The following is a 288358-nucleotide window of genomic DNA, read 5'->3' on the forward strand; positions in this document are numbered from 1 at the left end:
AATTTCATAAACTAATGGATACAAATAATTAGGATTTAGTTTACCTATCTGTAATTCACTTATGAAAACAATTTCTATATCAGAACATGTTCTTACTTAAGAAATAAGAAACACATTCACTTCAGAAGTAAGTTTTTGGGACGGAAAGGTCCTCTGCATTGTAAAAGATATGTACCCCTTTAGTGAGAGCCCTTCTGCACTATTGTCTGGATCCCTAATACACATTTTCTTGTCATAGGCAAACATGGATCATGTGTGTGCACCATGACATAGGCCTGTCTTGCGGATTGCATCCCTGTTGGACCAAGGGGGTGTGCCGAAAGCGCTACCCTCATAGTGGTGGAAAGCTACCGCCTTCGCCAGGAGTTAAGCAGCATACCGCTTGGTGATCATCCGGAGTAAACAGGTCCATTTTATCCTGTGTCACTAGAGCGAGGCCTACAGGGTCACTCGCCTTTTTAGAAATGCTCCGATCTGTGTGCTTAACTCATTTTTGGCCCACAGCCGGATGTAGAGTGCTAAAGATTGCAGGAGTGGTGAATATGCCCTATGTCTATGTATGCATGGGAAGGGTACAGTACAGGTACAGGGATAGAGCAGTAGTGAACAGTACAAGCATGGTTAGAGTATGCCCTTAGTGTATGTATGCCTGCGAGGAATACATTAAATGAGAGATGTATGGCTGTGCAGTGCGTGCATAATGAAAATATGAGCTGGGTATATGTGTGCTTGCAAGAAGTACAATACATGAAGGATGAAATGTTGTGCAGCATACACATGGTGAGTGCATGTGTTTTTAAATAACACAAAATGCCACAATACAGAAGAGGTTCAGTACTGAGCAGTGTACACAGAGTGATGCTGTGTGCTGAATGTATGTGCGCCTGGGGTGGCACCACACACGGAGGTGACAGTACTGCACAGTATGTATGCTATGTATGTACACTGAGTGCAAATGTGCCTACAATGGAACAATAAATGGAGGACTCTGGGTTCCATGTTGCGAAGCCCAGGCCTGCTTGGTGAAAACATGAGAAGTAGAAGAATCCTCCCAAACAGATTTGTGGATTGCTGCATTCCTGTAAGCAGTGTGGGACACACTGGAGGAAGGGAGTGAGAGACTCCTCTTGTACACTTCAAAGAGTGGATCTTTGATTCAGTGATAGATCACAAGGAAGGGGCCTGGACACATCACAGGAAGGAGATGAGGCTGATAAGGAAACCATAAAGAGTAGTGCTGGGAGGCTAGGAATAACATTTCTATTCATATATCCCTGTGGCTGACATCCATGAGTGAACCCATCACTCCCATGGCATGTGTTGTGGGTCTTTCAACTCCAGAGTCTTTCCAGCTGTGACTGACAGCCTTTCAAAAAGGAAAGAATAGAAAGAAGAGGGTGCACTTCAAAGAACCCCAACATAAGACTTCAAAGATCCAGACCCTAAATCACATTTGATGTCTGGAAATGGACTATAAGAAGGGGAGGATGAGACCCCAATTTAATCATCTGCCAAACAGCCAGATGGATTGCATGAGAAGGAGAAGCTCTGCAAGACTTCTGCATGTGAATCACCATGCTGGGCGCATCAAGCCTGTACAGTCTTGTTGCAGTGATTCCATATGCCAGAGGGGCCACCGTAGTGGGGTTGATTGCACCGGGGAGTCTGAGTATTGCCTGAAAGTACCACAGCAACCATATATGCCAGGAGGGGCTGCTGGTACTGGGACTGCCAGAAGTTCAGGCCGTTGCCTGACAACGTAGAAGCTGCAACCCGTGGGTCGAGCCCATGAATCAAGATCGGCCCCTGATTTACCCCGAGGACTTCAGAGTATGCTGAGGAGGATACTGCAGCATTGCTGGGCTCCAGTCTGTAGCATAAAGTTCAATCCCCTTGTGTGGAGAAAACAGACTTACTGCGTGTACGGAAGTAGCTCCAAACTCTGAGGAAGCCGGCAGCATGGCTCGGGAGAGAGCCTGAGCCTGCTGGGTGTTACTGGGTGCTGCTGCCTGTACCACAAACAGCCCGACTTCTCAGAACAAGACCGGTGGATGCAAGTGCCCCATGTTCGGATACCCACTGAAACTCTGAGTGCTTCCATGCTGCAGGAGTGGGGAAGACTTGAATCTGGCCTTTGGGTCCCCAGGGGACCTGCTGCTGAAGGTGCTGTGCTACCGTAGACATGTTTGACAATTTCCTAAGAGTCGAAGGGGAACTCTTGAGTAAGGCCTGCTAGTGAGCATTCCCGAAGTGCAGTCATCAGTAAGTGGGGAATAACCCGGACCACATTGTAAGCAAGAGGGTCAGACAGGGATTTGCCTGACAAACACTAGAGCCTCAACCATACGTGAATTATGTTATTGCTTACAAATGTCATTATCTCTTTGAATGTGTAAAGTTAGAAATAAAATACTTTTTTTCATACAGAAACAAGTATTTAACTGGAAATTGATGTATTGACATTACTTAGTGCACTGTTAGTTATGAGTCATGTTCACTAATCTGTAACTACACTTCCAACCCAAAGGAGCTTTTGACTGCTCGTCCACAGCTACCACTGAGAGTCAACTGCAAAAGGGGCACTTGGCAAAGTTACTCATATCTCTAATAGGTCAGGTCCCGGGACATCAGGAGAAAAGGATCCCAGCCACCACGGTTGCCCCAGTAGCCCCGGAGTGCCCCATGACCCCCTAAAATGGGTTCTGAGACACCTCAAAATCTCAAAGACCTCTTATGTCTGAGTCAGACACAAAATCAGAGATTATGGGCTTTATCCACAAGGATTATGGGAGATATATTCTTTCTGTAGAGAAAGGGCCCCACTGCTCTTAAACCTCTGGTGTGTTCTCTGCCGAAGTGGACCCCATTTTTGTTGTGAGCAACTCAGAGTGTTCTACCCCTGGAGTTGAGAGGGATTTGGCTGAGAAGCATTCTGAGCTAAATCCAGATTCTATGATGAAAAAAAATGCTTGGATGAAGGTCTTGTGAAAGTAAACACGTGGGGCCAGTTTCCCAGAAAAAAAGCAGTACATCTGTGCTGGCAGATTTACAAACTCACATGGGTGCAGATTTATGACCTTATGGATTTCTCTTTTATTTTTTAGGTTATGCCTGGAAATGTCCACTAGTCACAACTTCCTTAACCGCATGCGTGCGGGCGGAATTCCGCCCGTACGCTGGGTTTTGCGAAAGCGCACTTTACGTGACGAGCTGGGCTCGTCATGAGCGTGCGAGGAGGCTACGCCATGACGAGCCCAGCTCGTCATGAGCAACGAAGGGGTTAAAATGTCTTAAGAATCAATTATCGCATTAAAAACACACTCTTATATTTTTGCATGGGAAACTAGAGCAAATACAAACCCACTTTTTTTCTTCTTCCACGAGGACAGATGTTTTTCCCATTAAAACCCCCCCAAAAAACAGTTCCCCCACACTCTCACCGGTTTTGGTGGTATTTCCACGCCATTCCCAACATGGGAAGGGATTTTCTAATGCTGTTATCAGGAGTAATATCTCCAGGGTGGGGAGGGTTTGGAGCGGAATTGGCGAGCACCTATAAGTGTGCAAGTGTAAAGAGGTTCACAATCTTCAAGGACATTCCCACCTGAGAGGACCTATTTATCTCCACTAGGAAGAGATATAATCACACAGGAGCTTTTCGGCGAGTAAATCCTTTCACAGCTTTCATGACTCAAAAAAGTATTTTTTCAGTTGTAAATCACAATATTGCCAGCTGTAACTTATTAGAACACATGCAAATAGCTTTGTGATCAGGCCTTAACTGTCCCTCAAGTTCCTCGTCCCTGTAGCGCGGCGGGGCATAGGGGCATTGGCCGCAGCAGCGCTGTAATGATGGATACAAGAGACAGTGGATCATTGCCGGCCGGAAGACCCCGAGCGGTCTACGGCCCATTTATTTATACCCTCGGGGCGAGCCCGCCCCAAGAGGTGTATGGATGCATGGGTGCAACCGATACATTATTTAGGAAAGGCTGGGTGGCTCTTTACATCCCTTCCTTCTTTTAGTCCTGCACACTCATGAAAACTGCACAGTTCACGGAGAGGTATATACAAAGTCTTTCAAACGCTGTCTGGGCGCTGGATTCGGCCGGAGACCATACCTCTGGCTCTGGGAAGAAGGGGATGTCAACACCCTGGCCGGGGTGCCTTCCACAGATACTGTGCCAGTATTCGGAGTCATTGGTCCTGCATTTTCCACAATCTCTGGACTCACCGTCATGGGTGACTCCGGCCCGAACTTCCTCCTTCCGGTGACCTTGCGGGGGAGAAGGCCAACTGAGAGTCTTGACACCCCCATGTCTCCAGGCATCCATCCGTTTCCACAGTCTTCTTAAAGCTGGACACGTTCCTCGTGACGGACTGTGGTCCTCTTCGACAGTAACCATGCTGCCTTGGACGTTCACCACTTCCCATACTTCAGGCTCATAGGGCGTCTGGAACTTCCACCCTGGGTGTCGGTCTTTGATCACTACCCGGTCTCCCACTCTCAGCTGGGGCTCCCGAGCTGTCCGGGCCTCACTCGCCTTCCGATTCATGGTCTCCCTCCGTGCCTGAACAGTGGCATCATCCCTTTCCACGGGTACCCACGCCGGGTCCGCTGGAATGCTATCCCTTGGAGCACGCTTGAACAGGAGATGAGCTGGGGCACCCTTGGTGGTGCTGTGGGGAGTACGACGGTACGCACCCAGGAACTCTTCAAAGGCCGCTTCCGGATCTTTTACGCTGTCCACGGCAATGCGTAGCGCCCGGTTGATGGTTCTAATGAGCATTTCTACTTCGCCATTCGCCTGAGGCCACAGTGGGGTGATTTTTCTGTGCCTTACCGCTCTGCTCTCCAGGTACTCTTGAAACTCCCTCCCCTGAAAAGGGGGTCCGTTGTTGGACTTGACTTCTTCAGGTAACCCCATCATTGCGAATGCCCAATCCAAAACCTTCTTCAAATGTGGGAACGCGATGGAGGAAACCACCTAAATGATCGGAAACTTCGAGTATGAATCGACTATTACCAGCATGTGTCGCCCGTCGGGAAAACACCCGAAGTCCACACTTAGGTGTGTCCACGGGGCATTGCTCGGTTCTTCTTTGACCACAGGTGCCAGGGCAGGGTCTCCTCCGGTGATTGTGCAGGCATGACACTGCTTCACCATCTCCTCCACCATGACGGGAACCACACCATCTCCTCCACCATTGCCGGGAACCACACCTTATCCCGCAGTCTGGCCTTGGTCTTGGCCATTCCCTGGTGGCCGACGTGAGCCAAAACGAGGATTCTCTTCTGGAGTATTTCTGGTATTACGATGAGATGCCCTCTCAAGATCACTCCTTCCGCTCCTACACTCAACTCACTCCTTACTTGCCATAGTTGCTGACGTGCATGACTGACCTCCAGCCGGAGGGCTCGAGCCCCGTCCATGAAGTGAGTCCATCCATTGTTCTCCAGCGCTTCACAAACTCGGGTGAGCGTAGGGTCTTCTCGAGTGGCGTGACTGATCTCTTTGAGGGTCATGGCTTTCGGACATGCGCCCTGTGACACCATGTATATGAATGCCTCTGTGCTGCAAGGGTCCCCGGACGACGTGGAGGACGTCAAAGATTCCGGGTGACAGGACAAGTAGTCGGCAGGGTTGTGCGCCCCTGGGCGGAACACCACCTTGAAATTGTATCCTTGCAGTTGCACAGCCCAGCGTTCAATCCTGGGTGGGGCCAGTCGGGAGGAACCCGCAAACAGCGGGAGCAAGGGCTTGTGATCTGTCACAACACAGAATTCTTGGCCACACAGATACAGATGGAAGTGCTGGCACGCCCATTTGATCGCCAGCGCCTCTCTTTCGATTTGGGCATACCTGGTCTCCGTGTCGGTAAGGGCCTTGCTGGCGTAGGCCACTGGCTTCCACACGTCAGGGCCGTGTTCCTGGAGAAGGACTGCGCCGAGGCCTACCGGACTTGCGTCAACTACCAGTTCCTTTCGGCATCATGGGTGGAAGTATGCCATCACCGTCTTGTCCAGCAGGCCTGCCCTGACATCATGGAATGCTTTGTTGGCTGCTGGTGTCCATTCCCACTTCCGATTGTGCCTAGTGAGTGCACGTAGCTGCTCAGATATGGCTGCCAGATTGGGGATGAAGCGCCCACAATATGTAGCCATACCGAGGAAGCTCCTCGCCTCAGTGGGGTTTTGTGGCGTGCTGGCGGTCCTGATCGCTTCAGCCTTCCTGTGGTCAACCAACAGCCCTTCCCGGGTGAAAGTGTACCCAAAGAAGTCCACGCTCTCTTGGTAAAAGGAACACTTGGCCTTGTGCAAAGTCAAGCCACAACCCGCCAGTCTCTTCAGCATGGCACGGAGGTGAGTATGATGTTCCTCAAGCGTGTGGGAGTATACCAAGATGTCGTCGCTTAGGTTGATTACGCCATGCAGCCCCGACAGCGTCTCCCGAATGGCGTTCTGGAAAACTTCAGCAGCCGAGGACACTCCGAAGCTGAGCCTCTTGTATCGGCGTAATCCTACGTGCGTTGAAAATATGGTAATGTATCTGCTTTCGGGGTCGAGCTCCAACTGGTGGTATCCAGCATTCAGGTCCAGCTTCGAGAACCATTTTGCGCCGTTCAAAAATGCCACGATGTCATCCATCGTGGGGGTGATGTGTCGCTCTCTCTTTACTGCTGTGTTAGGTAGTCTCATATAGACGCAGAGTCGAATAGCTCCTGGTTGCTTGGGCTTGGGCGCCACAACCAGCGGGGACACCCAGGGTGTGGGCCCAGATACCTTTTCAATTACTCCTAGTTCCTCGAGCTTCCCCAGCTCCTCCTCTATTTGCGGACGTAAGTTGAAAGGTACACGTCGATGCCTGTGGGCCACAGGCCGTACTGTCGGATCAATGTGCAACTTGAACCTTTTGCCTTTTTGCTTCCCCAGTCCTTTGAAAAGCTCCGGGAACTCCTCTGCATGAGATTCGTGGACCTGGTTAGCAAAGAAGACGAGCCCCAGGTCTTCGGCAGTGTGACAGATCAGCAGAGTCCCCTTCTTGCCGTCGGTGACATGGAATCTCGCCTCCGTGGCGTAGCTGCCGCTGACAACCGTGGCCTGGATGACACCCCTGAGAGGGAGTGGGTCCGTCCCTCCATAGGTGTAGATGCGGGCGGTGGACGGTGCCAGAGGAGGTCGCGGTGACAGGCGGTCATATTGATCGGAGTCCATGACGTTGACCGAGGCACCGGTGTCAATGAGGGCTCGCGCATCCGCACCGTCAATGGACACAGAGCACATGGGAGGTGGCCTCCGACGGGTTTCTGTTCGGCTGACATAGGAGACTACGAATACTTCTTCATCGTCTTCATATTCGTACATGGAGCGCCTTTCCTGCGGTTGGTCGTCCGGCACCGGTGATGGGTCTGCCAGCGACATTTGTCGGACCCGCAGAGACATGCTCCGCGGCCGTGACGTCGTCGGTCGAAACCCCCCACCACGGCACACTCGGGCATAGTGATTTTGTCTTCCGCACTGAGAGCATGTCTTCCCCTTTGCTCCCCATACGACTGTCGCAGTGTGATCTTCACCGCAATACCACACAGTCCTCCTGGGCTTGGTTTTCGGCACTGGGCGTGATGTCTGGGGTCACCTCTGGATAGCCTCTACCTTCTCTTCTTTGATTGACGGGATCTTGGGCGCCTGCGACGTGAAACTGGTGTATATAGGGCGGCCTCCATTTCTTCCGCCCTGGCATCGGACCGCTCGTGGGAGCCAGCAAGGACCAGGATTTCATCGAGCGAGATTCCTGGTTGCTGGAGAATGAGCTTCCTCAACAGTTTGGATCTACAGCCCAGAATTATCTGATCACGAATCTCTTCCCGCTGATCTGTGAAGGGGCACGTGCTAGCCAGCTGGTGCAGGCACGCGTAGAACATGTTGACTGATTCTGTTTCCGTTTGCCATGCCTGAATTTGAACTTTTTGAAATCGTGGCTGAGTTGCGGGTCAAAGTGTTTGTTGAGGGCGACCACCACTGCTTCGTAGTCATCTTCTCTCCCCGTGTTGGAGAGTGTCTCGAAGAGGTTGTATATCTCAGCTCCGCCATAGTAGATGAGGAGTGACCGTTTCACGGTGCCATCCGTCTCCCTTGTCCCCTTGAAATAGTGGTTGAGTCGTACGACCCAGGTCTTCCACCAGGGTGCCGCTGTTGCAGGGTCGGCGGTTTCGCTGAGAGGTGGGAGCAGTGCAACCGCAGTATGAGTGTGCGCCGGGGGTGGAGGATTTGCGGCGACCTCTGGGTTCTGTCCTCCGTCTTGCTGAGCAGCGCCGCCTGCCGCCGGGTCAGTCATCCTAGCTTAGCTGTGGTTGTGTGGAAGTGTGGGGTTGTGGCCTGTCCGCCGACCTGCTACACACGAGCGGGCGCCTCAGCACGTGGACTAGATCTGTCCTCCTCACGAACGTTTGCAGGGCGCAGCCTATCCCTTTGGCCTCGTTCTCTGCAACTGCGTGCAGTGGGGCAGTGAAAATGCGCTTGTCCGGCCTCACGCACGACAAGTGTCTCCTCCAGTCTCTTCCCCACCTAAACCTTGATGCCCAGAATGAGGTGGTTGAACACAGGAGCTGCTGCCGGGGTTGGAATTGCCAATGCTTGTTGGATTTCACACGCCAGACACCCTAGAAAAGGCCTCGCTTCAGCAGGGATAACACTTCTCCCTTGAGGGTCTCACTATCAGGCTGGTGGGAGCAGTCTATGCAATTGACAGACGGAGCACAGGCAACGGAGGGGGCAGCCGCGCACTTGGGGGCCTCTTCACTCGGCTGTGTAGGAACAGCCGATCAGCTTCACTCTGGGGCACACCAGAGCAAGCATGCGGTGGACACAGCGCGCAAGCTGGGCTAATTGCACTCACCCTCGCAGGCGCCGCCTCGGCGAGAACCGCCAGCTGAACGCGCTCCCCAGAGGAGGGAGACGCGTGGGCAGACTCGAGCCAGGCAGCACGGGCCGCACCTCCCAGGCGCGCAGAGAGACGCGGGTGGGCTCCGCAGCACGATCGGAGCTCGCGCCCCGCACCAGCAAGGCAGGGTACTGGAAGTGCGGGTGGGCACCGCAGATGAACCACACACGGCAGGTGAGCACTCGTGGGCTAGAACCGGCCTCGTCGCCAGTGTAGCACGGTGGGGCCTAGGGGCATAGGCCGCAACAGCGCTGTAATGATGGACACAGGAGACAGTGGATCATTGCTGGCCGGAAGACCCCGAGCGGTCTACGGCCCATTTATTTCTACCCTCGGGGCGAGCCCGCCCCAAGAGGTATATGGATGCAAGGGTGCAGCAGATACATTATTTAGGAGAGGCCGGGTGGCTCTCTACAGTCCTGTCATGCACTCTTTTGGGGTACTGTGAAAGCTTTCAAAACTGCCAGTTGCAACTTCATTGTGAGCAATGAGAGCTGTGTTTGAAATCAATTCCTGAAAAAACTGTATTTATATTCAAGAAGTTGAAAATATTTCGTAGAACATCATTCCTGAAACGTTTTTTCTAGTATTTCCATATGTAAAAAGTGTAAATGGCCAATTCAGCATTTGTACAAGACCAGCTAACACCCAGGAAGACCTTGACTTTGCCCTTCAAGCTTCCTCTGAACACGAAGAGCCAGGAATTTTTGGACCAACATGCTCTATAATGTGTCTTTGTTCATTTGTGGATGCCATGCCATGCACACCGTTCTTGGCTGAAATGTGGCTACCATGATTACGCCCTCTTTAACCTTTGCCATTTGACTGATATTTTGGGTATGAGAGCAAAAGGGCTAATTGTTTTAAGCAACCTATTGGGCCACTGCATGGCCAGTGCAGTCTTGTGCTTGCGGATGAGGGAGGGGTCCATGAAGTACCAAACGTGTAATGGACCTGAAAATACAAAATTTGGGTTTAGAACCCACTCTGTGGACGATGAGAACTTCTTAATCGATCAACTAATCCGAATGGTTATTGTCTATCCTTTGTCTATGAACGAACAAAAAGAAAAGGCTAACTCAACTTTCTATTGACAATAACACCTCAATTGTTATTCGATATGTTTCAACTTTTTTAGATGCAATGTTTGCATGCTTATAAATGGATATCTTCTACTGGGCACCTCATACAGTCGCAATATCTAGTGAAAATAGAACAGATACATCAAAACGAATTTATTTTACATCTTCACATATAACAAGTAAATCTCAAAGACATTTGTAAAACTTTTTTTACACCATCCTTGCAAATTGTACATAATTACAGCAAAAGACGGTCATTAAATAATTCCCCATTATAAGCCTTCTAGAGATTGTGCACTCAAGCATGAGACCGTTGAATTAACTTCGGTGTGACACATATGGTTGAATTTAAACAATGGTACGTAAATTGTCCTTTTTAAATCTTCTTAGCTGGCTTCTCAAACCATATAGTCAAATCCTTTGACTATGGCTGCCATTACAGAAATAAAATGCCTCTTAATTCAAAGTCATGGCTGAAAAGGTATCTATGATAATGCCGTGGACTTCAGACATCGTCCATCTGTCAAATGATTGGGCCACTGAGTGCTTCCTTTATTGCCAATGATGGCGACTATGGAAGCCAAGGATAGAAGGTCCATAAAGCAGTGATCTTCAAGCTGTATGACCATGTCTGAACTGGGGTGGCAGAGTGGGCTAAAGAACGGTGATGGATTAAACCCAGATCTGTTGACTGGGTGTGAGTGTTTGATTGGTTCAGATACTCCGTCCATCACCACCCCCTTTTGTACCTCTTTGTTTGCCATAAGTTGGCAGGGTATGCTCAGACGTGAGTCCCTTGCTCACTTTGCCACTGGATTCAAGCAAGCCTGGCTGAAGACGGCCGAAATGCCAGAAACCGGTTCTAGGAAGCTTGTTTCCGGTCCAGGGAAGGCATGGATTGGCAGTTCAGGCTGGACTGTTCCCATGAGGCACAGGGTCAGACTGATTTGCATGTGGCCATGTCTGAACTGGGGTGGCAGAGGGGGCTAAAGAACGGTGATGGATTAAACCCAGATCTGTTGATTGGGTGTGAGTGTTTGATTGGTTCAGATGCTCCGTCCATCACCACCCCCTTTTGTACCGCTTCGTTCGCCATAAGTTGGCAGAGTATGCTCAGACGTGAGTACCTTGCTCACTTTGCCACTGGATTCAAGCAAGCCTGGCTGAAGACGGCCGAAATGCCAGAAACCGGTTCTAGGAAGCTTGTTTCCGGTCCAGGGAAGGCATGGATTGGCAGTTCAGGCTGCACTGTTCCCATGAGGCACAGGGTCAGACTGATTTGCATATGGCCATGTCTGAACTGGGGTGGCAGAGTGGGCTAAAGAACGGTGATGATTTAAACCCAGATCTGTTGACTGGGTGTGAGTGATTGGTTCAGATGCTCCGTCCATCACCACCCCCTTTTGTACGACGACAATATTACAGCCCTCAAACTTTTAGTAAACATAAGCTTGAGAAGGAATCTGACCCTATATGAATGTTCCATGGACTATTCTTCTGCATTTGACAAAGTAACCTGGAAAAAACATTCGGAGAAAATATCAAACACAGGAGTTAATCAGACAATATTGCATTTTCTGGTATCACTACAGAACAAAACCTGGTTTCAAATTAACTTAGTCAAAAAGGCTAATATCAGCTAAAGTCCCAATAACAAATGTCCTTAAGCAGGGCTATTTGTTCGCCCCTTTACTTTTCTCGCTGTATATGGTAGATTTGTCATCATTTCTAAACTGCAGTGAATGCCTCTCCAAGGTTAGGAGGCAAATTAGTTACTTGGCCTATGCAGGTGATAACGTTATATCCTCGCTGACTCTGTCTGGTCTACAACTGCAGTGGTCTAATTTAGAGAAATTCTGTAGAAAAAAGTGAACTATCATAATGATTTCAAAATCAAGGAAGCTTTCGTGTGTTCTCTTTGGGCAAAATACTGTCAAGAAATTGGGAAATTGGCCTTTCGCTCTCTTTTTAAAAGGTAATTGAGGAATTATGTTATAAATGTTTTTTTATATTTCATACATTGTTTCAATAATTCAATAATATAATTATTGCAGTTGTGCTTTTAACTATCGTAACAAATATTTTTATATTTCCATAAATAAATCATTTCATTCATGCATTCCTTCATTCAATGGAGATTCAGTCTCGGGGTTTGCTTCGATATGCAGTAAAAAAAACTCCTGACAGGGACAGCAAAACTTGTCCTGTGAAATTACCTGTAGGGCAAACCCTAAAGTAATTGGTGTCTGAAATACTCAAAGTTGGAGTGAATGAAGTTTTCACTTCACCCAGGTAGTCAGGAGAAGTCTGGAAATCGTTCCGTGATGATGGATCGAGTTTCCCAACTTTACCTGACTTCGCACAAAGAGAAGTAAAACTCACCTAATCCCACTGCAGTCTATATTTCCATCTGGAGGATTTCAAGTAAGTGGGACGAGAGACATCTCCCACATCAAAAGACTACAGCAGTAAACTTAATGTGATATCCTATTCTATGCATACCTATTTCACATAGGTTTATTATTTTCCATGACTGTTTATATATTACATTTTCTTATTTTATATATTTATGTTTGTTTATTTTTATTTTCGTATTGTCATGCGAAAGACAGATTTCAATGCTGAAAGCTTCTGGTTAATGAAATTAATCTCCTCTCCGAGAATGTACAGGGAGTGTGTAGGCCAGGATTCTCCAACCAGAAGCTTGTGAGCTACTGATAGCTCTTCAGCTCTCTGCAAGCAAATCCCCTGTGTACAACCCCGCCCACTGATTAGACGCTTTTCCTTGGTTGAATTAATATATTATGCCACATTTCAGAGTGTGTATTCAAGCCAAAAATGCATGTCTTTTCAGAACTCATAGGCTGATATTTGGTGAAAAATTGATGCATTTCCAAAATATATTTCCATGTGATATTTGAATGATAAATCATGTGGCGTTGGGGAGACTTATTACTAATATCAACATCATGGTGCTATGTGTATTGCAGATGTGGCATCAACTAATACCCATGTAGAGGCATTACAAATTGACAAAGCCTTTTTTACATTGCTGCTGTCAGTCCTGCCCGATGCACAGTGGTGAATGCCAGCCGTGGTCGGCAGTGGGACTACCTGCAGGGCGGTGACGTGGGGAGGGGCAGGGTGGGGGTAGTAATGTATGGATTACAGAGCTTCCTAGGTAAGTAAACATTTTAAATAAATAAAACGAATTTCGTTGAGTGCACTGCATCCCCAAATGCGATGCAGTGCACGCAACAAAACTCGTTTTATTTATTTAACTGTTTACTTACCTGTAAAACTCCGTAATCCATACATTACTACCCCCCACCCACGTCACCGCCCTGCTGGTACTCCCACTGCAGGCCGTGGCTGGTGATTGCTGCTAGTAACCCTGCTCATAGGGACCTCTAATTTAGTCTTGTCTGATGTGGTCACTAGTACAACAATAATATTAGTAGCTCGAGAGGGTTTTCATTAAACAGAAGTAGCTTTTACCCCAGCAAAGGTTGGAGACCAGATACAGTGCGTCACTTGTATGATAATGTACAGTGCTCCCCAGTATCATGCTAAGGACAAAACAAAAACTACCTTGTATGTCTTTTCTACAAGCTGCAGTGAATATTCACCTGGTGCTGTCAGGGCAGTGCTTAATTTGAGCCGGTAGTTTCTGGTGCTCAGCATCAGCCCTTAATTGCCAACATGGGCACTTAGGATGGTCTGCCACATGATGGCGCTGTTTTTGTAATTTAGATATGAGCACAACAACAGTTGTTTATTAATGCAATGTACATTAAAAATGACTAATACCTTCGGTCCAAGCCATTCTTATAGCGTTTGGGGCCTGGGATAGTCTGAATTGTCACATCTATAGGAGTTTGATGGTTAGTTGTTATGTTGGTACTGTCATTGCCAGCACTAGCAGGGGCAATGGGTTGTGCAAGCTGCAGTGGCTTCCTGACGAGGGCCCTGGCACTTATTTTGGAGAGGCCGGATGCTTATTTATTTATATTTTTTTTTACAAATGAAGCACTGTCTGCAGCTCTCTACTCTAAATGTATTAATAAAGGGCAATACAAAATGCATTCGTAAACCATAATGACATGGTTTTTATACGAACATAAGTGCATGTTATTGGCTTTCATTTAAAATTTCATGAGGTAATCTAGGTGAATGCTTTTTAATATGACCACAGCTTGACCTTGTGGTATTCATCGGGCAAAGGTTAAGCCTAGGTGTGAAAAAATAATGACTATTGCATCTGCTCTGCAAATTGTTTCCTCCTTCGTCTCCCTGATAGGCTGTATAAATTAAGTACTGCAGAAGCTTTAATATGAAAGCTCATGCAGTGTTTGACTTTCGATGGTAGTCTGCCAGGATATTTATTCTGTATTAACAGTGGAAAATGTTTTCAAACAAGGTTATAGACCAATATTTTATGATGTGTTATTTGCAAGTTAAATGCCCAACTTTAATAAACACACTGCTCTCTCAAGTTCTATATGTCTTATTGAGTTTAAATAAATAGACAACACAATCTAAATATAATTAGAGGAAACAGAACAACAATCATGCAATATTAATCAATACAGCCACTGAGCGGTTCTGATGACATCATAAACCACAAGGACGAATACCTGAATGCCATTAGAACCCCAAAGTGATATTGATGGGCAATTTGACACATTATTCATTTTGATTAATCTTATATTATACGTTTATTTTTTTATATTATATGTTTATCTGTGCACCATAATCAGAATCATAGTAAGCCTGACAATCGTAAAACTCTGCACAGTGACTTGAGGACTGTCATTATGATGATGTTTCTGAGGACTGACATTATGATATCTGTATTGCACAGTGAGCCGTTAAATATTTCCCATATTTCATGGTTCCCTGTGAAATGTGGGGTTATATACCATTGAATTTTGTGCAAAAAACTCCATAACATGTAATATATATTTATCTTGGGGTAAAATACAAGGTGTGAAATGAGGAATGATCATTGGAATGTGGAGCAGAAGTATCGATTTCCCAAGTAATTCCTCCACACAGTGAAGTCTTCATTCAGGTATTTGTACCAAAAATTGGGCTGGTGTGCGTCTTTGTCATCATTAGCTAGAATTTGCCCAGGACGTTTGGTGGCTGATAGTACCATTATTGTGTGCTATTTCCACCAGATTTAGAAGCCAGCCTGGAAAATTGCAGAATAAACTGCTGTTACCTCCAGTTATTCCCCCATCTTGCTTCTGCCATTTACAAGCAACCATCAACATTTTTAACCTAACTGAGGTGGGTACACCATTCATTTGAAATTTATTCCATATTTGAATTTATAAAAAAAAAAAAAAAAAAAAAAAAAAAAAATATATATATATATATATATATATATATATATATATATATATATATATATATATATATATTAACAAAGAGCTATTGCAATTGAGACAACAATGTTCTGATGTGTTTTATGGCTTAGGCGAAAACTAGGTCTCAGTTAGGCCTCGACTTAATCTTTGTGTAAATATGGCTCCCATTTCATAATGTTCATTGTGTGTTTATGTTTCTCGTTTGACACCACATCTAGTAAAATGTGCACTGTAACCACAGAGGAAGTCTTTTGTTAATTTCTAAGGGCCTGCCTGATAGCAGTCTGTATAGCATTCATTCATAATGGTTTTCTGTTGCTTATGTAACAAGTTTGTTCTAACACTTCTGCATAACATGTGGTCAGAAGGGGTGAATCAATATTCATGTAGTGGGGTAGAGTTATATGATGTTTTTAGAATAGTGTAGTATTATTTGTTAATAGAATGATACCTTGCTCACACCAGGCTGACTTTGCAATTTCCATCATTTTCTATGGTGAAGTTGGGTATATAAACCCTCGTATTTGGGGGCTGAGCCAGAGACTCTTTGGAGACTTTTGGGGCAGCCGCGGCCTGTGGAGGGAGTTGCAGTGGGGCAGGCAGGCGGGGTGGGTGAGGGGCAGGGTGGGGGATGATAAACACCGGAATCTGGATGATTGCAGGTAAGTAAACAATTAAATTAATAAAACGAATTTCGTTCCGTGCCCTGCATCGCACAATGCGATGCAGGGCGCGCTACGAAATTCGTTGTACTAATTTAATTGTTTACTTACCTGCAATCATCCAGATTCCGTAGTTTATCACCCCCGCACCATGCCCCTCCCCCGCCCCGCCTGCCTGCCTGCCCCACCGCAACTCCCTCCACGGGCCGCGGCTGTTTTGGGGTTCTACTAGAGATCCTGTCATATTCTTTATTGACCTGCTGCATAATTGAGGCATAGTCTATTTTTCGTGATTTTGCTAATTATTGCATTGTTTCTGTAATTGGTAGTTACTGTAATGCTGATTATCTAAGACATGATGCACCGACATTACCGTTAGAACTTCTAGGTAATATTCAGAAATGTTTGTAGTGCTATTGAGTGGTAAAACATCCCAATGCCTAATATCAGACAGTTGTAGGTCTGGCTTTAGCCAAGACCCTTTGTTGCTAATATTTGTTAATAAAAATATACTTACCAAATACTTATCAAGAGGGGCTTTAAGCTAGCCCTCTTCATGCTTTAGTCTGTTATTGGGTCATTCCTAATTTGCTTCTGCCCACACCAGCATACAGCATGGGGGAAAAGCTGAGTCCACTATAGTCACTGGCTTAATTCCCTGTGAGTAGCCAGATTCTGCTCCTTCGCAAGGCACACATGTGCCTGCTAAGTGGTATACCTCAGCTTCACTTTGGCCCTTGGTGTTGAGGTAATACCTCACCCCTTCATGTTTTGCCTGCATTTAGCGGCAGCACATCTTTAAGCCTACTTCCTCCAACTAACGTCAGTGACCCTGCTCACTATACAACATTCACCTCTTCCTTTAGGATATGACCATGCTTCAACAGGCAAAGTACTTATGTGGCAACATGAGCTTGCCTGACAACGCAGTTGGGTTCTGAAGTGCATTATAGGTGCCACAGTCTGAGCTAAAAGTAAGATTGGGGCATAAACCTGCTGGCGCTGCAGCTTCCATTTGAGCTGTTATAAGCATGTATGTTCCATTAGCTTGCCATGACTTCCACTTTCACCCCCTCGTAGCTGAGTGATGGGTCCCACTATGTAACACTGGGCAGGTGTAATTGTTTATGTAAACATTACAGAGCCACTCCCATTACGAATACATCTGAACCTGTTGTAGCGAGGGTAGTAGTTGCTTTGTAACACATCTAATACATCAGTCGGGTCTGGTGGCTCAGTGGACTAATGCGTCCATTGCAGGGGACTGTGTTCGACCTCATGGTCACAGGTTCAAATCCCAGTGGGTCCACTCAGCCTTTCATCCATCTGAGGTCGATAAAATGAGTACCATTGAGTTGGGTAACAATGAACATCTGTTATTCAGCGCCAAGAGACCTCTCGGTGAACGTGCCCTGTACAAATACACATGTTATGTTTTGTGATAGTATTACATTTGTGATAAATGAATGCCTATTTTTGTGACATTACTAAATTGAGGTATGTATACATGCATACATTTTATATCTAGTAATACTACTTAAATGCAAATGTTTGGAGAAGCAGGTACAAAAAAGGCTTTATTTTTAAATGGTACAAGTGTAGTACATTTAGGCTAGTAATCCCAGCCCCGTGATATACCTCAGTAAAAAAATTGTTGTCCAGAGATTTTCATTTTTGATTTGTGTTTTTGAATCATAGAGAAGTCATTTAGCTTGGGTAGACATTGCTGATCTGGGCCTAATTTTTCTGGATGACCTTTTAAAAAATGGCGGTTGTGTTGCAGTGATGATGTGATATTTCAGGAACTATGAGACCTCTATAATTCATTTTGGTGTCGAAACAGGTTTTGGAGTTCAAGTAGTCTTATAGAGACAGAAAATATCTGTTCAGAGCAACCCTTCTACCACTTTTCAAATTGACAGTTATAAAAGAGGAAGAAGAAACATATCTAGAAATGCAACTAATATTAATGTTTTTAAATCCCTTTATGTATACACCAAGCAATGTTTATGTTATGAATATGACAAAAAATAATAACGTTTATCACTCCTGTTTTAGACACATTTCAAAGTACATTTTATGTATTTGTTTTGGCAATTGCTCGTGGTACATTTGAAGAATTTCGAACATTTGAGAAGAGCATACAGACAGGGACATCTTTTTGTAGCACAGGTTTTGCAAGTACATATACGTGTAAGTTCTGTGGGTACCGGCCTTAAAAATTTTTTGCAAGTTTTAGCACCCCATCAATGTATACTCAACCTAATTCACACAGCTATTTTTCTACATATGCATGATCCAAAACATTTACACATTTTCTGATCAAGTAGAACACTCTTTCAGTGTGTCCATGCACAGAATATAACCCCAGTGGAAGGTCACTTAGCGGGACTCACTGTACCGAATATCGCCAAATGTGTGACAGTCAGAACAAATTTTCCACACATGCACAAAGTATTTTTCTATGTCTTTAAAGTCACATTTTTCTTCTGTATCAGTAAATCCTTTCAGAAACTTCACAGTTTCAGCATTTAAAACTCCAAGTTTTTTCCATTTTTGCTTATAGTGTCATCACCTGTAAATATATGTGCCTTGATAAGAACACTGGGTATCTCTGGGTCAAGTTTCTTGTACAACCCAAGAAGTGGGATTAAGTGTCTTTTTTCGCCTATTCCATAATGTGTCCATAACTCTGACAAAGCTTGACTTATGACCATTGCAACAAGTCTAAGTAGCACAATAACATATGTGTCATTTGACAGCACAATGACTCAATGGAACAGCTTACTCAACATGTGGCACAACCTGAAGGTCAGCATGCCAATTTGTTGTTAAGTTCTTGAACAATAGGGCCCATACCTTTTGAATATATCTATGCCGGCACAAAGTGCTCATTGATAATCCGTGCACACTGACTTTGATATCTGTAAAACAGTCTGAATGACCTCTCCAATGTTTTGCCTGGATGAAATCTTGACCATTTGCAAATGCGACCTATTGTCCACAACAACAGCAGTTTTCAATGAGGACACCTTTTCGAATAGAAATTCTTCAGGTAGATTTTTTTTTAGCTCTTGTATGCGGTTGTGCTTCACTGGGTTGGTTGCAGCATCTCCATCAAATAATGCGTTAGTTGAAAGAAGGACATGCAACAGAATGCCCTTGATAAATTCATCCCTTTCTTTTGCTACATCCATCTCTTTATGTGCTTGCGAAAGTAGTTTTTTTGTAACCTGGATCCTGTTTTGTAGTAGCTAGTTGGATGAACCTCTTACTATGACATCTTTAGTCATTATGGCAAACAGCTTTTCTCTTTCAATACAAATATCTCCTTCTTCAGTTCAGTGTATAGTTTCAATCCAGGTTCCAGGACTTGTAGTGGATGTGTCTTTATATCGTTATACACATATTATTTAGATACAAAGTTGTGTAGTTGCACAGGCTCAGTCATTTCAAAGGAGTTTCCTTGCTGCTGCATGAAATGAAGACACCTGTCATCATGTTTATTAAAACATTCCCCTCCCTTTCCCACAAGTTCAGGATGAGGAACAGTTTCACAATGGTCCATTAATTTCGAATTTGTCATCTCTCTGAAACATTGCAAATAGAGAGAACAATTCCCTTGGACCCTTTATGTGATCTCTGATTCATCTGTTTCAGTTTCATAGCTGGTGCCACAGCATTAAAACTTCCCTCTCCGTCTTTCGCCCATATCTCAGGGAGTTTATGCCATTGAATGGGCAAAAAACAGTAATCAGTGACTCTACAGTCTTCACGTGCAGCTCCCAATAACCTTTTCAAACAGCATCACCCCCCTGTAGCATTTATTTTATGAGAGACTTCACCTCATCCCTGACTACTAGAGGCACTCTTCTAAGTTTATGTTGAACTGGCAAAGCGTCTCTCTTCAACAATATTTTGTGAACATAGCCTTTATGTTCTCCTAACTCAGCTCTAAAGACCACACTAGAGTCTTTAAGTATGTCATCCAGACTCTCATCATTGACGACCATTACTTCCGAGGGAGCTCTAGGGTTCACAATAATATGGAGATCATATTGGTGAATCCACCCTAAAACGGGGGGACCATCCACTGTGACTTAAATCTTACCTTTGGTGGACCTATTGGGAAATAAAATCTGTGCTTCGAAAAAACTTAATAAATCTATGGACTTGCCTTGGCATCCTGCAGGTGAAATATCACTGGGTGGCAAAGATTTTCCAAACAACTCTCGATCAAACATTTTTTGGGGAATTATGGTGTAATAGACCCCGTGTCAACCATAAGGGACGACTGATGCCCATCAATTAAAAATAAAGCTTTAGGCCTGTTCTCTCTTCTTAGATTTTCAGAATGATCATTATCATCCTCAACAATAAGAAGTCTATCATTGTCGTTTTTCCTCCATGTTATTCTATCTTGAACAAGAGCTACTTAGGGGCGTGTTTTTTGTTTTACACATTTTAGAGAAATGTCCGAAACAGCCACACTTTATTTGTTAGAAACGAAGCAAAACCTTGACTCAGACGTGTGCCCATTGCTACCACACCTTGAACAGAATTTGACAGCTAACCTTGTGGAAGGAGAGGATTCTACGTAGGGTTTTAGTATGCAGGAAGATTGGCGCTCTAAACTGGTAGCAGTGAAGTGGGGAAAAACACAAATAATGCTGTGCTACTAGGTATGGGGAAACCCAAAACAACCCCTGAAAGGAGTGGCTAGGGCCCACTCTGTAAATTGAAGCAAAAGTCCTGTGCACACATATGGTTTGATTTCTACAAATGTCTCTTAGAAACATAATAATGTTTAAGCAGGAAATGAAAACAAGGTCGACACCACTGGATATTTTTCTTGGGTGAAATATATTGTAAACTTTCTTCAAAGGAGAATCAGCCGACACGTGTATCGTCAATCGGACATTTGTAGAAACCAAACCTAACGTGTGCACAGGACTTTTGCTACAACCTTGTAGAAGGAGTTTCCTTGCCAATTAACCTATTTTTGTTCCTAAGTAGTGCAACAGAAAAATCATCATCACCCTGGTCACTCCCTTCACATGCATATTTCTCTGAAACCTCGGATACTTCTTGGCTAGTGTTGTGTTTTTGTAATTCTTTCACACAACATTCAGATTGTTCAATAACCTTTGCCAAATCAATGGCTACTTTCAATGCGGGATTCTTGGCTGCCCATAATCTTTCTTGGATTTTTCTATTGTTACATTGTACAATTAACTGGTCCCTTATTAATTCATCTGTCATCACACCAAAATTGCATTTAACGGAAAGTTCCCTCAACCTGGCAACAAATTTGTTAATGGACTCCTCACTGCGTTGTCGGCGTGTATACATTTTGTATCATTTCATCACTAAGTTCTTCTCATTGGCGTATCTAACTTCAAGTCTGTATATTGCCTCTTTATATTCATCGGGTACTGGTTGACCGTTAGCTTGCATGGCTTGTGGCAAGAATGTGAAAACACGTTGACCTTCTTTGCCCAACGTGCTCTATAAAAGTGCTTTCTTCCTTTTCGCTGAAAATTTTTGCCCATCCAAAGCATACAAGTAATTGTCAAATATGACAATCCAGTCCTCCCAAGGTATGGAGGGTGTGCTGGGCTCATTTAAAAATTGAGGATGTGGTACTACAGCAATATAGTGTGTAGACATGGTGGAAAGTGTTAAATAAGAATGACCAATGAAATCAAATAACAGGTGTGCACATCACCGTGAATAATGTGCTTTAAAATAGTGATGAGTAATATAAGGGTTACTTTAAAAGGTAGGTGTGCACATCACCGTGAATGATGTGCCTAATAAAAAGGCCAAGGAGTGAGTTCGCGAACAGACTGTTGCGCAAGACCAAGAGAAAAATGCCTTTAGTGTGCATGTCACCGTCTTGACACGCGCTGACCGCTTTTTCTTGCGGTGTATGAACCAGTAAAAACCTGGACATGCTAACAGTGTGTGTGTAACCTTAGACACAGCTATAAACACGCTAATGGTGTGCGTGTCACTGGAGTCCCCACAGAAATAACAAAAATGGCCACGGAGCGTGAGATGAACGTAGTGACATCACTCCGGAAAAACTGAAGTGTTGACTCATAGAGCAGAGGCAACCGTCTCTCTTGAGTAAAATGTCCGACATCCGTTGCGATGTGATGACGCGCAGACCAATGAAGTTTCACTCATGGTTGTTAAAAACTGTATGGGTGACGTTACTGGGAATGAAGAGGCTGTCTTCAGGAATCCGTTTATGAATAACTCACCGAGGGTGAAGAGTCCTTCTGGGGGAAACCAGACCAGGACTTGGGTTACTAGTTTTCGCTACTGGACTCAGCTCGCTGGACTCATTTGACAGCTCAACAGCATGAGGTTTGGGTGACTCTTCTGGTCAGTGCAGCAGCACGATCGTCTCCAAAAACTGTAGTAAAGTGTGGAGGTCAAGGTGTTGGCCAAGGCGCTGGCTAACCATCTCATGCCATACATATCGACCCTGGTACACCCAGACGAGGCGGGCTTTATGCTTCAACGGGCGACGCGTCACAACATCAGGCGGGCGCATGTGGCACTGGCGGCGATTAGACGGTCCGGGACTCCGGCTGCTCTTCTCCTGGCAGACATAGATAGGGCATTTGACTCCCTCAGTTGGGTCTACCTCTTCGCCCTCTTTCGCAGACTCAATTTTGGCCCACGCTTCTTGTCATATATTCGCCTCCTGTATACCGAGCTGACCTTGTCGGTGAGGGTGTCCGGGGCAGTGTCCTCCCGCTTCTCGGTGCGGCGTGGGACGAGACAGGGCTGCCCCTTGTCCCCGTACTTCTTCGCCCTGGCAATGGAGCCGCTAGCGGCATGGGTTCGCATGGATGAGCAGTTGAAAGGATTTGAGTGGGCTCCGGGGGCCTCTGACAGTATCGCGTTGTACGCTGATGATGTCTTCTTTTTTCTGACGGACTTAAACAGATCGGGGCCGAGAATACTGGAAGTCATGAGAATCTTCGGCGAGTCCTCCGGACTGTATATGAACCCCCGGAAGTCCATGATATGGATACTGGGAAATCCCGAAGCAGTGGGGCCCTGGGCTGACACGCTGCAGAGGGCGGATGGAGGCCTCAAATACCTGGGAGTTTTCCTCATGGACGCGTCTGTGGTGTCATGGGAAAGGAACCTGGCACTGGTTTCGGAGCGCGCGAGATCGTACATGAAACTCCGGTCCCGTATGCCCCTCACGATCTATGGCCGATCGGTGATTTTCAAGATGGTCACACTCCCGCGGTTCCTCTACCAGCTGCAGAAACACCCATATCCGATTGCGCCCAGATGGTTCGCACAGGTAAACTCTGCGCAGGGACAGTTCCTGTGGGGGGGCAAGATGGTCCGGGTAGCGATTCGTAAGTGCTTTCTGTCCACATACTGTGAGGGACTGGCGACCTCTGATATTCTCTCCTATTATCAGGCCTCCCATCTCCTGATCTTGAATGAGTGGTGGTATGGGGACAGGGGAGATCCGGCGTATGCACTGGAGCGGCGCTTGATGGAGCCACACACCCTGCACACGATTCTGTATTTGGCGCCGTTGCAGAGGGATCTGCCGCCGGATACGAAGCTAGTCTTTAGTGTCTGGCGACACTCCTTGAAGCGCATGGGGTGGTGGAATAAGTTTTCGGATGAGACCCCTTTGTGGCATAACGGGCGCTTGCCGGAGCTCGCGACGCTACAGGGCTTTCGGGATTGATATGCCATAGGGATCTCGACCCTGGGTGATGTAGTGCGGAACGGGACGCTTAAGTCCTTCATGGACCTGCAGAAAGAATTCCACATGCCTCGCTCTCAATTCTTCCGCTACCTGCAGCTCCGCCATGCCCTTTCCCCAAGCTTGGTGGGCATTGAGGCGATCCCGGAGTTTAGCCCCCTGGAGGCCAAAGTTTTCATGGGTGATCTGGAGACCAAAAAGATTTCGAGGATCTACCAGACCCTGGTCACTCATAGTGCTCAGACGACAGACAAATTGCGAGGAGTGTGGGAGGAGGACGTTGGCGCTCTTGAGGAAGAAGACTGGAGGGAGGCCCTAGCGGCCCCGTGGGGGGCCGCAATAGCCATGCGTCTGCGGCTCATTCAATTCAAATTTCTGCATTGTGTCTATTTCACTCGGGCCCGGTTGTGGCGGGCGGGTCTGATTGCCTCCCCGGAGTGTCTCCGATGCGGCCAGGAGGAGGGCACCTTCTTCCATACGGTATGGTTATGCACTGCCCTGGACCGCTTTTGGCGAGGGGTTTTCGCATGCCTGTCGGAGGTGTTGGGGTAGATGCTCCCGCGTACCCCGCGGTTAGCTCTGCTCCACGTGATGGACGGGATCGGTGGCAACGCCTATAAACGGCATCTGCTGCTCCTGGGGCTCACCTTGGCAAAACGGGACATCGCCAGGGGCTGGAAGAATGATCGAGGGCCCCCGTTCTCTGCATGGAGGAATGGTCTGGATTTTGACATGGGGCTCGAACAACCCATCTTCGTTGCCCGTGGCTGTCCGCGGAAGCACTATAAAATATGGAAGAGGTGGGGGGATTATAGAGGGCTGTGGCTGGATCCCCCGGGTGAGTCGAATGATCCCTCTGGTGATTGATGTGAAAGGGGCTGACTGTAGGGATAGGTCTGCTTAGCATGTGTGCTCCCGAGTGGTGCGGGGCCGCCGGGGGGGGGGGGGGGACTCTGTTCCGGGTGCTCCTCTGTATTTTTGTGGCTTTCAACGGGTGATTCATTGGTATTCTATGTGATGAGCTAGGGGGTCGGTAGCGCAATTTGGGGTGGGGGGGCGGGGAGGTGGGGTGTAGGTTAGTTGGCTCGCTGGACTCAGTCCTCTGGTGGCGGAACCTGTTTCTCTGTTAAGCCTAATGCCCGCTTGCGCCTCATATACTGCTGTGGCAGTGGCCTCTGGAGTACAGAGCCCTGCGCCTTTAGATGGGCAATTTAAACAAGACTCTTTATTGGCCAGGAATGTATCGCATTACGTTTTGTTCCTAACACAGATGCGCACTAAGAAATAAGGTTGACACAGCTACATGTTCTGCTGTACATTTATACGTAGGGTGAGCCAGGGGGGTGGGGGGTGGTTGTTGGGTTTTGTTCCCCTTTTAGGTTTCGTACAAGTTACTTGAGAAATGATATATAGTCACAGTACTGTTGGACTGGATGTTTAATTTATGCATGATGTGCTGCCCTCAAACTCAAGGTACGAAGATGTAATCCATGTCTAGGTCTCCTAGCAGATCTGCGATCTATCTTGTTACGATTCTGTCGGGGGGGATGCACAGTCTGCTTATGTACTGTAATGCTTTATTGCAATAAAATATGTTAAAAAAATGGTAGTAGAGGAAGTGAGGTAGTTGGAGACTTATTCAGGTAAGTTACTAAGACTTTATTGAGCTAGCAGCCTAATGAACACTTCTTCAGCTGACCAGAAGAGTAACTGACATAAATGGAATCTCTAACGAGAACCACAATAGATTACAACAAGGAAATTCTAGAAGGGTTAGGGAACAAGGACACAAAGAAAGGGCTGAAACATAGTTATAACAACATGTGAGTAACTTCATATGTATAACATGAACCATTGTGAAGAACTGTTTTAGTAGATTCAGTGAACTCATGCCAGTCTCTGTCTCACAGTTTTACCAATTAAGGGCATAATACAATTCAATAATTTACATTGAAGGCTATTCTCTTCCAGTACTTTTTAGTCCCTTGCTTTATGGGCCATTGCATGTGAGACATATCTTAATTTGATATTGACAAAACCAGTGCTGTTAGTCCACAACCCCTGCATTATTAGAGTTGAGTTTCTTCCGGTGCTGTGCGACTAAACTGGTTCCTTAGATGTTCGTAAGAGTTGTGCACCCAATTGTCTGTTGAAGAAAAGTGGAAGGCGTGCAGGGGGGAGCCAGGCTACAATGTACTGGACTGCAGATGCATACCTGCCAACTCACACGGTGCCATCGTGTGTCACACGATTTCGACTCCATTCACACAATCACATGGTGAGGAGTCGAAATAAAATGGTAGCAGGGAAAACAAGCTGGAAACCTCTGTAACAGTGGAATTCCAGCTAGTTTTTGGAGACTGTAAGCAGCTGATGTCTATTAAAAGGTGTGAAATCACCCCAGAACATCCGCAACAGACTAAATGATACTTTGTTTTAGGTTTTGTTTGGGAGGGGGTGAGGGTTTGGTGTGGGGCAGAGTACCTCATACATAGCTCTCCGCACCAGGCCCCGCCCCCTTCAAGACCCCGCCCCTCCTCACACAGTAAATTGTTTTGTAAGTTGGCAGGTATGCAGATGCCTCTCATGATGGTAAAGAACTGGGCTATAAACTATAATGCCATAGGTGTATGTCCTTCAGAGCGCACACAGTAATTCCGAATTCTCTGGGCAGTGTGTTGCTGTCTCTGAGATATTAGAGTGCAGCCCACTATGGCTCTTTGCAATGATTTTCTAACCAGAGACATCCATGATCTTTTGACCATATCTTTGCACTTTGTATGTGCACAACCATATATCTTTGACCAAAGCAGCTCAAACTAACAAATCAATCCCTTGTAAACTATACATATTATTGATCGTTCTGCCTGGCAGATTGGATTCTTTGTGGAGCACTGAAAATCCTTAAAACCTCATTAAAAGCCCAGGGCTAAATTCCAATCCCTATGAAAATGTTTGCTTTCACAGGGATTGGAATTACGAGTTGTGTAATAATTATCACACCCTCTTTTACACTGATAGATTTGGTAGAGCGTCATGATATTCCGAAAATTGTAGGGGTGCATCATAATCGTGGATAGAACGGACCTGCGTATATCTTTGTTTTGTATTAAAAAGTGATCATTAGTAATGTGAGGAAATGACGAAATGTGTCAGTGAAATGATAGAAAATTATTTCATGCCATTCAAGAGGGTAAAATGGTATTTAGATTAAATAATGTATTCCTCTATGTTCATTACAAATGCTTAATGAAGTAGTTCACGTATAGTGCAATGCATTAGATTTAAACGTGCATCATATTAAAGTCTGCACAAGTACAGATGATTAATTGTGTCTTAACGTGTTGAAGCGTAGTGCTTGCAGAGGTAACATTTATTAATGCGTGTAATTCTTGATGAGTAAAGGCCTACATGAATGTTCCCGTTAACTATGAAAGGCCTATTCGTATTTTCTTATGTTAGCTGAATTGTGTAGGCTAAAACGTGCTTTCTCTGGTAAAGCTCTCACTAAGAGGCAGTCAGCGAAATTCATGTGCGTGCAAGGTTGTTCTGTTCTCAGCATTCTGTTGCAGGTGCAAGGACACCGTTCTCGTTAGTTAGAATGCCGTCTTTTGTTTTAGGAGTTAGGTATGGAGACCTGCAACAAAGTATACTGGAATGCCGATAATTGGAGGAAGCCTGAGACCCAAGGAGATACCAACCGTTGCTGGACGGAGTACACGTTTTTTGGGAAAATTACGTACGAGAGGTGCCTGGCCAGAGGAGGCGTTTTTGAGGCGTGTTCTATCAATTGTGCATTTTGCATTAGGGACAGAGCCCCGAGGGAGGAGAGGGCAAAGAGCCGTTAGAGGACAGAAGGAAGGGATCGATTCTTAGAAAGGAGACTTAAAACGAATTCTATAGCTTTGGCTACTGACCCTTACAACGTGACTGTACTTCTTAGGAAGTCTTCATGAGCTGACGCCTTTTCTTGATCTTGCCTGGGAATTGTTAAGTAGGGATGCCACTTTGGTGATAGTGTAGGGACAAATTAATGGATTTCTTTTACAGCCACTAATGAAGACTGATTTAGACGTTGGAGCAGTCATTGGCTGTTTAATATTTCTGGAGTTGCTTATTCTTTTTATGCTGCACCGAATTAGTCTGGTGCGTAGGATGAAATTTGTATTAGTGCCTATGTATTTCTTTAACCTCATTATGAAGGGCTTGTATGTTCAGTTACTTTTTGGCTTTGTAATAACACCCCTTAAATTGGAATTCGGAGTCAGTGAACCTTCCTGAGTCTAAATTGATTGGTCCATGCAGACTAGTTGCGAATGTATTGGATTTCTCCCCTTTACACTTTTCAGCAGGTAATAAAGGTCCAGTCGACCGAGGATTCTTAGTGAGGTTTTATGATAGAATGTGGCTCAATCAGATTCCAGCAGGTCAACCCTGTTGAAATTTATCGGGTGCGAGGGGAGAGAGGTAAGGCCTGTAAAAGAGTCAATACGTGCATAATTTGGTGTTTTAAATACCGATTTTGAATGTTATGACTCATTTTCAAGTTAAAAAGTCAGAACCAGAGGTATTTACCACATGTAGTAACCACCTCACAACACCTAACTTGTTTTGAGAGCCTTTGTTTTTTGCTACTTAACATATTGGAGATGCAAAGTATAATCTACAGAGTTCTCTTTTTAAGATTAAAGAGCCTCTGTCAAGGAAAAATGCTGATCAAATAATCCTTGTCCCCGTTGCGTCGGAAATAAGCTATGAGGCACCAATGAGCCAGAGTGCCTTCCTTTGAATCTGTAAATGGTTGAGTCTATGGAACACATTTGATCTTTTCATAAATGTGGCAGTCCACCTAAGTCACAGTCCATTATTTTTCAAAACTTGTTTATGCTGTGGCTACACTATTCCTGTGTTGGGGCAGAAGTCAGTTTTGCCTGGCAATGAGAACAGATTAAATGCCAAGGATCACACAATTCGTGTCAAGCTAGGAAACCAGGGTTAGGTTTGAGTCCACAGCTCCACAGCCACCACCTTAGTATGCCAGACCATCTCCTCAAACATTAAATTATGTTTTAGACTTTATTTAATAGCTCGGGTTGTTTTCAGCCACACAGCATTATATCGACTAAATAAAGACTTTTTTTGAGGTCAATCTAGTAGTCAAATATGAAACTTCATAGTCAAGAATTATTGAATTAATGGAAAGTTTATTGATTTCTGGGTTCCTTCGTAGGCCAGAAATTAATACACTTTCCTTTAATTCAATAATTCTTGACTATAAAGTTTCATATTTGACTGCTAAATTGACCTTAAAAATAGTCTTTGTTTAATATATAGCTTACACAGAACTAGAGGTTGTTGTCCTGTTATCCTTTTAAGGTCAGTGTCAAACCCGTAGAGAGCCTCCTTTCCCCGCCCCTGCTTTTTGCCAAATACATTATATGGACTTTTAGTGTTTTAATTCATCCTAGTCTAAAAAACGTAGAACAAAAATAAGCCTTGGGGGTTGCGGATCAGAAAGTCTGTCTGGGTGTCATGATGTTTTCCGCAAATCATATGCCTAGATCAATAATGGGAAATATGTCATAAATTGAACACTTTCTTCCACGCGTTCAGGAAGACACCGTTTGCAGTCCCATGTATTTTCAGTGTGCTTCTCACAATGCTGGAGCCTTTTAGCGCTGTGAAAGTGTCTGTCGGTGTCAGTCCATGCTTTGAGCCACCCTTCACCTTTACTGTGAGAGCGTCCTGCCTACTGCCATGACCTTTGTAAGCTGTTCCAACTTTTCACTGAAATACTAAAATTCATCTAAATCTTCTGACCTTTCATTAGTAGGCACTTTCAACATGTAGCCTAAGGTAGTTTATGCTTTAGGAGACATTGACCTACTTCACCCAGACCTTAGCAAATGACTAAAAGCTGCCAGTAATTGGAGATGTCACTGCTGTTTTAAAATGAAGGCAGCTGGCTGTGGTCATCCAGCACGTGCCTCTTTGAAGTGTGGAGATCCACATCAGAAGAAAGTGCTTCTTCACGGATCAGTGAGTTTCTGTCTAAACATCACTCAGTGAGAGAATGACTCAATCCATTTATGAATGTAACAAGACTGAGGCCATGGATGGATGAATGTGTGACTGAATACACCAACCACACACAAAAAAGCAAATTAATTCACACTCATAAAAAGGCCAAATCTAATGACATGGGTGAGAGGCCATCTGTAAATGGGTTGTTTTAGTTTTTTTTTTACGACAAACCGTTCAAATAAAACATGCATTGGTAAAGCCAATATATCATCTGCCAATTACAGCCCCTGGTGCCTTACCAGTGGGTTCTAAATAACCAAACTGGAGAGAAGCCAAAGAAAAATGTAACACTACTTGAACATTTTGATCAATTTGAGGTAATATGTGAATTGATATTTTTGCGTGCCTTAGTTCTGCAGAGTTTAATTTCATCACAATCGAAACGCTGCTTAGTTTCAATTCACAGAATCCAGTGACGTTCATGCCCATGTTTTGTGTTATACTGCTCGTGTTTACATAAATATGCTCCTATGATTCCGTTTAATTAGGTTCCATTTTCTTTTTCCTGATTTCCACATTTTCGGGCTTTATATTAGATCTTGTTCTCTTACACTGAGAGGGAAAAAGGAGCCCCTATCAGCGTTCCTTGTCTGTTGGAAATCGTTTGACTGTTTCTTTGATTGATTGATAAAGGCATGCTAGACACACCATGAACTAAATCAGCTCAAGCCACATTAAGTCTGGCCAGGGAGGTACAAGAGCCAGGGATGATGGAGGGCTGAACGTACCAGGCGAATCAAAGCGCAGCAGAGCAGGGCCGGTGCTTGATTCTGAGCTCTGAGTTTTAGATTTGCTCGTCTAGATTTCTCTACAAGGCTTTCTTTCAGAGGTCAAACACAAGAACGTCGCACATTTGATTTGTGTTGCTGCCCCATTGAACTATAATATTCTGTAATCGCAGAAAGGGGCATCTCTGATCCTGTGCATGCAAACCTGCCATTTCACAGTACCCAGGACCAGAACAGGCAGTGACGGCTCCACCACTAAGGCGGAGGAGCATCGCCTCACTGCTTTGAAGCAGTAAAAGATAGGAAAAATAAAACGATAATAACATAATGTTATTATCATTTTATGTTGTCCTCCTGTGAAAGCTTTGCGTGAAGGGGTGGGGCTGCTTTGTTCACGGAGCAGGGCAGGGGAGGAGTAGTAGCACCCTTCTAAGTGCGCATTGACTGTTTGAGCGGCGCTCTGGGGCTGGCCAAATAGTCATGCGCACTTCGCATGCTCTCCATGCAGGCTGTATTATATAGCCTGCATGAAGAACATGCCCAGGCCCCCAGTCCCTAGCTGAGCATCGAACCACTACTCTGAGACCAATCACTGTGCTGAATTGCAGCGTAGTGATTGGTCAGGGGAGCCTGGCTGCCTGCCTGCTGTATAAAATGCTGCAAAATAAAAAAAAAGGTGGGGGAGTGTCACCCCACTGAGTGTAGAAAAATAAAAATAATAATAATAACGCAACGTTAATTACATTATGTTATTATCATTTTCTTTTTCTGCATGGAGCCCGAGCCAGGTTAGGGCAAGGCAGGGCTGGGCTGTGTCACAGGGAGTGGGCGGAGGAGCGGTATAATGTGTAGCAGAAGTTCACATGATGGTTTGGCCGGCCGCCTTGGACTGGCCGAACCGCCATGCACACTTAGCATTTCTCCACCCCGCTGTATTGCACAGAAAAGAACATGCACAGGTTCTCACTCCCTGTCTGAGTGCCGAACCAGGCCGCTCAGACCAATCATGACGCTGCTGTCATGCTGGTGACGGTACAAAAGGGGGTGGTGATGGACGGAGCATCTGAACCAATCAAACACTCACACCCAGTCAAGAGATCTGGGTTTAATCCATCACCGTGCTTTAGCCCACTCTGCCACCCCAGTTCAGACATGGCTATATGCAAATCAGTCTGACCCTGTGCCTCATGGGAACAGTCCAGCCCGAACTGCCAAGCCATGCCTTCCCTGGACCGGAAACAAGCTTCCGAGGACCGGTTTCTGGCATGCCAGCCGTCTTCAGCCCAGCTTGCTTGAATCCAGTGGCAAAGTGAGCAAGGGATTCACGTCTGAGCATACCCTGCCACACTTATGGCGGCCAAAAGCGGTACAAAAGGGGGTGGTGATAGACAGAGCATCTGAATCAATCAAACACTCACACCCAGTCAAAAGATCTGGGTTTAATCCATGACCGTTCTTTAGCCCACTTTGCCACCCCAGTTCAGAAGACGGCTGGCATGCCAGAAACCGGTCCTCGGAAGCTTGTTTCCGGTCCAGGGAAGGCATGGCTTGGCAGTTCGGGCTGGACTGTTCCCATGAGGCAGAGGGTCAGACTGATTCGCATATAGCCATGTCTGAACTGGGGTGGCAGAGTGGCCTAAAGAACGGTGATGGATTAAACCCAGATCTTTTGACTGGGTGTGAGTGTTTGATTGATTCAGATGCTCCTTTTGTACAGCATTGTTAAGCGAGCAGGGAAACAGACTAATTGCTTTCACACACAGGGAGCTGCATGTTTAACAGCTCCCTGTGTGTGAGAGCACTGCTGGCTCCCACAGGAGGCTGGGCACTGACAGGGATCAAGGGGGCCTTCAGGCTCCTCCAGCGGTCCCAGTGCAGACTCGGATCCCTGGGGGCACCTAGGAAACCATAGCTGGGCCCGAGGATGGTATCCTCAGAGCTTAATTTGGTACGAGAGGGGACTGCGTCGCCCCCTCCCCCATAGTATACTGGCCAGACCCTGGAGGTGGGGTCCCCGGGCCAAAATCTACCTCGGGAGTGAGGGCTGTGTAGGCCCCCTCCCCATTGTATACTGCCCAGGATTGGGGTGCCTGGGTTTGAAATCAGCCCAAAGAGGGGGTGGCCATGTGCTCCCACCTCCCTCACTATATTGCGGCCGGCCCTGGAGGATGGGGTCCCGGGGAAAAATCGGCCCAGGGAGGGGAGCTGCACTGCCCACCTCTACATTTTATAACGGCATTGCCCGGGGCTTGGGATCCGCATGGCCCCCTCCCCCAATATGGATTCTTTTTTTGTCATCTGTTGCCTGCACCAGAGATCATGTCTGGCAGCATATAAACTTCAAGTTTCTCCTTTCTGAGGGGCCTCCGACCCTACCAGGGCGGTCTCGGTTTTGGCAGGAATGGAGCTACCTGCTTAATGTACACCAGCACAACAAAACAGCCAAGACTCGAGCATAGGAGACAGAGCGCCCTTTAATGGACATGAAGCGGCAGGTCAGAGCATATAAACTTGCCTAAAAGCTCCACTTGTTTGCTCCCACCGCTTATACATTAGTGGTTTCCAACGTCTTCTGGCCCTTTAGCCAGCTTACTAAAAGACCTCCTCCGAGCGCATTTCCTGAGGATTTTGGAGGATTATGGAGACAGGGTCTTCATACCTATGAATATGATTGCATCTCCACAAAACAGAGAAGTACTAACATCTGTAAAGTAAAAGTCATCCAAGTGTGTTTTGTTTGCAGTTCCACTTTGTAAAGCTGATGAAAATGCTTGAGGAGCAATCACATTGGCCAATTTACAGACAGACAAGTTCACTAGAGACATTTCCTTGACGTCCTTGTGTAGTGTAGGAGATGCACTATACATTTAGCAAATGAGGCAGCATTTAGTAATTAGTAGAAAGTACTCCAGTTGTGTAGAATGGTTGCACAAAACGGTGGCCTCTTCTTGGATAAATATGCAAGGCACTCTCCCATAAAGCCATTCACACACCCACTCACTTACCCATACACCCACTCACATACCCATTCAGCCACTCATTTACCCTGTCACTCACCCATACAGACACATATATCCTGACCCTCCAGATATGGTGGGGGGTCCCACAGTAACCCAGCCGGGCATTAAAAAGAGGATTGTTTTGCAATTTTGCAGCAAATTAACAAGTGGATCCACGGATCTGAGGCAAAATTGCAAAAAAGCAGGCTCCTGCGTGTCTTTTTAAGGAATCCCCCGATGTGGGCCAAATCCTGGGGGCATGAGAGGTTATTAAAATAAATGAGGGAGGTTCATATGGCCCTCTCCTAGGCTTTAGAAAAGCCCCATGGACCACTACCTCTCTGGGGCACTGAAGTTTATATATGCAGAGGGTGCCCGCGCTGCCCCCTGCCACCCAGGGGACTGCCACCTCCCGGGCACTTAATGTAAAATGATGAAGGGGCCTGTAAGGCCCCCCTGCAGCCACGGGTACAGCCACCTCCCCTAACCTAAAAGAGACAAGAGGACCTCATCCCGAAGCCATATTTACTCTTAAGAGAAGACAACATGCAGTCACCCTCTGCAAACTGTAGAGCCGATCAGAGGACACCATCCCCAGAACCTGGTCATCCATGCCCCATCCATACAAACACAAATGTTCTTGACATTTCTGTAATGGAAAATAGTGGAATCTGTAGAGAGCCACACATGTTCTACTATTCAATGTTTCACCACATCTACCAATTAAAGTGACACTTCACCTATGTGGTTGGGCCTATACACACACCAGAAAAAAGGCCCAAAACACAATATGGACACATCAACTTTTTCCACTGAAAACCAACACTTTTTTGCAATTTGGAAACTGGTTGATTTTGGGTCCTGACTCAGACAGCACCTACGGAAACATACGAATGCCGCACATGCCTACAAATTAGATACCAGGGGAGTCTACGGTGGTATGACTTGCATAGCTCTAACAAGCTTCTTTTAATTCCAAATCCCTTGCAAACCTTAAACTTTGGCTGAAAACACACACTTTCCATATATGTTTCTGTGATGATAAATTATGGAATCTGCCAGGAGCCACAAATGGCCTACTACCCAGCATTCTCCCAAGTCTCCTGGTAAAAATGGAATCTCACTTGTGTGGGTTGGCCTAGTGCCAGAGACAGGAGAAGGCAATAAATGGCAAAATGGACACATCAAATTTTTCCACTGAAAACTAACCCTTTTTTCACAAATTAGGTATCAGATTTTGCTCATGTGAAACCTAGCAAAACCTACCAAATCTGCACATTTCTGAAAAGCTAAACAACCAGTGAAGTGCAGTATGATGTGGCTTGCGTTGATCTTTACAAGGTTGTCTCACCCAAATGCCCTTGCAAACCTCAAAGTTTGGGTAAAAACACGTTTTCCTCATATTTCTTTGTGAGAAAGTTCTTGAATCTCTGATCTACAAATTTCCTACCACACTGTGTTTCACCACGTCTCCCGATATCTATGGTACCTCAATTGTGGGTCAAAAGACAGAGCACAATAGGCCTAAAATGCTGCTGGGAGAGATTAGTGATAGGGGTAGCTGCAATATTTGAGGTTGGAATCGGCCGCCACCCATAGGAATTTACCAACCACTATCATTTTGGAAAAGTAAGTCACCCAGGGAATTCCAAGGTAGTGTGCCTCGCATGGATAACACAGCGCTGGTGGCCGATGGACACACTAAAAGGGTTAAAGAGGTGCATCTCTTTTTGGAAATTGGAACAGTGTCCTGATGGATGGATGATCACTTGAGCGTTAAGATGGCAAAATGGGAACATATTAAACATGTTGGCAGTCATTAGTTTTTTATTTTACAGGTTAATGTTAGTTCAAACTTGGTTTGAAAAAGGTAAAAAATAAGTGGAATACTGGACTATATAGTTGTCTGCTGTAATAGGAAGAAAACAATATAGAATTATATAATTAAGATTAGAACATTGGAATGTTGGGAGCTCCATTGAAAACAATGGATTGCTCCCGGCTTCTAATGGTCGGTAAAATTCCAGAGCCCCAACATTCCAATGTTGTCGTTCACAGCTGATGCTGTGAACAAATGCCTCACGGAGCCCTAGGTGCTATCATACTCCTCGGGCTCCATGAGGCCTTTGTTTTACTGTTAGAACATTCAGCTCTGTTGTAGCGAAATCTTCTAATAACCTTACAGCTCTCCATAGCTGGGCTATAGTGACAATAAAGGTCCGCTTCCTTGTTAAAGGTCCTTGCCTTCGGCTTGGGCCTTTAATGCTGGTGCGGGCATCTAATGTCGCGGGCTGTAAGGCTATAATGTGGAATTTTAGACAATGCGCCCTTTGTAGTGTTAAAAACTCATTCTGTCTGTGGAAGGGAGGGATTCTTGAAGCTCACTCAATCAATTAATCATGGATTTGTGAAGCGCACTACTCACCCGTGATGGTCTCTCAAGGCACAGGGGGGGGAGGGAGAAATCGTGTAGCAGCGTCAGGCTACGACTTGCCCAAAGAGCCAGGTCTTTAGACTCTTCCTGAAGGCGTTCAGAGTGGGGGAACGTCTGATGCTGAGCGGGAACTCGTTCCAGGTTTTTGCCGCGATATAGGAGTTCCACCCGTTCTGGCTCTGTGTATGTGAGGGGGTTTGGCCTGTTCATGCTGGGGGAGTTTGGCCTCTGAAGCTGTTCACTTCAAGGTGCAGTGAACAATATGCATTGATTGGAATTAGAAAATTTTGGTTTTGTTTACCTTTCATGGATAGTTTGTTGATAAACAATGGTCAATTTTCAGGCTGGTGAAATTACATAATTATGTGGCCCTGACGTTTTTCAGATTTGCTACTTATTTGCAGATTTGAACACAACTGTTTCGATTTCAAATGTATCAAAATAAAACTGTCAGAAAACGTGCTGCATACGCAGCATACGTTGCCTTTTTTGCCACATAATGTAGATAACACTGTCACCTAATTTAACCTCCTCTACTGCTTAGTCCGGCTGGCCTTGACAGTATAGCAGCGATTTAGTGGGTTGTCATTATTGTGACGAAAACCATATTTCGCAGAGGCCCATGAATGTATTTTTTAGGGCTCAGGAATGCCAGAAGTTCCATGCAGTGTACTTATAGCATGACGATAGTATATTCAGATAATTTCAAAGGCATACATACGTTTATGTACGTATGTGTATGTATATGTGGAAAAAAGTAAGGTGCACTTTGAACTGAACTATACAAGCACTAGAAGCATAGGGACCACAACAATATGAGAACAAATACATCTCTTGTGTTTATTTAGGTATGCTAGAGCATATGTATATGGAAATCTAAAATTGCAGAACATTTTTATTTGATTTTCTAACCCTAGGAGCAGAATTTCGTTACAAACAACTTCCTGTTTTTTTTCTGGCAATAACTTTGTAAGCGTTTGTCATATTTATTCCGCAAAGCAAAATTACAAGAGAAGCATATTTCTGAATTTCCTGTTCAGTGACTGTAGAATATACAGATAGTCTTATTTTTCTCCTACAGTAAAAAACTTGCTGTGTTCTGTCAAAGCTTTAATTTACTATGATGTCATTATGAGAGAGATACCATATTTCATCCAAATAACCTTTCAGTTTAAAAGAAAGACGTCGGAATTGATTTACCCCGCTTGCAGTATTCCAATTTGCATTTCTAAATAATTGAAATGTCTGCACCTGTGCCAATGCAAAAGGAACTTTCTGTATGGTGTCCTCGATGTAAATACATTAAGCGCAGAAAATCAAAGTTGTCCCTGAAGAAGGAGTGTATGCCAGTTCAGAAAGTCAGAACCCTAGAGGTGGGAAGATTCAGTCCGTGCAAACCCCACTGCAGGATTACCCCATAAATATATACATTACAGCCACTTAAAACCATAGCAATCTGCATACTTTTGAATGTTTCTGAGATTCTTTGTTTTATTGGCTGAACTTTCATACTTTTATAGAGCATGTGTGAATGTCACAGTTAAATGGGAAACTATCATCCATGCATTCTATAATGCCACGGTACTTGTATAGCAACATTTATCATAATAACTTTATTTCGATTTCCAGGATCATAAAAGTACAACATACATAAAAAGCATCAAAACATCCTTACAAAATTGGAAAGGTATGGCCAGAGATCGGACACATTTTTACATAGATGAGCGTAGAGGCGCGGGATCTCAATATGCATAATACTGTAGGGTTAAAAACCTAATGACAACGAATATAATAAAAGTTAAAAGTACAATTTTAAGCCACAAAAAGTGCGAGTTCTCGTTAAATAGATCATAACATGGAGAAAAAAACCCAAAGTGATCCAAGTAAAACCAGTAGGACTTAGAGCTGAGCGTAAGGTAGCAAATGGTTTCGCAACATGAAGATAAAACTTAGGAGCACAAAACCCAAACGTGGCACCCATAGAAATGCCATACTCGCATTCTAAAATAGGGGCTGAGTAGTACCCGTGGGCTACATTCTATCTGATTAAGACACATGCAATTTGGCAATAAAGTACTATAGCATATATACAATATAGGACATGTGACTTGTCAACAAAGTGCTATTTCAGACATCCTATATATGACATACAAACTCACAGTTCATTAGTCGCAAAATTATTAGCAGAAGATACAATTTCATTAAAACCATGGAAAAATTTATTTGCCATTTCCTAAACTGCTCCTGCAAGTAGATACTTGCTGCTCCAGCTCCAGGCTGACATAAGGAATCTACAAATTGAAAAAGCATCAGTCTGCTAGTCTCATTGCCGGGAGTTCTGTATACCTCCATACAGCAAACAGTGCCCAACGTCCTACAAAGGGAAGTTCCCCACTTTCTCCTCTGGTACTGATATGCCGGGCAAAGAACATAATGTGTGTTAACGATTCCATAGCCTCTCCACAGACAGAGTATAAAGCACCCGCAGGTACAGCTCTAGTCCAGTTACTACAGAACTTTCTTGCTCAGGAGCGTCCCATACCTGAACTAAATGTACAGTTTATGTGCCAAGGAGTGGGGGGGGGGGTAACCTCATCTGTGGCAGGTTCATAGCTTGAGTATGGTTTTCAAGGAAGTCCCTTGTCAAAGAACCTCTACTTGTTGCTGTTGTTTGAGTGGTAGCAAATTCCCAGTAGATTACTTTTAGGCTAGCTTTCACAATAGAGCCCGCCTCTTCCGGGAAACCCAAAGATTCACCAGCCTCAATTTCCCCAGAAGCAACCTTATAGTATTCGCCCATGGGATTTTGCATACACATGCAGGAGACATAAGGTCTTTCAGGCCCACGTAGTAGCAGCTTAATGCAGCTATCGGCTACAATTGATACCAGTATATAAGCATTCTACACTCAATTTTGTGGATGATACATTTTTGAGCCAAATCTAGAGATAATGAAATAATCGGGGTACTTGCTGATAGTCCCAGCAACGATCTAATAAACTTATTTTCAACCTTGATTAGAATTTGGAGACTTCGAAAACCCCAAACTTTACAAGCGTACAAGGCTGAACCTAAGGCCTTAGTATTGTCGATTTCTAGGGCTGGTGTGGTACTCCTAGATTGTGTTTGTCTATGGATTTTGGCTATACAAGCAGTGAGCTGAATTAAAACAGAGTGTGATTTCTTAATTTGCAGGACCCAATTTAGGTTTGGCGTAAACCTCACACGGGGATAATCAAAATGGGGGACCTGCTCAAATACATTGCTACCCACTGTCATTTGCCTATAAAGACACATTTGCCCGGCAGGGCAGAATACCAAATATTTAGCTTTTGAGCTATTCAGTTACAAGACCCTCTCCATACAAAAACAAATGAAAATGGTCTAAAAGCTGCTGGAGGACCTGGGGATATTTTGAGAATAGCAGAGTATCATCTGCAAAGAGCAGGGCTGGCACCCTTATTCATCCACTTTCGGTGAGTCGCACCCATTCTTATTCAGTTACTTCACCACCCCTTTAATGTACAACTAAAAAAGTATGGGGCCAGCACACAGCTCTGTCTAACACTGCATTTAATGTTAAAGGGCTCCTTCAGCTGTCTGTGCTCATCCCACTTCACTTATGTGCTATTTTCTGAGTGGAGCCATAATAATATATTTAAAAAGTTAACAGGAATGTCGATATCTTCGAGAACCTTCCCGGCCCTGGCTCTAGGGACCAGGTCAGAAGCTGATTCTAAGTCCATAAAGAAACAATGGTCCTAGACCAGTTATTCAAGGAAGAGTTAGATTAACAGAATTATCAACTTATTTGAGCTTACATTAATCAGCTCACAAACGTCTGTAAATTGTGAAAATAATTCAAACAAACACATGTGCAGAAAAACCACTAAGTATTATTACAATATATTTATTTAGTCATTTAAAGGAACACAATCACTAGAGGGTCAGGAAGGTAGGAGAATATTCTAGGGAACGTGTAAGAAAGAGTGCTCAAGTGTATATATAGGAGTCAAGAGAGCTCAAAGTGTGTAGAGAAGTAAAGGGCATATATTTACAAGACTGTACAGAACTGATATTAGCTGTACAGTGTTAGTGCAAAATGAATTGCACCCATTCCTATGAATGGGGACAATACTCCATGTCTCTCGAAAGAGACACATATCGCGGGCTTCAATAAGCTGCCTTCAAACTGATTTTGACACCTTACTTCAGATCCCAGCCACATTCCATGGCAATATTTTATTCCTATTTAATTGGTCTTCTTCGTGATCCCCGTTCCCTATCCCATCATTCCCACTACACTGAGCCCCTACCAAACTTGGGGCTGTTTCAGTTAGGCAGTAATCACTATTTTCCACCACATCATTTTGATGCATATAACTTCTGTTGTCCTAGGTGTGTCCAGTCCTCCAAGTCATTTCGTTCCCGTGAATGCAGACATTTAAGAGTTGTGAGTATTTCCAAGATTTGGAGAGGCTTGCATGTCATTGCACATTCTATATCTGGTTGAGGTTTGTGTGTTCGCATTGCAAATTGTGTGTGCATCTACTGACATCAGACCTACCACTAGATCCTCATTGATAAAGGCTTCCTCAAGCACATCGAAAGACCCCCCCTTTATAGTTAATCATCTCAACTCTACTTATGTCGCTTCTGATGATTGAGTAACTTTGCTTTACTTCATGAAAGCAGTAGGTCACTTTATTGATTAGCGATTCCTGGTCTTCATTGGTATCAATAAGCAGAACCTGATTAAGGAAGATTGCTGTTTGTCTGGCATGTCTTGATGCCTAGAGTAGACCCCATTGTGCACCCTTCCACATATACCTGATGAAATTAAGGGAAATGGATAAGAGTTTCATGGGGAAGGACTTGAAAAAGGATAGTTTTCCTGATTGGTCCCTCCAGGCCCCCATACCCTCTCGCCACCCACATACCATGTTCACTTCTTGGGTACACCAGGAGAGGGTCTCAGAATAAGCTCTCCCTTGGCATGGCACCTTATCTAACCTGTTTACCAAAGGAGAGGTAAAACATGGTGAGATACGCTCTGGTTGGGCAGTGGAGCCACAAACTCTAGGGACAGGAATTTGGGGTATACATCTCTCACTAATAATTGCCTCCTCTGACCTCCTGCCCCTATATTCACCATGCAACATTTTGCTCTTACAAGCAGTTGCTTCCCCAATCTTTCCTCCCAAGACTTCAACTATTTGTTTGAGGGAGAAATCTTCCTCTTTTAAGCCATTAATTAGGTCAAGAGAACTTTCAATCATTTCAAACCTCCTAGTTGTGCACCCTATTTCTCATTCATAATCCCTGCCACCTAGTTTATTACATCATCATGGAGTGTGAGATGTGATTTTGGCACTCCACTGCGATTTTATTATTCTCCATAATCGCGGCCCCTGTATCTACAACCTGAACTTTGGTCCTCAGGGAGAATTAAGCCTGGTTAGCTGATTTGGTAAACATTGTTTACAACAATGTTTACACATCGCATGCCATTACAACACAGTCATTACAACAACCACATTGTTGCATTGCATGCCATTACAATGCAAGCCGGTACTACGACTTGCTGTAGGGGGCAGAGGGTGTTGGATTTTAAATCCAACTCCTTCCCTACTGTTGCACAGACTGGAGTTGGAATAGTAAATTATACTATTCCAACATCCAGTGCCCCCCTAGAGCAAGTCGTTGTAATGACTTGCGTTGTAATGGTCTGCGATGTAACGACGCGATCGTTGTAATGACCCCGTTGTAATGGAATGCATTCTAAACACATGAAGTGTGACATGGCCTATTCGCTGATACGGACCGTGTTGGTACTTTCTAAAACATTTTTCAGTTATACACCTCTTGCTGATGCTTGCAAATGCTGCTGGTGGGTAATGAGGGTAGTTAGTAGCCCCTGGAGAAGGGGTATTAATAATCATTACATTTCTCAAGCAGGGTATCAATTCTATCCAAAACACAATTGTCACCTACTGTTCTTAGTGACTTTTTAGCTCTACTCGAGCCACTTGTTCCTCCATCGTCTTTTTTATGAATATTAGATAGACTATAAACTAGGAAGTAACACTGTTTAGACTAATTCAACACTTTGCATAGGCAAAAGGTACAAGTTAGTGAAACAATCCCACCTCCCAGGAAGCAAGAAGATCAAGCATGCCTACACGTTTGATCCCTCACAAGCAAGTTTCATATAAGCATTAAATAAGAGCACCACCTAGAATGGAAGACAAATTTGGGCCATTTGATGAAAACCATTGAATAAAGTTCCAGGCAATTTCAAACAAGCTTAAAAGCTTAAAGGTGCGTGGACAGATGTGGCTTCACCTAATGATGCGAGACAGGCAAGGGCTGGGGCTTACATTCCACCTAAAGGCCTGGCCACCTTTCTCCCAGCAAATTGTCTTATCCAACACTGCACTGAATCAACACACTCTAAGGGCTCAATTCTGGACCTAGTTATTTCTAAAGCAGACATGCTTATTATTGCTATCCCTATTCATGTAGACTGTTCTGACCATTTCCTCATCTCCTTTTGTAATCACCTATCACACTCTGTTACTCTTGGCCAACCTAAAAGGGCTACTACCTGGTTCAGTAACACTAAAAACATTGAAATAATTGGTCGATCAGGTCATTCATCCTACCCCTCTAGAGGAGCACAAATCCTTAGTCATTTGGCAGAACTTTGACGCCATCTCTGAAGATGCCCTCTTCAAATGCATCCTCGAAACAAAGCCCTTCAACCATTCTTTTGACCCCATCCCTAGTGGCATTGCCATTGACTTCTACACCCATTCTCTTTCCTATTAGACCAGTCTGATTAACCTCTCCCTCAGACAAGTCTCCCTCCCTGTGACCTTTAAAACAGGACAGGTTACCCCTCTTCTTTTAAAAAACCCACTGCTGATACGAACAACTTTAACAACTTCCGCCCCATCACTAATCTCCCTTTTCTTGCAAAAATCACAGAAAGGTGTGTAGCGAAACAACTTTCCCATCATATCAAGGACAATGATCTTCTTGACAATTTCCAGTCTGGTTTCATTCAAAACTGCAGCACTGAAACAGCCCTGCTTCAAGTGATCGATGATGCGCTGCGTATACTTGATTCAGGGGAGTCTTGTCTTCTGATTCTTCTTGATCTTTCTGCAACCTTTGACACTGTCAATCACAACACTCTCCTTAAAACTCTTCAACAGAGAATGGGTTTAGAAGGCACAGTGCTTAAATGGTTTGCCTCTTTCCATTCGGACAGATCCCAAATGGTAAAAATAGCGAAGTCTTTCATCTTGATTGGCGGTAGGTCAAGGTGTCCCTCAAGGCTCTATCCCTGCACCCACATTGTTTAATATCTAGTTGCAATCATTGAGAAATCTCCTAAGTAAATCTGGGATCCTTTACCATCTCTATGCTGATGACACCCAAATCTACCTTAAGGTGTCCTCCACACACAATCTCACAATCCTCAACTCTACTCTCTACTCTATTCAAAACTGGATGTTAACTCATCAACTCATTCTGAACGCCTCCAAAACAGAATTCCTCCTCCTCTCAACCTCTCTCTCTCCTCCTGTTCAATCTTGGATGGATCAACTGAATCTACTTAACAATAAACCTATCGTTGTTGACAGGGCAAAATCCCTTGGTGTCTTACTCGACAAAAGGCTTCATCTGCTTTCCCACATCAACTCTATTGCAAAGAATGCTCGATACCAACTGTGCCTTCTTTGGGGGATTCAACACTTCTTCCCAGAGCAAGACCTTAAAACCCTGGTCCAATCGCTGGTTCTCTCTAGATTGGAATACTGCAATTCTCTTCTTACTGGCCTCCCCAAATCCCACCTTTCCTCTCTTAAATCCGTTCTCCATTCAGCGGCTCGTTTTATATTTGGGGCCAAAAGAAGTGACCACACAACACCCATTTTGACTTCCCTCCGTTGGTTTCCCATCGAGGCAAGATCAATCTACAAGACGGCTTGTATCACCCACAAAGCCTTGCACACTTCCTCCCCTCGCGACCTGGAGAATAAACTGAAAATCTCTGAAGGCTCTAGACAGTCTTATAATGCAGAAAAATTACTGCTTGAGCCTCCCACTTTCAAAAGGGAAAGATCGATGGCTCAATCCTTCTCACGCAATGCTGTGAGAATCTGGAACTCTCTTCCGCTGCAGCTCCGCACTACCATCTCTACCCGGACCTTCAAAACTAGCCTCAAATCTCTTCTCTTCCAAAGACACTTCCAGAAGTAATACAAGCCCTTTCAAGTCCCTCAAGGAAGTTCTTTCACTATTGTAAATTTTGTATTCTATACCTGTACAATTGTCATCCCAGTGTGTTTTTGTATTTTTGAGTGACTGCCATCTATTGCTGTATTATACCTCTTCTTGTATCTCATTTGCTTCGGTCACATGTACATTTGTAACTTTCTCCTCATGTAACGTAACTGGTCCTATTGTGAAGCACTCTGACACCTTTGGGTAAAGTCTGCATTGTATAAAAATGCATAAATAAATAAATAAGCACACAGAATCGTCCGGTGCTACAGGACTGAGCTGGCACTCGAGACATTTGGGCAAGTGATGCAATGCCCCCTAGCTCCGTGTAGATTTGGGCTTGCAGACCCACACGATCTCAAAGTCACACAGAGATACTTTTGCCCCAGTGAGACAGTTGCCAGTCAATGGCTTAAACTTCAATAAATAAGAGGGCCCAGCTAGCGCACAGATGGCATGTATCTGCCTCCTGGCTGTTGCAGATTCAGGACAGCTCTGCCCAGCTGTTGGCAGCAGGACGGTTCCTCTCCTTCAACAGGGAGACCGAAATGGTTGTAGTCAAATGCAGAAGTGAAGCTAAAGCTGAGCAATATTGATTTCTTCCACGAATATTAAGGAGTGTCCATTCGCAGAACCAAGAGGGGTGGCCCTACCATGCCTCTTCCTGGTGCTAATGGGTGCAGGACGGACCCGTTCTAGGAGCTTCTTTGAAGTGCTGTTGAGAGGCTCCACCCCTTTCCTCCAGTGTGCATGTGTAGACGGCTCTGGGCCGATGGTCAGTGGGGCATGGAGTTCCCTCGACAAAAAGCAGTCCATGGGTGTCAAGAACCCCCTTGCTAGGTGAAAAACATCCTGTGCAGCGGGATTCCTAGCAGTGCTTTGTAGAGCTGTTAGGAGGCCCCACCCCCATCCTCTTTTGTGTGTGTGTGTGTAGGCTCCTCTGGGTGGAAAATCAAAGGGGCATGGAGCCCTCTCTATAAAGAGCAGTCCGTGAAGGCCAAGAACCCCCTTACTAGGTGGAAAAAATTATTGAAAGGAGCTCACACCCTCTTTTACCCAGTTTTACATGCCTGACCCAGCATTGATTAAATTGTGAAACATTTCAATGGGGTGGACATGTGGGGCATTGACAAAGTTGCCCAATTTAAAAACATGCTTGCTGATCAGCACAGGAACAATACGCATTTTGCAAACATTTGAATTCATAGAATGAACCGGCATGTGAAAAAAATGAGAAACGTGATTGAAAACTGTCTTGCTAACATCTATGTTGCTACTACTCATATTTTTCACTCAGGATTTAGCATAGACATATTAGCAGAATGCAAGTGGGCCTTGCCATTTCGAGTTCTTTGAATAACAATATGATGTGCTCAGAGCTGGGATATGAACAACCAATTAAGGCAGCAGTGTTGTGTTAGATTTTAGATTCCGATTGAATTTCCCGATTCATGCCCTTATATAGGTCCAATTCGCGTTGCCCTTACATAGGCATAGAAATCCAGTCCTTATTTAGGCATAGCCCATACTGCCTAAATAGAAGCATGGCTACTTCCATCCGTTCTTCTAGGTCACAACGATTTCTTGGAAAACCAGACTCTTAAGCCGTTAGGGACTTCCCCTTGCTTGAATATTGATTTCTCCAAGAACTCAGTTATTATACATGAACATCTATTTCTTAGGGGTTCATTCATGACGTTCATATGCCCGACTTTACGTCAAAGCTGGCATTCCTAAACACCTTCAATGTATAAATATACCTTCACTTGCTATGGCAAATCATGGTGTTGTTCGGTGCAGTTCGACTACCTACTTGCACGAAGCAGCTCGCTACTGCAAGTGCCGAAGGAAGCCAACTCTCCAGCTGATGCACTGATCTGAAGCTGTCCTCCTCTGCCGAGAAATCCAGCTCCAGTGTTTCCAACTCCCCTTGCGGGGTGCTGGGAAATCGAGTCTGTGAAAGAGATACCAACCTCTCTCATTCTAAGGTATGGAGCTGATTAGAACCTAGAGAAACCTTTGGCAACTCTTGTCAAAACTAAACCTATGCTAAAGACCACACTTACTTCTTCCCTCATACTAGACCTCGGTTAGGTACATTCGGGTAGGCGTATTTTAGAAGCACCAATTGAGTATTTTAGCCTGTGTTATTTATATATGTATTTTAATATGTCATAGCACCAGACAATGCTATTACAGTATTATTTTATATTACTGTTTACGCTGTACGCATTATACTTTGCATTCTGTCTAACGATTGTAGCAGTTCACCTCTCTTGCATGAGAAAGAAGACTGTTCAATAAACCCCTTTTTTTTTAAATGCTCGTCTCTCTATTTTCCCTGCAACTCTGTAGAAACAAAGCGTGCACGATTGACTGAGTAAAATAGTTATCTATTGTTTCCACGACTCTGAAGATACGTTTTTATTCTTGGGGAAACAAAGCTGTCATGTTTATGCGGTTGTCAGAAACTAATCCCTTCTTGTGCATTCGAGAAAGTTTCTAGTGACCTCTGAACTAGCTGGCACTCACAATTAAGTTTAGTATACTTGATAGAGACATACTGACCTCAGTCCGATGTCAAATCTATAGTGTATATTATTCCAATGCGCAGAGCCTATTGGGAATATAGTAAATACCCTATAGCAGAAACAGTTTCTTAAAAATGTTTTAAACTTTCATTAAACAAAACAAAAAACGGAAAGGTATGCACCGCATGGCTTCTCACAGTTTATAAAGAAATATAAAAAATTGTGGTTCTAGTTGGACGCCGTTAGTCATGCCATCATCTGTCATGGTGTCATGGATTGTGGATTTAAATACACAATTTGAACATATTAACTCATTGAAACTACAGAATCATCGCTGTAAGATCAAAACTGTTACAATCCCAGCCTTAGTACCTAAACACTAACCCACAACATGAATTTTATTCTGCCCACTCTACGCTTGGGTACTCATTAAATTGAGCTAGGGGCGTGGCTAGTAGGCGGGGCTAGAGGCGGGGGAGAAACATTGTGCTAGACATTTCTATTGAGTATTCATTTTGCCCTTAAATTTCAGTTGATAGTAGTTTTAAGCTTCCCATATCTGCAGATTAACATCTGGATATGCTAATACAGGGTGGTGTGAAGATCTGCTGGGAACAGGCCCAAAATCATAATAGAAGGAGCGGCTAAAATTCAGTGTGCCTCAGAACAAGAGAGACTTTAGAATAGCAGCATTAAGAATGGGTTCTACACCAGTTGTAGGACATATCAAAACATGGGAGTAATGTTTCAATATAACAACCCGTGTTAACTCATTACACAAAATGAAGGCCAAACACAATATGTTAATCTTTCCTTGTTTTGCAATATTTAATGCTTCTTACTATCATACTGAGCTTACTTGTTTGCATTTGGCACAATACCTATATATTCTAGATTGCACCCACTCATTCATACAGAAACAAGCAGACATGCACACACAAAAGCATTCCACGCATTTCTTTGAAACTACCTCCTGAGAGTGTCCCGATTATCTTCCTGTCTGAGTTTCACACGCACGCACACAGATACTCTCAAAAAAGGTTCCGTTGAGGTTATTCCTGTGTTACTTCACAGCAAGGACAGTGTGAATGTGATTGAGAAAGCGGAGCCTGAATGGGACTGCTCTATCAAACACAGCAGGACAGTGACATTTTCAACACCCGGGCATCAGTTGCATAACGCAAATGAGCTGCTGCTGAATGGTTCAGCAGTGACTAAGCTAAGAGCTATGGAGGCGCTTTGGCTGTTAGAATGCCGTACAGATCTGCTCCGCTACGATACCCTCGAGCTCAGCAGCACTAGCATCAGTGACCTTACCTTCATGAGTGCGGTACTCTCCTTGGCAGTGAAGAAGTGCTGCTACTCAGATCGGTAAAAAAAGAAGTACTCAGTACCGGTGAGTACCAGCCTATTTAAAGCACTGCTTCCAGCATCTTTCGCAAAATGTGTGAAGTATACAGTTGTGTCTTTAGTTGTTTCCTGAAGCTAGGTAGCTTCTTTTTCAGCCTGAGGGCTAGGGACAGGGTGTTACATAGTTTGGTGGCTAAATATGCAAACAAGCCACACCTGGCTTTCTTCACTTTGGGAATGTAGAGTAAGCTAAGACTGCTGGATCTTAGCTCTCTCATGGGGCGGTATGGGCAGATGAGGTGCTGTAGGAATTGAGGTCCCTTATTGTGCATCTCTTGATGGACCATGCAGACAGCTTTAAACTGAATCCTCTTATGTATGGGCAGGTAGTGTAATGTAGATAGTGCAGGAGTGGCAGCATGATATTTGGGAATACCCAAGAGGATCCGGGTCACAACATTTTGGATCACTTGAAGATTTTTTAGGACTACTTGTGGATTTTCCAGATAAAGTGAGTTCCCGCATGGGCGGCTCCTCCACCTGGGTGTAGGAGCGTCGCCCCACTGCTTTCTCGCAGTGCAAGAAGCAGAAACATAAAATGGTATTTTAAATACCATTTTATGTTTCGGCTTCTGGCACTACGAGAAAGCAGGGTATGCCTGATTGGGGGCAAGCGGGTGGGCAGTCCTGCAGGAGTCAAGGGGAGAAGTGGCTTACTCACTCTGAATGCGCTGACTGTTTGGTCAGTCCCAGGGCCGACCAAACCAGTCATACACACTCTGCATTTTCTCTATGTAAGCTGCATGCAGGCGTCTCCTCTCTCTGTGCCGCCGCCTTACAGGATGCATGTAGCCTACATAGAGAAAATGGCCTCCCCAAAGACGCCTGTGGGGTCGTCGTCCTAGCCAATCACAACGCTGCCATTGCAGCGTTGTGATTGGCTTAGGGGAGGAGAGGGAGGCGGCCTGCTTCCTGTAAGGCGGCGCAGAGAGAGGAGACGCGACGTGGGACCAGAGGTGAGGATAAGTTTAAATGTATTATTTAATTTTTTTATCACCCCTTCCTCCCGCGTCACCCCCTCTCCCGCGAGTCATGCCGGCTGCTGCACACCTTCTTACTGTAGCTCTTCTTCTCAGTGCTGCGGCTGTTTTAAAGATCTACTTGAAACACTGTGCCTGGTTTCTCAGCTGCACTTGAACTTTGTGCTAGTGTATTTTTGGGCTGTTGTGCTTTGCCCGTGCTGCACATGCTCTTGTCGCTACGTCTACAACTTCATGTGATCTACTTCTGTTTGGAGCACCTTTTCGCTGAGTGCTACACGTACTGGGTGCTGCAACTACATCGAGTGATGCTTGTTTCTCATTATGTACTTGTTCTCTGTGCCATTTTTTCGAGTTCTTTGCTTAATCACTGGTTTTGCGAACTTTACTTATTCTGAGTGCTGCACTTGTTCTCTGACTTCCAATTTTTTTGGGTGATAAACTTGTTCTATATACCATGCTTGCTCTCATAGAAGCACCTTTGCTGTGTTTTGCTGGCTGTCTCTGCTACAGTTTCTCTCTGTGCTCGGGCTTTGCGTGTTCACATTTTCTAGGCGCTACTCTTGTTTTGGGCCTACGGTGCACTCGGTGCTATACTTGTTTAGTGTGCTGCATGCAAGCTCTCTATTATGCGCTTATACCCCATATAATTTGAACTCATTCCTAATGCTTTGCCTGTCATCATTCTGTACTCATTGGTGCTGTCCTTGTACATGTGTAATTTTGGGTATGTGTGTTGTCAGTGCTGTACTGGTTCTCGGCACTACATGTGTTTCTCTCCTGCCCTTCTCAGTGCCTGGGATTTGTGGAGCTTTTGTGTTTTGAGGGGTGCCTCTGGTGTGCTTTTCTCCTCCCTGGATGTTTGTCCACCAGGCTCCCTGAATTGCTTTTCCCTGCCAGTAACCCCCCATCTGATATCCTGTACCTGCTGGGCATTTGGTCTCGCTCGTGGTGAGTGGCACCAGGGTGCTGGCCTCATGCTGTGTCTTGGGAGTGGGATTTGGGTGGCGGGGGAAAGGGGTTCTTTGTCCCCTTTTCTGTTGTTAAATAATTGAATTTGTAGACAAAAGAACTGTAGCACCTTGAGGCGGATTGTCATTAATGGAGTAGGCGCACAGAGTTCCGAGGAATTATTTTTGAAAGGCTCTCCTAGTTTGGGTGTATTTTATTTCGGGCTAATATTCATGGTTAGCAAAGATGCTGCCTTTTAAGCATGAGTGATGTCACTGACCATGTCATGAGTGATGTAATATGTGACGTCATCAGCAGTGCATTGCGGGCGCACGAGTTATAGTTAGCTGAACTAACTATAACGGGGGAATTTCAATGGTTTTGTATGAGTGAAATGTCCAGCTAACTATAACATGTGTGAAACCTATATTTTTTTCAGTTAATTTTTAAGGTTTTTTTAAATGCTAATTCCAAACTATAACGTGGCTGAAACCTATGGTTTTTCCAATTAATTTCTAAGGTTTTTTAAATGGTAATTCCTAACTATAACATGGCTGAAACCTTTGGTTTTTTCAGGGAATATCAAATGTTTTGTAAATGATAATTTCTATATGTATTGTTATATTTTTATATACTGATCTACTCCATTGTTTTAAACTATTTATTTTTAGATATTTTATTTTTTAAATTACATTACATATTTTTTATATAAATTGAAAAAAAATGTTTTTAAAAATATTAAAATTGGAATATTTGTTTTTTTATTTTATATATTTTTTAAATGTATATATATTTTATATAGCAGGCAATGATATCCTATGGAAGGACATTCAAGTTACTGCTAAGTACGGTTAAAATTACTTTTCAGGATCAGTACTGGGCTGAAAGATGCAGCATTGAGGTCTCTCCTGATAACAGGTGAGTAAATCGGAATTCGTACTTCAGCTGATTTTAGAGGAATATTTTAAAGTTCCAAAAGTCCACACTTAGAAGAATTTCCAAGTGAAACCAGTCAATGTTAACCTATGGAAGAAATTCAAGTTACTGTAAGTATGGTTAGAATTACTTTTCAGGATCAGTGGTGGGCTGAAAGATGCAACACTGAGGTCTCTCCTGATAACAGGTGAGTAAATCGGAATTTGTAGTTCGGATGATTTTAGAGGAATTTTTTAAAGTTCCAAAACTCCACACAAAAAAAATTCCAAGTGAAACCATTCAATGTTACCCTCTGGAAGGAAATTCACTTAGCAGGGAAGTAGTGTTATCGTTACTTTTTCTTACTCAGTGGTGGATCCTGGATCCAGCACTGATGCATCTCCTGTAAACAGTCGAAAGAATGCGTTTAAGACATACAGGCGTTTTTTTAGGAATATTTGTAGTTTGTGAAAATAGACACTTAAAAACTTTTCTGGTGAAAACCAGACAATGGATTCCTATAGAAGGAAATACAAGTTCCTGGTAAGCATGGTTAGAATAACTTTTCAGGGTCAGTGCTGGGCTAAAAGATGCAGAATTGGGTTATCTCCTGATAACAGGTGAGTAAATCGGAATTCGTTGTTTGGATGATTTTAAGTGAATATTTTAAATTTGCAAAACTCCACACTTAGAAGAATTTCCAAGTGAAACCAGTCAATGTTAGCCTACGGAAGGAAATTCAAGTTAATGGTAAGTATGTTTAGAATTGCTTTTCAGGATCATTACTGGGCTCAAAGATGCTGCACTGAGGTCTCTCCTGATAACAGGTGAGTAAATCGGAATTCGTAGTACATCCAGTAAGCACCACAGAGCTGCGTAGCAGAAAGATGTAAAAAGGGGCACAGCATGCACCACCTCTCTGCAACGCAGCGCAGTGGCGCTTCCTGGAAGCACCTGGTGGGCTACTTGGCCCCCATGGTCCTCAGGTTTGAAGTGGAATTTTTCCCCAACTTAAAGCGCGGCACAGGGCGTGTTTACACACATCACATCAGGCCCCTCCCCTCCCTTCACCACTGTGTAAACGCGCCCTGTCACCATTCTAAGTTGAGAGATTAAGTCCCCTTCAATCCTAAGGGTCCCTAGGGTCAAACTAGCCCACTAGGTACCTCCAGTAAGCACCACAGAGCTGCGTTGCAGATAGGTATAAAAAGGGGCATGGCCTCTAAACACCTGTCTGCAACAGGCTATTTGGCCCTCCAGGACCCTCAGTATTGAAAGCGAATTAATTACCCAATTTAAAACGCGCCACAGGGCGCGTTTGCACAGTGGTGAAGGAAGGAGGCGTGGCCTATGGTGATATGTCTGCAAGCACACCCTGCGGCGCGTTTTAAGTTAGATAAATAATTCCTCCTCAATCCTGTGGGTCCCTGGGGCCAACTAGCCCACCAGGTCCCTCCAGTATGAAGAGCTAGAAACAGGAGAAATAAACATCCGTGATTTGGAGACTCTAGCGATGCTGCAGGAACTGAGAGATGAAAGTAACACCCAACAAGCATTTCAGAGGGATAACGCCAGAAGAGCAGCAGATATGGGGATAACTCAAATAGGGGAACCCAGCCGATTTAAACCACCATCATGCTTCTGCCCCCAGTCACCAATTGATGCTATTTACATTTTTTCTGAAACAGTGATTCGAGAACTTCAAAACTTTAAAAGACAAGAGGAAGACTCAAAAGGCAAAATACAATGGAACTTATCTTTAAGTCAGAGGAAAGCAGTACAGAGTTTGGAACAAGATGACTCCATCATAATTAAGCCATCAGACAAGGGCGGGAACGTCGTTGTACAAACTCGTAACAATTACTGTAAGGAAGCGCTCTGACAATTACAGGACAAGGATAACTATGCCCTCACCACAGAGGATGAATACAAAATCAGTATCCAGGAATATGCAGTCTTGATTTACAAGTGGCAGGAAAGAGGAACACTATCCAAAGAAGGAATGCTATTTCCACAGAACAAACAACCAAAAATACCAACATTCTACCACCTGCCGAAGGTACACAAGGACGCTGCTAGACCACCAAGGAGACCAATTGTGTCGTCAATAGGAGGATTGACTGAGAACATGTCTAAATTCATTGACCACTTTTTAGCACCCTGGGTTACACAATTAAGCTCTTATACAAAGTACACCAAAGACTTTTTCAAACAAATACAAGATATAGGTTGGGAGGATGATTTCATCATGATCACCCTTGATATTTGCAACCTGTATACGAGCATAAGGTACCAAGATGGCCTAGCAGCAGTAAGGACTTTCCTTGGACACCGTCCGGCCAGATATTTGGAACATAGTGAAATGTTAATTGAATTAATTTCATTTTGTTTGAATAATAACATTTTCATTTTCCAAGGCCAACGATATTGGCAGATAAGGGGTACGGCAATGGGCACCTGCTTCGCCCCCAGCTATGCGAACTTGTTCGTGGGCTGGTGGGAGAAGCAGGTGGCCTGGGCTGATGACAAGGGTGAGTGGGTGGACAAAGTGGTCTGCTGGTGGAGATATATTGACGATCTCTTCGTCATTTGGAAGGGATCTAAAGTATCAGCAGAAGAATATATTGCCGCCCTAAATGTAAATGATTTAAATCTAACATTCACCCATGAAATGAGCAGAAATGAAGTGAATTTCCTGGATCTTAAAGTATTTGCAGAATTCAGAGTGATCCAAACAGCCCTGTATAGAAAGATCGTGGCTGGCAACTCTGTTTTGCACGGACGTAGCAGCCACCCAGCAACCCTCGTAAGTTGCATCCCCTATGGGGAATTACTACAAATAAAAAGAAACAGTTCAAGGAAAGAAGACTATGACCAGGCAGCTAGCGATAGCATCAGGCGGTTTAGATCAAGAGGCTACTCACAGAAAATACTGCAACTGGCCAAAGAGAAAGTAAAAACAATTGACAGACAGACACTACTGAGGGACACACAGACTCACACATCGAGAGAGGGGGGCAAGGCAGCCCCCCTCCTATAAAAATACAATTAAAAAAAGGCCATGCCCAAGAGGATGGTGTCCCCGGGGCCGATAATGGCCTCTGGAGGGGAGCCAGAGGGCCGCCTTCCTTTTTTTTCTCTAAAAAAAATGAATTAGGGGGCAGGCCCTGGGGGATGGGGTCCCCAGGGCCCAAAAAATTGAAAAAGTAGGGGGGCTACACAGTCCCCCTTCTTAAAAAAATTTGATTAAAAAAAGAGCGGCATCGCGCCGGAGGTCACACTCCCTCATTGCACCACTCTGCAAAGTAGGGTGCGACTGGGGGGTTAGGGACGTCTGTTACGGACCCCCAAATTTAGATTTTTAGAGCCCCGGGGAAGTGGTGGTCCCCGGGACGTGTGGGGGGTTCAAGCCCCCCCACACAGGATTAAAAAAAAACAAGCCCCGGGGGGTGGTGGTCCCTGGGGCGTGTGGGGGGTTCAAGCCATCCCCCACACAGGATTTTTAAAAAAAACAAGCCCTGGGGGGTGGCGGTCCCCGGGGATGCGGGGGGGCACTGGGCCCCCCCTCAATATCAATTTAGTAGAGCCCCGGTGGTGGCGGTCCCCGGGGCTCGGGGGTCTTAGAGGCCCCCATCATTATAATTTTAAGCCCCGGGGCGGCAGTCCCCGGGGCTGCCGGGGGCCGTGTGCCCCTGCTATTTTACATACTTTACCCCGGGGGATGGCAGTCCCCGGGGCATTGTGTGGGGGATTGGGCCCCCCACACTTTATTTCTACAGAGCCCCCGGGATTTGACCTCCCCGGGGGATAATTAGCAATAAAGCGCGGGAGTCCGCGCTTTGTTTATTTTTTGGATCAGCAGGATCCACGCACCCAGCGCGCATCCCACGTTTTAAAAAAAAAGTACCTACGCGCCTCTCTGGTGTCCCGCTGCGGGGACACCAGAGAGGCGCGTAGGTACTCTGACCACGAAGTTCATCGAAACTAATAGGCTTCTTCTTGAACAAGCCTTCCCTCTGCCCCCATGAAGCAATCGAGACCCACAACAGGAGTTTCTCTTTTTCGCTCGCCTATTTTAGGTTTTTGAGGTTGCCTACTGTAGATTTTTGCAGAACGGTCTTAGGAATCTAGGACTGGATACACGTTAGAGTGTGTAGACCACCCATTTTCCTTTTCTGGTCCTGACGAAAACCTGGGATTTACCACTTACAGGTTGAAACATGTAGACCCTTTTAAATCACAATCACATAGATACTCATGGTCATTATAACCTATTAGTATCCACACTCTGTTTTTAATATTGTCCAGTAGCTCATGATTAAAGTTTTTTCAACAAGTTATACCAGGACAATTTTTAACATCAATTTTTTTGCACTTCACACACACACAAAAAACAGCTCCACTGTAGTCAGGTGTCACTGCACACCCGAATGGCACTGGGCCGTCTGGGTGGACCCCGATGATGAAGCATGTCACCAACCAGGTTGGTGAGTGAGGGGTTTCTAAACAAAAGGGAATTATCCTTTTGTTTTCTTTTCTGACACCCCATTTAGAACCTTTGCTAGGTCCTTTTGGTGATACTCCTTTTTTGTTAATATTATATTCAAGTCTCGGGGACTAGAAGTACCCTCCGTTCACATATGTGAAGAATCCCTTACTCTACCTTTTTGTTAATACGATATAAAGCAGTAGCCTTTTTACATGTGTGCCTCCGCCCTGCCTGTGAACAAGAACGATTAGTTTGAAACGCGTGAGGCTTACCTATCAGAATCTTCAAGTTGTTTCATGACGCTGCTGCCGTACTGGTTGGTGAGTGCCTCCTAAGCCTTGGGCACTTGTGGAAAAGTATAAAAGTATATATATATATATATATATATACATATATATATATATATATATATATACAGGAATCTCCTCCCGAAAGAAAGAAGCAGAGGCCAAGTAGGGGACGTCAGGAACCGCTTTAATGAAGTCCAAACTCTTTTTCCGGCGGATGCATTTTGGCATAGTAGCCTCGTCAACGCCTGGAGTTTGATGAAGGGGGTGTGGGCGAATGATGGTTAAAACACTGTCCTGCCGCACACCGATAGGGTCGCATCTAGCTCCACCTCCACGATAGTCCGTCTGACACACCTGGAGATTCGAGGAAGCTGCAGAGACTGCAGATCCCAGAATGCAGTTCTTCTTTAAGGTGAGTGGTGCGGGGGGGAGTCCGATGCTTTGTGCAGAATTCAGGGCTGTTCGCTGTCGCCTACACAGGTGTCCCACTTCTGAAAAGGTGCTCCCTCGGGTCCCCTAGACCGCAAAACCCCCGGAGTGCAGGAAAAGTTAATGACGGGGGCTCGTCAGGAAGTCCAGCTTGCCCAGAGTTGTGCATAAATGCTGCAACACCGCTAATACTGCTTCCCGCTCCGTTGGTGAGCCTGGTTCTTTCAGTAACCTGAAGAGCAAATGCGCCGAAGCAGTTGCCAGTGGGTCCCAGGCCAACTTGAATGTGGAGGCCTCTGTGGCGCGATACTGGCATTCGCGCTGTAAATACAGGAATCTCCTCCCAAAAGAAAGAAGCAGAGGCCAAGTAGGGGACGTCAGGAACCGTTTTAATGAAGTCCAAACTCTTTTTCCGGCGGATGCATTTCGGCATAGTAGCCTCGTCAGCGCCTGGAGTTTGATGAAGGGGGTGTGGGCGAATGATGGTTAAAACAATGTCCTGCCGCACACCGATAGGGTCGCATCTAGCTCCACCTCCACGATAGTCCGTCTGACACACCTGGAGATTCGAGGAAGCTGCAGAGACTGCAGATCCCAGAATGCAGTTCTTCTTTAAGGTGAGTGGTGCGGGGGGGGGTCCAATGCTTTGGGCTGTTCGCTGTCGCCTACACAGGTGTCCCACTTCTGAAAAGGTGCTCCCTCGGGTCCCCTAGACCGCAAAACCCCCGGAGTGCAGGAAAAGTTAATGACGGGGGCTCATCAGGAAGTCCAGCTTGCCCAGAGTTGTGCATAAATGCTGCAACACCGCTAATACTGCTTCCCGCTCCGTTGGTGAGCCTGGTTCTTTCAGTAACCTGAAGAGCAAATGCGCCGAAGCAGTTGCCAGTGGGTCCCAGGCCAACTTGAATGCGGAGGCCCCTGTGGCGCGATACTGGCATTCGCGCTGTAAATACAGGAATCTCCTCCCAAAAGAAAGAAGCAGAGGCCAAGTAGGGGATGTCAGGAACCGCTTTAATGAAGTCCAAACTCTCTTTCCGGCGGATGCATTTCGGCATAGTGGCCTCGTCAGCGCCTGGAGTTTGATGAAGGGGGTGTGGGCGAATGCCGCACACCGATAGGGTCGCATCTAGCTCCACCTCCACGATAGTCCGTCTGACACACCTGGATATATATGTGTATATATATATTGCAGTCGTCCAACCACCACCCATTTGCCTGGCTCACCACTCTCTAATGCTGCAAGCCGCCACTGAGTTCCCGTAATCAAGGCCTGATAATACCTGGCCTTGTATCAGGCTAATGTCATTAGGAAGTGGAAGAACAGAGTAGATGCATGAACAACAAGCTATTATGAATGAACATTCTATTCTATTCTCTGCACTTCTAAAGCGCATGGCTACCCAACGCACCTGCAAGTGCTTTGGGTCTTGTCAGGCTCAACACTATACATGTTAGATGAACAGAAATGTCTTGAGCTGTTTCCTGAAACTCAGGTCATCCTTGTTCTTCCTGAGCACTTAAGGAAAGGTGTTCCATAGGTTAGAAACCAGATACAAGAATGAGTGTCCTCCACACCTGGCATTGTTAATCTTGGGAACAGTGAGTAATCCTTGAATTGAAGAACATGGTGATCAGTTAAGGCAATAGGGACGTATAAGATGTCGCAAAAGTTGCGGTCCCTTCCTGTTCACCACCCGATGGGAATAATGAGACACTGACCTAGCGGAAGGACCTTGGAATAAGAACAGCAACACCAATGTCAATAAAAATAATCATAACTGCTTGACTGTGCGCCTCAACAATAATGAACAGTGAAATGTGCAGGTGGAAGACAATGAAAACATCCATTTTGAACAAGATGGCTAATAGGCACACATTGAAGCCTAATTAACAAGGGTCGGGAAAACATACCCCTACACATCATAGTAAAACCACACTGCACGTTGTCAATAATGCACAAAAATATGAATTGCTGAAAATCCTTAACAGCTGTTACACTAAGCATGAATTTTCACGTGTTGAGTGTTGTGCTTACATGAAGGTCACTAACAATGTGTGAGACATTGTGGCAGATTGGTAGGAAAAGTGAGGCAAATGTCCAATGATAAGCGATGAAGATGATCAGGGTCATGCTTAAAATGGGGGGTTATATAATTATATTATTATATTATATTTTTTTTGACCAGCACTGAGCTAGAAATACACATTGCTGGGGGCACGGTACGAAACTCAATAAACATTCAGGCACATCTGTGTCATGGACATTGTGGGTTTTGTGGACTTATGGTGATTGAGGGCTGGGTTCAAAGGGCAGTGGTGGCAGCTTAAGTACTTTCTTACTAGTCTGTTTACCTTTCATTATATTTCTATGCTCCGCAATGACTGTATATTAATTAAATATTATCATATACTTCAATGCTACGTCATTTGTGAGGTTCAAATCACATCTACTTGCAAATTGTCTGATTTGTACTGACACTGTGACATTGCTGTGGGGGCACATTTTTTAGAAAATGTGCTTGGAAGACCGTGTGTGGCTATGTTTCTCCATAGCCGACATGTTTTGCTGTTTGTATTTTTTGCGTGTTGTTGTTTATTTCTGCATATCTGGTGCGAGGTCTGGCCAATGAATTCTGACTGGTAGACCCCTGGACTTTATATTTTTTAATATGTTCATAAACAGCACAGAGTCAGGCCTCTCTCTCAAAGCCTGTGTGCCTCAGCAACCATATCGGATTTGTTGATGTAAGTAATGTCATTTGTAATGAAATCCGCGACAGAAGGTTTAACTGGTGAATGTAAGTGTTGTTTTACATCTCATACTATATCCATAACATCTCTTCAAATTAGGCTGTGTAGAGTAATTTTTATTTTTACACCAACCATTATCCATCTTCCAAGTAAAGAGTCATAAATTACCTTTAGCAAAGTTTTTTCTTCTGTGAATTTTGTAGGTTTTGTAATGACTTAGTTTTGTTCCTGACCGATGCAGGATCTACTTTCCAATGCTTTAATCTTTTTGTGACAGATTACAAGTAATATGGTCAGTGACCAGAGCCGCACTGGCCGCAGCAGGCACTGGGCGTTTCCCCGGTTAGCTGGATGGATGGGGACTTGTTTTGCGGCTGTGGGGGCCAGTTTTGTCACTGGGGGCCGTTTTGCAACAGTGCTGCAATACCAGCCCCCTGTAACAAGAGTGGGCAGTGCTTCTTACTAGCAGCCCCCCCCCCGCTGCCTCCCTCTCCCAAGGCCAGTCGAGAAGCAATCTGCCAGGGCTGGTTGCTGTTTCCAGTCTGGCGCTGTCAGTGACTCACTCGCCCATACAGCCACTGACACACCCACTCACTCAACCAACACAGCCACTCACACTGCAACTCACTCACCCACACAGCTAGGTCACACACCCACTTATACACCTAAATAGTCACTCACACAACCATACACAGAAGGATACAGTCACACATTCACACAGGTGTTGAAGTATCCATTTGTGTGCCTGTAATCTGTTACTGCCCACAAAGCACAGTCCACATGGACACTCCAACACGTACACCACATAATCTGTTTTACAAGTCAAATTTTTTTAAGTTTCACTTCCTTATCTCTGAATGGGGTCGAATATGTGGTTTTGTTTTCCTCAATGTTACATGCTCGGCATGTGTAAGACTTAAAGAAACCCTTCCTGTGTGATAGCCATGTTCCCCCTTCTGATGTTTCTGTGCTGCTCTTAACCAACACATTGCTCATGGAGAAGGCTTTTCGAAAAGTGATTGACAGTCACTTCGGTAAAAGATGCCCAATAATTGGATCATCCAATACTAATGGTCAATTTCTCCTGACTATACTGATCAGTTGTCTCTCTTGTTTGTTATGTCATGATGAGTCTTGTTTCCTGCTCTGTAGCTGCTGTACATGTGGGTTAAGGTGTTGGGACTCGGTTAGTTTTACTAAACAGGAGCTCAGATCTACTCATAGATCGTGTTTTGATGACTGCTGAATTTATTACTTTCTCATTATAGCCCGTGCCAGAAACCTCCGCCTACTTTTGCCCAGGGCTTCTAGCAGATCTGTCTGTATGTATGTATGTATGTATGTATGTAGGTATGTAGGCACACATACATACATATGTGTGTATATATATATATGAATTTATATGTGCGTGTGTATGTATATGCTGATGCCTTCAACTACTTATATATATGTATGTATATAAATATATTTCACTGAAAATACCAAAGGTTAAAGTGTAATTATATGAAGGTCTTCTAATAATAAAAAAAAGAATGATTTAAAACTAACTTGCCTAAGTAGTGCACTATAGTGGTGCTCTTTATTCTTAGGTCAGTTACGTATGGCAAAGTGGTCAACCCCCCACCTGTGGCCATTACCCCCACAGCGCATTGCCAAAGCCTTGCACTGAGGAGGTCGGCCGGTGGCATGTTCCCAAATCCCCAGGAATGACCAAACACTCCCAAACATGGCCTTTGGCCATGCATGGCATGCCTAACACCTAACACCCATGCAGGCAGCTAACCCCAGCTGGCAGACAACCGACCACAGATCCATTCCCCATATTACATTTTTGGAGAAAAAAAATTCTCATGTCCCACGGTACTCCTACAGGACCATATGGGGTCCGTGCAGGCTCTCAGAAGTCCTGTGGGACCGTGGCAACGTTTTTTTTTTGCCCGCCCACAATGACTGGGGCTAAGGGGTCAATGTATCCCAATTAAGCCTCCTTACATGTTTGTTTAATCTAATTTTCAGGAGTAGGGGACCGAGTAATGAAGGCTACAACATTTCTCTTTATATTGCGGCTGGCCAATCAGAGCTCTTGCTCCTACGGGGCCAGTTTTGTTCCGGACTCGATATTTCTATTTTTTAACCTTAATGTCTCCAAAACAAGTGAATGGACTTACACTAAATTACAAAACACATGCTTTCTGGGTACATATTTAGCTTTGTGATAAATTTGGTATAATTTTGTTATGTTGTGTTTTCTGTATTCATGTCTAAAATTCCGTGTGGAAATTGAATGGGGAAAATGTTTTTGGACCCCCTCCCTTTTTTCTTAGCCCCCAATTGAGGGATCACCTCAGCATTTTCAAGTATCGACCAAAGGTGGATGATGTTTTTTGGGAAAGTTTTATGAAGTTTCAATAAACTCCACCGAAGTTATTACCGAAACAAAAAACGCTCTTCCTATTGAAACCCTGATTTATGTGTAACTGCACAGTGCACTGTGCAATATATTATTTATGCACATATATACACTTATGTAAACATAAAAAACAATATGTGTGTATACTCACTCAAATAACCCAGTTAAAAAAACGATTATGTTAAATGGAAAAACAACTGAAATTCACCAGTTATAGTTAGCTGTGCAAATAAAAGATCAGACAGCATCCATGCTAACCATCACTCTCTCACTTTTTCCCTCTCTCTCTCTCTCTCTCGCACAATTTTTCTCCCTCCTTGTTTTCTATCACATCCTGGGATGTGTGTGAGAGAGAGAGAGAGAGAGAGATTCTCAATATAATCGTTTCTCAATTCAAGAATTTCAACATTTCAATATATAAAAATATTTGGTTTGAGTTTTATGTTTATGGTGATTATGGTTTGACACGGGTCAGTAAGTCCCAGTGATTAAGGTTTTAGACTCAAACATTAAAGGTTATGTGTTTGAGCCCTGGTTTCTCATACAAGGATCTTAAATGTTCATAGTGAAGGATCATTTAATTATTTTTAGTATCAAAATGTTTGGGTTGAATGTTATTATGTTTAGGCACAGAAAAGTAACGAGTCACTTGTGGTAATGGTCTTTGATTCTCCCTCTGATGATTAAGTATAAGCATCTATGTTTCTCAATGGTCAAGTATGTGCTCAAAGATCTGGTGAACTATGAAGTGGCAAATGTGTAAGTTATATATCAAAAAGTCAATCTCTTTCTTTTTAATTGGCAAATGGAAATATTTTACGGTGTCCAAAAAGATCTCATTTTAAACATTTCACAAAAGCGTAGAAAACGTATTTCTCTCTTTCCTCTCTCTCTGTCTGTCTCTCTCTTTTGGTCTCCCTCTCTCTCTCTCTCTCTAAAAATAAGACTACTCTATAGTGCATGTTTTCAAGGGCCCAGACTAAGGTTTACACCAGAGTCCTTCAACCATGCTCAGTAGGGCGTGGTTTCAGACAGTGGCTGTAGGTCATGCCCTGTGGTTATTGTACAATGTGCCTGGCTGAAGGCCACGTGCGGCAATCTCCATGGGCAGTTGGTCTGGGTGCTAGAGATGACCAAAGGCAAAGCCTTGCACGGAGTGCCCTTCCACAGTAGGCTTACCACGCAGTGGATGCTGGCTCCGATTGAATGGCATACCCATCAATTCGTGTCTTACCCTATCAGAAAAACAGGTATTGCAGAGGTTGTTTTTGCAGTTTTTTTAATTAACTATTTTTTTCAGGGAATATTTTCATTTCTTTCGTGTACTGCAAGGAAGCTGGGCCATCCAGAGCATTTTGCCTCTAAGTAGGAGGAAAATGGCTCCATACAGTCACACGCACCAGTGGTTGCAGAGAGTAGGTACATCAAAGGCCCTCTCCAGTCGAGAAAAGGAATTGCTCTAAATGGTAATTAACGTGAATGGCTCCAGCAGAATGAATATCAATAGCCCCAGGTAGTAATGCACATGAGTGGCCGAGACAATAATGAACAAAACTTGCCCCTTGCCAGAAATAAAGCATCAAAGCCTCCAGTTAGTATTGAGCATTAATGGCCACACATAGCAATGAACATCAGTGTCCCAGGAAGTAACCGATATTAATGGCTTCATTGAAAAATAATAACCATCAATGGCCCCAAGTAATAACGAACTTACACTGCTCAGAGCAGTAGGAAACATCAGTGGTTCCAGAAAGTACATGTATCAATGGCCCAGGCAGTACGAGGTTCAGTTTCTCCCGGCAGTGTGAAAGCATCAGAGGCCACAGAGGGTGTGGCCATCAATGGCTTTGGGCATTATTAAACATAATGCAGCAGGCAGTAAAAATAATAGTTCATTCATTCATTCATTGATAACTTTATTGCGGTCATAGACCATAAAAGCACAGATAAAATGTGGACATAGACAAAATAATAGTGGCCACTGGCAGTTAATGACCATCGATGGCAGTGTATGTTTCAGTTTCACCAGACCTTATGTGCATCACTGACCCTGGACAATATTACCATCAATGGGCTCATATAACATGAGCATCAATAGCTGAATGGAGTGATGGATATCAATGGCCCCAGACAAAAGTGAACATCAACGGTGGCTGCATCACTACCGAGGAGACACGTCAGCGTCCTGGCACAAGACCCAGGACAGGGAGGGTGATGCAGGAGTTAGAAACAGACACCGTATATGCAATCCCAGTTCTTGGGCAAGTTTGTGACTGGCTTCACGCCTATGGTCCTGTCCTTGGGGATGGAGAAATGGAGACAGCTCTTTGATTTTTAGAAACTCTTCCTGGATGTCACCTTCTGTCCGTGGAGGCTCTGGTGGGGAGGTAAGGGCATTACGGCATTATCAAATCCTAGCAAATTTGGCCAAGCTAGAGGCATTATTCTTTTATATCCCAAATGGCCTTGTTTTTTCCACTAATGTGTCAGCTGATTCATGAATGATTGAGCATTTCCCCTCAACCGTGGTAGAGGGGAAGGTGCACCCTTTTTGTTTTTTTATTGAATTTTTAAATCGAAATATATAAGCCTCACAATGAAAATGGTTTGCTTTAAAAATAATTACTGTTTATATTTAGGGTGTGGCCTGGTTAGCCCTATTAGCAGTGGCGTACTCATCTAAATTCCACTAAGTTACAGTGATATTTTTCCCTGACACAGGGATTCACTGATAATCCACTCTTTGTCACTTGGTATCAGGGATCAGTTGACCTTGTGACGTCAAAGTGAAATAAAAGCCTCTGCTTAACATTTTCCCGTTTTTTTTTATCCTCTGATTAATCTTGGCTCGAGTTCTATAGAAAATTTGATAACAAACCATCAAGATTTTTGTACTGAAAGTATCTTGAAAAGTAACAGATTTGTACCAAAGGACAGAAAAGGCCTATTCTCCATATCAAGTTTAATGCAATTGTACTCAATAGCTTCCTTTGGCTGTAGCTGAGAGACAAAAGCATCGAGGAGACTTAAAATGGGAAACACTGTTTTAATACCGCTTCCTCCCACAAACAGACAAAAAAAACTATTTCCAAAGATGCACCTGTTCAGTACTTGGAATTGCGAAAGGAAACAGCACACAGAAATGCCACCAAATCAATACATTTATATACTTGAATTTATACCAACTCGGGTATACAAATATATGTTTATTTTCACTCCTTGATCAGTCAGCAAATCCTAGGAGATGTATGTTTTAAACGTGCAAATGTAATCTGATCTCCTATACGATGCTCAGACAATGAATCCTGGGAAGCTGGACCCCAGTGTTGCTGTCTGGGACAACAAATTATAGTAAAATCGCTGTTTTTACAGTTTTTGTGCTCCCCGTTGCGCCGGGCAAAAAAAAAAATCGGATTGCAAAGGATGGAGCGATGATAACATCTTTGGGACCGGAGAACAGATGTTTCCTGGATCTGATGGCAGAATCCCCGCGGGACGTTCCATCCTCCCCCGGAGAGGGTCTGCACCTGCCCGCGGCGCCCGCTGCAGTGATGGATAGAAACCAAAAGTGCTGACTCATCACAGGTACTTAGAGCCTCGCTCTCGTCCGCGCCTCCAGCCGAGAATTAGCAAAAAAAGAGGCGCACATTAAAACACACAGCCTGAGCCTCAGTCTGGATATAAACAATAACACTGATTAAATGCATCATTTTGCCAAGGGAGATGTTTCTCCAAATCCCCATTTTTCACTCAAACGTTCAGGCGAAAAGGAGAGGCTCGCAGCTCGAAATAGATTGGATTGCCATTAACCTACTGAGGAAGGCCTGGGCACTAATGCGCACTTCTTATTAGCCGAACGCTGTCCTTTGACAGGCTGGATCTTGCTGTGATAACAAGTATTACATTTTTAAATGCATTACTAATATTCCGCACGATATATTCCTCGTTAATGCATCTACCACACTCTGCTGCGTAGACCGTTCGCCGCTCTGTGGAGAAAGTAAAGGCAGCGTCACAGCTGTGCATACTAACTAACGAGCCCGCCAAACTGTATGCGGTCTGCTCTTAAAGAACAGCGTCACCGCGAACAGTAGGTCTGACATTGCAAAAGGACCTCCAGAAAGGATAAGTGATTAGCAGGGAGATTCATTAGCGACAGCAAATTGAGGCTAAATGACAAATACAATTTGCAAGCTTTCCAATTTTCTTTACTGTCCTTGGGACGAGATTTACAGTAGGAAAACAAGCCTGCGTGCTAACCAGACCGCCCTTCTGTAGCGACCTGCTCCATGCACAGGCGGCTGTGGCGCAGCGTGCCGCCAAATCTAGGTTATGCATAATGGGAAACATTAAATTATAGGCTGCATGGTGGGGATCGTGTTATAAGAATAAACAATGCAGCTATATTGCTCATAACGAAAGTGAGCGGCTACAAATGAATTAACAATGGCGCCCATTGGATGTTATAGTTGTCAAAAATAGGCCTATCCAATTTTAAAGAAAGTGTGAAAAGATCGTGAAGGTGAATAAACACACTTGGAAAACACTTGATAAAAAATATCTATTAATTTCGAGCTCCTTCAACAATAATATATCGTGTAAGGAAAGAGGTCATATTTTTTTGTAAGGTCACTCATTTCGCCCAGAAGTGTGAACTGTATCTATTTAGATAAATAGAATTAAAGCAGTTTGCTTGGTATTAAAATAAGCATGTCCCCAAAAATCCATTCTACAAGTTTCACACAAATATCTACAGTAGCCACATGCATCCTCCTAGCTGTCTTGCTGGGATAAACATTTATGTCCCGTATGTTAAAGGCAGATCTGAGCAGCAATCCCCCTAAAGTTGTGGGCTGGATTGAAACCTGCTGTCTCCAAGGGAAAGCAGGGCGGAAGACCACACCTAATAAGCCCCTGCAATATCTTGCATGGGCAGGAAACTGAGATATAGAGCCAGAGAACAGGGTTTTTGTATTCAAGAAGAAGTGTCGCTCAGCCTATTAACGTTGGTGTGTATATGCTTAGAAGAAATTAGTACGGTGCTAACTGGGAAGGGAAAACCCTAATAACCCCTTAGTCTGTGCAGGGAGACCCTTCCACATGACATCAAGCACCAATCCCGTGCACAAATACAGTTATTAGAACAGGCAAGTGCAGGCAGACCCTACCACATGACATCAAGTAACAATCCCGTGCACACATACAGTTATTAGAACAGGCAATGCAAGTGTAAATAGTAAGCAATTATTTCAACATCCAACGTAGATATCTCGGTTTCTTTGAAATTGGTTGTTACACAAAGCTGCCAGCCGACACGTGTTTCATCAGAGATACAGTGGTCTCTGACTCTTCAGGGCCCTCAACCAGTGATAATTCCAACCAGGTGAGGCACAGGTTCATCAAAACAGAAAGTGGTCACAAAACTAAAATACAGTTGGTTGTCGGGTATGGCCACAGATGGCGTGAACGTGATATCGGTGATAATTCCAAGCCGACAACCACGTTGCTCTGTAGATTCAAGAATCCAGGCAGCCAAAGAGGTCTTTGAAAGAGATGCCGCTAAGTATGATCACGCCAGTACAATCATACACGGGACACAATCCTCCCATGTATTTAAAGGTCCTATTAGGAAAATATTGTGGTTAGACAAGCGCCAATCTAGTAAAGACACAGGTGGTGTGTCTGCATATTCACCTTCAAGGGTGCGCGACGCTCACGTCCTGGCGGCTCCACAACAATCTTGGAAATCAAATTTCTTGTCGGCGTGATATGCTTGTAAATTTGGACCTGACTATCAAAGAAAACAGCCCCCCCCTGTTTGTTTGTATTTATATGTCTTCATTGTCACTTGTTGTATAGCACTACAGTCACCAATCACTTAAAGTCACTCATGATACAGTTGAGCGTCGTACAGTTTTTGTTTGTGTAGTTTGTCACTTGGCAAGTCAAAAGTAAATCCCTAGGCAATTTCACTAATACATATATGTCATATCTTTATGTCTCAATGCTTATAAAAATGCAGTACAATAAACAGATAACTGAAGTGTAACAATCAAAACTAATTCTTTCAAATTAAAAACCTAATTTTATTTAAATACAACACAATCAAAACATTTTTATTTGGCAATTAGCCATGAAGTATTTTTTATCTCATATACATATGTAAAAAAACATCAATATTTCCTATTACAATTCTAAAAACAGTTCTAGTCAATAACAATATTCCTTGTGACAAGAGAAATAACAGTCTTCGAGGTGCGTTTCGACGCAAACTGCGTCTTCATCAGGAAGGCCACGTAAACTTGATGTAAAACTTTTATCTTTTATATCAACCGCTGATTTTCTTATAGGTGGGAGTCCAATAGGTATATATTCGATCAGATGCGCATTAGTATTCTTAGTTAGGTCCCCAACAATGATAAGTGTAGGGGTTTCCAGGATAGAAATATCCAGGCCTTGAGAATAGTTTCTTTTGTCTTATCACAACACTTTTTCTTCTAGGGATATTCAAGATTAAAATAGGCGAGTTTCCTTGTAATGGGTACTCTGACGTGAGCGCTGCTGATAAGAGGAACCAAGCAATAACAGCGAAGACTGGTATTTCTCTTGCCACAAGGAATATTAATATTGACTAGAACTGTTTTTAGAATTGTAGTAGGAAATATTGATGTTTTTATACATATTTAGCCTCTTCCATGCTCATGACGGCTCCCGGCCATCATGAGTCATGGTGGGTGTGTGCTGATGACGGCCAGGAGCATTCATGACCACGCCCGCGATCGGAATATTAAGCACTGCGGCGGAATTCGCGCTGCAGTGATGAGGGTATATGAGATAAAAATACTTGATAGCTAATTGCCAAATAAAAATGGTTTGATTGCGTTGTATTTAAATAAAATTATGTTTTTAATTTGAAAGAATTAGTTTTGATTGTTACACATCAGTTACCTGTTTATTGTACTGCATTTTTATAAGCATTGAGACATAAAGATCTATGACATATATGTATTAGGAAAATTGCCTAGGGATTTACTTTTGACTTGAATAGACCCTACCCTAGGAATTATTATTATTATTATTATTATTTATTTTTATAGAGCGCGTAGTCACCCGGAGGTATCCCAGCGCTAACAAATCCTATCTCTTCAGTTCAATGGGACAAGGGAGAGAAGAAGAGGGAAGGGGGACAGAAGATCAGGGTTACGGACGAGCATGATTCATTGGGAAAAAAGGTGAGTCTTGAGCCGCTTCCTGAAGTGAAGGTATTGTGGTTCGAGTCGCAGGTCACGGGGGAGTGAGTTCCAGAGACGTGCAGTATGGACTGAAAAACGTCTTCCACCTGTGCGGGCTTTCTTGAATCTAGGGGTAGTGATGAAGTTTTCCGTGTCCGAGCGGAGGGGTCTTGTGGATTTATAGGGTATGATGAATTTCCTGAGAACAGGGGGGCCTTGATTTTGTAGCAGTTTGTGGGCTAGGCATAGGGCCTTGAATTTGACCCGCTCCCTTATGGGAAGCCAGTGGAGAAGTTTTAGGGCAGGTTTAGCCGAAGCTCTGGCAGGGGTATTTGTGAGAATCCGGGCAGCAGTGTTCTGGATTCTCTGAAGCTTGTTAAGCGTCGCTTCGGGGGCGCCTAGGTAGATCACATTGCTATAATCAAGCCTCGAGAGTATTAGGCCTTGGATTAGCAATTTTTGGGAGTTGGAGGGCAGGAGGGGCAGGACTTTCCTCAACGATTTCAGGAGCCCGAAGCAGGTCCCGGCTACTTTCTTTGCCTGCACAGTGAACGAGAGGTCAGTATCGAGCCACATACCAAGGCTTTTTACTTCTTTTTTTGGGTCAGGGGGGGGGCCCAAACAGGCTGGCCAGATGTTCGGGGAGAGTGTAAGTCCTTTCGGGCCGAGGAGCAGAACCTCAGTTTTCGTCCCGTTTAGTTTTAAGGCTGAGTTGTTCATCCAGCAGTGAACCTGCGTAAGGCAGTTAAATAAATCTGCTGATTGTTGTCTGGGGTGAGATAGTGACACCACTAGTTGTGTGTCGTCAGCATAGCTGACGACGCTCACTCCGAACGGGGTGATGACCTCCTCCAATGTGGACATATAGATATTAAATAATGTGGGGCTCAGGGAGGAGCCCTGAGGCACACCACATTGGAGGGGAGTTTCGGAGGAGCAGGCGTTCTTCTCCCAGATCTGATAGGTCCGTTGAGCCAGAAAGGATGAGAGCCAGGATAGGGCCGGGCCTTCCACACCGACTCTCTTGAGTCTTTTGATGAGAAGTTGGTGGTTGACGGTATCAAAGGCCGCACTTAGGTCGAGGAGGATCACTGCCACTGATCCTCCTCCGTCCAATAGTGCTCTGGCCTCCTCTACCGCTGCCAGGAGGGCGATGTCAGTGCCCTGCCCTGGGCGAAAGCCCGTCTGGGAACTTTTTAGCTTGTTGTTGACCTCCAGGAACTGGGAGAGTTTTTTATTAACCAGTTTTTCAGCAATCTTGCTGATTCCTGGGAGTAGGGAGATGGGCCTGTAATTGGCCAGATTTTCAGGGTCGAGGGAGGGTTTCTTTAATAGAGCTTTCACGACCGCCGTCTTCCAGCTCGGGGGTACAACTCCCTGTTGGAATGAGGCGTTGATCAGATGAGTCAGGGGGGGAATAATCGTGGAAGCTACCTCCTTGAGGATCCGAAGTGGGACGGGGTCCCTAGGAGATCCGCTTTTTATGGATTTTAATGTGTTTCCTACTTCTTCGGTCGTAACTTGACCCCAAGAGGAGAGACCACTAGGTGTTAGGGAGTGCAGGAGATCATTTTCCTCGCACGGATTCGCGGGGGAATTGAATCAAGAATTTTTTGAATTTTTTCATGAAGGAAGTTAGCCAATTGTTGGCATTTTTCCTGGTCGGCTTTGGGGTCTGTGGGGTGTCTCGGTCCAGATTCTGGGGTTTTCAGAAGTTCTTTTAGGATGGCGTAGGATTCCTTACTGGAGCATACCGCTTTCTCTATTCTTTCCTGAAAGAAAGCGCTTTTAGTTTTCCGAATAGTAGTTTTATACATTAAGAGAGAGGTAGAATAAACATCTTTGTTTGTTTCAGATTTGTTTTTTCTCCAGGAGCGTTCCGTTCTCTTGCACTCTTGGCGCAGGGCTTTAAGCTCTGGAGTGTACCATAAAGCGGAGGATACTCTTTTGGGATGTTTAAAGGTAGCAGTTTTGGGGAGGAGTGTATCTAGAGAAGAGGTAATCCACTCATTAAACTGCTTATCGGCCGTGGCAGGATCGGCGGAGAGCTCAGGGATGGAATCTGCAAGGGCGGCGGCCCATTCCCCAGATATGAGTTTATGCCACCGTCTATCGGTGACCTGAATTTTAGTAGTTTGGGGGTTCATGGTGGATATTTCCCAGGAGATAGGGACAAGAAAATGATCCGTCCATGGACGGGTCAAGGGTGGCATGGTGGTGATGGTTGCCACATTAGTGAGGATGGGATCCAGTAGGTGTCCCTTCTCATGGGTAGGCTCATTGTTGACCAGTCGGATATTGAGTGACAATAGGTCTTGAAGGAGGTCGGAGGCTATCCGGTCCATAGGGTCCGTGAAGTGGAGGTTCAGGTCGCCTAAAATAAGAAAGTTGGAGGCAGAAGATGCTAATTGTGAAACTGATTCGGTGACGGCATTAAGGAAATTCCCAGGGGCACCTGGGGGGCGGTAGATCAATAGCCCTGACAGGGAGTGAGCTGGGGAGGTTTGGATGGAGAATTGACAGCTTTCGCAATCCTCGATATGGGCGTTGGAAGTTCTACAAGTAAGTTGTTCCCTGAAGATTATGGCTACCCCCCCTCCCCTCCCTTTGGGTCTGTGTAAGGCTTGACAGAGGTACCCTGGGGGAAGGGCCGTGACGATGTCCGAGTCGGAGCTATCTGATAGCCATGTTTCCGTTAAAAACAGCAGATCGAAATCATGATCTTGGATTAACAGGTTTGTTTCGAGCGCATGTTTGGGAAGGGAGCGGCAGTTAAGAAGTCCTATCTTCAGTCCGGGTTTTGCTGAGTTTAGGGGAGTCGGATTACAGCGCATACAATTAAAGAAGGGTTTTCCTTCAGTATGCGTGTGGTAGCAGGCCAGGATTTTCTTTGGTTGGAGTGCGCGGGGCATATCTCCAGTATACACCACGCGGTCATGAGGGGCATCCGACAGAGTCTCTGGTCCTGGGTCCGTCTGGGCCCGGACGGGCCCAGACGGGCTTGCCTTTGGCGCGCAAACGGCGCTCCCGCTGCGCTCGTCCGCTGCTCTTCCTATGCATACACATATCTAGAGGAGGTGGGCGTGGCCTCAGGGGGCGTGGTCGGCAAGCACGCCTGCGATGATGGCGGCCGCTGGAGAAGATGAAGAGCGTCACAGCGCTCAAATCGGCTGTGCGCAAAGAGGAATACTTCGTAGCAAGGAGTTTTAAAACACAAGAGTAAGTGACACAACACAAGTTAAAATTGTTACCAAAATGCTATTTTGCTCGTACCTCCATTGCCAAATCAATTCAACAGGGGTCCTAGTTATTTTTCAATTGTTTGTCACTTGACATCCTTTCTGAAACATGTAAAGTAAACATACTAATCACTGCTAATTATGAGCCGTGTTTATTTCTGTGTTTTTTGTGTGTTTTGTACAAATGCCTCTTGAGTATTGATTACTGTGTCCAAATCAATTGTCTTACCCGACAGAACCACCTTTCCTTGCTGTGTATGCACTCCCACAAGGGAGGGTTATATTTAGACAAGGAGAGATACGATTATGATGCCTCATTGACATTTAATTATGCAAGATTAGATCTTCAGGACATAAAGCAAAGCATTGGAATGAAAACATACTATTAGTGAAGATGTTAAAAGAGCCACTCTGGCCTCCGGTTTGATGAAAATCAGTTAGGGCATGGGAAGAAGGCAATTTGAGTTCCCTCAAAGATTTCCTGATTTCCAACCAGATTTTGGCGTAGGATTAAGAAATAGAAAAGTAAGACCAACAGCAGGATCCCCCTTTTACTTGCATTGTCAAATTGTTAGTTTTCCTAGATCCTGTTCTGTCTAGGCTTTTAGGACTCAGTGGAACTAGTGGTACAGTACTTTCCAATAAGCAGATATTTATGGCAATTGGGCAATGGTATTTATGTCTTTCTTCCAATAAAGCTTAAAAATGTAGTGACATTATAGAAATAATGCAAACTAGAGTCGGAATATTGATTACACCTGCTTTATTGGCAAGCATTTATAATGTTTACTTCTATTGCTTGGGAGGCGCTCTTTTAGTATACATGTAATTTTATCCTATCTCAATGCTTTATTATAGACCTGCTCTCCTCAGTAGATTTAAAGGCTCTTTGTCAGATAAATGCCTCATTTTGCGATCCCCTTGGAGCTTGAATTGGTAGGGCTGAGTCCTGCCTAGCCCTCACCATCAATTTCCATTTGGCATTTGTCGAAAGTTACCCTATACAATCTGTGTGACCTCTTTAAATCCAAACCGAATCTTTTGGCAAAGGTGGAGGCCAATGGTGACATAATGTTAATGTTAATGTTAAGCTACATTTATAAAGCGCACTGACACCATAGGTTTCCTGGCGCTGAGGTAATGTTTGTAGATGATGGCAGAAGGCTTAGTTGAAATTCGAGAATAGCCAGGTTTTTAAGCTCTTTCTGAAGCTCAGCAGGGTGTCAGAGGTCTTGATTCCTAGGGGGAGGGAGTTCCACAATTTGGGTGCCAGATAACTAAATCTGCGGCCACCCAGTTTCTTAAGTTTAACCACCGAGGTGGTTAGGAGGTGAAGATGGGCTGAACAAAGATTACGGGCCGGACAGTGCGAGGTGATAAGAGATTTCAGAAAGGCCGGACACTTGCACTGCCGGGCCTTATAGATTAGGCAGCCGATTTTAAAGGCGGCCCTTTGTTCAATAGGCAGCCAGTATAATTTGAACAGAAGAGGTCTTGCTGACTGCCATTTAGGGACTTTATAAATGAGCCTTGCTGCCTGGTTCTGCACCATCTGGAGACGATGAAGCAGAGACTTGGGTTGGCCCATAAGTGTAGCGGATGCATTGGTGAGAGACAGGATTAGCTTTGCTGCGGATACATTTATCCCGCTTACTAATTTACCTAAACCTAAGCCCAAACCACCTGCACCAAGGTTTAATTTCCAGCTTCTAGACTTCTAAAAAACAAAGCATAGTGCTTAAGTGGAGATGGCGCAAACACCACAACCATCTTGAAAAAGAATTACACTAACAACTAAAATATAGCATAAAGCTATAAGGAAGGGTCACTTTGCTTTCTACATTGACAACCTAGAGGGCACTTCCAGCTCCTCATAAGCGGTCTTTGCATTGGTGAAATCTCTGCTAGACCCTAAGGATAGGACCTCCTCTGTGGCCTCTTCTGTGATAGATGTAATAATCTGGCTAATTTCTTTTTTAACAAAGTATGTGACATTCACACCACATTCCCTGTCAAAGCCCAGAACGCCCCTACTCGTGTAGGCTGAAAATGCGACAATAATGAGAGCCCCAGGCAATCTAGCTTTGAGTCTATTCAATTAGAGAACATTACTTGCCTTGCCAACTCGGTTAAGTCTGGTTCACCCTTTGATTCTCCCACCTCTCAAATTATCAATAAAGGTGCACCAACGCTTTATCCCATCTTTATTGATTCACTTATTCTGTCAATTACTTCTGCTCGTGTCCCTGATATTTGGAAGCATGCAATAGTATTCACACTTCTAAAGAAACTCCCACTGGACCCAGGAGTAAAGGACAATTATCACCCAATATATTTACTTTCATTCTCAGCCAAAGTTACAGCCATCAATCCACTTATCTGAAGCATCACAATTTACTCCACCCTTCTCATTCTAGCTCCTACCCACACCATTATACATAGTCAGCATTGCTGCCTTATCTGAAGAGTTGAGACATACTTTAGATCAAGGTGGTACTGCAACAGTGATCCTCTTGGACTTAAGTGCTACATTCAACAGTGTCCTACAATTCTCTACTCCAGCAACAATCAAAGTAAAGTATATGCAAAACGGCATTAAGGTGGTTTGCATCTTTTCTTGGGACTTCTGTTTTCAAGTCGCAGATAAATCCTTAATTTCCTCCTCTTTATCCATTCCATTTAGGGTCCCTCAGAGTTATTCCCTGAGCCCCACCCTGTTTAACATATATGTTGGTCCTCTTGCAGATATTGTTGACTTGTTTCAATTGTTGATGAACACATATACAGAAGATATCCAGCTTGTCATTTCTCTCTCCCCAAGGAGGGAAAAAATGTGGGGCAGATAAGGAATTGTCTTTCAGCAGTGGGCAATTGGATGAGTATTAACTGTTTAAAAACTTAATGGTGGCAAGATGGAGGTAATGATTGTGGGGAATAAGTCCCATCTGTGGACCCTGGAATGGTGGCTACAGGCGTTCGACCCTTTTTTACCTTCTAAACGTATCGTTTTAAAAACTTAGGGGTTTGGATGGACGATAATCTCATGATGGAACATCGAGTAAAGAAACTACCAGTCTGTTGTTTTGGCCTTCTCATGAGACTTAAAAAAGTGTTGGGAGAGTTTGCGCCCCACACTCCAAAATCCATCATCCAGGCAACCATCGCTTCCTGCCTGGACTATAGAAATGTAATATATCTTGCCAACACTGTTAAGCAGCTTACAGACTGACCAGAATGCACCAGCACATCTGTTATTATGGGTTCCTATTATTTATGGATTTCCAGACATCAGTCTCCTCCCATATGCATTGACTTAATGTTGATAAAAAAAAAATCAAATTTAAGGCTCTTTGTCTGGTCTTTCATGTTTTCTCTAACATTGAGCCTTCTTTCATCCGAAAACTGTTTCAACTATGCAACCCATCTAGGGTCCTGAGGTCACTCAATCAAAGGCTTGCTTGTGTCCAGAGAGTGAGCAGACCCAAGCTGGTGGCCATTCGTTTAAGGTTGTTTAAGGGGAACATGACGGCCGGCTAACGAGTCGACCGCGGGCCTGACTCTCTCCAACATTTGTTTTTTTCTCCGCTGAAAGCGGACTCAATATACTATCCGTGTGCATTAAAAAATGAACTCAGCATACTAAAACAAACTTTAGTCTTTCAAGAGAGCGGATGGGAAAAGCTCTAGAAAGAATTCCGTACCTCCATGCGTGTGTGCCCTTGGGGCTGCTTAGCTCCCCTCTGCTGCCGTCTCATTTGCGGACTCAGATTCGGGTGCGGGCGGGGCACACTGGAGACGCGGCGGGCGTTGTGTTTGGAGATGCCGCAAGCGCGTAAGCTGGGTTTAAGATACTTGTGGGATCAGAGCCCTGGTTCCTGGATTCTTGGGCTCAGAGTTTCTTTGCTCCCTTGTTTTCCCTCGGTGCTGCTTCCCCTCCTTTTGGGGGAGGGGGGGGCTCGTTGGATTAACCCTTGGATTTCTGGGTCTCCTAACTTGAAGTTGTTCTCTTTCTCATGCTGTCACTACCGTGTGGGGGAGGGTGGCCATATTGCAGGTGGGGGTGTGGTGGGTACTAAGCTAATGCTTGACATTTTGCTGTTGCTGGCAGGGTTCTTTTTCCTTTACTCTGAGGATTTTTGTGACTGCTAGGATTGTTTTTTTTTTGTTTGGATCCAGTGCCACATCCTGTGAGGTGTTAAGAACTGCTGGGGGCAAGAGTATAGTGTGTGGTGTCTACTACACACTATACGCTTTCTACTATATATGCTGTCTACTATATATGCGGCTCCATGGTACCTGGCTGCCCTCCAACTTAGTCGGGCTGAAGGGCTGTAGCACGGATTTATTTGCGGGAATAAGGTGAAGTGGTTAATACTCATGCACAACTACAATATTCCTGTGCACAAACCACGCAAGACCTATCAAACAGGCTGGAGCTTGTCTTGTCCTGGCATATGAGCCCCCCCAAAATATCCGTGTTGGGTAAAGAACCGAAAAAATCCGGGAAGCAGAGCGCAAATGCAAAATCATCTCAGAGGACGAAATCAGAGGGGAAGCTGCCTGCAACATCTACGGAGCAAAGGACACAACAAACTAACAGGTACACCTTACGAAATAAAGGTATAGATGTTGATGAAACCTACCTAGGACCAAAAGTGTCTCCACCAGTCATTTCCCCCCAGCTCTTTGATAACTTAACTGCAGTACCTCGTAAAGATTGTACCCCTAAACAAACCTGTAAAAAAAAGCAAGACGCTAACATCATTGCTCAATTAGGGAAGGGGTCTAGACTTCAAATAACCCCCTCATTAAGATCCTTCTTTAATGTAAGTGGGAGTATTAACTCGCCAAACCTCGTCACAAGGGTGCTAGAATCCCCCAGTGCTACAAACACTATGAATCAAAAAAGTGATTGGAGAATCACAGCAAATCTTTAGTTTATCTCTGATTCATAGATTTCATGTCCTAGAGGTGGAGGATCCACCCATGGAGACTTTACTTGGTAGCCAGAAGGAAAGTTTACCCTCACTGTCTGTCCCAACTACATCATCGGTGTCCACCGAGTCCTTATTGCTAGAGGGAGCAACTTCACAACCCCCAAGGCAGGAAAACATCGAGGCATTGTTGCATATATTATCAGAGGAAATTAAAAACAGATTTGCTATGTCAGAAGCGAACCAAGTCAAAATTTGCGATGCCTGTGAGAATCTTGAGAAGAAGCTCACAGACCTGACTGATAGGATTACAAATTTGGAAACATCTTCAGAAGATATGGGAAGGGAAGTCACTGATAACTGTAAGGAAATCCAGCATTCCAAGGAAAAGGATAAAGCCCGCCAAGAAAAAATTGAAACTTTAGAGAATAACTCACAACAAAATAACTTAAGGCTTCTGAATGTACCAGGAAGGAAAGAGGGTGAGGATTTGAAGGAGTTTTTCGTAAAGCTGATCCAAGAAATATTACCAGAAACCAGGGAATTAGATCTTCTACATGATATCCAGCGAATTCATAGAGATCCCTTTAGGTAGAATCCTAATAGAGACACACCCAGAAAAATACTAATTAACTTTAATACTTACTCTAGTAAGGAAAAGATACTTTCAGATGCACTAAAAGCTTGGTTGTTCCGTATCCGCTCGGATTTATCAAAAGAAACCCAATTGCGTCATTGCGTCAATAGGAACTGGGCTGGTACATACAGTAGCTCAAATCTCTACGGGGCCACTGCGCAAATTAAGTTTCCAGCCGCATTAAAACTAATGTGGAATAATAAAATGCACATTTTTAGAGATCCAGAGGAAGTAGAAAGTTTTATTAAACATTTATTAAACAGATAAAGTCCTAAAGACTCTTAAAATAAATTGAATCCACAAACTTATATAAAGCATAACGCTGGAGAGATGAAGGCCGCTGGGCAGGTTTTATGGTAGGCTGGGCGTAGTTTGCAAAGTAGCGCTATGGGAAGCTACGCAAAGTGCATTTCGCACTATGTGAGCTTCACGTAGCACTACGGGAACTGCGTAGTACCCTGTTCGCACTGTGCAAGATGCAGTTTTCAATAATTGCACAGTGCGGACAAGCATCCGGCACTGTGCAATCATTGAAAACGGCATCTTGCACAGTGCGAGCTGTAGTTTTCTGCCGCTCGAGTAGATTTTTACTCGAGCTGCAGCTTTCTCAAAGCGGACTGGTGGTTTCTCACCGAGAGCAGTCGCGAGCATACGCGCCACTCGCAATGAGAAACCTGACCTCCCGCGTTGAGAATCTCGCCAGGAGGTTTATTTTCCACGCTCGCGATCGGCAACTTGATGTTGCTCATCGCGAACGAGGAAAAAGTCTCGCCGGGATGTCATTTTGCTAGCTCGCGCTCGCCAACTTCACGTTGAGGACCACGAGCAAGCAAAAACTGACCGCTACGCTATGCATGTTTGCACTGGGCTTTGTGCAGTTTGTGTAGTGCGAAGTAGCGCAAACTTCGCAAACTACACGATCATAGCGTAGTGCTTTGCCCAAGGTTAGTTTTATGCCCATATCGGTCAAAGGGAGGGTTCCCCTGGAAGGGAGGGAGGAGTTCTATGAGAATGGGGTAAAAATGCACTGTACATATTTTGCAACTTGCACTCAGGGTGGGGAGCATTGGGAAAAAATAAAAAAAATAAAAAGTCCTCATATGCGAAAATCCTCTACACAACAGGACATTTCGCTAGAACATGGTTAACAGAATTAACACGCATATTCTGAGGATACCTAGCTGCAAAATAAATGGATTCACAGTAGCAGATAGAAGAGGACATATGTTATAATTTCTTAGACAATCCAAGAGTGACATTATAATATTGCAAGAAACTCACCTGCAACAAAAGTATGGGCGCCAATACTTAAAGGGCATAAGTGGATATGCCAGATAGCATGTACTAACCAGAACTGTAATATTAAAGGGGTCGCTATTCTGTTTAAAAACTCAGCTCATACAAAAATAATTAAAGTAGTCTCAGACCCTAAAGGAAGATGGGTTATAGCGACAGTGAGGATATATAGTCAGAACTACTCTATGAAAAGCTATTATGGCCCAAATATAGATGACCCATCACCACTGCATGACCTTTTGCAACAAATATTGAATGATCACTATCCTACTATAATGGCGGGGGACTTTAATACTCTGTTGGATCCTGAATTAGACAAATCAACCACTAGGCCAACAGTTAATGCGATAAAAATGTGAGCCTTTATATAAAACATGATGAAGAATTTAGGATTAATAGACCCCTGGAGGATGAGAGCTGGTAGAAAGAAAGAGTTTATACATCAAAATAAAAAATATGGCCATGCTTCCAGTATAGATTACTATCTTATTGACTCAAGAATATGTAATAAGGTTAAAACAGTTTTTCATCACCCTGCCCATCAATCTGACCAGTCAGCAGTTAGTTTAGAGATAGCTATCGAACAAAATGGGCCTGAAATTAGATGGACAATGGACAGGTCCTTATTAAGAGAATTGGAAATACAAAAAAACATGAAACAAGATACGCTAGACTACTTTGAACTAAATGCTGGTTCCACTTCATCCCGGGTTATATGGGATGTATACAAAGCTTATATCAGAGGGAGAACAATTAGCTATGGCATGCATAGGAAGAAAGAAAATGACAAAAAAATTCAAGGGATAGAGAAGAAAATAACTTTTTAGCAAAAAGATCTCTATGTAGCCCAGGACTCCGTAGCAGCAAATGAGAACCAGGCACAACTTGATGAGGGGAAGAAAGAACATCTGGAAGGTATAGTTAAGAAAAAGTGGTTCGCTAGTAAGCTGGCACATTATGAGTACGGAGAGGGATGTGGGAGGCTATTGGCATGGAAAACTAGGGGAGACCTAGCTAGGAACACAATAAAAGAAATAATTTTAGAGGGGTCGATGATAATGACATTGATTTTACCGACTTCTTAAAAAATGTATACAAGGAAGAGATCTCATTGTCGCACGAACTGTTAACTACGTGGCTTTCAGGTTACCCTCTCCCAAAACTTTCATCAGATAAGCAATCTCTGCTCAATAACACCATTACACCTGAAGAGGTATCTTTAGCAATAAGAACCTTGAAGTATGGGAAAGCACCTGGACCTGATGGGATTCCTAGTGAATTCAATAAGGTCCTAGTGGAGGAAATTACTCATTCATTAACCGCATTATTTAACTCTGTCTACATAAATAAGGAATACATTCCAGAATCCTGGAATGCGGCCACAATAACCCTTATATTAAAACACCACAAGAATCCAAACAATTGTGAGTCCTACAGCCCGCTGTCTTTGCTTAATAATGATTATAAATTATTTACGAGTATATTGGCAAAAAGGCTAGATAAAGTATTGGGAGATCTAATAGGAATTTCGCAAAAAGGGTTTATGAAAAACAGACAGTTAACTGATCTTACACATGACCTGGTATGCGCTATAGATCTGGCCACAGAAAAAAATCTTCCCTTAGCTATCTTGACTGTTGATGCCGCTAACGCATTTGACAGAGTTAGCTGGCCCTTTCTCCATACTGTCTTAGCCCATAATGGGCTGGGGAAAACTTTGTTAATGCTATAAAAAACGTTTACAAATGCCCTTTTGCAAGAATTCTAATTAATGGTTCACTTACTTAGCAATTAAGAATAGGTAGAGGTACACAGCAGGGTTGTCCCCTATCCCCCTTGCTGTTTAACCTATACATTGAGCCCTTAGCAAGGAGGATTAGGAAGGAACAGCTGATCCAGTCTTTTGAACACCAAGGTTGGGTTAAGAAAGAGGCGCTCTACGCTGATGATCTAATAATATACACTCAAAACCCCACAGAATCCTTTTCAATTATAATGGGCTTGGTAAAAGACTTTGGCAAGAAAACCGGGTACCAGGTAAACAAAGGAAAAACTGAGATAATGACCTGAAATACACAACTTGATTCTACTCTAAGGGCAAAAGTGAAAAAAGAGATAAGATATTTAGGAGTCCATGTAGTTAAATCCGAGGAAGAAATGGCACAGATTAACTTTCTAAAACTTATGATGGAAACTAAAAGGCTGTTACATACCTGGTCTACCCTACCATTATCGTTCATCAGCCGGGCGAACCTGATACAAATGATGATCTTGCCAAATTTCACGTTTATATTTAATGCCTTACCACAATATTTTGAGTTAAAATGGTTTAAAAAACTGCAAGGCGAATTGACAAGCTTTATATGGACTAATAAACACCCAAGAATCGCCTGGAAAAATTTCTGCAAAAAAGATAGACGGGGCTTGCTTTACCCGACTTTTTGCTGTACTGCTGGGCTTTCCAGTTAAAAAACATTAGAGCACTTTTAACTAAACGAGTCCAGCTACTTCAACCTTGTTTAGAAGCATTAGTTAGTGATTTAGCAGAACAAGGTAACTACTTCTTGTTTAAATATGGACACCCTAAATTCTTTAAAAAAATTGTCTGAAGGTCTTGACCGCTGCATGTAGACTCTGGATTCTATGTCAGGACCGGAGGCTTCGGATTATGCTTTTCCTTTCTTTGCTCTTTCTTTCATGCAAACTCACAGCTGCCCAGAAAAGCTCAACAATGCTTATATACCCCAAACAAAGGGAAAAAAGCACTAAACCAAGATAAATGCAGTTCTCAAATGTCCAAAAACTATAAATCCCATCAACCCACATAGATAGTGTCCAACATTAGTCCTTTGGCAGTGTCTATGACATGTAGATAGGATGTCCATCTTGTGCCATCTTCCTCTTTCTTCGCACGAGTTACACTCCCATCCTACTGGTCCTGTTTCGAACCTTCATTCCCTAACGGAAGAAATATAACAGTGTAAGCGTTGCAAAAAACTACACGCTGAAATCAACCAATGCTGAACATCACCACATCTTGAGTCAAGTACAATGCAGAGATAAATCAAAAAACCTACTACTTACTGCAGTAATGGTGGGATGTCATCCGAAGGAAACCTGGGAGGGATAATCCTCGCCTCCGTGTCCTTAATAGAATTGAAACTTACCGTTACTAAGCTAGGCAAATTATGATTCTATGTCAGGTCCGGAGGCTTCAGATTATGCTAGTTCATAGCTTACTTACCACCAAATGTGCAATATCTACCACCGGTTTGAAATAAAACACTCCTAAAGGTGGAATCCGAGGACCAATCTGCTGCATGCATCAAGTCCTCCAACCGAGCTCCCAGAGTAAACGCTTTAGACGCCATAGCTCCCCTAGCTGAGTTTGCCCCAAACAGATTAGTGTCAATACCTGCCTCTTGCATGATCCATCGCACCCATCTGGCAAAGGTAGGTGAAGATACTGCCTTGTGTGGCTTTCGTAAGGCAATGAGTAATTGACGTTCGTCCGGAGGACGAATTTCTAAAGTCATATCCTCGTACGCCTTTAATCATTGAACAACACACAGTTTAGGGGTATCTACAAATGCTGGGTACGAGATTGTCCTTGACGCAGACTTCGTCCTATTTGGAAATAGATTTCGTCCTACTGGCTCCTATTTGGAAATCGCCCGGGACCCCTTCCTGTTTACAATACTCTTTATCTACATCACTAATGGAGGCTGAAATTGAAAAATGGGGCCCAACTAATGGACGAGCAGAATCAAATCTTATGGGACCATTTGTAAAAAAAAACTAACAATTTATTATCTAGATTTAAATACTTACAATTAACAAGTCGGGCCCAAAGTCAATCATCTTTAGGCGCCTTGAATGAGTGGGAAACAGCTTTATACGGTAACCCTGTACAAAGAAAGAGACTGCCAAATGGTACTGGATGTTAGTTCGAGAGGAAGACTCCTACACAGCGCCACTGAAGGAAAAGAGGAAAGGGGCCCTTCCGGACGCCGATTTAACAACTCTGTGGCAAGTATCTATGAATATACTATGCTTGTTTGTCAAATATGTACCCTCAAGGAAGAACCATTTATTTACCTTGGACTGGGTCTATTGGTCCTCAAAGAATCTGTCCAGAATAGGAGGAGAAATACGATGCTGTCCGAAATGTGGGCTCCAGATAGCAGATAATGTGCATATGTTCTGGCAATGTCCTGGCATGAATACAAATTGGTTAGAAGTGGGTAAAACATTAACAGTTATATTGAAAAAGAACATAGAGGTAAGCCTATCTTTGATTATTTTTGGGATTCTAGGTGACTATATTTTTACTGGGAAGAACAAGAAATCGTTTGAGCAACTGGTATTAATTCTGATTATCATCGCTCGCAGGGAAATGTGTTTAAATTGTATTTCTAGTAGTCCACTGTCTTGTGCATCTTGGTTAAAGACCGCTAGACGATTTGGTAGGTTAGACTGTATAAATGCTTCTGAGTAATGAGCCAGTATATGGGAACCTCTTGTTAATCACGATTCAAATTCAGATAGGCAATAGAGCATTAACACTGTCCAAGGATTAATACATCCTAATCCACTGGGAAACATATTACTGGTATATGTAAAACACCTTGGAAGTAAGCATAGGAGTGGAGATAGATTTCAATGCTAAATTTAGTGTCCTCGATTACTCTTTAGATATTGATGGGTTAGCTGAATGCGATTATAAATGTATTTTATAGTAAAGTTAGTAGCTCGAATGTTAATATCACAACTTTGGAACCTTCCAGAGTTTTCTTTTGGTTTGAGAAAATGGTAAAAATCCGAAATTATGAATAATTTTCGGCTTTGTGAAACAGGGTTACTAAAATAAAACATGAAAAATCAGGATATGGGATCATTTTGATAAAAAAAGTTAGACTTAAAAAGGACTAGGTAACACTGATTGTATGGACACTTTGTTTTTGAGAATGAGGCATTATTGCCAGGTTTGTTAGAAAAGAAAATGATTGAAAAAACTATTTTGCATTTACAAGGCTATCTAAATGATGTTTTATACCTTTGTTTATGTTCAACAGTCAATGAATAAAGTTACTGTACTCGAGAAATCAAATAAAAAGAATTATTTTAAAAAATGGTGCCCTGCCGCATGATGGCATATATACACATCTATTTTGAAATGCAAATAGTGGACATTTATTTCCAGGCACATTAATCTTTATTTCACTAATTCAGATCACAAGTAAACAAAACATTGATAGGTTGTTTGGAGGTAACCTTTTAGCCATGAGCCCGCTGGTGCCAGCCAGTACCACACAAACCCAACCCTATTTGCTCGTTTAAAAAAAACACATACCTTTATCATCTACCACATATGTAATCAATGTAAGGACCGAAACCATAGTCTTTTCAAACTCACTAACCCCCTGGCAAAGAAAATATATCTGAACTTGAAGAGTTTTTCACAAGACAACACGTACCTTAAAGTTAATGGGTTTCCTTAAGATTGCAATGATATAATATGTTAACAAATATATTTAATTGACACAAGAAACCCGAAACGGCTAGCAAAAAACAGTAAAGGTGGCGAGGGCGCAAGAACGTAATTCACATTGACAGTCTAGTCTGTATAATGCGTTGGCAGCAGTAAATACCACTGGAAACTGCGGGAAACACAATCCATACTCAAGGAAATAGTGAACCCACAATGCTGGAGTCTCAGGAAATGTGCAGTCCTTAATGATCTTAGATGCCCTCCACTTTTTCTAAAAGAGAGAGAAAAGTATAAAATAAGGCAACAGAAATGACACTTAGATGCCCACTTACTTACAAACAAGTACTCGCTCTAGCCAACAAAACAGGGTTTATTTAGGATCATGAGTTTATCCTTTATTTCTACTGCATGAAATATGAACAGCAAGGGCGTAGCTTCAGGGGAGGGGGTTTGGGGTGTTACCCCCCCCCCCCCCCAAATAAATGTATTTTCTGATAAATAGTCGACGCAATATTGTGTTTTGTCTCTTAGCACTCCTACCAACCAGCATTCCTCTCCCTTTCCACTGCCTCTTGGGCCCCTCTCATGCACCCTGCTTGTCTTATAATGCATTTAAACATCATACGCTAGCCTTATTTTTGGAAAATCTAAAGCGCACCCACACTCGGTCTTACTGACCAAGGTACGCCTCTTTTGAACTGCAAAATATAGCGCTTCAGACGTTCGCTTGATGTTCTTCTGAACAGTGAAAACACGCGGCTCTGTAAAATCCCATCGGCGGCGCTGAGCTCTATTCTGGTTTGTGAAGGCGAGAGGCACCTTTTAACAAAACGCGCACGCATCCTAAAACCTGCTTGAATTTCTTGTTGAAGTCTTTTGTTTTCCTGTTTGGTTGCTGCTCAGTGATTTCAGTGAAATAGATTACGGCCCAGCGGGGAGCTTTTCTCCATAATACCATCAGATAATGAATTTCACGACAGGTACTGGAATATTTAGCACAAGCTAAAAAGTCAATTTCTAATTAGCAGTACCCAAGAAGGACACAGCATTGATTTTTTTAGCATGAAAACATAGCAGAAGTCACCCTTGCTCTCCCTGAAGAAATTCAGCCAGTGTGCAATACACAGATTCAGTGGCCTGCCTCTTTTCGAGGTGAGAGCCGGGTCTTCCTTCCAAGGCTCTGCCTCTTAGCGGCTGTAGAGCTTCTTTTAGAAGTCACCATCCAGTTGCCTGGATACTTAGACTCACAGATACGCTGTTCCTTTATTTACTTATTGGTATAGGTCAAAGCATTTTGATTTGGAACATCTGATGTACACAGGACGGATGCAAATAGTGTGAGCGGTGTAGTACTGGTAAGAAGGTACTGCAACATGTTGGTTTGCAGTGACACTTGTACCAATATGTATGTTGGAAGGTGGCTCATTAGCAGGTGCTGGTAGGTACCCGCAGCTAGTAACAACACCCCAATCACAAATAAGGTCCAGTCAAGTCTCAATAAAGGAATCCTTGTTCTACCCTCGGTAGCTTGGCTCATGAACAGTCAGGCTTAACTTAGGAGACAGGTGTTTAAAGTATTTAATATAACCAAAACAGTAAACACACAATAAAAATTCAACACCCATTTATAAAAATAGGAAATATATTTATGATTAAAATAACATCAAAATTACAAAAACCCAATGTTGGACACCGGAGGTAAGAATTTTTTATCATTAAATGTAAAAAGGTGAGTTCTAGTGCCAAAAAGTGAATAACGCCAACCAGGGCTATCTGGTTGCGCTAGGACAGGAACAAGTCAAAGTTTCAGGCCTACCGCAGTTTAGAGTGGGACGGATACGTTGGGTGGTTGGGGTCTGTTGAGTTTTTACCCACTTTTTTGGTTTTTTTTCCGTCAACTTTGAGTGATCCTCCTCAGCAAGCCGGGTTGCAGTTTGACAATGACAGTCTGGCTCAGCACAATGCCCCAGTGACTCCTGGAGGTCTTTGTCTTTGTCGTCGATGGCGAAGAGCCCAGGAGCTTTCAGTGGGGCAAACCTGGATCTCAGTCAAAGTTACAGTTTGACGTCTCCGGCTTGAATCTCATCATCGTCGGGTTCATTGAACTAATGGAGCTTTTTGACAAAAGTAGTCCAAATGTCTTTAAATTTCTGGATATTCTTCCAGAATTCCCCCCTTGGGTCTTTGAGGGTCCACAATACCAGCCAAAGGTCCGGAAGCTCTGAATTGCCTTGTGGAGGTTTGGGACTTCAATTCCTACAATGCACCTGGTAATGTCTTGTAAAGTCCAGGTGAAGCTGGTCAACTAGGCTTGTCTTGGTAGAGTTGTTACAGGTGACACCTTGAAGCTCTTTTCTACCTGTTGCTTTCAAAGAGTCCACTCCTTAATCTTTTGAAATAAGGCAAAGTCCTCTTTTGTGAAGCCCAGAGTGTGCAGCAAATGTAGTCCTTGTGAGTTCAGTCCTCTTTTGGTGCAGACGAGGGGTTCAGTAGGCCAGTCCTTCTCTTGATGTTTTCAGGCAGGAATCTAAGGTGCAGTGCAGCTCTCCCATATTTATTGCAGTTTCTGGGCTGAAAAGAAGAGAGGTACCCCTGACCAATGGATTTCAAGTTGACACCCTCTGTGATGACCACTTCAAAATGGAGAAAATCTCTCTTGGAGGTTCAGATCTGGCTAACCCAACCCACATGTGTGGCTAACTTTTCCCTACAATCCCCTTCCAGCCCCTCTCCTATTTGAATTACATGGGCTCCCATCTGGCTGGGGGTGCAGGAAGTGGGGGCGGGCCTGGTTCCTGTCCCATCTGTCTTTCTCCCTTTGAAGACCAGTTTGGCTAACCAGCCCACTTCCTGTCCTGGCATCTGCAGCGGCCAAACTTCTTCTAACAGATTGCTTCTTTGCTTCAGCCCAGGCTGCTTCACACCTAATCAGGAGTTTGGCTCAGCCTGTCAAAGGCAGGCCATTCCGAAGAGGATGCTACAGGGCTGTTTTTGGTAACTACAGGAAGGCAAGTACTGTAATTTCTCTCCTGCTATAGTTATAAAAATCTAACCATGGCACGTTGTTGGACTTATTGTAACTATTATTTTGAGATTGGAATTATTGTTCTAGGTACCTGTGGTCAAAAGTTAAGCTTTATTTAAGTTTAAGTTTAATAAAGCTCTCCAATGTTACCCTATTGAACTTGCACACTACAATGGTGAAAAACAAATTTGTTATGTTGTTATGTTATATAATCTTATAGCGTGCACAGCTACTCTGAAGATTGTCCCGGCGCGAGCCAGTGAGAGGAGAGGTGTGGTGAATTTATGCAAACAAATGCGTCTTCAGCTTTTTTTGGAATGAGCAGAAGTCTTGAATACTACAGAGAGCGAGTGGAAGAGCGTTCCAAGCGGTGGCAGCTCTGACTGTAAGAGAACAGCCTCCCACTCTTGAAAGGTGGAAGAAGGGAACATGGGCCAAGAGTTGGGTTGTCTAGAATGATCAGGAATTCCTCCTTTTGAATATAGTGCCCTCACACACCCATGCAAGTGTCATGCTTCATTATCGGGCGTTGCTCCTCGTGGGGGTGGCGCTGCTGTCCTCCATGCGCCCCGTGAGAGGGCTCTTTATCGGAGATCTTTTAAGGAGACGCCGCAGTTGTACATGTGGCTGTGTGGGCCCAGGACAGTGAGTGAGTGAGTGAGTTAAAATTATCAGACAGTACCCAGAACCTAGTTTTATTCGGTGGCCTGGATGATTAGGTTAAAAACAAGATGGATGTGGAGATCCTCTTGGAAACAAATGTGGAGGGAAGGATAAATGTCTTCCCGCTGCTCTCAGAATCCGTGTGGGTGTGTGACAAAGGAAAATAGCGTCAACAGGTTTCGCGCTTCGTATTGGTCCATAAGGGATCCAGGTGCGCTTCATCAGGACCATGAAGTGAAAAAATATAAGACAAAGTGGACAGGGATCAGGGGAAGAAAACGCCCTGTATACCTGCTATACCTATAGTCAGGTGTACATGCGTCTCAGCGCTGGTAGGAACGTGTAGTCCAAGTTCCTATACCCAACCTAGTAATAAAAAAGGGGACAAAGAGAAAGACATACAAACATATAAAATTCATATGTGAAGCATATGTTAATGATGGCAATCTCTAGGACTCAAATGTACTCATAGTCTGACATTCAAATCCACAAGCATACCTGTGTGCATACTTGGTGCAGTATGCCCTGGTCGACATTCTGCCAAATACTAATCAATACCAAGTTAAGTGCACAGCTCCCCGTGCAGTGATGTTTACACAGGTGTGGTGTTGGTACAGGCTGGCTGTGGTATGTCAGAGGCATTGGGGTTCTAGCACATACATCCCTGAAATGTGATCAGCCTGGTTAAGACGGTGCAGTTATAGTGGTGTCGGTGAAATCAATAAACAAGGCTTTCCCATCAAGGACCTTATCGGTAGTATAGGCGCCGTAGTTTCGTACATGGTGAACATATCACATGCAGATAATACGGTGCGAAGCCGGTACCATGCGGCGCCATGATTGTGAAAAAAGTGTTTTAAAGCTCAAGAAAGAAATGTCATTCAGCCGCATCTGGTGATTAAGATAGTCAACCCATCAAAGTTGTCGGTTGCCGTATCACTCACACTACACATATTATAGTTGTAAACACACAAGGTAGCCTACCCCCAAATTCAGAGTGGTGGGCCACGTCGGCGCTCACTTAGGTTATGAGGGAGAGCATCTGTGGAAGTTTGAGGAAAAAAGATAACAATAGTCAGACCCTCAAACTAACATCTTCCCCTCATTGCGAGAAACCCTTTACCTCGGATCCATGGATAGAATCTGTGGGAAGACACTTACAATTGCTCTTCCCCATCGACGCCCAGTACCTACCTGTCCGTCTGTGAGTCGCCAGTAACGACTAGTGAGCCCCGGGTGCCGAGTTAATAATAATAATAATAATAATAATACTGGATTTTATACAGCGCGAACAGCTACCTCGCGAGGAGGTGTCCCGGCGCTAGTAGATCACTGGTAACCTTAGGCATACAAAATATGGGAGCTAGCGTGGCTGGGAGAAAAGCCAGGTCTTTAGTAATTTCCTAAAGCAGGGTTCGGAGGGGGCCTGTTGAATAACTTGTGGCAAGGAGTTCCACAGAGCGGCGACGTTGGCTGAAAAGGTCCGACCGCCTAGCCGGGCCTTCTTTGCCAGCGGGATGACCAGTTGGACACGGTCATTGGATCGTAGTGCACGGCTTTGAAAGTATCTAGGAAGGCGGTTTTTCAGGTATTGTGGGCAGGAGCCATACAGAGATCTGAACGCAAGTGTCAGAGCTTTGAATTTTATCCTGTTGGCTACTGGTAGCCAATGCAGGGTTCGAAGATGCGGAGAGACTGACTGCTTGAAAGGGATTCGCAGTAACAGTCTCGCAGCCGCATTTTGAACTACCTGAAGCCTATGAGTCAGGTATTTTGGTAGGCCCAGGTATAAACCATTGGCATAATCCAGCCGTGAGGTGACAGTCGCGTGAACAACCGTTTTTCTACAACTCTCCGGTAGGAGCCTTAGGATTTTTCGGAGGTTTCTCAGCTTGCCGAGACAGCATCCGGCCACTTGTTGGACATGGGATGAAAAGGACATGTTATCATCCCATCTCACTCCAAGATTTTTTGCCGAGTGACTTGGTGAGGGGGGCGGGCCCATCTCCGTGGGCCACCAGAGCTCATGGGCGGGGAGGGGACCCTTGCTGAAGAAGATGACTTCGGTTTTATTGGCATTCAACTTTAATTTATTAGTGTTCATCCAGTGTGCTATATCCTGGAGACAACCTTTGAAATTTGAGAAAGAATCATGTGTCATCTCCGAGTACGGAAATACCAACTGGGTGTCGTCGGCATATGAAATTGCCTTGACACCCCAGTTGGCAATTAACGTAAAAAGAGGAGCCAGGTAGATGTTGAACAGAAGGGGGCTGAGGGCCGATCCCTGCGGGACTCCACAGCCAAGAATTTTGGGCGTGGAAGAGAACGTCCCAAGTGTTACCTTCTGCGTTCTAAGCGATAGGTAGGAGTTTATCCACCCTAGTGCTCTGTCCTGAATGCCTATCTCTGCGAGCCGACTGAGTAGGCTGGCGTGGTCCACCGTGTCGAAGGCGGCCGATAGATCCAGGAGTACCAGCATTGCAGAGTCTCCTGCATCCATCGACCACCTCACTGACTCGGCTACCTCTATGAGCGCTGTTTCCGTACTGAAACCGGGTCGGAAACCCGATTGAGTTTCATGTAGGATGTTGTTGGTTTCCACAAATTTACTCAATTGTCGCTGTATAATTTTTTCCAGCATTTTTCCCGGGGCAGCTAATAGGGATATTGGGCGGAGATTCGTCAGGTCGTCAGGGTCCCCATTGGGTTTCTTCTTTAGGGGTAGGAGAGGTGCATGCTTCCAGACGTCAGGGAAAATGCCCGAAGCAATTGAAGAATTCCAAATACATTGAAGTATCGGGGCTACCGAGTCTGCAATGGCACTCCAAAGTTTAGCTGGGCAGGGGTCGTCCGGGGAACCGGATTTGCATCGGCTAAGTTCTTGCCTTACCTCATTCAGTGGAATGTGCATGAACTGGGTAAAAGTCTCTTCTAGCTCGCCTTTATTCGCTATGTCCTGCTTCACTGTTTTTGTTATTGGACCAAAAGAGTCGTACACCTTTTTAATTTTCTGTTCAAAATACTCAGAAATTTGCTCACATAGCGTAGCAGTGGGTACAACCTCTCTTTCAATGCATTTTGGCTTAAAAAACGACTGTACCACTTTAAAAACTTGTTTGCTGGACTGTTCTGCCTGAAAAATTAAGTCCGCATAGAAGCGCTTTTTGCTTTTCCTAATAGCTTTCCGGAATTGTTTAGAGGCTTCCTTATACCTGGCTTTTTCTTCTGGACCGTAGTTTACTCTCCAGAGTCTCTCCAGTTTTTTACAGACTGCTTTCTCATTCCTAAGTTCCTGCGTGAACCAGGGGGCTGAGGGAGAGTCTCTTTTAGATAGGGCCCGGGAGGCTGGAGCAATAGAGGAAACCATCTTTCTGATCCATTCATTAAGAAGTATAGCATCCGTATTGGAATTATTTGTCAGGGACGGGATGGTTTGCGCAAGGACAGGGCACATAGTATCAGGGGTCAGTTTTTTCCACTGCCTCCTCAAGAAGTACCGTTTACTCGAGACAGGGGTATCAGTCGCAATATTCAGTGTGAATGGGACGAGTGCATGATCTGACCATGTCAGAGGAAGAGGTGTCTCAGACTGCACATTCTCAATGTTTGAAAAAATGAGATCAATAGTGTGGCCCCCTGTATGAGTAGGGCCCTCATTGATCAGTCTGAGACTGGCCATATTTAACGTGGATCTTAGCAGCTCTGCCATGGCACAGTCGGGTTTGTCCATGTGGATATTGAAGTCGCCTACCACAATAAAAAGGGGGTGGAGAAGCGAACTCTGGACAATGGTGTCCAGTAAAGTAGTAAGGTAGGGGTCTGTACCAACCGGTGGACGATATAACACTAGTCCTGCTAGTGACAGCTGAGGGCTCACTTGGAAGCAAAAGTGGAGGCCATCAATACCTTGAATGGCAGTAGGGGCAGAGGATGTCAAAACTAAATGCTCTTTAAAAATAATGGCTACACCGCCGCCTCTTTTTGTCCCAGGGCGGTTGGCGAGGCATATTTTAAATCCCGAAGGGACTGCAAGTGCAATGGAGGTCGAATTGTCCTCCTTGATCCAAGTTTCAGTTAGAAACAATATATCCCATTCCTGCTCTTCAAGTAAAAGCCAGACATCATCTGCGTGTTTGGCTAAGGATCTACAGTTAAGAAGGCCCGCCCTTAGGTTTGTTAGAGATAGGGATTTGGGCTTAGGGGATATCACAGAGGCATCACTGCCAATAGCTATCCCACAGTTGTTACAGGTCTGAGGGAGTTCGAGGGTCAAAGGGTCAATATAATGGGGGCAGCATTTGGATGGGGGATCGAGCGCCTTGAGGTCCTCACCCGACCACGCTATCCTTCCACCTTGTTCTTCGCTACCGGCAGCATGTCTGGCCCCGGCCGCGATCTGGTCGCGGACGGGCGCAGACGGGCTTGCCTTAGGCGCGCCTTCGGCGCGCAAACGGCGCGCCCGCTGCGCACGTCCGCTGCGCGTTCTAGAAATGCACATTTAAATAGTGGACCGTTTAGGGCGGGAAGGGGGCGTGGCCAGAAGTGGGCGTGGCCAGCGGCGAGTGGAGCCGGTCGAGGGTGTCACGTGGCAGCGCTAGGTCCGCTGCACGTCACCTTAAAGTGCCAGAGTGTCAGTTAATAAACACAAAGTACAAAGTTTAAAATCACACAGTACAGGGTTTAAAAACACAATATAGGACAGGACACCAGTTTTAAAATATCAAATCAAGCAACTCCCGGCTTTTCGCCTCAGGAGACAGGATCTAACTGAGCGCTCGGTATTCAGCGCTACTAATAGGGCGGGAAGGGGGCGTGGCCAGAAGTGGGCGTGGCCAGCGGCGAGTGGAGCCGGTCGAGGGTGTCACGTGGCAGCGCTAGGTCCGCTGCACGTCACCTTAAAGTGCCAGAGTGTCAGTTAATAAACACAAAGTACAAAGTTTAAAATCACACAGTACAGGGTTTAAAAACACAATATAGGACAGGACACCAGTTTTAAAATATCAAATCAAGCAACTCCCGGCTTTTCGCCTCAGGAGACAGGATCTAACTGAGCGCTCGGTATTCAGCGCTACTAATAGGGCGGGAAGGGGGCGTGGCCAGAAGTGGGCGTGGCCAGCGGCGAGTGGAGCCGGTCGAGGGTGTCACGTGGCAGCGCTAGGTCCGCTGCACGTCACCTTAAAGTGCCAGAGTGTCAGTTAATAAACACAAAGTACAAAGTTTAAAATCACACAGTACAGGGTTTAAAAACACAATATAGGACAGGACACCAGTTTTAAAATATCAAATCAAGCAACTCCCGGCTTTTCGCCTCAGGAGACAGGATCTAACTGAGCGCTCGGTATTCAGCGCTACTAATAGGGCGGGAAGGGGGCGTGGCCAGAAGTGGGCGTGGCCAGCGGCGAGTGGAGCCGGTCGAGGGTGTCACGTGGCAGCGCTAGGTCCGCTGCACGTCACCTTAAAGTGCCAGAGTGTCAGTTAATAAACACAAAGTACAAAGTTTAAAATCACACAGTACAGGGTTTAAAAACACAATATAGGACAGGACACCAGTTTTAAAAATATCAAATCAAGCAACTCCCGGCTTTTCGCCTCAGGAGACAGGATCTAACTGAGCGCTCGGTATTCAGCGCTACTAATAGGGCGGGAAGGGGGCGTGGCCAGAAGGAGGCTGGGGATGGGCGGACTGACGCGTCGATGGGCACAGCTCAAATTTTCTAGAATGTAGTGCACGGAGGGTTGGTAAAAACTGCTCTGCTCGCGCCGCAGAATCAAGATTACGAATGGCGGCCATGTAGGAAAGGTGTCCGGGTGCCAGAAAGTGGTCTAAGAAAACCTGATAAGGCTCCTAAAAGGTTATGAGCTGTTTTTTTTTCTGGAAGAGAACATGGTTTTAGTGGTTGTTTGGACACCTCATAAATATCAAAGGGAATAGAGGTACACAAATAAATATAATAAATAAAAGTTCGTACTTATTTGAATTGGGAGGTGCGATAGAACTACAAAAAGCACCCTGTACCCCCTGTTGTTATTATCAATGATGATAATGTGAGCTAAGCTGACGTTGTAGAAGTAGCGAAGTACTCATCAATGGTGTCCATCTCTGGGATAATGCCGACCACTCCTGGTGTAGCTGATGAGTACCGCTTGCACAGTGGGGTTACTGGCATACTGGTGACCCATCTTGACATATTTTGAGTATCTGTCACCTAATTGTGTCCCCTGGCATACTGGTCCCCAACCCTCATTTATTTTTAGCAATCTTGACTGGGCATTTTGAGGGAAGTTCTTCCACCAGCCGAGCATGAGAAGTTTTGTCACATGTATAAACTGGCAAATTGTGTTGGGCCGAGACATTGTTTTATTTTTCCTACCTGGATCAGCCAACAGGAAAAGTGAATTTCAGAAGGCTATGCTAAATAGGTCAGGTCTTATCATGTTCATACAAAGATAGCAGTGTGGCTGATGTGGTGATCAGCTGCCAGTCCACACTTTTCAATGACAGACCAAGTGGAGGCTCTACCTTTGCAAACCTGATGGTTCTCCCACCTCTGAATGTGGCAGGAAAGTGCAGAGTTGAAGTGGTAGGAGATCAGCAGACTTACAGTGAATGTCCTACTCTTCAAACCCTAAAAGACCACATACGTTTCCTCAGGTGCTCTGGTGATCGCAGTCAGTTAAGAAAGCAAGCCTGTCTAATTTTGTTGATGTTATTAATTCCCTTACATTCCAGCTTATTAGTTGGAATAGGACTCTAGGAGCATCCGCTACTTGTTCACCAATCAGTATGACGTCCTAACATATATGCATCCTATTATGTTTTTCAAATATGTTACTGTTTTTGAAGTAGCCACATACCTTACTCTCAAAATGAAATGCCTCACACTTCTCCACCCAACACCCACCCCACCCACAAAAGTCCTATTGGCCAGTAGAAACCTATTATAATAACAATAATACTCATTATTTTTGTGAATAGTATTATTGATCTTTTGTATTTGAAGCATCTTTTCATTGGAGGTTGAGGAGCCATATTCCATGCCTAATATAGAGTGTTCTTCCATATCAATTCTTATTGATTGTTTGTCCAGTCGCTCTTTCACGTGGCCATGGTGGGTTGTGAGTGTGTCTATTATACCATCTATTGATTTTAATTTGGACTTTGTTTCGAGCAGAAGATTGTGTACATCGTGCTCAGCCTGAAAAAGGGTTGTTGCGCACAAACCACTGACATGATCTCCTCTTGCATTTCCTCTGTTGAACGGCACATTAACCTATTTATGGGCACCTTGTCACATGTTCTTTTGCTAGGTGTCTACACTCAAGTTGCATTTAAATACAGAAGAGAATGTCAATGTAACTTAGCCCCAGCAACTGAAGAGCCAAGTCAAGGATTTCTCATTCTTAGAGGTTCTGCGAAAACTCAACACAGTTGTAGCCATAATTGTTTCGCAAAGAGCAAATGGTTTGTTACTCAGAGCTTATAAAATCCACATATCATGGCCAGCCAATTATGGTAGGCTGAGCAAGAAGCTGGTCACTTCAGGGGCTCTTAGTTATATGTCTTGTCGGCATTTCAATTTCAGCATGGGCACAAGTTTCTCTCTTACTTGATTATTGTATGAAGTACTCAGAGTGCACCCCCTTTCAGGGATCAGTTGGGTAACAGCAGGTCCTCCATTAAGGTGGAGAAGCATCACCCCACTGCTCTCTGAGCAGTGCGAAAAATAAAAATAAAATGATAATAACACAATGTTATTATCATTTTATTTTTCAGTAGAGCCAGTTAAGGGCGGGGTGTGGTGGGCTGTATGGCAGAGCAGGGAGGAGGAGTGGTGGGCACCATAAGTATGCATGTTGGTTTGGCCGGCTGTCTTAGGACAGGTTTCAGTAAACAAGGAAAAACCCTTGTATCATAAGGGACCAAGGGTACTGAAGTGTTTTTAGGAACAAGAGTCCCTTAGCAAGGATAAAAAAGTAATCACCATGGATACAACAATAAGTTCCATGAATAGCTTTGATAAACAAAATCGAAATTATTTATTTTCAACACATCAGTTCAACCAAAAGATATAAAAAAAATATATATATAAGTACATACATGCAAAAAAATCAAGAGATAGTGACTATCAAATGTATAATATACACCGGTCACTTATTGTATGGCAAAAAACACTTTTGCACCCAGAGAAGAAGTAATTTCAACCATAGTTTTGATGGGTCAGAGTGTAAGTCCACGACGTTTTGATCTCTTAAAGATATGGGATCATCGTCAGGACTGCGGTTAAGTTGTCTGACCAAATATCAGTGGGGTAATAACAATAAAACACCTGTTTTTTAAATCAATCTGTAAGAGCATACACCAGGTCACATGTACTTTGTGCCTGTGATTTTTATAACAATCTGTACTAGCATACAACTGGTCACATGTAATTTGTGAAAAATTCCTTATAAATAGGGATATGAACCACCTGAAATGGAAAGAAGAAAGGGAAAAAATGGAGAAAAAAAATGACAGTGAGAGGGACTGTATGAGCCAAACATTTTGGTTGGACTGATGGCTGTCTTAGGATGGACGAACCAACATGCGCACTTAGCATTTCACCACCCTGCTGTATTGCACAGCCGAGTGGAGAACAGTCCCAGGCACTGTCTCAGTGGCAAACTTGACCGCTCAGACCAATCACGACGCTGCCATCACACTGGTAATGCTATTACCAGCATGATGGCAGCATTGTTATTGACTTAGGGGAGTATGGGAGCCTATGTCGTGCCGGGAGTCAGGAACAGAAGAGAACGGAGGAAAGGTGGGGGCAGGCAGGTAAGTCAAAGTTCCTTTTTTCTTCCCCTGTCTCCCCACCCCACCAGTTCTCTTCCCTACCAACCACCACAGCAGGTGTGTGGTGCATTATTGACTTTAGCTTCACAATTTGTGTGGCCTTAGGAGCAGTTAGAGTATGTCTTACAAGTGGCAAGATGGGACATAGTAGTTGGTCCATTGGTGTGCCGCCCTCTCCTCAGCCACATCAGAAATCTTCCATGACCACCCTAAATATGGCATCGTTACCCATACACTTCATTGCTAGCTAGCAATCTGCGGAGCTCAACATACTCGTACAGCCTTGGCCACACTCAATTTCAGAGCTATCCCACTGGCTGAGCTGTGAAGATTAGGGGTGGGTGATATATCCCTCTCCGCCAAATTTAGTGGACACTCCGCCAACCATCGTATAGTGGAGTTTTTCTCATGCACGTCTCAACAACATTAAGTTGGTGAGCAAGCAAAAAGCGCCAGACCTCCTCACGATGAGATTTCCCACCGCGGGCCGTCGCACGAGTTGCTACCCCTCGCGCTGCGAAAGTTGCCGCTCGTGTTGTAGAAAATCTACTTGAGTAGCAGAAATAAGCAGCGCCCTCTGGTGCACCTCGTGGTGCCTTTCACACTGATTTTACAGTGCAGGGCAAGCTCCAGGTGCTAAAAATCAGTACGAGCGGTGCAATGGACCGGAATATCTCCACTCACGTAACACAGCGCAATATCGCAGAATTTATAGGTAACTCCACTGAATAACTCCGCAGAATTACACAGACTAAAACTCAGCAAGATCCACCCACCCCTTGCGGAGATATCTCCTTGACTCCATGTCAGGACAGCCAGCAGGGAGATGCCCATCCTTCATCAGTCCCCTGCTTTGTTAAGCCTCTGAGACCTGCCTGGTGCTGTCCACCACTCACTTTGACCCCTCCCATGCTAATGACGGAACCGCTCCGTCACGCCACTCGGGTGGGCTGTGCTGGTGACGGAGCGGTTCCGTCATGGCCCGCTCGCCGCACCTGCGCGGCGCTGATTTTGCACCTCCGCGGCACGTTCCATTGAGCGGGCGGGGCCATGACGGAACCACTCCCGATGGGCAGTCAGTCTCCCAGCATTCACCCATAGGGACCTCCCCTTTCCGATCTGATGAGTCATATATCACCGGCACCAGAATAAAATGATTTGATGCCATGTAGCAGGCTTGTAGGACATGGGAAACCAAAATTAGTTAGTTATTTTGGTTGAGCTCTGGTCACTCTCCTAACAACATGTCTCTTAACACCTGGGTGTGATCATTACCTCTCTGTAAGGGAACAGCAGTGAAACTTCCAAACAAAGCACAAACTTCAAACCGACATAACTTGATAGAAAGAGGTGCTCCTGGAGTATTTACTCAAAGACTACACAGCTATCCTGATGTTCCGCACTACAACCTAATGCGGAAATAATGTGATAATCCGTCTGTCATGCAGGTAGAGAAAATATTACATGAAGCACGCTTTAGTTCTACGTCCACAAATATTGGCATGCATTCTGGCAGCAACATGTTTACCCCAGCACTACTGTTACACCCAGTTCTCCCCCCTCAGACATATTACAGCCACACATTGTAAATGTAAATGTCATGTCATGGTACTTATAGAGCGCACTGTCACCAGACGGTCACCTTGCAGTGTCGCCTATGCGGTTTCCTGGCGCTGATACTCATACCGCTGTGGAACCCCTCCTGGCTTTCCCTGTGAAGTGTCCACTCCTGGGCACCCCCAGGGTGAAGCCAGGCATCCTTAGCGCTTTTGGGGCCGGTGTGGAGGCTAAGCAAGCTATTGCCCAGAGTTGCAGCGTGGGGCCTGTGATTAGAATAGGCACCGAGGCGAGAATTAACAGGTCCGAGGAAATTGAGCCCGAGACCCTACCGAGGGGGGAATCGAACCCTGGTCCCTGGCCAGAACTCTGCATCAGGGTCTGCCGCTCTAACCATTGAGCCAAACTCCTCCACATTCTTCAGCCAAACGTACATGGCCCCCCTGTAATTGATCTGGACAGCTTGAGTACTACAGCGTCACAATAGTAAGCGATTTGGCACTATACAAACCCCCATAAGATGACATGGCATAACACGACTATACCTTACCTAACGTAATGCACTTGTAATACAGCCGGCTGGAAATCCCGTCTGCCAAAACTCTAAATAAGATCCTTTATTTTCTAGTAGTTATGGAGATTAACAATTGGCTAGACAATAAAAATATTTTATGCAAAAAACCTACTTGAAAAAGGGCAACTTTCAAAATAGCTGGATCAGTGATCATGGTTGGAAATAAAATCTGTTTACAACATTTGTTGGAATAGATTTTCTAGCTTTGATTAAACCAGAAGCACGCAGTATAAGGACGCAATTGCTTTCTGTACAAGGTTTATGATAGCATAATACTGTTTTTATGTTGCATTCAAAAACCTGCACTACCTCAGAATGAGAATGTCTCTTAGCAGCCATAAAAGTACAAGAACACATATTTTTTTTGTAAAGAAATGCCATAACGTGTCAGCACTCCAGAATGGGTAAAACGCCCACTCCACCAGGTCCATTTGGTGTTTAATAAGCACGACTATGTGAGAAAAGCTCAGTATATTGATGCAGGAAAAGGAGGAGTATTGTTCTCAAGGTGAATCTTCGTTCATGCGATGGCCCCACCTCATTGGAACTGACTTGATAACTTCTACAAAAAACTCATCACTATTACATCAGCTTTAAAAAAAAAAATTGCTTGAACACTTAAAAGTATACGAAATTGCTAAAAAGATAGTTTCCATCAGAAAGCCAGCGACAGGGTGCGTTTCACTTTAGCAGCTGTTCGGATGATAATTCACTTGCTTTATGACTAAAGGAAGCATTTTGACTATATGTTCTGCTGGAGTTGTCTATGGGGGGCTGAAAGTAACGATTAGTGTGCATCCGGGAGACAACTACAGCACAGCGTACTCTGCAGTAGCCACAAACTAAGGCAAGTCTTGAAAGAGTTTATAAAATTTCATCTGAGAGGCGGACAGCCTGTTCCCCAAGTCTGTTTTGTGGAAATTCGCGCCAAAACGCTTGCATAAATGGATTCTGTAGTGCTGACTTGCGGCCAGGTGGCATTATGTAGCAAATTAGCACTGCATTTAGTTTGCAATCTGGCTAACGTTAAGGTATGAAGACATTACCCTACACCAGTGATTCTTAACCTGGGATCCACGGACCCCTGTGGTCAATGATGCCTACTCAGGAGGCCGGCAAATGTTTATAAACTTAAATAATATTAACAGATTAATAAAGTACATATGCATAAAAAAGCAAGTAAAATAATTTGAAACTACTAAAAATTAAGGGGACTATTATGATAACGGGTAGATCGCCACCGCAGTGGCGACCCACCCTCCAAATGTCCCTGTGACACCCCCCATATTAGCGTGGGGAGGAGCACCGTGGCAGATGGAAAGACTGGCTGCTGCCGGGCGGAAAATGCAGTTAATATGATGGCGGTGCTATTAGGAAGCATGCGGAAAAAGGCCTTTCTATGGCGGAGACTCCGCCATGGAAAGGCAGGCGGTCTTTGACACTGGGGTCCCATTGTGGGCCACCAGGGTGTTTTTGGGGGTGGGGGTGCACTTGTGGGGTACCTATGGTACCCCCCTTCATTGGCATACACAAGGAGGTAGGCACCGCGCGGTGCCTGTCACGTTGTGCATGCCAATGCACAACATGCATATTGTGCATTGCGGCGGGTGCTGCTGACAGCACCGCCCGCCGCATTGCATAATATGCATGATGCGACCGTCAGGGTGGCGGGCGCATCCTAATTGGCATTGCAGGACTGCCGCACCTTTGGCAGTCGGTCCCGTTTACCGTTATGGTGGCGGGAAGCCAAAGGCCGCCCTCCATCGTAATGGGCCCCTAAGTTGGGATCCTTATTTGATTTGTGGGAGCTACTTAAGTACAGCAAATTAAATCTAGTATGATTTATTGATGACTAAGGGCCAGATTACGATGCAGTTAGGAAATCTTTCCGACCAAATCGGGTTGGAAATGGTTTCTGACCCACTCGAATTGGGAGAGTCCGACCGACCGAGTATGATGCATCTGGATGCTTCCAGATACGATTTGGTTGGACTCCCATTGGCTTCAATGGGAGCCTATGTTCCTAACTGCATCATAAATGGGATCTAGGTCTGGAAGACACGTTCCCAATCCGATTCGGAAGGAGGCCTGCCTAACCGCATCGTAATAGGCCCCTAGGTGGGAATGCTTTCCCAACCGCATCATAATCGGGCCCTTAGTTGAACGATCACAGTTATGCGCCAACAAAAAGACAGCATGCATTACGAGCAAAGAATCTGAAAAATACAGGTAGGACCTTGTCATAGCATCAAGGGCCTTGGGTAATCAGTCAGACACTAAATGTACGAAAGAGAGTGTCCTTTAAGCAATTAATCAAACATTTCTATACCTCAACATATTCATAGAAGCAGTATCACAAGATCTCAGCAATACAAAAATACAAAGGGCCACATGTATCAACCAATTTTGTGCTCACAAACGAATCGTCCAGTTTGCGAATGCAACAAAGGCTTTTTGCATGTATCAAACCCTATTTTGTAACCTGTTACCGAATCGCAAAATGAGTTTGTGATTTAGTATTTGTACGGGGTATTTCTAAGGGGCGTCCCTTCCAAATACCGAATCGTAATGGTATGCATGAATGTTTTGAGACTGTGAATGCGCTCGCAAAACATTTGCAATTTACCACCAACTTCACCCATTCACAAATGGCAAGGGCTCCCCAAGGGACCACTGCCTGTTCTTAAAAAATGAAAAGAAAATGTTAGTTTTTTTTTTACACAATCTGTTTTCCTTTAACAAAAACGAGCTACATTTAAAAAAAGAAAAGATTAATTTATTTAAAAGAAATCACGGACATGGTGGTCTGCTGACCCCAGTAGGCCACTATCCCAGTGGATTTAGTGATTCCCAGGGGGTTGCAAATTGTGATCTACCTCATTAATATAAATGAGGTAGGTAGATTTGCGACCCACTAGGAATCGGTACACTAAACTCACTGAGTGTCATGCATTGGAAATAGCGATTACCTAATTGCGATTCTCAGAAAATCGCAATTAGGTATTCACTATTTTCAAATTTGATACATGTGGCCCAAAATGTCTGGTGTTTCAAAAACAAAATACCGGAAGTTAAATACTTTCTGGGTGGGGCTGGGCTGGCCAGAGCAGGGGTGAGGGGAGCAGTGGTAAGCACACTCTAAGGCATGGGTACTCACAAACTTTCTCTCAGGGGCCAAATTTACAGTGTGGTTTGTGGCCGAGGGTCGCACCGGTGGGGGCGTGGTCAGTGAGAGAGGGAGGCGGGGCTAGACCAAAAAAAAACCTGTGAACATGAGGTTGAACACAGACCCCTGCAGCGGATGTCTTCGTCCACTGAGCCAACAGACCCAGCATACACACATATCTCTGTCGCTCTCTCTCTCTCTGCCTCCCTCCCTCCCTCCCTCTCTCTCTTTCTCTCCCTCCCTCCCTCTCTCTCTTTCTCTACCTCCCTCCCACTCCCTCTCTGTCTCCGTCCCTCCCTCTCTCATCTCCCTCCCTCACTCCCTCTCTAATCTCCCTCCCTCCCTCCCTCTTCTGTCTCCCTCCCTCCCTCCCTCTGTCTCCCTTACTCTCTGTCTCCCCCACTCTCTCTGTCTCCCTCCCTCCCTCTCTCTGTCTCCCTCCCTCTCTTTGTCTCCCTCCCTCTCTTTGTCTCCCTCCCTCTCTCTGTCTCCCTCCCTCTCTCTGTCTCCCTTCCTCTCTCTGTCTCCCTTCCTCTCTCTGTCTCCCTCCCTCTCTCTGGCTCCCTCCCTCTTTGTCTCTCTCCCTCCCTCTCTCTTTCTCCCTCCCCCTCTCTCTCTCCCTCCCTCTCTCTCCCCCTCTCTTTCCCTCCCTCTCTTTCTCCCTCCCTCTCTCCGTCTCCCTCCCTCTCTCCGTCTCCCTCCCTCTCTCCATCTCCCTCCCTCTCTCCGTCTCCCCCCCTCTCTTCGTCTCCCTCCCTCTATGTCTCACTCTCTCTCTGTCTCCCTCCCTTTCTCTCTCTGTCTCCCTCTCTCTCTCTCTGTCTCCCTCTCTCTCTCTCTGTCTTCCTCTCTCTCTCCCTCCTTCTCACCCTCTGTCTCCCTCTCTCTCCCTCCCTCCCTTTGTCTCCCTCCCTCTGTCTGTGCCCCTCTGTCTCCCTCCCTCCCTCCTTCTACCTCCCTCTCTCCCCCTCCCCTGACTCTCCCTCTCTCCCTTCCCTGACTCTCCCTCTCTCTCCCTCCCTGACTCTCCCACCCTCCCTCACCCTCCTCTGACTCTCCCTCTGTCTCCCTCCCTCGCCCTCCCCTGACTCTCTGCCTCCCCTGACTCTCCCCCCCCTCGCCTGACTCTCTCCCTTCCTTGACTCTCTCACTCCCTCTCTCTCTCCCTCCTTCGCCTTCCCCTGACTCTCTCCCTCCCTCATCGTCCCCTCACTCTCCCTCCCTCTGTCTCTCCCTCCCTCGCCCTCCCCTGACTCTCTCCCTCCCTCACCCTGCCCTGGCTCTCCCTCTCTCTCCCTCCCTCGTCCTGGCTCTCCCTCTCTCTCCCTCCCTCGCCCTCCCCTGACTCTCCTTCTCCCTCCCCTGACACTCCCTCCCTCTGTCTCTCCCTCCCGCGCCCTCTCCTGATTCTCTCCCTCTCTCTCCATCTCCGTCTCCCTATCTCTGTCTAGGCAAGGTGTAATAATTCTATTAGAAATATCGCGAAAAGCAAGAGCTATTTGCTGCACACATCAAACCACCTTCCCCAGCCTTCCCAAAATCTGCAGCACATTATTAATGACACCCTAATGTAGAGGGTACACGAGAGCTGGCAGGACCACTGCAGCAGAGATCAGGGGTAATCCGGAGGGCAGAGATTCCAAATAAGGCTGGGCTGATTCAGACTTTCATCCCTTCAGTGTCGATAAAACAAATGCTACTCTGGGAGCACAAGCTGCGCAGAGTGATCTCCAAGTTCATGCTCGGTTCAATCAGTCACGGGGTTTGTCTTTGAGTCCTGGTCACTGTAATTGTCCAACAATTGTCCCCCCCTTTCCCCCCTCGCCCCTGTGTGGCAGCCCGGGATGAGACAGTTTGCCTGGCGCACACACAGCTCAGCCGCACTGGAGCACTTCACAGGTCTTTAAAAGACCATTAAATTGTTAATGAGGCTTTGTTCTGTTTCACCATCTTCTGAGGCCCCTGCAGCTCGACTCTATGACTGGAATCTCCCCGACCCTTAGAGCAGAGCCTCTCCGAGGCCAGTCTGCATCAACCGGCTAAATGTCATGTCATGGTACTTATAGAGCGCACTGTCACCAGACGGTCACCTTGCAGTGTCGCCTATGCGGTTTCCTGGCGCTGATACTCATACCGCTGTGGAACCCCTCCTGGCTTTCCCTGTGAAGTGTCCACTCCTGGGCACCCCCAGGGTGAAGCCAGGCATCCTTAGCGCTTTTGGGGCCGGTGTGGAGGCTAAGCAAGCTATTGCCCAGAGTTGCAGCGTGGGGCCTGTGATTAGAATAGGCACCGAGGCGAGAATTAACAGGTCCGAGGAAATTGAGCCCGAGACCCTACCGAGGGGGGAATCGAACCCTGGTCCCTGGCCAGAACTCTGCATCAGGGTCTGCCGCTCTAACCATTGAGCCAAACTCCTCCACATTCTTCAGCCAAACGTACATGGCCCCCCTGTAATTGATCTGGACAGCTTGAGTACTACAGCGTCACAATAGTAAGCGATTTGGCACTATACAAACCCCCATAAGATGACATGGCATAACACGACTATACCTTACCTAACGTAATGCACTTGTAATACAGCCGGCTGGAAATCCCGTCTGCCAAAACTCTAAATAAGATCCTTTATTTTCTAGTAGTTATGGAGATTAACAATTGGCTAGACAATAAAAATATTTTATGCAAAAAACCTACTTGAAAAAGGGCAACTTTCAAAATAGCTGGATCAGTGATCATGGTTGGAAATAAAATCTGTTTACAACATTTGTTGGAATAGATTTTCTAGCTTTGATTAAACCAGAAGCACGCAGTATAAGGACGCAATTGCTTTCTGTACAAGGTTTATGATAGCATAATACTGTTTTTATGTTGCATTCAAAAACCTGCACTACCTCAGAATGAGAATGTCTCTTAGCAGCCATAAAAGTACAAGAACACATATTTTTTTTGTAAAGAAATGCCATAACGTGTCAGCACTCCAGAATGGGTAAAACGCCCACTCCACCAGGTCCATTTGGTGTTTAATAAGCACGACTATGTGAGAAAAGCTCAGTATATTGATGCAGGAAAAGGAGGAGTATTGTTCTCAAGGTGAATCTTCGTTCATGCGATGGCCCCACCTCATTGGAACTGACTTGATAACTTCTACAAAAAACTCATCACTATTACATCAGCTTTAAAAAAAAAATTGCTTGAACACTTAAAAGTATACGAAATTGCTAAAAAGATAGTTTCCATCAGAAAGCCAGCGACAGGGTGCGTTTCACTTTAGCAGCTGTTCGGATGATAATTCACTTGCTTTATGACTAAAGGAAGCATTTTGACTATATGTTCTGCTGGAGTTGTCTATGGGGGGCTGAAAGTAACGATTAGTGTGCATCCGGGAGACAACTACAGCACAGCGTACTCTGCAGTAGCCACAAACTAAGGCAAGTCTTGAAAGAGTTTATAAAATTTCATCTGAGAGGCGGACAGCCTGTTCCCCAAGTCTGTTTTGTGGAAATTCGCGCCAAAACGCTTGCATAAATGGATTCTGTAGTGCTGACTTGCGGCCAGGTGGCATTATGTAGCAAATTAGCACTGCATTTAGTTTGCAATCTGGCTAACGTTAAGGTATGAAGACATTACCCTACACCAGTGATTCTTAACCTGGGATCCACGGACCCCTGTGGTCAATGATGCCTACTCAGGAGGCCGGCAAATGTTTATAAACTTAAATAATATTAACAGATTAATAAAGTACATATGCATAAAAAAGCAAGTAAAATAATTTGAAACTACTAAAAATTAAGGGGACTATTATGATAACGGGTAGATCGCCACCGCAGTGGCGACCCACCCTCCAAATGTCCCTGTGACACCCCCCATATTAGCGTGGGGAGGAGCACCGTGGCAGATGGAAAGACTGGCTGCTGCCGGGCGGAAAATGCAGTTAATATGATGGCGGTGCTATTAGGAAGCATGCGGAAAAAGGCCTTTCTATGGCGGAGACTCCGCCATGGAAAGGCAGGCGGTCTTTGACACTGGGGTCCCATTGTGGGCCACCAGGGTGTTTTTGGGGGTGGGGGTGCACTTGTGGGGTACCTATGGTACCCCCCTTCATTGGCATACACAAGGAGGTAGGCACCGCGCGGTGCCTGTCACGTTGTGCATGCCAATGCACAACATGCATATTGTGCATTGCGGCGGGTGCTGCTGACAGCACCGCCCGCCGCATTGCATAATATGCATGATGCGACCGTCAGGGTGGCGGGCGCATCCTAATTGGCATTGCAGGACTGCCGCACCTTTGGCAGTCGGTCCCGTTTACCGTTATGGTGGCGGGAAGCCAAAGGCCGCCCTCCATCGTAATGGGCCCCTAAGTTGGGATCCTTATTTGATTTGTGGGAGCTACTTAAGTACAGCAAATTAAATCTAGTATGATTTATTGATGACTAAGGGCCAGATTACGATGCAGTTAGGAAATCTTTCCGACCAAATCGGGTTGGAAATGGTTTCTGACCCACTCGAATTGGGAGAGTCCGACCGACCGAGTATGATGCATCTGGATGCTTCCAGATACGATTTGGTTGGACTCCCATTGGCTTCAATGGGAGCCTATGTTCCTAACTGCATCATAAATGGGATCTAGGTCTGGAAGACACGTTCCCAATCCGATTCGGAAGGAGGCCTGCCTAACCGCATCGTAATAGGCCCCTAGGTGGGAATGCTTTCCCAACCGCATCATAATCGGGCCCTTAGTTGAACGATCACAGTTATGCGCCAACAAAAAGACAGCATGCATTACGAGCAAAGAATCTGAAAAATACAGGTAGGACCTTGTCATAGCATCAAGGGCCTTGGGTAATCAGTCAGACACTAAATGTACGAAAGAGAGTGTCCTTTAAGCAATTAATCAAACATTTCTATACCTCAACATATTCATAGAAGCAGTATCACAAGATCTCAGCAATACAAAAATACAAAGGGCCACATGTATCAACCAATTTTGTGCTCACAAACGAATCGTCCAGTTTGCGAATGCAACAAAGGCTTTTTGCATGTATCAAACCCTATTTTGTAACCTGTTACCGAATCGCAAAATGAGTTTGTGATTTAGTATTTGTACGGGGTATTTCTAAGGGGCGTCCCTTCCAAATACCGAATCGTAATGGTATGCATGAATGTTTTGAGACTGTGAATGCGCTCGCAAAACATTTGCAATTTACCACCAACTTCACCCATTCACAAATGGCAAGGGCTCCCCAAGGGACCACTGCCTGTTCTTAAAAAATGAAAAGAAAATGTTAGTTTTTTTTTTACACAATCTGTTTTCCTTTAACAAAAACGAGCTACATTTAAAAAAAGAAAAGATTAATTTATTTAAAAGAAATCACGGACATGGTGGTCTGCTGACCCCAGTAGGCCACTATCCCAGTGGATTTAGTGATTCCCAGGGGGTTGCAAATTGTGATCTACCTCATTAATATAAATGAGGTAGGTAGATTTGCGACCCACTAGGAATCGGTACACTAAACTCACTGAGTGTCATGCATTGGAAATAGCGATTACCTAATTGCGATTCTCAGAAAATCGCAATTAGGTATTCACTATTTTCAAATTTGATACATGTGGCCCAAAATGTCTGGTGTTTCAAAAACAAAATACCGGAAGTTAAATACTTTCTGGGTGGGGCTGGGCTGGCCAGAGCAGGGGTGAGGGGAGCAGTGGTAAGCACACTCTAAGGCATGGGTACTCACAAACTTTCTCTCAGGGGCCAAATTTACAGTGTGGTTTGTGGCCGAGGGTCGCACCGGTGGGGGCGTGGTCAGTGAGAGAGGGAGGCGGGGCTAGACCAAAAAAAAACCTGTGAACATGAGGTTGAACACAGACCCCTGCAGCGGATGTCTTCGTCCACTGAGCCAACAGACCCAGCATACACACATATCTCTGTCGCTCTCTCTCTCTCTGCCTCCCTCCCTCCCTCCCTCTCTCTCTTTCTCTCCCTCCCTCCCTCTCTCTCTTTCTCTACCTCCCTCCCACTCCCTCTCTGTCTCCGTCCCTCCCTCTCTCATCTCCCTCCCTCACTCCCTCTCTAATCTCCCTCCCTCCCTCCCTCTTCTGTCTCCCTCCCTCCCTCCCTCTGTCTCCCTTACTCTCTGTCTCCCCCACTCTCTCTGTCTCCCTCCCTCCCTCTCTCTGTCTCCCTCCCTCTCTTTGTCTCCCTCCCTCTCTTTGTCTCCCTCCCTCTCTCTGTCTCCCTCCCTCTCTCTGTCTCCCTTCCTCTCTCTGTCTCCCTTCCTCTCTCTGTCTCCCTCCCTCTCTCTGGCTCCCTCCCTCTTTGTCTCTCTCCCTCCCTCTCTCTTTCTCCCTCCCCCTCTCTCTCTCCCTCCCTCTCTCTCCCCCTCTCTTTCCCTCCCTCTCTTTCTCCCTCCCTCTCTCCGTCTCCCTCCCTCTCTCCGTCTCCCTCCCTCTCTCCATCTCCCTCCCTCTCTCCGTCTCCCCCCCTCTCTTCGTCTCCCTCCCTCTATGTCTCACTCTCTCTCTGTCTCCCTCCCTTTCTCTCTCTGTCTCCCTCTCTCTCTCTCTGTCTCCCTCTCTCTCTCTCTGTCTTCCTCTCTCTCTCCCTCCTTCTCACCCTCTGTCTCCCTCTCTCTCCCTCCCTCCCTTTGTCTCCCTCCCTCTGTCTGTGCCCCTCTGTCTCCCTCCCTCCCTCCTTCTACCTCCCTCTCTCCCCCTCCCCTGACTCTCCCTCTCTCCCTTCCCTGACTCTCCCTCTCTCTCCCTCCCGGACTCTCCCACCCTCCCTCACCCTCCTCTGACTCTCCCTCTGTCTCCCTCCCTCGCCCTCCCCTGACTCTCTGCCTCCCCTGACTCTCCCCCCCCTCGCCTGACTCTCTCCCTTCCTTGACTCTCTCACTCCCTCTCTCTCTCCCTCCTTCGCCTTCCCCTGACTCTCTCCCTCCCTCATCGTCCCCTCACTCTCCCTCCCTCTGTCTCTCCCTCCCTCGCCCTCCCCTGACTCTCTCCCTCCCTCACCCTGCCCTGGCTCTCCCTCTCTCTCCCTCCCTCGTCCTGGCTCTCCCTCTCTCTCCCTCCCTCGCCCTCCCCTGACTCTCCTTCTCCCTCCCCTGACACTCCCTCCCTCTGTCTCTCCCTCCCGCGCCCTCTCCTGATTCTCTCCCTCTCTCTCCATCTCCGTCTCCCTATCTCTGTCTAGGCAAGGTGTAATAATTCTATTAGAAATATCGCGAAAAGCAAGAGCTATTTGCTGCACACATCAAACCACCTTCCCCAGCCTTCCCAAAATCTGCAGCACATTATTAATGACACCCTAATGTAGAGGGTACACGAGAGCTGGCAGGACCACTGCAGCAGAGATCAGGGGTAATCCGGAGGGCAGAGATTCCAAATAAGGCTGGGCTGATTCAGACTTTCATCCCTTCAGTGTCGATAAAACAAATGCTACTCTGGGAGCACAAGCTGCGCAGAGTGATCTCCAAGTTCATGCTCGGTTCAATCAGTCACGGGGTTTGTCTTTGAGTCCTGGTCACTGTAATTGTCCAACAATTGTCCCCCCCTTTCCCCCCTCGCCCCTGTGTGGCAGCCCGGGATGAGACAGTTTGCCTGGCGCACACACAGCTCAGCCGCACTGGAGCACTTCACAGGTCTTTAAAAGACCATTAAATTGTTAATGAGGCTTTGTTCTGTTTCACCATCTTCTGAGGCCCCTGCAGCTCGACTCTATGACTGGAATCTCCCCGACCCTTAGAGCAGAGCCTCTCCGAGGCCAGTCTGCATCAACCAGCTGTGTTTACTGACACTCTTTTTAAAAAAAAAACGGGTACATCTCTGCAAGGTCCGCGGGCCGCCAAGGAAGGCTTGCCGGGCCGCTGGAGGCCCGCGGGCCGTACTATGAGTACCCCTGCTCTGGGTGGATCACCACTGCCCGCATGGCAGTGGCGATCCGCCCGACATTATCCCCCGCCCGCCTCCGATTTCCCCCCGCCATATCATGATGGCGGGGGGTACAGCGGCAGACTGGAAGACCATCTGCCACTTTTCCGCCCAGTCAATGAGTCGACCGGTTGGAAAAGGGTTGAGCATGGTGTCGGTGTCTGCTAGACACCGCCATCCATATTATGATGGCAGAGGGAAGCAGCCTTTCCGTGACGGCGTTGCTGCCACAGAAAGGCATGTGGTTTCCTCAGTTGGGGGCCCGTTGTGTGCCCCAGGGATGATGGGGGGTAGAGGGTGCACATGGGGATGCCTATGGTGCCTCCCTGCCTTTGCATGGACGATGTGGCAGGCACCACACAGTGCCTGCCATGTTGTGCATGCAAATGCACACATGCCTTTTTTGAAGTGCGGCGGGTGCTGCTGACAGCACCGCCCACCGCAATGCAAAAAATGCTGGATGCACCTGCCAGTGTGGCGGGTGCATTCTAATTGCCAATGCGGGACTGCCGCACCCTTAGCGGGCGGTCCCATTTCCCGGGGCGATGGCTGACAGACAAAGTCCGCCCGCCATCATAATAGACACCTAAGTGTGCCTGATGATTTGGATGGCCGACTTAGGCCGACCAAACAGTCATGCACACTTTGCATGTTCTCCACTGGCTATATTGCACAGCCTTGGTGGAGTATATGCTCAGCCTCCTTGTCCCTCTCTAAACGCCGAAACACAGCGCTCAGACCAATCACAACACAGATGTAAGGCAGCATTGTGATTGGCTAGAGGAGTCTGGGAGCCTGTGTGCTTCCTGAATCCAGCTTTGTGCTCCTGGAGTCGACCGAGGTGCCGAAGAGGCCAAGAGGTGGCGGCAAACCTGCATGTAAATGTTTAAAAATAAAAAAAGAAATACATACATACATATATATATGTTGTCTTTTGGGGGGAGAACCCCAACACCCCAACACCCCCCACTTTTTCCATAAGTAAATTATTTAATTATTTTATTGGGAGACAACCACCCTAATCTTCCCTTTATTAATTACTCATACCATCCTAGGCTATTTCCTACCCTCTTCCTATGACTTCCTGTTTGTTTTGTAGTGAAACGGAGCTGCTACAAGTCAAGATAAGAAAAGTAAGTTTTACTTCAAGTGACCAGCTTCAACGGCCACATTTATCATGCTGAGGTCGGGATTATTTTCCCTGTGCAAGTGCCTTAGCTGGGTTAGGGCGGTTCAGAGCATTGCTGCTCGATCTGCATGAAGAGCTGGCTCAGGAGGCTTTCCACACCAGCATTGTGCCCAATCAGGTGCGTATGTGTGAGTAGGCAGGTGCAGAGTTCTCTTTTTTTAAAATAATTTTTATTGAACAAATACTCAACAACACCATTAAGTTAGACATAATCATCTGGAACGTTTCAGTGAGGACATCAAATCCATCGCTCATATTTAATACAGTCGGTCTATTACAGTACAGTATCAGTGAGTTCAACCCTCAAGACATTCCATTACAATTATGAAACTCCATACAACCTTGCCTCCACAGTTTTAATGTTGAGGCCCCTCTATACTCTACCCATGACCCCATATCTCGCCCATGTCCTTGGTACACTAATTTTTGAGCTGCACAGCACCAATCGACATCCACCTTCCACTCTGTAACCCCGTCGTAGGTTCAATCGCACCCCTCTCTCTTGCAATATTTCTTTTTGCCACTATGTCCGCTACCATTAGCAATATCTGTGTGCATTTCAGCCGGGGATCATCCCGTCACACATAGTATATGCCATTGAGCTTCCAGTCAGACCTCCTGACCCATCACCTCAGACATGACTCACCCAATCCCATTCCAGTATTGTTGGATTCGGGGGCAGGCCCACAATATATGAAAGGAAAGTGCCCAACTCTCCGCAGCCCCTTGTGCAATGTTCAGTATCTCTGTGGCCCATTCGATGTAACAACCCAGTACATGTATATGATTTGTGCAAAATACGGAATTGTATAAGGCGAAACTGTGCTCTTATAGCCACCTCACGGGGACTCTGTATGGCCTCTGTCCAATCGTCATCTTCTAGTATGCCTAACTTCTCCTCCCATGCCTCTTGGAGAGCTCTGAAGGGGCCTGCGGTAATATTCATTATCTTTTTGTATACTAGGGAAATGGCCTCATCCGGCATTGGATCTAATAATACTCTGTCTTCAAGTGGTGTATATTCTGGTAGTTGTTCACTCACCAGGATGTGAGTTCGCAATGCATTTTTCAGTTGCAAACATCAGAACTGTTCTGAATTGGGCATCTGGTACTCTTCCTGTAATTCTGCAAATTCAACAATTTTTTGCCCTCTCCAGACATCCCCTAATTAGTCAATCCCCAGTAGACTCCATGGACGGAAACCCTTCAGTCCACCATCCTCCGTTAGGAGGTCTCTGTCCCACAAGGGAGTTCTTTCCGTTAGTTTCCCTTTCCAGCCAAGGAATGTTGTCACTTACCTCCATCTGCGCACTAGTGTTTGAGTGTGTGAGGTTCACTGATAGAATATCGATGTAACAAACATTGATGTTCTAAATATAGAGAAGAAAAATATCGACTGCCAAAATGTCGACTCCAATACCTTACAGGTAAGTATAAAAATATTGAAACAAAAATATCGAGGTAAAATATATTGATTAAAAAATATATATAAAATAAAATAATATATAGTAAATATATTAAATATTAATATTATTTTTAACAACATTTATAAAATGTAATATACATTTAACTAAATATAACAAATAAACTTAATTAAAAAATATAAACAAACAAACATTTATACATATACATATTTTTACTTTCAAATATTTATTAACTATTAACTTTATCTAATATTTAAACTTTAAAATAATATATAAATATATATATGTATATCAATAATTTAAAAATAAAATCTATAATAAATTAAAACATTAAACTATTAAAAAATGTAAACTTACATTTCCCAATACAATAAGTGCAACAGTAGGGAAAGCGTTGGATAGCAGAATAATTAAATTAACTTTTCCAACTCCTGTGAGTGCAACAGTAGGGAAAGTGTTGGATAGCGGAGGGGTAACAAATACTATTCCCACTCCAGTGATAGCAACAGTAAGAAAGTGTTGCGGAGGGGAAAAAATTACTATTCCCATCCAAAGAGTGCAACATTAGGGAAAGTGTTGGATAGCGGAGGTGTTAAAAGTACTATTCCCACTCCAAAGAGTGCAACAGTAGAGAAAGTGTGGGATAGCGGAGTGGTAAAAATTTCGATTAATACTCCAATGAGCGCAAAAGTAGGGTAAGTTTTAGATTAGCAGAGGAATTAAATGTACTATTCCAACTCCTGTGAGTGCTACAGTAGGGAAAATGTTGGATAGCGGAGGGGTAAAAATTACTATTCCCACTACAGTGAGTGCACCAGTAGGGAAAGTGTTGGATAGGGGAGGGGCAAAAATTACTAATCCCACTCCAAAGAGTGCAACTGTAGGGAAAGTGTTGGATAGCGGAGGGGTACAAATTACTATTCCCACTGCAGTGAGTGCAAAACTAGGCTAAGTGTTGGATTGCGGAGTAATTAAATGTACTATTCCAACTCCAGTGAATGCACAATAGTAGGGAAAATGTTGGATAGTGGAAGCGTAAAATTTACTATTTCCACTCCAGTGAGTGCAACAGTAGGGAAAGTGTTGGATAGCGAAAGGGTAAAAATTACTATTCCCACTCCAGTGAGTGCAACAGTAGGGAAAGTGCTGGATAGCGGAGGGGCAAAAATAACTATTCCCACTCCAATTAATGCAACAATAGGGAAAGTGTTGGATAGTGGAGAGGTAAAAATTACTATTCCCACTGCAGTGAGTGCAAAAATAGGGTTAGTGTTGGAAATGGAAGAATTAAATGTACTATTCCAACTCCAGTGAGTGCAACAGTAGGAAAAGTGGGATAGCAGAGGGGCAAAAAATACTATTCCCACTCCAGTGAGTGCAACAGTAGGGAAAGTGTTGGATTGGTAGAGGGGTAACAATTACTATTCCCACTCCAGTGAGTGCAACAGTAGGGAAAGTGCTGTATAGCAAAGCAACAAAAATTACTAATAATACTTAAACAATTGAAAAAAAAACAAAAAATATTACAACATTTTAAAAATCATAAAAATAAATAAGCAATATATTATAAATATAAATATATGAAACATATAAAAAGAACACAGATCATAATATTAATTACACATAACAAAACCTGCACATTATATAAAAAATAATTCATAAATACATTTATAAACAATAACTATTTAAAAGTAGCCAATATTAACAAACAAAAAAATGATTTAAAATATAAATGTATTTATTTTATTTCCTGCCCTATCACACCATACCAATACCAAAACACTTCCACATTTGTAATTAAATGTATTTGCATGATTTACATAGTTAATAATCAATTAAAAAACGTATTAATAAAAAAGATATAATAAACATTCATTGAGTACACATGCTTTAACACAATAATATCCACAACAAACATCTAAATTAAACTATAAAATAATAAAACACAATTAAACATTATTTTTAAAAGAAAAACTATTACAAATAACCACAATTAATTAAATAATTACAATTCATTTAATACCCACTCTTTACCCCTTTAAAAGTAAAAACAACACACATAAAAATAAACAATTACCCAAAATAAATATCAAATAATTAACATTCATTAACAACATATATTAATTAAACACAAATTACTTCCCACCCTTTAATTCTATAAAAGCCACAACACACAGCTACAATTAATTACACAATTGCCATAATTAATTACCAATTAATGTATTAAAATGAATGATCAAACTATTAATTCATCAATTAAAAAGAAATGTCTTCCCACCCTTTACACCTATAAACAGCACAATACACACCTAACATTAATTACAAATTTACCAACATTATTAACCAATTAATTAATTACAATTAATTAACAACCAATTATTAATTCATAAGTTAAAAATAAATTACTTCCCACCATTTACACCCATAAACACCACAACTCACATCTAAAATTAATTACACAATTATCATAATTAATTGCCAATAACCACTTATTTATTAATTAATAATAAATGACTTTACACATTTGCTACTATAACATATCAATTAAACAAATATTAATGAATACATATTAATCAATACATTAAGGGGTCGATTCTGATCCGGTAAAAAAAACGTCTGTACGAATCGTATCCGGAGCCCTCTCTGTACGACTCGTACACACGCCGTACGACCCGACGAGTACGATCCGGACCGGGGCATCAGGACGCGATCCGTACGGTCCACGTCAGGTAAGGGCGATTCGTATGGAAAAGTGCACAATCACATACACACCGTACGGTGCGTACCCCCCATGATCGCAGGGGTACACCCCGTACACCCAGCGTACATGGGGTACGGTGCGTACCCCCATGATCGCAGGGGTACGCACCATACCCCATGTACGCCCCGTACACCCAGCGTACATGGGGTACAGTGCGTACCCCCCATGATCGCAGGAGTACGCCCCGTACACCCAGGTACATGGGGTATGGTGCGTACCCCTGCGATCATGGGGGTACGCACCGTACCCCATTACGCTGGGTGTACGGGCGTACCCCTGCGATCATGGGGGGTATGCACCATACCGGGGGGGGGCTGTACCGTACCTGTTTCGGCGCGAACTTTGCTTTTACGGCTGTTTTCAGCTCTTTTAAAAAAAGGGTCGTACGGTGCGTACCCGACACGTATCGTACTTGCTGGGTCGTATAAACCAGCCGCGAGCTGTACAGATGTCGCGTACAGCAGGTTCCAACGGAGACTCGTATGGGGATTTGAGTCATACGGTCTCTGTATGATTCGTACGGAGTCCGGCTCCTGGTACGAATCGTACTTCGACGTACGTACGCGGGACGTTGCAGGGTACGATTCGTACGGGAAAAACGCTCCGAACGGCTATTCGGAGCGGTTTTTCCCGAATCGGAATTGACCCCTTAATATAATTAAATTACTTCCCACTCTATACCCCTATAAATCCACAACCTGCTACCGAACTAAAAACGCAAAATAAAAAAAATAAAAATACAACTATAAATTTAACACATATATTAAAAATACAAAGAATTCTTATACAAAAAAATACATCACATACATATAAAATATATACTAACATACATCACAATAATAAAAATCGATATTTTTAACAACTATATTTTTGCAAATGATATTAAACACTTCAATATTCATGTCCACGATATTCTTGCTATCGATATTTCTGACCCACGATATTAATGACTCGATATTTGTGCAACTAGATATTTTGTATTCGATATTCTGTCTCTGCACTGTGTGAAGGAATTTGTTTTCCTGTTTTTCTATGGAATATGGCCGCAGGGTATCCCCCCTGTCCCATTGCATGGTGATCGACTCTGTAAGCAGGCTCCTCATGACCCGCAAATGCCTAAGTATTAACAGTGACCAACTACGCAGCCCAGTAATATTTCCTTATATCTGGAGCTGCCAACCCTCCCTGAAAAACACTCCTCTCTGTAGCTTTTGCAGGGCAGGGATACCCTGAAGCTTCCTTCATCCCACAGAAGCTATCTTATTTCATATTCAATCAAGAAGTGTTCTGGAGGGCATATAACAAATGTGGCAATGCCATCAATTTAAACAGGGCTGTTCTTCCTAATAACGACAGTGGCAGTTTCCTGCAGTGTAGCACATCCCTTCGCAGCCCATGTAACTGAGAACACAGGTTGTCATCCAGGAACTGCTTATCTGTCTTGGAGATCATTATGCCCAGGTATTTAAACTTATCCTTAATCAGTAGGACTTTTCCACTGGACGGCAGGGCTGGTGTTTCCCCGGTCAACACGAATAGAAAGGACTTGTCACAATTTATCTGATAGCCAGAATAACTGCTGAACAGCTTGAAGATGTGTACTATATGATTAATCGAGGACAGGGGGTTCGTGGCATATAACAATATGTCATTGGTATACAACGTTATCTTCTCCTTCCAACCAATCCCCGCGGATGTTCCTCATTATAGTGGTTCACTCCGAACCCATGCCGCCAGGGGCTCTATTGCTATGGCAAGGAGCATAGGAGAAAGCAGACATCCCTGTCTTGTACTCTTATGCAGAGCAACTGGGCCGACACCACTCCATTCACTCGCACCCTGGTCTATAGTAGCCATCCCAGGTACAGAACTTAGGGCAGAGTCCAAACATTTTCAGCACCGCAAACAAATATAGCCATTCAATACTATCAAATGCCATACATGCATCCAACAATAGTAACACTGCGTCTTCTTCCGGCCTATCCCTAGTAAGATGCGGTAAGCTATATAGTCATCTCAAATTAAGCCTGGTGCTTCTCTGGGGCATGAACCCCGATTGATCAGGGTGAATTATAGATGTTATTACTCCAGTAAGTCCAGTCGCTAGTACCTTAGCCAGCACTTTCACCTCCATATTTAGGAGCAAGATTGGTCTGTATGATGTGCAGTCGTCAGGCGACTTGCCCTGCTTTGGAATGACCACAATTGTGGCTAACCGTTGGTCCACTGGAAGGTCCCCCTGCTCCAATGTTTCCTGAAACATTCTAAGCATATGCAGCACCATTCCTGATGCCACTCCCTTGTACAATTCTGCCGGCAGGCCATTAGGTCCAGCTGCCTTACCCTACTGGAGGTCTTTAATAGCACCAAGTATCTCTTCCACTGTAAGATCCTTATCCATCTCCTCCCGATCCTCTAATGTCAACGTGGGGAGGTGGGCATCACGGAGGAATTCAGGACAGTCTGTCCCTGTTCTATACAAGTTTTCATAGTGATACGCAAATGCTGCAGCTATCTCCTCTCCTGTTTTACAATTTCTACCTGTGGAGACCGGACCTCTAGCACCCAAGTCCATTCTTTGTAACTTTTCTCTAGCCATGCCATAAGTTTTTTGGCTTCATCACCCATCTCATAAAGTCATCTGTAGGTCGCCCTAGTGTGCGCCCTGCCTTTCTCCTCAGCTGTGTCCTGCATTATCTGATGTAGGATCTGGATTTGGTGACTAACCTGTACATTTGGGATCCCCGACTCCCTAGCAGTCGTTTCTAACTGAGTAATGTTCTTCTCTGGGGCTTCATACTGAAGTCTCTGTTCCTTCCTTTCCCCTTTCCCCCCCCCACAGCAAGGCCTGGATGTACCCTCTTATCACTGTCTTATACGCCTCCCACAGCACACATGCTGAGTCCACTGCACCCATATTATCTTGGTAATACTGCACTGTCCATACCCGTATTTTATCTTGGACCTGTTTGTCTTTAAAGGGCCATGGGCCTAGTAGGGCCAGCAGTGCTGCGTTCTAATGGGTCCCTGCAGTCGCACCTCCACAGGTGAATGGTCAGATATACCCGTGCCCTATGAATAGGGCCCTTAAAGCACTGTGCATCTGTAGAATTTGTCATTAAATAATCCAGTTGGGAGTACCCCTCATGGGATGCAGTGTAGAATGTATACTGTTGGGCCATAGGGTTATATTTGCACCAGAGAGCCACCAGACCGAGGGCCTCTGCAAAGGGTCCCAGTGAGTCTGCTCCAGTCCCCTTTTCAAGTGAGATACTCGGTCACTCTCCGGTTCATTCATGACATTTATGTCCCCACCCAACACCAGGATACCAGCTGGAAGCTCCAGTAACTGCTCACTAAGTGCAGGCAGGGTATCAGCATGAAGACTCAGTGGTACGTACACTGAGCACACATTTATCAGCCCTCACACTTCCCAGTCAGTGCCAGATATCTGTCCAACCAATCATGCCAAACCTCACAAGGTACAAAGGAAAGTGCTGTTTTAACTAGAATTCCCACTCCACTTGACCCCATCGTGAATCCTGTATGAACCAGTAGTTTGTACCCATATCTATCTAAAACTTTGCAGGTGTTACCCTTTAGGTGTGTCTCTTGCAGCAGGACTGTATCAGGTGCTTACCTGCGGAGATATTGGAACACCATTGTGTGTTTGATTTTATTACCAAACCCGTTAACGTTCTAAGGCATAATTCTCAGATCTTTCTCTGTGCAATTGTGTGAAGAAAGCAGGACTGGTAGCTTCACTCTACTATCTTAAGTAGTCATTTGGATTGTCATGGTGGAAGCTAAGTTGCTGCCCGACTGTCACAGCAGCAATGGAAGGGATCATCTCCCTCCGCCTCTGTCCCGATTGTCCAGAGTCCCAGTGTGCACCAAGATAAACCTTTTACATAACAGTATAACTGCTACATCTGGAATGTGGCAATACAACCCCTCAACAGCTAACTACCCCCTCCCTCCTACCCTGTACTGTGGATATAAAACCTCCCACCACCCCAATTTGCACAGTGCCTGTTGCCCCATAGAAATACTACCATCAATCGGATGGGCTTAAGCCGCATGAAGGTCCCCCGGCAGCCCTCCGCCAGCACCCCCATGTATGAAATTGGTGCAAGGCAACAGTCACAAATACTAAGAATGATCATTTAAAGTTTACAAAATTCAAGGCCAGTATTTAAAATCTTAGCAGTCCATGGTTCCGGCAGGTCGGGTGATATCATCCCTCCAATCCTCCAATTCAGCTTCACTCGCCCAATGTCCCAGGTATGTCCCAGTGGCACTCAGGCCACTTGCTCATTCCCTTCGGATTGAAGGAGGATTCGTGTTGTGATACAGTCCCTCATCACTATCAGATGTTGGATCTGCCTCGGCGGCTTCTGAGATGTCGCTATTTTTATTCTTTTGTCGTGGTTGTCGTCCTACCATCCTCCAGCTGTCCAGCCAGTCCCACGCCTCTTCTCGAGTGGGAATGCATCATACTTTACTGTTCACTGTGATTCTGAGTGTTGCGGGATATAGCATGGAGTATTAGATATATTTTGCCTGTAGAGCCTTCTTCACTTCAAGAAAGTTCTCCTGTTTCTCTTGTACCTTCAGGGTAAAGTCTGGGAAGAAGGTGATAACAGTGTATTCATACTTAAGCGGTGGGGCAGTCCGGGCAGCCTGCAGGAATACATCTCGGCCACAATAGTTAAATATTCTCACTATTATGGGACATGGCGGTTCTCCCGGCTGTGGTCGGGGGCCCTCGAGCTGATGGGCCGGCTCCACGTAGAAGTAGTTTGACAGGCCTCGGGTTGCAGCTTATTCAGTATGAGGTCTTCCATGAATAGGTCTACTGCTGGTCCCTCTCCTTTTTCCAGCACCCCAATTATTTGGATGTTATTGCACCAGGATCACCCCTCCTGGTCCTCCAGCTTGGTCTCCAGGCCCTTAGTCATTGCAAATAGTTCAAGGACCTGTTTTTGGAGAGCCTTTGTGTCCAATACTAGGCCAGTTGCAATCCCATCCAGATCCTTCATGCGGGCTCCCATATTCCTCAGGTCTGCCCTCAGAAGGGAGACCTCCATGGTAACCGAGTCGATCCTCCTTGCCAGATCTGTCTTGATCCCTTTTATAGCTACCACAACATCATGCAGCATGAGGTCAGAAGCAGTCGGTGCAATGGAGGCTCAGGGTCCAGCTCCACTGCCACCACACCAGACCTGAAAGCAAAGTATACTTGTCTCGTTTTGTTTGCTGGTTGCCGTGCAGTCCCTTCCCCCGTCATTGTGGAGGCCCCGCAAATTCCCAGAAGCCTAGTTCATCTGGCCTGCTTGCAGTCCACAGGGGGGGCCCCGGGAACCCCAGGAGCAGCAACCACCGCCACCTACCAAGGCAAGTATAACACACCTGGTGGTTTGTCAGATCTGACACCCCCAGGTCCCCGGCCCAACCCCCATCAGCTCCTTCACTGACAGGTTATACGTGGGGGCATCAGCCGTGCCTGTCAGTCTCTTCAGGCAATGTAAGTACCCAGTTCTCTAGGCCTTATCACAGTCTCACACTGCTGGTATTTCTTCAAGCATTGCCACAGTCAGTAAGCCCACTAATCTGGCAGTGTGTCACTCGGGGCCCCTCACTCACAGCTGTGGTGTGCTAAGGAAGGAGAAGGATGTTTGGTCAGAGCGAGGGGAGGACATGTGAGCCTTCACAAAACCACTACAGGACTCCTGGGAGGAACACCACCTGCCCAGGGCCCCATCCCAGCTCTTCACCTGCACCAGCACAGGTTTCCTTCCTTCTAGGTCCGTCCCCGGCCGGGTCCTCCTTCATGCCTGAGTCTCTCAGAGATGGGCGTCGCACATTTAGTAGTGGCAATGGCCTACCCAGGCAGGACAGTCACTGGACCTGGCCCTCCGATCACCGGACCTCTTCACCACGGTGTACCTCGAAGCTGCTTTCCATTGAGTAGGGTGGGACCCGCCCCTCATAGATCCGTTGCATACTACATCACTCGAGGTCAGATATCGCAGCTCAGCCCAGGCCCTTCCTGTTTGTCCATACAGGTTGAGCCCTATCTGGCTCATCGGGGCATCAGTAGCACCGGGGCGCAGAGCCCACTTTCTAGTGGCACTGCTCGGCCCCTGTCAGATACTGTGCCGGATGTATGGGGGCGTTTGTGGCGCAACCCAGCGGAGCCGCTACAGCAAGCAGCGATCTTCCTCAGTTGCAAGATAAGCCCCAGGTGCAGAATTCTAAAGCGATATCGTCATCTCGTGAGATGAAAGCTGATTGTTAAGAAACCTTATATGAAAAGGAACCATGATACTAGTGTCATTTGGAGGCAGGGAAAGCACTGGAAAAGCACCACCATATCACCTCTCAATCAAAGAATCAGCAAGGTTTCCAACTTTAAGAAATACTGAAGCACATATGAGAAATGTTATGATTTCAGGCCAAGAACGCTTCACAAGAGCAATTGTTTTGCGCAGTACAGTACCTCCATATGATCTTCCAATGCATGATGTCATCAAAAATATTATCCTAAAGGACTCAAAAGATACAGATAAATCACATTTTCTACAATTCCTACATAAAAGGAACCCGCTAGAGAATTTTGAGGAGAATTTTGAGGAGAATTTTGAGGAGAATTTTGAGGAGAATTTTGAGGAGAATTTTGAGGAATATTTCCCACAGTGCAGAAGGCATATTCAGTTCTTACCAATATGGTATCCAGTTAACTCCTTAGCTTCAGACATAGTTGACAAAAAGGTAGGCTCACTGAAGAGGGCTTATGCTGCAACCAAGTTTTCATTAGGGAAATGACACATTGGATTCCATTAGATCTATCACAAAGAGACTTGATAAGTTGCCTTCCAATTTAAATCCTGGCCCCCTGATATACATCACTAAAAAAATTGTTGGCCAGCGCTTTTCATTTTTGATTTGTGTTTTTTGGTCATTAGAGAAGTAATTTAGCTTGGGTAGACATTGCTATCCTGGCCAAATTTTTCTGCATGCCATTTATAAAAAGGGTGGATGTGTTGCAGTGATGATGTAATATTTCAGGAACCATGAAACCTATGTACTTTATTTTGATGTGAAAACATAGGTTTTGGGGGTCATGTAGTATTATAGAGACAGAAAATAACTTGTCAGAGCAACCTTTCCACCATTTTCCAAAATGGCGACTATAATAGAGGAAGAAGAGAGATATCTAGAAATAAAACCAATAATGTTTTTTAACTCTTTTATGTGTACACCAAACAATATTTATTATCTGAATATGAGAACACAATATTGTCTATCACTCCTGTTTTAGACACATTTTCAGAGTTCACTTTATTTATTTGATTTGGCAATCGCCCTTGGTACATTTGCAGAATGTTAAACATTTGAGAAGAGCATATTGACAGGGACATCTTTTTGAGGCACAGGTTTTGCAAGTACATGTACGTGTAATGTTCTGTGGGTAGAGGCTTTAGATTTCGTAGGTTTTAGCACCCTATCAACATCTTCCCAACCAAATTCACACTGATCTTTCTCTACGTATGCATTATCCAAAACATTTACATATCTTCTGAACAAAAAGAACGCTCTTTTAATGTGTCCATGCGCAGAATATGACGTCAGTGGAAGGTCACTTAGCGGGACTTATCTCTTGAACTCACTGTACTGAAAGTTGTCAAATGTGTGACAGACAGAACTTGTTTTCCACATACGCACAAGGTATTTTTATACCTCTTTAAAGTTACATTCTTCTTCTGTCTCAGCAAATCCTATTATTAGCTTCACAGATTTAGCTGTTACAGCTCTAAGCTTTGTTCCAATTTTGCTCATAGTATCATCACCTGAAAGAATATGTGCCATGATAAGAACACTGGACATCTCTGGATCAAGTTTCTTGTACATAATATGCAGCGGGATTAGGTGACATTTCTCACCTGTTTTATTCTGTATCCATAACTCAAACAATCATTGACTTATGAACAATGGAACAAATCGAAGTAGCACAATAATATCTGTGTCATTTGGCAGTACAATGAATCGATTGGAACCATTTCGAACAGCCCCCTCAACATGTGGCACAACAAGAAGGTTGCTTCGTCCAATTTGCTGTTACGCTCTTGAACAATATGGCCTGTACCTTTTGGATATTTGTCTGCAGGCACCAACTCCTCATTGACAATCATTCCACTTGCAATAATTGGAAATTCAGTGTTCACTGAAGCATCTGCAATGTTTTGGTGAGTTAACTTCTCTAAGTCCATCTTATTTGATATCGATGACCAGAATTTATCAAGTTGCATAGGTATAGGTCTCGAATATTCGATACAGGGAAGGCCAATTGTTTCACTTGTAGACATTCATCTGATTCTCTCAAATGTGTTTACAGATAGTTCAAGATAGCTGTCAAAGACAATGTGAAAGAACTTTGATATCTTTAGAACATTCCGAACTACCTCTCTGAAGTTTTGCATGGATGAAATCTTGACCATTCCCAATTGTGTCATATAGTCCACAACAACAACAGTGTTCAACGGGGACACCTTTTCAAATTGACATTTTTCAGGTGAAAGTTTTTTTTTAGTTCTTGTACGAGTTTGTGCTTCACTGGTATGGTTGAAGCATCTCCATCAAATAATGCGTTTGTTGGAAGAAGATCATGCAACACAATGTCCTTGATAACTTGAACCCTTTCTTTTTTACATCCATCTCTCTATATGCTTGTGGAAGTTGTTTTTTGTGACCTGTTTTGTAGTGGCTGGTTGGATGAAACTCTTAGTTTGGCAATTAAACAGTGGAAGTTTAGCTTTAGTGATTATGTGAAACAGCTTTTTCTCTTTCAATTCAAATCTCTCCTGCTTCAGTTCTCCATTTAGTTTTGATCCATGTTCCAGGACATCTAGCAGATTTGTCTTCATATCGTTATCCACGTATTATTTGGTCACAAAGTTGTGTAGTCGCAAATCTCAGTCATTTCAACTGGGTTTCCTTGCTGTTGCACGAAATAAAGAAGGCCATCAACTTATTTACTAAAACATGCCCCCTCTTTCCCACAAGTTCGTGGTGAGGAACAGTTTCATGGGGAAACAGCCTTTACAACGCGGGCATTACCATGTGCTGCCATTACTACGCTGCTTTTACAACGCAAGTCGTTTCAACGACTTGCGCCGGAGGTCGCTGTTGGCAAAGGAATAGTTTAACTTTCTATTCCAACATCTTCCCTACTGTCAACATGGGCTGGAGATGGAATAGAAAATTAAACTATTCCACTATCCAGCCTTTACAGCGCAAGTCGTTGTAACAACTTGCGTTGTAAAAACAGCATTGTAATGGCACGCGTGGTAATAGCCCGCGTTGTAGTGACATACATCCGTTTCATGATTGTCCATTCATTTTGAATTTGTCATCTCTCTGAAAACATTGCAAATAGAAAGGACTTCATGGTAAACTAGCTGCATTGAGCAACATATTCACTTTTACGTGTCTGACCAACAATTCCCTTGGAGCTTTTCTTTGATCTCTCGATCGTCTGTTTGAGTTTCATTTATAGAGCCACATCATTGAAACTCTCCTCTCTGTTTTTCACAAAAAAATGTCTGTGGATAAATGTTCTTTAGTGGTATGGTTTTTCTCCTCTAGCTCCTTCATTCTTTCCAAATACCAGGACTCATAGTTTATCAACAAAATTCACGAAACAAAGTAATCAGTGACTCCACAGTCTTCACATGCAGCTCCCAATCATCTTCCTGATTTATTTATTATATTTATATTTATTATATTTATATAGCGCATTATCACCGATTGGTCTCTAAGCGCTTGTACTTGAGAAACTAGTCCTCTCAGAGAGCGGATAGCCGAGTTATATCACACCCCACGCTTCTCGAAAGAGCACTGTTTTTAATAGTCGCCTAAAAGGCATACAATTTGGCTCCTTCCTGAGACTAGATGGTAGCTTGTTCCAGGCTGCGGGGAGAGTAGTTGAAAAAGCCCGTCTACCAAGGGTGGTCAAACGATAGCGCGGGTTTACCAGAAGAGCGTCCTCAGATGAACGCAGAGTCCTTCTAGGAATGTACTGCACCAACCTAGCTTTAATATAATTGGGTGCATTGCCGCAAACCGCTTTATGAGCGATGCACAGACTTTTAAATAAAATCCTCTGCCTAATAGGAAGCCAATGTAATTGGCGTAAAAGAGGAGAGTCATGGGTGTTTCTAGATTTTCCGAAGATCAGTCTAGCTGCATCATTCATCACTATTTGCAGTCTCGAAAGTTGCTGCTGGGGGAGCCCGACATAGAGGGCATTTCCATAGTCGAGACGTCCTAAAATCATTGCGGACACCACCGTCCTTCGTGTAGAAAATGAGAGCATTGGAAAGATTTTCCGGAGTTGCCTTAGGAGGCCAACGCATGTGCCAACAACCGACGACACTTGATTTTTCATGGATAGATTACCATCAATATGGATACCCAGGATTTTCACCACTCTCGCTGGTATCGGAGACCTACCCAACTCCTGAGGCCAGAGAAGATCGCTCCAGGGGTTACCCGAGATGGTGATGGGCAATACTTCAGTCTTCTCTGGATTGATCTTCAAGGAGTTGGAAGACATCCAATTAGTCGTGAATTTTAGGATGTTCTGTAGCCTAGCCTGGGTACCAGATGACTCATCAATTTGTATGATAATCTGTGTGTCGTCGGCATAGTTATAAATTTGACATTCCATTTGATTTAGAGCAGAAATCAGTGGCTGTAAATATATATTAAAAAGGAGCGGTGAGAGGGCAGATCCCTGCGGCACTCCGCATGTTATTGCCGCAGGTGTAGAGACCAAATCTGACAACTGGACCCTCTGCGATCTTCCCTGCAGGAAAGATGTTAACCAGCCCAGCGCGGTCCCCCCGATGCCCAGATCTCTCATGCGTCTCAACAGTAGGTTGTGATTCACCGTGTCAAACGGGGCTGAGAGATCTAAGAGCACCAGGGCCCCCGGGATCTTTTTGTCAGCTCTACATCTTAGTTCATCTAGAATGGATACCATCACCAGCTCCGTACTATGATGTTTTCGAAACCCAGCCTGATTTTGCTCTAATAGGGCGTTGGTCTCCAAGTGTTTTGAAAGATGACTCAAAACATGCTGCTCGATCATTTTAGCCAGGAAAGGTAGTTGGAAGATGGGTCTATAGTTTTTATGATCTTTAACATCAGCCCCAGGCTTCTTAAGAAGCGGGATCAACCTGGCCTCTTTAAAGGAAGCCGGGACCTTTCCCGTCTCTAAAGATCTATTAAAGAGGGTAAGCACATCCTCTTCAACTCCTGACATCGCGAGCTTAGAAACACTGGGAGGGCAGGGATCTACCTGCGAGCCCGAGTTTACTCTCTCTGTCAAACAGGCCAGCGTCTCCTTGGTAATAAAGGGCAGTGTATTTATAAAATGATGTACATCAGGGGGGTCCTGCGTGATCTGTAATGGACATTCAAACCTTTGCGTCCGGGAAATTTCCCCCAGGAGATCTTCGATTTTCCTTGTAAAAAAGTCCTGGAAATTCTGGCAGTCTTCCTGGGAGAACTCAGGTTTTCGCTCTCTGATATTTCTCAATTCCTTGAGTACTTTAAAAATTTCTTTCTGTGGCACCTGAGCTGTTGTTATTCTATTCTCAAAGAAATCTGCTTTGTGAGCTAATATAGCCTTTTTATAGTGTGCCAGCTCCTGCACATATAGATTCCGGGTGTTGATATTATAATCCCTCCTCCAGGCTCTCTCCACCTTACGGAGCGCCTGTTTCTTGACTCTTAGAGTTTCATCAAACCAGGGAGCTCCCCTCCCTCTATCCACCCATTTCATCTTTTTTTCTGGAGCAACAACATCGATGGCATTCTTCAATTTATCAAGTAGTTTTTGACTGCCAACCTCGACATTCTCATTGGCTATATTTAGTTCTTTTGAGTTTAACAGATGTCCCACCAACTCTTCCTGGTTGATGTTATTCCATTTTCTTACCATTTTCCACCCGTTTTTTTTGTCTATTTCCCACCCGGTTAATCTTCTTCTGACCTGTGATCAAATAGTGGTCTGACCAGGCACACGGTGCAGTGCTAATAGGGTCTGGCCTTTGTCGTGAGTAGGGCCAGTCACTATTTGACGCATACCCAAAGTCATTAGAGCCTCTTCAAGGTGAAGGGCTTGCCCTGCCTTTGGGGAAAGCTCCCAGTGGAAGTTAAAGTCTCCCATGATCATCAGGTTATCGTAATGAGACCTGAGGTCATGTACGACCTCTAATAAATGATCCAGAAAAGTTGGTTCAGCCCAGGGAGGACGATATAGCAGTAGGATGACCCAACAGATGGTGCCCCTCTCGAATTTCACTCCTAGGGCCTCTGCTCCACTCAGATTTTCTGCACATACTCTTTCAGACTTCCAACAATTATTATGTAAGAACGCTACTCCCCCTCCTCTCTTGGTACATACTGGTACTGATCAGTATGTACCAAATTTTTCACTAGAGCTGTCATGTGTAAAACATTTCCCCAGTACTTGCAAATTTCTGATTTGTCTTCACATTCTTTGCCAAACTCTAAGAAATTGGTTTTCTGATTTTGAAATGAGTGTATTGAACACTGCTTGGCTTTGCATTATGTCTTTCGAATAAATCGCCGCCTGTGCCTTGTTCACTTCTGAGATAAGATATGAAAAACCTAAATAGTCATTCTTGTTCCAGAAAGCATTCCAACGCAATGTTTCTATAGCCTCAGATATGATGAGCATACCTTGTAACGAACAAACATAATGAGTACTGCCCAATACTTACTGGACAGTTTTGGTTCCAAAGATTTCAGCTTCAATAAGTGAACTGTCTATGCCACATCCACTGAGATAACTTCCTGCACACTGCATCACAACTTTTGTCATGTGGAAAATGGTAATTATTGGATAAAAATGCTCACATTCTACTGGATTGCTCATCTTCAAGCTCAGCATGCACATTTTAGAAACTTTTTAGAGTTGTGTATACTATTGAGTAGTTTCTGACTGTAGATGGTATTACTGGTAAAATCCCAACCTTTTTCAGTGGGACGTATTCTGGGAGATCAGAGGATGAATGCATCCTTCCGTCCTCATCGAATAAGCGTTATGATAAATTTAGTTAAATCAGGTTGCAGACTGCAGCATCAGGTAGAATAAGATCCATGTCCTCACTCACTTTGAAACTTTCTGGTAGACGGGGACGTGTTAATGACTTGTAGCGATTTTGCACATGTTGACAAGACAGTTGGATTATATGTTTTCAGCTTTGTTTGTGTATACCTACAGCGGACACAGCTTGTTTTCCAGCAGTTCATTGGTACAGTCTTGAAAAAACACCATGGCAGTCTCATGTGGGCTGGATGTTACAGTCAAAGAAGAGATGTCTTCAAGGTTAAAATTATCAAGAGCAGCAATTGTAAATATTTTCCTTGTAAAGTGACTTGGAAATGGTGTGCTGTTGGATTCACGAGATTTTACAGCATGAGCTGCTAACAAGTTCCTGCTCCACTTTATGTCACTATAACTTGTTTATATACCAATCCTATTAATTGAAGTGATTAGCTCTCTACCTTTGGACTTGTCATTGATAACATGGGCAGTCATGTGTAGCAGAGTTTTCGTTTTGCCAGTACATTTGCAGAGCATAAGCCTGTCGGTTCACGGAATTGTCTTCCACTTCTTCACTTATATCTTTAAAGCCATCATCTGGGGCGTGGTCTGGCCACGCAAGAAGATGGCCGCCTGAACAAGGAGCTCTGCTTCGGGACGAACTCCTGATGGAGGCGGCGCTCCTTACAGCACCAACGTGACTGCAGAAGTGGCGGTTCTGAGGACCCGAATAAGGCTGCTTCATTTGGTCCGAATTTCGGGACCAAATGAGTACCTTTAAGGCACTGTTTTGCTCGAAGACTTCCTGAGCCTGAAATCGTGTGTTAGGCCTTGTGATGTAGTGACGCACCGGTTCTTGCGTAGATTCCACGCCGCTTCTGACGCTCTCATGTGGGAACTCTGATATTGCATCTTCAGATTCTGAGGAGAAAAACGCACTTCTTGGCTCCGGTTCTTCTCCTATGGTAAGAACTGTTGACGCTTCGCGCAATTATATATTTCTCATCTGAACACTCTTATAAATGGAGAGTCAGAGACTTACATTTCACGACAATTATCTTTATCACCTCAGCTTTACAGACTAAATGACTGAAATTCTTCATTGTTACATGTTGGCTCTTCTCCTCGGATACATTTACTATAACTGTTTATTTTGGAGAGAGGTGTATAATTCTGCATTAAAAGTGAAGCAAAACTCTTCATGGCACATTACACGCTAAGAGCCAGTTGTTTTGACCGTTCTGACAGAATTATACTATTTTTTATGAACGTCATGTAAGAGCCTCCCTTACTGTTGGTCAGTCAAGACAGCTACATGTACATTCTGATAGACTACGAAGAGCGTTGTGTGTGGAATTTTTTTTTTTTTTACTCCACGCGTCGAGTATTTCTGTACGCTCTGCAGTGAATTTGCAAGTAATTCTTTGAGCTGCTGGTTAAGTTATCGCTTCACAAATGTCTACCCACAAGAATGGAAACAAGTCTGCTAAACAACCAACTCTTTTTTTTTTTTCTTTTTTTTTTTTTTTTTTTGTGTCCTCATTTGCCTTTTCTTCAATAGGGAGCATGCCAACCACTTTGCACGACTTGTAGACGTGATTTGATATATTGGTAGTAGAGATGTCCCATAGGAAGAATTATAAATGCTTTTTACTCAATCTAGGTATCTTTCAACTTGTAGGACCTTGACACGACTTGACTGACCCTGGTCCAGGAGTATAAGAGGCATAATCATTGGACCCGGGAAAAAAAAAACCACAAAAAAAAAACCCGGGTTTATCTCCAGTTAATTAAAAGGTTCCAAAAAGCCATGTGTCTCTTACTAGTTGTTCTATTAAGGTCCATTTTAGATATTTCATATAAGGAAGAAAGCCACCGAGAGTGTAATGGGGGTGCTTTCTCTACCCAATTTATACAAATCTGTCTTCTCGCCAGCAAAATTGCGTAGAAGAGAAAGGACCTTGCCAATCCTTTGATGTTATCTTCCAATCCAAAAATGATGAGAGAAAGGGTTATTTCTAAAGATGTGTTTAGGATAGAGTTTAACGTTTCCTTCACATCGATCCAGAATTTTTGGATGTCTGGACATTCAAAAAACATATGTATGTCACAGGCCCCTGGCCAATTGCATTTGTTGCATTTTTTATCTGGTAGGAATTTAGATAGTTTTAGTGGGGTTATATATGCACGATGTATAGAGAATAGATGGTTTCGTCTCAGCCATGAAGGCTTTACTGTTTTGTATAGTAAAGAAAAAGAGTTTTGCCATCTTTCCTCACATGGGGTACCAATTGCCGTTCTCCATAGATCATCTGGGAGCTGAAATTCCCCATCAATTTCCTCCAGCAACTGCCAATACCAGGTAGTTACCTCCTTTCCCCCCATAGCTCTTTCCACCAACTTTTGTTCTGTTAAGCTTGTTTTCCCTAGGTTCGCATCAGTGCGAGTCTGAGATCTCACCCAACTATTTAGTTGAATATATTTAAATCTTGACAGTCCTACACCAACCAGTTCGTATAACTGATCCCAAGCTATAAGGCTGCCTTCTTTGAGTAGTTGACCCCATCTTATAATACCTGTGTGTTCAATTATGGTGGAAAGACTATCCCTCAGACAAGGTGGCAATCCTGGTGAATCCCAGATGGGGGCGTAGTTGGAATAATATGAGAGACCCAGTTTCTTTCTGATATTGTACCAAATTTTTGCCCATGATTGTGCGATTTTTAATTTAATGTTTTTGAAGTATTTCTGACATCCAAATTTAAACATGAAACTATCCGATGTTAGATTAGCCCCGGTTAACATAGCCTTATACATGGAATCAGTTGCAAGATTAGATGGCATCTTTAAAAGCATTCTTGAGTGTGATAGTTGGAATGCCCATGAATAATACAATAGATCTGGTAGTGCAAGGCCTCCTTTCTTTCTCCTTCTCCTTAGCTTTTTCCACGCAATTCTTGTGGTTTTGTAGTTCCATATGAAGGAGTTTATTTCTGTTTGTGATTTTTCAATCAGTTTTGAGTCAAAGGCAATAGGAATAGAATTGAAAATAAAGGTGAATTTTGGGAGAATACACATTTTAACCAGGTTCACCCTGCCTATAGTCGAAAGTGGTAGATGTGACCAAAATTTTAATAGATTTTTGGTCTCCGTGTGTATCCTTTCCAAATTAATATGCCCAATTCTCGCCACTTCTTGAGTTATTCTAATTCCCAAATAACGCATCGATGTGGATATTTTTGCCCCCAGCTGGATATTGGGTATGTTCCAAACCAATATCTCACTTTTACTGGAATTAATGTCATATCCCGATATTCGTCCAAATTCTTCTGCCCGATGGATGACTACTGGGTATGCTCTAGCTGGGTCTGATGTAAAAATCATGATGTCATCTGCATACATTGCTACCCGCCTTTCCCACTCTCCAAAGCTAAAAGATGGAATATTAGCCTCGTCCCTTAAAAGCTGAGCGAACGGTTCAATATATAGATTAAATAGGAGAGGGGAAAGCGGGCAGCCCTGTCTTGTGCCTCTAGTTATATCAAATGGTTCGGTTAGAGATCCATTAACCAATAACCTGGCAGAAGCAGTACTGTATAGTTGTTTAATTATCCTACGAAAATTCTCCCCAAAGTTGAATTTTTTCAAAACATCGTTAAGGTATAGCCAGTTAACCCTATCAAACGCTTTAGTTGCGTCTAGGGTTAATGTGGCCAATGGTAGAGAGAAAGCCGTAGCAATATCTATAGCTCCCACAGCTTCATATGTAAGCTCCGCCAGTTGTCTGCCCTTGATAAAACCTTTTTGGTCAGGATGAACGATTTTTCCAATGACACTAGCCAGTCTTGTAGATATTATAGTTGTAAAAAGTTTGTAGTCGTTATTAAGTAATGATATTGGTCTGTATGACCCACAGTCCAGTGTTGATTTCCCTGGTTTCGGGATAAGCCCGATTGTAGCTTCTCCCCAGGTTTTTGGGGGCTGATTCCCTTGTATCAATATGCCATTAAACAGTGATGTAAGCACTGGGACTACTATATCTTCAAGAGTTCTATAGATTTCTCCAGGCAGTCCATCCTTTTTTTGAGTGGCGAATTGCTTTCTTGACCTCGTCTTCTGTGATCTCAGCCTCCAAAAGATTACTCTGGCTTATTGATAGAGCTGGGAGGTTTATGGCTTCTAGCCAACTATCCCTTGCTTGTTGATCATTAGGGAGATTCTCTTTATAAATCTCCTCAAAGAAATCAAAGAAGGCTCTCCCTATCTCTGAGCTAGTGGATCTTGTTTCTGCTTCTCCAGGTATCTTAATTTCTCTGATGTAATTGAGATTTTTGTCCGCTCTTATTTTCCACGCTAGTACCCTCCCAGCAGCTTCTCCAAATTCAAATTGAGAGGATTTACTCACTTCCCATCTTTTATTTATTCTTTCCTGTAAAATGATTTCTAATTGAGATTTCAATTCAGCCATTTTTTCATGATCATCAGATGTTGTTAGAGACGGGTCGATCTTAGGTTCCAAAAGTTTCATTTCCTGTTCTAAGTTATTTATTTTCTGAATATATATTTTCCGCCTATAGGAGGCTCTATTTGTGATCTGCCCCCTTAGAAAGGCCTTAAAAGTTTCCCAGACAGCTGTTGGACCTGCGGAGTCTTTATTTATATCAAAGAAGACTAAAGATTCAATTGAGAGAAAATTGACTTCTTCATCCTCTAATAGCAATGTCCGATCAAAAGACCAAGACGGGTGATTAACCAAATTACTAGATTTTAAAGTAAATTTTATTGCAGAGTGATCCGAGAGGTGTGATGGTATATAATCAATCGACTCTACTATATCGTTTAGACAATAACTAAAAAAACATAGTCGATTCTAGATTTATGTTTGAATCGACTATTTCTCAAAGACACACCGGGTTTATTACCGGCGCGTTCTCTCCATAACTCTTCCAGACCCAAGAGTGCCATGATGTTTTTAAGAGTATTTCTAGATCTGACAGAACTAGAAGTTCTAGATTTAGTTGATTTGTCTAGTTTAGGATCTAAGACAATGTTAAAGTCTCCCATCCAAATTATTGGTTCCTGTACTGATATTAATTGCTCTCTTACAGCGTCCAAATGTGATGGATCATCTGAGTTAGGCCATAATAACCTATCAATGTCCTCATTTGTCCATCAAGAGAGACTCTAACTATTAGCCACCTCCCTGTATTATCTTCTTTATATTCTTGTATTTGTGCTTTTGCTGATTTTTTAAATATAAATATTACCCCTCTTATATTTGCATTATGGTCTGTGGAACAGAATTTATCTATCCACCTTTGTTTTTTCATTACCTTAACTGCCTCTGACTTAAGAAGGTGTGTTTCCTGCAACACAATGACCTGCGCCTGGGAGTCCCTTAGATATTGAAAAATACGTTCTCTTCTCCCTCTCACGCGCAGGCCATTTACGTTCCCGGACATATAATTAACTGTTGTCATGTTTTGTTTTTGTTTCTTTATGGCATCTTTCTTCCATTACTTTCTTTAAAGTTTTTGTGTTTATTATTTCTGTTTTAAACGTATCAAGTATATGATTAAAAGTGTAAGTTATGGTTGGAATTGAAATTTCGACATGATTTTCCAAATGAGGACTTTTTATTTTTCCCCCCCTCAACCCTCCCCCCCACTCCCTTGGAAACCCTCCCTTATTTCTTCTGGCTTGGTGTTGAGCCAGATATACGTCGCTCCGCGGTCTCCTTTGACTCTTCATTGCTACCTCTCTTAACTAAGCGGTAAAGGACAAGAGAAATGGGAGGCATGGTTTTATTACTAATGATAAATTGTAGTTTTGAACCATAGGGTTTAAATCAAAGTTTGATCTATAGATTGCTTCAATATCATATATCTATGTATATGTACATGTTTGTGTATATTTCTTTATTTTTCTTTCTATATAGATTTTCCTTTCCCTCTTTTTTTTCTTTTTTTTTAAGCTTTGTTTTTCCCTCCCTTCTCCTCCCTGCTTTTTTTCCCCCCTTTTTTCTTGAATTTCACCCTCTAAAATCCACTAAATAACCTGCTATGCAATTAGATGCAGTTGGATGCAATTAGATAAAAAAAAGTCATCCAAATTAATTTAATATTTTGTCATTTATTGGTTTTAGCTATTTAACTTGATTCCCCCCCTTTTTTTTTTGTTTCCTTTATTCATTCCGGAATTTGCTATATTGACTTATTTTATTTATGAACCAGAGCCTGAGCTTGAGCATGGTCTTTTATGGAATTTAGCAGATCATCAGCATCATGTACAGACCTAACATTGTGCATCTTATTGTTATACATAACTTTTAGGAATGCAGGAAATCTCATTTGTACTGTTGCTCCAAGTGATCTAAAGGAGTCCATGCGTCTCCCAAGCTCCCACTGCCTATCCAGTGTAGTTTTGGATAGGTCCGATCGTATTTCAAACGAGAAATCGGGGCCTTTTATAGTGCCTGCTTTCAAGGCAAGATTCAAATTTTTTTCTTTGAGAGTATAGGTCAAAAAGTTAATTAAGATTTTCCTTGGTTTGGTTCTTGCTGGATTTAGACGAAACGGATCTCTATGAATTCGCTGGATATCTCTATCAAGCACCTCAGCTGATTCATCCAATGTGAGAGAACTTTTTAGTAACTGTACTATGAAGGGTTTCAGATCGCTTCCTTCTTTCCCCTCTGAAATTTTTAGGAGACGAATGTTGTTACGTCTGGAATAACTTTCCAAGACTTCGATCTTTTCTCTCATATTTTCACCTTCGCCTTGGAGAGTACGTACTTTAGAGTTTACTGACTCCAGATTTGCGGTCAAAACGCTTACCGAGTTTTCCAGCATTTCCGTTCTTCCGCCAAGACTGTCGACCTTTTGACTCAACTCTTCACATGTTACCCTTATCTCAGCTTGATTAGTTTTGGAGACCATAAAGTCCTGCCTTATTTCTTCCCTCATTGCTGCAATGGAGGATACTATTGCCTCAAGTGCGCTGCCGACAGCCGGGTCAGAGTTTTGGGGAGTTACTGTTTTCTCCTTCCCTACTACCACACCCAGGGCCTCTGTTCCTGTCTCTTTTCCTGCAGTTTTCTTTAATTGGTCAGGGAGAGAGTTGTCGCTAGGACTTACTGTGTGTGTTGTTATTAACGGCTCATCGGTCGCTTCAGGCCCGATAGATGTTTCAACTGTTTCCGATGCCACCTCTTCTGATGTTGTAACAAGGGGTGCCCTTAATCCTGGGGTAGATTCAGTTTTTTGATCTTCCTGCAATAGACTAGCGTTTTCCAAAGCCGCAGCCATGTCCTGCGTAATCTGCAGCACTTGTGGTAGGGCCTTAAAATATGTTCTCAAGGAGGGGGTTATGTCTCCAGGGGCTTTTGCTTTTTTATTCTTATTCTTACTTTGAGAACTGCTTTGGTTGGTAAGTATTTCTTTTGTTGTATTTATTTTCTTTTTTTTGTCCACACCTTTTTTTGAAGTTCACCCCAAGTGCCTTCTGGGTTTGGTAGTTTATATCCCTCCAAGTTTACCACTTTCTCTTTATTTTTGGTTTTACTTCTAGTGACTCTAGAATGTGGGTGTGGTGGGGAATTATGCTGCAAACTGTTCGCCTCTGCCTCTGCACCCTTTTTAAATAAATGAAAGACCTTACTTGTATCGTGGTCCTCTAAACTTTGTGTACTTGGCTCCTTGCTCTCCTTCTCCACTTCAGCGCTCTCTGTTACAGCCTTCGCTGCATCTCGCTCTCCCCTGGGAAACGCCAGCACCCTCAAGGAGGTTTCCCCTCTCCGCCCGCTTGTCACTGCAGCAGCCGCCGTATGTGTGCACCGTACAGCGGCCGCCCGGCCGCGCCTGATTTCCACGGCTGCCCGCTCCCAGAGTGGGAAAGTTGTGGTAAATAAATAATTAAATACCTGTACTATTTTTCGGAATAATTAATTAACAGATAGCTCAATAAATAAGAGTCAAGATTCGAGGTAGCTAGAGTTTGCAGGTTTTAATACAGCATAAAGGACAGCAACAGGACAACCTGCACGGGAATAGGATGGCAGCTGCCGGGGGGCAGGAATAGGCTAACCTTTAATAACAGTACACAACATATATATACTAAAACAATTACATTACATTTGGTACAGTAGGCGTAGCAGTGGGTGGAGTTTGTAGCAGTCGCGAAAGATAAGGCATAAAGTGGGTGTAACAAGAGGCGTGAACAGGGCGTATACATAGACATGTGATGCAAACGTAACAGAATATGTCATAAATGGGGCGGAAACATGGAGGGGGCTACCTAAGGAGCCGGGACCTCTGACCTAGTGGTGCGCGCAAGCTGGCAATGACGTGTTACTAGGAGGAACTGGGGGCTATGACTTCTGTGCTAGAAGAAGAGACTGAAGTCTGGAGAGTCAGAGCGACATGTACCTAAACACTATCTAGTATCTGATGTTTAGAGAACATGTTGATAGAATCCAAAAGTTATCAGGGTAAAGGCTAACAGACTCTAAGACTCTAAGACTGGTGCATGCATTATTCTACATGTAGTGCGTGTTGAGGAATATTAAATGACCATTAATACAGTATTTCTCTTACATGGAGACGTAAAAGCTAGACTGTGACTGAAACTATTGATGCGATTCAGTAGCTTAGGAATGCAGAGAAGGAGAGCTGGACTGATAACTAGAATCATAACATACTCTTGGCAGACTGGCAGGCAGAGCCAGGCCGAGCCGGGCACTGTGAGGCAGGAAGTAAGTGAAGGGTCAGGGATGCAGGTGGGGGCTGTATCGCTCCTCAGCGAGGGTTCAGGAGACAGGAGCTGAATCTGAGTCCGGGCCCTTTTGAGGCCTAGAAACGGGGACTTTTACTGAATTAACGTGCACACTGTGAAACGTGGCAACATAACTTTACATAGGCCTATTACTCGTAGCGTTCACGAGAACTGGAAACTGGCATACTAGAGATGGACACAACTGTAATTGCGTCTTTACTCGATCAAAAGGGAATACATATGCATATTAATCATGCACATATAACATAAGATGGGGAACACGTAGGGACACAGAGCATGGCAACATTTACTTTTCCACATTCCCTCCTTGTCACTACGTTTCCATCAGGAAACATCAATATTCATGATACCATCTATCATTTCATATAGCATCATTTGCTCGTCTCGAATTGTCTTGGAACGGGACTTAGGACTAGGACTTGGAATACAGGATGTAGCACAAATGCCGCAAATCGCAGGGCCACATTGTAAACAGAGGCAGCAACTGAAAATGATCATTACTGCTATACCTAGGAATGACAATACTTTCCATCCCCAGGCAGAAATTATACTCCAGAGCCAACCGGACCATGTCCAGGTGCCTGGATTCTGGTGTAACTGATGGGCAATTTTATGAAGTCTGGTTATAGCTGAATAAACAGACGGCGCGTTATTAGGAATGAAAATGCAGCAACTAGATCCGATGACTCTACATGCTCCTCCTCTATCGGCCAGTATGACGTCAAGAACGAGACGATTTTGGAGCACGACAAATCTCATAGCAGATTGCTCTTCGGTTAAGTTACCTAGAGCAGAAGTAGTCTCATTCACTACTGCTTCAAGGGTTCTGGTTAACCTACGGATTAGCTTACTATTCTGGACAGGGCCTATAAAGAAGAAGAATCCTTTATTGAAATCTTGATACTGTTCTAGAGTAGTTTCAGTTTGATCGACAATTGGGGACTCGATCTCCCTTCTATGTCTAATGTGTACTAGATGTGTGTTTCTATGGTAATCAGATGGGGCTAGAAAAACTGGTGGCAGTAGGAAGGCAATGTAACAGGTTCCATCCCAATCGAGGGGCAGACGAACATATGCGGTCTGACCGCAAACAAAATAAGAATGACGTGAGGCTTTGAAAATGGATTTCCCACTGTCACTATACTTGACAATAGTAGTACAATCACTATGTCCTACATGTGCGGAACCATTCTTTCGGACACATAATTCGCCTTTGACTGGTAGTACCGAAATAGCAGGTAAGTCTGGAGTAGGATCAGACTGGACATTCAGAACCATGAAATTCGAAGAATAATTACCCAAATTATAAACTTCATTTTCTAGATCTAACCCTGTTCTGTGGGGAAGACCTTGCTTGTCTGGAAAACATGTACTGTTCAGAAGGGACATATCATTTGAAGATGACGTTAACATGGACCATGCTCCACATGAACCATTATGTGAAAACGGATAAGGAAACAGTGGCAGAACTCCCTTCGGTGTCTGGAAAGGGGGGAGTCGACCACACACCCAACAATTAGTGGCATTGCTGGTCTGGTGTGAATAATGTAACATACGGATAAAGGAATTGTTGCGCATAGCAAGACGATAGGATAGTTCGTGAGGAGGCAGATCACTAAACGTGTGCTCTACTGTAGCATTAGAAAACTTATTTACATGAGAATTTGGAAAACATAAATGAAATGCATAACTGGTGCAGGTAACCATCACACTCAAAAACAATATAAAACTTAGAAAAACGATACATCGGATTGAGTTTTGACTAACTCTCTCACTATGGGGGTCTATCTCATACATGTCAGATACCTGTCTAACCGTTTCACCCGCGGGGGACTTAGACAATTAAACTGGCTGACTTATTTCACTAGACCGTAGCTTCTGTTTATACTCCTGTTGCGGAGTTCTCTCTAACAGGGGAGGATTTGAGGCAAAGTCATTAGCGGGACAGTCCTTGATAATAGGGCAATGTTCAGACTTGAAAGTGTCTATAGAAGTGTCCTTGAGCTGTTTAGGTCTCAGTCCGTGAAATTTCTTGACATGAGACAGATGGACCCAACCCTTACGGCCCTCCAACTTCACGGCCGTACGGGTGGTCAGAAGGACTAGTTTCGGTTCTTTCCAGCGAGGCTCCAGCGGACTTGAACGATCAAAATTCCGGACAAGGACCAGACTTCCTGGAGCGATTTCATGCGGTTTCACCTCGGTATTGTCTGGAAATGCGGCGGCAACCTGTGAACGACAAGAGTGGAGAGCAGACATCAAGGAAGCTAGGTAATCTGTCAGCATATTACTGGAAACATCTGTAATACTGCGGGGTCTAGGAGTACCCCACATATTAGGGGGGCGGCCGAATACGACCTCATAAGGGGACAGACCTGATCTGGAATGTGCGACCATGCGCATATAAAACAGGGCGACTGGCAGAGCTACTAGCCAGTCTACACCTTTCTCTTTACAGACTTTGGCGAGGCGGATTTTTAGGGTCTGATTATGTCTCTCTACGAGACCTGCTGCTTCAGGATGGCGTACACAATGAAACTTCCACTGGTACCCTAACAGAAGGGAAACATGCTTCATTAACTCTGATGAGAATGGCTGGCCGTTGTCTGAATACACGACCCTAGGGAGTCCATAACGTGGGAAGTCAAGGAGTGTCCTAATACTATGGAATCACTTTGTCTGATAGCTAGTGCTGTGGCTGCAACTGACTTGAGGCACGCAGGCAGAGCCTGGGCTACTGGATCTAATGTGCTCGAAAAATAAGCACAAGGCTTGTATTGTCCTGCTTGATCTTGCGTGAGAACAGATAATGCTGTACCATCACGTTCTGTGACAAAAAGTGTAAAAGGCTTACTATAGTTCGGTGTTGCTAGAACAGGGGCTTGGCATAAAGCTTTCTTCAACTCATTAAAACTAAGTGTATGTTCAGATGTCCAAGGGAGAACAGTCGATACGGCTGCCTCCTGTGTTGTTAACTGTATCAGTGGCTTGGCTAGAAATGCATACTGAGGAATCCATTGTCTGCAGTAAGAAGTAAGGCCAATAAAAGCTCGTACCTCCTTCTGCGTCTTGGGCTGTGGAAGACTCGCTATTAGCTGGATACGGTCAGGTGTCAACTGCCTACCCCTCTTGGACAGTAAGTGGCCTAAGTAGATCACTTGCTGGACACAGAATTGAAGCTTCGAAGGGGACACCTTGTGCCCCATCTCGGCTAAGAAATACAGGACTGTAAGTGATGCTCGCTCGCAAGCACGTTCAGAACGGGCTGTGATCAGTAGATCATCGACATACTGGAGCAGGGCAGTGTCAGCTGGCATGTGAATATTGTCTAGTTGTCTCTTAAGTGCTTGACTATAAATACTAGGACTTTCTGTGAAACCTTGAGGAGCTCGTGTGAATTTATAGCTCCTTCCATTTAAACAGAAACCAAAAAGGAACTGGCTGTCTGGATGAATGGGAACACTGAAAAATGCGTTTTTGAGGTCTATGACAGTGAAAAACGTAGCTTCAGAATCAATAGCTGTCAATAGGGAAGAGATATCTGGGACTACTGGATACTGGGGAATGATACATTTATTGAGTTCTCGAAGGTCAATCACTAATCGATATACTGGAGGTGCATTTGGATCAGTACGTTTCATGACTGGAATGATAGGAGAATTGCATACATTGGAGTCAGTTTCTACAACCACTCCTTGAGCAATGAGCTCGTCAATAATTTTGGATAAGGCTGCTACAGCCTCCGGTGGCAGTCTGTACTGTCTGATTCGTGGTAACACTACACCTGGTTTCAGAGTCACACGATGGGGTGTGATTTGCATAAAACCAACATCAGTTGGACCTTGTGCCCATAGATGCTGGGGGACATTCAGTAATCTTGGATCAAAATCACGTAATACATAGTGACCCTTAAAGTCACGTAAAAACAAACGTATTCCTTCTGGGGAGCAGCAAATAACTGCACCTAATTCTTTCAGTGTCTTAATACCTAACAAATTTTCTGGACATGATTTCGTAAGTAACAGGTCAGTAGTTCGGGACAATGGACCTACTTCTAGAGTAACTGGTTTGGAAATCTCGTTAACTATTGGCTTTCCTGAAAATCCAAGGGAAACATTTCTAGAGCCTGAGAGCGGAGCCCCTGGAACCTCGTCATGACTGATAGTAGTCCTACTTGCCCCTGTATCAATCAGAAACTTTCTGTCTTTCCCCAATACTTGACTATGTACATAGGGACCCTCTTGATCTACAGGAATCTCGATGAGAGGCAAGCCTACCTCCCTCTCTAGGCTGTTTCATGAATACGCTTGATACTCTGGATACTCGGACTGTGCATACTGGTACATCTGCTGTGTAACATGCTGTGTTGCAGCGATAGGCTGCGGTGCTGTAACTGTCTGTTGTGCATTCTGTGGTGACTGAGAAGTCTGTGAAACTTGTTCTTGTCTAGGCGGACGTGGTCTTTCTTTAGTCTTACCAGTAGCTATATTGTGTTTCAGAACTGCACACTTGTTTATAAAATGACCTGGCTGCTTACAATAATTGCAGGTCCCTTTAACAGGAACTGCGGGATGACTGGCTTGATTCGTACCCCTCTTCTGACTGTCTTGAGGAACAGATTGTGCAACTAATACTTTCATTTTCGTGTCTTTCATACGTTTCCTTTCGTGTTCTTGCTCTTCCCTGATTCTGTTCTGGTGATACTGAAGCATCTGAAGCATTTGGGACGGAGTATTAGCTTGCCAGGTACTTTCGACTTTCAAAACTCTATTTTTAACTTGTGGGCTTGAATTCTCGACTAGTTTAGTAACAAAAAGATGAGGGTATGACTCACTACTCGTCTTGAGACCACTGTTGATGATTAAACATTTCTCAAACCTAGAATAAAAATCACTAGTATCTTCGTCTGGTTTCTGTTTACAGGCTGAGATTGCATCCCAGTCTTCCTTTTTAGTGGCTAATAACCTAGGCAAAACTTGTATTAACAGTTCAGGTAATTCTTTACATTTGTCTCCAAGACCGGTACCTGGTACTCGTATCTTATCTTCAGCTTCTAGAGCTGTCCAATCAATCTTTTTCTCTCCCACCTCCCAATCTTTTTCCTTGAGTTTTTCATATATGCCTGCAGGCAACAGGACCTTTAACATTTTAATAATATCTGGATACGTGTATTCTCCCATACGAAGCATGTCTTTTAATTCTCGGTGGAACCCTGCTGGATCTTTGTCGTGACAGGGAATTCACTTTTTCATCTCTAAGAGTTCCATCTTTGTAATCGGGGTGTAAACAAATACTCGTTGCATTTCACCAGCTGGTGTCCTAACTGGGTGTACTTCTCGTAACGGATGCTGTCTGTCTATGTAGAATGGTTTACTTTCTGGGGGTGGGACATGAACAAAATGCGGGTTCAGAAACGTTCGGTATTTGTGGCGCTGTTCTAGAATGATACTAATTAAATCAGTACCTAGACCTTTCCATCTATACTGGAGTAACTCGTTCAGAACATCATGTAACGGACCTGGATCAGAATGCTGACCCTCATACAGTGTAATGAGGTGCTGGATCATATACATACCCACCAGTCGCTGCTCGGCTGGGGGCAGTTTCAGAAACATTTGTGCCACTATTTCGTCTGGAAAAGTGGTCGAATCAGTAGCCCATCGGACTGCTGATCGGGCTAGTTCTTGTTCATGCATGGTACTAAGTTCACTATAACCGATTCGTGATTTCAGAATGTGATCGGTAGCTTGAAATACTTGCTCTAGAGAACCTTGTTCTGGTGCTGGATGATGAAAGACTTTATGTTCTAGACGTGAATGTCGGTCTGGAAATCTAGATTTACCTACATACGCTATTCTGGCGGTATTCTCGTCTTCTGCTTCCTCAGTATCAGAGTTACTTTCTTTCTCGCTTCCTAGAGCTTCTTTGCGTTGTTCGTGTAACCTTATTATTTCTTTACGAATTTTCTTGTACATACTCTCTATACTATTGAGTGTCTTGTGCTTACCCTCGGCTATATTATCACTCCACCTTGTTAGAATTTTCATTTCGTTCGGATCTTTAGTCGGGGAATCTTGTTCCCGTATTAAACAATTGATCAGAAACTTTAATAACATGAACTGGATCTCAGATTTCCTGAGAGACATGACTTCACCAATACTTTCTGGATCTTGTCCTGTACGAATGAAGCGATACATTCTGTCTAGATCTTCTTTCATATTCGGTAGGGTGACCAAATACTCGGACACCTGTCTTATACGTACGGAATATATAACCATACTATCCTCGCCTGGGACTGGATCATAACAGCATTCAGTAAGAAGTTGCCTGATTTCTGCAATGGACTGATATTTGGGCGTACGCTGTAACGCACGTTCATGTAACTCGACTGCCCCTAGACGTCTATTTGGCGGCGGGGTACCAGGAGGACCTCCTCCCGCGGCCCCTGAACTGGAATCGTCGACTGATACTCTTCGTGCTGGCAGAGTGACTGATGTAGCGGGAATTTGTACTACGGGCTGGACTGGGGGTACCGTAACAGGTGCTGTAACAGGTGCCCCGGTGGCTGGAAGAACAGGAACTACATTATTTACAGGAGCTGGCGGAGCGGGATTTGCATATTCTGGAACTGTGTCGTCCAAATAGGACGAGAGAAAAATATCAGCTGCGGTCGGTTTGTGACGTAGCTTGGTCGGAACTAATGGTGGCGGAAAATTACTGGATGCCTCCGGGGTTGCTTTTGGCAAGCCCTCGGCAAGAAGAGGGTACATACCCTTAATAAGGGCATTCCTCTGTCTGTCTGACTGTTCGGTTTTAACTCGTTCACCTATTTCGATTAATTCCCTTTCTTGGGCTCTTTCTGAGGATTCCCTACTTAATTCTGACTTTCTGATTTCTTTTTCGGTTCTTTTATGAGATTCTTTGCGCCATAACTCGATGGCATCTTTCTGTGACTGTCTGGCTTTCTTTTTCCATAATGCTTCTTCTACTCGCATGATGCACTCGGCATCCCACGTACCTGATACGGGCCATCTATACTTTTCTTCTAATTCCTTGGTGTACTCCACCCATAAATCTAGATATAATATGGCACTTATGCCATGCTTATGATACATAAAATGACCTGGACTGTCCCTAGGCGGGACAGGAACTGCTTCCTCGAGCAGACCTTTTCTAGTTCTTAACTGACGTAATTTGGAGAACAGAGGCATGACGTAAGCTGAGATCTGGACACAGTACAATACACAATGAACACAATAATGACTTGAGACTGATCACTCATACCACGACATTGAAAACACATGAAATAACATTAAAATAACAGTTCGGACAGAAACATTACCTGGAATACTTGAGAACAGAAATACATAAATTTCTTGAGAACAGAACTTACTAGAATTACTAGATGCACTGCTGAAACAGTACGAAACATACCGGTCTCATAAAGAGACACGTCAGGACCCGCATCCACCTAAGTGGACACTTCGTGTTGGATCTGTGTACCCAAACCCACGGACCAGAGACAATTAGATTGACCCTGTCTAGATACTACCCCAGCAACGGTACTCACCGGGCAGCAAGAACGGAAGGCCTCGGACTGGACTGCACTGCTACGACGACGGACGGACGAACTTCGGACTTCAGTTACAGGTGGGCCTCCGGATACCTCGGACCTTGGACTCTCGGCTTGGGCTCTGGTCGGGACTCGCCGCGTTCCTCCACCGCCTCGTCTGGATGCTGGACCGCAACCTCCGTCTCCTCCGTGGGCCTGAGGGATACTTGAAGCAGAAATATCTGCACGTGCACGGTATGGTTCCGTCACGGCTGCAGAGGGTCAGGGGGCTTGCGTGGCTTCTCCGGCGCATGGGGAAAGGGCAAGTCCCTGTTCGGGCGCCATTATGTGGTAAATAAATAATTAAATACCTGTACTATTTTTCGGAATAATTAATTAACAGATAGCTCAATAAATAAGAGTCAAGATTCGAGGTAGCTAGAGTTTGCAGGTTTTAATACAGCATAAAGGACAGCAACAGGACAACCTGCACGGGAATAGGATGGCAGCTGCCGGGGGGCAGGAATAGGCTAACCTTTAATAACAGTACACAACATATATATACTAAAACAATTACATTACATTTGGTACAGTAGGCGTAGCAGTGGGTGGAGTTTGTAGCAGTCGCGAAAGATAAGGCATAAAGTGGGTGTAACAAGAGGCGTGAACAGGGCGTATACATAGACATGTGATGCAAACGTAACAGAATATGTCATAAATGGGGCGGAAACATGGAGGGGGCTACCTAAGGAGCCGGGACCTCTGACCTAGTGGTGCGCGCAAGCTGGCAATGACGTGTTGCTAGGAGGAACTGGGGGCTATGACTTCTGTGCTAGAAGAAGAGACTGAAGTCTGGAGAGTCAGAGCGACATGTACCTAAACACTATCTAGTATCTGATGTTTAGAGAACATGTTGATAGAATCCAAAAGTTATCAGGGTAAAGGCTAACAGACTCTAAGACTCTAAGACTGGTGCATGCATTATTCTACATGTAGTGCGTGTTGAGGAATATTAAATGACCATTAATACAGTATTTCTCTTACATGGAGACGTAAAAGCTAGACTGTGACTGAAACTATTGATGCGATTCAGTAGCTTAGGAATGCAGAGAAGGAGAGCTGGACTGATAACTAGAATCATAACATACTCTTGGCAGACTGGCAGGCAGAGCCAGGCCGAGCCGGGCACTGTGAGGCAGGAAGTAAGTGAAGGGTCAGGGATGCAGGTGGGGGCTGTATCGCTCCTCAGCGAGGGTTCAGGAGACAGGAGCTGAATCTGAGTCCGGGCCCTTTTGAGGCCTAGAAACGGGGACTTTTACTGAATTAACGTGCACACTGTGAAACGTGGCAACATAACTTTACATAGGCCTATTACTCGTAGCGTTCACGAGAACTGGAAACTGGCATACTAGAGATGGACACAACTGTAATTGCGTCTTTACTCGATCAAAAGGGAATACATATGCATATTAATCATGCACATATAACATAAGATGGGGGACACAGAGCATGGCAAAATTTACTTTTCCACAAAGTGGTGGAGATCAATCTCCCGTACCGCGGACACATTCACGGGAATGCAGTGCACTCAGCGTTTCCCCAAAAAAAAACGGCGCTCGGTGGACCGACACAGGGAGAGCAGCTCCCAGTCAGCAAGCAGCCACGGGAGTCTCAGGAGGCGAGCCATGAAAAACGCAGCCTCCTCGATGTCACAGCGCCACTCGGTGAATTCAGGTCAGCAAAAGTGGTTCAGAGTAGCTGGGAAAAGTAACAGGGAAGACGGTCAACAACCGCGCTCGGTTCCCGTCATTTCAGCCATCGCGTAGTAGCAGTGAAGGTCTCAGGAGACTGCCGACGTGCGAGCCGCGTTAGCCTACGGCCGCCATGTTTCCTCAACTCTTACAGGGGCGCTCAAACAACCGCGTACCATGTCTGCGAAAAGGTTCAGTTTCCCCAACCTCTAGCCCACCCTTATTCACCTCAACTGAATTTTCAGGGGGTACTTTGAACCGCATTTTACAAGAAGTCTTGTCAATCAGCTCTCGTTTGACGGATATGGGCGCCAATATCCTTTCCCTCATGACAAAAACCAAGTCTTGTACAATTCCATACTTAAAGCGGAGGAATCAGACCAGCGATTAACTATAGTTGAAGCTAGTCTCGAATCAGTGCAGAGTATAGACCAAGACTTATCATTTTTCCGCAGTAAGCTTGTAGATTTGGAAGATCGTAATAGAAGGAATAATATTAGTTTTTTTGGTTTTCCAGAACAAGTTGAAGGTCACAATGCTTGACTATTTTTATGGGGAAACATCCTTTACAACGAAACTTTTACAACGCAGTGCTTTTACAACGCAGGTTTTACAACGAAAACCATTACAACGCATTGCGCTGGGGGGCGCTCTAGGATAGGGTATACATTTAATTTACTATCCAACACCTTCCCTAGTGTCCACGGGGACTGGAGTTGGAATAGTAAATTAAACTATTCACTATCCAGCACCCCAAAGCGCTATGCGTTGTAAAGGTTTGCGTTGTAAAAACCGCGTTGTAACAGCATGCGTGGTAAAAGCATGCGTTGTAACGTCATACATCCATTTTTATGTAATGTCCTTCCCAAGCTTCTTGGTATCACCTTTAAACCATTGTTAGAAATTCAACGTGCTCATAGAATTGGTCCACCGCATAAAGGAATAGGCTCCTGCTCACAACCCCTAATTGCCTGTTTTTTACAACATGACCAAGTTCGACAAATATTGATGGAAGCATGCAAGCAGGGCTCTTACATCTACAATGGTCAAGAAATACACATGGCTGCTAACGTTTCAAAAGAAACTAATGAAAGGAGAAAGGCATTTCTATCTATGAGACCACGACTCAGGCAGATGGACATAAAATATGGTTTATTTGACCCTTCTCGTTTCCGTATCACCAAAAATGGCGAATCAAAGGATTTATATAATCCTGAAGACTTACAACATTTTTGGACAGCTTTTCACTTCAAGATATGAATGTATAACATCCTCATGCTGATCAGTCTACTTTAGGTTCTAAATCCTTTCAACAACCTTCCGACAATCAACACCATAGTACCAGCGAAGTTTGTCATCGTGGCAGAGACATATCAATATTGAATCATACCCATGAAAACAAAGCTTCTGCTTCACAGGCTGTCTCCACTCCTACACAAGATCATCAAAGGAACAAATCCCGATCTCCTCTAAAATCTGCCTCAGATGGAGAATAGGCTCTGATGTTATCTTCTTCTTTATTACAGCCCTATCTTTTCATACTGTATTCTTATGAATTTCTTTAGGTTATAGACAGATAAGTACTATTTAATGTCTTTAGACACATCTATTCTATTTGCATCCATATTAATCTCTATATTCAATTTAACATTTATACCATATTTAGGATTTATTAATATATCTATTGTAGGTGTTTCACAGTGGTTTAAATTGCATTGATATTGTCCTTCTATGTAATTCTTTAGGTTCTGAGACAGGTAAGTATTGTTCAAGAGTTTTTTACATATGCATTGTTATAATATCCTCGATTATATTCTATTTAAAAACAAAAACAAAATTAATAATATATTTGCTATATAAGATATACAATACTAGAACATGCAGGGATTACTAGATGGGGTCAAATACTGAAGGAGGGTTCATTAATTACATGGGACGAGTTATACGACCACACCGGCCCCGCATTGTCCAGATTTAAATACATTCAATTGGAGAGTTGGACGAGAGCCCAGCGTAGTAAAGACAAACATCTTGGGGAAGTAAGTTCTTTGGAACAACAGCTAGTAGAAAAACCAGCAGGAAGAAAGGAGGTAGCCTTATGGTATTGGCAGATTCTTGAAGAAATTGATGGAGATTTTACCCTCCCAGATCAGCTATGGGGTTCAGTCACAGGCCTTCACTGTGAGGAGAGATGGCTAAATTCTTTTGCCCTTCTACACAAGATTGTAAAACCATCCTGGCTAAAAAGAAATCATCTCCTCTCAGTACACCGCGCATACATCACGCCACTTAAACTTTCCAAATTCCTCCCCGACAAAAAATGTAATAAATGTAATCTTATGGGAGCATCCGTTGTCCACATGTTTATGGATTGTCCTGGAATAAGTCAGTTTTGGGAAGAAGTGAAGGCCACGCTAAACTCCATCTTGAATACATCACTCGTAATAACACTACCACTTATCATCTTTGGGTTGGAAGACAATCTTACTGGTAAAGCAAGGTCATTCCTCTTCTATGCCATTTTGCTGGCCAGAAGGCAAATTTGCTTGCATTGGATAGAGAAAACAGCCCCTTCACATTCAGGATGGCTCACATCGTTATATGAAACATCTAAGGCAGACCTCAATAGATCATGTACTAAACGCAATCTAGCATTTTGGGATGTGTTGTCCGAGTGGAGATAGAATCCGGGTATTTTTTTTTTTTTCCCGGGTCCTATGGTTATGCCGTAAATACTCCATGGACTGGGTCTGGCCTCGATACGATATTGGTCCTAAAGGTTGAAATATACCTTGATGGAGTCAGCTCAAACACCCCAAGTCTCTGGGATTTCTCTCCCACCCTTTAAATAACTTGAGTTCTGGTACAGGAAAGAGGGCACGAAAACCACTTTGGATTCAAAGTGAAGGACTCGCTAGGTGGTTGGTATCTCCTATACTGAGGGCATGGCATATGAGGACAAAAAAAAATAAAAGATATACAATGAGTTTAATTATAGGATTTTTATAATATTTGGGGACACAAAATATCCCTGATTATATATACCCTTTTCATGCAATTCTATTTTGAGATAACTTGCATTCATTCTTCCATTTACTCCTGTTGAGCAATAATTTTTAATAACATTTATTTCATTTTATATCAAATGTTAATAATCATTATTATTCACATGAATATCTTACTATTTAATGTAAATTTGCATGTATGCCTATATTATTAAATGCTATGCCTTATATCGTATACTATTTAAAGATATATATTTATCATAATGTATTTCAACTTCTTGAATTTATATGAATGTATTGACACTTTTATACTTGTTTTAATGCCAAAATGTTATGTTTATGGGTCTTCCGAATCAAATATCTTTTAAAATGTTTTAGCATTCCCTTTTAAAGTCACAGTTTTTTATTCTCTTGATAGAGTTCCTACTCGTGGCGGTGCTCCAGTGAGCCCAGACACGCGGTTGACAGTTTACAGTATATTGATTACGTAGTATAGTTTTGTCTTCTTAAAACTTTCTTATAGGAACTTTCTTTTGCTTTTCTTATATCATCGCCTATTGTTCTATACGATATTTGTAGGTTACATTGTTTTTCTCCTTCTCTTTTCTATTACATATTAGCCAGAGCACCCTTCCCCTCTTTTATCCTCCCTTTCTCATCCTGCCCTATTCCCTTTAATTGTATTCCCACTAATTAATAATTTCTCTTACTCTTATTATTACATTTATATCCTGAACTCTTAATTCCTTTTGACTATATTTCAGAATGGCTCATACTCACTCTCTATCTACTATTACATGGAATGTCAATGGCCTCACCCATTATATCAAAAGGAAAAAAGTACTTTCTTATTTGTAGTCTAAATGTGTAGACATAGCTTTACTACAGGTAACGCACCTGGATGAGGTAGAATCTGACAAACTCTGCAGAGACTGGGTGGGGAAGGTCATTCACAGCAGCATTCACAAAAATGATCCTACGGATGCTAGTCCTGTTCGCAAATGTGGAGTTGCAATCCTTATACGGAGATCACTTGCAATTACGATTTCCAAGACGTGGTCGGATCCTGATGATAGATATGTATTTGTCAAATTACGTATTGGGAATTCTTACATTCGCCTGGGATCAATTTATGCTCCGATTGGTACTAAATAGTCCTTTTTCCTTCAATTGAACCGTCTTCTCACAGAAATTGATGCCTCGCAATACCTCATTGGTGGAGCTTGGAATCAGGTATGGAATCCTATTCTAGACAAAACAGGTCAATTTGACAGAGCCAATGTAGCGGATAGAACTACCTTAAATTATACACTCTTGGATTATGGTTTGTTTGACCATTGGCATCTCAGTCATCCACAAGATAAAGAGTATACTTTCTTTTCACCCTTGCATGGCACATTGTCCCACTTAGACTACTTTCTGGTATCACACAAAATGGTACAATTGGTCACAGAGTCACATATTTCAGAAGTGGGCTTGTCTGATCATTCTCCTATTCTTTTATTTCTAGATCTAGGCTTCTCCCGACCGGGGCGTAAGCCATGGCGTATGAGCATTCAGTGACACAGGACACCCAAGGGTTAACTTCAATTACAATCCCATCTCCAAGATTATGTGTCTATTAATCAGGGCTCTGTCACTTCCAGCAGGACTGTATGGGCGGCAGCTAAGGCCACTATTAGGGATCAGTTAATACGTGATGCAGCGCTCACTAATATTGCAAAGCAAACAGAATTAGAATGAGACATCCAATCTTACTGTCGTCTTTATGCATCAGATCTACCCTGCATAATCGCAACTTATTTGAGCAAGCGCCCATGTCCCTTAATAGTCTCTTTACCTCTAAAGCTCAATATGCTTTACAAAGAATGAAGGGGAGGCATTATGAGAAAGGGGAGAAGGCTGGGTGATTATTAGCTGCACAATCACATCAAAGAAGCTGCAATGGCTATTCCAGCTATTCGGCCGACTCAAGGTGATATACTTACAAGGCCCCAAGAGATAGGTAATGAATTTGCCTTGTAGTGTAGTTCCTATATTCCCAATAGGCTCTGCGCATTGGAATAATATCTTCAATAGTATAGACGTAGGACAGAGGTTAACTAGGTCTTCTACTGACGATATTAGACTTAAGTTTTGTGTGCCAGCTAGCTCAGAGTTCACTAGAAACTTTCTCAAATAGGCGAGGAGGAGTTTAACCTTCCTGGATAGACAAGAAGGGATTTAGTTTCTGACAACCATAGAACATGATAACTTTGCTCTCCCTGATCAAGAGTATATCTCTAGAGTCGTGTGAAAACAAAAGACAGCTATTTTACTCAGTCAATACGTGCATACTTAGTTTCACCAGATTGTAGAGAAAAGAAGAGACGGGCGTTTTCAATAAAAGGTGTTATTTATTGATCAGTCTCTTTTCTCATACAAGAGAAATGAATCGCTACAATTGTAATACTGATAGTTAAGTAAAGTGCATACAGTAAAAGCAGGATCATGAAATAATACTGTAAAAGCATTGATATGGTTTCTTAGCCATATGATACTTTAAAATGGATAAAAGATATACATACATATATACATTGACTAATCGTACTCAACTGGTGCTTCTAACTACGCCTACCCCGGTGTACCTGACCTAAGCCTAATACATGGGAGGGAGTAAGTAAGTAGCAGTTTAAGTTGAGTTTGTTTTGCCAAGAGTCTGACTCAAGAATTCTCTGTAAGGGGTTAGTCAGTTCAGTACCTGGGATTTAGAAGGCAGGAGGGCTGGTATCTCTTTCTCAGGACTCGGTATCCCAGTTACCCGCGAAGGCAAGCTGGAAACGCTGGAGGCTGGATTCCTCGGCAAGAGGAAAGGCAGCGTTTTTCCTCAGCGCGTCAAAAGGGGAGGGGCAGCGTCCGTTGGCTCTCACATCAGCTGGGCTCTCCGGCAAGTAGTCGCTGCTCCAAGCTCATCACCACCGTGTGTTTACTTAGGGCAGTGTCGGTATATTTATACCTGAGAGGTGCCGGGTTTGACGTAAGGATGGACATAAGACGTCAATTAAGAACTGGTCGTTCTTACATTCTTTACAGGAGTTCTCGAACGAAATCAAAACAATAGCAGCGGGGATTTCCCAGGTTTGCTGGAGGCTTGGTTTGTTTAGAGAACTCGGTGTGCTTTCTAGGGGGCTGGAGGAATAGTGCTTGCTTAATGTGACAGCATGCGCTATGACTAATTTATGAAACTGGTTTCTGTGCCGTTGTATGGATATTAGTGATTTATAACCGGACAAGGGTCAGAAATTGGAGTATCGATACAGGTCCCTAGATAAACACACTACACCCACTCCACGAATTCATGTCCATATTTACTAACCTAATCAATAGTAAACATGACCAATAGTGCATTTGTATACCGAACCACCCCAAAATACATTTTTTGCATTTGAAAATAGGCATACTCTAAATACACGAAAATGAGTATAGGTACTGTATGCATTCAAGCAGTGTAATCATTCAAAAAAGGGATGCACAATTTATCTCAGCATGAATGATTTGCGAAAATAACACATGAAATGGCTTTTAATACAGAAGAAAAAGTGCGAGACCACTCCATCACATATAAACACAATTACTTGTAAATACGCTAGAGGCTGAGGTAATGTATTGTCTCTAGAGTTCCTAAAAATAGAAGCTCTGTTCTCTAAGAATAGTTCTACTTTAAGCAGAAGATAAGTGCCAAAAAGTAAATATTTTGGATTTGGGAAAAAAGTTTTCGTTTTCAGGGGAAGAAGGAAAAAATTGTCAGTAGCTTTGTTTTTAAAACCGAAGGCCAAATTCAGAGTTCAGGGAACACTGTGTGCACGTTTGCTTATAGTCACTCTCTCTGTTCTGGTGAAAACATCATTTCAGACAGATTTTCAAAAAAACAGTTTACTGCCTCAGGTGAAAGTTCGACCAAGTTGGAAAATGTCGCTACCATGCAGTCGTGCGCATGTTCGCTTTCAGTGATGTTTTGATCAGCATTGCTTACAGAAGGCCGTACCTGGTTGATGCTGCTTTCATCCTGTACTTCACTACCCTTCAATCGTAGTGGTGAAGTCTCCACGAATGCCGTCATCAGGATAGGTAGCCGCTGGGGACAGCACAATGCATGAGCCTTTACTGGACCCAACAAAGTATCTGCATCCAATGGTACTTCTGATTGTAGTGTAAGACATGTGTCCAACACGCATTCCTCGCCGCATAGCATGCATCTCAATACAGGTAAGACACAATTCTGCCATATGGGTCTGAACGAAAGAAACCAGGTCATATTCAGATCTCTTAGCCGGGCTAATCCAAGGACTTTAGTTATACGGTCCCGATAGCGTATAGCTAGGATCGTTTCTTCCATTGCTGTTGGAGTCTTGTATGTGACATGGCTTGCCATAACGAAGCAGGAGTAGCAACAATAAGATGCCTGCTACGAGTCCCAACAGGAGTGGAAGTCCGCCAAAGACAGAATGGACAAAATTGGGAAATATACCCAGGACTGCTTTGAATGGGGTTAACAGTCCCGAAAAAACGGTCTTAAATACACTCGCGATACCATTCGTATCCTAAATGTTTAATATTTCGTTTAGCATTTCTGCGAAGTGTAGGGGACAATTTATCGATAACAATGCATGTATCTCTTCCGTTGTCCTTGCAACTTGGAGATCATACGTTTCTTTTGATGACGTCAAGTGAACTGGCGTCTGTAGGAGCACAGTCTTCATTCTGCTTAAAGTATCAATTCGAATAGAAGAGATTTTCAAACTGTGCCAAATTTTTCCCTCCCTGTCTGGAGTGTCGTTTGGATACAATACTTGCTCACAGCAAGTGACCATGGAACTCACGCTTACTAGATAAGGTTTTCCTGGCAGCAAGCCACAACATCTGTGATTCACAATTAGAATGTAGCTCCCGTTAGAAAGTCTTCTAAAGAATGGTTCTATTTTTGTTGCAGGTGTGCCGAGCTGGTGACATGAAAGGTTATTTGAAGTCCCCTCACAGGCCCCATGTAAACTCATACCCTGACACAGAAGTATACCACTTAGTGATTTTTCACAATTGTTACCACTAAGAAATACACTCTGTCCTTTTTCACTATAACATGTGTGTGTATAAGGTAGGTTCCATGTTGACTTAATGTATCCTTTACCCAACCTTTCATACTGGCCTGCCTGTATATATTTCTGGCAGTATCAAAATTGGAAAGTCGTTATCGGAATAGTTATGATTCCATGTATTATCCATTCAATGACAGGTCGTTGTGACATCGTCAATGGTAATCTCTCAAGTTTTTCAATGCTCAGAGTTGTATACTCTGCACCCTTTTGTGCCAAGCTGATTTGTGTATCAGTAAGGTTAAAGATACCGAATAATGACGTTGTGTTGATTAAATGCCAAGGCACGTAGCCTGAACGCAGATTTTGTAACGTCCAGCCAAGCTGTACAATAGAACGCAATTGGGACTGACCGTGTTGTAACATCAGTAAGTCTTGCTCTATTATATCGATTGCAGATGATACAATACTGTCCAGTGAATATATTCTGGACGACAGAGTCATTAACCCATTGTCCATAACAGAAAGTGATTTTTCCAAATTAACACGGTCAATTTCCCGTATTTTCTCTGCTGTTTCAATTTGAGTTACTTTCCAAGCTTCGTTGTAAGCTGCATATATAGAGGCCGCTATGAAACGTTTTTGATGCTGTTTGCGTGGTCCCATAATGAAATCACGCAAGTCAGCACCTTCTTTAAGTAAAGTCAAGTGTTGCTTAATTTCTGCCAGTGTGGATGTTCGTAGCCATTCGAGGCAGAGTTTTCCTACACTGTATGTAGTTACAATCCCTGGATGTTGTCGCTGGGAGTATCTAGGGTCTGGCCTGGTTATTGTGAACCCCTGTTTTTTGTTCAGGAATCTATCTTGACAGTTATTTGTGTCTGTGGGCCAGATCAGCCATTTTTTCCAATCAGGATGTGTTCTGTTTTGGTTTAAAATATGGGATACGTCTGTCTCATCATCTGTAGTGTTATTACTGTCAGGTGTTGGTTTTGGAATAGACGGTTTGTTTAAGTCTTTAATTTTGGCTAGGCCAGAACAGGTTGTCTGTTGAATTGTGTCATTCAAGAATATAATTTGTTCTGGGATCATGCAGGCTCTAAACAATGATTCTATACCTTTGACCTGCCAATCTCTTGTACCCCAGATTGTTTTCGTTTCAATGTTATTGTTCCAGAAATCAAAACCGAATGTATTCATTTTGTCAAAAAATGTCTCTGAATAGATTAATTTTGTATTTGTAAGCATGGTTTTCATTCCTGTCTTATTTAACAGTTTGAAATAAAACGTTTCTGCATTACTTCTGTTAAACCCTGAGAAATATGGAAATTTTTCATAAAATGTTTTCGAACTGCCTTTTGGTGGAGTTGCACAATGTTCCCATTGGTTATAATTAAAAACATTTCTAGGTTGAGCAGATTTATGCAGATAATGGTTACCATAGTGGTTATAACAGTACATCTGGTCATAATTAGATCAACCCTGTAAATAATCATGTTCTGTAAATTTAGCTGACATCACTAGATCTGACATCATATCATTAATACTTTCAAAGTCCCAATCATCAGCGAATGTGCTTGATTTTACAAAGTCACTTAATGAAATCTTGAATTGATGAGGATACTTCAGGAGCTCGACAGGGCCATAGATTTCGTAATCAGTTTTGTCCCATGCTACCCCACAGGGTATAGGATTGGCTGTGAAGTTTACTGAAGAAAGTTCTCTTTTCTCTATGTGTGAAGACTTGTGTGGTTTTAGGACCAAGTTGATATTCTGACTTGCTGTGTCCATTGTAACATATTTTCCCTCAATGAAATGACCCAAGTATAGTACCAGGATGAGCCAAAGTATGAGGACAAATACACCTTGTGCCACCCAAAATTCAATCCATGGAGAAATCAGATAGGTTTCTTGTAGTTGATGAAAGAGTTCTTTTGCTTTGTCTTTAAAAGTCTTTGATGGTGTCGACAGTTCCTCAGGTTCGCTCGGATCCTCAGAAAAATCATCGAAGTTGATGAAATAGCCTGATGCAGTTCTGTCAATTGTTTCAATTGCTTCTGGATTCCTTTTTGTTTTTGGAATTTGCTTTGTTTCATTAGCATAGTCTGTGGTTACATCATTGTAGACTGGTGTTTCTTGATGCATTATTGTGATTTGGGTTTCAAGAGGTTTAAGTTCCATGGCTTTGTTGCATAGTCCTTTATGATTCACTGTAGGTTTATCAAATGTGATTAGTCTCTCAGTTTGAACCTCTGTGTTTGTAGCAAATTTTGGTGTTCTGCTATTTCTTGGGAGTCCACTTGGCCTACTACTTATTATCGGCCACATGATTGTGGTTTAACCAGGTTGATGGATACAACTCGGTTCTCCTTTTTACCAGCAAGGGGCGGTAGTACAACTGATCTTGTACCGTTGATAGCTAAGACAGGTACTGCCTTTCTGTAAGAAGGCCCAAATTCCTTCTTCACCGTTATTTTCTCTCTGACCAGATCCCCGATTTTTGGAATCCAGACAGGCCTTGCTGGGACAGGTGGTTTTTCTTCAGTGGTTGTTGGCTGTTGTTTAAACTTTATGTTGCTCAGGTTTTTTCTTGTTTCGTTTAAGTCCTGTAAAAAAGCCAAACGATCTTTGATATCAAAGCATTTTTCTTTAACCACTGACGTTTGACTATCGAGGTCCTGGATTAACATTCTAGTCCCAAACAATAGTTCGTACGGACTGAGACCTCTCAGAGAATTTCTTGGCAGATTATTAAGACTACGTTGGACACTTATTAAATGTTTGACCCACCCAGCTCCCGAACCTAATACCTTTGCCGTTATAGATTGCTTTATGTCACGTTTTTTTCTTTCCACAATTCCGTTTCCCTCAGGATGAAAGGGACAAGAGTACCGCAATGCAATGCCCATGCTGGTCATGGCCTCCCTATAAGCCAGAGAGCTAAAAACAGGACCCTGGTCAGAATGTAGCATGCCAATTGCGTATGTGCCGATAAAGACTCGCAAATCTTTTATAACAGTTCTGGCGTCAGCCGAGCGCTGGGGCCACATCCAAATAAATCTCGTGCATGAATCCACTGCGACCATGATATATTTATAGTTGCCATCCCTTTGTAAAGGACCGCAGTGGTCCAGGTAAACACATGCTAATGGTTTATCTGAGATTAGAAGGGGCGTCTGTGCTGGTCGTTTCACGGTTGATACCTTCATCCTTTGGCATTTTTCGCATTCTAGAACATAGTTCCTAGTTTGTCTTCTCATGTGTGGCCACCAGTATCTCTGTTTTAATAGCGATACTGTGGCTGAAACACCAGCATGTACAGAAGCGAGCCCTTCGTGTGCCGCTATAATGAGTCCTAACCTATATTCCATGTTTGGAATTGCCCTATCCCCCACTCCAGGGATTCGAGCAAATGGAACGTTATTCGCATCAGTTATGTATGAGTACTTTACTGGAAAGCCTTTCGGGAGTGTTTCTATCGTATCTTTTACTGTAGCGCTGACAGCTTGTAGTATTTCGCTGTCTATTTTTGCTTTTGACCGGGTGATAGCGGCTACGGAAGCCGTTTGGACAGCTGCCTTTGCTGCTTCATCAGCCAATGAATTCCCTGCAACGTGAACGCCATCACGTTGATGACTCAGTGTATGTATCACGTGAGTCTTTTGTAGTTCCTTTTGTAAAAGAACTACTTGTTCCCAAAGCGTTTTGTGCTTGATTGTGCCACCTTTTGCGTCTTTGAAACCGTTCTGAACCCAGATCTGCAAGTATTCATTGTAAGACTGCACGCAATAATATGAATCGCACACTATGAGTGTGGGGAATTCACGATCGGTATTTTCAAGCGCCATCTTAAATGCTAGTAGTTCTGCTCGCTGAGCTGTACAATCTCCTAGAGATTGCGTTTTAGTGACCAGTGGTCTAAATTTTCCTCCGTGCCAGCGACCTTTAACGATCGCGCACGCAGCACTGTAAGCTTGTTTACCCCCAACTGCGAGCTGTGCTGATCCGTCCGTATATATTATACAGCCGTAATGTTCTAGAGGCAGGATTTCGGTCGGCAGAGGACATTCAAATTCATATTGGAGAATTCCTGTGTTTTTAAATTAGGATCAAATTCGTATACCACGTCTGTTGCAGCAAGAGAATTAACCCACTGTATCCATCTCGGATGTAATGCTTTAGCATTTGGAATGCTTGCCTTTGTTACTGCCTCTAGGGCTGGTATTGGTGTAACGATGATTATTCGTTTACCTTGTGCTAGGGATCTTTCTTTCGCTACAGCAGTCTGTACCGCGGTTAGAATTTTTTCCGTTGGGCTAAATTTTATTTCAGCTTTTGTGTATAAATGTGATTTGTATGCTATTGGTACCGTTTCTCCCTCATTAGAGGTCAGGTATGTGAATCCGCATCTTCCTGGGATGACTCGGATTACAAGGTTGCGTGTGTTATCGCGTGTTTGCAATTTTGTTTTAGTTAACATGTCTGTTTGTAATGATCTCAAAATTTCTGTGTGTTTTTGAGTCCAATTGATTGTTTTAAAATCTGGTCTTATTAGGTCATAGAGAGGTTTAACCCTCTCTGCATAATTTATAATGTACGTTCTACCGAAATTCAGGAAACCTAGAATTGATTGTAAGTTTTTCAGCGTTCTTGGTGCTTGGATTACGGCACATTTCTCTAGGAAATTATCTGCCAGGCTTTTGCCTTCACTTGATAATTCATATCCTAAAAACAGGACAGTCAGATGGGCAATTCTTGACTTCTTGAAGTTGAATTTGTAACCCTCTGCTGCGAACCCAAGTATTATGGTGTTCACTCTTTTCAAGTGAGTATCCAAGTCATCATCTGTTAGATAGATGTCATCGATATAAGATAATGCCTCATCATCATACATTTGTAGTAACTCTGTTACTCTCGCTGAGAATAATCCTGGGCTGTTCTTGAACCCCTGTGGTAAATGACAGAAATTTTTCTGCGAGCGATTTATTGAGAAAGCGGTCAAATATCTGCTTTCAGGGGCTATATTTTGACAAAAGAATCCATTAGAGATGTCTAATGTTGTTTTGTATTTTTTGCGCACTATGCTATTCATTAGTGCTGCACTGTGTGAGTTTTGTACTGCAAAAGTTTTGCAACATGAGTTTAGGTGTCTGTAGTCCAAAACTAGACGATATGAATCATCTGGTTTGGAGACAGGAAACAAAGGATTGTTCATTTGTGAGGTGCATGTTTCAATCACCCCCTGGTATTCAAGTTGATCTAAGATCTCCCTGACCTGTTTTTTTGCTTCTTGCTTAATTGGGTACTGCCTCTGTGCAGTTGGTTGTGATTTTAACTGGATTTTGTGAGGAAAAGAGTCCTCATCCCATCCTATATGGTTTTTATATAATGCAGGAGCTTGGGCTACTGCCCACTTTCTTGCAAGTGTATATTTTTTATGAATTGGAATGTGATTTGAGAAGGCAGGCATAATCATTTCTTCGCCATGAGGGCACTCCCTGACAAACTCCGGTGGCCAGTCTTTTTCAGCTAAAAGGATGTCATAGCCTTTGGAGAGATTATCCCAAAATAGACCCCTTATTTTCCTAGTCTTATCTCCCTCTATACGTAATGTTATTTTGTATATTTTATGAGGTTTGCTAACTCTGGTGTCTGCAGTTTCCACCTGAATGTATTCATTCGTGTCCACTGTCTCCAGATGATTCATCAGGATCTTTCGAGCTATGCTTACTTCTGCTGCGCTGTCTAGCATTGTCTGAGCCCACTCTCCGTTTTTCAGCTGTGTCCTCAGGATCCTCGGCATGTTTGATTACTTTATTACTGGCTACCTTCTTCTTTGGAAATTGTAACTTTTTACTTTGATGAGCAGGTTCCTTGTCTTTGGACTTGAAGTGCTCTTCCCTTTGTTCTGACCGTCCTCTTCTTTCCGATTTCTGCGAGGAAGTCTGAAAAGATCGAGAGGGACGTGTATCAATATCTTGATATCTATCAGGTTTCTTCAAATTATCTCCCTATTTCTAAGATTGTATTTTTTCTCAGAGGGCTCCCTCTGGGGAGACTTGTGTCCTTGGTCCGGAGATCTCTCTCTCCGCCGAGGAGACCTTCCTCTGGACTGGAATCTTTTTTCTTTGGGAGTGGATTGTTTATTTCCATCCCAGTTCTTTTTTGGAGCTGTTAGATTATTTTTAATAAATACCTTTTCAGGATTTTCAGTTAGTTGGGGTTTCACTGGCTTCCCACCCAAACTATCTCTTCCTAGTTCTTCATAGGATTTTTCTATGATTCTGGCAAGTTCAAATGGTTGTTCTGCTATATCTGTTTCTTTCAACTTCTGGCGGATCGCCACAGATGCTGCTTCTCCTTTTATGTTGGATAACAATAAAGCTGAGACCTGCTTGAAGTCTTTCAGTAATTTCATACCCAGAGTTAAAGCAGGTCCTGGACCGTATTCATTTTGAATCTGTCTTAGTACGTCTGGTATTACCGCCATGGACGGAACACCATGTGTTTTTGTGTAAATGGAAGCAAAGACTGTGCCCAAGTGTCACAGTCCTCCACATGTGGTGCGATCCCCATTGGAAGGCAGATAGTCAGAATTCTGTGTTTCTCAGTAGGGGTAGTATCCGGAAATACCGCCTCTATTTGAGTGATTTTTTGTGCTAACCAGAATGGAATTTGTTCCCGTTTTGCGGATACTTTACCTAGACATGACTGTATGTTCTGTGGTGTGATTCTATTTGTGTTCCCCTGATGAGGGGTCAGCTGTGGAATGTTAATAGCTGGTTGGACTGTTGAAGTCCGCATTACATATTGGACTAATTGTCTATGTATTTTAATTAGTATTTTTAGTTGGACTAGAAGTTCTGGTATAGACATTTTCTCAATGTCTGGATGTGGTGTGTAACCGGCTAGAACCGGCCACGTTGCTCCTGGTCTACCTAGTGGACCGAGCCTGGTGATGTGATTATTATGTTTTAGGGTGCCTTTAAACCAGAGCAGGTGCTCTTGGTATTTTAATGGGATTTCCACCTCCTCGAAAGGAGTGTAGTCATCCGGAGGTTCCTCTATTTTATAATAGTGGAACTCTTTTGTGACAGCGTTTGCTGCTGGAAAGTTTATCCATGAATAGAATACCTCTGTCTGCCGATATTCGTGTGCCTCAATTATGAATATGACTGTACCACCTCTTGGTGTTAGTCCATTTTCTATAAGTTTAAGTGTTATAGTTTTTCTTATGCTGACCGGGATGAGTATTGCATCCGGGTCTTGCTGTAGGAGACTTGTGTCATCCGCTAGGAATTGAGCTGCTATTCTAGCTGTCTCCCTCTCTTCTTCAGTTTCTGACATTTTTACTGACAGAAAGGTTTTTGTTGCAGATCAGGTTTCCAAGGAAACAAAGATTAGGTGCACAATATTTTGGAACACTGTATCCTTCAACGTTGAATAAACCAAAAACCATACATAGGAGTCTCCTCCTACTAAGTTTGGCGGATTTTTAACCTTTGACCCACTCCAGACGTCTTTGGAGTATTTATGGGAGAAAGGGTCTGTGTGAAAAAGCACGACTGAGTTACTCTAATGCCTTGCGTTAGATTTATCGCCTTACCAAACGTTGGGCGCCATGTAGTGTAGTTCCTATATTCCCAATAGGCTCTGCGCATTGGAATAATATCTTCAATAGTATAGACGTAGGACAGAGGTTAACTAGGTCTTCTACTGACGATATTAGACTTAAGTTTTGTGTGCCAGCTAGCTCAGAGTTCACTAGAAACTTTCTCGAATAGGCGAGGAGGAGTTTAACCTCCCAGGATAGACAAGAAGGGATTTAGTTTCTGACAACCATAGAACATGACAACTTTGCTCTCCCTGATCAAGAGTATATCTCTAGAGTCGTGTGAAAACAAAAGACAGCTATTTTACTCAGTCAATACGTGCATACTTAGTTTCACCAGATTGTAGAGAAAAGAAGAGACGGGCGTTTTCAATAAAAGGTGTTATTTATTGATCAGTCTCTTTTCTCATACAAGAGAAATGAATCGCTACAATTGTAATACTGATAGTTAAGTAAAGTGCATACAGTAAAAGCAGGATCATGAAATAATACAGTAAAAGCATTGATATGGTTTCTTAGCCATATGATACTTTAAAATGGATAAAAGATATACATACATATATACATTGACTAATCGTACTCAACTGGTGCTTCTAACTACGCCTACCCCGGTGTACCTGACCTAAGCCTAATACATGGGAGGGAGTAAGTAAGTAGCAGTTTAAGTTGAGTTTGTTTTGCCAAGAGTCTGACTCAAGAATTCTCTGTAAGGGGTTAGTCAGTTCAGTACCTGGGATTTAGAAGGCAGGAGGGCTGGTATCTCTTTCTCAGGACTCGGTATCCCAGTTACCCGCGAGGGCAAGCTGGAAACGCTGGAGGCTGGATTCCTCGGCAAGAGGAAAGGCAGCGTTTTTCCTCAGCGCGTCAAAAGGGGAGGGGCAGCGTCCGTGGGCTCTCGCATCAGCTGGGCTCTCCGGCAAGTAGTCACTGCTCCAAGCTCATCACCACCGTGTGTTTACTTAGGGCAGTGTCGGTATATTTATACCTGAGAGGTGCCGGGTTTGACGTAAGGATGGACATAAGACGTCAATTAAGAACTGGTCGTTCTTACATTCTTTACAGGAGTTCTCGAACAAAATCAAAACAATAGCAGCGGGGATTTCCCAGTAAGCATGGGCGGATTTTGCGGATCCACGATTCACGAATTTGCGTATTCACGGATCGTGGATCCGCAAAATTCGCGGATTTTGCGGATCGGCGGATTTGGGGGCGGGGCTTCCATGCCAGGACCATCGTGCCAGATTGAACCCTGCCCTTCATATTTATTCAAGAAGACGCCACCGTTTTGTGCCATACCTCTACTCAACTGGAGTACTTTCTACTGGATAATCAGTAAGTGCTACCTCGTTGGGTAAATGTATAGTGCTTTTACTACACTACAGCTACCTAAAGTGCCCGAGAGTTGTCAACAGCGACCAGGTGTGTGTTACTATGCAATCGCGCCGAATGGCGCAGGGGTCCCTTGAGTGACCTATCATAGTGGGTAAATGGCGGGAAGACGGTGCACACCTCGAGTGTGTGGGCGGGGCCAAACGGACGGGGCTTCCATGCGAGTGCACATGCCTCTTGTGTGTATAAAAGGTCAGAGACTGATCAGAGCAACATATGTAGAGACAGAAGCTCCTGGTCACAGAACAGCACGGGGATTGCGCTCGTGAAGGTCAAAGATGCAAAGGCCTGTATCCAGCGTCACAGCTGATTTTCGAGGGTATATTTGGGAAGAAGGCACACCTGCCCAGCCTCCACAACGCTCAGGATTGTTTTTGGGCTGATGAATGAGTCACTGAATTAAAGCTTCAACTAGGGCACATGCTGTATTGATATCTGTAAGTGCTTCCTGTTGAGGTGTAATTTTTGTGCCAGGACCGTCGTGCCAGAATGAACCCTGCCCTTCATATTTATTCAAGAAGACACCACCGTTTTGTGCCTGTTGTAACTAATTTACGATGGCGCCGGCAAGCTGCCAGCGCCATCCTAAAATAGTTACTAAATTAGCTTCAACAGGAAGCTCTAATTGGTAAAATAAAGCAGGCGCTCGAGCCCCTGCTTTATCTTATCTATTAGAGCTTCCTGCTGAAGCTAATTAAGTAACTTTAGGATGGCGCTGGCAGCTTGCCGGCGCCATCGTAAATTAGTTACAGACCAGCAAGGCTTGAACTTTTGACCGAGGAATCCGCCGCTCGCGAATTGCGAATTTTCGGTAAATTCGCGAGAGTTCGCGGATCGCGGATTTACCGAAAATCCGCAAAATCCGCGATCGGAGCGGATTTTGCGCTCATGCTTATTTCCCAGGTTTGCTGGAGGCTTGGTTTGTTTAGAGAAATCGGTGTGCTTTCTAGGGGGCTGGAGGAATAGTGCTTGCTTAATGTGACAGCATGCGCTATGACTAATTTATGAAACTGGTTTCTGTGCCGTTGTATGGATATTAGTAATTTATAACCTGACAAGGGTCAGAAATTGGAGTATCGATACAGGTCCCTAGATAAACACACTAAAGCCTCTTTATATCAATCTCTGTAGACTCCAGGCGACCAAATAGACCTAGAAAAGATGTCCTCCTTTTTAGCTAAGGTGAATCTTCCTTGTCTTTCTGATAGTGGTAGAGCTTTACTTGATGGTGAAATTACAAAGCTATTGCTGCTCTGTCTTATCATGAAGCTCGTGGGAAGGATGGTTTCCCTGCTGAATTTCATAGATGGGCAGGTCACAATGTTATCGATACTTTACATGCTGCATTTCTTGAGGCTGATAAAGAATCATCACTGCGACCATTTTCTAATAAGGCAGTTATAGCTGTATTACCTAAACCTGGCAAAGATCCTCTTTTATGTGGTAGCTGTCGTCCCATTTCTTTATTGAACTGTGATATTAAAAATCTAGTCAGCATCTTAGCGTCTCGACTCCGCAAAGTACTACCCTCCTTAATTCACCATACTCAAGTGGGTTTTGTTCTGGGACGTTCCTCTCGGAATCATCTATGTGCATTGGCCCATACTTTGTGATCTGCTAAACATATTTCAGATGATGCCTTGGCCCTTTCACTTGATGGAGAAAAATAGTTTGACCGCATTGAATGGGAATACCTTTTTACTATAATGCACAGATTTGGGTTGGGTGATCAATTTATAACTAAAGTGCGTTTATTATATGATAAACCCTCAGCTCAGGTAAATTGTGGTGGTTTATTATCGAATGCATTCCCAATCCGGAGAGGAACGTGCCAGGGTTGCCCGTTATCCCCCCTTCTCTTTCTTTTAGCAATGGAGCCACTTGCTGCTACACTACGTCAATCTGAAGATATTATAGGTGTCCCTCTCCCAACTGGACATTCTAAAATCTACTCATATGCAGATGATATCCTTTTTACTCTTACTACTCTTCCCCGATCTCTCCCGTCCCTCCTTCAAATTATTAATGATTTCTCATCCTTTGCGAGTTATAAAATAAATTGGGACCAAAGAGAAGCATTACCCATTTCTGATGGCACTACAAAGGCAGAGGTTCACGGATTTCCTTTTCATTGGCAGTCTTCACATCTTAAATATCTAGGAATTTTAGTCAATAAAGGTTTGGAAAATATGGTGGCAGACAATTTAGCTCCTCTATTTTCTCAAATGCAGAGGGATTTTGACAAATGGAAAACTATAGGACTATCTCTGTGGGGTAGAGTTCAAGCTATCAAAATGGTCACCCTTCCACGTTTCATTTATATTTTAGGTATGCTTCACCTCCAGATCCCTCTAGCCACCTCAGATCAATAGATTCTAAGATCAAGACTTTCATATGTGGGGCTCGGCTAGACCACGTCTTGCTATGGCAAAACTAAAAGCTCACCAGTTATATGGAGGTTTAGGTCTCCCATCCATTGAACACTATTCCCTTGCTTTACACATCTCTCAACTTTCTTATTTTCTGCCAGGAACTAAAGATATTCCGCAATAGGTTTCCATTGAGCGTCATCTTCTATCCAATGCTTCAGGTCCTTCTCTTCTATATGGTAGAGGTACTAGTTCTTCTGACCCCAAAAATGCGATTTTATCAGCCATGCACAAATCTTGGCAGAGAGGGCATCGTATACTAGATTTAAATGCACGTATTCATGTTAAGGCTCCCCTATGGAATAATTCAGCTATCTGTATCAATGGTTGTACTTTATCTTGGCCTTTATGGCAAGCAGCTGGTATTCAATCCCCAGAATAACTTCTTCATGATGGAAATTTTAAAACCTTCTCTCAACTATGTGAGGAGTTTAATCTTCCTACACAACACTCCTCTAATTATTTCAACTTCAACAATGTTTGAAGAAACATCTAGGATCTACCCCGTGGTTACTACAGGTATCTCCAATACTATCTTACCTAAATTTGTAGGGAAAGCTTAAAGGAGTGACTTCTGGCCTTTATAAAACCTTTATGCTGCCTCTATTTTCACAATCCCTCTCTAATATTCTTCAAAATAAATGGCAATCCCGTTTATCCATTTCTTATATGGCTTCCGAATGGGACCAGATACTGGAAGGGTCCTTCACGACTGGTACTGGTCACCGATTAAATTACATCAAGCTGGACTACTCTCACACACTAATTGCTGGGGATGTTAGACCTCCGGCTGTGGCATAGCCCATATCATTTGCAAATGCCCAGAAACTAAGTACTTTTGGGCCTTTAATGGCAAAACTTTACATTCCACAATGTCATTATCTTTACCCTTTACATGTGCCACCATTTTTTTGCATGATTTAAAGCTCTCCAAACCACAAATTTGTCTCCTGCATACTGCACTAGCAACAGCTAAAATTTGTATTTTGTACCGTTGGAAATCTCCATCTCCACCCTCTCAGGAAGAATGGCTGGTGGCAATGATGCAGACGGTCTTACATGAACGCACGATCTACAACCTACAGGACCAAGCTGATATTTTTCTTCAAACTTAGGGGCCGATTAGGATGGCAGTTAATCCGCATCCCCCGGGCCGGCGGAAGCCACTGCTGGCCTGGAGGATGCGGATTAACCGCCGCAGCCACATACAACACCCACCGCCAGATTAGGATGGCGGTGGGATTGTGGTTGGACCAGCGGCGGGCTGATCCGCGAGATGGCGGAGGGCTATTTGGTGACGGTGTCTGCAAGACACCGTCAGACAAATTAGGATGTTCACGGATACATGCTTTTCCGCGGCGGCTTTTCTGCCGTGGAAAAGCATGTGGACTTTGGTGTTTGAGGGCCCGTTATCGGGCGGTTGGGGGTGCACATGGGGGGTACCTATGGTACCCCCCAACATTTACATGCACAAAGCAGCAGGCACCGCGCGGTGCCTGCCGCTTTGTGCATGTAAATGTAATACATGCATTTTTAACATTGCGGCGGGTGCTGCTTGAAGCAGCACCCGCCGCAATGATAAAAATACAGGATGTGACCGCCAGGGTGGCGGTCACATCCTAATTTGCACGGAGGGACCGCCGCTGCCCCTGCGGACGGTCCCTCCACCTCTGGGGTGGCGGACGGACGCAGGTCCGTCCGCCATCCTAATCGGCCCCTTGGTCTTCATTTTTAAAAAGCTAAAATTGACGATTCTGCCAACTCCACTCTCTCTTCTAATGTAAACAACCAAATCAATTAATTCATTATTTTACATCCTTGCATATTAAGCTCTTTCCATAATTTCTTGTTTTGTTTTCCTTCCCTCTCTTTCTTACTTCTTACTTTTTCATCTAATTTTCCTTACCACTGTCTTCACTTCCTCCCCCTCCATACTCTGGCTCTACTCTTTCTTACTGCTCTCTCATTCTATTTTTCAAAGTTTATCTCCTTTCTCTTATTTTTCTTCTCCCTTTCACTTTACATATCAACTTTCAATTTTTTCTTTAAAAATTTTATGTTCTAATATTATTATTATTATTATTATTAATATAGCTATTCCGTATAAAGTTATTGTTTCTTATTTATATTTAGCTTCATTCATATTTTATATATTATAATATATACAATATTAATTTCTTATTCATGTTAGTTTTACTATTTATCCTGTCACTTACTTATTTATATATTTATATATAACATGATTCCTTATTTATTCTACCTATGCGTACATATTTATTGTCAAAATATGTATTTAATGTTTTCATATTTCTGTAATATTTCGTAAGTATTTATCAATAATTTATTGTCTTACTAATCTTGTATTATTCTGTACTTTATTATAAAATTTAATAAAAAAAATTCAACACAAAAAATAAAGTAATCATCAATGTTTTGGGCACCTGTTCTGAACTCAGAACTTTCATTTGTAACAGTTTTCCTTTGCTGATATTAAACAATGATGTAAAAAACGTTAAGATATCAGGCATTCCTGTTGACTCCCATTTAGTCCAAAATCCAAATCTTTCAGGATGTTTCTTAAAATGGTTCCTGCTGATTTTACAGCATTCTGTAATCTTATTTTGGCAGCAAGAACTTCATGAGTAAAATGAGCTGAGAACACCATAAGTGGCTCATTCTTTTTGTTAGACTGACAAAAAACTAATTCTGTCATTGTACATTCTCACCAGAATAATCTTAATTTCATTTATATTGATCAATACAGTTTCATCAATGTTGACCATTATTTCTCTGATCCCACTGAGTGTGGACACCTAGCCAGCTCTCAAAACTGACTTTTAAACTTCATTTGCAAGAGTGCAAACTTAACTGAAGGCTAGTTGTTTTGTTGCTGCTGGGATCTCATTTCACATTCAGAATTTCAAATGTAGGCACGTACGCAGTGCCGGTGGGCATACAAATCAGCTATAAAGATATCCACCTCACTGTGTAGATTAGCTACTCAGCTGAATACTTCATCTTGGAATAAACTAGCTAAAGATAAAAACATGCTTGCCAATTGACACTCACATACTCTGTAATTTGTTCTTTCATCAATCCCTTTGGCCGTTGCTCTGGCAAAACCACAGATAACACATAGAAGATCCTCTGCTTTCTGATCAGTTGTTGGAGGTGGACGAAGGGTAGCCATCCGTCTTTTAAGTGGATGGGCATTGGATTTGGTTGTCGTCGCTTTGTCAGAAGGCTTTTTTCCATTGTGTATGTCTTATCCGCTTCTCTGCGGCCGGAATTCCCCTCCGGTGCTGGAGAACTCCACGCGTGCGCGGTTCGGACGGCCCCCGACTACAGGTTCTCGGGGGCCGTCCGATGCAAGGAAGAGGTTATAGCACTTGCTGTTAGAATGATAAAATATTTGATCCTCGTCACCCATCAGTTTTAATCTTTTGTGAACTTTGTCTTGCCATATTATAGCAGCATCCCAAACTCTCTTCTGTCCAGCCGCAGTTAATGTTAAATCTTCCTATTCGATTAGTTTGGCATATAGCACATTTTTCTTTGTTGAAGTAGTCTTCAGATTTTGTAGTTAGCAACACTCTGTCTGGAGGTAAAGATCCTCTGCTACCACCTGCTTTGCTCATGGTTACTTATTTGAATTAACGGAAAACCTTAAACAAAAATAATATAAAAATAAGTTACCAATATGATGGCTAAAACACATCAGTATAGAGCTGCCATTTTGGAAAATTGCAGATGGGTTGCTTTGAGGAGTTATTTTCTGTCTCTATAAGACTACTTGACCCCCAAAAATCTAAGTTTTGACACCAAAATTAAGTATCTAGGTCTTATGAATCGTGAAATATAACATCAATACTGTAACTTGTCCACTATTTTTTAAAATTTCGTACAGAAAAATTTGGCCCAGATTAGCAATGTTTACCTAAGCTGAATTAAAAAACTAGTGTCTAAACCCCAAGCCACTACCCAATCTACTCCCATCTCCAGCACACTAGATGTCACTTCTCCCACCCTGGTGGACGACCTTGCCCCCCCTATCACCCTATCCACTTATCACAGCTGACTCAGACCATACTTCCTCCCAGACTACCCCTCCCACCAACACACTGCACTTCACTTCTCCTAACGCAAACATTCCTCCTGTCAGCATGTCGGATACAGCACAGGCTCCCCCCTTAGATATTGAACCCCGTCAGAGCAAAATCATAGCTCCCCTCCTCCCTAACTTCTTCCACACCATATGCATCTCTCCCGTTAGTCCAGCCTTGCCCCATAATGTTACACAGTACACTTCCTCACCCAATCTTGGCCACTCCCCCAGGTCATGTGTTTGCACATAATAGGACTCCCCAACACCACTCTGAAAACTCGCTCCCCTCAGAACACACCCCTCTCCAAAGGACCCATCCCTCACACACACTACTGACAACCACCCTCACAATTCAGCTATCTACCTACACAACACATCCATCTACTCTCACAACATTGCCTCCATCGCCACCCATATTTGCACCCGATCACACACCCTACCGGACCACTACGCAATCATCCACAAGCTTAACACAACCATCTATACCCACAACTCATCCTTCCACACTCGTAACATTGCCACCAACACTACTCATACCTGCTCATGATCACACACCCACCTTGACCACTCTGCAGCCAGACACATGCATAACACAGTCCCCAACCGCATGCATAATCACACCAGACCCAAGACTGGATGAGATTATGACCACACTTCACCAAATCAAAAAGGAACTCCAATCTTTTAAGGAGGTCATCTCGAGGCAAGCAAGGCATACTATTCCTTCAAGAACACCTACTTCCAGAAAGCACCAGAACCACCCTACTCTCATATCAAAATGTATTCTACCTAGTTGGAAAACATTTCCCTTTCGTAACATCTTAACTCGTCCAATGCGAAGCCTCAATCCGCTCTCTGAGAGCGATCTCCTCTCTCTACTACACTCTTACGAACCCGCTCATACGAACCCCTTAACTACCATTCAGTTGCCCACACCGACCGTCCCTCTCAACTCTTACAGGTCCTCTACACAAAACCATAGAGGCATCACCGATAACAACATAAGAAGAGTCCCTCTCATTCAGGATCCCACCCCTTTCCTCACCACACCCCATTTCAAATGCACACTCCTAAATTGTAGATATGCCTCTAGACACGCAGGGGATATAGCTGAACTCATCATATCACAGGAGCTTGACCTGATAATATTAACCGAAACCTTGCTAACGGAATCCTCCACTCCACTCTTTGACATTCTAGTTCCCCATAACTATGACATCATTAGATTGGACAGAATAGATAAGATAGGGGGAGGTATCGCCTGTAAACATCGTAGCAACATCACTGTAAACAGAGCCATTTCCCCCGTATTCCCCTCCTGCGAATACATATGCCTCGACGTTAGCAGCAACGGCAAACCAGTATGCTTGCTACACAGCATCTATCACCCACCTGGGGACAACCTCATCTTCACCTAACACCTCATGGATATCATTTCAACGAATGCCGCGTGGCACAATACCCAAATATTCTTAGGTGACTTCAATCTCCATTGGAACTACCACAACGATGCAGTGGTTAATGGTCTCAAACACTTCCTTGATGACGTAGCCCTCACCCAAATCTGCAACAGCCCCACACATAAAAAAGGCTCAATCCTGGATTTAATAATCTCCAAAAGTGATGTCATTCAGTTGGAGTCAATTCAACTCTGTGACTGGTCAGACCATTATATTATCACCTTCTTCATCAACGAAACAGTGAATCTTAACTCGGTTCAATCCACAAAACCAAAGATCTAGAAAAGAGACCTGAAAAAACTCAATCCCAACTCACTACCCTCCTCCTGCTACAACCGTATTCTGACTCCTGCAGATTCTTCTGACGTCCATGAACTCACCAACCATTACCTCAAGTCTATGACCTTGTTAATTAACAAGGTAGCCCCCCTACAACTAAAGAGAGTCTCCACTAAAGACTCTAAGCCCTGGTACAACGGTCTCACGAGAGCATTGTCTAACTTCCTAGAAATAAATCGCTGCCTGGACGTGGCCCAGTTTGGCTTCAGACCGGCCCATGGTACCGAGACCGCTCTGGTCACCGTGTTGGACGATCTACGGACGCGTGTAGACAGGGGCAAGTCAGCATTTCTGGTGCTGCTTGACATGTCGGCCGCGTTTCACACGGTAGATCACAAAGTTTTACTTGCCCGTCTTCGGAACGTGGGAGTGAGCGGTCTGGCTCTAGACTGGCTCACATCCTATCTTGACAACAGACAACAAGCTGTGGCACTTCCACCTTTTCGATCACCCACACGACTGGTGAATCAAGGAGTCCCTCAAGGGTCGGCGATCAGCCCAATCCTTTTCAACCTATATCTCCGACCTCTGGTTGAACTGATAAAGTCATTCGGCATATCAGTCATCAATTATGCCGATGACACTCAGTTGATCTTTTCATTTGAAGGATCAGAGATAATCTCAAGGGACACTTTTCATCGTTGTATGTCGGCCACAGCAGCTTGGTTGCGAGCCAACTCACTCCAATTTAATGGATCAAAAACGGAGGTGCTCCATTGTTCTTCAGACCGTCTTCCACGTGCTTTACCGGACGACTTTTGGCCGACTTCCATCCCGGGCTCAGTGGAAGCTGCAGAATCAGCTCGCAATTTAGGAGTTCTGTTTGAACCCAATTTGCAGCTCGATACTTCTGTAAACAGGACGACAGCGACATGTATGGGCCTGCTTCGCGCCCTACGTAAAATTCTGCCAATCTTTCCCCGAGGAGCTAGAGCTGAGGTAGTGTGTAGTTCTATTCTCAGTAGGCTAGACTACTGCAACGCACTACTTCTGGGAGCTCCCAAGACCCTGATCCTAAAGTTGCAAAGGATTCAGAATATGGCTGCTAAACTGGCCTTGTCTCGACCATGGTCCGCTTCCTCATCTACAGCTCTAGCTGACCTTCATTGGCTACCGGTCCAGCAGAGGATCGCTTTTAAAGCTCTTTGTCTCGTGTTTAGGGCTCTGCATGGACTAGGACCGATACCACTTCAAAATCTCTTTTCCTGGTATCAAGCAGCCAGACCTTTGAGATCCTCCTCCGCGTTCCTGGTGAGGATCCCCAGGATAAACAGAGTGAGGATGGGCGGCCGCGCTTTTAGTTTTACGGCCGCCACACTATGGAATACTTTACCGCTGGCTTTGAGAGGTAGCCATGATCTGCTTATGTTTAAGAGAGATCTTAAAACCCACCTGTTTCCCAGAGCAATGTAGCCTAGTTTATTTGATGATTGGATACGGTCTCAGCGCCAGGATAAGCTTCTGGGTGACAGCCGTGCTTAACAAGCATTAAATACATACATACATACTACTTAATGAGGATAGACGATCTCTCAGATCTCAAGAATGCATTTGGAGATCAGTCCCAACTTCTCATCACCTCAAGTTACTAAGGAAAAAGAGAAATACTTATTATAGAAAGATCAAGCTCACGAAAGCTGACTTTTTCAGCCACCAACTAGATCAAGCAAGAAATCATCCCAAAAAACGTTTTGAGCTAATCAAAACCCAATCTAAGAACGCATCTCAATGACCACAAGACACAGCCGGCCCGCAACCCAACTGTGAAGAATTTTCTGCCTTCTTTAACCCCTTCAGCGCTAATGACAAAGCCAGCTCGTTATGGGCGTTACCTGCGCTACGCGGATGACGAGCTGGCTTTGTCATAAACAAGCCATTTTTTAAATTTCAGCGCACAGCGGGAAAACGCGGTAGCGTGGTAGGGGTTAATCAGAAGACTGACAACATCAATAATGATCTCCTAAATGACCTATTACTACACTCCAGTCCTCGTATGATCACCCCTCATCCTCCCCCATCCGCTCTACTCCAAATCCCCTCAAAGCTTGACTTAAAAAATGACGCAACCTGGTCATCCTTTTCTACATACACTGAAGAAGCTTTGGGCAAGATTCTTAATTCCTTGAAGCCTGCAATTCACATCACCGATCCTCTCTGGGCAAATGCTGTTAAATACTTAACCCCATGGCTTCTACCTCCCTCGACCAAAATCATTAACAGTTCTCTGCAACAAGGCTGCATCCAGGACACCCTCAAAATTGGACAGGTTTCACCCATCCTAAAACAACCACAGCCGACCATACTGACCTTAACAACTATCGTCCTATCTCCAATATTCCTACCTTGGCCAAACTACTGGAAAAATGTGTACACCTCAAAATTAGAGAGAGGGATCCACTAACCAAACGGAGGGGTACCACAGCAGACCAAGATCAAAAAAGGAACCCCTTTGGATTAATTTTTGTTCATCATACCATTCATACATAACTCATTCAAAAAGGAAGTTAATTTCCAGTGGACAAGAGGGATGTATACACAAAAGAGATAACAAATCTAAAAAAATACAAATGTATTCATAGTTTAAAAACATGTATATCATGGTGCATACAATACCTAATATTCAAATATCCTAGCTAGACAATGTTCAAGCCTTAGAGTAAGCACACACTAAAATTTCTACATAAAAACACAGAAATACACGGGGACCTAAAAAAGGAAAAACTATTTCCTATTAATAAAGAAAACTAATAAACCATATATGGATCAATTGTGACTGCTATGAATAATTACTGCATATACTAAAGTTTGATACAATTGTCACCACAGATTTTATACAGTGTTCTTATTCAAGCATCGATGCGTTTCGGTTTAGTGCCCACCGAGTGCCCTTATTAAATGCTGCAGCGAGACTCGTCACTGGTTCGAAAAGAAGCTCCCATATTTCCCCAGACTTAAAGGCCTTGAATTGTCTTCCACTTGAAGTCAGAATCCACCTAAAAATAGCATGCATGACGCATAAGGCTATCCATCACAAGGCACCCAGTTACCTCGCACAGAATTTGACGATTTCTGTTGGGACAAGATCCTCTAAAAAAGTGCTGAAAACCTGCTACTGAAACCTCAAAGATTCAACAGGAAAAAAACATATAAACGGTCCTTTTCTGGGATGGCGCCTAGGATATGGAATTCACTTCCCGCAGAAACCAGATTGAATGCCTCTACAGCATCGTTCAAAAAGGAAGTAAAAGCGATTCTCATGGCAAAATTCACATAATCACGGACTATTGAATCTAGGAGACCAACCGCTCCCCTACTTTTCACCCTTTCTACGACAAGGGACCATCCAGACACTCGACTCACTCTAGCTGACCGCAACCTAACTCAACTGTTATGCTTTGTTCTTGTACTCCACTGCTTCCCTTTGCACTATTTGTTATGTATATTTATCGTTGCTGCATTTATTCTTTTCTATTCTCAGCCTGACTTAATGTAAAGCTCTCTGATATCCGCAAGGATCTTGTTCGCGCTATATAAGACGTTCAAAATAAATAAAAATGAATAATGATACAAAAACACAAATCAAAAATGAAAATCTCTGTACAGAAATTTGTTTAGGGAGGTATATCAAGAGGCCAGGACAATTTTGGGTGAAAAGCTGTTCACTCTGCAACTGACTAAATCAGCCCAAAAGTCAGATGAGAAGAAGATTGGAGGCAAAACCTTTATTGCCATCCTCATGGTGAGTGAGATGCAGTTGTGCAAAAATCCTGACATTACCATCCCTGTCACAACAACAGCCCTCATTACCATGAAATTTACTGCATTATGGTGAAAGGGAAATATTATAATTTTTTTGTCCAATGGAAATTGACTATAACATTCAAAAAGGTTCTCTGAGTAGTAAAAACAGATATTTAATTGCATACAGTCAGCCTCTATTCGAACCCTTTTTCCTTAAGACTTCAAGGCGAAAATTAGATTGCATTGTTGGAAAATTGTGTTATAACCCCATTGCTAAAAGGACAATGGAATCAAAGATTCTGTTCAGCCCTTTTTCTTGTACCAGAACCTGGTGACAGATGTCTTCCTGTCCTGGTCTTTTATAATCCCAAGCAATTACGTCAACTATATTCCATTAAAGATGATAAATCTGCAGATAGTGATACCTTTGATCTCAAACAGTGCTTTTGTTCATGCCCCAATTCACAAAAGAGATCCAGGGATTTCAATTCAAAGTACTTCCATTTGGTCTATCATTCTTCCCGACAGTATTTACGAAGGTATTGACACCGTATCAACTTCGCAATTAGACGGGTAGAAATGTTCCCATACTTGGATGATTGAATTTATTTCTTCTCCTTTTTTTAAAGGCAAGCCAAGTGTGAAGTTGATGTGCAAACACCTGGGGCTCTTGTGTTTTCTTTTAAATCTCCAGAAATCTCATCTAATCCAGGAGCAACAAAGAAATGTAATTAGAGGCTTCTTCGACACACAGAAAATGCCAAATCTTCCTCCCAAAGACAAGGAGGTTGAATGTACAAGCTCAGGTACCCCATATGCTAACCCTCCAACAAGCAACAGCATTAGATGGGTTAAATATACAAGGTTTTATGGCAGCCTGTCCCTCAGATGTCCCCTGGGCATAGCACCATATAAATCCCCCAGTGCAGTATTAATTCAAATACCAGTCTCCAGCACCTCAGAGATCCCAGTATCATCCTAGATAATTCATGACCTGTATTGAGGTTACTACTGGAGAAGGTAGAAAAAAACAAGTTGGTCTCCCTCAAAGTTCAAATTCCCAACTGGAAGGAGTTGGCGGCAATATGGTATGCTCTCCCAGGGTTTGCTAAAAAAATAGTCAGCAGTTCAATACTACTAAGAACATACAATCAGGTTGCATAAAGTTACACAATTCGCCAGGTAGAAACAAAGTGCAACTTTCTAGGCAGCCTAGACAAGTCAACCTTTGCTTAGGTCGAGAAACATCTCTTGTCCTTGAAAACAATGTAAATTCCAGGATGGGACAACTGTCATGCCAACAATCTGAGCCAAAACACAGTATCATCTATGATGGTTCACCCTCAGTCAGGCAGTGTTTCAACTGACAGTGGAACTTTGGTTAGACCTGTTTTTGTCTCCACACAAGGCACTTATGCTTCATTTTCACACCGAGACCTCTCGTGTGAATGGATGCATTGGCAGTACCATTGCCAGAATGGATTCCATATGCTTTTCTCCCTAGATACCTTGTCTCGAGGGTGGTAAAGATGATTTACAGAAATAAAGTTTTGGCGATATTCTTAGCCCCATTTTATCCTCAAAAACATTGGTTCTTGTTCCTAACATACATTTTTGCACTTCCTCCTTCCCATATAACCTACTCTGCATCCATTTCCAATTCTTTCTAGGTCTCAGTTCTGTCAAATTCATCTAACAGACTGGAACTGAGAGGCTGGGGCTCCAATGCCACTACAATGCATTCCTTTATGACACAGAGTGTGTATTGTACCACATATGGCTTTACTACACAGATACATTGAGATGCATTAACATTACCTTTAGTTCTCAGTCTTTATTAGGAATTGTATGTTACTATGCAAATTTAAAAATATTTATTTTTAAGCTTTTCTTTTTAATTCACACAATGGTACATTCGTTTACTTAAATCATTTTCTTACAGTAATCTTCTGGTAAAACAAATTATCCACATGATGGCATTCACATTTTCTATGTAAGAAGGTCAAATTGATTGAAAAATAACTAATCTTTTAAATAAACTTTTAGTCACAGAATCAAACAAAAAAGTGACATATTCGGATCACTTTATTTTAAATTATTGCTCAAGCAATATTTAGTATAAAATAGGCCATCCACCATTTTGTGTCCAGGGGTAGGAAAGCCTCACAGCTAATGACACATCTTTACACACAATGGAGCATCCTAAAAAATCCTACCATCTACTTGTGAAGGTATGTTAATACAAAATTGTGAAGTCTAAAAAATAATGTTGTGATGATTAAGTTACTTTTTGAAACAGATCATATTTAGTTTTTCCGTTCAAAATTCTCACAGGAACCATTTAAACTGAATAAGTAAATATTATGTTGTACAGACTAAAACACACATTTTTAACATGTCGACTACTTAGTAGTGATGTAAATATTAAGTGCATATTAAAAAATTATCAATGTAACTTTTCAAAATCCTTCCTACAGCTTAAAAACATAGATATTTAAGTACAAATACGCTTTGTATAAACAATAGAAATAGAATAAACAGATACAATAAACAAAATAATTCTTCCATTTGTAGACATTTAACCAAAAACAAAATGAGTACACTTTTCAAAATGACATTAGAAGCATGTTAAAAAAATACCAAAAAAAATATATAACCAACCAACCAACCAACCGGATAAATATATTTATTTAAAACATTGCTACATTTTAAAAATTAATAAATAAAAAACATGAAATATCTCTCTCTCCCAATAAAAGCAAAATTCATAAACAAATAATTTTCTTCTCAAACACTAACTATTTTTTTAATCCACTTGTGGGATACTGCATTATCCACTAACAATCTATTTGAGACCTCACTCTCGGGCATCACAGAGTTATGAAAAACGTCCTCAACATTCTTGGCTCCAAGTGAATCTGTTGTTCGCACCTTTACCTATCTTATCATAGTTACCCAAGTCTACAAGGACATTTTGGGTTGCGCTTTTGTGTATTATGTATCCTAAATATCTGGCACTACTCTGGCCCTCTTTAGACCTGTGTGATATACCCCTGTTCTACTTAATCTCCATTGTTCATGGCTCCTGATGTGAATGCCAGAGGGATTATCCACATGTCTCTTTCCCACCGTTAAATGATCAGTGGGTTGTCTTTTTGAGGTTCTGGGGCTATCCAGTCTTGCACAGGGCCTGTCTCTTCTGATGGGTAGATGCATGTTTAAGCTCTAGTTGTGGGTTTTATATTCAGTCATTTTTAAATTAGCACAGAAAAAGATATATTGTTAGCATCCTGCATCGTTTCTCGACACAAGTTTGTTGAATCTAATTGGAAAATGCTTTTTAGGTACAGAAAGTGTCCTATAGTGCACAGAATGGCATAGAAGGTGAACGGTTGAGCACTCATTTTGGTACCTAGCAATGTAGGGCTGCCATCCTGGTGGTATTTGATCAGTTGTTGTTAAAAATAATGACAACTACAATACTACTATTACTACTAACATTACTACCAATTCTTCTACTACTACTACTACTACTTCTACTACTATTACTATGAATAATTATGATAATATTGTCAGATATGCCAAAGTTTGTCCAATTTCTGAGGTACTTTCCCAGAGATACCATTAGTATGTATCCGCTTCTCCCTCTATTCAGCACACCCTCTTCAACTTGCGCAGGAACGACTTTAACCTTTTAGTCACTGGCCTTTTCTTGTGACAACATATGACACGCCTTCCTATATCCCTATTAGGTTATAAATGTTGCTTATGATATGTGCTTGAATGGATCTCAACCAAGCACGTGTCCAGTTTTTAGTTTTTACAACAGCATTGTGCTTTCTGATTCTTGTGTTGTTTTCTTTGGGGTGTTGTGGTAAATAAATAAATAATACCCTATTTTTGACTAGACATATATCATAACAGATAGCTCAATAAATAAGAGTCAAGATTCGAGGTAGTAGGAGTTTTGCAGGTTTATTACAGCATAAGGACAGGAACAGGACAACCTGCATAGGAATAGGATGACAGGGCCCAGCAGCTGCTGGGGCTGGATCTGGGATGAGCGCGCTGGCTTTTAATAACAATACATGAGCATATATACATAACGCAAACACATAGCATTACATTGCAGTAGGCGTAGCAGTGGGTGGAGCAGAAGGTGTGACGCGTAGCAGTCGCGAAAGATAAGGGCGAAAGTAGGTGTAACTGGGTGTAATAGGGCGTATACATAGACATGTGATGCAAACGTAACAGAATATGTCATGAATGGGGCGGAAACCATGGAGGGGGCTACCTAAGGAGCCGGGACCTCTAACCTGGTGGCGCGCGCAAACTAGCAATGACGTATCACTAGGAGAAGCTGGGGGCTATGAACTCTGTGCTAGGAGCAGAGACTGAAGTCTGGAGAGTCGGAGCGACATGTACCTAAACCCTATCTAGTATCTGATGTTTAGGGAACATGTTGATATGAACTAGAAGTTAGGAGGGGAAAGGCTAACTTGATTCTGAGACTGGACCATGCATTATTCTACATGTAGTGCGTGATGAAGAATATGAAATGACCATTAAATGCAGTATTTCTCTAACGTGGAGACATGAAGGCTAGACAATGACGGAAACTATTGATGCAGTTCAGTAGCTTAGGAATGCAGAGAAGGAGGGCTGAACTGATAACTGGAATCATAACATATTCTTGGCAGACTCAGAGACTGAGCCAGGCTGGGCCGGGCACTGCGAGGCAGGAAGTAAGTGAAGGGTCGAGGATACAGGTGGGGGCTGTATCGCTCCTCAGCGAGGCTTCAGGAGACAGGAGCTGAATCTGGTGTCCGGGCCCTTTTGAGGCCTAGAAACGGGGACTTTCAATGAAATAACGTGCACACTGAGAAACGTGGCAACGTAGCTTTACATAGGCCTGATATTCGTAGTATTCACGAGGACTGGAAACTAGCATACTAGAGGGGGACACAACTGTAATTGCGTCATTAATCAGACATGGGGAATGCATATGCATATTTAATCATGCACACATAACATATGATGGATGACACGTAGGGACACAGAACATGGCAAAATTTACTTTTCCACATTCCCTCCTTGTCACTACGTTTCCATCAGGAAACATCAATATTCATGATACCATCTATCATTTCATACATTATCATTTGCTCGTCTCGAATTATCCTGGAACGGGATTTAGAACGGGGCTTGGGACTAGGAATACAAGAGGTAGCACAAATGCCGCAAATCGCAGGGCCACATTGTATACAGAGGCAGCAGCTGAATATGATCGCTACTGCAATACCTAGAAAGGACAATATTTTCCATCCCCATGCGGAAATTATATTCCAGAACCAACCGGACCATGTCCAGGTGCCTGGATCTTGGTGTATCAGATGGGCAATTTTATGGAGTCTGGTTATAGCTGAATAAACAGACGGCGCGTTATTTGGAATGAAAATGCAGCAACTAGATCCGATGACTCTACAAGCCCCGCCCCTATCGGCCAGTATGACGTCAAGGACGAGACGATTCTGTAAAACGACAAATCTCATAGCAGATTGCTCTTCAGTTAGGTTACCTAGAGCAGAGGCAGTCTCATTTACTACAGCTTCAAGGGTTCTGGTTAACCTACGGATTAACTTACTATTCTGGACAGGGCCTATAAAGAAAAAGAAACCTTTATTGAAATCGGTATATTGTTCTAGAGTAGTTTCAGTGTAATCGACAATTGAGGACTCCCTGCTATGTCTAACGTGTACTAGATGTGTATTTCTATGATAATCAGGTGGGGCTAGGAAAACTGGTGGCAGTAGGAAGGCAATGTAACAGGTTCCCTCCCAATCGAGGGGCAGACGAACATATGCGGTTTGACCACAAATGAAATATGAATGACGTGAAGCTTTGAAAATAGATTTCCCACTGTCACTATACTTGACAATAGTAGTACAATCACTATGTCCTACATGTACGGAACCCTTATTTCGGACACATAGTTCGCCTTTGACTGGTAGTACTGAAATAGCAGGTAAGTCTGGAGTAGTATCAGACTGAACATTCAGGACCATAAAATTCGACGAATAATTACCTAAATTATACACTTCATTTTCTAGATCTAACCCTGTTCTGTGGGGAAGACCTTGCTTGTCTGGAAAACATGTACTGTTAAGAAAAGACATATCTGTTGAGGATGACGTTAACGTGGACCATGCTCCACACGAACCATTATGTGAAAATGGATAAGGAAAAAGAGGCAGAACTCCCTTCGGTGTCTGGAAAGGGGGGAGTCGACCACACACCCAACAATTAGTGGCATTGCTGGTCTGGTGTGAGTAATGTAACATGCGGATAAAGGAGTTATTACGCATAGCGAGGCGGTAAGAGAGTTCATGAGGAGGCAGATCACTAAACGTGTGCTCTGCCGTAACATTGGAAGACTTATTTACATGTGAGACTGGGAAACATAGGTAAAATGCATAACTGGTGCAGGAAATCATAAGGCTGAAAAACAATATGAAACATAGAAAAACGATACATCGGATTGAGTTTTGACTAACTCTCTCACTATGGGGGTCTATTTTATACATGTCAGAAACAGTCTAACCGTTTCACCTAGGGGAGGACTTAGACAATCAAACTGGCTGACTTATTTTACTAGACCGTAGTTTCTGTTTATACTCCTGCTGCGGAGTTTTCTCTAACAGGGGAGGTTTTGAATCAATGTCATTTGCGGGACAGTCCTTGAGAACAATGCTTTGGCAATCCTTCAAATCCTGGGAAATGTTCTTTAAGACGGGTTTCAGTCCATTAAAAAGTTTGACATGAGAAAGGTGTACCCAGCCTTTGCGTCCTTCCAACTTCACGGCTGTACGGGTAGTGAGGAGGACCTGTCGGGGCTCTTTCCATCGAGGCTCCAGCGGACTTGATCTGTCAAAGTTCCTCACCATCACCATGGATCCTGGAACGATTTCGTGCGGTGCCACCTCGGTATTGTCTGGAAATGCGGCGGCAACCTGTGAACGACATGATTTGAGGGCAGACATCAAGGAAGCTAGGTAATCTGTCAGCATATTACTTGAAACATCGGTAATACTTCGGGGTCTAGGAGTACCCCACATATTAGGGGGGCGGCCGAAAACAACCTCATACGGGGACAGACCTGATCTGGAATGTGCGACCATGCGCATATAAAATAAAGCGACTGGTAGAGCTACTAGCCAGTCCACACCTTTTTCTTTGCACACTTTAGCAATTCGGATTTTCAGGGTCTGGTTATGTCTCTCAACGAGACCGGCTGCTTCAGGATGGCGTACACAATGGAACTTCCACTGGTACCCTAACAGAAGGGAAACGTGCTTCATTAATTCTGAGGAGAATGGCTGGCCGTTGTCAGAATATACGACTCTAGGGAGTCCATAACGAGGGAAGAACTCACGAACCAACTGCTTGGCAGTGGTCGCGGCTGTGTAATCTGGAACTGGATATGCTTCTGTCCACCTGGACAAAGCGCATACAACTACAAGGACATACTTGAAACCTCGACATCGCTCCATCTGAATATAATCCATCTGGAGGACTTCAAAAGGGTGGTCAGGGGGCTGGAATCCACCTTGTTCCACCGGGACACTTTTACCTGGATTAAACTGACAACATATCATACAGGTACGGACTTTCTGCTTGGCTGCAGCTCGTAAATGCTTGTTGAACCAAATGTTCTGGATACTGTCTAACATAGCTTTTTCCCCTAAATGTGCTGGACTATGTGCGGTATTGATAATGACTTGAACCATAGAGTCGGGGAGAAACCATGTGGCTCTACCCTTCGTTAACCATCCTTGATCTGTCTGGACCCCTCCTTGTTCGGACCATTTCTTAATTTCATCAGGAGTAGCATGTAACTGGATATCTATGACATCTTGAGTAGGGTCCTTAACTGTCATGCATGTAATCGGATCTGGAGTGTGTGTCATGTTAACTGGAATGTCTAGAGTCTGTGCTGTAAGCTTGGCTGTGCGATCTGCTAGATCATTACCTTGGGAAATAATGTCAGTAACTTTCGTATGTGCTTTGCATTTCATGATAGCGATAGCTGTCGGCAAGTGTATGGCATCTAACAGAGCTTGAATAAGGAGACCATACTGAATCTTGGTTCCATGAGAAGTCATGAAACCTCTCTCCTGCCAGAGCACTCCGAAGTCGTGTACAACTCCAAATGCGTAGCGTGAATCTGTGTAAACATTAACTTTCAAGTTCTTGGCGTGTATGCAGGCTTGTGTCAGAGCAACTAGCTCTGCTGCTTGAGCGGACAGGGTGTCAATACGGTGTGTTTCAATAACTTCAGTGTCAGTAGTCACTGCATACGCGGCGACTAGTTCTCCTGTACTAGTTCTCATACATGAACCATCCACATAAAGTGTCAGGTCGGGATCTGGTAACGGAGTATCTGTCAGATCTTGTCTTGGCTTTGTCGTAATGTTAACTACTTCCACACAGTCATGTGTGGCAGAATTTGAATTAACTGATGGTAACAGTGTAGCAGGATTTAAAATGTTTCAGCGTCTGATTTCTATGTGTGGCTGGAACAGTGTCAATTCATAACCTGTTAAACGTGCAATTGTCAAGTGCTGAGTTTGTGTTCGGTTTAAAAGAACTTCCACAGAGTGTGGGACTTGTACTGTCAAGGTATGTCCTAAGACTATGGAATCACTTTGTCTAATAGCTAGTGCTGTGGCTGCAACTGACTTGAGGCACGCAGGCAAAGCCTGGGCGACTGGATCTAATGTGCTAGAAAAATAAGCACATGGCTTGTATTGTCCTGCTTGATCTTGTGTGAGAACAGATAATGCTGTACCTTCACGTTCAGTAACGAAAAGTGTAAAAGGCTTACTGTAGTTCGGTGTGGCTAGAACTGGAGCTTGGCATAGGGCTTTCTTTAACTCATTGAAACTAAGTGTATGTTCAGATGTCCAAGGGAGGACAGTCGATACGGCTGCCTCCTGTGTCGTTAACTGTATCAGTGGTTTGGCTAGAAATGCATACTGGGGAATCCATTGTCTGCAGTAAGAAGTGAGGCCGATAAAAGCACGTACCTCCTTCTGGGTCTTGGGCTGAGGAAGACTCGCTATCAGCTGGATACGGTCTGGTGTCAACTGCCTACCCCTCTTGGACAGCAAGTGTCCTAAGTAGACCACTTGCTGGACACAGAATTGAAGCTTAGAAGGGGACACCTTGTGCCCCATCTCGGCTAGGAAATACAAGACTGTAAGGGATGCTTGCTCGCAAGCACGTTCAGAACGGGCTGTGATCAGTAGATCATCGACATACTGGAGCAGGGCAGTGTCAGTTGGCATGTGAATGTTGTCTAGTTGTCTCTTGAGTGCTTGACTGTAAATACTAGGACTTTCTGTGAAACCTTGAGGAGCTCGTGTAAACATATAGCTCCTTCCATTTAAACAAAATCCGAAAAGGAACTGGCTGTCTGGATGAATAGGAACACTGAAAAATGCGTTCTTGAGGTCTATGACAGTGAAGAACGTGGCTTCGGAATCAATGGCCGTTAATAGGGAAGAGATGTCTGGGACAACTGGGTACTGAGGAATAATACATTTATTAAGCTCTCGTAGGTCAATCACTAATCGATATACTGGGGGCGCATTTGGATCAGTACGTTTCATGACTGGAATGATCGGAGAATTACATACATTGGAGTCAGTTTCTACAACCACTCCTTGAGCCATGAGCTCGTCAATAATTTTGGATAAGGCTGCTACAGCCTCAGGTGGCAATCTGTACTGTCTGATTCGTGGTAACACTACACCTGGCTTAAGAGTCACACGATAGGGTGTGATTTGCATGTAACCTACATCAGTTGGACCTTGCGCCCATAAGTGCTGCGGAACATTAGACAATCTTGGATCAAAATCTCGTAATACATAGTGACCCTTGAAGTCACGTAGGAACAATCGTATTCCCTCTGGGGAACAACATATAACTGCACCTAACTCTTTCAGTGTTTTAATGCCTAATAGATTTTCTGGACATGACTTAGTAAGTAACAGATCAGTAGTACGGGACAATGGACCTACTTCTAGAGTAACTGGCTTTGAAATCTCATTTATAATGGGTTTTCCTGAAAATCCAAGGGAAACATTTCTTGAGCCTGAGAGCGGAGCCCCTGGAACTTCGGCATGACTAATTGTGGTCCTACTTGCCCCTGTATCAATCAAAAACTTTCTGTCTTTCCCTAATACTTGACTGTGAACATAGGGACCTTCTTGATCTACAGGTATCTCGATGAGAGGCAAGCCTACCTCCCTCTCTAGGCTGTTTCATGAATACTGTTGGTACTCTGGATACTCAGACTGTACATACTGGTACATCTGCGATGTAACGTGCTGTGTTGCAGCGATAGGCTGCGGAGCTGGAACTGTCTGTTGTGCATTCTGTGGCTGAGGAGTCTGTGAAACTTGTTCTTGTCTAGGCGGACGTGGTCTTTCTTTTGTTTTACCGGTAGCTATGTTGTGTTTCAGAACTGCACACTCGTTTATAAAATGACCTGGCTGTTTACAATAGTTGCAGTTCCCTTTAACGGGAGCTGCAGGATGACTGACTTGATTCGGACCCCTCTTCTGACTGTCTTGAGGAACGGATTGTGCAACTAGTACTTTCATTTTCGTGTCTTTCATACGTTTTCTCTCGTGTTCTTGCTCTTCTCTGATTCTATTCTGGTGGTATTGAAGCATTTGCAACATCTGGGACGGGGTATTAGCTTGCCAGGTACTTTCGACTTTCAGAACTCGATTTTTAATTTGTGGGCTTGAATTCTCGACTAATTTAGTAACAAAGAGATGAGGGTATGACTCACTACTTGTCTTGAGGCCACTATTGATGCTAAAGCATTTTTCAAACCTAGAATAAAAATCACTAATATCTTCGTCTTGCTTCTGTTTACAGGCTGAGATTGCATCCCAGTCTTCTTTTCTAGTTGTCAATAATCTGGGTAAAACTTGAATCAATAATTCTGGTAATTCTTTACATTTCTCTCCTAGACCGGTACCTGGTACACGTGACTTGTCTTCAGCTTCTAGAACTGCCCAATCGATCTTTTTCTCTCCCACCTCCCATTCTTTTTCCTTTAGCTTTTCATACACCCCTGCGGGCAACAGGACCTTTAACATTTTAATGATATCTGGGTAAGTGTATTCTCCCATACGGAGCATGTCTTTTAATTCTCTATGGAACCCTGCTGGATCTTTGTCATGACAGGGAATTAATTTCTTCATTTCGAGGAGTTCCATCTTTGTAATCGGGGTGTAAACAAACACTCGTTGCATTTCACCGTCCTCTGTCTTGACTGGATGCACTTCTCGTAACGGGTTCTGTCTTTCCATGTAAAATGGTTTACTTTCTGGGGGTGAGACATGAACAAAATGCGGGTTCAGAAACGTTCTATATTTGTGGCGCTGTTCGAGAATGACACTAATTAAATCGGTACCTAAACCTTTCCATCTATACTGGAGTAACTCGTTCAGGACATCATGTAACGGACCTGGATCAGAGTGTTGACCCTCATACAGTGTAATGAGGTGCTGGATCATATACATACCCACCAGTCGCTGCTCGGCTGGGGGCAATTTTAGAAACATCTGTGCCACTATTTCGTCTGGAAAAGTGGTAGAATCAGTAATCCATCGGACTGCTGATCGGGCTAGTTCCTGTTCATGCATGGTACTTAACTCACTGTAAACAATTCGTGATTTTAGAATGTGATCGGTAGCTTGGAACACTTGTTCTAGGGAACCTTGTTCTGGTGCTGAATGATGGAAAATTGACTTGTGTTCTAGGCGTAAATGGCGATCTGGAAATCTAGATTTTCCTACATACGCTATTCTGGCGGGATTCTCGTTCTCTACCTCTTCAGTATCAGAGTTACTTTCTTTCTCGCTTACTTGTGCTGCTTTACGTTGTTCGTGTATCTTTATTATTTCTCTACGGATTTTCTTGTACATACTCTCCATGGCACTAATGGTATTGTGCTTACCCTCGGCTATATTATCACTCCACTTTGTCAGGATTTTCATTTCGGCCGGATCTTTAGACGGGTAATCTTGTTCTCTTATTAGACAGTTAATTAAAAACTTTAATATCATACGCTGGATCTCAGCTTTCCTTTGAGACATGGCATCACTAATACTTTCTGGATCATCCCCTGTACGGATGAAACGATATATTCTGTCTAGATCTTCTTTCATATTGGGTAGGGTGACTAGATACTCGGTCACCCTCCTTACGCGTACTGAATATAAAACCATATTATTCTCGCCTGGGACTGGGTCATAGGCACATTCGCCAAGGGATTGCCTGATTTCTGTAACAGACTTATTACTCTTGGGAGTACGCTGTGATGCTTGAGCATGTAATTCGAGTGCTGATAAACGCTTGCGTGGCGGCGGGGTTTGAGGAGGACCTCCTCCTGCGGCCCCTAGACTAGAATCGTCGACTGATATTCTTCGTGGCGGAGCGGGAAATTGAAATGCTGGCTAGACCGGGGGTACCGTAGCAGGTACTGCATGGGGTGCCCCGGTGTCTGGAGGAGCAGGATGTGCCTGATTTACAGGGACTGGCGGAGCGCGAACAGGGTTTGCATATTCAGGGACTGTGTCGTCCAGATAGGACGAAATAAAAATATCAGCTGCGGTCGGTTTGTGACGTAGCTTGGTCGGAACTAATGGTGGCGGGAAATTACTGGATGCCTCCGGGGTCGCTTTTGGCAAGCCCTCGGCAAGAAGAGGATACATACCCTTAATAAGGGCATGCCTCTGTCTGTCTGACTGTTCGGCTTTGACTTGTTCACCTATCTCGATTAATTCTTTTTCTTGGGCTCGCTCTTGAGATTCTCTACTTAATTCTGACTTTCTGATTTCTTTTTCAGTTCTTTTATGGGCTTCTTTGCGCCATAACTCGATGGCATCTTTCTGTGACTGTCTGGCTTTCTTTTTCCATAATGCTTCTTCTACTCGCATGATGCATTCGGCATCCCATGTACCCGATACGGGCCATCTATACTTTTCTTCTAACTGTTTGGTATACTCTACCCATAAATCTAGATACAATATGGCACTTATGCCATGTTTCTGATACATAAAGTGACCTGGACTGTCCCTGGGCGGGACGGGAACTGCTGCTTCCAGCAGACCCTTTCTAGTTTTTAACTGACGTAACTTGGAAAATATGGGCATGACTGAACTGTAATCTAGACACAATACAATACACAATGAACACGATACTTATTCCCCATTCATACCACGACATTAAAATACATGAAAACATTTAAAAATAACAGTTCGAACAGAATACTACCTGGAAATACTGAGAACAGAACACATAAATTTTCTCGAGAACAGAAACTGACTAGAACAGAAACTAGATGCACTGCTGAAACAGTACGAAACTTACCGGTCTCATAAAGAGACACGTCAGGACCCGCATCCACCGAAGTGGGCACTTCGTTTGTGGGACTGTGTACCACCAACCCACAGACCAGAGTCAATTAAATTGACCCTGTCCAGATACCACCCCAGTAACGGTACTCACCGGGCAGCAAGAACGGAAAGCCTCGGACTGGACTGGACTGCTACGACGACGGCCGACAAACTTCGGACTTCGGACTTCAGTTACGGGTGGACCTCCGGATACCTCGGACCTTGGACTCCTGGCTTGGGCTCTGGTCGGGACTCGCCGCGTTCCTCCACCGTCTCGTCTGGATGCTGGACCGCCTCCTCCGTCTCCTCCGTGGGCCTGAGGGATACTTGAGCAGAAATATCTGCCACTGCGCAGAAGAGTTCCGTCACGACTGCAGAGGGTCAGGGGGTCGGCGTGGCTTCACCGACGCGTGGGGAAAGGGCAAGTTCCTATTCGGGCGCCATTATGTGGTAAATAAATAAATAATACCCTATTTTTGACTAGACATATATCATAACAGATAGCTCAATAAATAAGAGTCAAGATTCGAGGTAGTAGGAGTTTTGCAGGTTTATTACAGCATAAGGACAGGAACAGGACAACCTGCATAGGAATAGGATGACAGGGCCCAGCAGCTGCTGGGGCTGGATCTGGGATGAGCGCGCTGGCTTTTAATAACAATACATGAGCATATATACATAACGCAAACACATAGCATTACATTGCAGTAGGCGTAGCAGTGGGTGGAGCAGAAGGTGTGACGCGTAGCAGTCGCGAAAGATAAGGGCGAAAGTAGGTGTAACTGGGTGTAATAGGGCGTATACATAGACATGTGATGCAAACGTAACAGAATATGTCATGAATGGGGCGGAAACCATGGAGGGGGCTACCTAAGGAGCCGGGACCTCTAACCTGGTGGCGCGCGCAAACTAGCAATGACGTATCACTAGGAGAAGCTGGGGGCTATGAACTCTGTGCTAGGAGCAGAGACTGAAGTCTGGAGAGTCGGAGCGACATGTACCTAAACCCTATCTAGTATCTGATGTTTAGGGAACATGTTGATATGAACTAGAAGTTAGGAGGGGAAAGGCTAACTTGATTCTGAGACTGGACCATGCATTATTCTACATGTAGTGCGTGATGAAGAATATGAAATGACCATTAAATGCAGTATTTCTCTAACGTGGAGACATGAAGGCTAGACAATGACGGAAACTATTGATGCAGTTCAGTAGCTTAGGAATGCAGAGAAGGAGGGCTGAACTGATAACTGGAATCATAACATATTCTTGGCAGACTCAGAGACTGAGCCAGGCTGGGCCGGGCACTGCGAGGCAGGAAGTAAGTGAAGGGTCGAGGATACAGGTGGGGGCTGTATCGCTCCTCAGCGAGGCTTCAGGAGACAGGAGCTGAATCTGGTGTCCGGGCCCTTTTGAGGCCTAGAAACGGGGACTTTCAATGAAATAACGTGCACACTGAGAAACGTGGCAACGTAGCTTTACATAGGCCTGATATTCGTAGTATTCACGAGGACTGGAAACTAGCATACTAGAGGGGGACACAACTGTAATTGCGTCATTAATCAGACATGGGGAATGCATATGCATATTTAATCATGCACACATAACATATGATGGATGACACGTAGGGACACAGAACATGGCAAAATTTACTTTTCCACAGTGTACGCATTTCCCTTTAGTTTTTGTCTTTTTGCAACCCTGATAAAGTCATTATGGATGAAACGTCTTGGCTGCTTGCAGGAATTTTACAGCTGTTGTGTTCCATTCAAATTGATTCCACTCAAAATAAAAACAATGGTTGTACACATTACAGCTAATAATCAGGACTTTACTTGGGTTTGAGATTGTTTAGTACTATTGGTGTGCTACCTGCTATATCTGTTTATTGTGTCAACAGTCGTATGCCACTCATCCTATTTTGGGCAAAGCCATCAACTGTAGTTGTGAACTTTATCAGTAACAGACCACTGTGGGTTTAGCACCCCAACACATGAAAACAAGGTGTCCTCAAGGGGATGTGCGATAATGTGTGACTTGTCTTTTCTATCCTACGGCTTCTGACCCTACTTGTAATACCTTACAGTAACGCATGGAAAACAACATAGAATTGGCAAACGTCACTATAGGTGGGGTTGGCCAATACTGGAGGAGGCATCTCAAGGTAGAACAACCTCAGATGATCTCTAAATGTACATTATTTTGTATTTTACCTATTTGGACCTTTTTGAGGTCTACTATTACTTGCTACTTCATTTTCTGGACATTCTGTATATACACTTCGACATAAAACCCATTTCTCCAAATAACATTGATCACGATTGGGGCATTGAAATGTATTTTCATTGATTCTATAATGGACCACATACATCCTTTATACTTTCACATTTCCAATTCCATCCCTTATTCTAGCCCCTTGAGCCCCCTCTGATCGTTTTCTTTTGCACAAACTCATCGCTCTACGTCATGCTTTTTACACGAATGCTGAGTGACTTAAAGTGCATAGATGATTGCAGGCTTGTAATATTGTATGATAGAGAGATAGTGTAGCATCAAGGCGGAGTGCATTTATTGCTCCGTGTGGACAACCAGCCTCAGTTTCTTGCACACATGACACAAGATGGGACTTGGTCAGGAGCAGCTTTATCACCTGATGCCTCTCGGATATGGGTATACAACTGCTGGGCATCACTAGATTCTATTGAAGGTTCAGGGGCTAGGTTGTCACTCATGGTACAGGTTATAGCTAACTGTGGCAAAGGATTCCAATAGATGCAGGAGGCCCTCAGCCATTGACTGTTGCCGGCCTTTTCATTCTCTGTGGGTTGTTTTTGCAGCACTATGCTGGATCAGTGAACGCCACAATGTCCACTCCATTAATGCTTGACCTGCCTCCCTGATTTCTGCTTCTGGAAAAAAAACTTCAGGCACGGTAGAGTCCTGCACCTAATCCATCCAGCATACATGCATATGCAATTTCCTGCAGGATGCAAAGCACCATAATGGTCATCAATTATCCACATATGCAGGGCACGGTGGTCAGAAGTCACAGTCCCTGGTGGGCCATGGGTGCAGGGGTAATGGTCTCTAGGGGAGACAGTCAGGGTCATAGGTGGAATGTCAGCAGTTGTCTGGGAGTAGTGAGTGGATTGTTGGGATGTGGGTGGAATCGGGGGTTACATGCATGAATCATTGTTGTCACAACCATGACATGGGGAAGTGGTCAGTCAAGGAGGAAACATGGGTCTATGACTACTGATATATGTAGCATGGGATGTGGGTGGTTCGCCAAAGGTGCTGTAGGGAAGTGAATTGATGTTATGTTATGTCATTGTTGTGCTGCCATGTCACAGTGTTGCCTTACACTCGGGAAATGTGGTTATAAGACACAGGAGATTTGAGGGAGTCTCAAGTGGTGAGCGGAAACATTGTTACAGTAGATTTGGTAGGATGAGTTTGTACCAGGGAGATGATTATTCATGGGACAATTATGGTAGAATTTTTACTTTTTGTTTCAGAAACAGAGAAGTAATTTTCAATATTGCATTAAATGCTGGTGGTAACTTGCTGTTCCATGGTTTGTAAGTCGAATCCCTGCTCTGGGCTCCATAACCAATCGACACAGTTGCCACCTGAATCCTGGTGCATTTCTGCTTTATATATTTTATTTGTTGGTAGAAAGTGTTGTGATACACATTTCCCAGGCTACTTCATAGAATAAGACAACAAGCATTGGCAAAGCAAATAGAGCTTTCCTTTTGACTTTGTCAATGCATTTTGGTGGTGTTTTTCAGCAACGGAGAAAAGGAATAAAATATTTTTTACCCATACTGAGTAGCATTGCCAAAAAAATGCCTCAGCATGATGATGTATGCACACACTTGCGCCATTACATATGTGCATGCATGTGTTATGAAGGTACAGCGTCCCCAGCGTGATGATGTACACATGTGCAGGTGTCACCGTGCATGCACATTTATATATCTCATGATGCTGCATTGTCGATTTTTTCTTTTTTATTTGCCATTCCAATATTAAGGGCACTCATCTTGAAGTGGTAAATTAAAATAATGTAAACAAGTGTGAAAACCCATTGGTTAGAGAGGAGCAGCTCAGCAGCAAATTGCAGCTACCAGGCCCTCCAAAAAAGTTATATATATATATATATATATGCAAGAAATGTCCCACACACAGGAAGTGGACAAGGTGGCACAACGGGATAGAGGAGTTTCCATTTATGTAAAGGATCTAGCATTACGCGTTTCGGCTTTCGCCTTCGTCAGATGCAGTCCTTTCCAAGTGCCGCTGATGCTGGAATCCTAAGTTTTGTATCCTGGCACATCTGAAGTAGAATGTTTGCACACCTGGCGACGCCCATCAGGACTCTCATTGGTTGCTGTAGGTGGAGGGACTGCAACTCCCAGAGTGCAGTTTGTTCGTGTTGCAGTTTCGCGGTGAGTAATCCTGTGAGCCAGCTGCTTGTAGTGCTTCACGTTGGAATGCTGGCTCAGGGCGTTGTCAGTTCGAGGGTGGCAGCGTGTGTTTTCTGGGCAATGGACTTCCTCTTAGTCCCGCACTTTCTGCCTCATAATCGCTTGGAAGACAGGTCTGGAGCATCAATTAAAGTAATTGTGTCTCTCGACACGTTCGTCGACTATTGTCCATAGCAGAGTCTCTGTTCCTTGAGATGCGAGGCGGTCTGGGATAATAGCCATAACCCCATGACGCTTGTAGAAAGGGCTATCCTAGCGCTATATGGCACGCGCTTAAAATGCAAGAAATGTCCCACACACAGGAAGTGGACAAGGTGGCACAACGGGATAGAGGAGTTTCCATTTATTAAAAGGATGTAGCATTACGCCTTTCGGCATTTCGCCTTCGTCAGATGCAGTCCTTTCCAAGTGCCGCTGACGCTGGAATCCTAAGTTTTGTATCCTGGCACATCTGAAGTAGAATGTTTGCACACCTGGCGACGCCCATCAGGACTCTCATTGGTTGCTGTAAGTGGAGGGACTGCAACTCCCAGAGTGCAGTTTGTTCGTGTTGCGGTTTCGCGGTGAGTAATCCTGTGAGCCAGCTGCTTGTAGTGCTTCACGTTGGAATGCTGGCTCAGGCCGTTGTCTGTTCGAGGGTTGCAGCGTGTGTTTATATGTATATATATGTGATCAAGGCCCAGTGGGGGTCGAAACGCGTCATGGCGGACTGGCTGGTCAGAGAAATAACAAAATAAAAATTTGATTGGCACCAGAGTTGTGGGTCGACTTTTCGTTTCTTGCCTGGAATCAAGGCGGTGGAAAGCAATGATTGAAATTCATATATATATGCTTACGAGCAACTTATGGATTTATAATATATATATATATATATATATATATATATATATATATATATATATATATATATATATATATAATATATATATATATATTTTTTCCTTTCTCCAACTCCCACTTGAACACTGAACTCAGGACGGATGCTTTTCTCCGTTACACGAGGGTGGGGTCTCGTGTGCATAGCAACTCGTTTTTCAAAGGTACGAAGCACTTGGTGGGTTTTTAAAAATTATTTACTGGCAAAAATCTATTTCTATGCACACGAGGCCCCTCCCTCTTGTGCATAGCAATAAGACCGTCTGCATAAACGCCCGATGCTGGTGCTGGAAACCAGGGTTTGATCCTCAAGGTCACGTCCACATGCTTGCTCATGTAAAGCGCTCCAATACCTTAGCAAAAAAAAGAAAAAAAGAAAAAATGGAGACAGCACCCGTCCTGAGTTCGGTGGTCAAGTGTGAGTTGAAGAAACAAATTAATTTGGACTGCCTGAACCGCCGCTGACAGCCTTCACCATCGACCTGTGAGTTCGTGAATTATTCAAATTCAAAGGCACCGAGCTATATGCCTGATGCCTACAGACACATCTCTGTAAGTCATCCAGCGGCTTTGGTGAGGGACTACAATGAAGCACGGTGACCGGTTGCATATGCGGGGCACCTTTAATAGGAGAGACTAGGCGAATTGCAAGATCAACAGTGGGTGTATGCTGCTGCATGCCATCGGAGTCTACCCATCGGGTGAAAGTGGATGATGGCACATTTGACGTCTACTAGAACTCACATAATGACGGATGACATCGCAACACTAGAACAGCCGGATTGTTGTAATAAAGGAACAGAAAGAATCTGACAGTTCTCCCATGTGCCAGATGAGATCCAATTAGAATGGTGCTCATGGCATTTAAACCAATCAGGAGCTGTGTTATTAGGGACATGTATTCCCAGCATGGAAGAAGGCAGTGTGTTTGTAGGGAATTTGCTAATAAATAATTTTTAATAAACCTATGAGTGCTCCGTACATTTGAAAAACGAATATATCCATATATATATATATATATATTCACTTAAAAAACCATAGGTTATAGACCATATATAGTTAGGAATTAGCATTTACAAAACCTTGAAAATTCACTGAAAAAACCATAGGTTATAGACCATATATAGTTAGGAATTAGCATTTAAAAAACCTTATTTTACTCACACAAAACCATTGAAATTCCATATATAGTTAGTTGCACTAACTATATATTGCGCACCCGCAATCCACTGCTGATCATGTCACATATTACATCATTCATGACATGGTCAGTGACATCACTGATGACATCACTGATGACATCTCAAATGACATCACTGATGACATCACTGATGACATCTCATTTGACATCAATGACCACATCACTGATGATATCATTCATGTGACAATACAATGCATCTCCTCACATTTTAATATAACCTCTGTTTCACCCACCCCGCCCAAAATAACGATAAAGAGCGGCTGCCATGATTGGTTGCGGAATGGCCACAACGGAGCTACGAAATGGTGCTGCTCTCATGCTAACCCCAGCTTCGGTCTGAAACATCCAGAAACACTGTAGACTACCAATTCGATCAGTTCCGGTAGCGCCCCAATGTAACCCGGTAGAGAAGAACTAGCCCTCCCCTCTTTGACTGATGGTTCTTGTTGCCTGTCCCTTCTGTTGTCATTTAACAGAACTATTTAGCCTGCTGAAAGGGGTTGTGTTTCGACCGCTGGTTGGTGGAGACATTTTGACTATATTCTGGACCTGCGTTGTCGCGTAATGCGTCATATGACGCGCCGCGTTAGCGCATCCGGAAGTCATCCGGGGCGCGCAGCGCGTAACGTAAGCATAACAAGTCATGTGACTTGTTAATAAAACTTTTCATTGGTTCATTTTACTTTTCTTATTCTAATGATGAAAGCCTTGGTCATATCACCTAAAAATTACGCTTTTAATTACTTCCGAACATTATTTTCTCTTAAATATATGTTATAATGTTCCAGGCTAATGTACTTTCCCGGAAATTTTACAACTGTCCTGCAAGTAAAATATATTCTTTTTTCGAGAAAAAGAGCGTTTCTTCGTCCCATGACGGAGCCGTTGAGCAAAAGAGGGTCGACCTGCTGTCTTAGTCGCCGATACGCCTGAATATGAGATTCTTATCGATCACTTTATGTTGCAGGAATAGAAAACACAACAGCCCTTGACCATTTATCTTTACTGCGTTCCTTCGTATTATACCTTTTACCCTTCATGTAATTGGTCTGCTTTATTTCACTTGCCTTTTACTGATTCTAAAACAGTGACTATTATTAAAAACTTTACCAATGTATACACTACTACCATGTTTTCTTTTAAAAACCTTTATTGTGAAAATTTCATTATACAAATACGAGCCTATAACCACGTGGGCCTGCCACGGAGCAAACTGTAATCGTATATGATGAATAGACATTTACACTGTAGAGGAACGTAACGGGCGGGCCATTAGGTTGCAAAAACTAAGGTGTCTAACAGCTACGGAATCGGTGGACGTACATTTTATAATTAAAATACGACAGGGCCAGTTACAATAAAATTATCTAGATATACATTTGCGGGCAAGTACCATGGGTGACGTTAATTCGAATTTTCAACAGTACAGTAATCAATAACACATCAGAACTTAATATCAATAGGGATGTCGAAATATTCAATCAATTCTCGTCCCCGCCTGCCATGTGCTTCAAAACTGCATACGTATCTCGTGATATCAAGGTTGTGCAACCAGTACACAACAAGGAGTTACGAGTCCCATTTATTCCGGCGCCATTTTGGGCGAGGACGGGCAGGTCCAGGATATAGTCAAAATGTCTCTACCAACCATCGACTATGATGATGTTCATATGCTGTATTTATTAGAGTAACACTCATCTGCCCACATGAAATTAATTTACCACAATCTAAACATGTCATTTTAATCTTTCCAAAGTTCTTCTAAATATTTGGGACCGTTTCCCTTGCCTCTGAAGCTCTCAGTGCCACTTCTTTAATGAATGTACTAGCAGGTCAGGGGTTCTCCTCCAAATCTCTCTTTTATGCAGCACTATAATTAATTGGTGCCACCTCTCCATATGACGATGCATGGTATAGTTACCACAACTATATATTTTTTCGGTTCCTCTGGAGAGTTCATCGTGGCAGATGAAGCGTGTAACATACCGGGCATTTACCTTTTTTTGCATGTACAGGAAAGGAAAAAAAAATCGAGCGTTCGAGTTCTTAGGTGTCCCAGGGCCATTTTAGTGGACCAGGCCCAAATCCAAAGAACAGCTATCTCACAGGCTAATGGGGCGACCCACGCCGAGTTTCAGCATTGTAGGATGACCACACAAGTACAGCAACTTGCTAGACATCACCTCGGTGCCATCCGGATCTCGGCGCCCCACTGCAGATGAAGTGCCTCTCAACTATGAAACCACCACGGTGACATCCGGATCTTGGCGCGTTGTGCTGCCTTCGGCCTATTCGCACATCGGTCCGCTACTGACGCCATCTCACAGGCTAATGGGGTGACCCACGCCGAGTTTCAGCATTGTAGGATGACCACACCAACTTGCTAGACATCACCTCGGTGCCATCCGAATCTTGGCATCTCAACGCCTAGTGGTATCTTCCATACAGAAAATATTGTTACGCTGCCTTTGGCCCCATTCGCACATCAGTCCGCAACTTAGACATCACCTCGATGCCATCCGGATCTTGGCATCTCAGCGCCTTGTGGTGTCAGTCAGAAAATATTGTTGCGCTGCCTTTGGCCCCATTCGCACATCAGTCCGCTATTGACACCATCTCACAGGCCAATAGGGCGCCCCACGCCGACTTTTACCATTGTACGATGGCCACACCAGTGGCACAACTTGCTAGACATCACCTCGGTGCCATCCGAATCTTGGCATCTCAACGCCTAGTGGTATCTTCCATACAGAAAATTTTGTTACGCTACCTTTGGCCCCATTCGCACATCGGTCCGCAACTTAGACATCACCTCGGTGCCATCCGGATCTTGGCATCTCAGCGCCTTGTGGTGTATTCTCTTCAGAAAATTTTGTTGAGCTGCCTTTGGCCCCATTCGCACATCGGTCCGCAACTTACACATCACCTCGGTGCCATCCGGATCTTGGCATCTCAGCGCCTTGTGGTGTCTTCTACTCCGAAAATATAGTAGAAAATATTGTTGCGCTGCCTTTGGCCCCATTCACACATCAGTCCGCTACTGACACCATCTCACAGGCCAACAGGGCGCCCCACGCCGACTTTTACCATTGTACGATGGCCACACCAGTGCCACAACTTGCTAGACACCACCTCGGTGCCATCCGGATCTTGGCATCTCAGCGCCTTGTGGTGTCTTCTACTCCGGAAATATAGTAGAAAATATTGTTGCGCTGCCTTCGGCCCCATTCACACATCGGTCCGCTACTGATGCCATCTCACAGGCCAACGGGGCGCCCCACGCCGACTTTCAGCATTGTAGGATGGCCACACCAGTGCGGCAACTTACTAGACACCACCTCGGTGCCATCCGGATCTTGGCGCGTTGTGCTGCCTTCGGCCTATTCGCACATCGGTCCGCTACTGACGCAAACTCACAGGCCAACGGGGCGCCCCATGCCGACTTTCAGCATTGTTGGATGGCCACACCAGTCCGGCAACTTACTAGACACCACCTCGGTGCCATCCGGATCTTGGCGCGTTGTGCTGCCTTCGGCCTATTCGCACATCGGTCCGCTACTGACGCAAACTCACAGGCCAACGGGGCGCCCCACGCCGACTTTCAGCATTGTAGGATGGCCACACCAGTGCTGCAACTTGCTGGACACCACCTCGGTGCCATCCGGATCTTGGCGCGTTGTGTTGCCTTCGGCCTATTCGCACATCGGTCCGCTACTGACGCCGCCTCACGTGCCAACGTATTTTCTCCGCATTTTATACCCTATGCCGCATAACAGGTCATGTGACTTGTTTATAAAACTTTTCATTGGTTCATTTTACTTTTGGTTTCCTAATGATGGAAGGCATGATCATGTGACCTAAAAACAACACTTTTCATAGGATGAAAACTTTTTTTTTTTCCCCAAACGATGAAAGCCCCACCTTGTTTCTGGATGTTTCAGACTGAAACTGGCGTCAGCATGAGAGCACCACCATCTCGTAGCTCCGTCGTGGTCATTCCGCGAGCAATCATGGCAGCCGCTCCCCACCAGAAGCCTGCAGGAGTCGGAGCCCCCAAAACTTTTGATGAATTCTCAAGGCGGAGGGGACGCTTTCGAGAATGGGGTCCAAGACCTAGCAGACAAGCGTCCGATTTCCAAGGTGTCCCAGGGCCATTTCAGTGGACCAGGCCCAAAAAGGAAACAGCCTGCCGCCATTTTGAGAGTCCTGTGACAGCCGCCTATCGCTGCACCGCAAGAGTGGGCGCAACTCAGCTGAATTGCGGCTTTTGACACAGTGGACCAAAAACGGACGGAATGGCAACTGAAACGGTAAAGGGGCGCCCCACTACAACAGATGACACTCCACCTGGAGAGGCCCGTTCACGCCGCCTCCCCCGGGGCGCTCCACGCCGTTATTCGGAGCAGCATTGTAGGATACCAAAACCAGTGCGGCAACTTACTGGACATCACCTTGGTGCCATCGTTCTGCTGCCTTGGAACTATTCGCGCAACAGTTTGCTACTGATGACCCACCCCCCGCGACGCCCCATGCCGTTATTTGCTGGGTGGCAACTTACTAGACATCACTTTCGTGTCATCTAGATTTCGGCGCGTTCTGCTGCCTTGGAACTATTCGCACAACAGTTTGCTACTGATGACCCACCCCCCGCGACGCCCCACGCTGGAAATCTGGACGTTGTGCTGCGTTGGGACTATTCGCACAGCCGACCGCTACTTCGTTGTTTTTCCCTAAAAATGTTTATATGTTATTACTATTTTTGTTTTCTTGTATATATTTATAAATTATTAAAGTTTTATAATCTTACTACTTTGTCGGAGTGCTATATATTTTTAATGTGACACATAATTGTAAAAACTTTGATGTACAAACAGTCATCCCTGGAATCTTCCGCTTCAGGCTCGCTCCCCTCCCCAATCACAATACAGGATGGTTTTCAGATAATAGCAACGCTTCTGCTGTGACGGATCTCATCGAGTGTGGGCCTTGATCTACTATAACTCCTTTGAAGAGGGGTGATTCTTTACAGCTGTGGCCATAAACTACATCTGCAGGGCTAGCTGATAGCCTAGGACCGGCCTGGACAATCGGACACAGAGGAAAAGGAGTGTCAGAGGGTGCGGTAGTGAATAGGGCGAAAGGGAGGTGTCGGGCGGGCACAGGGTGTGATTCTCAGGGAACAGCAGCGCAGATGGGGGAGGTTTATTACCCATGCATAAGACAGAGAGCGGGGGTGACCACTGCCTGGGGGAGATGCTTGCGAGGGTGGGGAGCCATGCTAAGGATCGACAGCGTGCACAGAGTGGGTCTGGTCAAGGCATCTAAAATGGCTGCCGTGCACGACAAAAGTGTGGCATTTGAAAAAAGACAAGATGGCGCAGACAATGTTTTTCAACACTTCCTGATTTCCTTCGAATCGAACGTTAACAGACGTTGGGGCATATTACCAAAGTTAAGCGATATTTATCCCTAACGATGCTTAGCAACGATTTTTTTACCGTCAGAAATTATCGCAGATAAACCTTGCTATTATCAAGGTTTATCGGAAATACGATAAAAAACGACCGCAATGCATTAATATCGCTGAAAACTCAGCGATATTCATGCATTACCGAGCTAATGCTCTTAGCCATGTTATCCACCTCCCATTGGATAACATGGCTAAGAACTGCTCAGGGCAGGTGGTAGCTTTTGGAGATATTCGCCCTTATCTCGAATATTTCCAAAAGTTGATAATAGGAGATAGCGATGTTAGCGACTGTTTCCAGTCGCTAACATCTTGGCATGCCCACTTTGCATGTCATTAGTGATAAATATCACTCACATGCAAAGTGGGGCCCAAGATGGTCGCTATCTTCTACTAGCCGTCGCTAACTGGTGTTAGCAACAGCTAGGTAATACACATATAATTTTATCTCCGCGAAGCGGAGCGCTGTTACAGATATATATCTTGTTTCTGAACGTTAATTTCTCAAAATGCACTGAAGCACATATATTGAGACCTAGCAAAGGCACATCGGGCTACCAGTCCCTACAATTTTGCCAAGTTTCGTGCAAATCCATTCAGCTGTTCGATCCTACCGAGAGACAAGATGGCGGCCGCTACGGACTGTTTGGAATGTTTACAGACACCGGAGAGCCAATCAGCTTCGCTTCGCAAAGCTCCGTAACGCGAAAAGTACGCGAAGCGGTGCGCTGTTACAGATATATACCTTTTTTTGAACGTTAATTTCTCAAAATCCACTGGAGCACATATATTGAGATCTAGCAAAGGCACATCGGGCTACCAGTCCCTACAATTTTGCCAAGTTTCGTGCAAATCCATTCAGCTGTTCGATTATTATTATGTTTATTTTTTTTTGCCCCGCGGGGCCCTTTTAAAACCTCCACATCAAACCTAGGGGGTGAGCGACAATGTACTATGCCCCCTTATGGTCATTTGCCCCTTCGCTTTGGCCTCCTCTTGTCTCTCGATCCTACCGAGAGACAAGATGGCGGCCGCTACGGACTGTTTGGAATGTTGACAGACGCCGGAGAACCAATCAGCTTCGCTTCACAAAGCTCCGTTGCGCGAAAAGTACGCGTAGCGGAGCGCTGCCCAGTCCGCTGCTACAGATATATATCTTTTTTTGAACATTAATTTCTCAAAATCCACTGAAGCACATATATTGAGACCTACAAAAGGCACATCGGGCTACCAGTCCCTACAATTTTGCCAAGTTTCGTGCAAATCCATTCAGCCGTTCGGGCTAAAAGTGAGGCCAACCACCCTATGGAAATGAACATGGGAAAAACGCGTTTTGGGACCCCCCTTTTTTCTCGGCCCCCCCTTGACGAACCCCCCCAAAATTTTCAGGGGCTGCTCAGAAACAAAATGTGCCATTTTCCTGAAAATTTCAGCCAATTCCGTCCACAAACGCCAAAGTTATTAGACATAGAATTTTCAAAAAACCCATAGAGAAAAAATCCTAACTATATATACCTACTGGCGACCGCCAGTAGGTAATATATATATATATATATATATATATATATATATATATATATATATATTTTTTTTTAGCAAACCAATCTTCTGATTAAAGAAGGCGCTGACTCCGTGAGTTTCAATTCAAACGTGTTTATTCCTTACTTCAGTTTCTGCTTAGACGCGTTTCGACGGGCTCCTGCCGCCTTGATCACTAACAAATGCATACTGACATTGAGGTTTATATATACAAGAAAGCACATTCTCACTGATTGGGTAGTCTCAGTTAATGCTAAATGACAGTTGCTATAGTTACATAGGTTACACCCAAGGTGATGACGCTGCTTAGCATATGACTTGCACATTTGGAACATCAATGAAGTCTTTCCACTGTTACTGTTAAATTCACATGTAACAAATAATTGCAGCATATGTGACCAAAAAATTCCGTGCTTAATTTGTACAATGTGATAAACTGTGCCAAACATTACTGTGAGGACGAGCATTAATAGTGTCATCACACAACCCCACTTTCAGCCTATTTTAGTTAACCTGTGTTATGCCCGCGCTTCAGCGAATCCCGTGTGTTCATGCACACAGGCTGGACATGTCTGCTCATATATGCATGTTGATTGGTCTGGCGCTGTAATCTCAGAAATGCCAGTTCCCTGAGGCGCGCTTCTGCGAGTTGGCAGCATCTGGAGTGTTCAGGCTCGGTGAGTGTTTAGAGTGAAAACGGCGCGCGCTCGCTCTGTTTGGCCTATTATCCTAATGCAGTTAAACTATTGTAGGTAGATTAATGCTCCTGCTACATGAGGGATGGCGAGCGGGAACTGCCATTGTACAATTACATAACAAGCGCTGCTTAGCTTACCGGCGGGGGTTGCCTGCTGTGTGGCAAGGTGTGTGATGTTTGCTGCATATTGGTCGGTCATCTCCCTATAGTGGTATATGTGTATAGAGTGTATTTACAGTGATTATAAATTAAAAACTATGCAGATGTTCACGGGTACTAGGGACAAGGGAGGCAGACAGGGGCGCTGGGATGTGATTATTCAAATGTGGACACTAAGGGCCTCATCCGCATTCAAACCTGCCGGGATCTTGGAGTTCAATAGAATTATATATCTAGACTCCAGGCGGCGTAGCGCAAGTTTCCGATTGCCACCTCTGGGATTCTTGGGGATGCTGTCTATAACAAAATAAGTTAGACCATCCATATTGCCCCCATGGGACTCATGGATGTGGCGCGCCACGGGATATGTCTGGTCCAGGTTTGCAATCGCCCTTAGGTGCTGCAGAATTCTAACGTGGACGGGATGAATAGTCGATCCCACATATCTTTTGCCACACTGGCACGTCAGCACGTATACAGCAAACTCAGTTTTGCATGTGAAATGTGCCCTTAAGGAGTATTTCTTCCTTCTGAAAGGTAATTGGACCTCAGTGGTATTGATGCCATGCATGCAGGCTTTGCATTTCATGCATTTTTTGAACCCCTTTTGTGACTGTAGCCAATTTTTCTTCTGTTTAAGAACCGGTGCATTCACCACCAGGGCGTTCCGCATTGATTTAGCTTTCCTGAACGATATCAGTGGACTCTCGCCTACTTCGCTCCCTATAGTAGGGTCGTTGTGTATTAATGGCCAGTGCCTCTTTAAGATTTTACGGAGGTTTGAGTGGTACCGGTTGTAGCCTGTTATTAGTCTGGGGGGTTGTCTCGCCTGGCTATGTGTAGCTGTTTCATTCACCACTGGGAATATTAAATCCTTTCTATTCTTGGTTTTACATTTCACTTCTGCTTTCCTACATGTTTCTGGGGTGTATCCTCTTTGTTGGAGTCGCGAGAATAGATTCGTTTTGGCATTGGCAAGACCCTCAGATGTGCTGCAGTTGCGTGCCATCCTGAGGCATTCTGCATAAGGGATTGATTGTTTGAGGGGGGTGGGGTGGAAACTATGTGCATGTAGAATCCCATTACCTGCAGTCGGTTTGCGGTAAGTGCGTGTTTGGATCTTATCCTGCTCTACAAACAGCTCTATATCTAAAAATTGTATGGTTTCTGTGCTGGTGTTGCAGGTAAATTTTAAATTTAAACCATTCTCATTCAGTTTTTCCGTGAATTCCACAGCACTCTCCACATCGCCATCCCACAAAATGAAAATGTCATCAATGAATCTGTTATACACAACCACATTTTTCTCCATAATTTCTCTGTGCTGTACCCACAGCACCTGCTCCTCCCACCAGCCCATGTGAAGATTCGCATAGCTGGGGGAGAAGCAAGTTCCCATGGCCGAACCTTGTACCTGTTTGTAATACAACCTGTCAAACATAAATGTGTTGTTCGTAAGGCACCATTCTGTCATTGCCAAAATCATTTGAGTGTGTTCAAACAGACTTATAGGTCTTTTTCCCAGGAAGTGTTTGATGGCGTTCAGGCCATCCGTATGTCTGATGCTAGTGTATAGAGCTTGGACATCCAGTGTCATGAACACATATTCCTTCTTCCATCCAATATCATATACTTTGGATAGGAAATCTCCTGTGTCTTTTATATAAGCAGGTAGTTTTTTGACTTCTGGTTGCAAGAACTGGTCAATAAATATGCTTGTGTTCTCAAACAGGCTCCCTATCGCTGAAATTATCGGCCTTCCCGGTGGTCTTTTGTCATCTTTGTGAATCTTCGGGATTAGGTACAGTTGTGCTGTCACTGGGTAGTCGTTCTTCAGAAATTCGAATTCCTTTTTGCTCAAAAGTCCTTTGCCTTTCCATTTGTACAGGTCACCGTGGTACTTTTCCTGGATTCCTACGATGTGCGTGGGGCTGATCCTTGTGTAGCACTCTCTGTCATGTAGTTGGTTCAATGCTTCTGCGTTATACATTTAAAGCGGCCAGAGCACTATGTTTCCGCCTTTGTCGGACCATCTTACCACAATGTCTGATCTTGCTTTTATTTTCTCCATTAGGTCATTGTATTTGCGTGTCTGATCCATATTTTCCCAATATTTCTGTTTGGTACTCAAAATGGAAAGATCTTTAAGGTCTCTTGTTACACATTCGGCAAAAAGATCCAGCCCATCTTTTGGCATTATAGGCATAAACATTGATTTTGGTTTGAAACCAGTTGTAATAGACTGACAGATGTCCATTTCTGAGCTTCGTGCTACCCCACTCGGTGTGATGCTTTCAGATTCATTTTCATTCTGCTGTTCAAGATCGATCATGATTTGTAATGTTGCCATATTTTCCACATTTAACCTTGTGTGTGATGTTTCTGAAGCTACCATCTCAGATGTGTTTTGTTTTGAACTGGCAAAATACTTCTGGAGTTTTAATTTACGGATATAAAGGAACAAGTCAATTCGTGTCTGGGCATAGTCAAAGTTGGTGTTGCTACAAAATGTCAATCCTAACGATAAAATTTCCAATTCCTGTGCTGACAACTCCATGTTGGAAAGATTTATGACTGTATTGTCTTTTTCCATGTTCAGTATCTGCGTCTGTTTTGTCTGGTTTTTGGTTTGTTTTGTCTTTGTGTTTCCCATGAGATCCAATTAGAATGGTGCTCATGGCATTTAAACCAATCAGGAGCTGTGTTATTAGGGACATGTATTCCCAGCATGGAAGAAGGCAGTGTGTTTGTAGGGAATTTGCTAATAAATAATTTTTAATAAACCTATGAGTGCTCCGTACATTTGAAAAACGAATATATCCATATATATATATATATACATATATATATATATATATATATATATATATATATATATATATATATATATATATATATATATATATATATATATATATATATATATATATATATATATATATAACTATGTATGTGTACACACACATATATATCTTTTTGTTTTTCAAATTTCTTTAATTCGTAAAGCCAACATGATGAATTTCGGTTTACGCCTTAATCTAATGTTTTCTCGTTTCGCGCCAAGAGACAACAGTTTTTTAAAAGCACAAATGAATCACATGGTTTTATGTCATTGTAAGCAACGATGGACCATCACATCCCGTGTGCATTTGAGCGCCATATTGGAACAAATATTTTCCAAATGGCTCAGTACCCCACAGCGTGGTCTGTGATAATTGTGTTTCTTAATCAACTTTGCTATACAGACTCATATTACAATTTCATTACCCCTCATTGAGAATATAAAAATTAAACCTTGCATAGCAGAGTTTAGCAAAGCAGGTCGGTTATATTCGTTATAAAGCCGTGTATCGGCATAATAACTGCATATTTATCGTTATGACATTTGACCGTGTATGGGCTTGATATCGCTAACATATCTTTAACACCAAATGGCAGCCAATCATAACATAATTCCGCTGTGTATCGGCCAACCTCCCACCCGCTATCAGTTACTTTATACATCAATGACACATCCAAAAACCATTCAGATTCTAAAAATTAATGAGATTATTCCTTAAAGCAGTTTGATGAGAAAAATAACACAGACATAACATTTCATTTCGGTTATCCTTCATATTATCTTGAATTCCCTTTATAAGTTGATATTTTAATCACCGAGATGTATAGCTAACTCCTCCCCTATATTAATTCCTTTCGGGGCATTGGCCTCTAAATCAATTATATATCTCAATTCCAATCTCCGTAGCTTCTTAATCCTTTCGCCTCCCTTCACACTGTTGGGTTCCTGATCTAAGCCAAAGTATTGTAACAGTTCGCTGTCACTGCAATGTTTCTCTGTAAAATGTCTTCTGACTGGGTAGGTGGCATCTTTTTTAGCTATCGCCCTCATATGTTCTAATACTCTAATTTTTATGACGTGGATGGTACTGCCAACGTACCTCAGTCCATAAGGACATTCTAGACAGTGCACTACGTACGTCGTGTTACATGTCAGAAACTTCTTTATAATCCTTTGCTGCTCTAGGCCTTGCTCCCTGTACATAAGTGTTCTTCTACTACCTACACAGGCCTTGCATTTCCCGCAAGGATAGATACCTCTAAGATCCCTTAGGAATCCCACTGTATTCGGTTTTGTTTCAAAATGACTCTGTACAAGGCTGTCCCTCAGCAATATTGCCTTTCTAAAGGTTATCATCGGGGTAGCGGGAATATCTGAACCAGTAACATTAGCTGTTTTGAGGATGTGCAGTTTTTCCTTAGGATTTTCCTTAATTCATTGGCATCATCCGAAAAGGTTGTTATCATCCTGAATTTAGTATCCTCCATCTTGTCTACATCCTTCTTATCCTTTGTTAACAGGGTTTCTCTAGGAGGGCCCCCTACTGGGCAACTTCTGGCACCGGGGACCCCATCCCCCAGGGCCTGGCCATCCTTTTTTTTGAGGGGGAGGGGAGCCACATGGCCCCCCTCATCAGGCCAAATATGGCCCCGGGGACCCCTTGCGCCGGGGCCTGGCCTCTCTGTTTTTTAATAAATTCTACACAGGGAAGGAGGCCCCCTCCCGGGCCACTTCTGGCCCCTGGGACCCCACCCCCTGGGGCCTGGCCTTTTCATTGGGGACTATCTTGAAAGTTTCAGGGTGATTCATCAAGCAGGGGCCGAGAAAAAAGGGGGGTCCCAAAACGCGTTTTCCCCATGCAGTTTCCCATAGGAAACTATAGACAAGGCTACAGCCCGAACTGCTGAACGGAATTACACCAAATTTGGCAAAAAGGTAGCTCTTGGTTCAGAAAGATCCCGGTTTATTAAATGGTGTAAAATCCGTTCAGCAGTTGCTGAGAAAATGATAATTAAAAAAGTTTAGTTATCTATGGCCATGCAGGATCCGCACACACTCCTGTTCACAAGCTTTATGCTAATTGGCTGTCAACACTCCAAACCAGGTAGTGTTGGCAGCCATCTTGTGCCACAGTAGACCCGAGGCACAAGAAATCAGTCAAACAAGTGCGCAAAACACAAAAAGGGTGCAGGGTAGAAACACCCTGCCCCCTAGGCCTGCTTAGGGGGTCCCACAAGGACACCCAAGGCCCAAAAAAAAAAATAATAAAATAGGCAAAATCCATGCAGGGTGCATGGATTCAGCTGCAAAAAAAAAAAAAACCCTGGCTCCCGCGCTTTGTTATTGATTAGCCCCCGGGTGGGCCAAATCCTGGGGGCAATGTTTTTATTATAATGGGGGGCCTAAAGGGGCTCCCCCACCCCGGGTCTTTGATTACATATTTGTGGGGGCTCACAGCCCCCCAAGCCTTGGGGACCACCACGCCCCAGGGATTATCTAAATCATTTACGGGGGCTCACGTCCCCCCGCAGCCCCGGGGTCCGCCAGCCCACGAGCTTGTTTTTTAAAAAAATAGAAAAAAAACAGTGTGGAGGGGCTTGAACCCCACCACACGCTCCCGGGACCCCACCTTCCCAGGGCTCTAAATATTAAAATGTGGGGTTCGTGAAGGACCCCCAAGCACCAGGGACCACCACCTTCCCGGGGCTTTGTAGATGTTGGAAGGGGTGCCACGCTGCCTTCCTACTGGAGCCCTGTCATGGCCCCGGGGACCGCCACCCCCCAGGGTCAGCTCATGCAGTGTCCTGGGGTGCCCACCCCAGGACACTGTACGGCCAACTAGCCTACCAGGTATCTCCAGTATGCGACAGGGGGCTGCGTTGCAGACCGGTGTTCAGAGACCACGCCCCTTTTTACACCTCTCTGCAATGCAGCTCTGTGACGCGTACTGGAGGTACCTAGTGGGCTAGTTTGACCCTTGGGACCCTTAGGATTCAAGGGGACTTAATCCCACAACTTAAAACGGCCACAGGGCACATTTACAAAGTGGTGAAGGGAGGGGACGGGGCCTGAGGTGACGTGTGCAAACACGCCCTGTGGCGTGTTTTAAGTTGGGGAATTAATTCCCCTTCAATCCTGAGGGCCCCTGAGGGCCAACTAGCCCACCAGGTGCTTCCAGTAAGCAACACTGGGCTGTATTGCAGAGAAGTGGTCCAGGCCGTGCCCCTTTTTACACCTCTCTGCAACGTCATTTACTGGAGGTATCTAGTGGGCTTGTTTGACCCTAGGGACCCTCAGGATTCAAGGGGACTTAATATCCCTACCTAAAATGGCCACAGTGCGTGTTTACACAGTGGGGAAGGGATGGGACAGGCCTGAGGTGACATGTGCAAACACGCCCTGTGGCGCATTTTAAGTTGGGGAAATAATTCCCCATCAATCCTGAGGACCCCTGGGGGCTAACTAGCCCACCAAGTGCTACCAGTAAGCGCCACTGCGCTGTGTTGCAAAGAGGTAGTCCTGACCGTGCTCCTTTTTACACCTCTCTGCAACGCAGCTCTGTGACGCTTACTGGAGGTACCTAGTGAGCTAGTTTAACCCTAGGGACCCTTAGGATTCAAGGGGACTTCATTTCCCAATTTAGAACAGACACAGGGCGCGTTTACACAGTGGTGAAGGGAGGGGACCGGGCCTTAGGTGACATGTGGAAACACGCCCTGTGGCGTGTTTTAATTTAGGAAATTAATTCCCCAACTAGCCCACCAGGTGCTTCCAGTAAGTGACACTGAGCTGCGTTGCAGAGAGGTGGTGCAGGCCGTGCCCCTTTTTACACCTCTCTGCTACGGCGCTTACTGGAGGTACCTAGTGGACTAGTTTGACCCTAGGGACCCTCAGGATTCAAGGGGACTTAATCTCCCAACTTAAAACGGCCACAGAGCGCTTTTACACAGTGGGGATGGGGCCTGAGGTGACGTGTGAAAACACACCCTGTGGCGCGTTTTAAGTTGGGGAAACAATTCCCCTTGAATCCTGAGAGCCCCAAGGGCCAACTAGCCCACCAGGTGCTTCCAGTAAGTGCCACTGCGCTGTGTTTTAGAGAGGTGCCCCTTTTTACACCTCTCGCAGCTCTGTGGCGCTTACTGGAGGTACCTAGTGGGCTACTTGGACCCTAGGGACACTCAGGATTCAAGGGTACTTAATCTCCAAAATTAAAACGGACACAGAGCGTGTTTGCACACGTCAGCTCAGCCCCCCCCCTTCACCAGTGTGCAAACGCACCACAGGGTGCGTTTAAGAGGTAGTTTAATCCCCCTGCCCTATTATATACTAGTGGCTTACAGAGGAGGTCATGCTAATCACCGAGGTACCCCAACTCTTAGTGTTCCCTAGTGTATGTAGGTGTTTTAACCGTATTCTAAGAGTGTTTTAGCATAGCACTGGCTCTAGGACTGGTTAGTCAGAGTCAGTTACCACCAGCACCCATCTGAAAAAGTTGAGGGTACTGGATGATTTTGCAACACGGTCTATTCCTGCTCCTCTGTTTGTTCTTTCTGCACGTCTTCCTTCTTCCTGCACTTTTCTTCGTTTTTGAGGACTTCTGTTGCTTCTTTCTGCATTTCTTTTTCTTCTTTCTGTGTGTTTTTCTTCTTTCTTCACATGTCCTACCTCTGTAGGCATAGTTAGAAACTGGCATTTAAAAAACCTTTGAAATTAACTGAAAAAAACATAGGTTTCAGGCAAATTATAGTTACTAATTAGCATTTAAAAACCTTTTAAATTCACTGAAAAAACCATAGGTTTCAGGCACGTTATAGTTAGGAATTAGCATTTAAAAAACCTTAGAAATTCACTGCAAAAAACCCATAGGTGTCAGGGGCGTTATAGTTAGTTGGACATTTCACTCATACAAAACCATTGAAAGTCCCCCGTTATAGTAAGTTCAGCTAACTATAACTCGCGTGCCCGCAATGCACTGCTGATGACCTCACACATTACATCTCTCATGACATAGTCAGTGACATCACTCATGACATCACTGATGACATCTCAAATGACATCACTGATGACATCAGTGATGAAATCATCCTTGTGTTAGAGTGGCAAACCTCCCATCATCCTAATATACCCTTTGATACACACATTCAAAAATAGAAACTAACATTTTCAAAACAATGGAGATACCAATACCAGTTACAACACACCTATTTAGTAATTCCAAGTTCTACACACACATCCACTCATTTACCAATAGTTCGATACAGTCACTCATACATGTAGTCACTCATCATATGTACTCATACACCTATACATCCTGTTACACAATGACAGTCATCCATAGAGTTACTCACATACATAGTCACACATGCAAACAAAGTATCAAACATCCATTTAGTTATATATACAGTTATACACACACCACCACACTTACTTCTACAGAAACTTACACTTACTTAAACAATCACTTATAAAAACACATACTTATTTATACAGGAACTCTTCCAATCTCTCATTCTCACATACACCAATACTCACATATACTAGTTTAAAACATATGTAGTTACTCATAAAGACACTATTGAGACAGTCATTCACTCACTAACACACACATACACACACTCATCCACCCATACAGTCCTGCATACATGCTGTGTTCAACACAAACAAAGAGTGAGTCACACAATCATGCATCTATGAACTAAGTAATACCCTCCACCTAACCACACTGACACTCAGACACTCATACTGCTACTCAAAGAGCCAACTAATAACCCATATAGGCACTCATGTAGCTACTCACCAACCCGAGCAGCCACTTATACACAAAGTGAGAGACTGAAACACATATCTACATATTTAAACATTACTCGCTAACCCATGTTTTCACTAAGATACACTTAATCATTCAGTTAACCAATCAATTTTACAAAAAAAAACATCCATTTAGACACTTATTTACCCATTTATTCTTCCATCGACCTTATATATACATATATAATACATATTTAATTTTCAGAAAACACACATCCACTGGATGATGTCATCAGTGATGTCATCAGTGATGTCATTTGAGATGTCATCAGTGATGTCATGAGTCATGTCACTGACCATGTCATGAATGATGTAATATGTGACGTCATCAGCAGTGCATTGCGGGCGCGCGAGTTATAGTTAGCTGAACTAACTATAATGGGGGAATTTCAATGGTTTTGTACGAGTGAAATGTCGAACTAACTATAATGACCCTGAAACCTATGGTTTTTTCAGTGAATATATATATTTATTCACTGAAAAAACCATAGGTTTCACATATGTTATAATTAGGAATTGTCATTTAAAAAACCTTTGAAATTCACAGCAAAAAACATAGGTTTTAGGGGTGTTATAGTTAGCTGGACATTTCATTCGTACAAAACCATTGAAATTCCTCTGTTATAGTTAGTTGTACTAACTGTAACTCGCGTGCCTGCAATCCACTGCTGATTATGTCACATATTACATCATTCAGTGACATCACTGATGACATCTCAAATGACATCACTGATGGAGGAGAAATGTTTTCAATTTTCCTCGTTTTTTCCTCTTTCAAACTGTGCTGTATTCTATAGAACTCATTAACAGAGGAAAACGCTTTTAGTGATTCTTTTTGTGCAGGAAGGTGCCCTTCCTGCACAAAAATAATCTACCCATGGCACAGGCATCCTTGCACCATGCTACCAAGGTGCCTGCACCAGCACTTGCCAGCTGTTTCTGCACCAGCACAGGGGAGAGCACAGGAATGCAAAATATCATTGTAGACATGTCACATTCCTGTGCTCTGAAAGTGCCACAGCGTGGTGCAGCCAAAGGGCTTGCAGTGCCACGCTGCAGCACTTTCTTCTAGATCTGCCCCTCAGTATTCATGTTAACTTTATCCTGTAACTTAAAACAGCCACAAAGCATCTTTCCACACATATCTACTCCGTCCTTCCCCATTTTCTTCACCTGTGTGCAAACACAGGCTATTGTGCATTTTAATACTTAGTTAAACTTACCTTCACAATAAAATAAATAAAAAATGCTAGATTTTTTTCAGTTTTTAAAATAAAATAAATTCCAATAATTTTGATACTTTAGAATCTGTAAAAGAGACGAAAAAATACAGTTATAGTACATAGTACCATGCGTTTTAGAAAACAGAATAATTTTTAAATTTCACAAATTATTTTCTTTACCTTTTGTGCTGTTCTCAGAATATATTGAATTTCACTAGAAACAGTTATTTCAATCGTACTCAGCACATAACAGTGGGAAAAAAACAATCAATAAGATTGTTTAAAAACAAAATCAATAAAATACTATAAAATACAAATCACACATATATAAAATGCTTACTAATAAGAATATTTTATAACTTACATTTATAAACACTGTAAATGCTGTTGCTTAAAACTATACACCGAAACAATGAGGAAGAAAAAGTCCTTAATTCAAAGAAAAACTTTTCCTCAAGGCCAAATAGCATTCTTGAAATCCGTTATATTGAAATTGTTTAACAGTAATCGTATTATTACATATTAATAAATTCCTCAGAGGCCGAATTTTGATCCTAAAACTTTGGCTTCAAAAATATTAGGTAGGGATTAGCTAATTCGCTTGGCAAACGTTGTTTAAAAACTAACTGAGCATCATTACAAAGTGTCCAGCCTTTTTCACATTTTAGATAGGCAGTCTAATGTCCAGATGTTGTGGAAGGACCATCATGGAAAATTATTGCTACTGCTACAAAAGTCCTTCCTGATATTGATAGTTGACTTGCTACAACATGTTTTATTAAAGTTTCTAATTTTCTTCCATCAGCTGTACAATGTTACATCATTAAAATTATATATTGTCCATATCTTTGTATGAATAATATTGACAACATTTCTGGTTTGCATTGGCTGCACTCCATGTTCTGATTTGCTGCTTTAACTAGTTTATTGAAAGACACTGACTTACAGTATGGCAATGTCAAATATATAAATCTGTCAGTGTCTATGTTAGTGCTACATGTATACATACGCTTTTCACAATGATGTTCCCATTTATAACAAAGGCCAAAAAGGATTTCATTTTGTATACCTTCATTTTTCAATATGGTTAGGATATTCACTAGAAATTCCTGAGCATCTTGTTGGATACTTTGCGTAAATTGTGTAGAACCAGAACATACATCCAAAAGATTACGAATATCACAAATACTTTGTATTTTACTTTTATCAGTTCTCAATTTTTCATAAATGCAATACAACAATGAACAAAATCTTTCTTCCCGATTCTCTATAATTTGCTGTTGCAAACCTTCAAGAAAAAAACAACATTGACCACTACATTAGCATAGTAGTTGACACCTGAACTATTTTCAAACTGATAACCAACAATCTCTTCAACAGTGTCCTTTTTCTTTTTGCTTGCAATCACATCATTATCTTGTTTTTCCCTTCTCCATACCTTCACTACAGATTTTCTCATATCTTCTTTTTCAATCTACTACACACTTTTCAAATACAGGATATTGACCTAAATTGGGAGCATACACTCTTCTTAACCTATTATACTCTTTTACAAAGTTTGCATCTGCAGTAATCTTTGTGTAATCAAAATCAATCAAAAACAAACCACATAAAGTTTTGACTCGCGATAAAGCAATATATGTCATACCCTCTTTAAACACAGTATTTCTAATGTTCACCAAAGCACTTTCTACGCTTAAAACTTGAGATTTATGAATAGTCCCTGCATATGCCAGAGAAACTGGAAACTGTTTTCTACGGACAAATAAATCTTTAACAAGCAAAAAGCAAACTGAACAACAACCAATTTGTTTTACTTCTTCAATGTGATCAAATTACATTTTTTTAAATTCAATACCATCTTTATTCGGATAATTAACAAAATCCACAACAATGCCTGTTGCTCCATTACCTAGACCTTTTTCTACATCCAAATTACGCCTTAAAATTACCCGACAGTTTCTACATACATATAAATTCTTTCCTAAATCAGCAGTTTTATATATCGATTTTTCTGAAGAATCCAATTTTGTTTTCAACTTTTCTGTCAAAATAATAGTGATTCCTTCATGCTCAGTTTTATCAATTGCATGCACCAGGCATTACAAAGGTTAGAAAAAGGAGACACTTATTCACAAGTTTTTAAATCAGAAATGATCTTTAGTTTCTTAAGAATCAGAAATTATTCAAGGCACAAGAAAAATATATACAGCACGTAGGTAGAAAAAATTCAAATGACAACCTATAAAACTTGGTGCTCAAAATTTACAAGTGAAGGAGTGGCGACGCAAGTGAAAGTGGGTGAACAGCGATAAACGGCGCAAGTGAGCAAGGTGATATATACAGTGATTAGCTCAACAGGTGACACATATTCAAAACGACTTTATATAATACACATAGTAATTTTGATGTCACAACTAGATGCGCCTATAATTTGCGCTGTGAAGTCGACGGCGTTTCGGTCCTTATAGAATCTGGACCATCATCAGGACTGGGTTGTCTCATTTGTGGTGCTGTAGGGGACAATAGACATAGGGTGAGGTCCTAGGGTATTAGGTCAAGGGAAAATCGCGGGTCAATTAGTGAGGGGACCGGGAAAAGAAGTGTAGAAGGGAGCAATTAAAAATCCAGCACGGGGGCCCAAAATTATAATAGGGTGTGGTAAGGGAAAAGGACCGGCGTGACGAGTTAAATAATCACACAGAGGGGGAATAGCGTATTAGGTATTCAGCCCAGTGACCTACTAGTTGGAAGGTGTGACTACTGGTCGGCAAGGGGCAAAAGGAAAATAACCACCCATGCATATGTGATCTTTTACACAATTAACTCAGTGCCCGAAGTACCTGTATGCAGAAGTATTTTGGTGTCCTCATCCGAGGAACAGGCTCTGTAAAATCCTTACTTCTATATACTGTAATGAGGAGAAAGGGAATATTTCAGGAAAGGGGGGGATTCTTGTAAAACGTGTCCTACCAAGACTTTTTTATATCATACTGGCAGTTTTATATATCATACTGCAGGTAAATCGCATGGTACCTTAATCTTGGTCGTATTACTCATACACAGTGGGTAGAGCTCCTTGCCGTTCTTGTTTGGTAGACCTGAAACCAAAAACCGAAAGGAATGGTCAGAGTCTACGGTATACATGTATCCGTCACGGTGGTAGACGCGATGTAATAGCGGCTTACCGGAGTTCTCGAGGGTGCCAGACACGTAATGAATACGTATAGGCAGCCAGCCAAGGAGGTCAGGAAGCCCGCGGTTAGCCTCTCAGTCGATGCTGGAAGCAAACACTCGCCGGAGGGGAAAGTTACCAGGAGGAATCCCTGCGTGGCTAGGGGGCGGGGTCGACATTGGGAGGGCGGTGTCTGGGCGGGGCTGGATGGTAGGATGAAAACTTAAAGGGACAGCGCATGGAAACCACTAACAATAGTGAGGGGGGCCCAAGGGGACTTGGTTCACATGATACGACGTATACATCAGAGACTCAGACAGAGTATTGAGAGAGTCAGTCGTGGTCTCTCGCATCAGGTGTATCTAAAGAAATGTTAAGTGACATTTACATACACATCTATATATACAATTAAACATTCATATTGTAGGGCAATTGGTTCAAACAATTACTATGGACAGAACAATTCCATATAGCCATGGCCAAGGTGTTACTACAATGTAAGACGGAGATTCATAAGATGGACTTTATGCAGTATAATGTAACCAGCTATACATGAATTAGCACACCAGGTAGACAGACAAGAACAGGTATACAGAATTTTAAGGCTGCTAGGTGGTCACAGTACTATTCCACTCATCAAGAGTATTGAGTCCGGATGCCACAGAATCGCAAATGGTCATCCATTTACATTCAGCTTTATTCAACAACCTCTTTAGGTCCCCCCCACGCATAGGAAGTGAAGGATTATCAATCACTTGCCAGGTGATGTCTGTATCTCGGTGACCTGAATTGATGAAGTGTGGTACTAAGGGGGCAGTAAGTACTCTGCAATTGATCCTACTCTTGTGCTGAATGATCCTTTGTTTGATCATTTGGGTCGTTTGCCCTATATAGATAAGGCCACAAGGACATGTGATGGCATAAACCACATTTTGTGTTTTACAGTTGGTGTGTGTCTTCAGTTTATAAGTCCGATTTTTATAGGAGAAGACCTTGGTGTTTTTGGTCAATTCGCAAACACTGCAGTTCTGGCATTTAAAATGTCCCACCACTGGATCCATACCCCATGCAGCGGTGATAGTGTGTTTTTCCTTTATGGGCTGTGGCCATGTGATGGCATGTACCAGGTGATTAGCGATATTGCGGCCACGCTGGTAAGAGAACAAAGGTGGGTCCGTGAAGGATTCATGTATTCGGAGTATTGGCCAGTTCTTCCTAATGATTTTGTTAACTTCATTACTGTGTGGGCTGAACGTAGACACAAAAGGGATCCGATTCAAGGTCTTTTTGGGTTGTGATGAAAGGAGCGTCTCCCTGTGGCAGTACCATGCCCTTTTTCTGGCTTGAGTGACCAAACGTCGTGGGTAGCCTCTGTGGATCAGTTTATTTAATAGGATCTCTGCCTCCCTAAAATAGTCCTTTCGCCACTTGCAGTTACGTCTGATACGTAAAAATTGTCCATATGGTAAGCCATCACGTAAGCCTCTTGGGTGATAGCTTGAGTATTCCAACAAGGTATTTTTCTCCGTCGGTTTTCGGAACAGAGTAGTGCCCAATTTGCCATCTTCTTCATGAATTATCACATCCAAAAATGGAAGATCGTTAGCCTTCTTCTCATTTGTAAACTTCAAATGTTCCTGTGCCTGGTTAAGCCATTGGTTGAATGAGTTCAACGAGAGGGTATCACCATTCCAAATCAAGAGAATATCGTCAATGTATCGACGCCATAAAAAAATTTGTGAAAAAAATGGATTGGTAGATGTAAGAATTACAGATTTCTCCAGATCATGTACAAACAAAATTGAAAAGTTTGGAGCAAAACAAGCCCCCATGGCGACGCCCTTCACTTGTAGATAGAAGATGTTATTGTATAAAAAGTAGTTGTTCTGTAGGGCAATCCGTAGTAATGACATAACAAATTCCGTTGGAATCTTAATAGGGCGAGGTCTTGATTGAAGGAGTACCCGTATCACATTAAGGCCCTCATCATGTGGAATGTTAGTATAGAGGGATTCGATATCCATGCTTACAAGTAGTTGGGTTGTACTGTCATAAGGTAGATCCTCTATTGTATTTATAAGATCAGTGGTGTCACGAATGAAGGTATCAGTACAGGGAACGAATTCTTTGATAATCGCATCAATGTATTTTCCCAGCGGCTCCAGGATGGATCCACATCCAGATATTATGGGTCTCCCCGGGGGGTTGTGTTGATCCTTGTGTATCTTTGGTAAGATATACATCACAGGTGTTCTGGGGCTAGGGTTATTTAAGAATTCAAATTCCTTTGTCGTGATGATATTAAGATCCTTTGCTTCCTGTGTGACTGTCAGTATTTTCAGTCGGATATCTTCCAATGGATCCTTGGACAGAGGTTTGTAATGCCTGGAGCCGCTGGGAAAATACATTGATGCGATTATCAAAGAATTCGTTCCCTGTACTGATACCTTCATTCGTGACACCACTGATCTTATAAATACAATAGAGGATCTACCTTATGACAGTACAACCCAACTACTTGTAAGCAGATATCGAATCCCTCTATACTAACATTCCACATGATGAGGGCCTTAATGTGATACGGGTACTCCTTCAATCAAGACCTCGCCCTATTAAGATTCCAACGGAATTTGTTATGTCATTACTACGGATTGCCCTACAGAACAACTACTTTTTATACAATAACATCTTCTATCTACAAGTGAAGGGCGTCGCCATGGGGGCTTGTTTTGCTCCAAACTTTTCAATTTTGTTTGTACATGATCTGGAGAAATCTGTAATTCTTACACCTACCAATCCATTTTTTTCACACATTTTTTTATGGCGTCGATACATTGACGATATTCTCTTGATTTGGAATGGTGATACCCTCTCGTTGAACTCATTCAACCAATGGCTTAACCAGGCACAGGAACATTTGAAGTTTACAAATGAGAAGAAGGCTAACGATCTTCCATTTTTGGATGTGATAATTCATGAAGAAGATGGCAAATTGGGCACTACTCTGTTCCGAAAACCGACGGAGAAAAATACCTTGTTGGAATACTCAAGCTATCACCCAAGAGGCTTACGTGATGGCTTACCATATGGACAATTTTTACGTATCAGACGTAACTGCAAGTGGCGAAAGGACTATTTTAGGGAGGCAGAGATCCTATTAAATAAACTGATCCACAGAGGCTACCCACGACGTTTGGTCACTCAAGCCAGAAAAAGGGCATGGTACTGCCACAGGGAGACGCTCCTTTCATCACAACCCAAAAAGACCTTGAATCGGATCCCTTTTGTGTCTACGTTCAGCCCACACAGTAATGAAGTTAACAAAATCATTAGGAAGAACTGGCCAATACTCCGAATACATGAATCCTTCACGGACCCACCTTTGTTCTCTTACCAGCGTGGCCGCAATATCGCTAATCACCTGGTACATGCCATCACATGGCCACAGCCCATAAAGGAAAAACACACTATCACCGCTGCATGGGGTATGGATCCAGTGGTGGGACATTTTAAATGCCAGAACTGCAGTGTTTGCGAATTGACCAAAAACACCAAGGTCTTCTCCTATAAAAATCGGACTTATAAACTGAAGACACACACCAACTGTAAAACACAAAATGTGGTTTATGCCATCACATGTCCTTGTGGCCTTATCTATATAGGGCAAACGACCCAAATGATCAAACAAAGGATCATTCAGCACAAGAGTAGGATCAATTGCAGAGTACTTACTGCCCCCTTAGTACCACACTTCATCAATTCAGGTCACCGAGATACAGACATCACCTGGCAAGTGATTGATAATCCTTCACTTCCTATGCGTGGGGGGGACCTAAAGAGGTTGTTGAATAAAGCTGAATGTAAATGGATGACCATTTGCGATTCTGTGGCATCCGGACTCAATACTCTTGATGAGTGGAATAGTACTGTGACCACCTAGCAGCCTTAAAATTCTGTATACCTGTTCTTGTCTGTCTACCTGGTGTGCTAATTCATGTATAGCTGGTTACATTATACTGCATAAAGTCCATCTTATGAATCTCCGTCTTACATTGTAGTAACACCTTGGCCATGGCTATATGGAATTGTTCTGTCCATAGTAATTGTTTGAACCAATTGCCCTACAATATGAATGTTTAATTGTATATATAGATGTGTATGTAAATGTCACTTAACATTTCTTTAGATACACCTGATGCGAGAGACCACGACTGACTCTCTCAATACTCTGTCTGAGTCTCTGATGTATACGTCGTATCATGTGAACCAAGTCCCCTTGGGCCCCCCTCACTATTGTTAGTGGTTTCCATGCGCTGTCCCTTTAAGTTTTCATCCTACCATCCAGCCCCGCCCAGACACCGCCCTCCCAATGTCGACCCCGCCCCCTAGCCACGCAGGGATTCCTCCTGGTAACTTTCCCCTCCGGCGAGTGTTTGCTTCCAGCATCGACTGAGAGGCTAACCGCGGGCTTCCTGACCTCCTTGGCTGGCTGCCTATACGTATTCATTACGTGTCTGGCACCCTCGAGAACTCCGGTAAGCCGCTATTACATCGCGTCTACCACCGTGACGGATACATGTATACCGTAGACTCTGACCATTCCTTTCGGTTTTTGGTTTCAGGTCTACCAAACAAGAACGGCAAGGAGCTATACCCACTGTGTATGAGTAATACGACCAAGATTAAGGTACCATGCGATTTACCTGCAGTATGATATATAAAACTGCCAGTATGATATAAAAAAGTCTTGGTAGGACACGTTTTACAAGAATCCCCTCCTTTCCTGAAATATTCCCTTTCTCCTCATTACAGTATATAGAAGTAAGGATTTTACAGAGCCTGTTCCTCGGATGAGGACACCAAAATACTTCTGCATACAGGTACTTCGGGCACTGAGTTAATTGTGTAAAAGATCACATATGCATGGGTGGTTATTTTCCTTTTGCCCCTTGCCGACCAGTAGTCACACCTTCCAACTAGTAGGTCACTGGGCTGAATACCTAATACGCTATTCCCCCTCTGTGTGATTATTTAACTCGTCACGCCGGTCCTTTTCCCTTACCACACCCTATTATAATTTTGGGCCCCCGTGCTGGATTTTTAATTGCTCCCTTCTACACTTCTTTTCCCGGTCCCCTCACTAATTGACCCGCGATTTTCCCTTGACCTAATACCCTAGGACCTCACCCTATGTCTATTGTCCCCTACAGCACCACAAATGAGACAACCCAGTCCTGATGATGGTCCAGATTCTATAAGGACCGAAACGCCGTCGACTTCACAGCGCAAATTATAGGCGCATCTAGTTGTGACATCAAAATTACTATGTGTATTATATAAAGTCGTTTTGAATATGTGTCACCTGTTGAGCTAATCACTGTATATATCACCTTGCTCACTTGCGCCGTTTATCGCTGTTCACCCACTTTCACTTGCGTCGCCACTCCTTCACTTGTAAATTTTGAGCACCAAGTTTTATAGGTTGTCATTTGAATTTTTTCTACCTACGTGCTGTATATATTTTTCTTGTGGCTTGAATAATTTCTGATTCTTAAGAAACTAAAGATCATTTCTGATTTAAAAACTTGTGAATAAGTGTCTCCTTTTTCTAACCTTTGTAATGCCTGGTGCATGCAATATAATTTGTCTTTCTCATTCATACCTATTGGGATAATGTATTTGCTTTGAATCCTTTGAACCCCAATCCCGATTGGTTTATGGGTCACACTCCTGTTTTCACATACCAGTTTTATCAATGGCTTCCATTTTTATTATTTCTTCATTGTCCAGCTTCAAAAGTTGTTAGTTGAATATAGAACATTGTGGGCTAATGAGAAGCAGGAAAGCAAAGATTAAGGATTGAAAATGCTGTTTATTACTAAGTATTACACAAGAAACTTGAATAGCCAGTCACTGCCTATATTAGAACTCTCATTTGTGGATAGTTCACTGTTCCTAAAGTCTCTTAATAAACAAAATACTGGTTTCCACTTCCATCAGTGTTCAGTCTCGGTTTGTCTTTGGGGTTATCGTTCTGCTTAAAGAAAGCAGCAGGAGCGCAGCAGAGGAATCCATGCAGCGTAATGAAGAGAAAGATCTTTGTTAGGAAATTATTCTGATGGGTCCTGATGAGAGCTGGGAGGGGGTAGTGAGGGAGTAAAGCACACCACCGTCCGCCACTCGTGTACAACAGAAGGGCACTAGAAAGTGTTTGCTCTATTTATGAGCCTCCCTCCACCCGGTTCCCCAACTTCCCGCCCGAGGAACCTCTTTTAAACACACTTCCGAGACGAGCACATACTTGCCGCAGCCACGCACCTCCTGGAGCGTGGCTCGTTACCTCGTAGTGCCGGGTCAGGTCCGGTGCCTACTTGAATGGTCCTAGTTCCCTCTCTGGGCTCGCGTCCTCAGCTCTGCTCTTGACGTGAGTCCTGGATCCAAGGTCGGTAACGAGAAGGCTGGCTGGCAGTTTCGGGCTCCTTTCCTGCCGGTTGGCTTGCGCGGCGTCTTCTTCCTTCGGCCTCGATTTCAATCCGGAGGCTTGAGCATCAGGGTCAATAGGGTGTAGAGTTCTGGGAAGGGGGGTGGGGCCGGGATCCTGCAGGTTCAGATCCTTAAAGGCCCAGAGGACCTTGAAAGGAGTTTCCGACTGTAAAGAAAGGAGAGGTGAGATGTAGTGCGGAAACTCATCGCCTTCTACCTCCCTCATAGCATCGGTAGCTGGCACCTCATGACAAACACTCATGCAGAGTTGGCATTAAGCAGGTTACAGATTTGTTTTCTGCAATTTTCATATATGTTTTCTCAGGAACTACATTTTTATTTGGAAACAAATTGGAAAGTAATCAACTCTGCAAAGCTTCTCTGCCATGTTCTGTCAGTACGCCAAATCTTATATCTTGAAGAATAGTTCCATAATCAATATCATTTGCCTGTTGCATATTTGTAATGAGTTCCTTGTATTTAAAACATGACCAAATGTTTACATTTCCAACACTACCCGCATACTTTCTGGTGTCTTCATGTGCAAGTGTTTTAAATACTGGTTGTCCTTTTACGGGAGTAAGTTGCAGTAGATCTCCAAAAACTATAACATGTTTTCCTCCAAATAACACGTCATACTCTGTTTTAAGAATTTGCTGCATTTTTAAATGCACAAAGGCAAGCATTAAGTTTGAGACCTTGCTAACCTCATCAATAATCAGAAGTTTCATTTTCTTCAGCACTCTTGAAACTTCACAACAAGCTTCTCCAGGTAGCTTGTGATATTCCAATGTGTTTTCATGCTCCATAGGTAGCATCAGTAAACGATGTAATGTAATTCCTTTAACGTTGTGTGCTGCTAACCCAGTTGGAGCAGTTACAACACAAGGCAAATGTGATTCTGTTGTTTTCTGTAGATAACTGGTGATTACTTTAATTAAGAAACCTTTTCCTGTTCCAGCTTGTCCACTCACATGCATTCGGATAGGTTGAAAAGATGAGCATGTACATTCTTTCCATGAAGAAATCCATGATCAATGTGTTGTCTCACTTGCTGATATATTTCTTTCTGTTCAACATTTACTTGTTCTTCCAAGTTTGGTATGTCTGTTACATCTTCTTGGGCTTGATGCATTACTATTTCCACCTCATGCATGGCAATTGATGCTTCATTTTCAACAATTGGTTGACCTAGTGGATCTTGACTCAGCGCAGCAGAACTTTGACTGTCTTGAGAACTGTCTCTAGCAATCTCAGCTGCAATTGTAGCTTCTTGATCAATTTCATCGTTCAACATTTTCACATAATTTGCAAAAGCAGTGCATTGTATTGTATCTTTACAAGCATTGAATGAATCTTTATAGCTCTGAAAATCTCCCAGTAATTCCAATTCTGAACGCCATGGTTTGAGCAGTTGTAAAAGAGCTAAATAGTAAAATTCCCTTTTATCAACAGTGTACCAACTCAGCTTCCTGTGATTAATCTAATTTCTTTCAGTTTGTTTTACCAAACATCCTTCGGATCCAATCACTCCATATTTTCCATCATTGATGTTCTCAGTAGTATTCCGTTTAAAAGTGTAGTTTTGCAGCACTTAATAGAGACACATGTTCTCAAGATGATGACTTCTGTTTGGGTAATAAGTGACCAACATATTTGTTTCCAAAATATCTATACTTTCTGGATCTTTTTCTGCTAAATATTCAATTTCTTGCACAGATTTCAGTACTCGATTTCGCATTGCAGCAAGACCTAGACTCACCCAAATAATTCTTCTAGATTTGGAGTATAGACTTGCAGATGATAACCGATCTGAGCATTCATCTGCTCCAATTTCTCGATGGGATAACATCTTCAAACTGAAACTGCATACTTCCTTACTTAGACTCTTCTCGTGAGAAATCTCTTCCCACATTTCTTTCAATTCTGTCTTTTCTGATTTTGTAATGTAGGACGTTACATATCGAGCAACAGCAATCGAATTGTCCGCAACATATTGATTTTCCATATTAGCATTTCACATAGACAGAATAAGCGGATTGGAGTCATTTATGTATTTTGACTCTTTGATTCTTCTTAAATTGTAGGGATTTTTTGGAGACTTTCTTGTGATGACATGTCGCATAGCTGACATAAAGCTGTTCACTCTTCCTTTGGATATTACAGGACGTGGAAATTCAAACCGACATTTGGTATAAAACCTTTCCTTAAACTTGTACTTTCGTCGACAGTATTTTCCACATCGAAGGCTTTGGAATCATAAGACTTGTTGTCTTAAATTTTTTTCTTCTGTGCTTTTGGGTTCAGCACATGTAGCATGTTCTTCAATAAAAGACAAAACAGTATCATCTGGATCTTTTCCAAATTTTGGGGCATCCTTGATCCAAAACAGCATATGTATATGAGGAGCACCTCTTGCTTGATACTCCTTTCTCCATAAGAAATCCACACCTTCTCCAAGAGGAGGATTTTTTTTATTACAGATAAAAGACATCATAGCTTCAAATCTATGATTAAAATACCTGCATACATTAACAGGATCCAAAGAGCACAATTCTCCAGGTGTCTTGTATTCAATATTTTTTATATTGGAATTTGCCTCTCGAAGAAATTCAAGTAAATCATCCTAAACGTACTCAGCACAGCTTAGGGTAAGGAACCATGTAGGAGTTCCTAAGTTCCGTAGCATACATTTCAGTTCTCCATGACGACGGTACCTATATTCATTAGTACCATGCTGACATGCCATTAGATTAATCAGCTGAGATTCTAAATGATCATCCCTCTGGTGCACTTTATCCATAAAATCCTTAGCAGAAACATTTTTCAGATGTACCCCTGTTTTCAATATGTGAGTGACTGCATATAAAAGTCCAGACAAATCACTTTCAAACAAAAGATGAAATATTTAAGAGATACATTGTCTAAATCTTGGATCTTCTGCATATAATCTTGTTGTCTGATATTCAGATGCAGGAATTTCCACAGGTCGTTCATCGTATCGTCCTCCTTTTACTGTTGGAAACAACTGCGGAAAACAACAAGATTCCAAGCTCTCTTCCCATACACACATGGGACTTCCCTTTGCTTTTTTCATTTGAAACAACTCAATAGTGTTCCCCATCACTTCTTTTGAATGAAGTGGAAATTTCTTCACTTCTTGACATATCCACTTTTTCAATTTGTCCACTTGACGTTTCAGTATCTTCTGCTAAAACTATTTCTTCTTCTCCGATATACACATTTTTATAGTACTCATTGTTTTTTATTAAATACAAAGTCACCTTCTGCACTTTCCTAACATCCACTAACTCCTGCCAGATTGTCTTACTCTTAGTAGGAATGCCAATAACTAGAATCACTAGTGGTTCATTTTCTACACACTCTCCAACAATAGTTTCAACATTTTTCTTTAAATCTAATGGTAAATATACAACTCTTCCTTTTAATCCTCTCTGTAAATCTGAAGGAGGCAATTTACCTGTTTTAGGCTCCGTACGAACAATAGCCTGAAACAGATGCACACATTGAATAAGAATAGACTCATAGCTATTTAAATCTATCAATTCTGGAGGATTAGCAACCAACTCTAGATTATTATGGACAGCTCTAGGAGGCATTTTATTCTCTATTCTCATCTAATTTCTTATAACAATATTTACAAATACGCTGATCAGAACCCAAATCAAAACAATTCTCTACCAACAAATAAGTTTCAAATTCCTTCCACTTATCATTATTTTCTCTTTCACTTTTTAAATACAGATCAACACTCCTAGTCTGATTTTTATAGTGAGTTTGCCGGCAACAAATACAAGAGTAATTTGGCCTTTCACCTGAAATCTCCTTAAACTTTGTAATTTCACCTTCAAAATTTTTTGTACAACTATGTTCAACATTTTCTTCAATATTTTCTTCTATGAATGTCTAAGTTTCTTCACTCTCTTGTTCAGGACCAAAGTAACAAAACTCAATATCATCACAAATCTTCCTCATCTCTGAAACTGACCCACGTAAAAGAGCACTGTTCAACTCATTTAACTTTAGTGCTGGATTTTTTGCATAATAAAATCTTCTGACTAACTTCCGCATTTGAGTATGATGTACTGCCAACATCCTGAAATGATGAAAAACACTTTGACATACTTTTCTAGAAAGACAAGCCAGAGAATGACCTTGCAAACCAGTATTTTTTCTCACTCTGCAAAGGTCTAGCCTTTTCAACATCTTAATCTTTTGTCTTTTTTTACTTTATTCTCGTAAGAAATTACGTAAAAGATCAATATATTCTTATCGTACACTACAAATACTACTGACATCCCACGTGTACACTGGGGCTTTAGCACGTCTGCCTAGAACTTCTTCAGCTATCACTTCTTCTACATTTCTGTCAACCATTTTCTCTTTGTCAATTGGACAACCATTTCTAACCTCATAAGCTTGACCACTGGTGTCAACTGCATGCAACTAATTATTGGTCTGAAAATAACTCTCTTCATTAAAGAAAGGCTCTGAACTTGAACTGTGTTTACATTCACCCAAAGAAATCACAAAAATTAGTTCTGTTAATTACTCTTTTCCTCTTACTTTTGGCCTTCATTGAATGGATTGGTTTATCTAGTGATCGAATTCTGTATAAAACTAAAAAAAATAGTTTCCTTTTTACTTCACAAGCCTTTTCAACAATGGACTCAATATGCTTCTTCTTTTTATAAAATAGTGATCTCTTCAAATCTTTCGGCAAATTATGTACTACTCTATTATAAAATATTTTCTTTCGAATCTCTTTATACTGATTTTCTCTTCTTTTACCAAAAGGCGACTTTTTGATTCTACATTAGATTTTTTTCATTTACTATTTATCCTATTTGTTTTTTCACTGCTTTCAACATTCTCAACATTATTTTTCCGTCTACAAACATTTTTAATAAAGTTCTTAGTAATCTTACCAGAAGATTTTCTCTTTTTGGCCACATTATGTTGCTCATCCAATACGTGTTGTTGAGTTTTCTTTAAGTAAATATCCAGGAGCTCTCTTTTTCGCATTCGACCTCTTTCAGGCATGATAACGTTATTTTAATGATGATAAACAATAGCTGCAAAAAATTAACATAAATAAAAGTATATTACTAATCTTGTAAATTATACTTTTCTATTACTATAAAAACGCATTCTATATAAATACTGACAAAGAAATTGTATACTGTAAATACACATGTGAAAATAGTTACACTACACCACCTGCATAGTGCATAGGGGTTTGATGCACTCTGTGCCCTAAAGCCTTGCTCACTATATGAGTACATGCAAACTAACTGAATAATTAGAATAGTACAAGAAACAATACTAAGTTAATTTATAACTAGTTGAATTTTAATTTACTGAATGAATTAAAACATAGTACTGAAAGATTCACTATGGCATAGCAAGAGCAGTGACAAGGTGTTTGCTGTAGTGTAGATATATTGACTAGAGAATTGTATGCCTGAAACACAACTGTAAAGGTGATTAGACAAGTACATGCATTGGGGCTTATTTACAAGCCTCTTGCGCCACGTTTGCGTCATTTTTAACATGGGAAAAGTGACGCAAAAGTGGCGCAAGGGGCTTGTAAATCTGCCCAATAGTGTATAGGAGTTTAAAACAGTCCATGTCCTAAAGCATGTTTTTTTTTAAACTAAACGGAGAAATGTGTGCAGAGTGCATGGATCCGCCGTAAAAAAAATAAAAACGAAGGGGCATATTATCAAGCAGAGCGATAAAATTATCGCCGCTTTAGTGGCATAAAACTGCAGCTAAAGCGGCGATAATGGGCTTGATAATATGCCCTTGAGTATTCCAATAGAAGTCCATGTTCTGGTGTGAACATGGGCTTCTATTGGAATTCAATAAACAAATGGAGAGAGTAAAGGGATTTAATCCACCAAAGTGGACGGAAAAGTACTTCTGGTCCCCTAGGCTAGGTATCTATATAACAAAAAGGAGGAGTACCACCTAAAAAAGGCTCGAAGAGCGATTTTGGTGGGATGATTTTCTAATGCAACACAAGGAAGAGAGTCCTTCTTTGGTTTTAATAAACCCATCACTCACCGACCTGGTCGGTGACATGCTTCATCATCGGGGCCACCTTGACAGCCGAGTGCCATCAAGGTGTGTGCGACACCTGAAATACAGTGGAGCTGGTATATGAGTGATGAGTGCAAGAAAAAAAGGTGGGTGTGTTAAAAATTGGCCTGGTATGGCTTATAGGTGAATTTTTTTTTATTCTTAAGACTACTGGACAATATTAAAAAGTATGTGTCAATACAATAGTAGGTTTAATTATGACCAGGTGTATCTGTAATGTAAGTGGAAGTGCATGTTTCAAACCGTAATGGGAATTACCGGTTTTTCTTCAGGACCAAGAAAGGAAATGGGTGGTCAGGGTAAACTAACACCCTGCCATACCGTCATTCCTTTGTTCCCCAGTAACAAAATAGTGTTACAGGGCAAAAACCAAGTGTAACCCGGTGGTGGTTACGCTGGGAATAAAAAGACCTGTGGAGAGAAAGAGTATGAGTCACAAAGAAAACTCGTTACATGCCTGCAACGTAGTGAAGTGACGGAATCTGCTGTCTCTGTGAGTCATCCCACACTGAGTTAATGCGGACTAATAGAGTGCATTGTGCTGCTCAAATACGTGAAAGTGGCGTACTGGCGCATTACAGCCAATGTGGCTTCCTGGCACACCTATCAATAGTAGTGTGCGTGGTGAGAATGATCCGTGATTCATTTGTCACTAGCATCCATTAGCTCTAGGTGCGTGACTATGCAACAATCACATCCTTATAAGTGAAAGGAATAACGACGTGCTATTGCTTCATCATGATCCAAACAGGACAGTACAAAACAGACACGACATGTAACACGCAGTAAAAAAAGTGCTTACTCCTAATTAAGGGTCATTAGGCTGCACGGGATGAGAGGGAAGGGAGGCCACTGTTGGAAAACATATTCTGCAATGGAAAGAGAGAAGGCTTAGTACCGGGTTGTGTACTTCAGGGTACTGGAAAGGTTCGGATGAAGAAACGGACGGATTCACGTTTCATCCGGGGACAAAAGGATTCTACTTACAGTTTTCATGTGGTATAGTCAACCGGTATACCTAGTATGCCACTCCATGCGCCCGTAGTGAGAGCGAATAGTGAACCGGGTTAAGGCCCCGCCATCGTGGTCGAGGTGGGCGTGGCCGTCTCAGCGTGATGACGTTACGCGCCTCCCGAAGCCTTAGTATGGAAGCCTCTGAGGTACACGCGGATACGTTACCATGGAGATGCCGCCGTGTACAGGAACACAATGAGGCAGGAAACACTGCAATAATGACTACATATTAGGCGCCACGGACCAGTGAAGCGCCTAAAAACTTAGACAAGAGGTGAGGGTTCCGAAAAAACAAGTCTCCTTCGTTCGATGATTACAAAAAAAGGGGGGGGGCAAGGAATGGTACTACTTAGGTACCTACACTAAGGGTTGTACTGTAAATATAATACAGGGCTGATGGGTGCGATATTTACCACACGATAAAATAAAGCTGGGGGTTTGGCTTATTGTATGAAAAAATGGGACAGATAGGGAAGAAGGGGGGGGTTGTTGTATTGCAGATTTTTAGGACAAAGGGCTGGGTATATCTTGATAAAGAGGAGGTGCCACAAACGTTTTTGAGGTGAAGGTTTTATAGAACATTCGCCCATGGTATGGTATCGTTTAATCCATTGATATGTGTAGATAGTCTGTAGACCCATCTTTGTTCTTTTTCATACAGACGTTTCTGTAAGTTGGGGCCAGGAGATAGCTGTTCAATGATAGTCCATATCATGTCGTTTGGTGTATGATTGTTCTCTATAAAGTGGTCCGTTAGCCTGGTCGCACTTTTCTTGCAGCGAATGGTGCTGCGGTGTTCACAAATTCGCTGCTTTATCTTGCGGGTGGTCATTCCTATGTACTGTTTTTTGCATGTACATTCAATTAGATAAATCACATTACTAATGTTGCAGTTAGTATGGGAAACTTGTCTCCATACTTTCCCTGCTTCAAGGTCCAATGTTTTTGTATTTCTCGTCAGGTGGCAAACGAAGCAGTTTCCGCAGCGGTAATGTCCAGTGACATTAGGGAGGCCCCAAATTCTGGTGATGGATTGATTGGCAGGAACAGTCCTTGTTTTGGGCCTGGTGTTGACCAGAGTGTCCTTTAAACTGTGAGACTTCTTGAAAGAAAAAAGGGGTTTCTCCCAATGTAGATTTCCAGTGTTTATGATCGCCCAGAGTTTGTTTATACTCCTGGTCACTTGATTTGATATTGCGCTAAATGTGGTCACTCATGTCAAGGGTATGGAGTTGTTGGCGGTAGTTGTCTCTTCAAGAAGTGCCTCTCTGGGCTGATTTCTGGCCCTCTTCTGGCATTTGTTTACAATTCTATTTGGGTATCCACGCTTTTGTAGTTTCTCAGATAAATCATTGGCTTGTTCTTTGTATTCAGACAGTTTGCTGCAGTTCCTGCGCAATCTAAGAAACTGTCCATATGGCAGGTTTTCTCTAGCCGGTTATTTTCCTTGCTGATCACCACATCCAGGAACACAATCTTGTTTTTGTCATAGCAGTTTGTGAATCTAAGGTTCTCATCGCAGGTATTTATCCAGGAGATAAATTGGTCCAATTGTTCGACAGGTCCTTGCCAGATTGCTAGGACGTCGTCGATATAACGCTTCCAGAATGTCAGGGGTTGACATCATTCAAGATAAACTTTTTTTCGAAATCGTACACGTACAACCCGGCCACGCTGGGGGCAAAACACTGCCCATTGATGTACCCCCCGTCTGTAGATAAAGGGTACCTTCGAATTCAAAGTAGTTGCATTTCAATGCCATCTTCGCACATTCCAGAATGAAAGCTCTAGGTGTATTGAAAGACCAATCAGTATTTGCCAAGGTGTTTTCAAGAACTTGGATGGTGTCATCTTGAGGTATACTAGTGTAAAGACTTTCAATGTCAAAACTTAGTAGGACAGTGTTTTCGTCTACAGCTAGATTTTGCAATAGGTTCAGTAGACTCTTGGTGTCTTGTAGATACGTAGCCGTGTTTTGGACAATAGTCTTTAAGAAGAAATCACAATCTTGGATCCTGGATGTGGTGATCAGCAAGGGAAATAACCGGCTAGAGACAAGAACTCACTACAAACCGACTGCAAAGAACAATCTATTGAGGTTTGAGAGTTTCCACCCTCGCCCACTCAGGGAAAACCTGCCATATGGACAGTTTCTTAGATTGCGCAGGAACTGCAGCAAACTGTCTGAATACAAAGAACAAGCCAATGATTTATCTGAGAAACTACAAAAGCGTGGATACCCAAATAGAATTGTAAACAAATGCCAGAAGAGGGCCAGAAATCAGCCCAGAGAGGCACTTCTTGAAGAGAGAACTACCGCCAACAACTCCATACCCTTGACATGCGTGACCACATTTAGCGCAATATCAAATCAAGTGACCAGGAGTATAAACAAACACTGGGCGATCATAAACACTGGAAATCTACATTGGGAGAAACCCCTTTTTTCTTTCAAGAAGTCTCACAGTTTAAAGGACACTCTGGTCAACACCAGGCCCAAAACAAGGACTGTTCCTGCCAATCAATCCATCACCAGAATTTGGGGCCTCCCTGATGTCACTGGACATTACCGCTGCGGAAATTGCTGCGTTTGCCACCTGACGAGAAATACAAAAACATTGGACCTTGAAGCAGGGAAAGTATGGAGACAAGTTTCCCATACTAACTGCAACAACAGTAATATGATTTATCTAATTGAATGTACATGCAAAAAACAGTACATAGGAATGACCACCCGCAAGATAAAGCAGCGAATTTGTGAACACCGCAGCACCATTCGCTGCAAGAAAACGGACCACTTTATAGAGAACAATCATACACCAAACGACATGATATGGACTATCATTGAACAGCTATCTCCTGGCCCCAACTTACAGAAACGTCTGTATGAAAAAGAACAAAGATGGGTCTACAGACTATCTATCAATCAATCAATCAATCAAGGCATTTATATAGCGCACTACTCACCCGGAGGGTCTCAAGGCGCTAGGGGAGGGGGGGGTCCGCTACTGCTCGAACAGCCAGGTCTTGAGCTGCTTCCTGAAGGCAAGGTGGTCCTGGGTCAGGCGGAGGTGGGTCGGGAGGGAGTTCCAAGTCTTGGCAGCCAGGTAGGAGAAGGACCTTCCTCCTGTGGTGGCTCTTCGGATGCGGGGGACGGAGGCGAGGGCGTGGCCGGTTGATCGAAGCTGGCGTATGGGGGCGTAGAAGTTGAGGCGGCTGTTGAGGTATCCTGGGCCTTGGTTGTGTAGGGCTTTGTGTGCATGGGTGAGGAGACCGAAGGTGATTCTCTTGTTGACCAGGAGCCAGTGCAGATCTCTCAGGTGTCCGGAGATGTGGTTGCGTCGGGGGATGTCCAGGATGAGTCGTGCAGAGGCGTTCTGAATCCGCTGGAGTCTCTTCTGGAGTTTGGCGGTGGTTCCGGCGTAGAGGGAGTTGCCATAGTCCAGACGGCTGGTGACGAGGGCCTGGGTGACCGTCTTCCTGGTCTCGGTGGGGATCCACCGGAAGATCTTACGTAGCATGCGCAGGATGTTGAAGCACGACGAGGAGACGGCGTTGACTTGTCTGGTCATGGAGAGGGAGGAGTCCAGGATGAAGCCCAGGTTGCGTGCGTGGTCTGTTGGTTTGGGTGCATTGCCCAGGGCGGGGGGCCACCAGGAGTCGTCCCAGGCGGAGGGTGAAGGTCCCAGGTTGAGGACTTCCGTCTTGTCCGAATTCAGTTTCAGGCGGCTGTTCATCATCCACTTGGCTACGTCTGTCATCCCTTTGTGTAGGTTGGCTCTGGCGGTGGCGGGGGAGAGGATCAGCTGGGTGTCGTCGGCGTAGGAGATGATGTTGAGGTTGTGTTGGCGTGCGATGGCTGCGAGGGGGCTCATGTAGACGTTGAAGAGGGTTGGGCTGAGCGAGGAGCCTTGGGGAACGCCGCAGATGACTTCGGTGGCTTCTGATCTGAACGGGGGGAGGCGGACTCTCTGTGTCCTTCTGGCGAGGAACGAGATGATCCTTTCCAGTTCCTTCTCCTGGATTCCGACGTTGCTGAGGCGCCGCACTAGGGTACGGTGGCAGACAGTGTCGAAGGCCGCGGAGAGGTCTAGGAGGATGAGGGCCGCTGTTTCTCCGTTGTCGAGCAGGGCTCGGATGTCATCGGTGGCTGCGATCAGGGCTGTCTCGATGCTGTGGTTGGCCTGGAGGCCCGACTGCGAGAGGTCGAGGGATCCGTTCGTCTCGAGGAAGGCGCCAGCTGCTTGTTGACGGTCTTCTCGATGACTTTTGCAGGAAACGGGAGCAGTGAGATGGGGCGGTAGTTCTTGAGGTCGGTGGGGTCGGCTGATGGCTTCTTTAGTAGAGCGCTGAGTTCGGCGTGCTTCCAGCTCTCCGGGAAGGTAGCGGTGTTGAAGGAGGTGTTGATGATGTCCCGCAGGTGGGGTGCGATGACAGCGTCGGCTTTGTTGAAGACTTGGTGAGGGCAGGGGTCGGTCGGAGATCCGGAGTGGATGGAGTTCATCATGCGGATGCTGTCTTCGGTGCTGATCGGGGTCCAGGCGCGGAGGGTGGTGGTGGGGGGCGGTGGTTCAGTCGTGGCGTGCGTCGGTTGAGTTCTGAAGCTGTTGTGTATGTCCGCGATCTTGTTGTGGAAGTAGGAGGCGAGGAAGTTGCAGAGGTCTTGCGAAGGGGTGATGTCGTTGTTTCCGGCGTTGGGGTTGGAGAGCTCTTTAACGATGTTGAAGAGTTCCTTGCTGTTGTGTGCGTTGTTGTCCAGTCATTCCTTGAATGCAGTTTTCTTGGTGGCGTGGATCAGTTGGTGGTGTTTTTGGGTGGCGAGCTTGAGGGCAGTCATATTGTTCGGTGTTGGGTCTCTGCACCAGGCTTTCTCGAGTGCTCGGCAGTTCTTCTTGGAGCTCTTGAGTTCGTCGGTGAACCATGGGGCTTTCTTGCTGCCGGGTCTGCTAGGTGGGGTCTTCAGAGGGGCAAGGTCGTCTGCGCAGTTGCTGATCCACTTCGTGAGGTTGGTGGCCGCCTGGCTTGGGTTAGTTGCGCTAGTGGGAGGGTTCATGCTCAGGGAGTTTGCGAGCTGGTCGGCTGTAATCTTGTTCCAGCTTCTGCGTGCCACCTGTTGTTGGTGGTGGTGGATCGTGGTCCTTCTGAAGCTGAAGTGGATGCAGCTGTGGTCCGTCCAGTGGAGTCCGGTGGCGTGGCTGAAGGTGATGTCCTTGCTGGATGAGAACACGGGGTCGAGTGTGTGTCCGGCGTAGTGGGTGGGGGTGGTCACCAGCTGCTTGAGACCGAGGTTGGCGAGGTTGTCCAGCAGGGTGGTGGTGTTGCGGTCGTTGTTGTTCTCCAGGTGGAAGTTGAGGACCCAGAGGAGGATGTAGTCAGTGGAGAGGAGGGCGTGCGGGCTGATGAAGTCGGCGATGTCTTCGCTGAATTCTACACATATCAATGGATTAAACGATACCATACCATGTGCGAATGTTCTATAAAACCTTCACCTCAAAAACGTTTGTGGCACCTCCTCTTTATCAAGATATACCCAGCCCTTTGTCCTAAAAATCTGCAATACAACAACCCCCCCTTCTTCCCTATCTGTCCCATTTTTTCATACAATAAGCCGAACCCCCGGTTTATTTTATCGTGTGGTAAATATCGCACCCATCAGCCCTGTATTATATTTAACCCCTAGTGTAGGTACCTAAGTAGTACCATTTCTTGCCCCCCCTTTTTTGTAATCATCGAACGAAGGAGACTTGTTTTTTCGGAACCCTCCCCTCTTGTCTAAGTTTTTAGGCGCTTCACTGCTCCGTGGCGCCTAATATGTAGTCATTATTGCAGTGTTTCCTGCCTCATTGTGTTTCTGTACACGGCGGCGTCTCCATGGTAACGTCTCCGCGTGTACCTCAGAGGCTTCCATACTAAGGCTTCGGGAGGCGCGTAACATCATCACGCTGAGACGGCCACGCCCACCTCGACCACGATGGCGGCCGCCTTAACCCGGCTCACTATTCGCTCTCACTACGGGCGCATGGAGGGGCATACTAGGTATACCGGTTGACTATACCACACGAAAACTGTAAGTAGAATCCTTTTTTCCCCGGATGAAACGTGAATCCGTCCGTTTCTTCATCCGAACCTTTCCAGTACCCTGAAGTACACAACCCGGTACTAAGCCTTCTCTCTTTCCATTGCAGAATATGTTTTCCAACAGTGGCCTCCCTTCCCTCTAATCCGTGCAGCCTAATGACCCTTAATTAGGAGTAAGCACTTTTTTTACTGCGTGTTACATGTCGTGTCTGTTTTGTACTGTCCTGTTTGGATCATGATGAAGCAATAGCACGTCGTTATTCCTTTCACTTATAAGGATATGAATGTTGCATAGTCACGCACCTAGAGCTAATGGATGCTAGTGACAAATGAATCACGGATCATTCTCACCACGCACACTACTATTGATAGGTGTGCCAGGAAGCCACATCGGCTGTAATGCACCAGTACGCCACTTTCACGTATTTGAGCAGCACAATGCACTCTATTAGTCCGCATTAACTCAGTGTGGATGACTCAGAGAAACAGCAGATTCCGTCACTTCACTACGTTGCAGGCATGTAACGAGTTTTCTTTGTGACTCATACTCTTTCTCTCCACAGGTCTTTTTATTCCCAGCGTAACCACCACCGGGTTACACTTGGTTTTTGCCCTGTAACACTATTTTGTTACTGGGGAACTGGGGAACAAAGGAATGACGGTATTTCCTTTCTTGGTCCTGAAGAAAAACCAGTAATTCCCATTACGGTTTGAAACATGTAGACCTTCCACTTACATTACAGATACACCTGGTCATAATTAAACCTACTATTGTATCGACACATACTTTTTAATATTGTCCAGTAGTCTTAAGAATAACAATTTTTTCACCTATAAGCCATACCAGGACAATTTTTAACACACCCACCTTTTTTTCTTGCACTCATCACTCATATACCAGCTCCACTGTATTTCAGGTGTCGCAGCACACCTTGATGGCACTCGGCTGTCAAGGTGGCCCCGATGATGAAGCATGTCACCGACCAGGTCGGTGAGTGAGGGGTTTATTAAAACCAAAGAAGGACTCTCTTCCTTGTGTTGCATTAGAAAATCATCCCACCAAAGTTGCTCTTCGAGCCTTTTTTAGGTGGTACTCCTCCTTTTTGTTATATAGACTTCTATTGGAATTCTCCAGGGCATATTATCAAGCCCATTATCGCTGATTTAGCTGCAATTTTCTGCCGCTAAAGCGGCGATGATTCTAACGCCCGTCCGCGATAATAAGCCCCGAAGTACGGGCTCCTGTGCTTGTTTAAAAATTAGCTATCTGGGGAGGGCCAAATCCTGGGGTCAAAAATATTACATTTCATTGTAGCCCGGGGAACGCCATTCCTCGGTGTAACAAAATATATGGGGAAGAGGTATACTGTTGCAGCCAGGGCGACTGATGCTGGACGCTGGGGATCACGGTTCGATCCCCGGCTCCGGCAGCAGAGGTCTGCCCAGCACCATGCGACTTTGGGCAATAACTCCCTTAATCTTCCCAACGGCCCCCAGTGCCGAAATACCCCTTCGGGAATAATTTGTGCGCTATACAAGTACTGGATTTACATTTACATTTACAAATGTGTGGGGAGACTCAAAGGTTTGCCCCAGAAAAATACATAGGTAAGTCGGCCTTAAAGACTCCGTTCAACTCTGGGAACCGCTACTCTTCGATGCTTTGAAAAACAATGGGTCAGAGGGCTCAAAAGTCCCTCTAAGCCCCGCTGATCACCACCCTCCGTGACTTTTTATATTATAGGAGACAGGCCGCATGGCCCCCATTCTGCATCAGTCAAAAGCCTTGGGGAACACCACCCCCAGGAGCGGCTCCTGCTGTGTCTCTGGGTGTCTACCCCCGGGATACTGCTATTTGGTATGAAAGGGTGGGAGTCGATGTTCCCGCTGTGTCATAGCATATTAACAAATACCATTGCGCCACAATTAGTTTAAAAAAAAGCCAAAAATGCGGTGACAATTATATCGCCCTATTTGCTAGGCGACGCTAAGATGCGTTAACGCATGTTAGCAGCCGGTTTGGTAACAGCTCGTCTTGTATGCCTCGTATGCAATGAAGGTGTTCCCAGAGGCAAAGTACGTTTTCCTATGACAATAGAACATGGAAGAGGGGAGTCGGACAATAGCATTGTATTTACAAGGTAACCCTGCACTTGAGCAACGATACCAAAACTCTCGTTAATTGCAGTTTATACAGGATCCTAACAACAGGCACACTTGTAATTCTAGACAAGCAACACTACTAACTGGATTTTACCAGGGAAAAACACATTAATTATATTAAAAACAAAAACCTCTCATAAAACTCTTCATAAATTACTAATTTACCTTTGAAATTGATTTGTAGAGTATGAAGAATTTCAGTAACACACCAGATTTTCTTATACTTAATCTCTGTACTGCACTACTTAGCAAAACGAAAAAATGGCAAACTTTCCCTTTCATTCTGCACAAATATACATGTAAATATCAAATCATATTACTTCCCACATTAATTCAAAATCTAACACACATTTCTATTGGTTACACATTTCAGCCCTTTCCAATTGACATAAGTTTGAACCCTACCCCCAATCTGCCTACTACCTGTTACCATGGTATCAGTACATGCAACACTGAACTAAGCACACAGGTCACAAGTTCAACACACAATGTTGCTAATGCAAATAGCAAGTGTGCTTGACTTTCCAAAATATCACCTAATCTAATCTAACGTTCCATTCAAACAGTTTCTCATTACCAATAAGAAATATGCTTTTAAAAAACAGAAACATGCACCCTACTTTTCAGACTTCAATGTTTTTAAACAACCAATCATTTCTATTGTTTCTTCAAAACTACACCTTATCCACCTTTTAGAAAAACTTACTTTTCAAATTGCCATTTCATTTACAGAGACCATCTCAGTGCATCCAGACCTCCTTGCAAGATGCTTACAGTATGGATTGTGCGACACAGCTATATTTTCTGGAGCCAAAGGTACGCAGAAAATGGAGCCATTGACAAAGACCTAGGTTTACCAAATGTAGACATTAAATGGTTTGAACAGAGAGAGTTAAAGTGGTACCAATTGATGCCATTAGTTAAATCATGTTTACATCTCCAACACCCTGACCTAATAATTGTGCACTGTGGTGGCAATAGCCTAGGCACTTTGACTGGGGTAGGTCTGGAAATGCTTATGAAGGACCCCTTTGGAGAACTGATGTCACTTTTCCCCCAAACTGCCTTTGTCTATTCTAACATATGCCAAAGGCAAAAATGGAACTGGTCCAATCAATTTTGTCCACAAATTGAGGAAGCTAGGAAACATGTCAATAAATCTGTTTCTGCTTTTCTCCGAGATTATAGAATGGGGTCCATTTGTGGTAAATAAATAAATAATACCTCTCTTTTTGACTAGACATATATCATAACAGATAGCTCAATAAATAAGAGTCAAGATTCGAGGTAGTAGGAGTTTTGCAGGTTTAATACAGCATAAGGACAGGAACAGGACAACCTGCATAGGAATAGGATGACAGGGCCCAGCAGCTGCTGGGGCTGGATCTGGGATGAGCGCGCTGGCTTTTAATAACAATACATGAGCATATATACATAACGCAAACACATAGCATTACATTGCAGTAGGCGTAGCAGTGGGTGGAGCAGAAGGCGTGACGCGTAGCAGTCGCGAAAGATAAGGGCGAAAGTAGGTGTAACTGGGCGTATACATAGACATGTGATGCAAACGTAACAGAATATGTCATGAATGGGGCGGAAACCATGGAGGGGGCTACCTAAGGAGCCGGGACCTCTAACCTGATGGTGCGCGCAAACTAGCAATGACGTATCACTAGGAGAAGCTGGGGGCTATGAACTCTGTACTAGGAGCAGAGACTGAAGTCTGGAGAGTCAGGGCGACATGTACCTAAACAGTATCTAGTATCTGATGTTTAGAGAACATGTTGATATAAACTAGAAGTCAGGAGAGGAAAGGCTAACTTGATTCTAAGACTGGACCATGCATTATTCTACATGTAGTGCGTGATGAAGAATATTAAATGACCATTAAATGCAGTATTTCTCTAACGTGGAGACGTGAAGGCTAGACAATGACGGAAACTATCGATGCGATTCAGTAGCTTAGGAATGCAGAGAAGGAGGACTGAACTGATAACTGGAATCATAACATATTCTTGGCAGACTCAGAGACTGAGCCAGGCTGGGCCGGGCACTGCGAGGCAGGAAGTAAGTGAAGGGTCGAGGATACAGGTGGGGGCTGTATCGCTCCTCAGCGAAGTTTCAGGAGACAGGAGCTGAATCTGGTGTCCGGGCCCTTTTGAGGCCTAGAAACGGGGATTTTATAATAGAATAACGTGCACACCGAGAAACGTGGCAACGTAGCTTTACATAGGCCTGATATACGTAGTATTCACGATAACTGGAAACTGGCATACTAGAGGTGGACACAACTGTAATTGCGTCATTAATCGGACATGGGGAATGCATATGCATATTTAATCATGCACACATAACATATGATGGATGACACGTAGGGACACAGAACATGGCAAAATTTACTTTTCCACATTCCCTCCTTGTCACTACGTTTCCATCAGGAAACATCAATTTTCATGATACCATCTATCATTTCATACAGTATCATTTGCTCGTCTCGAATTATCCTGGAACGGGATTTAGAACGGGGCTTGGGACTAGGAATACAAGAGGTAGCACAAATGCCGCAAATCGCAGGGCCACATTGTATACAGAGGCAGCAGCTAAATATGATCGCTACTGCAATACCTAGAAAGGACAATATTTTCCATCCCCATGCGGAAATTATATTCCAGAACCAACCGGACCATGTCCAGGTGCCTGGATCTTGGTGTATCAGATGGGCAATTTTATGGAGTCTGGTTATAGCTGAATAAACAGACGGCGCGTTATTTGGAATGAAAATGCAGCAACTAGATCCGATGACTCTACAGGCCCCGCCCCTATCGGCCAGTATGACGTCAAGGACGAGACGATTCTGTAAAACGACAAATCTCATAGCAGATTGCTCTTCGGTTAAGTTACCTAGAGCAGAGGCAGTCTCATTTACTACAGCTTCGAGGGTTCTGGTTAACCTACGGATCAGTTTACTATTCTGGATAGGTCCTATAAAGAAGAAGAAACCTCTGTTGAAATCTGTATACTGTTCTAGAGCAGTTTCAGTGTAATCGACAATCGGGGACTCGATCTCCCTTCTATGTCTAACGTGTACTAGATGTGTATTTCTATGATAATCAGGTGGGGCTAGAAAAACTGGTGGCAGTAGGAAGGCAATGTAACAGGTTCCCTCCCAATCGAGGGGCAAACGAACATATGCGGTTTGACCACAAATAAAATAAGAATGACGTGAAGCTTTGAAAATAGATTTCCCACTGTCACTATACTTGACAATAGTAGTACAATCACTATGTCCTACATGTATGGAACCATAATTTCGGACACATAATTCGCCTTTGACTGGTAGTACTGAAATAGCAGGTAAGTCTGGAGTAGTATCAGACTGAACATTCAGGACCATAAAATTCGAAGAATAGTTTCCTAGATTATATACTTCATTTTCTAGATCTAAACCTGTTCTGTGGGGAAGACCTTGCTTGTCTGGAAAACATGTACTGTTAAGAAAAGACATATCTGTTGAGGATGACGTTAACGTGGACCATGCTCCACACGAACCATTATGTGAAAAAGGATAAGGAAAGAGTGGCAGAACTCCCTTCGGTGTCTGGAAAGGGGGGAGTCGACCACACACCCAACAATTAGTGGCATTGCTGGTCTGGTGTGAGTAATGTAACATACGGATAAAGGAGTTATTTCGCATGGCGAGGCGGTAAGAGAGTTCATGAGGAGGCAGATCACTAAACGTGTGCTCTACTGTAGCATTAGCAGACTTATTTACATGAAGAACTGGGAAATACAAGAAAAATGCATAACTGGTGCAGGAAATCATAAGGCTGAGAAACAATATGAAACATAGAAAAACGATACATCGAATTGAGTTTTGACTAACTCTCTCACTATGGGGGTCTATTTTATACATGTCAGAAACAGTCTAACCGTTTCACCTAGGGGAGGACTTAGACAATCAAACTGACTGACTTATTTTACTAGACCGGAGTTTGAGCTTGTACTCCTGTTGCGGAGTTTCCTCTAACAGGGGAGGGGTTGTAGCAATGTCTTTTGCGGGACAGTCCTTGAGAACAATGCTTTGGCAATCCTTCAAATCCTGGGAAATGTTTTTAGGTTTCGTAACCTGGCGAGGGGCGAAGCCACTCCCAGATCGAAATCTGTTGTTTCTAATAGTGAGGTTAGGACAGCCTCTGTTTCCAATTGGCTAGCTCCATAAATGGAGGCTAGCCATTGGGAGGCAGAGGCTGTCAATCGCGCTTTCTCACGAAAACGCGATTCGGGGGCGTTTCTGGTGCTTTTTTTAAGCCCCGCCCCTTTGTCCCGGGCCGCGCTGCCATTGGCTGCCGGCCCGGGACACCCCCGTGACGTCATTCCCGGGCCGCGCTGTGATTGGCTGCCGGCCCGGGACCTGACTTGTTTTTGTTAGTGACGGGTTTTATGGTCATCCTTTGTATTTTTGTTTTTGCTTTGTTTGTGTCTGCCCCCTACATTGTGGTGTCGGAATTTCAGAGCTAGTGTTATACCTGTATTTTCCCTTGCGTTTTGTGCTATTCATACTTGTTTTTCTGTTATATTTCAGTATGCCTCTTGGTAATGTAGTGGGGTCCGTACTGTTAGCATTATATTTTGTGCAGCGTATACTTTCTCTGCTAATCTTAAAAGTGTTTGTCCTCACAGAGATGGCTGCATGTCCACCACTGTCCGCTGAAATCTCACTTCCTGTGCGCTTCCAGTCTGCTGCCCGCCCAAATGCGCGTCACTTCCGCTCTGCCATCTTGTCCCTGTTGCAGTAGGGATTGCTGGAAAAGTTTGTGCTATGGGAGGTAGCGGGAAGCAAAGCGGGCTTGAGAGGCGCCAGCTGAGGAGGCACAGAGGGGAGCGACACCGTAGTAGGTGGCGTCCCGGTTGGCAAGGGGCGGAGATAAGAGAGGGGAGGGTTTTGAAGCACTGTCGGGATAAGGGGAGCCCCCCCCCCCCCAGGAAGAGGGGGGGCAACCACAACGGTGTTGAAAGAGGAGCCATAGGGGAAAAGAGCCCCAAGGGCTCAGAGGCTGTCAAGGTACGGAAAGTGGAGCTGCACGGACACCGTAGGGGTGAAAGGAAGGACCTCCAGAGACAGTGAGGAGCCACAGCAGAAATCGGTGCTCCTGTGAATAATTTTAGGGGAGCGCCGATGACGGGAGGGTAGGAAGAGGGAGGCGCCGCAGCTAACTCAGATAGACGGGGCACCTGAATGGTGTTTGTGTGTCAGTCAGCCAAGAGCGCTGCAGAGGCACCCCCAGTGCGTTGGTAGTAGAGCACAGGGTTCCTCGCCGATTAGGATAAGGGAATCATCCCTACCGAGGGAGATAACTGCGGACACGCCCAATCGAATTAGACGCCCCACAGTGATGAGGAACCATTCATTCATGCATTCATTAAATAGTTAATGTCCTGTTAAAGATCATCTGCTACCGAAGTGTGGTCACTTAGTTGGAAGATCTTCTATAGGTGCGACAGGCACCTCAAGGCAGAAAACGGTACTTAACTGTACACTAAGCACTGCTGAGGGTTTTTTGCTGAAACAAGCCGACACGAGCCCGTTGTGCAGTTTGTGAAGCAAGTTATACTCAGCCGTGTAAAGTTACGGATCCAGTCGTGTAGAAGATTTCCCCAATGGTACCAAAAAATCACAGGCGACACCCGAGGGTGCTGTCAGTATTGGAAGACGCTTACAGTGGCCTATGGGCAGCATTAGATCACCGAAGGCACTCTGTCATTCCATTATGTCTTTTATATTTAAAGTACAATTAAATACTTGCTCGGTATAAAGAGTGCCACTCGGGTGTAAACAGAACTCCGTGGCGCTACCTCAAGGGTTAGTAGGCTGAGGTGGTAGTTAAAAGCCTGATCTTCGTAAGCCATTCCGAGTGTGAGTTGACAGTGCTGCATTTCTGCAGCTACTGTTTGTTATCGAAGATCGTTCGTCTCTCGCTTACAGGAGAGCTGGAGGAAGGAGACACAAAGGATTATAAGTAGCCCGCAGTTGTGCACATTAAGGAAAAGCAAAGGCTCAAACACGACGTGTGATTTAGCGCACGCTGTGTTCCTTTTCTTACAGTGCACAGCTGCGGGGCTGATTGGGGTCCATTGAAATAGTATTCGTGTTACTAATTCAAAGGACCACAATCAGCAGCTGTGCACTGTAAGAATCTCGCGCTGCTCGCATTTTAAAAGCGGCGGCGCGAACGGTATCACGGGAGTGCGCGCTAATTACAGCACACTGTGTGCTTAAGGTGACCTCTGTGCTCGCGTGCGCAGCTTCTTGGGAACAGTGGCGGTAACTATTTTTGAGTTATCGCCTTCTCTCTCCTCGTGTGTAGAAGATGCACTGAGGATGATGGATTGCTTGACTGAGTTGTATTTTTGATTTCTGTTGTGTTGCTGGCGGGGTCAGGAGCTGCCCGCTGATGGTGTGTGGATGGCCGAGTAAGCGACTACTTTATCCCATCACTCTCAGCGGTTTGCTCTTCCTGTCCCTTGCCCCTGAGTGCTCGTGGTGGTGTTGTTTCGAATCTGGGGAGTCATGATGCAGAATGAACCGACAGCAGGTCTGTGATGTGCGTTTGGCACACTGGAGAGTAAACCCAAGTTTATTAGTTGTTTTATGCCATATTCCATCACCATGCCACCCACCATGCTGTGCCATGCTTCAGTTTCTAATGTATCGGGGATTTCCACGGAGACCGGAGCTGGTGCAGAACCCAGGTTGGCATGTCCAGCGGGGCTGCACATACCGATCGTATGTTTCTCATGACCAGTACGAGACTGCTTGTGTTTTTGGAGGTGAGGGTGGGGCCTTCATTCTGCTAGGTGGTATGTAGTGTTGGGGCAGTGCGCCTTGTTTCAAGCACAAACACCGCAGCAGTGTACACACTGTGCATGGAGTATGTACAACATTGAATGTGTGTTCATGCAGACTGTGGCTCTGGTCTCCATACAACGTAAATGGTGCTATTCTGTGCCTGCTATATGTTACAGGGTGCTACCACCCAAAGCAAAAGACATCCAGAAGAGCGGCGCAATTCCGATGTGACCAGGGCTTAATTTGTGCCGGTGCTAAGCACCGGCACTTATTAATCAGGGCCGGGTCTACCCTGCCACGGGCAACTCCTCAAATCAATGACTCGCTGCACGTGCAGTCAAAATTCTAAGTAAATATAATTGACTGTCTTACTGCTGTGTTTTTCAAACACTTACAGTCTCCCGAGAATGTTGCTGTGCTAAGAGTGTGAATAATACATCCTCCTTATCTATGCAAATTTGCGTTCGGTTCAGTGCTACGGGTGGCGGGCCACTGATTGGGCAGTATTTGATTCCGTGGGGGTAGGGGCTGCGGCGGCTGCCTGCGTAACTTTTTTTCCAATTGAATTCCAAGCCCCGGCACATGCGCACCGCCACCGCATGAGTAACCAGTTGAGCGCGACTTCGAGGCGGGCACTGTTATTTTGAAGCAGCAGCAGATCTCTTATATAGGCATTGCCACCAGTAAAGTAAAACAGTCAGTAAAACATTAAATGAACTCTGCTTTTCCTTGAGCGCGGTGACGTTTTAAAAACAGACTTGGTATACAGCGATACCCGAGCAATCATTCCAATGGCGTCGGGTGGGGCATCGGGTGGAGGAACAGTCAGGTCAGGAGGCTGGAAGGGCAGGGCCTTGCCCTTAACCCCTTCCTGTCTAATAATGTTAGACTTGCTTGGCTTAAATGAAATGAATTGCTGTTTGGAAATGAAATGCTTTTTTCCGTGCATTTTATCTCTTCCCGAATCTGGATATTTCTGATCTACAGCATCAAGCCTCGTGGCTCAGGTTGTTTGTGCACGTAGTGGTGATTCCTGCTGGGTGAACTTGTGCCAGAAGTTGGGGCAGGCTTATGCCTTGCTCACTAATCATATTTCCTGCCGCCTGTCAGGTTCCAGACGACCCAGGCCCTGGGTGCGCTGGCAGTGATCTGCCTGTGCAGATTATTACAGTGCAGCCGCACTTTGGCTTCTCGTCGCCAGAGCCTCATCAAGCTGTGTGCTACAATTAAAGTCAGATGGTGCCCAGGTTGAGCGGGCTCTAGTCCTGCAGCTGTCTGTCTGTCTGTATGAAGCGGACCAGCGGCGGGAACAGATGATGTATATGGCAGGCCCGCGCCACAGATTGTACAGCGGGGGCTCCAACGTATTAATGAACTGACATGCTCATTTTACACTGATGCCCTGCCTACTTTATTTCCCTTTTCTACACAATGTAGGGTGCATTTTAATGAAAGGCAAATGCCTAATTGGGAGGCTTTCTTTGCTGGAAGCCTTGAAGATTGCTGGCCGATAATGCTACTGCGTGATGAATGCTGTGTCACACATGCTCCTAAGCAGTATTTATAATGTAGTATCATTCTGAGCAGATTTAGCTAAGCTTTGAATATGTAAATATATTTTTACATATAAATTAGTTGACTTTTCTGCAGCCTTCCACGATAGATCATGTCTTCAGCGCAGCATAAATCACCATGTTTAGTACAATGACGTTTATTTGCCCAGAACAGTATGTTTAGGAGCAATAAGCTAGAGAATCGGGCACACCCGATGCCCATAAATTTGTCAAACACTTTACAAAAAGGCATAGTTAAACTTGCATACATTGAAGTTCGGTTTATTTGTGGTCAGGCAAAATACCAGCAATAATCCATTTGAGCCACAACATTGTCGTGTTTCTTCCCTCTCCCTCGCCCCCACAAAACCTTTTTACTTGAAAGTTGCAAGACGCTTTTAGTTTACCCTATCCGTCCAACTATTGCTGAACAGTTTTCACCGAGAAGGATTTACAATGCCAATAGCTCTAACTTTTGCAAAGGCGAAACCGTTGCATTGTAAATGCTTGTTTAAGACGGGTTTCAGTCCATTAAAAAGTTTGACATGAGAAAGGTGCACCCAGCCTTTGCGTCCCTCCAACTTCACGGCTGTACGGGTGGTGAGGAGGACCTGTCGGGGCTCTTTCCAACGAGGCTCCAGCGGACTTGATCTGTCAAAGTTGCGGACCATCACCATGGATCCTGGAACGATTTCGTGCGGTGCCACCTCGGTATTGTCTGGAAATGCGGCAGCAACCTGTGAACGACATGAGTTGAGGGCAGACATCAAGGAAGCTAGGTAATCTGTCAGCATATTACTTGAAACATCGGTAATACTTCGGGGTCTAGGAGTACCCCACATGTTAGGGGGGCGGCTGAATACGACCTCATACGGGGACAGACCTGATCTGGAATGTGCGACCATACGCATATAAAATAAAGCAACTGGCAGAGCTACTAGCCAGTCCACACCTTTTTCTTTACACACTTTGGCGATTCGGATTTTCAGGGTCTGATTATGTCTCTCTACGAGACCGGCTGCTTCAGGATGGCGTACACAATGAAACTTCCACTGGTACCCTAGCAAAAGGGAAACATGCTTCATGAGTTCAGATGAGAATGGCTGGCCGTTATCAGAATATACGACTCTAGGGAGTCCATAACGGGGGAAGAACTCACGAACCAACTGCTTGGCAGTGGTCGCGGCTGTGTAATCTGGGACTGGATATGCTTCTGTCCACCTGGACAAAGCGCATACAACTACAAGGACATACTTGAAACCTCGACATCGCTCCATCTGAATATAATCCATCTGGAGGACTTCAAAAGGGTGGTCAGGGGGCTGGAATCCACCTTGTTCCACCGGGACACTTTTACCTGGATTAAACTGACAACATATCATACAGGTACGGACTTTCTGCTTGGCTGCAGCTCGTAAATGCTTGTTGAACCAAATGTTCTGGATACTGTCTAACATAGCTTTTTCTCCTAAATGTGCTGGACTATGTGCGGTATTAATGATGACTTGAACCATAGAGTCGGGGAGAAACCATGTGGCTCTACCCTTCGTTAACCATCCTTGATCTGTCTGGACCCCTCCTTGTTCGGACCATTTCTTGATTTCTTCGGGAGTAGCATGTAACTGGATATCTATGACATCTTGTGTAGGGTCCTTAACTGTCATGCATGTAGTCGGATCTGGAGTATGTGTCTGTGTCGGATTAACTTGAATGTCTGGAGTCTGTGCTGTAAGCTTGGCTGTGCGATCTGCTAGATCATTACCTTGGGAAATAATGTCAGTAACTTTCGTATGTGCTTTGCACTTCATGATAGCGATAGATGTCGGCAAGTGTATGGCATCTAACAGAGCTTGAATAAGGAGACCATGCTGAATCTTGGTTCCATGAGAAGTCATGAAACCTCTCTCCTGCCAGAGCACTCCGAAGTCGTGTACAACTCCGAATGCGTAACGTGAATCTGTGTAAACATTAACTTTCAAGTTCTTGGCGTGTATACAGGCTTGTGTCAGAGCAACTAGCTCTGCTGCTTGAGCGGACAGGGTATCAATACGGTGTGTTTCAATAACTTCGGTGTCAGTAGTCACTGCATACGCGGCGACTAGTTCTCCTGTACTAGTTCTCATACATGAACCATCCACATAAAGTGTCAGGTCGGGGTCTGGTAACGGAATATCTGTCAGATCTTGTCTTGGCTTTGTCGTAATGTTAACTACTTCCACGCAATCATGTGTGGCTGGATTTGAATTAACTGATGGTAACAATGTAGCAGGATTCAGGATGTTGCAGCGTCTGATTTCTATGTGTGGCTGGAACAGTGTCAATTCATAACCTGTTAAACGTGCAATTGTCAAGTGCTGAGTTTGTGTTCGGTTTAAAAGAACTTCCACGGAATGTGGAACTTGTACTGTCAAGGTATGTCCTAAGACTATAGAATCACTTTGTCTGATAGTTAGTGCTGTGGCTGCAACTGACTTGAGGCACGCAGGCAGAGCCTGGGCTACAGGATCTAATGTGCTTGAAAAATAAGCACAGGGCTTGTATTGTCCTGCTTGATCTTGTGTGAGAACAGATAATGCTGTACCTTCACGTTCAGTAACGAAAAGTGTAAAAGGCTTACTGTAGTTCGGTGTAGCTAGAACTGGAGCTTGGCATAGGGCTTTCTTTAACTCATTGAAACTAAGTGTATGTTCAGATGTCCAAGGGAGGACAGTAGATACGGCTGCCTCCTGTGTCGTTAACTGTATCAGTGGTTTGGCTAGAAATGCATACTGAGGAATCCATTGTCTGCAGTAAGAAGTAAGGCCGATAAAAGCACGTACCTCCTTCTGGGTCTTGGGCTGAGGAAGACTCGCTATTAACTGGATACGGTCTGGTGTCAACTGCCTACCCCTCTTGGACAGTAAGTGTCCTAAGTATACCACTTGCTGGACACAGAATTGAAGCTTAGAAGGGGACACCTTGTGCCCCATCTCGGCTAGGAAATACAAGACTGTAAGGGACGCTTGCTCGCAAGCACGTTCAGAACGGGCTGTGATCAGTAGATCATCGACATACTGGAGCAGGGCAGTGTCAGTTGGCATGTGAATGTTGTCTAGTTGTCTCTTGAGTGCTTGACTGTAAATACTAGGACTTTCTGTGAAACCTTGAGGAGCTCGTGTAAACATATAGCTCCTTCCATTTAAACAAAATCCGAAAAGGAACTGGCTGTCTGGATGAATAGGAACACTGAAAAATGCGTTCTTGAGGTCTATGACAGTGAAGAACGTGGCTTCGGAATCAATGGCTGTCAATAGGGAAGAGATGTCTGGGACAACTGGGTACTGCGGAATAATACATTTATTAAGTTCTCGTAGGTCGATCACTAATCGATATACTGGGGGTGCATTTGGATCAGTACGTTTCATGACTGGAATGATCGGAGAATTACATACGTTGGAGTCAGTTTCTACAACCACTCCTTGAGCAATAAGCTCGTCAATAATTTTGGATAAGGCTGCTACAGCCTCAGGTGGCAATCTGTACTGTCTGATTCGTGGTAACACTACACCTGGCTTGAGAGTCACACGATAGGGTGTGATTTGCATGTAACCTACATCAGTTGGACCTTGCGCCCATAAGTGCTGCGGAACATTAGACAGTCTTGAATCAAAATCTCGTAATACATAGTGACCCTTGAAGTCACGTAGGAACAATCGTATTCCCTCTGGGGAACAGCATATAACTGCACCTAACTCTTTCAGTGTCTTAATGCCTAATAGGTTTTCTGGACATGACTTAGTAAGTAACAGATCAGTAGTGCGGGACAATGGACCTACTTCTAGAGAAACTGGTTTTGAAATCTCATTTACGATAGGTTTTCCTGAAAATCCAAGGGAAACATTTCTTGAGCCTGAGAGCGGAGCCCCTGGAACTTCGGCGTGACTAATTGTGGTCCTACTTGCCCCTGTATCAATCAAAAACTTTCTGTCTTTCCCTAATACTTGACTATGAACATAGGGACCTTCTTGATCTACAGGTATCTCGATGAGAGGCAAGCCTACCTCCCTCTCTAGGCTGTTTCATGAATACTGCTGGTACTCTGGATACTCAGACTGTGCATACTGGTACATCTGCGATGTAACATGCTGTGTTGCAGCAATAGGCTGCGGTGCGGTAACTGTCTGTGGTGCATTCTGTGACTGAGGAATCTGGGAAACTTGTTCTTGTCTAGGCGGACGTGGTCTTTCTTTTGTTTTACCGGTAGCTATGTTGTGTTTCAGAACTGCACACTCGTTTATAAAATGACCTGGCTGTTTACAATAATTGCAATTCCCTTTAACGGGAGCTGCAGGATGACTGGCTTGATTCGGACCCCTCTTCTGACTGTCTTGAGGAACAGATTGTGCAACTAGTACTTTCATTTTCGTGTCTTTCATACATTTTCTCTCGTGTTCTTGCTCTTCCCTGATTCTATTCTGGTGATATTGAAGCATCTGCAACATCTGGGACGGGGTATTAGCTTGCCAGGTACTTTCGACTTTCAGAACTCGATTTTTAATTGGTGGGCTTGAATTCTCGACTAATTTAGTAACAAAAAGGTGAGGGTATGACTCACTACTTGTCTTGAGGCCACTGTTGATGCTGAAACATTTTTCAAATCTAGAATAAAAATCACTAATATCTTCGTCTTGTTTCTGTTTACAGGCTGAGATTGCATCCCAGTCTTCTTTTCTAGTTGTCAATAATCTGGGTAAAACTTGTATTAATAATTCTGGTAATTCTTTACATTTATCTCCAAGACCGGTACCTGGTACTCGTGCCTTGTCTTCAGCTTCTAGAACTGCCCAATCGATCTTTTTCTCTCCCACCTCCCATTCTTTTTCCTTTAGCTTCTCATACACCCCTGCGGGCAACAGGACCTTTAACATTTTAATGATATCTGGGTAAGTGTATTCTCCCATACGGAGCATGTCTTTTAATTCTCTATGGAACCCTGCTGGATCTTTGTCATGACAGGGAATTAATTTCTTCATTTCGAGGAGTTCCATCTTTGTAATTGGAGTGTATACAAACACTCGCTGCATTTCGCCACCCGTTCCTTTAACTGGGTGGACTTCTCGTAACGGATTCTGTCTCTCCATGTAAAATGGTTTACTTTCTGGGGGTGAGGCATGAACAAAATGCGGGTTCAGAAACGTTCTATATTTGTGACGCTGTTCTAGAATGACACTAATTAAGTCGGTACCTAGACCTTTCCATCTATACTGGAGTAACTCGTTCAGGATATCATGTAACGGACCTGGATCAGAGTGTTGACCCTCATACAAAGTAATGAGGTGCTGAATCATATACATACCCACCAGTCGTTGTTCGGCTGGGGGCATTTTCAGAAACATTTGTGCCACTATTTCGTCTGGAAAAGTGGTAGAATCAGTAATCCATCGGACTGCTGATCGGGCTAGTTCTTGTTCATGCATAGTACTTAACTCACTGTAACCGATTCGTGATTTCAGAATGTGATCGGTAGCTTGGAATACTTGTTCTAGGGAACCTTGTTCTGGTGCTGGAGAATGAAAAATAGACTTGTGTTCTAGGCGTAAATGGCGATCTGGAAATCTAGATTTTCCTACATACGCTATTCTGGCGGGATTCTCGTCCTCTATCTCTTCAGTATCAGAATTACTTTCTTTCTCGCTTACTTGTGCTGCTTTACGTTGTTCGTGTATCTTTATTATTTCTCTACGGATTTTCTTGTACATACTCTCCATAGCACCGACGGTCTTGTGCTTACCCTCGGCTATATTATCACTCCACCTTGTCAGGATTTTCATTTCGGCTTGATCTTTAGACGGGTAATCTTGTTCTCTTATTAGACAATTGATCAGAAACTTTAATATCATGAGCTGGATCTCGGCTTTCCTTTGAGACATGGCCTCGCTAATGCTTTCTGGATCATCCCCTGTACGGATGAAACGATATATTCTGTCTAGATCTTCTTTCATATTCGGTAAGGTGACTAGATACTCGGCCACCTTTCTTACGCGGAATGAATATAAAACCATATTATCCTCGCCTGGGACTGGATCATAACAGCATTCGGCAAGGGATTTTCTTATTTCTGCTACAGTCTGATGTCTGGGCGTACGCTGTGACGCTTGTGCATGTAATTCGGCTGTCGTTAAACGCTTGTGTGGTGGCGGGGTTTGAGGAGTACCTCCCCCTGCGGCCCCTAAACTGGAGTCTAGGTCTACTGAGGCTCTTCGTCCTGGCAGGGTGGGAAATGGAAATGTAGGCTGGACTTGTATGGCGGGCTGGACCGGGGGTACCGTAACAGGTACTCCGGTGTCTGGAGGAGCGGGAAGTGCCTGATTTACAGGGACTGGTGGAGCGCGAACAGGATTTGCATATTCTGGGACTGTGTCGTCCAAATAGGACGAAATAAAAATATCAGCTGCGGTCTGTTTGTGACGTAGTTTGGTCGGAACTAATGGTGGCGGGAAATTACTGGATGCCTCTGGGGTCGCTTTTGGCAAGCCCTCGGCCAGGAGAGGATACATACCCCTAATAAGGGCATGCCTCTGTCTGTCTGACTGTTCGGCTTTGACTTGTTCACCTATCTCGATTAGTTCTTTTTCTTGGGCTCGTTCCAAGGATTCTCTACTTAATTCTGACTTTCTGATTTCTTTTTCGGTTCTTTTATGAGCTTCTTTACGCCATAACTCGATGACATCTTTCTGTGATTGTCTGGCTTTCTTTTTCCATAATGCCTCTTCTACTCGCATGATGCACTCGGCATCCCATGTACCCGATACGGGCCATCTATACTTTTCTTCTAACTGTTTGGTATACTCTACCCATAAATCTAGATACAATATGGCGCTTATGCCATGCTTCTGATACATAAAGTGACCTGGACTGTCCCTCAGTGGAACAGGAACTGCTTCTTCTAACAAACCTTTTCTAGTTTTTAGCTGACGTAATCTCGAAAAGAGAGACATTGTAAACTTGAATCGGAACACAATACAATACACGAGAAACAATAACAATTTGGAGAAAACAATTCAGGCATACCACGACATTGGAAATACATTGAACAACATCATAACATAACAGTTCGGACAGAATATTACCTGGAATACTGAGAACAGAAACACAAGAATTTCTCGAGAACGGAACAGACTAGAGTTTACTGGATGCACTGCTGAAACAGTACGGAACATACCGGTCCCATAAAGGGACGCATCAAGACCCGTATCCACCTAGGTGAACACTTCGTTTGTGAGTCTGTGTACCACCAACCCACGGACCAGAGTCAATTTAGATTGACCCTGTCTAGATACTATCCCAGTAATGGTACTCACCGGGCAGCAAGAACGGAAGGCCTCGGATCGGACTGGACTGCTACGACGACGACGGACTTCGAACTTCGGACTTCAGTTACGGGTGGACCTCCGGATACCTCGGACCTTGGACTCTTGGCTTGGGCTCTGGTCGGGACTCGCCGCGTTCCTCCACCGTCTCGTTTGGATGCTGGACCGCCTCCTCCGTCTCCTCCGTGGGCCTGAGGGATACTTGAAGCAGAAATATCTGCCGGTGCACAGAAGAGTTCCGTCACGACTGCAGAGGGTCAGGGGGTCGGCGTGGCTTCACCGACGCGTGGGGAAAGGGCAAGTCCCTGTTCGGGCGCCATTATGTGGTAAATAAATAAATAATACCTCTCTTTTTGACTAGACATATATCATAACAGATAGCTCAATAAATAAGAGTCAAGATTCGAGGTAGTAGGAGTTTTGCAGGTTTAATACAGCATAAGGACAGGAACAGGACAACCTGCATAGGAATAGGATGACAGGGCCCAGCAGCTGCTGGGGCTGGATCTGGGATGAGCGCGCTGGCTTTTAATAACAATACATGAGCATATATACATAACGCAAACACATAGCATTACATTGCAGTAGGCGTAGCAGTGGGTGGAGCAGAAGGCGTGACGCGTAGCAGTCGCGAAAGATAAGGGCGAAAGTAGGTGTAACTGGGCGTATACATAGACATGTGATGCAAACGTAACAGAATATGTCATGAATGGGGCGGAAACCATGGAGGGGGCTACCTAAGGAGCCGGGACCTCTAACCTGATGGTGCGCGCAAACTAGCAATGACGTATCACTAGGAGAAGCTGGGGGCTATGAACTCTGTGCTAGGAGCAGAGACTGAAGTCTGGAGAGTCAGGGCGACATGTACCTAAACAGTATCTAGTATCTGATGTTTAGAGAACATGTTGATATAAACTAGAAGTCAGGAGAGGAAAGGCTAACTTGATTCTAAGACTGGACCATGCATTATTCTACATGTAGTGCGTGATGAAGAATATTAAATGACCATTAAATGCAGTATTTCTCTAACGTGGAGACGTGAAGGCTAGACAATGACGGAAACTATCGATGCGATTCAGTAGCTTAGGAATGCAGAGGAGGAGGACTGAACTGATAACTGGAATCATAACATATTCTTGGCAGACTCAGAGACTGAGCCAGGCTGGGCCGGGCACTGCGAGGCAGGAAGTAAGTGAAGGGTCGAGGATACAGGTGGGGGCTGTATCGCTCCTCAGCGAAGTTTCAGGAGACAGGAGCTGAATCTGGTGTCCGGGCCCTTTTGAGGCCTAGAAACGGGGATTTTATAATAGAATAACGTGCACACCGAGAAACGTGGCAACGTAGCTTTACATAGGCCTGATATACGTAGTATTCACGATAACTGGAAACTGGCATACTAGAGGTGGACACAACTGTAATTGCGTCATTAATCGGACATGGGGAATGCATATGCATATTTAATCATGCACACATAACATATGATGGATGACACGTAGGGACACAGAACATGGCAAAATTTACTTTTCCACACATTTACCACAACAATCTGCGTTTCAATATGGATGGCATCTATAGAACAGATGGTGTACATTTTACAGATGAGGGTAACAAAGTCTTCCTCTTGAACTTTAGACTCTGCATAGGTACTTACTTGTAAGTACCAAAATCTCTCAATAAACACAAGAGCCACCCAAAATCCAAACACATAAGTTTCATGGATATCTGAAAAATATATATATTTTTTTCCCTTGGAGTCGCTCACCCGACGCGTTAGAGTCGTGCACCCAATGCGTGCACACCAGAGAGCCACAGCAAACAGAAATGGTGGACCCTAGGACTGGAGAGGCCTTTGAGCCCCTTCAATCATTTATGAAAAAGCCCCAGGGGGTAGCGAGCATTTAAGCCCCCCCACCCATCTATTTTACTGGTGGGGTGGCGGTTGAGCTACCCTGCCACCCATTAATGTTTTAGCCCCAGAGGGGGGCGATCCCCAGTGCTAGGAAGCCCCTTTCGGACCCCATACAATTTAAAACGTTTCCCCCTGGAATTTGGCCCCCCGTTAGCTAATTATTAAAGCCCACGCTTCCTTTTATTTGTTTGTTTACGGCATGATCCGCGCACCCTAAGCGCACTTTGCCGTTTCGGGCCCTGGGAGTCGTTGTGGGACCCTCTAAGCAACTATAGAGGGTCAAGATATTTCTGCTCTACCCCCTTTATACGTTTTCCACACTTCTTCCACTGACTTCTTCAACCTCGCTTCTACCGAGGCACAAAATGGCTACCAACAATTCCTGGTTTCGATTGTTAACAACCACTTGACAGCCAATTAGCATTCAGTGCTAGATCGGGACATTGCGCTTACAGTACGCGCAAGATACACGGATCCACCGAGGTCATAGATATATATGTATTTTTAATTGAAATTTTCTCAGGGTCTACTGAACAGATTGACAGCATTTAAGTAAAAGGCACTAGTCTAAACCAAGGACTACCACTTTGTCAAATTTGGTATAATTCAGTTGAGCCGTTCAGGCTGTAGCCGTGATGAACGGTTCCTATGGAAAATTGAATGGGGAAAACACGTTTTGGAACCCCCTTTTTTCTCTGGCCCTGCTGCAAACACAATATTTTAGACACAGGTACTCCTCCTTCCCACGTACCTAATTTTTAAACAAGCACAGGAGCCCGCGCTTTGTTTTAATGTTTTTTACGGCGGATCCATGCACCCACAGCACATTTCTCCGTTTAAAAAAAAACTTGTTTGGGCCATAGGGGTTCTTGTGTGACCCCCTAAGCAGGTCTGGTGGGTCAAAGTTTTTCTTACCTGCCCCCTTTATACGTTTTAAACACTTGTTCCACTAATTTCTAGATCCTCGCTTCTACCGAGGCACAAAATGGCTGCCAACACTTCCTAGTTTCGAATTTTGACAACCACTTGACAGTCAATTAGTATTCTGCGCGTGATCGGGAAGGTGCGCTAATAATCCGCTCATGTGCCGAGGCCATGGATATATATGTACTTTTAATTGTAATTTTCTCAGGAACTACTGAACAGATTTACACCATATAAGCAAAAGGCACGAGTCTGAACCAAGGACTACAACTTTGCCAAATTTGGTGTAATTCCGTTCAGCCGTTCGGGCTGTAACCGCGATGAACTGTACCTATGGAAAATTGCATGGGGAAAAGACGTTTTGGGAACCCCTTTTTTCTCAGCTCCCGCTTCAAGAATCACCCCAAGACTTTCAGGATAGGAGCGGACCGGAGCGCCCCCAGTTTTGAAAATTTCACCAAGATTCGTCAACCGGCGCCAAAGTAGGTCCAAATAGAATGTTGCGGATTTCCTATGGAAAATAGGTCCTAACTATAACTACCTACTGGCAACTGCCAGTAGGTAATATATATATATATATATATATATATATATGCAACAACGCTGCAAAGAGTGCCACGAACCGCAGCACCCTCTTAGAGAAGAACGGACACGAAATCAGGCAGCATGTGCAGCAGTGTCTTGTTTATTTCATTTTTTCGTGTGCAGCAGGAGTGCCGCGAACCGGACGCGTTTCGGCGACCCTGTCGCCTTGTTCACCGGAATACAAATATATATATATATATATATATATATATATATATATTCTCCACCAAAAGCTCTTGCGCTTCGAGAGGTCACTCGCGTTGTCTCTGTTTGCTTGCCTCTTAACAGTTAGCACCCCTTCTCCAACAATAGTACATGAATCCCGACGCGTTTCGAGGCCACACCGCCTCTTCATCCAGGGGATAATGCAGAAGCATACAAAACGGCTCACCTCCGTATTTCAACATATATTTATTATTTGAAATCGACCGCCCATAGTGGGCGTGGCTCATCGCAGACACCATCGAGCACGATGGTATTCGTAGTCCATGAGGTGAGTGTTACACTTCCTTAAGTAGGCTGCATGCTCCTGCATTAATTTGTATAGTCCTTAAAACACCTTTAGTAGGAAAGGAGGTTTGGGGCAGGAAACTGTTTCCACTTGATGAGACATCGTACCAGGCGGTAAAGAGCCGTTCCTCACCACGGCATCTCTGCTTCGAAACTACAGTCTCTGTGGGCAGAGCGGTGCTCCTCTCTATGGCTAAGGCCAGCCGTCCATAGTATTCTCCACCAAAAGCTCTTGCGCTTCGAGAGGTCACTCGCGTTGTCTCTGTTTGCTTGCCTCTTAACAGTTAGCACCCCTTCTCCAACAATAGTACATGAATCCCGACGCGTTTCGAGGCCACACCGCCTCTTCATCCAGGGGATAATGCAGAAGCATACAAAACGGCTCACCTCCGTATTTCAACATATATTTATTATTTGAAATCGACCGCCCATAGTGGGCGTGGCTCATCGCAGACACCATCGAGCACGATGGTATTCGTAGTCCATGAGGTGAGTATTACACTTCCTTAAGTAGGCTGCATGCTCCTGCATTAATTTGTATAGTCCTTAAAACACCTTTAGTAGGAAAGGAGGTTTGGGGCAGGAAACTGTTTCCACTTGATGAGACATCGTACCAGGTGGTAAAGAGCCGTTCCTATACAAATTAATGCAGGAGCATGCAGCCTACTTAAGGAAGTGTAATACTCACCTCATGGACTACGAATACCATCGTGCTCGATGGTGTCTGCGATGAGCCACGCCCACTATGGGCGGTCGATTTCAAATAATAAATATATGTTGAAATACGGAGGTGAGCCGTTTTGTATGCTTCTGCATTATCCCCTGGATGAAGAGGCGGTGTGGCCTCGAAACGCGTCGGGATTCATGTACTATTGTTGGAGAAGGGGTGCTAACTGTTAAGAGGCAAGCAAACAGAGACAACGCGAGTGACCTCTCGAAGCGCAAGAGCTTTTGGTGGAGAATACTATGGACGGCTGGCCTTAGCCGTAGAGAGGAGCACCGCTCTGCCCACAGAGACTGTAGTTTCGAAGCAGAGATGCCGTGGTGAGGAACGGCTCTTTACCGCCTGGTACGATGTCTCATCAAGTGGAAACAGTTTCCTGCCCCAAACCTCCTTTCCTACTAAAGGTGTTTTAAGGACTATACAAATTAATGCAGGAGCATGCAGCCTACTTAAGGAAGTGTAATACTCACCTCATGGACTACGAATACCATCGTGCTCGATGGTGTCTGCGATGAGCCACGCCCACTATGGGCGGTCGATTTCAAATAATAAATATATGTTGAAATACGGAGGTGAGCCGTTTTGTATGCTTCTGCATTATCCCCTGGATGAAGAGGCGGTGTGGCCTCGAAACGCGTCGGGATTCATGTACTATTGTTGGAGAAGGGGTGCTAACTGTTAAGAGGCAAGCAAACAGAGACAACGCGAGTGACCTCTTGAAGCGCAAGAGCTTTTAGTGGAGAATACTATGGACGGCTGGCCTTAGCCGTAGAGAGGAGCACCGCTCTGCCCACAGAGACTGTAGTTTCGAAGCAGAGATGCCGTGGTGAGGAACGGCTCTTTACCGCCTGGTACGATGTCTCATCAAGTGGAAACAGTTTCCTGCCCCAAACCTCCTTTCCTACTAAAGGTGTTTTAAGGACTATACAAATTAATGCAGGAGCATGCAGCCTACTTAAGGAAGTGTAATACTCACCTCATGGACTACGAATACCATCGTGCTCGATGGTGTCTGCGATGAGCCACGCCCACTATGGGCGGTCGATTTCAAATAATAAATATATGTTGAAATACGGAGGTGAGCCGTTTTGTATGCTTCTGCATTATCCCCTGGATGAAGAGGCGGTGTGGCCTCGAAACGCGTCGGGATTCATGTACTATTGTTGGAGAAGGGGTGCTAACTGTTAAGAGGCAAGCAAACAGAGACAACGCGAGTGACCTCTCGAAGCGCAAGAGCTTTTGGTGGAGAATATATATATATATATATATATATATATATATATATATATATATATATATATATATATATATATATTACCTACTGGCGATCGCCAGTAGGTATATATAGTTAGGATTGTTTTCCATAGGGAAATCGCAACATTCTATTGGGAATAACTTTGGCGCCGGTAGAGGAATCTTCCTGAATTTCTCCTTAACTTTGCCTCGCGACGCTCCGGTCCTTCCCTGAAAGTTTGGGGGGATTCGTCAAGCGGGGGCCAAGATAAAAGGGGGGTCCCAAAATGTGTTTTCCCCATGTTAATTTCCATAGGGCGGTCAGACTCACTTTTAGCTCGAACGGCTGAATGGATTTTCACCAAACTTGGCAAAATTGTAGGGACTTGTAGCCCGATGTGCCTTTGCTATGTCTCAAGATATGTGCTCCAGAGGATTTTGAGTAATTTAGGTTCAAAAAAATTTATATATCTATGGCAGCTTACCCGTGAGCTTACCCGTACGCTTATGGTACGCGCACGTACGCGTACCTCTAGTGCGCGAACTACATTCTGATTGGCTGCCAATGTCTGTCAACACTCCAAAACAGAAACTGTTGGCAGCCATCTTGTGCCTCGGTAGACTGAGGTACAGGAAAGCAGAAAAACAAACGTGTAGAACTAAAAAAAGGGGGCAGGGTAGAAGCATCCTGACCCCCTAGGCCTGCTCAGGGGGTCCCACAAGGACCCCCAAGGCCCAAAAAAAAAAGATTTTCAGAAAATCGCGGGGTACGCTTATGGTACGCGTACCGGTACGCGCACGGTGCGCGTACCTAATTTTTTTACAAGAAAAAAAAAGATTTGGGGGCCTTGTAGAAACACTCTGACCCCCCTAGGGCTGTTCAGGTGGTCCCATATGGATATTAACATATATAAATGTTATCCGCTAATAGAATTAGCATTTAAAAAACCTTGCGAGTTCACTGAAAAAAACAAATGTTTCAGGCCTTATTTAGTTAGGAATTAGCATTTGAAAAACCTTTGAAATTCACAGAAAAAACCATAGGTTTCACACCAGTTATAGTTAGGAATTAGCATTTAAAAAACCTATGAAATTCTCTGAAAAAACCATAGGTTTCACACCAGTTATAGTTAGGAATTAGCATTTAAAAAACCTATTAAATTCACTGAGAAAACCATAGGTTTGACACCAGTTATAGTTAGCTGAACATTTCACTCATATACACACACCCCCCACACACATACCCCCACATACACCCCCCCCACTCCCCCACATACACCCCCCACACATACCTCACACACCCACACCTCCACCCACACCCAAACACCCCACAAACCCGCACACACACCTTATACACCCACACCCCCACCTACACCCACACACCCCACACAACCCCACCCACACACACCTCACTCCCCCACACACACACACCTCACAGACACACCCCACACATCCCCCACACACACCTCACCCCTTCCCCCCACACACACACACCTCTGACACACACCTCACACACACACACATACCCACACACACACCACACACACCTCACACACACCCACACACACACACACACCCACACACACACTCCTCTCACACACACACACCCACAACCCCCCCCACACACACCCACACACACACCCCACACACACACCCACACATCCTACACACACACACCCCACACACATACCCCCCCACACACACACCCCACACCCACCCCCCCACACACACACCACACACACACACACTCATTATTTTTTTTATTTTTTTGAGGGGGTACCCCCCACCATACCTCATACACCCACACCTCCACCCACACCCAAACACCCAAACACCCCATGCACCCACATCCACACACACACCATACACCCCCACACCCCCACCTACACCCACACACCACACACACACCTCACAGACACACCCCACACATCCCCCAAACACACCTCACCCCCCCCACACACACACCTCACAGACACACCCCACACATCCCCCAAACACACCTCACCCCCCACACACACACCTCTGACACCCCCCCACACACACACACACCCCACACACACACCTCACACACATACACACCCACCCACACACACATTCCTCACCCCACACACACCCACCCCCCCACACACACACCCACACACACACCCCACACACTTACCCACACATCCTACACACAAACACCCCACACACATACCCCCCCACACACACACCCCACACCCACCCCCCAGACACACACCACACACACACACACACACGCATTATTTTTTTTTATTTTTTTGAGGGGGTGCGCACCCCGGTACACGTATCGGTACATGTACCGGTACGCATACCCTGGAGAGAAAAAAGAAAGACAGAGTTTTTTTAAAATGTAGCATTTTTATATAAATTGGAGGTAGTTCTGAAAAGAACTGTTTTTTTAATTCTTATTGTTGTTTTATATTTTTTTTATTGTTTTTTTGTACCCCGCGACTTTAAAAAAAATATATATATATTGTTTTTGCCTTGGGGGTCCTTGTGGGACCCCCTGAGCAGGCCTAGGGGGTCAGGGTGTTTCTACTCTGGCCCCTTTGCGAGTTTCACACCTTTGTTCCACTGCTTTCTTGTGCCTTGGTTCTAACAAGGCACAAGATGGCTGCCAGGGACAACTAGTATGCAAGGGGAATTAGTTCCCCCTCTTCAAACATGCACGGGGGCTGCGTTGCAGAGAGGTGTAAAAAAGGGTGTGGCCTCATTACACCTCTATGCAATGCAGCCATCTGGCGCATACTGGAGGCTCCTGGTGGGCTAGTTGGCCCCCAGGGACCCCCATTATGCAAGGGGAATTAGTTACCCCTCTGCAAACGCGCCAGGCGGCTGCGTTGCAGAGAGGTGTAACAAGGGGCATAGCCTCATTACACCTCTTCAATGCAGCCCCCTGGCGCATACTGGAGGTTCCAGGTGGGCTAATTGGCCCCCAGGGGCCCCCAGTATGCAGGGGGAATGAGTTCCCCCTCTTCAAACATGCACGGGGGCTGCGTTGCAGAGAGGTGTAAAAAGGGCCGTGGCTTAATTACACCTCTCTGCAATGCAGTCCCCTGGTGCATACTGGAGATTCCTGGTGGGCTTTCAGGTCTTATATAGTTAGGAATTAGCATTAAAAAAACCTTTGAAATTCACTGAAAAAAACATAGGTTCCAGGCCTTATATAGTTAGGAATTAGCATTTAAAAAACCTTTGAAATTCACTGAAAAAACCATAGGTTTCAGGCCTTATATAGTTAGGAATTAGCATTTAAAAAAACCTTGCAAATTCACTGAAAAAACCCATAGATTTCAGGCCTTATATAGTTAGGAATTAGCATTTAAAAAACCTTGCAAATTCAATGAAAAAACCATAGGTTTCAGGCCTTATATAGTTAGGAATTAGCATTTAAAAAACCTTGCAAATTCAGTGAAAAAAACATAGGTTTCAGGCCTTATATAGTTAGCAATTAGCATTTAAAAAAACCTTTGAAATTCACTGAAAAAACCATAGGTTTCAGGCCTTATATAGTTAGGAATTAGCACAGTGTTTCCCAAACTGTGGTCCGCGGACCCCCAGGGGTCCTTGACACATTCCTAGGGGGTCCGCAGGCAGCAGTTTTGAAAGCACTTCAAGATTTCTTGTATAATTAGCAGCTTTTGAGCAATAATAAAAGTGTCAAGATAACACTAGTGATTAATGAGCCTGCTGGCGAGAGATGAGTTTTGTCCAGTTGCAGCTTTAACTTATCTAATGTAGCACAGAGGGTTAATATGCCTACTGCAAAGAACGTGTACCATGCATTTAATTTGTTTTTATTTTATGTGCCTAGGTCAGTGGGTTACTGATTTTGTCAGTAACTTATTTTTATTCCCAGATTGTCGCACCCTGGTACATAGGAAGGTCTTCATTTACTATTCTTTAAAAGCTAAAAAAATTCAATATGTAAGAATAAATGTGTTGTAGACTGCACCATTGTTTCCCAAAAACTTTTGGGGGAAGAGCCTTCCAAAGCCCCCTCTGTAGTGGCCAGGCTCACTCATTGCACTTGGTATGCGCCGTATGGGGACTGGTCTGGAAACATTTTCTAGGGCTGCTTTTGGTTTCCAGTCTGGCCCTGGCAGGAGCAGGAGCCTCGCACTGCAAAATAAAACCAGCCATGTAAAAGTTTGTCACTGGGATGCAGCACCAATCTTCCCATTAAATTATTTTGTTTTTTGCAAATTCTTTGATATAAAATATTAAGAGGGATATTTACAACAGAAGTGGAGGAGCGAGTTGTTATCATCCTTGGCTTAATGACACGCTCCGCCACTTTTGAAACAATCTTGAAATGCTGTTTTGTCACTTCTATGTGTTCTGCTTAATGCAGCACACACGGAAGTTACAAAATGTAATTTTTTAAAAGATTGTTTATGTGCAGGAAGGGTCACCTTCTTGAACATAAAAAACCCAAGGAGTTTTGCTTTTTCCATGTGTACTGCATTAGGCAGCACACATGGACAAAGCAAAATCGAGGAGAAATAAAGCATTTCTCGTCGTTCCGCCAAGTTAAGACCAGGTGTTTCCTGGTTTTAATTGTGGCGCAGCCCCCTATTTACGCTGCCCTTGTAAATAGGAGGCAGTGTCAAAATCAATGGGTGTTGCAGTGGAACACCCACCGCAACACCCACTGCCCTCCTCTTTCATGCTACGTATTGCATGAAAGGGGGCCTTATTTGCAAGGCAGCGTTAAGCCACTGTAAATGGCTCAGCGCTGCCTTGTAAATAAGGCGAAGCCCCTATTGCCACGGGAACATAGCAAAAAGTGGCATTCCCACGGGGATAGGGGCTTGTAAATATGCCCCTAAAATCCTTAGTAATTCGAGTTTTTCTTTTGTGTGCACATGTGTGTTTATTTTGTTCGAATTACTGTTTTAATGTTTGAAATTTAAATCCTACAAATTGCTTGGGGGTCCCCGGCTTCCATTGGTGACTCAATGGGGGTCCACAGGAGTCAAAAGTTTGGGAACCACTGAATTAGCATTTAAAAAAAACTTTGAAATTCACTGAAAAAACCATAGGTTTCAGGAGTTATATAGTTAGTAATTAGCTTTTACAAAACCTTTGAAATTCACTCAAAAAACTATAAGTTTTAGTGGTGTTATAGTTAGCTGGAAATTTTACTCATACAAAACCATTGAAATTTCTCCTATATAGTTAGTTGTACTAAGTATATATCGCGCGCCCGCAATCCACTGCTGATGATGTCACATATTAGATCATTCATGACATGGTCAGTGACATCACTGATGACATCTCAAATGACACCACTGATGACATCACTGATGACATCATCCACGTGACAATCACATACACCTTTTCATACACTATTACAATTTTTCATCACTCTTTGTAAAATACAGATTATCATATTTAAATCCATTATCACAGCAATACAAGTATCTAAAAATCCACTCAGTGATTCATACATGTATACACACATCTGATCCCTTACCTATGGATTCACTCATACATGCTGTCAATGAACAATAGAACACTATCAAAAATACTTATACATCTATATCGACATTAAACAACAGCACGCATCCTATTCACATATGAAGTCATCCTACTCACTTATGCAAACAATGGATCATACTTACATATTTACTTAGCAAAACACTTATACAAACAACACTTCTTCTATTTATTTAGATAGTAAGTCATACTTAGTGAATTATAAAATCAATATTACAAGAATACAGTTATCCATACAGTCACTCACACAATCATTGTGTCTTATGTATACATATTTATATACAACAACTGACACATACACTGCCTTTTATTTTTCTAGTTTGTTGGACCTGTACCTTTCAGAAATATATTTGCTCATCACCACACCCATAAAGAGATTCCCTCACCCAAACTGTTAGAACATGTAGTTTTAACTTCATATATCTACTGAATAAACTATTCACACATCTTTGGACAGTCACACACCCTCCACCGAACCACACACACTTTCACACTCTCATACAAATACTCAGTTAACTAATCAATAACTAATATAGACTTTCACATAGCTAGTAACCAACTGTAGAATCAGTTTACACAACAACTGACAAAGTGATACAGATATTCACACAGTTTAGTCACTATCCACTATATTTAGTGAGACATTATAAATTGGTCAAGTAAACAGTCAATTACACTGCTACTAAATCCTCCATCCAAATATTTATTTATATATATCCACTCATTCTTCAATGCAAATTGCTATATATATATAATGCATATTTAAATAACGAAGCAAACCACATTCATTGGATGATGTCATCAGTGATGTCATCAGTGATGTCATTTGAGATGTCATCAGTGATGTCACTGACCATGTCATGAATGATCTAATATGTGACATCATCAGCAGTGGATTGCGGGTGCGCGATATATACTTAGTACAACTAACTATATAGGAGCAATTACAATGGTTTTGTATGAGTAAAATGTCCAGCTAACTATAACACCACTAAAACTTATAGTTTTTTGAGTGAATTTCAAAGGTTTTGTAAAAGCTAATTCCTAACTATATAACTCCTGAAACCTATGGTTTTTTCAGTGAATTTCAAAGTTTTTTTAAAATGCTAATTCCTAACTATATAAGGCCTGAAACCTATGGTTTTTCCAGTGAATATCTATCTATCTATCTATCTATCTATCTATCTATCTATCTATCTATCTATCTATCTATCTATCTATCTATCTATCTATCTATCTATCTATCTATCTATCTATCTATCTATCTATCTATCTATCTATCTATATATATATATCTATATATATATATATATATATCTATATATATATATATAGATATATATATATATATAAATATATATATAAATATATATAAATATATATATATTTATATATATAGATATATATATATATAAATAGATATATATATATATATATAAATATATATATATATAAATATATATATATAGATATATATATATATATATATATATATATCTATATATATATATATATATATATATATATATATATATATATATATATATATATATATATATATATATATATATATATATATATATATATATATATATATATATATATATATATGTATTACCTACTGGCGGTCACCAGTAGGTATATATAGTTAGGATTTTTTCTCTATGGGATTTTTGAAAATTCTATGTCTAATAACTTTGGCGTTTGTGGACGGAATTGGCTGAAATTTTCAGGAAAATGGAACATTTTGTTTCTGAGCAGCCCCTGAAAATTTGGGGGGGGTTCGTCAAGGGGGGCCGAGAAAAAAGGGGGGTCCCAAAACGCGTTTTTCCCATGTTAATTTCCATAGGGCGGTTGGCCTCAGTTTTAGCCCGAACGGCTGAATGGATTTGCACGAAACTTGGCAAAATTGTAGGGACTGGTGGCCCGATGTGCCTTTGCTAGGTCTCAATATATGTGCTCCAGTGGATTTTGAGAAATTAACGTTCAAAAAAATATATATATCTGTAAGCGCGCTCCGGGCAGCGCCCCGGTTCGCGTACCTGATGCGTAACGGAACTTCGCGAAGCGAAGCTGATTGGCTCTCCGGTGTCTGTCAACATTCTAAACAGTCCGGAGCGGCCGCCATCTTGTCTCTCGGTAGGATCGAGAGACAAGAGGAGGCCAAAACAAAGGGGGAAATGACCATAAGGGGGCATAGTAGATCCTTCCTGACCCCCTAGGTTTGATGTGGAGGCTTTAAAAGGGCCCCGCGGGGCAAAAATAAATATTTTTTTTTTTTTTTTTTTTGCGTGGTTAGCGCCCGGTACGCGCACCGGGAAGCGGTCCGGGGAGCGTACTATAAGGAAAAAAGAATGATAGACTATGATATTTTGAAATATTGTATGTTTATTGATTGTTCTTTTTGTTGTTTTTTTATTTTTTATTTAAGTAGCAGTATTAATGATTATTAAATATAAATGTATTTTTGGAATTGTGCACAGTATACTATAAGTCTGACTTTACATTATAATCAATTTGGTACTAGTTTATGAATTACATATAAAAATGATTAAAGACTCAAACAATTTTTTAATATTAAATATAATTTTATTTTTCTGATTCTTTTTCAAAATTTAATAGAACGTCTAACATTTGACTGTCCGATATGTCCTCTTGTTGAGTGAACATAACTTCCCACATTTGACCGTCATCATAATGAAGTAAACAATCCACAGATTCTACACATTGTAGAAGTTCATGGTCTCGTGATTCATCCATGAATTCCAAGTCAATGGGTTCAATTATTTCCTCATTATTCATGTCTAGGACAATTTCAAAGGAAACGTTCTGTTCTCCTTGCATTTTTGTGCTGGAATTTGAATAAAAAATAAATATATCAGTAGAGATAGGGCACTGTTGGGTTTAAGTTCAGACAGGTACTTTTGAGGCATGAAGTAGTACTATTAAAAAGTGCCTGTGAGAAAGCCTATGTAAATTCATAATAATACCACAGAAACCTAAATCAATCCATAACTATAATAAACAAGCCTTTCTCAATGTCTAACTCTTACAGAGTGATAGTATATAACTATCTGAAAATGTTTTCAAATTTATAAAATAATATCTTACCTTTTAAAAACAAGTTTAAGTTGTGAGTGAAAATGATCTTGCAATGTAGTTCAGGAAGTAGTAGTCAAAATGGCTGTGTTTCTCTCTCTTTTTTATATATATTCAGGTACATAACCAATCAAATGTCAGGTAAAAAAAGTAGAAAATGAAAGTAACATTTTAATTGGTTGTCAATTCCAACACTTCAGATGTGTTTTGTTAAGTAATTTACCTCAGGGTATTTAGAGAGGTCTACAGGCTAAATGGCTAAATGGAATTCCAACCAAATGTGTGAAAATGGTAGGGATTGGTATGTAGTATGAGCTAATCTATATTTGGTGAAAGTGTCTCCAGGGTTTCTTCTGTAAATTACTTTCCCACCTTTTTTAATCGAGCGCTTCCCGGTGAGCGCCCCGGTACGCGAACCGGCAGCGTTACGGGAGTCCACCATTTTGTGTTTCGGTCGAATTAAGATACAAGATGGAGGGCAAATAATGTTCAGAATGGGTAGAAGGGGGCACTGTAGACATATTTTGTGAGGGTGGCTGAGGAGGCCCATATGTGTGAAAAAAAATCATTTTTTTTAAAAAATTCGTGCGGTTAGCTTCCGGTTTGCGTACCGGGTAGCGCTCCGGGGAGCGTACTTTGTTGAAAATTAGTGAAAAAAGTTAGAGTAAAATAATAATTGTGAGTGATCAGATGTAGGGTAGCTCTGAGAAGAGCTTTTGGGTTTATGGTACATTTAGGTACTTATAAGTAGGTACCAATGCACAGTTTTAAATTCAGAATGAAAATTCTGTTCCCTTCATCTGAGAAGTGAACTCCATCTCCTCTGTAGATATCTTGCATGTAGTAACGTAAGTTATTGTTGTAGATGGAGCCCATTCCATGGTCTCTCATGTAAGCTGAAACAGATTTGTTTACATGCTTCCTCGATTTCTCAATTTGTGGACAAAATTGGTTCGACCACCTCCATTTCTGTCTTTGGCATATATTTGAATATACTAAGGCAGTGTGAGGAAAAAGTGCCATCAATTGCTCAAAGGTGTCCTTTAAAAGCATTTCCAGACCTACCCCAGTCAAAGTGCCCAAGTCCTTTCCTCCACAGTGCACAATTAACAGGTCAGGTTTAGGCAAATGCATAAATGTTTTCACCAATGGTATCAATTGGTGACATTTTAATCCTCTGTGGCCAAACCACTTAATTTCCACATCTTGTAAATTGAGGTTAGGTAAATTTCTGTTATCAGCATACCTCTGAGCCCAGTAGATGTAACTATGTCCAACAATCCAGACAGAAAACATGGTGAGAGAAGGTTCTGCTGCAGTCAGATGAAGTGTGGCAATGAAATGGCAGTTGAAAAAATAAGAGTTTAAAATGAAAAAAACTGTGGAGTTTCTGTGTTAATGAAGCAGTAGCAGTGATTGGTGGATTTTGATTGCTGAAAACAGAAAGTTAGGGTACATGGATGAGTTCTTTGAAAGATGTAATTTGAATGGTCAAGAAAAAATCATTTTATGAAAGATTGCACTGGATATGCAAGTGTACTGAGAGTTCAGAGTTCAATTGAAACATTGTTGTGTGAACTTGCAAACATGAGAGGTCTTTCAGGAGGTGGTTGCTATGCAAAAAAGGCAGAAAGGGCAGAGGGGGGAAGGGTGTTGATTTGAAAAAAGTGAGGGAAGAGTTTTGATTGGGTGACATGATAGATATGTGTGATGAATTACAGCTTTTCTGTGCTTTTTATAGCTGCAGACTCTGGAGTGCATACCTTTTGCTCTGCTAAAGACAATTTGGTGTGTTTCTGAGACTGTTTTGAAACTCATAAAGTATTTGCTAAGGTGAGAAAAGATTAATTTAATTTAGATAGAGAATAGTATGGTTTAGAGAGAACATTATGAAGAAAGTTGTGTATTTAAAATGTTGCTTTGTGTCAAGTGTTTTACAAATAGATTTTGTTTCTTTGTGTTACATAGCCATGTTAAAAGTGACGCAAAAATAGTGCAAGGGTCTTACAAAAATGCTTTCATGTGTCTTAGGGTATTTTAACTCACTTCCTCATGAATGTAGGTATATAATTGATTTAGATGTTGTGTTTAAAAACGATTTAAGAAAACAATTAGGTTTCTGGATATGTACTGCTAGAGATTCATAGGTTGCTTGGGGCATATTTATAAGGCCTTTGAGTCTCTCTGATGTTATTTTTCACATTTTAATTTAAGACCTTTCTCTGTGGTGCAAGGTCCTTGTAAATATGCCCCCATCTGTGCTTGGCAAATTTAGATTTTAATTCTTTGACTAACATAGCCATGTTAAAAGTGACCCAAAAATGTTGCAAGGGCCTTAAAAAAAAACGCTTTCATGTGTCTTAGGCCATTTTAAGTCATTTCCCCTTGAATGTAGGTATATAATTGATTTAGATGATGTGTTTAAAAACGATTTATGAAAACAATTAGGTTTCTTGATATGTACTGCTAGAGCTTCATAGGTTGCTTGGGGCATATTTATAAGGCCTTTGTGTCTCTCTGATGTTATTTTTCCCATTTTAATTTAAGACCTTTCCCTGTGGTGCAAGGTCCTTGTAAATACGCCCCCATCTGTGCTTGGCAAATTTAGATCTTGATTGTTTGACTTACATAGCCATGTTAAAAGTGATCTAAAAATGGAGCAAGGGCTTAAAAAAAACGCTTTCATGTGTCTTAGGGCATTTTAAGTCACTTCCCGATGAATGTAGGTATATAATTGATTTAGATGATGTGTTTAAAAACGATTTTTGAAATCAATTAGGTTTCTTGATATGTAATGCTAGAGCTTCATAGGTTGCTTGGGGCATATTTATAAGGCCTTTGTGTCTCTCTGATGTTATTTTTCCCATTTTAATTTAAGACCTTTCCCTGTGGTACAAGGTCCTTGTAAATACGCCCCCATCTGTGTTTGGCAAATTTAGATCTTGATTATTTGACTTACATAGCCATGTTAAAAGTGATCTAAAAATGGAGCAAGGGCTTAAAAAAAACGCTTTCATGTGTCTTAGGGCATTTTAAGTCACTTCCCGATGAATGTAGGTATATAATTGATTTAGATGATGTGTTTAAAAACGATTTTTGAAATCAATTAGGTTTCTTGATATGTAATGCTAGAGCTTCATAGGTTGCTTGGGGCATATTTATAAGGCCTTTGAGTCTCTCTGATGTTATTTTTCCCATTTTAATTTAAGACCTTTCCCTGTGGTGCAAGGTCCTTGTAAATACGCCCCCATGTGGGCTTGGCAAATTTAGATTTTGATTATTTGACTTACATAGCCATGTTCCATACAGTTCTCACCTTCTGCGCAGTCTTTGATATGCTAGACTCCATCTGCACTATGAGATACCTAAGCAAAGGAAACACAGGTGATGTGATTGTGAAATGAGGAAAAGAAACTCCACATTTTTCAATTACATCACCTGTGTTTTCTAAGTTTACGAATGACATTGTGCAGATGAGGTTTAGGTCTGTCCACGGACACAGAAGAGGTCTGGCCTTTGTTCAAGAGTGAAGTGGACATGACTTACTTCATTGGTAGGCCTTCACATGTATTATCTCCTCTGTACTCTTCAACAAGCGTAAATTTCATCTGCAACCCTGAGTAGGCCTCACCTTAAACAAACCTCTGGATAGGCCACACCTTATCGTCATCCTGAATCAATCATTTAAAATGTTAGGGACAGATTTATGATAGGTGTATGACTCTTTTGCGTCACTGTGCGTCACTTTTGTGACGCAGCGGCGGTGCAAAAGATTTGCTATGTGGCGACATATTTACAACTTGATGCATCTAGGCAGATGTGTCATGCTGTAAAGTCCCATGCCACATGAAACCGATGCAGCAGTGATGCAAAAGATGCACCATGTTGTAAGACAGGCCTCATTTCATCTCCAACAAGATAAGAAGCTGAATCTTCTGTAAATGTCAAAATTGTTGTATACACTGCTCAACTTCTGTGTACTCTTTGATATGCTAGAGTCCATCTGCACTATGAGATACCTAAGCAAAGGAAACACAGGTTGATGTGATTGTGAAATGAGGAAAAGAAACTCCACATTTTTCAATTATATCACCTGTGTTTCCTAAGTTTACGAATGACATTGTGCAGATGAGGTTTAGGTCTGTCCACGGACACAGAAGAGGTCTGGCCTTTGTTCAAGAGTGAAGTGGATATGACTTACTTCATTGGTAGGCCTTCACATGTATTATCTCCTCTGTACTCTTCAACAAGCGTACGACGTGATTCCTGCAATGTGCTGCTTTTGCGGCACAGATGCGTGACGCATCTGTGCTGTTTTTGCTCAATGGTGCTCCACATTGTAAATGCGGCACACCATGGGTGGCAGAGCAGCGGTGCACATTAACTGGTGCATCCGTGGGGATGCGCCAGTTAACATAAATCTGCCCCTTTACATTTAAGTATGAGCAGGGGACACAGAGTCGGTGAGGCTTATCCAAGGTTAAGAAGAGATGAGTCCTGTTCACTGAAAACTTGGACATAGGCCTCACCTCCTCAGCATCGCTGGACATGGCTAAATAATAGCTGCAAAATGTTACTCTTGTTAAACAATTTTACTATTATAATCTCTGAGATTTGTCTCTTACTCTGCAACATCTCATTGTTGTTCTCTTTCTTTAAAGATAACGACAACATCAACCATGAGTGATAATGAGCAATCAGTTGATCTCGACCTTATCATTGAACTTGTAATTGAAACGTCAGTGGAAGTAGATCCCTTGGATGATTTAAATCCTGAGGATGATGAAGAACATGATGAGGATGCCGATTTGTCAGAATTGTATGACATAGGGTGGGAAGCTGACCTGCTTGAGCCTATGGAACTATAAACATTTATTTTTAAAATTTACAATAAATGAAAAGTAAAAATGTAAACCGTTTCATTTAAAATTAAACACACCTTCAAAAACAGGTTATGTGTAGTGTCTTCAATAAAATATTAAAATATGCTCATAAAATTAGATCAGATTCACATATAAAACAGCACAGGTAAAATGTAGAAGCATTCCATTTCTTTTCTGCTATTTGTGTATTCTAAATTTGCCAAATCACTAAAAATTATTCTATGTAAAAATGTCAAGTAGTGTGTTAAGTTTTTGATGACTGTTATTGATTTACTGTTTGGTAATAGTGGTTAATAACATTTTTTATTATATTTTACCACAGATTCAACTGCAGATCATTTCAAATGTTGAGAATGCTGTCTAAGGATAGAATCAGAAAGGCTACAAAACGTCAAAGACAGCAGGTTCATCAATTGTTGCAGCAGTCCTCTACAATAAAAAATCGTCAAGTCACCAAGAAAGCACCGGGTAAGACCACGAAATCATTCATAAGAAACATTTGTAAAAAAAAAAGTAGTACTACAGAAAATGTTTTAGTCCAGAAAAAGAGAAGCAATTTAAACGGAAAGGAAAGGCCAATCAAAAATGTTACTGCTAGAGCAAGAGATAACTCTGTGCATGATAGTAGAAGGAAACAACAGTTTAGGGACATTCGTAAACGAATGTTCCGCAACAGGATAATTGGCAATTTGTTAAAAAATATTAAGAAAGGTCAACAGAAAGTGGTTTTTTATAAGAGAAAAAAAAATTGAGAAAGTTATTGATCAGGCATTTGAAATTAAACGAAAGTTATTTATTTTGATAATCAATAGAATTAGGAAGCTAAACAAGGCAATTTATGATTTCAAAAGAAATAGTAGATGGAAGAGAATAGTTAATCGTAGTAATTTTTGTGAAGTTTTTTCCGGAGAATGGATGCATAGTTCAAGTTGTGAGGCATTTTTTAATGAGGAGAGTTATTTCCAGGATAATGATTTGGTGCATTCAGTTGACACCAGTGGTCGAGCTTATGAGGTGAAAGATGGTTGTCCAGTTGAAAAAGAAAAACTTGTGACAACAGAGACAGAAGAGGTGTTAGGTAATGAGGTTTTAGGAAGACGTCCTAATAAGAAAAGTTTGAAGCAGAAAATGATGTTGTTGCAAGAATTAGATCCTTGCAGAGTGAGAGAAGTGACAGGTTTGCATGGTCATTCACTGGCTTGTCTTTCCAGGAGAGTATGCCAGAGTGTTTTTCATCATTTCAGGATGCTAGCAGTGCATCATAATAAAGTGAGGAAATTAGTTAGAATGTTGTATTATGCTACGAGTCCAGCAATTATGCTTAAACAATTATGCGCTGCTCTTTTGCATGGTTCTGAAATAGATGTGAAAAATATTTGTGAAGAAATTGAGTTTTGTTACTTTGGAAGTAAAGAGGAGAATGTTGAAATTGACCCAGAAGAAGAGGGTAATGTGGAAGATAGTGTACAGGTTTCCAGTACAGATAATTTTCAGAAGGAAATTGCCACGTTTCAGGTGAAATCAAGTGAGAGGCCTAATTTCACTTGTGTGTGTTGTCGACGCACTTATTATAAGAATCAGACCAAGTTAGTGGATTTATATGCAAAAAGTGAAAGGGAAAATAATAGTGAATGGAAGGATTTCGCAACATACTTGATGGTAGAAAATTGTTTTGATTTGGGATCGGATCAACGTGTGTGTACTTATTGTTGTAACAAATTAAATCAAAACCAGAAGCCTGCTAGAGCGGTTCATAATAATCTGGAATTGGTTGAGATTCCTTCTGAATTGAAGGATTTAAATACTTATGAATCTATTTTGATTCAAAGTATCCATCCCTTTCAGGCTATTGTAAGAATGGAGCCAAAGACAGGGAAATTGCCTCCATCAGATTTACAGAGAGGATTAAAGGGAAGAGTTGTTTATCTGCCTCTAGATTTGAAGAAAAACATTAACACAATTGGAGTAAAAAAAGTGGAAGAGGAACCTCTGGTTATCTTAGTTAATGGGGTTCCGACAAAGTATAAGAAAATATGGCAAGATTTAGTGGATGTTAGGAAAGTCAAAAAGGCAACATTGTATTTGAAAAAAAATAATAAGTACTATAAGAATGTATATGTTGCAGAAGAGGAAGTAAGTGAGGAAGAGGATAGCGATTTGTGTGCTGGTCAAATTGAGAAAGTAGAACCCTCTAAAAGTGAAGAAATATATGAACATTATAGTGTTCATCCTTTGCATTCCAAGGAAGTCATGGGGAATGCTATTGAGTTGTTTCAAATGAAACAAGCCAAAGGGAGTCCCATTAGTGTTTGGGAGGAAAGTTTTGAAGCTCGGTGTTTCCCACAGCTATTTCCTCATCAAATTCCTGCTTCTGAATACCGGACTTTACGATTGTATGCAGAAGATGCTAGGTTTCGACAATGCATTCCCTATTTGTTTCATCTACTGTTTGAAAGTGATCTGTCTGGACTGTCATATGCAGTGAACCACATCTTGAAAAGTGGTATACAGATGCAAAACATCTCGGCAAGTGACTTTATGGATAAAGTCAATGTCCAAGACAGTATTTTGGATTGTCACCTGATTAATCTCATGGCGTGTCAGCGTGGTACTAATGAGTACTGGTACCGTCGTCATGGTGATTTAAAATGTATGCTGAGGAACTTAGGAACTCCCACATGGTTCCTCACTCTGAGCTGTGCCGAGTATGGCTGGGAAGACTTACTTGAATTTTTACGAGAGGCAAATGGAAACATTGAAAATATCGAATTCAAGACACCCGGAGAACTGTGCTCTTTGGATCCAGTGAATGTATGCAGGTACTTCAATCATAGATTTGAAGCTATGATGTCTTTCATCATGAATAAGAAGAATCCACCTCTTGGAGAGGTGTTGGATTTCTTCTGGAGAAAGGAGTACCAAGCAAGAGGTGCTCCTCATATACATATGCTGCTGTGGATCAAGGATGCACCTAAATTTGGAACAGATCCAGAAGACTTAGTGATGAGTTTCATACAACAGTATTCTACGTGTGCTGTTCCAAACGCAAAGGAGAAAAAAAGCCTAAGAGAACAAGTTCTACGTTTCCAAAGCCATCGTTGTGGAAAGTACTGTCGTCGTAAATTCAGAAACAAGGACAAGTTCTACACCAAATGTCGTTTCGGCTTTCCACGACCGGTGATTTCTAAAGGAAGAGTAAACAGTTTGATGTCTTCGCTGCGACATAATGTGATGAAGAAATCACCTAAAACACATACAATTTGAAAAGGAACGAAGAGTCCAAGTACATCAACGACTACAACCCAGTGATTTTGTCCATGTGGAATGCTAACATGGATATACAGTTTGTGGCTGATAACTGTATGGCTGTGGCTCGGTATGTGACATCTTACATCACCAAAAAAGAAAAGACAGAATTGAAGGATATGTGGGAGGACATTTCCCATGAAAAGAGCCTCAGTAAGAAGTTGTACAGTTTCAGTCTGAAGATGTTGTCGCATCGAGAAATCGGAGCTTACGAATGTTCTGACCGGTTGTCTTCAGCAAGTCTCTATGCCAAATCTAGGAGTATCGTTTGGGCGAGTCTTGGTCTTGCTGCAACGCGTAATCGAGTTCTGAAACCTGTGTGGGAAATTGAGTATTTGGCGGAAAAGGAGCCAAACAGTACCGATATTTTGAAGACCAACATGTTGGATACATATTATCCAAATCGAAGCAGTCACCTCGAGAATGTTTGTCTGTATGGGGTTCTACAAAATTACATATTCAAGAGGAACATCAAAGAAGATATTGATAAAGGAGTGTATGCTGTAATTGGAAGTGAGGGATGTCTGGTCAAGCAAAGAAAATGCCACTTGGTAAACCATCGAAAATTGAGTGGCGAATCTCCTGAAAAAAAGGAGTTTTTTTATTTAGCACTTTTGCAACTTTTCAAGCCTTGGCGTGCAGAAGAGGAACTGCTTGGAGATTTCCTCTGTTACGAAGACTCTTTCACTGCCGCCAAGGAGACCATAGAATGTCCTGCTTTTCCCAAATATCTAGAAATGTTGAATGCGGAAATCGAGCAGGAAGCAATGATTGCAGCCGAGATTGCCAGAGACAGTTCTCAGGACAGTCAGAGTTCTGTTTTCTTGAGTCAGGATCCACTAGGAGGAGCTGTTATCGAAAATGAAGCTGCCACTGCCATGAATGAAGTGGAAAGAGCCATGGCACATGCTCAGGAGGATGTGGTTAACTTAGAAGACTTGGAAAGACAACTCAACGTTGAGCAGAGGAAAATATATGACGAAGTTACCAAGCAAATTGATCATGGATTAAGTCATGAGAAGAAAGAGTGCTCATGTACGTCGTTGAAGCCTGTCCGACTGTACGTGAGTGGAGAAGCGGGAACTGGAAAAAGTTTCCTCATTAAAGCAATTTCATGTTATTTGCAGGAAAGGACTGAGTCATCGCTGTCTTGTGTTGTCACCGCTCCAACTGGACTGGCAGCACATAACATTAAAGGTATTACTTTGCATCGTCTACTGATGCTGCCAGTGGAGCATGATAACAAATTACAATACCACAAGTTATCTGGAGATGCTTGTTGTGAAGTTTCAAGAGTCTTGAGGAAAATGAAACTTCTTATCATTGACGAAGTAAGCATGGTTTCTAATGTCATGCTTGCCTTTGTGCATTTGAGAATGCAAGAAGTTCTTAAAACAGAGTATGATGTGTTATTTGGTGGCAAACACATCATTGTTTTCAGAGATCTTCTGCAGCTGACACCAGTGAAAGGACAACCTGTGTTCAAAATGCTCACGCATGAAGATACCAGGAAGTGCCTAGGGAGCATTGGCAACGTCAATATATGGTTAAACTTCAATTATGCTGAACTGCATGAAAATATGCGTCAGGCAAAGGATGAAGATTACAAGAATATTCTACAAGATGTTAGAATTGGAAAAGTGACCGAGCATGGGAAAGAAGCTTTACATGCACGATTACTGTCAAATTTATATCCAGAACAAGACGTTGTGCCTGAGAATATTTTTCAGAAAATTACTGAGAAGAAATCTGGAATATGTTTGATGCCAACTCTTGCAGAATGTGCCATCTTCAACAACAACATGTTGCATTTAGAAAACCAAGAGATTGTGAAACTGGAAGCTATTGACAGAGTAGAGCATATGGGATCAACAATTATGTTGTCTGAGAATTTGAAAACAAAATTGGATTCATTAGAGAAGACTATATCTAAAACTGCAGGTTTTGAAAAGACTCTGAATGTGTGCTTAAACTGCCGTATAATTTTAAGAAGGAATTTACATGTTGAAAGAGGTCTGGTAAATGGATCAATGGGTAATGTTGTTGATTTTGTGAAATACAGAAATAGAGATGGAATTGAATTTTTAAAAATTAAATTTGATGGCATTGAGGAAGTACAGCTAATTGGTCGTTGTTCTTCTAGATTTTTGCTTGTAAAAGACTTATTTGTTCGCCGTAAGCAGTTTCCTGTTTGCTTGGCATATGCGGTGACAATCCATAAATCGCAAGGTTTAAGTGTAGACAGTGCATTGGTGAATATTGGCAGTTCTGTGTTCAAGGAGGGTATGGCATACGTGGCATTGTCACGAGTTAGAACTTTATCGGGATTGTACTTGATTGAGTGTGATGTCACAAACATTTGTGCGGATCTAGATTGTGTTAAGGAATACAATAGGTTAAGAAGAGAGTATGCGCCACATTTGCCTCAATATCCTTTGTTTGAGAAACGTGTGGTAGGCCGGAAACGAAGAAATGTGACCAATAGTAGGGAGGTTGTAGCAAAAAGACGAAAAGTCGATGAACCTGTAATTATAAGCAGAAAGAAAAAGGATTCTGTTGAAGATGTTGTTGGTTTTCAATTTGAAAACAGTTCTGGTGTCAACTGCTATGCTAATGTAGTGGTTAATGTTTTGTTTTCTCTAGAAAATGTAAAAGAAGAGATTGTGGTCAATTCTGATTAAAAGATTTTGCAGTTTGTTAAATTCTGTGTTAGAGAAATGTAGCACTGATAGAACAAAAATAGAAAGTGTGTCTGAAATTCGAAATCTGTTAGACAGATGTTCAGGTCAAATACAATTCTCTCAAAATATTCAGCAAGATTGTCAGGAGTTTTTAATGTATATGCTTGATGTATTGCATGCTGAAGGTGTAGAAGTAGATCACCTGTTTGGGCTTTCTTATCAATGGCAGCATGACTGCGAGAACTGTAGGGTATCAAGTACTACTAGTGTAGACTCAGAAAGATTTATATATTTAACTTTGCCAGACAGTAAATCAGTGTCCTTTAATAAGCTAGTAAAAGCAGCTGATCACAACATGGAGTGTAGCCAATGTAAGTCTGAAATGTTGTCAACATTATTTATACGAACATATGGCCAGTATGTCATTTTAATGTTCCAACAATGTAGGCCTGATGGAACAAAATTGACAACTTTAATTAAAAATGTTGTGGCTTCACAGTTGTCAATATCAGGAAGGACTTTTGTAACTGCAGCAATTATATATCATGACGGTCCTTCAATAACATCAGGACATTACACAGCTTATTTAAAGTCTAGAAATGGCTGGTCATTCTGCAATGATTCTGTTTTAACTTAAAAAAAAAAATTACCTTTTGACCTTAAAAATTCTTACCTGGTGTTTTTAAAACCAAAATTTTAGGGAAGGAATCTCGGGATTTGCTCTGAGGAATTTCAAGAGGTTCTAATGGCTCCTACACTATTTGGCCTTGAGGATAAGTGTAGTACAGAGTCAAAAGTTATTTTTGAGTTTTAAATAGTTCCTGGAAAAAAAGAAGATTTTCTTACAGAAAGTGGTGGGCAGAGATTAGTTGAAGGACAACAGAATATTTCCCAAAGCAAACGGTGTTCTTACCATAACACTTGACGTCATGGAAAAATAACTGCACTTTGTATGAGTTCAGAAAAACTGTTTCTTTTTATAAGCTAATTCAAGCAGTCAATCAAAACATGGAGTAGAGGGAATGTAAGTCTGCAATGCTGTCTAGATTATTGGTCCAAACTTTTGATTATAATGTCATTTTGAAAATCCAACTATATAAACCTGATGAAAGTAAGTCTTCAACTTTAATTACAAATGTTGTGGCTACACAGTCGTTGATTTTAGGAAGAACATTTGTAACTGCAGCTACTATATGGCATGATGGTCATTTGACAGATCCGCTTATTACACAGCTTATTGAAAATGTAAAAAAATTTGCTGTTTCGGAAATTATTCCCATTTGACTACGATAGAATGTTGCCTTTTTATTTAAAAATATTCTTACTTTCTGTTTTCAGAAAAGAGAATTTAGGGTAGGTAACTGGCGTATAATGATTCTAGGGGTTGATATAATTTTATCTACTGTTTTATATTGCTTTGTGATTAAAAGTGATGTAGAGAATTAAATAATTGTAGTAGTCATAGAGGTAGTGTAAGTCTGCTTCATAGTAAGCAGTATCAGTGTCATAGGAAATGTAGAACATGAGTGAGCAAGAAGGGTAAGATATTATTAGTCCAGGATTGTGAAAGTGATCTTGAACGTTTTCTTTCTGAAAGTTGCGGAAATACAAAATGACGGGATTTGCTTAGAAGAATTCCAAGAGTTATAAATGGCTCTTACACGATTTGGCCTTGTGGAAACGTGCGGTAGAGAGCGAGAAGTCATTTATTGTATGTAACATATTTTTCAAAATGATGGAGCTTTTCTTTCAGAAAGTGGCGGGCTGAAAATAATAGCAGCACAACAGAGTGTAAGCTGTTCATAGGATATCCTTCGACGTCATGGAAAGTAAGTTACTTTTCAGGAGTTCTGATTTCTGTTTGGTTATGTTATATGGGTTTTTTAAACACAATCATTTTGATTGTGGTTTTTTTCCCCGCTGTTATATGATGAATACCTTCAAGTCACTATTTTTAGTGAAATTTGATAAATTCTGAGAACAGCAAAAATAAACCATTTAACATGTATAATTAATTCTGTACTTTTTGTATTTATGATATACATTTAGAACTGTGTAGTAGGCATTGAAAAGCTGAGGCTTCTATAAGTGTCAAAGTTGTTGCATACAGTGCTCACATTCTACGTAGTCTTTCATATGATAGACTACATCTAAACAATGAGATACCTAAGCAAAGGAAACACAGGTGATGTGACTGTGGAACGAGCAAAAAAAATTGCACGTTTTTCAATTAAATTACCTGTGTTTCCTAACATTACACATCACATTGTGTAGATGAGGTTTAGGCCTGTTCCAGGAGACAGAGGAGGTCTCACATTTGTTCAAGAGTGCAGTGGACATGACTCACTCCGTTGGTAGGCCTGCACATGTATTATCTCTTCTATACTCTTCAACAAGCCTAAATTTCATCTGCAACCCTGAGTAGGACTTACCTGAAACAAATCTCTGGTTAGGCCACACCTTATCAGCATCTAGAAACAATCATTTAAAATGTTAAGTGCAGATTTATGATGGCTATACGCCTCTTTTGCGTCGCTGTTCCGTCACTTTTGTGACGCAGCAGCAGTGTAAAAGATGCACCATGTTGCAAGATAGGCCTCAGTTCATCTCCAGCAAGATACCGCCAGTTTAAAATGTATATAATTAGGACTGTGTAGGGGGCATGCAGAAGCTGAGGCTTCAGTAAGTGTCAAAGTTGTTGCATGCAGTGCTGCACTTCTGGGTACTCTTTCATATGCTGGACTACATCTGCACAATGAGATACCTAAGCAAAGGAAACACAATTGATGTGATTGTGAAATGAGCAAAAGAAATTGCACGTTTTTCAATTACATCACCTGTGTTTCCTAACATTACACATCACATTGTGCAAATCAAGTTTAGGCCTGTCCAAGGAAACAGAGGAGGTCTGGCCTTTGTTCAAGAGTGAAGTGGACATGACTCACTTCATTGGTAGACATGGATATGTATTATCTCCTCTGTACTCTTCAACAAGCGTAAATTTCATCTGCAACCCTGAGTAGGCCTCACCTCAAACAAACCTCTGGATAGGACACACCTTATTGGCATCCTGAAACAATCATTTAAAATGTTAGGGACAGTTTTATGATGGCTGTGCACCTCTTTTGCGCTGCCGTTGCATCACTTTTGTGAGACAGCAGCAGTGCAAAAGATGCACCATGTTGCAAGATAGGCCTCACTTCATCTGCATCAAGATACTGTTAGTTTAAAATGTATATTTTTAGGACTGTGTAGGGGCATGGAGAAGCAGAGGCTTCTGTAAGTGTCAAAGTTGTTGAAAAACTGTTTGTCCTTCAATCTTTTCCCTTGTCTTTTCTAATTTTTAAATACATGTTTTAATATTTTTCAAATGTTTGTTCTCTCTTTCACAGATTGAAAGTATAAAAATAACAAGTGACTAAGTTAACGACAATTATAAGGTAAATGTTTTGTACTCTTTTCGTTACATTTCTATCACATTTAACTTCTATTAGTTTCACTACTTCATTTCTTTAACCTTCACTTTCCTGCCTTTGCTACTTCCCTCATTCCTTTATCTATTACTTACTTACTCTACTCCTTCCACTATTTTTCTCAGTCCCTCTCTTCTCATACTTCCTCACTCTTGTTCACTCACTTCGTCTCTATTACTCTCACTGTCTCTGACTGATCACTCTTTCACTACTTGTTCATTATGCTTTCTCTCTGTAGTTCAAGCACACTAAGGGGCATATTATCAACACAGGCAATAAAATTATCGCTGCTTTTATCGGTAGAAAACTGCCGCAAAAGTGGCTTTAGCGGCAGTTTTCTTCCGCAAAAGCGGCTTTAGCAGCAGTTTTCTGCCGATAAAAGCAGTCATTATCGGCAGAAAACTGCCGCAAAAGTGTCTTTAGCGTCAGATTTCTGCCGATAAAAGCAGCAAAACTTTTATCGCCTATGTTGATAATATGCCCCTATGTTATTTACATTTCTTTGCTGTTTCAATCATTCCTTTTCTGTTACTTCTTCTTTTCTGCATTGTGTTTTTTCTCTCTGTTATTCCAATGTTTTAATCTTAATTTGATCATTCAGTCACATTCTCTAAGAAACTCTTGTTTGTTATTCTTCTACTCTCCTTTTTTTCTTTCACTTCCTTATCTATTTTGTTTTTCACAATTATACCCTCTTCCATCTTTTCTTCGGTAAATAGATCTGTTAAACAGTATCTTTGGTTTAGTCCCTATAGCTGTCTTTCTTTTAACATTACTCTCTGTTTCCTTCCCTTATACTTACTCTTCTTTTTTTTTTTTAAATGTTTTTGGTTCGCTCCCGGTTCGCGTACCGGCGAGCGAACCGGGAAGCGAACCAAAAGAAATAGAGGTTGGCAGAGTGCTAAATATTCTACCAATTTTTTTATACAGGGGAGGTAGTTCTGATAAGAACTTTTTTTTTATTGTTTTTGTTTTTTTATATTTTTTTATTATTTTTCTGAACATTTTTTTACTTTTTTTGTATTTTTTGAACGGTTTTATATTTTTTGGGTTTTTTTGGGGGGGGGAAACGAAAACGATTCATTGTAAAGGGCTCAACAGGAGCAACAAAAAAAAGAATTTATTCTCTGGGGCGTTTCGGACAAACATGATTGTCGATAGCTCTGTTGATCAGATTGATGCTACTTTCTCTGTAGCAAATGAATTGATTACAACGCACGCACACTTGTTTCACTTCCCCGAACCTCATCTGTATATTTGGGACCATCTCCCTCGCCTCTGGTCCCGACACTTCCTGTACAACTGATCTTCTGGCCACAATAGGGGGATTATCTTGCTGGTCACGTAACTGTGCAGCACTGGAGTTGATAGGGTGCCACCTCTCCATATGGCGATGCATAGTATAATTCCCGTAACTGTACTTCTTATCTGTCCCTCTGGACAAATCCTTCTTACAGATAAGGCAAGTTACGTACCGTGCATTGACTTTTTTTTGGCCCCGAGGATATTAAAAAAATTGCCAAATAAAGTTTTCTTTCAGATGAGACCTCCTGGGCTCCTCAGGCAAAAAATGCCTCTCTTCCTGCTGTTCCTCTTCTTCCTCTTCTTCCTCCTGTTGCTGAATGATAACTTCAGCAGGTGGTCCTCTCTTCCTTGGAGGTGGTGGAGGTGGTGGGGAAGCACCAGCTGAAGCTACTAATGAAGCCATTGCTCAGTGATCACAAAGGGTCTTCCTCTCACAAAGATGAAAGTCAGAGTGAGGAAAGAAGGAGGGGTTTTCATCATTTGGGAAAAACAATAGTTCTAAACCAATGAAAAGTGTTACTTTTAGGTCACATGACCTAGTCTTACATCATTAGGAAACCAAAAGTGAAATGAACCAATGAAAAGTGTTATTAACAAGTCACATGACCTGTTGTGTTTACGTTACGCGCTTTGCGCCGCGTCCCGGATCGCTTCCGGGAAGCTGCGCTTCGCGCCTCGCTTCGCGTACCGGTTCACTTCCGGGTACGCTAACGTGGCACGTCATATGACGTTTCACGCGACAACGCGATACGTCACGCTGACGCGACGCGTCAAGATGTTGTTTTCTAACGCGGCAGTTGCGCAAACGGAACGTTTACCGGTTCGCGGACCGGGTCGCGGCACCATTTTGAGCTAACGGGAAGCGACCCGGTTCGCGGACCGGGAGCGAAACAAAAAAAAATAATTAAAAAAATACATAATTTTTTTTATTAATAAACATATAAAATATATTTTTTGCTTTAAAGAAGAATACCTTTTAAAGCTTTTGATATTTGCTATTAAAAAACCATTGAAATTCACAGAAAAAACCATAGGTTATAGACCATATATAGTTAGGAATTAGCATTTACAAAACCTTGAAAATTCACTGAAAAAACCATAGGTTATAGACCATATATAGTTAGGAATTAGCATTTAAGAAACCTTTTTTTTACTCACACAAAACCATTGAAATTCCATATATAGTTAGTTGTACTAACTATATATCGCGCACCCGCAATCCACTGCTGATCATGTCACATATTACATCATTCATGACATGGTCAGTGACATCACTGATGACATCACTGATGACATCTCAAATGACATCACTGATGACATCACTGATGACATCTCAAATGACATCACTGATGACATCACTGATGACATCTCAAATGACATCATTGATGATATCACTGATGACATCACTGATGACATCATTGATGACATCTCAAATGACATCACCAATGACATCACTGATGACATCACTGATCACATCTCAAAAGACATCACTGATGACATCACTGATGACATTATTCATGTGATAATACGATGAATCTCTTCAGACTCTAATAAAAACTTAGATACACTCAGTGTAAACAGACACTCACAGACTGTCACTCATCCATGGAGTTACTCACACACCTAGTCAGTCATGTGAAGAATCAATCACACCTCCATTTCCTCAACTATACAGTTATACACACCTTACTTATTCAAACATATACTAACACATATTTACTCTCTTATACAATCCCTGATACAAGTTCACAATGATCCATACAGTCACTCACACATTCACTGGCTCTTATGCATAGTTATTTATATATGTCAACTCTCACATGTACTGTGTTTTACATATGTACTTACTTTGACATGTAGCACTTAGATATCCATTCACTCACCAATACACTCATGCACACAGTCACCTGCCCATACAGATGTTTCCACATGCACTTTTGAACCCATACATCTAGTGAATCAACTGCTCACACATCTATGCACAGAGTTATACACCTCCCAGCCACCCACACACACACTCAGTCTCCCATACAAATACTTAGGCAATCAACCAATAACCCATATAGTTACTCATATAGCTACTGATCAACACATGCAGCATTTTACAGAACAACAGACATAATGATGCACAAATTAAGACAGTTTAGTCACTAACCCATGCACTCAGTGAGACACATTTAATCAGTCACTCATACAGTCAGTCATGCACCTAATAAATCCTTCATCCAGACACTTATAAATCCACTCATTCTTCAATATGTAAGACATATTTTAACTTTATAGAAACATACAGTCACTGGATGTTGTCATCAGTGATGTCATCAGTGATGTCATCAGTGATGTCACTGACCATGTCATGAATGATGTAATATGTGACATGATCAGCAGTGGATTGCGGGTGCGCGATATATAGTTAGTACAACTAACTATATATGGAATTTCAATGGTTTTGTGTGAGTAAAAAAAAGGTTTCTTAAATGCTAATTCCTAACTATATATGGTCTATAACCTATGGTTTTTTCAGTGAATATATATATATATATATATATAACTACCACAATCCTGAAGTACGAGCAAACGCACAGAAATCAGGTACGGCCCACGAACGTAGAAGGTGCAATAAAGTGCTTTATTCCTCAACGGGCAGCCCGGTACAAAAGGGGGTGGTGATGGGCAGAGCATCAGAACCAATCAAACACTCACACCCAGTCAAAAGATCTGGGTTTGATCCATCACCGTTCTTTAGCCCACTCTGCCACCCCAGTTCAGACATGGCTATATGCAAATCAGTCTGACCCTGTGCCTCATGGGAACAGTCCAGCCCGAACTGCCAAGCCATGCCTTCCCTGGAGCGGAAACAAGCTTCCGAGGACCTGTTTCTGGCATTCCAGCCGTCTTCAGCCCGGCTTGCTTGTATCCAGTGGCAAAGTGAGCAAGGGACTCACGTCTGAGCATACCCTGTCACAATTATGGCGGCCAAAGTGGTTCAAAAGGGGGTGGTGATGGACAGAGCATCAGAACCAATCAAACACTCACACCCAGTCAAAAGATCTGGGTTTGATCCATCACCTTTCTTTAGCCCACTCTGCCACCCAGTTCAGACATGGCTATATGCAAATCAGTCTGACCCTGTGCCTCATGGGAACAGTCCAGCCCGAACTGCCAAGACATGCCTTCCCTGGACCGTAAACAAGCTTCCGAGGACCGGTTTCTGGAATTCCAGCTGTCTTCAGCCCAGCTTGCTTGAATCCAGTGGCAAAGTGAGCAAGGGACTCACGTCTGAGCATACCCTGCCACACTTATGGCAGGGTATGCTCAACGGTCAGCAGCATGACGCGTTTCGACCGGGTAAACCTGGTCTTGATCACATCATATGTATATATATATCTATTCACTGAATAAAACATATGTTTCAGCCACATTATAATTAGGAATTAGCATTTTAAAAACCTTAGAAATTCACTGAAAAAACCGTAGGTTTCATACATGTTATAGACATTTCACTCATACAAAACCATTGAAATTCAGCTAACTATAACTCGCGCGCCCGCAATGCACTGCTGATGACGTCACATATTACATCACTCATGACATGGTCAGTGACATCACTCATGACATCACTGATGATATCTCAAATGACATCAGTGATGACATCATCTTTGTGAAAGAGTGGCAGACCTCCTCTCACCCTAATATAACCTTTGATACACACATTCAAAAATAGAAACTAACATTTTCAAAAAAATGAAGATACCAATACCAGTTACAACAACCTATTCA

Source organism: Lissotriton helveticus, chromosome 3_1 (assembly GCF_964261635.1).
Source record: "Lissotriton helveticus chromosome 3_1, aLisHel1.1, whole genome shotgun sequence".
NCBI lineage: Eukaryota > Metazoa > Chordata > Amphibia > Caudata > Salamandridae > Lissotriton > Lissotriton helveticus.